This window comes from Durio zibethinus, chromosome 13 (genome assembly GCF_047325235.1).
Source record: "Durio zibethinus cultivar Kanyao isolate XHJ-2024 chromosome 13, ASM4732523v1, whole genome shotgun sequence".
Classification (NCBI taxonomy): Eukaryota; Viridiplantae; Streptophyta; class Magnoliopsida; order Malvales; family Malvaceae; genus Durio; species Durio zibethinus.
The window spans coordinates 1,457,020-1,674,592 of NC_143174.1; the positions used below are offsets into that span (position 1 = coordinate 1,457,020).

A 217,573-nucleotide genomic window follows, 5' to 3' on the forward strand; every position below is an offset into this window, starting at 1 on the left:
ATATTTTTTATTTAATAAAACAATATAAAATAATCCATTAAGACAATATATTTATATTCCTTTTTTAAATAATTAACTAATTGTGATTACAATTTTGTATTAATATATATAATTTTATTTAAAAAAAAAAAGAAAAAAATGGACAGTGCCAGATGATTACGTACGTACGCGTGGAAATATACTGTCTCTATCGTAGAGTTTTGCTTTTGTCCAGAAATGGAAATATGATCGTGATGGATGTTTCATGTCCTGAGATGCTGCTTTCCAATTTTGTCAAGTTGGCTTATCCTTTCGTGTCCTATTAATCAATAAATCATTGTATTTGAACGCTTGGATGCAAAGGGCTGGCTACTAGGATAAGAACAATGGATATTATGTTTACCCAAAATGCCAATTTGTATAATTTTTTTTTTTAAATCGTTTCAAATGTGAATATTTGTATACGATTTTCATCTTGCATTTATAAATATTTAAATTTAGGATCAATTTTGAGAATATATTGCTCAATTAGCTAGCTATTGTACTTAATTAAAAGATTTTAATTAAATTTGATAATTTAAAATATAAAAAATATGATATGAAAAATAGATATATGTAAAACAATACTAATTTTTACAAATGTTAAGTACATAACGTAGATGCGTTCATACTTAAATGAGGAGAAAGTCTTCTCTCATTGTATTCTTTATAGTATAACACACACAAAGTCTAAACGATGTACGAAATTAAATATTTTTGTTCTTGGTTTCGAATAGAACTTAAAAAAAATAAAAATTTGCTGTAATTAAATTAAAAAATATTTGGAAATAAAACTTGAATGCACGTGGTGATTTTGTCGCCGTTAGATAAGAGTCATGTCTAGCCTGAAAGAATAAGGGATCCACGTGGCCGACTTGTGGGGGAGTGGGTGGTGTGGGTTTGGGGAAGATAGACCGCCACTTTGTCCTTACAGACAGCGACTCGTGTCTCGATTCTAGTGGACACCCATTCGGCTCAACTCAGTCCGGCTCCGAAAACCTAGCCGCTCTACCAAGATGTAGCTGATAGCCAGAAAAAATTTGGAAAAAAGTGGGGCCCTTCAGTTAATGGGCCCTACAAGGGAAACGAAAATCGCGGCACATGGTCTATGCGGAGGCAATGATGCTGGTGTCTTATCTGACGTAGCACGATATGTTCTTGGAGTTGGTAACGAATCACAGCCGTCCATTTGGAATCAATGATCCTGTGTATCCTACGACAAATTCTATTGAAACAACTTTTTTTTTTCAATTATCCACCGTAGGTTGAAGCGTGGGTCATACTGGAAGGTGGGGCCCGAGACAGTGATTGAGGTGCACGTGACCCACCGCAAGGACAGCTCAGATACTTTGTTTCCAACGAGTTTCTGTTTGGGTCGGGGACGGACTTTCCTTGATCTGTGAGAAATCATTACGTCACCAACGGGTGAGGTGGTGAGGATGTTGTTCGCTGATTGGGCCGAAACTGTCGTGTACACGTGAACTTTTGCCTATCTAATTTTATCTGCTTTTTAATGTAACGTTGGGGATTATTGCCTTTTTTGGCCACTATGATTATTGCTTTTTGATGGTTCAATTCCTTGCTCGTACATCATTAAAGGTTCATTCAGCCCGACATTGTTGAAATTGCGTCCAATTTTTTGCTAGAATTTACTATAATTCTTACATGACATAAAAAAAAATATATTATATAATGAATAATATAAGAAGAGATCAAGTTTTGCTGTCTCTTTGCATTTTACTAGTAGCTAGTCGTGCAACGCAGCTATGTTTTTCAGATTAGGGGATGATGCGAAGCCGCTGGCCATCAGTGTTTACTGATTTTTGAATTTTTTTTTTATAAAAGAATCATAATTTGAATATAAGAGAAGATATTAGAATATTAAAATTTAAAATTATTAGATATAAGTATTAAAAAATATTTATATTAACCAATTAAATTAAATTTTAAATCTTTTAATAAACAAATTTCTTTGTCTGTTCAAATTGTCATAAAACAAGACCAAAATAATAAAATATCATTACTTCTATTTTTAATGTGAAATGAAGAATAATGCAATTAAAAAAAGAGGGACTTGAAGCTTGTAACAGGATGTAATAATCAGTAGGCAATCAATTATCCAAGAATTGAAGTTGGAATTCCTTGTAAAGTTATTTTAAATCATAAATAGATATCAAGAACTTTTGATATGTGCAAGTGTAAGCAAGAGTTTTTTGGTATCTTCAAGGCCTCTCTCCCATTATATTATTCATTCTCCTATTCTCTTTTGGGTCCCTAACTGGGGTCGTTGGGTGGTCCAAAATCCAAATATATATGGAAGGTAGAGGCCCAATAAGGGGACAAAATAGGCTGGTCCAAAGTATTTCACTTTTAGGCTTAAGCCTGGTAGTTCGGCCGAGAATAAAATTTTGTCTCTTCTCGTTCATTGAAGCTTAAAGATATAAATTTAAAAGATTGTATGCGCTCGTAATATCTTATTCAATTAAAAGCTTAAAAAGAAAATCATCTCACCAAAATTCTATTTTACTCGTAAAAGTTTTCAAAGAAATAAAAAATTTAACCAAATTAACCTTGATTTTATTTTTTCAATTGTAGTATGAAGATAAAAAAAAAGGTAAAAAAAATTGTAAATGTTAAAATTTGAATCATAAACTAAAAAAATATAATATTTTAAAAGTAATTATATGAATTAATTGAATAAAAGCTCGAGATTGATTTCATTTTCTTTTTGGTAATTGTAATACTTGCTTAATTTAGTTATTCAAACTTTACATTCAACCAAGTAATTATATAGAACTCAAATTGTTTTAGGGTTAACAATGGATTGAATCAGGATAGATTTTTATTCGCCCAAAACTTAATTCGATTATATATTCATCAAATTCGAATTTGATCTGACTAAAATTTTTTTTATTTTTTATACTTAAACCTGATTAGATCCGATATTACATAAATCGTATTCGACTTGACTTAAAATTAATAAAATATTATTTTTTAAAAATATAAAATATTATTTTTTAAATATAAATTTATTTAAATATAAATTTATTTAATTAAATAATTAATTAAAAAATAATTTTTATATAATATCTGATCGGGTTGGGTCAGGTCGAGTTAACCTAAAATCCAAATCCGACCCGACCCGATCTCAACTTTGCTTTTAGTATTATCTGATCTTATCTGATCCAAAATTTGATTTAAAAAAAATAAAATCGACTCTATAAAATTTGATCGGATCGAAACCCATCAAGGATGGATTGAATTACCAGCCCTAGATTGTTTCTTTGCATACGTAAGGGGCTTTACTACTAATTAGTCTAGCTTTAAGCTTCATACTTGTGACCTTGTATAAGAGATAACCAAACAATTAATAAACGTGTATTTTGGACCTACCTAAGACAAAATAAAAGCAATGGTTTCCGTTGCCGTCTCTTCATAGTAAAACAGCATCTATTTTTGGCAAACTTACCAGAAAAATATGTCGGAAGTCAAAACCAAGCAGTAATGTTAATGTGAAACAAATGAAAAATTAATAACAGAATTCAAACAAGGATTCTTAATCGTTCACGAAACAAACTTCTTAACATGATTCAGTTGACAAAACAATAAAAAATTTATTAAGTATCTAATTTAAAATTAATTAACATTTAGTAAAGGGATCTAATTTAAATATAACACTATAAGATATTAAATATTTATTAAATATGAGATAACATCACATTAATAGATCATCATCATGTATAAACAAAAATAAAAAAAAATTATTACATGATAGATTTAAAAAGAGTAACAAAAAAAAATTGATTTTAATATCATATTAAATATTTAATTTAAAATTAATTGATAATAAATAAAAAAAATTAACTTAAATATAAAATTATAAAAAATTAAATAGTTATTAAACGTGGGATAACTAAACTCTTTGTTCTTCAAACTGGGAATCCTCTGGATTGCTGCCTTTAAGATCCCCTTGGTGTTGGAATGGAATGCTGGCCCATCCACTTCCGTACAAGCCACGAAAATTTTCTTCAATTTCTATACTCTGAACAAATTCTTGATTTTTCAGTAAAAGGCGCTGCAACTTGAAGCCCTAATCATCTTTGTCTTTGATTATGTCAAGTTTGGCTTTAGTATATTCTGAAGCAATGAAATTGGAAAGCGTAATAACAAGCAGATACATGGAATCTGGCCTAAAGATTCCCAACAATCTTTGCAACTTGCCACGTAAGCGTACAAGTTGCAGCAAGCAGCAACATCGGATCTTCAACTAGTTGCACATCATGTCCCATATCTATTCAAATCTATCAATAATTCCCTTAAATTTGCCTAAGCTGATAATTAAAGCTTAATCAATCTGTCATTAGCCTTCTTCCTATATAAAAAAAAAAAAAAAAAACTGTTGCTTGAAGAAAGCAGTCACTCAGGAAATGGATATAAAAAAAGTGCTCGCTGAAGCAAAATCTGCAGATATTAAGAATTGATTACCAAAGGATTCTATGATCAGGAAAGTCAGAACAATGTCAGTAGAGGGTTTTGCCAGTGTAGATTTTAAAGCATGATCTGATAGGATAGACAAGATAGTTATGAAACCTGGATAACAAATAGATCTAATCTTCCATTAAAATAATTGGCTTGACACGTCAAATTATCTTATTAATTTTTTTTTTTTTGGCATTTGAGATTATCAAAAATTAAAATCACTAAAATTAAAAATTTAATACTCAACTAACAGATCACATAATTACGGTTTGATTAAGTTGCTGATGCGTGCAGAAGATGTTTAAGAAATTTTGTGCAGTGATGAGTTCACACTTGGCCAATAACAAACTAGAAATAGATTTTTAATTATGGTTTCATAAATTCCGAAAAAGTTTTTAATATGTTGAGTTGTTGGATAGGTTGAAATGAACCAGATATCCATTACCAATATAAACAAAAATTTTTTTTTAAATTGAAATATCTGAAATCATATTTGAATAGGTCAGAAATTCAAGTGTTGATTTGGGTTTTTATTAGCTTCTAAATCAAAAAATAATTTACTATAGGCTTGGAAACCAACTTATATCACCAGTTATAAATTCAGAGATAACTCCAAAATTAACCAACCATGTAAGCAAATTGACCAAGAACAAATTAATTGGGTAGCTTGCATTGGCAATTTGACATGTTTCCCTTCTCTGTTTCTTTTTTTTTTAATTCTTTTTTTCATTTGTTACACGTGTTCCACCACAAATATATTTGATTTAATCAAATTAATTTTTACTCTTCATTTGATTCGTGCATATATCATAAAATCGTATAAATTTAAAATTTAAATATCAACACTTTAGCTCGTTCCTTCTGGAAAAATAATATTTACTTAAAGTTTAAGGTGAGAGGTCTCTTTGGCTAACAAGCATACCCAATAAATTACTACCGGTATTAGGTAATTTTCTTTAATTGTACAAGTAAAAGTCATTTAAATGTATCATGTCTTGTCCTCCTTGATGGTAGGCAAAATGTCACCATCCCTCTATCCTGCTTTTCAAGCCCAACTAACATTTCCTTCAAACATTAAACCATGTACGTACACACCCAAAAAAAAAAAAGAAAAAAAAAAGAATAATTTCAAGAAATCTAAGTTGTAACCAAAGAAATTTTCTTATTATTTTTGTTTAAGGGGTGTTTAAAATTCTCAAAATCCCAATTTTCTTTAATATTGCAGGTTAAGCTAGCTAGGAATCCTGTTGAACTTGGTGAAGGCACTGTAGCAAAGGGAATCATTGGTGATTTTTCTGAAGCATAAATGATGGATCTGCATGAAAGAGAAGGAATGAAAATGATCTGTTTATGTGTAGGAGTAGTAAGCAATATTCCTTGTGAACCATTAGTACGGGGGTAGCATTCGATCTTTGGAGAAAAGCTACATTAGCATATTCGTATGTTCTGTCGACTGATATTATTGGGAATAGCCATAGCCATAGCCATGGCCATTTGGAATTGATAATTATGTCGAGTCAATTGAGCTTGCATGGCCCCAAAAGATAGCTTCGGATCCTCATTTAGAGGCTTCTAACTAGGATATATATATATCATCAGTGCATGATGGGGATTCCAAATATGGAACCCACCAAAACAGTGATATTATATGACATCTTTTGAGTTCTTCTCTTCAAAGTTTATTGCAAAATTATTCCAATTTTAACTTTTTTGTTTAAAATATGGTGCATCTCATATTGGGAAGAAAGGTTTAATTATTGATAAATAAAATTAATTTTTATATTAATTTTATTTATATTTTAAATAATTATATTTGAATAAAAATAATTATTATATAAAAAATTATCATAATTATTTAATTATAAATATATTATTATTCATAAAAGTCACGATTATATATAAAGTTATAACTATCTGAATAAAAATTTATATCTGTTCATTTATTATAAATAAATATTTCAGTATAACCATTTTCATTACTTCTTATTAAAAAATTTGAGACTTTATTATATTTTAAAAGCATAACTGACTTTAAAAAAATATTATTCACTCCTCAAAACTAAAATTCTTTTTATATTATTTTTCTTAGTTTATTTATTTTTTCTAACATAAACTGTTAGCTTAATGTTATTGAAATCAATTCCATAATTGAAAATTTTGAATTTAAATTTCAATTATAAATGAATAGTTTGCATTTGGCTTTCATAAATGTATTAAACGTTCTCCGATATTGTAAGGAAAACTTGTAAAATCAGTAAATTTAGATCTATTCTAATTCCTATCTACTTTTGTTCACTTAAGCTCTAATCAAGGAGAGAAATTGATAATATTTGTTAATGAGTAGGCTTCATGACTATTATCTTGACCATTACATTCTTTTAAATTGGGTTTAGAATCAAAATCATCACCAGGACAAGAGGAAAGTGATTGGCCGTCTTATTCACACACAAAATCATGCAAAAATAACTATTGATGATCAATCCATTGACATTTCACTAGCTGGTCGAGGAAGATCCATGATCTGCCTTATAATTTCTGCCAAGGTTTTTGGTGAACTTTGGGGTAGTGAGTACCATAATACAGGGACCCAACCAACTAATGATGGTCCTTTGCCTCCTCATCTGGCATCTCTGGTCCCCTCTAATGCCTAAATCCTTCCCAATGCAATGCAATTTAATTTTTTTTAATCTTTAGTTAGTAATAAATTGCTAGCACCAACATTTTGTTCCCTTTATTCTAGCAAATCTAGCTTGATTTAAGTTAATACATATACTTCCCCCCTGCCCTCGATCCCACCTTAATTCCCCCACTTTCCGGGAAAGTTTAATTAGGAACAATCTTTATTAAATTTAAATTAAAAAAAGTAAATTCGGTATTAAGCACAACCGATTCATATAATCAAAATTATGAAATTCAAATTTCGACATTTATAAAATTTCTCCGGACTACTTTGAAAAAAAATTGGAAAAGAAGAGAAAAGGCTAGAATAATACAGCTAGATTTATGGTAACCGGTAAGTAAACAAAAGGGAAAAACACTTCTCTTTTTTCTTCCTCATCATTCCTTCTCTTTTGGCAAAAATAAGGCCTCCTCAACCAATATTCTTAGATGCTGATAGGAGTAGGACCCTTCAAAAACTTTGATAAAATTTGTAAAGTTTTTTTACTAAAAATGATTAAATACAAATTAAAATTAAAAATAAAAATCAATAAATTAAAAGATCTCATTATATATATATTAAGTTTGCAAAATTTAAAAAAAAATTAATAAATTTATATATACATATTTTTATATTGATATTTTTAGTAAATGTTGATAGAATTTTTATCGTTTAATAAATATCGATCAAATTTAAATTATAAATAATATTTTAAATAATTTTTAATATATTATTAATTTTTATATTAAATTTTATTAATTTATCGATTTAAATTTTTTATTTTAATTTTTATTAAATCATTTTTTTAAAAATTTTCACAAACTTCATTTAAAAAACTTTATATAAATTTTATCCTCAAAATCGAGCCAAGTTATATGGAGTTTATCAGCCATTTGCTAAATATTGTATTTTCCTTGTTTAAGTCTAGTCAAAGAATATTTAGTGAATGAACTGACAAGGTCGACAACTTTCTTTAATGTCTTTCATATTTCTGAACAGACAACATCATTTTTTTACAAGGCAACAGTGAAATTAAAACTTTTTTCCTTAAATATTACCTGCTTTATCTTTACCTTGTAATTTGCATTCCTATTGTCTCATTTTCCTTATCGTTTTGTCGTAGGACATGTGCAGATGATAGTTCATCATGTTCCATGCATGCAGCCATCTTAGCCCAGACAAAATGTTATTGGAAAACTAGGACTGCTACACAATCCATCGACACTACATCTACATAATTATAAGTGTTTTTCGTTTTTTTTTAATCTAAAATTTTTAAGTGTTTGATAATCATTTTATATTTCAATTAATTTAAAATTAAATCGAATCCCATAAGAACATAAATTCTTTCAAATACTTGTCTTTTTCATTTATAATATTCAAAATAAAATTTTGTTTAAAAAAAATTGAGCTTTTTAATTACTCAAATTAATAGATGTTAGTGTATTTTTAAAAATTTTACATCAATTTTACCGAAACAATTGCATTGAAGAATTTGCAAAACATTGGATATAATTTTGGTTTAAGATTTAAAATAATGGTTAAAAAAAAGGAGCTGAAAAATTATTTTGTCCAATGATATAGGACAAAATTATGTTTCCAAGTTTTTGTTTTGCATTTCACATAAAACAAACGCTGCCCAATTTTTGTTGAGGAAATTTTTTAGCTTTGTGAAAGGAAGATTTGTTGGAATTGAGCCGATGAATTTGTCTAATGTGTTAAAAAAAATCATCAAAATTAAGATTTTAAAATGTTTTTTGACATTCAATATTCATGAGTAATGACGTTAATATTTATATAAATAATACGTTTCTTAATAAAAAATTATATATATATATATACATACACACATATTGATGACATGATTATTAAGATATAACGAGGATCAAGATTCAAGAGCAACCCCAACATCCTAAGCCAAAGGTCCAAAAGATTTTTCTTAAATTGATAGACTAATATTTTGCGCAGATGCCAATAAGTTTGAAGAGAATAAATAGAGAAGGTAAAAATAGTCGAAATCGATGGATTTTAATCGGATCCGATCTATTAGGGTCGAAATTTTTTTTTAAATTAGATATCGGATCGGATAGGATCGGGTGGCATAAAAAAATTTCAGGTTCGGATCGGGGTCAGGTTTTAGGCAAACTCGACTCTACCCGATTCGATATATAAAATTTTTTTTAAATTATTTTTTAAATTTTATATTTAATTTTATATTTATATTAAAAATAATATTTTATTAATTTTGAGTCAGGTCGGATTCGAATATTAAAAAAATAAAAAATTATTAGATTAGGTCGAATACGAATTTTATATGTTTAAAATCGGATCAAATTTAAAACAAATAAAAATTCGTCTCGATCCGACTTATTGTCATCACTAAGAATAAGACCCGACCCATTGTCATCACTAAGAATAAGAGAAAAAAAAAAATAGAAAAAGCAAGTCAAAGAAAGATGTCTTCCGTCTATAAAACGACGCCGTCTGTTTAGTCTTCGTCGTCTCTGGTAAAAGATAGTAGGAGATGACTGACCGTTTTGTGGGTGAACAGTAGCCTATAAAATGAAAGTCAAATAAAAATTATATGAAGGGTATTTTAGGTAAAGTAAACATAACTCCTATTAAGCTGCAATTTCATTGGCTGAACATTTCACTGTTGTGGTTTAATTAATTTATCCTCTCCATTTTACTCTTTTCAATCGTACGGCCAATGCCCACTGAATGGAGTAATCAACGGCTGAGATCTTTCCTTTGGACTTCCCTGCGCAGGAATCTAATTTTCCCCGAAAAACAAATATCTGATAACTGCCCGAAACTGCGCTCCAGTGAGTCCACGGGCAGCTCCTAGTTCTCTCTTCGGGCAAATGCAAACTCAATGCATATTTAAGGACTTTTATTTTTCCTTCATTTACGCGCTTTTGAAAGACCAACTACTTAAATGTGAACTCTTTGCCAAATTCAGAGAGAGGCCAGGCCACCAACCACCACCGCCACCAGCGGAGGGCCTCGCCGACTACCGGTTGTAAAAGGTACAAGAAAGTGTAGAGCCTTTGTTCTCTTGAAAGATGGGTCAGGCGCTGAGTTCTGGGTCGAGTCAAGAGAGTGAATTGTTTAATGCAGTTCAGGTTGGAGACTTTGAAACTGTGGAAGCTTTGTTAAAGAGAGAACCAAATCTTGTACATCATAAAACTCTTTATGATCGCCAGTCTGCTCTTCATATAGCTGCTGCTAATGACCAGATCGAGGTGGGCTGTCCCCTTGGATGCTTTTGAAGATTTTTTTTTATTAAGTTTGGTTCTTTTTTGCCTCTTATACGGTGGTATTGGGGTGTTAAATCCGTATTTGGTTTCATTATTGATGTGAAGTTTTCTATTTGGTTGGTAGATTTTGGCTATGCTTTTGGAGAAATCTGTGAACCCGGATGTAGTGAATCGTCACAAGCAGGTAATTTTTCATTTTTAAACCTTTTTGGTTATCTGTTTTCTTTTAATTTTGTTTCCTTTTTAATGTTTTTAGACTCCACTTATGTTGGCTGCAATGCATGGGAAGATCTCCTGTGTGAAGAAGCTCGTGGAAGCTGGAGCAAATGTGAGCCATTTTTTTCCTGAAAGTTACAATTTAATCCATTTATTTGTATTGGAAATGTAATTTTGATTTGAATGATCTGATAAATGTTTTTCAGATCTTGAGGTTTGATTCACTTCATGGAAGAACTTGCTTGCACTATGCAGCCTATTATGGTCACTCTGACTGCCTTCAAGCTATCCTCTCTGCTGCTCGATCTAGCCCTGTTGCTGTTTCATGGTGAGGGTTATTTCTTCTCTCAAGAGTCAAGATTGTTTGACTTCTTTTCCTAATCCATTTTGGTTACTTTGGGTGATTAATCTCAGTTTTTAGTGAATCATATATTTGTGGCTCGGATTTCATATTAGGGGATATGCACGTTTTGTGAATATAAGAGATGCTAGGGGAGCTACTCCCTTGCACTTAGCAGCCCGACAAAGGCGGCCTGGATGCGTACATATCCTGTTAGACAATGGTGCTCTTGTTTGTGCTTCAACCGGTGGATACGGGTACTATTTGTCGCGACGTTATTGATCATAATTTATTTTTTGTATTAGTCTTTTTATAGATGGATCAGATGTTTGCTTGGCAAAATAATTGAAAATTTGTTGTTTTTCAGTTGTCCAGGAAGCACCCCTCTTCATTTGGCTGCTAGAGGAGGATCTCTTGATTGCATCCGCAAGTTGTTGGCATGGGGTGCAGATCGTCTTCAAAGAGATGCATCTGGGTATAGTTTAATTTTATTATTTACGTAGATGTCTAAATTATTAACTTATCAGAGATCTTTAGTTCTTAACTTTGCGAATGAAAGCATGAAAGCATTTCAAGAGATTTGTGAGTTAGTCTCACCATATTCTAGTCAATCTATTTGTCCTACATGGTCTCATGTAAACTGATGGAATGCTATTCCCTGGCCTTGTTGATTTTTTCATGCATTTTTTCTTACAATGTATGAGATGATACATGTCTAATTATTTCGGCTATAAAATTTTAGCTTATCATTATATGTATGTATATATATATATATTTCTTTTGGCTTATAATTATTTTTGTTAAGCCTTGCTTTTGTTATTTTCATGTCTTTACAGGAGAATACCATATGTAGTTGCTCTAAAGTTCAAACATCGAGCGTGTGCAGCTCTGCTAAATCCTTCATCAGCAGAACCTCTTGTATGGCCAGCACCTTTAAAGTTCATTAGTGAGCTTAATGAGGAGGCAAAATCACTATTAGAACAGGCCTTAATGGAGGCAAACAGGGAAAGGGAAAAGAACATCCTGAAGGGAACAGCTTACTCACTTCCATCAGCCTCAGATTCTGATTCTGGGTTAGATGACAGTATATCTGAGGTAAAATATCCAACGCCTTCCTTTTTAGCATGAACCAAATGCCGTTCACTAAAATCCAATCATTTTGAAAATTCTTGAAGCACTACTTGAATATTTGATATTTCAGACCCAAAGCCTTGTATTAGATTTCTACTTTCTGCTTAGCTAATTTTGTTTTTGTTCAAAGCTAAGCTTCTTTAACTCTGAATTATCTAATTTGACCAACAGTATTCAAACTCAGAGTTCATTTTTCTTTAATCTTTACTTAAAGACTTGGACCATGAGTCTTTATTGAATGTTTGTTAAAATCTCAGTGTACAAACTTAAACCATTTTTGTCTTTGCTTACCCTTGACCTAGGTTTCAATTGTGGTCCTCCAGCATCGATAGTAGTTCTGGCCCATGATCAAACTGAGTTTCATGCTCTAGCAATTTAGAGCATAAACTTTTTTACTTTAGCATGCTCTAAAACCTATGTTTTGCTCACCATAATCGATTTTTGCATTGACATTACTATTTAGCAGTTGGCTGCTAGGTTTCTGTTATGTGAATAAATTGTGAAAGACCATAGTTTCTTTTAGTACATGAACCATTTATAACAGTTGGCAATAATGGAAACTGGGGAATTATTTTATGTAGGCTAGCGATACCGAAGTATGCTGTATATGCTTTGAGCAGATCTGCACAATGGAGGTTCAAGACTGTGGCCACCAGATGTGTGCACAATGCACGCTGTCCCTGTGCTGCCACAACAAGCCAAACCCCACAAATGCGAGTCTAACACCCCCAGTATGCCCCTTTTGCCGGAGCACCATTGGTCGATTGGTGGTAGCCAAGATAAAAACTTATGATGATGCTGATCATGACATTGGCGATGTTAGTTCCTCAAAGCTGAGAAAATTGAGGAAGTCAAGGACTTTCAGTGAGGGAAGTAGCAGCTTCAAGAGCTTATCCGCAGTTGGTTCATTTAGCAAGATGAGTAGCCGTGGCTCAGACAGGATTGCTGCAGAAAATGAATGGATTGATAAGCCTTGAAACCTGGCACCTGGCAGCTCTTGTTTGTTAAAATTTTTAACTTGTCAATCAAGGACATTCCCTTTAACGCAATGGAAAAACAAAACAAAACAAAACAAAAGGGCAGTGAAAAATCAAGCAATCATGGTGTCAGGGCTGGACCCATTTGGTATGTATATTTTGGGGAAAATAAGCAAAGAAGTGAGTTGCAGGTAAGTTTGATAATAGCTGCGTGGGGTCATATTGTTGTCATCCTTGTTTATTCGAGACTGAAGTAGCATTTCCAATTAGTATTGGGAAAAAAAATGAAGAGAAAATAAAATTTTTTCTTCTAAAATGTAAATTTCAACATTCTTCAATGGCTGCTTCCTAGAATTTGTTAAAGCACCCTCCCAAGAAAGAGTCAAAGAACAAATCCTCTTTTGATTTTTTTTTCCTATTTATGTATAATGTACGAGCTAATATGAAAATAAGAATAAATAATGTATGAACATATCATTTTTATATATACACATATATATAAATGATAACAATTATTTTGATCTCTAATGTAAATGTATATAAATATAGGATATGTACCATGTACCTTGTTTGTTGTGAATGGTGAACGATGAATGATGATGCATGGGGATGGCATGGTGCATGGCCACAATCAACCATCCCCACTCAACCATTTATTTTTAAGTCAGACTTTTTTTTTTTTTTTTAAACTAAGATCCCAACGCTTACAAGCTAAATTTGATTTTAATTTTAAAAATATTTAAAAATATTAATATTTATTATTTTACAAAAAAAAAAACTCATAATTCAAGTCTTGATTCTCAAAATATATAATTTTTTTTTCGTTGTTTATACGTAATTTCCTGTTAGGAAACAGTGAAAATGTCAGAGTAGCTCAAATAATTCCTCGTTGAATCATGAAACACTTAGTAATCATCTCAACTTTATTAATCCTTATCTTTAATAAAGCAATTAGTGAAAATATCAAACATGAAAAACACATGTAGCAGTCAAAGATGAACCACAAATTTTCCATCAAAGCAGGTTTGATTTTAGATTGATTGTTTAATATAAAATATCACGCACGGGAGAAAATATGTAGGAGAAATGGTCATTTTCATGGGATCTTTTCGATATTAAATTAAAAGTTTAAGAATCTTCAAACTTTCCACTAATCTAAACCCTAATAATAAAATAAAATAAAAGATGAGTTGGAAATTAACCTGAATTTTGGAAAATTGTCATACTTCCACAAGAGAAGCCGCCGTTATTAATTGGACAAATTGTGTTTATGGAAGTTGAAAACATGAAATCACACGTTAAAATATCATTTAAAAAAAAGCAAATTATTAATCTCTTTTGAATTAGTTGCTGTAGTAGTATTAAATTTTCATACGTAAACGAGGGGTTGGTTGGTTGGTTTGATTCTATAGTTGAGTTTAAGGGTGTCCTCGAGTTAATCAAGTTAATGTAATAAAAATTTTAAATTTGAATTTGATTTAAAATTTAATTTGAGTTCAATCAAATTTTAATTTTTGAATTCAAATTCAACTTGAAATAAAAATTTAGTTATTTGAACTTGCTTGATTAAGTTTATTTATTGAATAAAAAAATAAATTCGATTTTTATATTTCATTTTGAGTTTGATTATTTATATTTAAACTCAAATTTGAATTCAAATTTATATATATAAATATACAGTAATTTTTTAATTAAAATATAAAAATTTGATTAAGTTGATGAACTATTTCAATCAGGTATTAAAGTGCTCAAACTTGATTTATTCAATAAGTGAAATTGTTCAAACTCAACTCATTAATAATAAAGTTGAATTCGAATTTTTTTTTAATCAAATTTAATTAATTTATGAATATTAATATATTATTTATATTTCTAATTAAATTTGTATTAGGAGTATAAAAATTTCCACCCACACGTTTTCTAAGAAGGTTTGTACATGATAAAAAAAAAAAAAAAAAAAAAAAAAAGAGAGCTGAGAATTAGCTTGGAGGAAGACCACAAGAAGCAAACATGCTTTATGCACAATTATATTAGATAAAAATTTATGATCACAAGTTTATACAACTACTTGTACCATTTAATTTGTAGACATAGATTATATATGACATGAAATCCGGACAATAAGACATGAATTAACTCAAAAATCTTAGGGCAACCTTTCTTCATAAAATTACGATAATATCATGAAATAAACAAAGAGCTAAATATCATTCTGGAAGTTGAAATCTCTAGCAATTCCTTTTTCTTTTTTTTTTCATTTTATTTGCAAAAATCCATCACATTTTAATCATACATGTCCTTCATCTGACATCTGATCTATATAGGAGCATCCAGCACTGACACTACTATGTGAAATCTCCAGGCCCTGCAACAGTTGTTGCAATTATTAAGTGCACAGCACCAAATAGGAATCGAATCAGGCTCAAGATGACAACCCAAAAGCAGAGCTGTAAAAGAGCCTTTGCCTTTTACTTACTATCTGGCAAATTTGGTAAAAAATTCTGCATTAATACTCATTGCCTCCCCAAAAAAGACATGATTTCATAGCTAGCATTATTCAATGTTCTTGCAAAATGGGTTTAAATTGACAGTTCATTAAACCATTCACTACACTAAAAAGAAAGGGAAAAAAAATCAATAAAAACAATTCTCCAGTAAAACTTCAAAACTACCACACATATTTGTGCATGAAAGAAAACAACCGAAAAAGAAAAACAAAGGGCTACAGAGGTATAATACAATCATGAGTCATGATAACTGCCAAGACAAGACCAATGAAAATGTACCAATCTAAGCAAAAAATTTTAACCAAAATTTCTGTAGTCTTCACTGAGTCACTAAAGAAGAGTCTGTAGAGGAAGTTGGAGAAGCAGTGAGTTTAGTGTTGAATGATATTGATCCTGAGTGATCATGGTTTCTAGCCAGCCCAACTCTCACATTCAGGAGCTGCAATCCCAGGGGCTAAGCTTCTTCCTGCAATCAAATCAAATCAGAAATGCGATTCAGTATCCTCCAAACAATCAACATTACAGACAAAAATTATCATAACATAACAAGAAAGAAAAAAGAAGATATCATAACTGTACTATCATGAGAAACAAAAACAACGTGACACATCATCAGAGAAATTATAAGAAGAGAAAACAGGGACCCACAACTATAAGAGAAGGAAAAAAAAAAAGAGAGACAACCCACGAGAGAATATCCAAAAGAACGAGAAATAAGACAAGCATTACCTGTTGAGCGATTCTGCCAAAGTACTTTTGATGTTGGATGTTTGTGTTGATTGATCATGGTAAAAACGATAGTCACCTCAAGTACTATAGATTTTTGAGAACTCGAGCAAGTAAACTAGTTATAAATGTTCACATGCACAGTACTTTGAAGAACAAAGTTGCTGACATGACCTGAGAGAGAGAGTGAAAGGACAAGTAAACCAAGCTGAAGATAACCCAACTTGCAATTAACTATATACGGTCTTAAAGACTGAAATGTTTGCCATTGATAAATGTTGTAAACTAGAAAACTTTGTGACCAAAGTACAGAGAAAAGTTACAAATTCACGAGGTATAGTCTACCATAAATCCTTAATCAAGATATAGTTGCATTTTGTAGCGACGCATGCTTTCCACATAAATAGTGTAACTCAATAGGGGATTTTCAAATTTAATTTAGTTGGTTTGTATTGTCATTTTTAATAAATAATGTTCGACAGATTTGAATCTCTTCTGCTATTTCATTTGTAAAAAAAAAATTATTAAAGTTGAGGTAATACTTTAATTATACAAAATTGTTTAAACTTCACATATTCTAATATATGAACATTTGCCATTTAACAGGAAGCCATGTTGCAAAAATAGTAGGCTAAAATGGTCATCTAAGAATTTCATGATGGGGTGAGACAAGGAGGATCCAAGGAAGCTGAAGGAAAGGGAACAACATTTGCCCTGGTGTATGGCAATAACGAGAATAAATGAATGAAGTCTCCATTTTCTAAATCTCAATCTAGTATGTATCTTTTCCTTTGGTCCATAAAACAGTGGTGTCAGCCCAAGCTTATAACTTATAGGGCGCACAAGATATAGGCCTCAAGGAACTCGATGAACTGCTGTTTTCACTGTATCTTCAGTGTCATGACCCAAGAGGAAAACAATATCTTCAGCATTTAATTCCCATACCCTGGAGGACTAATTTAAACAGAAATGTAATCTAGCAAACTGATAATACCAGGGTCCACCTCTCAATTTACAGCAAAAGTTTGACTCTTTTTTAGTTTTTTTTCTTCACTCTGGAAAGAGATTTGAGTAGGATGATTCAGTTTCTGGTAGATTTGCTTCCAGAATGGATAGAATATTTCTCCTTCCTACTAACAACAACAATAGCCGATCCATATTTCAAGATTTAGAAAGTTATAGTGAATGGCAGACTATCCCTTAGATCATTAAGTTGGCATCTAAAAATTGTGGGTTTAAGAGAGTTTAGATGCATAATGTCTTTGTAATTTGATGGAGGGTTTAAGGGTAGATTAAAAAAAGTAATAGTGAATGAGTAAAGACGCATGTTGAGATATGTCCAACCCATTCGGCCCATTCTGGCTTTTATCATTGGGCAAACCCACAACTTGGTTGAACATTTGGAGAATCAACTGGTTCAGCTTATGGGCTAGCATATGATGAATTGACTGCTCTAGCTTTTATTAGCTGAAGGAGGATATGATGTGGGCTAATTTTTGTGCTAATTAGACAAAATTCCAGGGCCCAGCCACATAGTTCTTTCTCATTAAAGCAATTCATTTATAGTAAGGGGACAGAAATTCTAACCCACTATCTGTCTGGAATGCATGCTGCACATGTTAACAAAGCTAGCACCCTAGTACATATACTCTCCATTTTACGTATTATCAGGTTGTTTCGAGGAAGATAACAATTCTTCGACCCTGGATGTAGCTTATGGCTGGTTATATACTTTTTCACTTTGTATTCATTATCTAATGTATATATATCTAGCAATCCACCAATCCCTCAAATAATATGCACAGCCAGCCTTCAATGAAAGACACAAAAATCTGTAGCACTGAACCCGTTGGATAATTTCCTTTTGCTAACTTTTTTATTTGTCAGAAAAAATTTAAGATGAGGCTTCCCCAATTCAGAATAGATCGTAAATTAAAAAAAAAAAAAAGAATTTAAATAGACATATTGAATTCATGGATTGTCACCAAAAAAATAGTTGACAACAAAAATCAAACATAAACCTTATAACATCAAACCACCTTCCATTAACCTTTTGCCAGCTATTGCAGCCGATTACAATATGCTAATGACTTATCAGCCATCTCAAATCTCAATCTGTAAAAAAAAAAAAAAACCAATAAAAAAGAAGGACAATGCAATTTAAAAGGGGGGTGGAAACAGCAAGAGTGGCCTGTACTTTGCAAAAGGAGAGGATGTGGAGGGGGGGTACCTTGAATTTAGGGATAGCATCTGGCGCTGATCTGTGGACTACTATTTACAGCCTTGATGATTTCTGTCATCAGAGCGAATATCCCACTTGGGTTTGCTCAACTAATTGGTAAAAACAAAGGAATATGTTTGCTTCCATTGGGAAAGTCAATGGCTAACCCATTTTCTTAACACAAAAAGTCAATGCAATCCATTTCTTGAGCACTCATCGAAAGGAAAAAAAAGGGGACTCCACTTTCATTTTGATTCAAAAACTTTGACAGAGATAACCCAAAGTCTTATCTTTTAGCTGCTTGGTGGGGTGCAGCCAAAAAGCAAGAATCCAATGCTCAAATCCATGATGACTTGTACTTCCGCTTTGGTCTTTTGCAAAATCGTTATATAGCTTTAGATCTGGGTTCTGTGACATAACACTAAAAACAGGAAAAAGAAAAAGGAACAGGAATAAATAGAAACTGAAACATTAAAAGCTGAATATGGCATTGATGAAGAGAGAAATGCAGTTATATCTTAATTAGATAGAATGCCATTTTAAGTGGGAATTTCCACACAAAAGGGAAGAGTAATAAAAAGATAAACATAATTCTACTTCTTCACAAAAATATATGATATATATCATATCATTTGAAGTCACTTTCTCGTCTGACTTTCTTAATCTTGTTCCCTAGATCTGCAAGAAGAGCTGGAGGAAATAAAGACTCAATCTCTTTGGTCAAATCAAGTAGGATTCTCCTGCTAAACGCCTTTCGTTTGGGTGATGGGAGAGATTTTGGTTTTCTTGGTGCAGGTGGGCACTTAAGCATGACAGGGATTTTGTGATCCAACAAAGTTGGAGTCTTGAACCCATCATGGTTTTCATCTTCACCATTTTCATAAACCTTGAATTCTCCTGAAGACGGCAAATTTAACTCCAATGGAGACATCGGCCATTTGCATTTGTCTTCTTCTTTTAGTACTCTCTCTTCTTTTTGTTGTCGAGGCCCATCATCAACAACTTGAAAAGGTGCAATTTGACACTGATCTTCTTGGAATTCTAAAGAAGATCTAACCAAGAAACTGAATTCCATGGTACTGCTTAGGCCTTTCTCAGACAGAAACATCTCAGAATTGGACACACCCATGAACGAAAATGGTTTTAATTTTGAGTACATGAAGAAAACAAGACAGAGAAATTAACCTAGGATCAAGAAGTGGTGAAAGACAAGAACAGACGATCAGCTAATACAAGCAAACAACGAAGAAGACAAGAAGGACTAGCCTAAACTGCCTAGAAAAGAAGAAAGAAGCCTGATATTGATATAGGGAACGCAAATGCCAAAGAGTTTAATTCTTGATTGTTCACTGATTTTTCTCTCAGCTTTTCTTTGGAATTTAGCTCTCAAGATGTTTCTAATGAGAAAAAGAGAGAAGAAAAGGGAGAGAGGCTTGGACAACTCACTTCGGCGAAGGATCCAATGCAGCATATATTATAAACACACCCACACAAATCTTTCTCTTTCACTCACTCTCGGCCTATCTCTTTTTATCTCTCTTTTTTCTTGTGAGGGTGAAGTCTCTTTCTCACTTATAAAAAGCGTCAGCCATTAACTAACTATATAAATCTCGTTTAAGCAATCGGCTTTTCCTGATCTCTACGAACTTTGATGCATCAATGCACGTGATTTACTACAGGGAGAGGAGGACAAGCCACTTGATATAACTATTACTACATTCATTCATGGTCTTTAGCTCTAGCAGGATCATTTTCTCGCGAGCTTTTTCCATTATTTTTTCTATTTCCTTTATGCTTTTTCAATAGGATGAAAAGCAAAAATAAAAAATAAAGCACCAAAAAAAAAAAAAAAAACATGTCTTGGTGTAAGTTTTGTGTGGCTTTTATGCGGAAAATGTTTTCATGGGGTCGCTTGCATTGGCCGCAAGGAGACATTAGGTGTCTGGTTTAACCGTGTAGGCCATGTTTGAACTCCACTTCTTGAGATTTGTTGCTGCTTTTGTATCTCTTCCAAGGAAGCTGCCAGGATCAATGGGTTCCTAATGATTATCAAATATTTCTCTAGCAATATCATTGCAATTAATGATTTTACTTTGCTTTCTTAATGGCCTTATTAATCAAATGAAGTCATAATTATGTGATTAATGGCAAAAATGGGATCCCAATTACAACATAAAGGTGTTTGACAAAATTGTTATACCATACGTATGTTGCTTTTGTAACAATATATATAATTTGTGTTGATGGTTCATGTTGTATAAACAAATGTAAAGTAAGTAAAAGATATATCTTCATATGACATTTAATATGATCAGATGAAAAATGTACAGTAGTATAAATCTTGAAATGATAATATTACGATAAAAATTGACAATAGAAGTTGGGAACCCAATTGTGTTGCTTGGGTTTCACCGCATCACGACAAAATAAAGTGATTTTATGTATTTGTGTTATGTAAAATATTAAAATTTATGTATTTATATTATGTAAAATATTAAAATTTTTGTATTCGTTTTGTGTTTTACACAAAATTACATGTCATAATTTATAATGACATGAAAATACAAATTTTTTTATTTTATTAAATCCATATATGATTATTATTAAAATTTTAAAATGTGTTACCTTCATTTTTTTTCATATTGTATTCGTATTATATTATCATATTATGTTTTAAATCATCATATCTAAATAAAAATATAATTTGACTAAAAAAATATTAAATTAAAATGGAATGGTAATTTAATAGTAATTTAATAGCATCATAAAATATTAAATTCTTAATTTAAATAATCATATTTCAAATTCAATTAATCTCAAATATATATAAAAAAATGAAAGGATAATAATGTGGGGCATGTTATCTATATAGATAAAAGTGAAAACACACACTCTCATGGCACATAATTGCATCTCATGCTCATGCTTAATGATTTTGCTTCCCATCTTCGACCATTATGTCCCTATTTCTAACAATCATCTCCCCACCCCCTTTGCTTCTTGTTTTCTTAATTTGCTTTTTTTTTTCTTTTTTTTTTTTTCCCGCCATTAATTTTTTTTTTCCGACATCGGACTGACGTTTGTAAGGTTTTGTTTCATGATATAATATCACCAAATCATTAAAAAGCATAAAAGGCTTATCCAGTTCTCCACCGTCAAATTACATTTCTGTTAACAAACATTGAAGATGGTTTTTTTTTATGAGTGCACGGAAGTGTTTAGCTCTTAAATAAAGACGTAATTGAATTAAGTTGAATTGTTATAATGAAAATTTTAAATTCAAAATTTATTACTCGAAATTTGATTTGATATCGATCGAGTTTTAAATTTTAAACTTAAGTTTTATTTGAAATAAAAATTGAATTATTTAAATTTATTCCATTAACTAGTTTATTAAATAAAAAAATAAATTTAATTTTTATATTCAACTTTAAATTTGATTATTTATATTCGAATTCAAATTCATATATATAAGTAAAATAATAAAATTTTAATTAAAATAATTAAAAATTTGATTAAATTTGATTAAATTTATAAATTATTCAAATCGAACATTAAAAAACTCAAATCTTAGTTTATTTGATAAATTAAATTACTCAAATTCAATTCAATAATTAACAAATTAAATTTAAATTTTATTTTAATTGAATTCGAATAATTTACTAATATTGGTGGATTATTTCGACGCTTACTACTAAACCAGCAAACGGATAGTTACAGCATCAAATTTTGCTCTACGTTTTTCCCAGTATTCCCGTATTTTTTGGGGCTAATGAAACTGGGTTCTGTGATTTTTAGTTGCTGCGAGTCTAGTCGTGTGGAAGAAAACTCGGACTCATCACCGTAAACGGCTCAGGGAGTGGGAGTTAGTGTTCAAGAGGATGGCCCAAGATGCACTTAAACTTCAAACCCAATTTACAGTCTTGGTGGGTTGGGCTTTGTTTTTGTTACCTTCATAAGACTTAGTTAGTGTGCTCCATTCATATAAAGTTTTCAGCTCAAATTTACAAACCAATTGCTTCACATTCAACTAACTAAACTTAGACAATTTAAAGCAAGATATCAAAGGAGATACAAAAGAGATCTAATTTAAAATTTTAATAAAAAATATATTTCATATTTTTTATATCGATTTAAAATATTATATATAATTTTCATATAAATTATAAAAAAAATGAATAATCAAAATCTTATTTAATACGAATATATATATTATTGAATCTTTCGCATTGTACATAAAAAAAACTTAAAATTTGAATTCTCTCCCTTTTCAACTATGATTAAAAATGCTAACAAAACTTCAGTAAGTTTCTTCAAATGTGATTTATCTTTTTTTTTTTTTTCGGATCACCAATGAAAATAGAATCCAAAACCCAAATTATTGTCAGTCCATTTTCTTGGATTTAAACTTAAATTTAATATATAAATTGTTTAAAACCATTTTTTCTTGAAAGTATAAAGTAAGAATACTTGTTAAAGAAATTGAAGAATAGGAAAGATTTGTTTTCTTGACAGTAAGCTTAATTTTGTTAATATTAGTGAAATAATGAAGACATATATATACAATAAACATGCTTTAGGTGAGAAAATTTTATTTGTCATTCAAAATTTTTATTTAAAGTTTGATTCAATTTTATTTGTCGAGTTAAAAAATTTTAAATTATTTTTTTAATATTAAAATATTTTATAAATAAAATTTTTATCATTATTAAATAATTTTAAAATTAAATAAAATAAAGTTTCTGGTTTCAAATTCCAAAACTCTTGTTTATGCCCAATTTAACCTGGATTAGACCCCCGGGGTCAATCCATGAACGGGTCTAATATTGTAAAGTGGTAATATGAGATGGATGGAAAACCGGTTTTACCGGTTTTGGAGCGCTGTTGAAGCGCTCGTTAACCTTAAAAGGAGCATACAACCGAAGGACCCGGTAAAAAGTTTTCCATTGGCGTTTTAAATTTCAAAAAGTTTTATCATTTTTCACTTGCCATTTTCATTTTTCTATTCTCTTATAGAACCCGAAGGGCGGGTCATCTTTCTCTGGTTTTCCTTTTGCTTTTGCGCAGGTTAGTTGTCTTTCGCTTTTGTTTGGTTCCTGAGAAGACAGGAAACGAAAATTTCAGATTCTCGTATTATTATATAATATAAAAAATTATTGATTTTCGATCTGGTTTTGCTTAGCATTGTGATAGTTTTGTAGGAATTGTGCTTAGTTTAATTGATTTAATGGTTCTTGTTTGGAATCTTTGGATAATTTATGATTCTTGAGCTTCTAATGATTGGATGTAGGATGATTTTTGGTTTCATTTTCATTAATGTTCGATGAATTAGCTTTTTCTCTTTTTTTTTTTTTTGTGTTTCTAATTTTTTTTCAATAAAAAAATTAAAGAAAATGAGAATGTATGATAATATGAAAGGATTCTGATCTCTAATTTAATCATAGTAATTTTTGAACAAATGGTTTGTGATGGATGCTTCCCTTATTGTTGTGATGTTGATCTAATTCTGATGTTTCATTTCAGCTAGTGATACAAGATGGCAGATGGTGAGGATATTCAACCACTTGTCTGTGATAATGGAACTGGAATGGTTAAGGTATTGGTTTAGGGTACCCTTTGTCTTTCATGTTTATATGAGTGATCTGGTGTTCTAAACTGTTGGTTTTAGATTTATATATGGTCTTTTCCAATGATGCATTTTGCTCTTTTTAGGCTGGATTTGCTGGTGATGATGCTCCAAGGGCGGTGTTTCCTAGCATTGTGGGTCGTCCACGTCACACAGGTGTGATGGTTGGCATGGGTCAGAAAGATGCATATGTTGGGGATGAGGCTCAGTCCAAGCGAGGTATTCTGACTCTCAAATACCCTATTGAACATGGTATTGTTAGCAACTGGGATGATATGGAAAAGATCTGGCATCATACCTTCTACAATGAACTCCGTGTGGCTCCAGAAGAACACCCAGTTCTTCTCACTGAGGCACCTCTTAACCCGAAAGCTAATCGTGAGAAAATGACCCAAATCATGTTTGAGACCTTCAATGCTCCGGCCATGTATGTTGCTATCCAGGCTGTTCTCTCCCTTTATGCCAGTGGTCGGACAACTGGTAAGCAATTGACTACTCTCAATCTCACAGATAAAATTTGAGTTAGACAATTTCTAAGTCAAATTTGCGCTTTGGTTCAAGACATTCATAACATCCTGAAGGATTTCGATTGTGGCAAGTATGGAAAAACGTGAAGTGACCTCAAGTTCATTGCCATTTCATCCCATTGTCTTGTTTCTGTTGATTTTTGTTCATTTAGTGATTTTCAAAATGATTATAAAGTCTTCCTGATCCAACACTTATAATTTATGGTTAGAAACTAGGACCATTATCTTTGTAATTTATGTTTAGTCTGCTCATTTTTCATCTACTAACTGTTTTCTGCGATACTTCATGTAGGTATTGTTCTGGACTCTGGAGATGGTGTGAGCCATACTGTCCCCATTTATGAAGGATATGCCCTCCCACATGCCATCCTCCGTCTCGACCTTGCAGGTCGTGATCTTACTGATGCCCTTATGAAAATCTTGACTGAGCGTGGTTATTCATTCACCACTACAGCTGAGCGTGAAATTGTGAGGGACATGAAAGAGAAACTGGCATATATTGCACTTGACTATGAGCAAGAGCTGGAAACTTCCAAAACTAGTTCTTCCGTTGAGAAGAGCTATGAGTTGCCTGATGGCCAGGTGATCACCATTGGTGCTGAGCGTTTCCGATGCCCAGAAGTCCTTTTCCAGCCTTCCATGATTGGAATGGAAGCTTCTGGCATTCATGAAACCACATACAATTCTATCATGAAGTGTGATGTTGATATCAGGAAGGATTTGTATGGAAACATTGTTCTCAGTGGTGGAACTACCATGTTCCCAGGAATTGCTGACAGAATGAGCAAGGAAATCACTGCCTTGGCCCCAAGCAGCATGAAAATTAAGGTGGTGGCTCCACCCGAAAGGAAATACAGTGTCTGGATTGGAGGCTCCATCTTAGCATCTCTCAGTACTTTCCAGCAGGTATTAATCTACTTCTGATGCTGACTGCATGTAGTTGCTCTTAATGACAAATCGAGAATTCCATTCACATTACTCACTCCATGCTTTTACCATTCATGTTAAAGTGCTTTATATTTTTATCGTTTAGGAGGGAATTTAGAACATATCTTTTGTTATTTCTAGTATTTTCTCTCCATTGGAAATTAGCTTCTTCCGCTTCATTGGAACATTTGAACTGAACAGTATTCATATATCTTCGTACACATACTATAAGACATTTACTCGTTGTGATTGGAACGCAGATGTGGATTGCCAAGGCAGAGTATGATGAATCTGGCCCATCTATTGTGCACAGGAAGTGCTTCTAATTCTTCAGAATGCAAGAGGCGTAAAAGTAATGTCCTGTTTTTTGGCACAACAATTTCAGCTCGCGAGTTTTTTTTCTATGCTGTTTCTCTTAAATTTTTGTTTTCTCAATTTCTCTGATTGTCTTTGTTCATATCGTCGAAGCAATGAACTAGGAGATGGTGGAGATGATGATAGAGTTGAAATTCATTCGTTTTAATTTTTCATTAGAAGTTCATGAACAATTTTCATTTAATGCCATTGCCATGCCAATGTATTTGTTATTATTATTATTAATTTTTAATTGGTGTGTTCTGTCTTTGACATTAATAATAATAATAATAATAATAAGATCTTCATTTTTATCCAATGTCCATTTATTCAAGAAACAAAAAAAAAAAATTACACTAAATACACAATATACTATGAAACATGTCAGCATACAAACATATTATAAAATACTAACAAAAATAATTTGATACATAATAGAATTTTTTAATTTCATGAGCAAAAATTAAAAAGTTGATAAAAATTTTTATAAAGTCTCCAAATATGTTTTTTAAAATATAATTAGCCAAAGTTTAGACTTTTATTTAAAAATAAAAATAACAATAATAACGGACCGTTTTATAACATTAATTATCCAAACACTATTTTAGGTTTTAGATTTTATTTCTGATTCATTTTCCTTTAATTAAGTTTGCATCACTTATCTGCTTCATTAGTAAAAACATTTTGTTAAATTAAACAATACAAATTTCAAATTTATATTCCTACTGAAAGGGTACAAATTTCCATTTAGATTTGTAGCTTCAAAAACAAGATACTTCTTTTTTTTTTTTTTTTTTATGTAAAGGAAATCGGGTCTAAGAGTATGGAAAGCGTTATAAGCAATTAAGCATTGAAATTTAAACTTTAGTTTTACAGGATGTCATCTCTTATAAATAACTGTATGGACCTGTTCACTGGGTTGAGTAAACATGCTTTTTCATCCCCTTTACTTGAGCATAAGGGGAGCAAGAAACCATAGCTGCTTAATTGACTCCAAATCTACCAGTGGCAGGAATTCAGGTAAAACCTTGTAGAATCCGCAGAATCTCTCAACATCCTTGAAGAATTCCATTTCTAGCAAGGAGCATTGAGGAAGTAGTTTGATTCTCAGTGCTGTTGAAAGGGTGATCATCTTCCATCAAAATTTCTGTCCTCAGTTCACTGTTCTCATTGCCCAAAAGTGGATTAGACTCCCCTGTTGCACTCCAGTTATGAAATTCTTCCTTGATAGGAGCCATGTTTTCTTTGAAACTTGTTTGAACTTCAGGTTTCTCAAACATCTGCCCTTCACTGAAACTGCTCCAAGACCTGAAAGTCTCCTGTTTCTTGCCAGCCTCAAAGTGTGCATTCTCATTGCTATGCTGTGATTTTTCAACTTCATGTATCGAACTGCCTTCATTTGTAGTTGGGAGCTGATTTTCATAATCAATAAAGTCAGAATTACTTCTTCCAAATGTTACATGTGATGATTCCTGTAAAACGCCTTGTGTTGAAGAAGACCTCTGGCAGAAACTCCCAAAGCCTAGGATCCCTCTTGTCAGCTTCCGAGCTCGGTCTCTCTCTTCTTTCAAAACAGGTCCTTTCTCAAGCAGCTTCGATATTCTCTCTGATTTCTTTCTAACAGCTAACCCCCAATTGAATCTGCACATAAAATTTTACATCTTTTTAGTAAAAATCCACAAATGCAAATGACAGATGAAGCTCAAGACAAACCCTTTCTCGTCTATGTATTGAAAGCCTTGCATCTTCACAATAGCTTCTTTATCACCCTGAAACTCCTCTGCTGTACTCTCGGGTCCATGAGTCAACAAATGTTCGAGAACTATCAGAGAATTGTAAGAGATTCTCCAATTCTTTCTTTCGAATTTCGCCAATCTGATTTGTTCCAGCAAAGATCACATAAGTAAAATCTAATAAAGGAAAACACAGACAAAAAAGAACAAGAGAGAGTTCATAGATACAAACTTCTTGTGTAAAATTTCTACAATTCTCCAGTAATCATCTAATTCAAAAGCAGCCTTCGAAATGGAACCCAGGGTCCGAGTGTCTGGTGCCCGTGTATTCCCGTTTGTAGCTTCTTCAGTCAATCTGCAGATTAAAAGGGAAAGGAACCAACAGAAAACACAACCAGATCAAAACTAAATCTTGGGATTCAAGTTTTGATTGCCCTTAAACTCGAGTACACTATCTTCATCTTAGATACGTACGGAAGACAAGAAGGCAAAAGAAAAACAAACTTACAGCTGAGCAGGAGTAACATCAGTTAAAGCTAACCGAGCCGTTTTGATCTTCTCCCTGAGAAAGAAAGAAGCTTGTTTCTTAAATTCATGGAAGAAAGGAGAAGTCATGCTGATGCTGCTGCTGCTAGGATTCTTGCTTAATGTAGACATGGTCTAAGGATGAGGAAAGTTGAATCAAGAAATATAATCTAGATCAAGATTTTGGATATGGGTAAAATTTATTCAATCATCAAGATAAAGAAATTCAATGAAACAGCAGAAACTACACCTATTTCTAACGATAACAATAAAAAAAAAAAAAAAGTAGGAGAAAGGAAATTTTAGTTTACAATGAATGGTTGGAGAAGATTTCAAAGCTGACTTCAGCGATGGAAATAGGTAGATTTTGAAAAGTCTTAGTTGCCCAAGAAACCAAAAAATGCTTTGCAAAGTTCACCATAGAATTTTGAGTTTTATAGACTAGAAAAAAAATAATGGAGGTAAAGTCAAAGCGGGTGCTTTGGTTGTGAATTTGAAAAAAGAAACAAGTAAGTTTTACTGCTTCCATGGTCGCAGTAGTCTAGTGGCTTAGTACTGGCGAGTTACGTTAGAAAAATTTTTAAAAAATATTACCATATGATATAAAAAAAAACGAAAATAATATAATATAAAATTTTTAAAAAATTTGAATATAAATTTGATAAAAATAAAAAAAAATGTTTCATATTTATCACATTAAAATAAATTATGATAAAATAATTTTTATATTTTATATGAAATAAATATGATATAAATATATTAATTATCAAATTTAATCGAATTAAAAAATAAAAAAATAACTTTGAAAATAGTAAATTTGTCAACAATTTTTTCTTTTTAATTCTTTGAATACAGTTATATATACTAGTCCTGAAGTGGTTGTGGTATTTTCCTTCAAGGATTATCAAACTTTTCCATATTGTTAAGAGAATCTGATATCATTAGAAGAGTTCCAAACACCTTTGCAGACAAATTTTTCAATATTTGACACATTCAATCTACATGTTAAGGTAAAATCCATTAACAAACACATAAATTTTCAGGCAAATTTTCTCATATACGTGCAATAAATGAGATATGCCTAATTTCTAACTTGTTTTGTACGATTTTCTTACCAAACACAACATCAAATAATTTGTTTCAACTTTCAAGTCATTGTCCAATGCTACTGTTTCAGCTTTCATTATCATTTGCAATTTAATGGTACATTAAAAGAAAATGTCAACTGAAAACCGACATGGGAGACGCAAGCAAATATTCCAATCACCCTTCCAAACCACGACATTTCACGTTAGGAAAATTTTTTTTTTTGGGGATTCATTTTAAAAGTAATAGTAAAAGTTGAAAATGTCTACATTTCAACATTGGTAAATTTCATATTATATCACATAAAATCTTAAAATTTATAATATTTTTTATCATATCATTTTATCATATTTTAAATTATTAAATTTAACCGTCGTATCTCTTAACACTATGCTACTTTTCCACTTTTATTTGATCAGTAATCTTCCATCAGGTATGCCTGCACCGGTGGCAGTCACCGGTCAGCACTACTACCCTAGTTTCCATTTTTCATAAAAAAAAAAAAAATGTGAGGAACCATTGACTGTGGTATTTGGCAAATCTTGTGATGGATATTAAACTAATATATATATATGTATATTTATATGTATTTCTTAACAAATTTCTGCATTTCTTTTGTACTTGAAATTAACCCTAAACGTTTGTCCTTATAAACTAGGCCTAGAGAACAAAACTTATTGTTTTAAGCACAACCCAAGGTCCAATGAGCCAGTCCAACGTGAATATGATCAAATAAAACTAATTTGTGGCCCACAAATGAGCCCAAATTTCGAACAAACCCAAGCCTCGAGCTGTCAGCATTTCTGTTTCGGATGACTGAGGTTCACAGATCACAGTGTTGACATCAGACAGCCTAAGATTCATTGCCTAGCAGTCAAGGAAACGTTTCGGAGAGGCTAAAATTTATAAGCGCACAGTGACCGAAATCTTTGGTTAGAAATTTAATGAAAAAAGACAGGGTTTTTATGGCTGATGAGGCATGCACCAAAAAATTAGACCTGTCGAAGTATAAAATATAACACAATGATACAAAATAAATATGATATAAAAATAAAATATAAAAGTAATATAATTTAAAATTTTAGTAATAATTATTATAAATTTAATAAAATTAAAAAATATATTTTATATTTTTATATCGATACAAATTATAATATATAATTTTTGTATAAAATATCGTATAAATATATAAATTTTAATATTTTATATGATACAAATATACGAATAGTTAAATTTAATTAAAATCTCCAACGACAATGCATTTACTCTCAATTTCGAAGTAGTTAGCACATATAAAATTTATGGGTAAATTTTTAGAGAAGTAGGGTCCTGTACACCTCCTCCCTGGGCTCTTACTTTACTAAGTGGAGTGAGCCATTGGCATAAATCATAAGTGTTATTTAATGGGGGAGTTTTCATTCTTTCTCCATTTTTTTTCTTCTTGCAGTTGGCAAGAGATAGAGTCCCCCTTTAAATTTTACTTCATTCAATGGGGTGTGTTCAGTTTGTTGGTTCATTGATGACTTTCACCTAAATAAGAAACTGCTTCATCAATAAGTGAGCAAAAAGGGAAGCCACTTTACATGTCTGCTGCTTGAAGTAATACATGTTTAATTAATTTCCTTCTAGTTCTGCTGTTGACTTTGAAAAATAATGACATGCAGGCATTAATTTGAAATGATCAGTTTTACCTTAACATGTTACTTCAACTGAATTTACAATTGGGAAAATTGCTATCCGGTATCTAGTGAGTAATGACACTGGTTTAGGTGTTATTTGAATATATATATATATATATATATATATATATATATATATCATCAGTGGTTAAAGGCATGGTAAAGGTTTTAACAGCTTTTGCTGCTAAAGCATTCAGCTCTTTTTGAAGATTGATGGCTATGATGTGTGTGTGTGTGTGTGTGAAAAGGGGAAAAAGCTACAAAACAAGTTCAAGACAGGAATTTTTGGTCCAGCACACTTTTACACCATCTGAGTATTGAATTGTTTACCAAAAGAATGAAACAAAAGGTACAGATGCTCAACTGATGTTGCCAACAACACCAAAGAATGAACTACAGAAAGTGATAGTGCGGATAATACGAATAAAACCCTTTTTTCAAAAGGAATGTCATTTATTACTAGAAAATTACAATTTCTTTACACGCCTTACCACCGAGTACATTTCAAAATTAAGCTCGTTAAACCTCTGATGAGCTTAATTGCTATGTTACAAAGGTGACCAGAAAAAAAAGGCACAAAGGAAATGCCTGACTTTTTTTTTTGGCAGATTTCTCTATATCTTCTTTCTATATGCGGTTTTCTCTACTTATACACAAGATCTCCATATCCTTCCCTCTAAAGAAATAACTATGATGGAAACATCATCATGGTACCGCCGTCTATCCCCTTGCGGTATTTCTAGTAACTCATGAAAGTCCATGCCTGCAATCACCAAAACCAAAAATGTATAATGAGGAACTAAGATGAAAATGCGGAAAAAAGAGAAGAAAAAGGGATATTTGTTAAGACTGATATTTGAATTATACCAGCTTTTTTCGCAGCACGAAACAGCACTTCCTCAACAAGATGCTGAGCAGGATCCCCTTCAGGTTGCAATGTGATGAAAAGTTCAACCTCGGATACTGCCTCCTCGTTTGTTAAGTACTGATAGAGCCCATCAGAAGATAATATCAAAAATCTGTCTTTGGGACCTAATTTGTGGTGGTGGAGAGATGGTACACAAGTGATATATGGAGAAGCTCCTTTGTAATCTATTCTGAACATCTCTAGTAGGGCATTGTTCCATTTAGGCTGCAGAAGTTCAAAAAGAAATAAGGGCCAGATGCAGAATTTACTCAAAATCATTCAAATCAAATCAATCAAAATTTCCAAAGGCAAATGCAAATACATAGCAAATATTTGCTCTAAGTTCCTGTGGCCCACCACATTGCAGAAGGCAGTGCTTTCCCAAACCTCTTCGATATTTCACAGAAAAGGAAAGCAAATGATCTATTTCTATGTATGTTATTATTTATCTTATTGCAGAATGTCATTCGGTCTTCACTAATGAAAGGCCACATTCTTTGGACTAGCAGCTTTACCTTTACCTATTTGTAACAATAGTTCCTAGTATCTCATCTGCTGTTTTTATTTTCTATATGGTGTTTATTGGGGGAGAGTGCAAGAAAGATCGAACAGCAAGTCTGATGTGCCTCATTTTAGCAGCTATTGCCAATTATTTCCAAATGTTGTTGTTCTTTTTTGCCAGAGATTGATTCCTAATAAATCATACTTGTATCGTATGAAATCTAGGAATTAAGCAAACTTTTTGCCAATGGATTTGCATACTATAACTATAACTAATATTTGCCTTCTGATTGATGTTCTCAGAATGATGCTCCAAGAATCAACTTTAACTTGGCCAATTCTGGACAACATTCAATATAAAAAAAGCAAACCTTTTTGCTGCAAACACAGTGGATAGAGTTTTTTCTCAAAGTTTTCCCAAAAAATTCACTTCGCAAACACCAATCTAATTAAGCAATATTCATCGTTAAAGTAGTTTAGAAAGTTAGAAAAACAGTCACCTGTTTGAGAAAACCAGCCCCAAAAGCTCGAGTGACCTTCAAAGAACCTTTAACCCGGTCATTCATCACCGCATAAGCATCATCGGGATGTTCATTTATTATTTTTTGAACTTCCTGAAATGAAATAAAACATCAATCTCAATCCAACAAAATCATTTCATTTTGTACTACTAAATGCTTGGTGTATGAGATTTTACCTCTTCAACACTGGTGCTATGATCCACACTAAGCTGAAAAGCAGTTAAATCAGGCATTGCACTAGATCTATCTCCATCAAAACCTTCAAGATCATGCAATGTTTCTTCATTAATCCTCTCCAAATCCTGTCTAGCCTTCCCCAACCAATAATCCGGCTCTGTCTTTTGAGCCAGAACTGCCCTACTATCCCCAACATTCATCACATAAACATCCTCACCTTTCATCAACATAACAAGCACACAAGAACCCATCAAAGCCAACTCTGGATTTTCCATCAGCATCTTATCAGCGATATCCAAATAAGACTCCTCTGTTTTTCTCAAAGCCTGAGATAGAGCTTCCAAAACATCACCATGATTTATCATCGATCTTGATCCATCAGACTTGTTTCTACTCAACTGTTCCTTTAATTTCCTATCAAGTTCTAATCTTTCTCTATCCCATTCACATTTCAACCTCCTTTGACTCTCTTCCCACCTCTTCGCTACGCCTTTATACTTGCCCTTCAAGTTCCTGCCTTTTTTCTTTTTTGAACTCAAATTTGAATCGAAATCAACATCTTCTTTATCATAGGGGTAATTCTCTTGATCTATAGAACGGGAACAAGCACCATCGGAGCAACCTATTGCGGATTCGGGTTCCCTGCTCTGTTTTTCTTCTTCGGAGGAAGCTGCAGGGGCTTGTTCAAAGCCATCATCCCACAACAAACCCTTGAGTTCTTTATGAACATTGGAGTAAAGATTTGATAACAAATAATCAGGAGCATCAGGGCCGTTGAATCCATCATAAATCCCAACAAAAACCCATCCATGTTCCTCTGAAACGACGACGTGTACTCGATCCTCACCTGCTTTCCCCTGTGCCCATTGAAGATTTTGACATACCATTGACTCGTCATCCTCTAAACTACTTTCACTGCTTAGATTCAAACTACTGACTATCAAATTCTCATTTTGATGATGAATCGGGTTCTCATCGGACCCGATTACCCATTCGGTTTCTTTAATCGAAACGACACCTTTAATTGGAGCCACGACATAATTTTGCCCGCGAGAAACGGTTTTTGAGATGGCTCTTTGGAGGACCCGAATTAAAGATCCTTTCCTCGATCTGGATTTAAAAGCAAAAGCTCCATGAGAAAAGCTTCTTTGAAACTGATCGGAAAAGCCTTTTTCCAGTGGACCCGAAAATAACCCGCGATTATAGTTATTACTATTAATATTATCAAGCGGACCCGACATGAACCCTCTCTCAATTGGACCCGACATGAACCCTCTTTCTAAAGGACCCGAACCTGGAACAAGACTACTGGACATCGGACCCGAAGAGTTGATTAAATTCTTCGGAATCGGTTGCAGCGGTATCGAGGAAAACGACGTCGTGCTCTCGAAAGCCGCTGCTCGATCGAAGCAGCTGTTGTTGTAGCTGATGTCCGGGTCCACCAGCGCCGTCGAAAGCGGCGTATACGTGTTGGCGCTAACGGAGGCTCCCGATATCGTACGGAAAGTCGTGGTAGATTCTTCGGAATGAACCTTGGATGAAGAGAGTCGGGTCGGGTCCGGTCTAACGTAGCAGAAGGAGTGACCAAGTCCTTCGTCGAGAGGATCCGATAGTAACATGGATGTTTCCTTTCTACGACGAGCTTCTTCTCCGCCATATCCACCGCCGCTGGTGAAGCACACGCTTAACTTACAGAAACCGTTACCCATAACTAAAAATAAACAAATAAATAAATAAAAGAGCTTTTCTTTTTTTTTTTCTCTTTTTTGCTCTTAAATTTTCAGGTGAAAGAGAAAGAAAACGGGAAGAAGAAGAGGGTTGGGGGAAGGGAGTTGACTTTTGTTAAGGGTAAGGGGGTAGCTTTTCAAAGTTAAGAGAAAACACACTTTTTTAGGTTCCATTTTTATTAATTTTTTGTTTTCGGCTGAGGTAACAATGGGGGCGTTGACTAAGCGAGGGTTTGAATTTTATCTTGTAATAATTTTTGTTACTTCTTTTAATATCATCAAAATTAATTTCACTGTTGATCCAAAAGAACCTTACCAAGAAGGCTAAACTGAACTCAATGAAGTTTGGGGGGTTTTGAAAGCTTAGATTAGTAGTGCTTTAGTCAATTGCCCGATTTTAAATGAGTTTTCATTTTGTGAGCGTGGATACACGCTCTTGGACAAGTTGACAAATTTTAAATTTTGTAATTTTGTAAAAATCCTTTTTAAAAAGGGGAAGGCGTGCAGAAAGAAATTCAATGAATGAGTGTTTGTGAGTCAAATATTTCCTAAAGAAGCAAAAGATTACCTCTTTTAACATTTTCTCTTTCATAAAAAACTTTGTTTTAAATAGAATTAATTTTTTATTAAATACTTAGCTTTCACTGAAAAGAAATCTTTGGTATTTTTAAAAAATGATTTTTATTGATGTAATTTTGATTTTGATAACAAAAAAAATTCATTAAAGATTAAATTAATGAATTTGTCAAATTTATCAAGAAAAAAATGTTAAAAAAAAGTTGAAGTTAAGATTTATGAGTTAGTGCCCATTTGGATTTAATCGCAATGCAATTAAATTCATTATATCATTAATTAAATTTAAATATTAATTTTTATTAAATTAATTCAATATAATTTTTTTATTAAATTTTTTAAAATTATAATTATAATAATTTTTTTAATTATAATTATAATAATTTTTAATTTTTATTTTTAATTTTATCATAATTTATCTCATCGTCTGTTCAAATTAAAACCTTAATAGAAAAAGAAGGGAAGTAAACAAGGAAAAGGGAAATAGAACGTGAAAATATAGAAAGTAAAAAGAATAATTACATATCTAATTATATATATTTATATTTTATGAATAATGATACGATTTATTATACAAATGAATGTTTGATTTGATATCACGTGTGAATGATGATAATGTCGCAATCAAAATACTAATGATGTGATAACAAAATATAACAATTAAATAAGATTTGTGAAAATATAAATAATATATCCAATAAAACTGAAGATAATAAAACTTCTTAATTTTATTTATAAAATCATCAAAACATGTCTTATTGTTACATTCATATTTTTATGATATAATTTGAAATCTCATAATTGATAACAAGATAAAATTTCAAAAAGTATAAATAATTTGTGAGATTTTGAAATTAAATTCCATTTGCAAGCATAATTAATGCAAAGTGAATGAGTAAGAATATGAAAAAATGAATCATCTTTTTTTAAGTTGATTTTTGGTTTATGAAAGAAAATTTGTTTCTATTAAATCGGGATTAATGCTTTAAAACCACGCGCCAAGGAAGAGATTTGGGGAAGAGTTTAGCCATGAAGTGAAAACAAGAAAGAGGTTGTAAATTCTGGTACAGTTGGAAACGTCAAAGAGCCGGAATAGACTCCTTAAATAGGTCATGGAAAATCGTACCACAATCACCGTTGGATAAAGCGCAGAGGATTGATAAACGCAAGGTTGACTGACACCTGGGAGCTCATTATTGACATCAGATATCTCCGTTTGTCAACGCGAGGTTTTCCCTTGGCCAAAAAACACAAAAACGCGAGGTTTCGTTTCCCAAGTGCAAGCCGCGGCTCAGCTTGACTTTTTTGTTGCTGCTCATTTTTCAAAAAAAAAAAAAATATATATTTATTCAATTCAACTTGCTCTCTTATATAACTATGATAGCCCTCTTCGCGGCTTAATTCAATTTGGGCCGACTGCCGACAGCTCTTAATATGAGTTTTAGATTTCGAGTTCGATACAAAATTTTATATTTTAAAACTAAATTTAAATCTTTTAATTAAACTGATTGAACTTTAAATAAGATTTTTGAATAATTAATGAAATTTAATTCATACGAATAAATTTACTCTCTTGTACTTATTTTATTATTATAAAAATAAAAATAAAAATTTATACCTTAGAAAAAGGAAATTTCCCCCTTTGTTTTCATTTGGGGCATATTATTGCCCCTTTATTTATTTTACTAAGGTGGGGTTTGTGCAATGTACTACACTTAAAATTTTTTTTGGGCACTAACTTCTCTAAGAAAACAAAATTGTAAGACACTTATTAAAATTTTTTTTGTTTATAAAATTTTTATTTTTTAAAATTCATCTTGTAAAATAAAAATAAAAATATAAGAATCATTTAAAGATATATATATATATAAATAAATACCTGTTAAAGTTAATTAGAACTTTAATTTAACACAATATTTTTAAATAATTTCTCACCTTAATTTAACTATGAAAAAAATCACTAGACTATTAGAAGAACTCTCATTGATTAATGTCCTTAAACAAAAAATTTTAGTGTATTTCATCTATAATTTTATTATTATAAACATGTAATTATCTAATCATAATAAAAAAATTTGTAACAATTCATTATGTTTATACATGTGAGTTTCTAATTAAATCTTACATAATTCTTAATTATAATTAATTATATTATCAGGACATTCATAGTATTATTTTACTTTTTCTATTCATTGCGAATTAATTATTCATCAATGTCATAGCATATAAATTCATAAATTTATAACTAGACTTAATAAATGGATTGAGTCGTCACAAATCTTTTTTATTTAGATGTGATTGGCCACATAAAGAATCTAACCTCTTAAGTAGCTCCTAAGCTTGATTAAAAGTTCCTAAAAGAATAGGTTTAGGTATATTAATCAGAATAGGATTCGAGAGTTTGGTTACATATGAGGAAGGTTATAGCACCGCCATGTACCCATTCGAAAAATGATATCATATTATTTTAAATTTATCATAAAATTTTGATTTTAATGGTTTTAAGTTTTTTTGTTAAATATTAAAAATAATTCATAAGATTCTTCCATCAATATCATAAAATTCTTAAAAATATTTTATCGCCTCAAGAATATTCAAAATTTTCATTTATTTTCTTGAAAAAACTCCGTCATCAGTAAAAGGTTTATTTATTATTCTTCTTTGTTTTGTCAAAAATATATCTAATTATTTTACTATTTGAGCCAAATTATAAATATTTTTTAATTTTGAATTTCTAAATTCTCTACCATTTGGGCTTATTTAGAAATTTTTTTTATTTTTTTTGAAAGAAAATAATATGATAATTATTTTAATTGAAATTTCATTTAAATTATTCTATCATTTGGGATAAATTTAAAGAAAATTTCTTACCTAGAAATTTCTGAGAAATTTACTATTTAAAATTTCTAAGAATCTCATCCTTAGATAATTATCAAATATTTTCAACTCAAATTTTTATTTTTTCTATTTTATTATTATTATTAAAAAAAATTTTTATTTGAAAATAAATATTAATTATTGTTATTGAAACTTTATCTAAATTATTCCACCATTTATGACAAATTTAGATAAAATTTCTCACCTATGAAGTTTATAGAAATTTACCATTTGAAATTTTTATAAATTTCATCATTGGATAATTAATATTTATTCTTAAAATTTATTTTTTTATTAAATTAAATCATGCAAAAATACTAAAAAAATAAATAAACAAAACACATAAAATAAATAAATAAAATATAAAAAAACCAAAGAACGGCTGACTTACAGCTGAAATTCGACTCGACTCGAGACAGAAGCAATGGCTCGTAAGCACGGCTCGGGGGACGCGGCTTGGCTTGGCTTGGGTGAAAGGTTGGTTAGAACGCGGGTCAGTCAAGCGGGTTGCGATCGGGTCAGATAAAAATGCGCGGATCCTGAGGATTTATTAATATCAAAACGACATCGTTTTGCAATGGTATAAAAGGTTGAAATTCGATCTTTTCTTTAAATTCCTTTTCTTCCTTCTCTCTCTTTCCCTTTCTTTTCCCTCCTCTTTTCTCTACAAACCTAGAATTATGGTTGAATATCTAACCGAAAATTGGGAAACAATGCCAAATTTTGGAAAATACCGTCGAAAAATTCAAGTTTGGTAAAAAATTTCATCGAAATCTAGATTTTTTCAAAAAATTTTCAAAAAAAAATTTGCCAGAAATTTTGAAAAATTCCTAAAAAAAAAAATCCTAAAATTGCTGCTGCTCTTCCAAACACTCTTTTTGCTTCTGTTTTCTCTATTTAGTGTCCCTTGTTGGCCTCTGATCAGTGGGTATTTATAGAACAGAATCCAATACCGAATAGAAATCCCAATCCCCTCTGGACTTTTAGTCTCATTCAACCTTTCCCAAACCATTTCAAACTCCTCAACCCAGTTTTACACCAATTTAACCACTTTTTTCATTTTTTTGTTTTATTTTTTACTTATTTATTTTTTTTATAAAATTAACAGAATCCTAATCTAGTAGACCCCTAGACAAATTGGGGTGTCTCCATAAATCTATAGCTAGACTTAACAAATGAATGGAGTCATCACAAATCTTTTTTATTTAGGTGTGATTGGTCACATGAGGAATCTATCCTTTTAAAGAGCTCCTAAGTTTGATTAAAGGTCTCTAAAAGAATATATTTGGGTCTATTAACTGGAACAGAGTTCAGGAGTTCAGTTACATATGAGGAAGGTTATAGCACCTCCACATGCCCATCCGAAGGATAGTACCATATTATTTTAAATTTATCATAAAGTCTTGATTCTAATGGTTTTAAGTTTTTACGTTAAATATTAGAAATAATTCATAAGATTCTTCCATTAATTTAGTAGAATTCTTAAAAATATTTTCTCACCTCAAAAGTATTCAATAATCATGTTTATTTTCTTGAAGATGCTTCGTCATCGGTAAAAGGTTTATTTATTATTCTTCTTTTTTTTGTCGAAAATATATCTAATTATTTCACAATTTGAGCGAAATTAAAAATATTTTTTTATTTTAAATTTTTAAATTCTTCACCATTTGTGCCTATTTAAATTTTTTTTATTTTTTATTTCAGAATTTTTAAATTTTCTACCATTTGGGCCTATTTAGAATTTTTTTTTTGGAAAGAAAACAATATGATAATTATTTTTATTGAAATTTTATTTAAATTATTCTATCATTTGGGATAAATTTAAAGAAAATTTATCATTTAGAGATTTCTGAGAAATTTACAATTCAAAATTTTTAAGAATCTCATCATTAGATAATTATAAAATATTTTCAACCCAAATTTTTATTTTATTATTATTTTTTTAATTTTTTTCTTTTTTTTTGTTTGAAAGTAAATATTAATTGTTGTTATTGAAACTTTATCTAAATTATTCCACCATTGGGATAAATTTAGATAAAATTTTTCACCTAAGAATTTTATAAAAATTTACCATTTTAAAATTTTTATAAATTTCATCATTGGATAATTAATATTTATTCTCCCAATTTATTTTTTTATTAAATTAAATCATGCAAAAATACTAAAAAAAATAAACAAAACATATAAAATAAATAAATAAAATATAAAAATACCAAAAAACGGCTCGGCTTGTAGCTGAAATTCAGCTCGACCTGAGACAGAAACAACAGCTCGTAGGCACAGCTCAGGGAACGTGGCTTGGCTCGACTCGACTAAAGGGTTAGCTGGAAAGTGAGTCAATCAAGCGGGTTACGATCGAGTCGGGTTGGCCCAAATAAAAACGCGTGGATCCTAGGGATTTATTAATGCCAAAATGACGTCATTTTATGATGGTATAAAAGGCTGAAATTTGGTTTTCTTCATGTTCTCCTTCTTCCCTCTCCCTCTTTTCCTTTCTTTTCTCTCCCCTTATCTCTACAAACCTAGAATTTCGGTTGAATATCCGACCGAAAACTAGGAAACACCGTTAGAAGCTGGAAAATATCGTTGAAAAATTCAAGTTGGGCCAAAAATTTCGCTAGAATCTAGATTTTTCCAAAAAATTCTCAAAAAAAAATTTACTAGAAATTTTAAAAAATTTCTTTAAAAAATTCTAAAATTGCTTATGCTCTTCCAAACACCCTTTTTTGCTTCTATTTTCTTTATTTTGTGTCCCCTGTTAGCCTTTGATCATTGGGTATATATAGAACAGAATCCAATGCCGAATAGAAATCCAAATCCCTTATGGACTTTTAGCTCATTCAACCTTTCCCAATCCTTTTCAAAGTCCTCAACCCAGTTTTACACCAATTTAACTACCATTTTTCATTTTTTTTATTTTTTTGTTTTATTATTTTATTATTATTTATTTATTTATTTTTAAAATTAATAGAATCCTAATCTAGTAAACCCCTAGATAAATTTGGATGTCTATAGCTACCCCTATTTGCGTATTTTCTATGAAATAAGAATTGTGCAAAGACCTAGATAACCCAATCAACTCAACACATTTTTTTTTGTTTTTTTTTTAAGTAAACAAAGCTCTTCTAAACAGAGGCTCAACGACTTTTGAAAATAAATTGTTCCTCTAAACAGAGGCACCACAACTTTTGAAAAAATAAATTACTCCTCTAAACAGAGGCACTACAACTTTGAAAAATAAATTGCTCTTCTAAATATAGGCACCACAACTTTGAAAAATAAATTGCTCCTCTAAATAGAAGAATCATAACTTTTGAAAAAATAAATTGTCTCTCTAAACAGAGGCACCATAACTTTTGAAAAAATAAATTGCTCCTCTAAACAGAGGCACCACAACTTTAAAAAATAAATTGCTCATCGACAATCATATCCAGAAGAGTCATAGATTGTGTCTGAAGAAATTTTAAGAGATTATGCCCAAAGGTTTTACAAATCAGTCATAATACTAAGAGATATCATTTTCAAGTATTAGAATCTTACCTCACAAGCTTATTCTCAAACAAGAATTTGAAACTCTTTCATAAAAAAGTCTTCTCATCTATCTTCTTCATGTGAGATCTTGGAATATCCCTGCTTCTTAGATTCATGCACTAGACCTTCTCAAATGTAATATATGCTATGCACTAGACATTTAGAAATGTAATGCATGCTATACAAATGCTGGTTAATTATGGTACTTAAGTTTTTCAAGCTCTTTTCTTAGGCCCCAAACCCCTCAATCCTCAAATGCTAAGACCAAATAAATGTAACTCTTAATCATCTTTCTCCTTTGACCCTCATATTCTCTTTTTAAAAATTTTTTTTTCCAAATTCAATGTCCTTATCAAGAACTAAACATTTCATATTTATCGTTATCACTTTCAACCTTTCCAATATAATGTAGAAATCTTTCATGCCATTATTCATTTATTAATCATTATTTCAATATCAAAAAGTAAGAATGTATTCACCTATTTCTTTCATTGTAAGGTAGTAAAGAGAAAAGAGTAAAAATGACGGGGAAATAATCAATAAAAAAGAAAAAAGCAAAGAATGAAGTGGAATATTTTTTATTAGCAAAATGATAGCAAACTTTGGCCAATGTGAAAAGAAAAGAATTACAATGATGGGTGTGGGGAGACAATGTCTAAAAACAAACAATAAGATAATTATGATAACATATCTTAAAGTTTTCTTCAAAAAACTTAACTGCCCGATGCACTTAACAACTTAGAGCGCTTCAAAACATGCTAGCCTCATTACTAATGAGTTTCTAGATTCAATGATGCATTCTCCTTATCTAAGCTGCTTTTTTAGTTTTTCAACTTAGATAAATCTCTTTTTGACTTAAACCACCTTTTTAGGTTTTCGACTTGAGTCTTTGTTTTTTATTTTTCATTTTTTCTATTTTTTCCATTTTTTTCTTTTTTTTTCAAGCATAGTATTTTTTCACAATATCAAAATTTACAGGATAAGGTAAATCATCTCCATCTATCTTAGCTAATATCAATGCTCCGCTTGAGAAAGCTCATTTCACGACATATAGCCCTTCCTAATTCGAAGTCCACTTTTCTCTATTATTATGTTAGCTTGGAAGAATTTTTTTCAAGATCAATTTCCCTTCCTGAAAGTAACGAGGTTAAACCTTTTTATCATGAGCCATCATCATTCTTTTTTTATATAACTGACCATAGCACAACGCTGTCAATCTCTTTTCTTCAATGAAATTCAATTGTTCATAGCGCTCTCGAATCCATTCAGCCTTTTCTAGTTCAACTTTTTTTAAAATTCTCAAGGATGTGATCTTCACTTCTACTAGTAATATAGCTTCCATCTCATAAACTAAAAAAAATAAAGTTACCTCATTAGAGGTATGTACTGATGTTCGATATGCATACAGCACAAATAGCAACTTCTCATGCCAATCTTTATAGGTTTTAGTCATCTTCTCAAGGATTCTTTTTATATTCTTGTTTGCTGCCTCAATTGTCCCATTCATTTTCAGACGGTATGACACTGAATTATGGTGTTTGATCTTGTACTGGACGTATATTTCTTGCATTAGCTTGCTATTCAAGTTCTTGGTATTGTCTTAAATGATTTTTTTTTAAAAGTTCATATCTATAAATGATTTCTCTCTTTATGAACTTACAGACTACAGATCGTATCACACTTTTAAATGATGTTGCTTTCACCTATTTCATGAAGTAATCTATCATCACGAAAATGAACCTGTGCCCATTAAAAGCTTTTGGGGTTATAGGACCAACAACATCCATGCCCCATATTGAAAATGATCAGAGTGGTGCCAAAACATGTAAAGCAGATGACAAAGCATGGATCATGTCAACATAGATTTAGCACTTATGATTCAAGCATAGTCAATGCAGTTACTTTCTATTGTCAACTAGTAGCAACCTGCTTTCATGATCTATCTTACCATCATATATCTATTGGCATGTGCACCACATATCCCATCATGCACTTTTTCTATAATTTTTTTAGTTGTAATCTTATCTATGCATCTTAATAATAATTGATCACGATTTTTTTGTAGAGAACATTTTTATTTAAAAAAAAACTCATTACTAGTCTTCAAATGACCATTTTATCATTCTCAGTTGCCTAAATGAGATTTTGTTAATTTTTAATATACTGTAAGATATCATAATACCAAGGCTTTTCATCATCCTCTTCTTCTTCTACATTAGAGCAGTGAGCTAGCACATCTTTTATATTTAGCTTGATAGGTTGAACATCGATATTATCACTAATTCAAATCATTGTTACAAAAGTAACCAAAGTATTAGCAATCAAATTCTCCTATCGAGGTAAATAATCAAATTGAATATGTTCAAACTGCTTGATCAACTCTAGGATATACTTACAATATAAAATGAGTTTTGAGTCTTTCGTCTCCTATTCTCTTTTCAATTAATATATAACTAGTGCTGAGTTTCTAAACACTTTTAATGCTTTAACGTTTCTGTCTATAGCAACTTATAGACCTATGACACATGCCTCATATTCAGCGATGTTATTTATGTAGTTAAAATTCAACCTCGTTGTTATATGATAGTATTGTTCTTCTAGAGAAATCAAGATTGCCCTAATTTCATATTTCAAAGCATTAGTAGCTCCATCAAAATACATTTTCCAATGGTTCTTTTCACACCCTTCCTTTTTCAGTTGGAAAACAATTATCAAGTCTTCATTAAAAAATTTTAATCTCATTGGCTCATAATCTTTAGCAACACGATCTGCAAGAAACTTGGCTATAACACTTTTTGTAATACCTTTTGGCTCACATATATGATATCATACTCTAAGAGCATTACTTATCATCTAGTAATTTTTTCAGACAAAGAGAGCTTCTCGAAGATGTATTTAATTGGATCCAGTTTTGTTATAAGCCAAGTGGTATAATGGAGCATATATTCTCTAAGTCTTTTGGTAGTCCAAGCTAATACACAACACATTTTCTCTAAAGAAAAATACTTGGACTTGTATTCTGTGATTTTTTACTTAGATGGTAAATAGCTCTCTTTTTTCGATTAGACTCATCTTGTTATCCCAGCACATATCTCACTGAATTATTACACACTGTCAGATATAAAATTAAAGGTTTTCTTAGAATGGGTGACACCAATACCAGAAGATTTGATAAGTATTGCTTAATTTTATCAAAAGTCAATTGATATTCTTCTTTCCATTCTCCAAGATTATTCTTACGAAGAAGCTTAAATATGGGGATCACACTTGTAGGTAAGCTAAGAGATGAATCGAGAAATATAGTTCAATCTACCCAAAAAACTTTAAACTTTTTTTGGTGTGCTTGGAGGTGACAAATTTTTTTTGGATCGACTTCAATCCCTCTTTCATTGGCCACAAAGCCTAACAATTTCCTTGATTTTGCCTCAAAAGTGCACTTAGTTGGGTTCAACTTGAGTTGAAATTTTCTCAACCTCTCAAATAACTTTTTGAGATTGGTGACATGATCTTCGTCTTTTTGAGATTTTACAATTATATCATTCACATACACCTCAATCTCTTTGTGCATCATATCATGAAAAAATGTCACCATGGCTCTTTGATATGTTACTCCAACATTATTTAAACCAAAGAGCATGACTTTGTAGCAAAATATCCTTCACATGATCATAAAAATGGTCTTTTTCATATCATCTGCAGTCATCTTTGTTTAGTTATACCATGAGAACCTATCCATAAAGGAGAATATTGAATGATTGGCCGTATTGTTTATCAGTGTGTCAATACGAGGCAAAGAAAAGTTATCCTTTCGACTAGTCTTATTCAAATCATGATAATCTATGCACATTTACACATTTTCATCTTTCTTAAAAACTAGTACTATATTGGTTACCTATTTTGGATACGTGGCCACTTGTAAGAAACATTCATCAAACTACTTTTTCACATCTTTTTTTATCTTTAATAGCATTTCAGGTTTTATTCACCTCAATTTTTATTGAACTGATTTATATTTTGGCTTTAAATGTAATCTATACTCTACTATTTCTATACTAAATCTAGGCATATCTTGATAGGATCAAGCAAACACATCTACAAATTCTCGAAGTAGATTTTTCAACCATTTTTTGTTCATCGAAGAAAGTGATGTGCCAATTTTAACCTCTTTCTTATTCTACTCATCTCTTAGATTCACCAATTCAGTTATCTCCTAATGAGGCTCAGTTGGTTTACGTTCTTGCTCAATCAATCTCATTAGGTCCGAAGGAATAATATATTTTTTGGAATCATCTTTGTTATCAAGTGCATCTATGTTAATTAATTTTTCAAAATTAACCCCTTGATCGTTATCATGATTATTTTCTTGTTCATTTAAGGACCTGAAATTGAATGAAATAGGATATGTTGATAAAATATGTTAAAAAAATGAAAAATGAAAACACTAGAAGAAATGAATAAAAATGCATCATTCCTAATTTTATTAGAATAATAATAGATAAATGACCTAAATAAGAAAGACCATCATAAAGCCTTGGGCATAAGCTATTGGGATGTTCAATTACATTGAATTGATCCAAATGATAGTGGGCATCTCGATAATGCTCCAATTGTTCAGCTCGTAGTCTGATGGATAAGGACGAACCCATGTTTCCTTCTCGTACCCACTTTTATCTTCGATTGCATGAATAGATAACTCAGTAAATGCCTTCTCCATGCTTAGTCCAAAATCATCCTCTGTATCGAGTACATGAATCTTCTAGGCTTGAAAGTATCATATAAGTGTAAGATGATCATTGCTATCTTGTTGGCTTATCTTCTCTTAATTTCCTAACCTTCTGCTTCATATCTAAGACCCAACCTCTTATTGTTATCCATCATTGTCAGAAGCTTCTTTATCCTCTGTAAGTTTTTATCCAGTCCTACTTTAGGATACCAGCCTTTATTGATGACTTGACATATCACTATCTTTGAAAATTGTTAGCTTTTGAAACCCTTACCCATAGAGTTGACTAACTCAAAGGACTAGAAAGAACATTCCATTACTTTTTTAGTAGCTTTCACATATGGAGTATTCAATGACTGAGTTACCAACATGTCTTCTTCCCCAAACACCATCACTATCTAACTCTTCACATTGAACTTGATCTTTTAGTGCAAAGTAGAAAGGACAACACCTATCATGTGAATCCATGACCTTTTCAGTAAATAGCTATAAGATGGAGAGATATCCATTACTTAAAATTTTACATTAAAAATGTATGGCTCAATTTGCAAGGGCATCTCTATGTCTCTCAAGACTTTTCGTCTAGTCCCATCGAAAGTTTGGACAACCATTTGGCTATCTTTCATATATGAGTAATCAATAGGTAACCTTACCAAAGTTGACATAGGCATGATGTTAATAGCAGAGCTATTGTTGATGAAGACCTTAGCTATAATGTGGGTTTTACACTTGACAGTGATATATAGAGCTTCAATACTTTTTTTTCCTTCTAGAGAAATCTCATCATCACGAAATGAAATGTAATTTAACATGACCAGGTTTTTTGCTAAGTGGTTTACATATTCAACAGATACATTATGTGTCATATATGTCTGGTTCAGCACTTTTAACAAGGTATTTTGATGTGGTTTTAAATTTAATAGTAGTGATAATAATGAGATTCGTGTCAGCATCTTATTTAACTATTCCATCACTAAGTATTCGTTATGTTTTATCAACTTTAAGAATTCACAAGCCTATTTTTTTATACCAACTTCGGGCAATCTTCTGTAGGTACCATTTTTAGGTTATTTCATTCTTCACCTACCTTAACCTTCTCTCTTCTAGCCTTTTCCACCATCTTTGGAGTATAGCATTTTTCACTTCGGGTGATGCCCCTTACACCAATTATATTAGCGGCATCAAACTTAGAATCATTCTTTTTTTACCCCTGGATTACTATATCACAGTCATATTTTCATGGCACAGCTCTATTGCTCTTATAAGGGAATGGGACAGGGACTTTAAAGGTTACTGGCCTGAGGGTAAACTTGTTTGTAGTCAACTTTGACCTTTCCCCATAGTAAATTATTATTGACCTTAGAAATAGTTTCGATGGTTGGTCAGCCATGCCCACAATAGCATTTTTTGAATCCTTAATTTCTTTATAAAATTTAATTTGATAAGAATCTATGAGCTTTTACACCTCCTGACAAAACTGTTCATAGGTCTAAAGAGTGACCAGATGTCCTACTATGATACTTACAGTTTTCACCAACTACATATGCCCTATGATAAATGTATAGATTCACTACCTGTATCATGTCAACTTTTCATAAGATATCAAATAGCTGGCTGATAGGGGTCTTAATTTCTACCATTTTTCTCACATGACGCTCTCTTTCCTTATTTAGAGCATTCATGTTGTGGTTTGACAATAGATTACCACCAACGTTTGGTGCAGTTAGCCATCTTATATAAAAATTGATAATTTCATCTTTGATCAATCTTTACACTTTATGCTCCAAAGTAATAATTTTTAGTAGAATGGCCAACAATCCCATAATGATAATCACAATGGGTTATAGGATCACATCACTTAGGGTAAGGTGGCTTGAATAGTTATACCTTATTACGAGCAATCACGTAATTATTGTAAAGTTTTCGATACAATTTCATATAAGTCATGAGAATTGGGTTGAATAGAAGTTTTTTACGAGTAGTTCGTTGCTCTCGTAAACCACCAATTGGGCTAGCAGGATGGGTATGAGGTTTTAAATGAGGTTGAGCATTAGAATTACATGTGACAATCTGAGGCCTGAAAGAGGGTTGATAGGTCGAAAGGTAGGATAGCTGTGGATTTGGTTGGTATGGGTACAAAGAAGTATTATTCATAGCAAGGTAATACGGAGAATAACCTTGTGGTGAGTAGGATTGATAACCCATAAAGTGTTGTCTATCAAAGCTCACAGCTTAAACTTCAGTCTTTTTTTTTTTTTAGGTTATCTTGGTAAATGATTCTCCTCTTTCAAACTTACCATTTTTTATGGTATTCTCAATGATTTTACTCGAAATTACCATGTCGGTAAAATTTTTTATTGTATTTTTTATCATTTTTTCATAATAAAAAAGATTTCATAGTGCTAACAAATAATATTATGGTTTCATTTTTAGTTAAAGGAGGTTACACTTGAGAAGCTATATCTCTTCACCTCTTGACGTATTCCTTGAATGACTCATTTACCTTTTTCTCTATGTTTTACAAAGACAAATGATCAGGGACCAAGTCCATGATATGTCGATATTGACTAACGAAGTCTCGAGCCATATTGCTTCAGAATTGAATGCGGGTTGTGTCCAGCTGGACATACTATTGGCAGTAGAGCCAGTAAGGCTATCCTGAAAAATATGCATTAGTAACTTTTCATTATAAGCATGGGCTGCCATTTTTAGACAGTACATGGTAATGTAGGTCTTTGGGCATTTTATACCATCATACTTTTGAAACTCTAGTATTTTAAACTTTGAAAGAATAACCACATTTTGGACTAAACAAAGCCTAGCAACATCTACTAAACCATAAAAACTATTTCCACAGCCCGTAACCTTTTTTCTAGCATGCTAATATTTGAATATTTCAAAGATTCAACCACTTTTGCTTTCTCCCTTTTTCTTTCTTTTAAATCATCCAGATTAGGGACTTGGAATGGTTTTACTGCCTTTTTATTAAAGACAAGATTTACATAGCTGTGGTAATGCCTTGGGTTAGAGGCGGATGGCATTCCAGGATACTTAGAATATGTGAATTGTTATGGTAAAACCTTTTGTGTAGACTGAGCTTGAAGTGGACCAAACTAGATGGATATAGAGGGTTAGCCACTTCTTATGATGGATGGTCCAGTTGGCTGGTATTCTTCTTTACATTTTTCCCTTTATTTAACTTATTCAAAGCCTCTAGAATCCTGTTCAATTCTCTTTCAAGCTTCTTTGGGCTTTCTTTATCCTCTCGAGATGGTTGAAATTTTTTTGTTTCATTTGTCTATCTCTGGCCCTTGTATTATATCAGTAAATGGGGTTTTTATTGGGTGGAGCTATAATTGAACTTTGAGTATCACAATTATATGATTATTAAAAATTATAAGGTTTATGTTTGATATGCAAATGCATGCATGAAATGTACTTATATTTGCCACATCATCATTATTGATAAAAGAAATCTCTAATTGAAACTTTATTTAAAATTTCAAAATTACATCATAATAAAGTCGAAGCAATATTCTAAAGTCATAAACATCATCCTTTATTTCTAATGTCTCCTTATAAATTTTTTAGCTTGCTAATAATGATTTTGTGCTTCGTCTAGGAAATCAAATAATTGTTGCCCATGAACTCCCACTGGTTGCACTTTTTCTGTGCACATGTCTTTTCATAGCTCACTCTGTTGAGCTTGTCTCCTGTATTCATCAGACAAGGCTTCTACTTGTGCTGTGCATCGATCCATTATTTCTTGTAACATCTGGTTATGTCTATGTGCCCTAGCAGTTGCCTTTTATTTTTTCTCCACTTTTGCTTTTAGCAATTCATTTTCTTTTAAGAGTTGGACAACCTCGGGTGTGACTGATGAATGTGTCATGTTTAACTCACTGAATAAAGCTTTCCACTGGTCTTTTTACTCCGTAAGGCTTTGGATTTTCAGCTCTTGAAGTTGTAAACTTTCTTCCATTTCTAACTTCAATCACTTATTTTCTTGCTCCAACTCGTCTTTCTTGATTTGGAGTTTTCTCTTAGCTGCTTCTATTTTAAACAAAGGATCTTAAAAGATCAACTTTGGGGTATGACCTATTTGCTCACTAGGAAGCACAATGTCCTTACCCTTTCTTGCAAGTCACACACTATATTCTGGGGTGACATCATAAGTAAGCCTTCCTTGGTTAACCCTGATGGTTTGCTTCCATGCCTTTTTTATCTTTTAAATCATTCCATACGCCCCAAAGTTTCTAAAATGAATTGCTCACATCTGAATTATCTTCTTACTAAAGTTGGGGCATAAGTAAGAGCACCCGATAGGCCTAATAAGAACATTCATGGTTGATTTCCACAACTGTATAACACTGTGTCATAACGCATTCAGGGTGCTCTCTATACTATCCTTTGACTATCAAAAGTTTAAAAATAAGAATCCATTCTTCTTTTGACTTTGCTTGAGGCCATGTGCTGCAATTAAACTCTTTGATTGGGACACTAAAATGTAGGTATAGTTTATGGAACTGACTTTCTTCACATTCAATGTGACTCTTCATCCATACATAAAGCAGTTGTAAGCACCCATTAAACTGACCCTTACCATTTCGATGACAAAATTTCAAAAAACGAATGGTTTCTACCAAAACGATTGGTGCTGTATTGACTTGGTATGCTAACTGATTAACGAAATCTATCACTGCAACATCAACATACTTGATGACTTTTGAGAAGATCACCAGTCCATATAAAGTTATAGCTATAAGTACTAACCCCTAATCATCATTTATATGCCTCTGGATGAAATCTCATAGAAAATTACATAGGATAGCCTTACTTTTATCAAAACATCTATAAGAGGGATCCTAGAACTGAATGATGGCTTTAGTCAGATTGTTGTCCACATCCACTTGGAGTAGTGAAGCTATGTTTCCATATCTGTTCTCAAATGCCTTCTACCTTGTTCTACTCATGCATCCTCAAACATTACTTAGGTCAAATAGATCATTTCGTTGGAGATTGAGATGAACTTTCTCGGGCAATAATGAGATAAAACCTTCAGGTAAGCAATCTCTTTATTTTTTTGACCTTCTTTCAACTCGATTTTTAATTAATGAGCAGACTTATAATGGACTGATGTAGCTGTGGTTGCATTTGGCTTTCCATGGATGTAAGTGTGAGATCTGATTTATCAATAACTGATATGTGACAAATATTTCTTATATGAGAATGATGCAAATGATAATGCTAAAACATGAGCATGAAAATGATGCATGAAATGAAATGATATGGAAATGATGCAGATGCACACAGTCAAACAAACAAAATGGTTAGATAAGTAAGTTGTTCCTTTTTATGTCCTAATTTCGAGTTATATCTATCAATTAGGTAGGAAGGGTTCTATCATAAGGTTAGCCTCTTAAGAGTGAACTATATATAGGGTTAGGTGATTTTGACCACTAAAAGTTCTCAAATTATTCATTACATCATTATCCATCATAGACTAGTAAGACAGTCCAGTCCTTACCCATCACAAGCTACAAATGAAAAAGATTCAATTTGAGTAAGAGTATTTCACTAGCCATTACGGAGATTATCATCTCACGAGAGCGTAAGTACTTTACTTTTTCCTAAGAGGGATGAAGCCCGGATATAGAGTTCATGTAATATAAATGCATGTGATAGTGTGTGTGAAAGAACAAATATGTTTCATGCCCCAAAAATAAAAAGACAAAAAAGATAAAATGTTAGTAAACAAATAATTACAATGTAAACCATTAGATCGAAGGATAAATTTAAAAGTTTATAGCTTGACTTTCTAGTGTCCCCAACGAAGTCGTCAAATTGTCATAACATATAGATCTAAAAATCTATAGCTAGACTTAACAAAATAGATGGTCACCACCAAACTTTTTTAACTACGTGTGATTGGACACCTTATGAATCTATCTTCTTAAAAAACTTCTAAGCTCGACTAAGGGTCCCTAAAAGAATAGATTTGGGCCTACAAACAATAACATGGTTCAAGAGTTCGGTTACATATGAGAAAAGTTATAGCACTTCCACATGTCCATCCAAAAGATGGTACCATTTTATTTTAAATTTATCCTAAAGTCTTAAGTCTAATAGTTTTAAATTTTTATGTTAAATACTAAAAATAATTTATAAGGTTCTTCCATCAATCTGGTAGAATTCTTAAAAATATTTTTTCACCTCAAGAGTATTCAAGAATTTCATTTGTTTTCTTGAAGAGGCTCCGTCATTGGAAAAAAGTTTAATTATTATTCTTTTTTTTATCAAAAATATATCTAATTATTCTACAATAAATGTCAAATTAGCAATATTTTTTTTGAATTTCTAAATTTTCACCATTTAGGCCTATTTAGAAATTCTCTATTTCTTTTTTTTATTATATTTTGGTTGGATTTATAAATTTTTCACCATTTTGGACAATTTAAAAAAAAAATTCATAATTTTTAAAATTTCACCATTTGGGCCTATTTAGAAATTCTTTTTTCTTTTTTTTTTTTTGGGAAAGAAAATCATATAACAATTATTTTTATTGAAATTTTATTTAAATTATTCCACAATTTAGGACAAATTTAGATAAAATTTCTTACCTAAAATTTTTTTTAAAATTTACCATTTAAAATTTCTAAGAATCTCATCCTTGGATAATTATTAAATATTTTTAACCCAAATTTTTATTATTTTTTTATTTTTTTGTTTGAAAATAAATATTAATTATTGTTATTGAAACTTTATCTAAATTATTCTACAATTTGAGATAAATTTAGACAAAAATTGTCACCTAAAAATTTTATAGAAATTTACTATTTGAAATTTTTATAAATTCCATCATTAGATAATTAATATTTATTCTCAAAAAATATGGGAATAAATATTAATTATCCAATGATGAAATTTATAGAAATTTCAAATAGTAAATTTTTATAAAATTTTTAGATGAAAAATTTTATCTAAATTTACCTCAAATTTTAGAATAATTTAGATAAAGTTTCAATAACAATAATTAATATTTATTTTCAAAAAAAAATAATAAAAATTCAGGTTGAAAATATTTGATAATTATCCAAGAATGAGATTCTTAGAAATTTTAAATGGTAAATTTTTAAGAAATCTTTAGGTGAGACATTTTATTTAAATTTGTCCTAAATAGTGGAATAATTTAGATAAAGTTTCAATAAAAATAATTGTCATATGATTTTATTTTCGAAAAAAAAAAAGAAAAAAATTTTTAAATAGGCCCAAATTGTAGAAAATTTAAAAACCCAACCAAAAAATAATAATAAAAAAAAAGAGAGTCCTTTTAAATAGGCCCAAATGATGAAAAATTTAGAAATTCAAAAAGAAAAAATATTTTTAATTTGGCCCAAATAGTGGAATAATTAGATATATTTTTGACAAAAAAAAGAAAAAACAATAATTAAACTTTTTTTGACTACGGAACCTATTCAAAAAAATAAATGGGATTCTTGAATACTCTTGAGGTGAGAAAATATTTTTAAAAATTTTACCATATTGATGGAAGAATCTTATAAATTATTTCTAATATTTAACATAAAAATTTGAAACCATTAGACTCAAGATTTTATGATAAATTTAAAATAAAATGGTACCATCATTTGGATGGATATGTAAAGATGCTATAACCTTTTTCATATGTAACTAAACTCTTAAACTATGTTCTGATTTGTAGACTCTAATCATTCTTTTAGGGATCTTTAATCAAGCTTAAAAACTCCTTAAAAAAATAAATTCATAAAGTGATCAATCACACTTAATTAAAAAATATAGATAATAATTTTATCTATTTTATTAAATCAATTATAAATTTTTAAATTTATATATTATGACAATTAAAAAAAATTTAACTTATAATATATTTGAAAGTCTTTGTCCAAACAAATGTTTATCAAAGAGCCAATAAAAGATTTCATTAATAACCAATCGTTTTGAATTTTTTTGAGCAGCACGATGAATTTAATAGATTTTTTTAGGATGACTCAAAGACTAGAGAGTGAACTTATCCAAATTTTACAGTATGAGAGTTGAATAATTATAAATAATAATTTCAAAATTTTTAAAAATCTTTGTCATAGCTAGCTTTTAATTTTATATTAAAAATTGGCCTTTTTCATTGATGGACACGTGTCGATAAGGGTACTTTCCGCATGAGAACTAAAAATCAATGTGCTGTGTCATGAGACAAAGCTAAATGGTTTTTAGGTACATAATAATTGGTGGAGGCCAACACCACAAAAAGAAAGTTGGATGGAGACTAACCCCCAATCTCTCTCTTTCTAAAATAAATAAATAGAATCAAAGTAAGAAAAAAACCTATGTTATTGTTATTAATTAATTTTAAATTAAATTAAACAATGGGAAAAGTTTGATTTCCACTTCCATGATAATATCCCACGCCCACGAATTCAAAGCCATCATCATTCAATTTTTGCAAGTGGAGTAAACTTGTTAACCCACCATCTCCATAATCCAATTGCTTCACCCACCTCATCACTTTAAACTTTATGTTTTATTTGTTCTAAAACTTTATTTAAATCTGTATTTTGTTTAACTGAATGTTAAAAATATTTTTTACTCTAATTTATTTATCAATTATAAAGAGATTATTTTTATATTATTTACATATCAAAATTAAAATTCAAAACGAGCCAAAGATTAAGTGAATTGATTCGTATAATTATCAGATAATATTTAATAAATTTAAATTTAAATCTCAATAATACTTACAATTTCTTCTTCTATTTTCAAGTTACAATTTCTTTTATAAAAAAAAAATCAAAACTTACATATATAATTAGTGTACTTTAATTGACAAAGTCTTGATTAATCTGAATTTATAAAGAGATTATACGCAATTAAATAACTTGTTTTTTTTCATTTTATAACTCAATCAAAAAATATATTTTTTTTTAATTATTCATAAAAACAATATATCTTGGTATTTTTAATTTTGTTTCCAAATCAATCTTTTCTTTATAGATAATAATCAATGGGAAAATAAAATCCCAATTGGATATATTTATATATATATATATATATATATATATATATATAATTCAATCACACCTTTTGGTAGAGCTTTCACTTTTTAACTTACTGTTGTATTTAGATTTGAGAATTCGTATTTTTATATTATGTAAAATATTATATTTGTATTATATTTTATGCGAAAATTATGTGAGATAATTAATATCAATATAAAAATATTAAATATATTTTTAATTTTATTAAACTTATTTATAATTTTTCTTAAAATTTTAAGTTATATTATTTTCATATTTTTTATTCATATTATTTTCGTATCATATCATTGTATCATATTTTAGATTATCAAATCTAGTTACATTGCTCTTCGTTAGTGCCTTACTCAATCATAGTGTTAGAGACTAATCTAATTTGATCATCAACACAAACTTTACCTCTTTTCTTTACCCCCTCCGAGAAGATGAAGATGTATATGATGCAATTTTCAACCAAAAATAATAAATATATAAAGTTTGATCTTAATATATAAACTTCATTGGTCCATTAATTTTTTGTATAATTATTATCTTTTAGTTTCTCAATAATGTTGTATTCAAGTTTAATTAGTGAAATTAAGTTTGTTTTAGTAATTGTATAAAAATAAAAAATTGAAATTTTTTGACCTAATTGGGTAGAGTTCGTGAATTTTTTTTTTAAATTTTCATGAAAACACTTTTAATTTGAAACACTTTTTTTTTCTTTTCATTGTCCTCAATCCTAAGCTCTAAAATCCATTATAAATTAGATCTAATAATATACAATACGATACGATGATATGACGTAAAAATAATACAAATAAAAAATATAAAAATGACATGATTCAATTTAATAAAATCATAAATAGGTTTAATAAAACAAAAAAATATATTTCATATTTTTATGTCCATACAAATTATGATATATAATTTTCATATAAAATATAATATAAATAAAAAAATTATCAATATTCTATATAATATAAATATATAAATTACTATATCTACTATAGGAAGGAACATATGCTTTTCCTTAAAGCATGTTTGATACCTATTGATACATCCTAAAATACCCCTATAAAGTCATATGTTTAATCTTCAATCCTTATTCTTATTCTTGTCTCAATCCTGTTTTTTGTGATCATTGGTTTAATTTGAACTTCCTCACAACATATAAAAACCCATTTTCTATTGTAAAATATAGGTGTCATTTATAAAATAAATTTGGTGAAAATCAAAATTTAATCTCTAGATAATAATTTTAGTATTTAGAATTTAATTTCGATAATTTTAAATATAAAAAATAATAATAATATTGAAGTTATATAAGTCAAAGGAAACTTAATTTGCAAGGATATGAAATTTGGGGACAAAATTTGAGCAGTCTTAAAGAAAGATATTTTGTAGAGGAATCCCAGCCATTGAGCGGACACAATTCCAGATAGTTTGACTGGGAATAAAATTGTGCCACCATGGCCATTGTCAAGGGCAATCAGGATCACCACCACTACTCTCCACTAGTAAATATGGATATCACTATTGAAATTGTCTGGTGCCACCCCACATCCTGATCCTTAAATTTGCCATCTTTGACAACAAGGTTGGTTGTTATTTCAGAAACTTCACATCTCTCTCTCTCTCTCTTTTCTCACATCTTATTTACATTAAAAAGATTCAATATAACATCCGAATATTCAAATATTTGATTCGATGATTGATATATTATTTGATTATCGAACGTGTAAATTCTAAATGTAGTTTAATTCAATTTTTTTTTTTACCTAAAAAGTGTCAAAATAAAATGGTAAGAGTATATCAATTCCTTTAATATTTTTCATTAAAAGTTTGATTTTGGGTTTTTAAATACTCATTTACAAACCCAATTTACAATTTTCTGTCAAGACCCTAATTTTCTCCCAAGCTATTTTAACATGACTTATAAACCAAAATCTTAAAAAGAATATGAAGTAAAATTTTAGTAAGATATTAAAACCGTAGCTTACAAGTAATTAAAGTTTAAGGTCTAAATGCAAAATACTCAGTTTGAACTCCCATAATTTTTTGTTGATAAGTGATTTATAAATTCAAAATATTTTTAAAAAATAAAAAAATAATTTATAAAATTTTTTATGAGTTAACATTTGTCCTGGCTTTAAAGATGAGATAATTTCTCACTCTTAAACTTAAAATTTTAAAAAAATAAAAATAAAATTATCTATAAATTTTTTTATGGATTGACAGTTTATCCTAACTTTATAGATGAAATAATTTTCCTTACTCTAAACCTTTTTTTCAAAATAAAAAATTATCGTACGTAACAATTTTGCAAATTTGTTACCCTATATTGCACTGTTTATCTTATCTCAAAAACACCACTCGGCCACTCAAGTGACATCTTGTCTCTCTCTGGCTATCCATCTTTAATCTCTCAACTCCACCACTTGCGCCCATGGCCACGGGGAAACATCATGCGTTTCTGCATGCGTGCACAAGGCAGGCAGATGGAGAGGTCTTGACTTACTATTTGCAAACAAATATTCAAAGGGGAAAGGATTTTTCCTGATTGCAATCACTGTATTGTTCCCTATGTTTTGATCCTGCAAAAAATGAATTTTTGTTTAAGAATGAAATTTTATTAGAATTGTCCAATTCATCTTTCGAAATTATATTATATTTCGGATCTGATTACATATGATGAATGGAGACGTTATTTTGTAAATATAAAATTATTTTGAATATATTAATTAATTTTTTATTTTTTGACTGTTTGCAAGGGATTAAAAAAAAATTTTGTTTTTTTTTAACAATTTTTAATCTCCAGTGAACTTTTTAATAGGATTTGAACCAAAATAAAGTTTTAACCATTTATCAGAGAAAAAAGAACAAATGAATTTTGTAGGATTTCCAAGAAATACTTCCATATTTTCCAGAAGTAAATTATTATTCATTCATTTTTCAGGTTTCGTGAATAGTCGGGACATTGAAAATATTCTAAAAAGCATTTAGAAAATCAGTTTGATTCTATTTCTGTTCGTTTCGTCTGAAGAAAAAATTTGTTGAATTTCCTACTAAACTCAATTGCTTTGACATTTTGGTTCCTATTTACTCAAGTTTTATTACATGTCATAATAAATTATTAGTAAAATACCAACATCTTGAACTTCATTTTAATTGATCCAAAAGGTTCTTGCTTATGATCAATTCATACACTCACAAGTTCACTTCCAGCCCAACTCCCGAGTTCAAATTCGACCCAAGAAGGAAGACCTAGTGACAGCTGGTTTCGTTTACAATTACAACTCGATGGGGAGTGGTTTCATAAAGTGAAACGAAACAGACGAGTGAAGCATCAACCTAAAGCAGCACTACTACTCTCCTGCAACATAAACACAACACTTTACCTGTTAGAACATGAAGGAAATCAAACATGTTTCACTGATTAATGTTTGATTTTGCCATCATAGAACTCTTTTGGACCATTTTTTGTTTAACCAAAGTGTTCTTCAAAGTGCTATCACTTTTTTCTTTACCATAGCAGATGCGAAAAAAAGAGTGTAAGATATAGCTGGAGAGTTTCTGATGATATAAAGGAAAGAAATATCTTTTCAACCACGACAAATTCAATCTCAATAGGACTGAATGAATTTGGCTCTGCGTTCATATAACGACAAACATCCGCATCAGCAGCAGGTGAAAAGTAAGTGTGCGGGCGAAGTTGGCCGGGATTGCGGTGGGTTTGATCTTTGGTCAATGATCAGCCTGTGCGGCCTAGGCTTCTAGCACAGGTGTTTTTGCCTATTGACTATAGGTAGCTGTTTGGGTTTATGACTTTGTATGCTTCGATTTAAATACTTTCTTTGTCTTTTATGGCTAAAATGTTAGCATGAAATTCGATACTTGACATGAGATATAGTTATAAAATATATATATATATATATTTATGCTTTATGTTGCTCGTCTGGGCCTAGTGACGTTTAAGATTGGGCCATTTCTTGCTGTATGAGTAAGTGATTGATCGATCAGGTATTAGTGGTTCGGTCTATTAAGGCGTCACATGTGGGCCAATGGCTGCCCAATTATGTAGACTTTAATGTTTGGACAATAAAAAAAAGGCTGTAAAAATTAATTATTAAAACAAGTATTTATTTTTAATTATTTAATTTAATAGTCAAAATAATTTTAAAAAAGATACGATGATTAGGGTTTGAACTCCAACTTTTTTTCCTCTCGATTCTGCTTTATTGAATGAAAAATATAAATATATTTTATATTTAAATTTAGGTTACACAAAAATCTCTCAGGTTCTAATTGACTTAATTTGGAAATTTTGGCTGCGTCTGCAATTTCATCGTAATCTTAATGCTTCCATAACGATAACGTTGTGATGGACCGCTTGCCGAACCCCAAAAAACACTATCTCCTGAATTTGGTTCAGTCCATGCTTTGAAATATTTATATGAAAACTTGGACTAAAGTGACGATATCAACGTAGGACGTTTCAACAAAGCTTTGTTGGTCAATCTTAATCTCAAGTCAACGAAACATTTTAAAATTTTTTTTTATAAAAAATTTGTAATATAAATGAATATAAATAAATTTTAAAATAAGATTAAAATAAAAGATAAAAATAATTTTATTAATATTATTATAAATTAATATCAAATAAATAAATTTTAAATAAATTTATTCATAAATATAAATAAAATAAACAAAATTTTATTTTTATTCAACTTATTTAATAAATAAATATAAAATTATTATTTAAAATCATTTGTTAAATTTTATAAATAAATATAAACGATCAAAAATCAAATCTGTTCACAAATAATTTATCAAAAATTTTATTTATTTACACTTGTTACAATCTGAATCAATTAATTTAAACTTTAAATTTGGGTTTATAATTTGAAACCTTGATTTTCACTCAGCCAACTTTTGAGGTTCTAATTTTTCGTCCCTGAAGTGGACAATTCCGCGGTGCATTTCTTCGACAACCATTGACTTCCAATATTTGAAGGGTTTTAATTGACTTTTCATAAAACTTCGATCTAAGTTTTATAATGACAGCAACAGCTTATAATTATCTTACTATCTTCAAAGAAAAATTCATGGATTATATACAAAAGCAGTTTAAATGTTTTGTTAGATATCTTCAAAGAAAAAAACTTCATGGAATATTGACCAAAAAAAAAAAAAAAACAGGTTGAAAGTTTTGTTAGGTATCTTTGAATCAGCATAGCATGATACGTGCCATAAGATTAGATAAAAAAAACCAGCTCTGTTTTTTTTTTTTTTTTTTTTTACATTAACCCTCAGCTATCTGCAGGAGACTTACCCAATTGAAAAATAAGAATCTTAGATTATTACTATATATTTTGTAAAATATTTTCCACTGACATGACTCACCACTGACTGTAGCCCCTAATAAGTTGACAGTGATGCTCTTATACTCTCAGTTGATCCCATTTCTGCTGAATTCTCAACCACTATCAATTAACATTGCATCAAGTAAACATTTGAAATGCTGCGTGCATGTCTTCTGAATTTGATTCTTTGCCCAAAGGCTTAACCAGTACATAAAGTTTCAAGTTTCAATGTTGGTCAATGAATTTGATTCTTTTTGTTCAGGAGAATGTGCACGGCAGAACATTAAATTTGGATTGCTTTTGTGAATGAGTGGAATTTACTCTTCCCCTTTTAATGCATCTAACCAAAGGAAAAGGATACAAGAACTTGTAAGTTACAACTGCTGCTTTGAAACCAACATCCAATTCCACACCACCTTCATCGATCTCCCACAACGGCCTAACCTGCAATCTCCAAGTCCGGCCCCTTTCTTCTTCCTACTAATAGTTGGTGAAGGATGTTATAGTAAACGTTTTTGGATAGGAAAAAATAGTTGGTAATCTACAGAAAGTGGGAATTTAACATCTTATCCTACAGTTCTTCTTTCAATATTATTATATGGTTGGTCAGCTAATGCTACCCATTGCTTGTTTCACTGACGTGACCCTTTTTGCCATTTGTATTTAGACTAGTCTTTTCCAAAAACCAAAACAGTGGACCAGTCTTGGCGGGCAAAGGGAGCCTTCATATAACCAACTTTGGCTACTATTTCTTCCATTTTTGGTCTTCCTAGAATATGAACAAGGACTAACGACCTTCATCGTCTTCTTTTTCTTCTAAGTTTTTTGGAGATTGAAGAAAGCGTGTCTCGTTCACTTTCTTGCTTGCTTCAGAGCTTTGAGCTCTCTCATGCAGAAAGAAGATCTCGAGCCCTTCTGTATTTCAGGTAAGATTTTGAAGGTTTTGGTTTCCAAGTAAAGTTTTTGATGCGGTTTTCTCAGTTATTTATATGTTATTGCTGTTGAGATGGATAATCAATTTTATTGGTTTCAAAATTTATTGAAAACAGCTGTTTTTCATTGCTTAATAAATTTTTTCTGATGTTTCAACATTGATTAAAAGGTATTAAACGGAAAACAGATTTTCTCTCTTTTTCTGTTTTGAACCACACGTTGAACTTGTTTAATAAAGTTGACCCTTCTTGTTGATCTTCTCTAGAAGTTTATGTCAAGACTTCTCTTGTTTTATGGTGGTATTATATTCCAATTGGATGATTTTTTTTACTTTTTATTCTTAACTTGACATGATCAGAAGGTATCTACATGCAGGTTTCTTCAAATTCACAAAAAAAAAAAAAAAAAAAGAGGAAAAAGATTGAAGATCCCAGGACAAAAACTACGTAAAAAAACTCCAAATTTTCACAAACTTCTCAAACACGAATGAGTCCTCTCTGCTGATCATTAGTTCAGACAGAAGGAACAGTTAATCTGCTATTCAATCCCCCAAAAAGAGCTTTCCAAAGGCTTTTGCCAAATGAATTTTTTCCTCTACATATTCGCACTTGATGTATTTGGTATAGGAAATTCCAAGTTCCTTTTTTTTTTTTTTAATTGTTTTCACACTGTTTTTCTGTTATATCAGGTTTTACAGGAGATTGGGCCTACTAGTTGAAATCAAGCATCACTCCTGAGGTTCAGGCTTTAAGGAATCAATTTGTTGTTATGTTCAACATGGGAAGTGAATTTCATGACCATTCTGATGATGTTGAATTTGAAAGTTATCATCCAGGCTGCATGGGGGGCATATTTAATGTTCTTTACTACCATCATTGGTACAATGTCAAAAAGATGTTCCCCCACAGAAAGTATAGCAGAGGAAGACGTGCCAGATGTAAGCAAATCTCAGCCTGTCTCATCCTTTCATCTTTCTCTCTCATTAGCAGGAAGCTAATTCTTTGTGATGTGTAAGAGAACCTTTTAAAAGGAAAAAAATGGGGCATGGCCAATTTTCAAATGTATGGTACAGAAAAATTTTATCTATAAGACTGCAAAACGCTCGGTTTGCATGGTTCAGTTTAGGCTATTTTGATTGCAGCACTGATATGCATTTATAATAAGCAATCAGTGTAGTTTTTCACTACTAAAAAGAAACTCGTTCAGATCTCATCTTAAGAAATCTGATTTTCCCTTGCCAACCGGATTCAACAAGATCTTATTACCCATACATTTTTGGACTTTCACTCTGAGAAGCTCATTGGGATTTCTTTATGCTAAGCAGCATTCGTTTTCTTAATTGCAGACTGCGCAAATCCAAAAACTATTTCCATGGAACGTGAATCTGTTGAAACCCAAGGATTATTGGATGTTGAGGCCGACCGCGTCCATGTAAGTTTTCATAAAATTCTTAGTATTTTCATGTATACTATTGCAGATGACGATCAACAGCCAACATCCATGTAAGTCAACATAAAGTTTTAGTTGTCGTTAATCATGCAATGCAGTTGTTTCTTTTGCATACATCAGAATATCAATTAGGGTTGAACAAACAGGTCTGATTGGTTAATTCCATCGTAAAAATCGAATAACTAACTTAATCAATTTAATTTATTATAAAAATCAAATCAACCGATATATATAAGAAAAATCGAAAAAATCGAATCAAATTAACATAATCGATTTCGGTCGGCTTTCTTGGATTAGGTGGTTTTAATTTTTGTTTCATGTATTAAGTATATCTATATCATATTATTAGATATATCTATATCATATATATATTTTTTAATTGTTTATTTTGTATTAAGTCGAATATTTTGATTTATTCAGTTTAATATTTTAAAATTACAAATTGATCATTTTAATCATTTAAACTGAAATAATAATCTAAATACCCATATAATCTGAATTTATCCGACCTAATTTCTCCTAAAATTTTGGTTTTTTTGTTTTTAATTTTTTCGGTTTTAACTAAATTTTGCTCAGCCCTAATATCAATTGACTTGCCTAATTTAACAGGTTCAACAGCAAACCAGAAAAACAAGCTCAACCAACAACAGCGGCTCTGGTAAAGCCTCCACAAAGGGGTTAGCGGGTAAAGAAAAGCCTAGGGAAGAGAACCATAAACGTTGGATTTTGGGCTTTTCTGCTAGACCACAGTTACAGCAAACTGATTCAACCCATCACCTGGAGCCTTCTGGTTTTGGTCTTGGTTGGATGAATCCAATTATTCTTGTCCGCAAGAGAGCTGGCACCTCTGATAGCAACTTGACTTCCTCTTTGCCAGAGACCCAAAGGAAACAAGATACAAGGAGTAAAAAGCCCGATACCCATGACAGAGTGAATGCAGACAATCACTTGGAACACAAAGAGAATGCTGGAAAGCATGCTATTTTCAAGAAGAAGATGGATAAAAAAGGGGGAACCAGAACCCTAGTAAATCAGAAGCCAATTTCTAAGAGGGTCAACAAAGAAGTTTCATATAATCAGGTTAAGGAGGGCATGGATGCTTTGGAGATATTTAAGATAAACAAAGATTTATTCCTAGATATTCTTCAAGATCCGGAGGTTGGCATTTCACAGCATTTTCCTGGAAATCGAACTTCCAAGACATTAAAATTAACAAAATCAGGGTCATTTCCAGTACCTGATTCACCTCGCACCACTAGATATCTTCGGTCTAGTACACTTGAGCACAAGCAGAAGGAATTTTGGTACTTCAAGAAAGAGGAAAAATCACTCCCTGGTACTCGATTATCCAATTCAAGGGCTTTAAGAACTTATGATAGTTCCAGGAGCATCAGAACAGAAGAAGCAAGTTCTTCATCCCAGAGGTGGAATCATTTAGTTATGAATCGTATCAAGGATATTAAGCAGAGAATAAAGCAAGCCCTCAAGGAAAAGAGAAAGAGTATTAACCACACAATGGTGGATGGACTCACCCACCAGGTTTCTTCAAGAGATACATCATCCATAAATGAGAGAGAGATTTCTGAAAGCTTGGAAAAGACACCTATGGAGCAGGATAGTATAAACAGTTTCAATAGTTTTCAGACCGATGCTTCTGATCATGATATCAGCAATGCTAGACTCCACAGGATGAGAAGAACAAAGTCTATAAATGAGTCACTAGATAGATATACTCGATTGTTTGAGCATACTGTAAGCAAAGAGGCTGATTTGCATCACTCTAAGAGCTTAAAATTGACCACTGAAGACAAAGTTCCATCAAGAGGGCGTGCTCCGAAATTTTTCAGGAGGATTTCCTCTCTATCTGATCTGGAGTCCTTTTGCTCCCTTCTACAGGAGGTGTCTCGCGATGCTCTTTCTTCAGAAATGCCAATTAGGAGTATCCTAAATTATGATGCAAACAAGGAAAGTGATGCACATAATGAACCACAATCAATTAGTTTCCCTGAAGATATGGATAAATTTGAACTAGTAGAAGCTGTTCTAGAGGCTGAATTACAGGAAAAGATGATGGAAGTAAATAGCCGCAGTTCTACTGGTTTATTAGTGGATAGAAATCGTGAAGAATTTGCTAAACCATGTGACTTTGATGAAGATGTAGTTGAGCTGGCAATGGAGAAAAGCAGTCGTCAACAAGAGCAGGAGATTGTTTTTGCAGTCAATCCAAGCAAAGAGCTTACACAACCAACTTCAGATTTAAGTGACATAACCAGCAGGGCAGAAAGTTCTATCCCAGAAGGTAAACACGTCTACCTTACAATATGAACTTGCATAATGGAACTTTGGATTTCTTGCTCAAATATCGTTAGATTCAACTATTTTCTCAAATGCATAATCAATAAACTTTATTCCTTGATGATCTATGTGGTGTTGAAAAGCATGCTTAAACTTGATGATTAAATTGTTCCTTTCCCTATATATTGTTGGAGGAGTGGCTGCTAATTGTTTTGGATAAACTTTTATCAGGTCAAGGATTGAATCATCCAAGCCATCCTGCGGAGGAAGCAGAGTCTTTTACCTTGTTAAAAGACAGACGCGTAATAAGCCACGAAAGTGTTGAATATGAAACCGTAGGAATCAGCAGTCGCTTCCTCTCCTTTGATTCAGATAAAGATCAGGTTGATCCTTGTTACCATTATGTTAGAGATATTCTTGAGCTGTCAGGTTTCATACAAAGTGATTACCTCCAGAAATGGTATTCAGCAGACCAACCATTGAACCCTTCATTGTTCAAGGAATTGGAGACCCTGTTGCACCCTGAACTGGAATGCTCCATTGAGGAAGTTGGAAGCAACTGTGATCACCAACTCGTTTTTGATCTAGTTAATGAGGCACTTCTTGAGATCAGTGAAAAATCATCAATATATTTCCCCAAGCCCTTCTCCTTTAACTGTCGCATTAGTCTAATGCTTAAGGGAAACAATGTTCTTCAAGAGGTGTGGACAAAAGTTAGCAGGAACCTTGCCTGCGAACCACAATCTGACCGGTCTTTAGATGATATTGTAGCTCGAGATTTGGCGAAAGATACTCTGCTGAACCTTCAAGATGAATCCGAATTTGTGGCACTTGAGATAGAAGATTTAATTTTTGATGACCTTTTAGATGAAGTTCTTTGTGTGTGAGACAGCAGTTTAATCCAAATAGATTGCTTCCTAAGATACATGAATCTTGATCATTCATAACATGTGGGTTCTTGATGAAACCCATGTTCATGACTAAACAAGATGTCATAAATGTGGGATATAAGGTCCCTTGAATTGATCAGCTTTGTAACTAAATTTTTGGTATAGTCAATGTTTGCCATTTTCTATATAGAGACCATTATCAGCTCGATTGGCACCGGTTTCATGGCTAGATTTTACTTATACGGATACAGATGATCTTATTATATTTTCATATAAACAATTAATTGATTTTTTAATGTTCATTGATACATTGTTTACCCTATCCCATAGCCTTCATCGACATTTTAAGCCACGAAACCGTTAACAATTTAGATAAAAATGCCTGACACTTCATTTTAATATGTTATAAAATAAATTTTTATTGTATTATGGATATCATTTTATGATTGAACTCTTTGTAATATGTGTTACATAACCAAAAAACATTTGAATTATAATTCTAATGAATAAATTCAAATAATTTATCTCATAAATATTCTTATTTATTAAACAAAAATACATGTTATGATGTATTGAGTGACTTTATTATGTGTTTATTTTGCATTTATAAATAGATAATCTAAGCCAAACATATGATCTTAGTCTGCTTGAAACTCAATCTAAATTCATTTAATAATGTAATGAACTTAACTTGATGTAACCTGAAATTTCTATTAATTCAAAATCGTCATGACCCTAATCCAAAATTATTAAAACTTAATGTTGCTCTAAACGAAATTGTTACTATATGTTCATAGTAAAACAAAATAATTCAAAGCCGAGTGCTAGCTTGAAACCCAGCCCAATTCAACTAAAGTAAACCATAAAGAGGAAAGCTAGCTGAGCTATGGTGTTTCGTTCTTGGAAAATGGGCCTATCTTCGACCCCAATACTTACCAAGCTACAAACTCGGGGCTGAAGCATGCAAACAGTGGTTCCTCTACGACACCGTATTGAGGTAATTTTCTATTTCAAAAATTAGTCTAATTTTTTTTTTTTGGGGGGGGGGGGGGGGGTGGTTTATACTTTGTCTGATTGCTAAGAATAATTGGCAAAAGAGCTATTGAGAAAATTTTGTTCCAAAGTAAGGAAGAGGCTCAATCTCAAATACATCAGAGGTTTTCAATGCTGAAATTTGAAGAACTTAATTTACTATGTTGAGTTGTTATTTTGTCTATGCTAGAATGTTGAAACAGTATCTATGGTAGAAAAAATGTAGAAAGCCATAGCATTTGCATTAGTTGAGCACTTGATCACACATATACATGTATGTGTATAGAAATCTGTTAGCTTTGGTGCCAAAATGGGAATTGATGTGACCCCTTTGAAAAATTATGTGCATTTGTACTTGTGTTCTTGCTATGACAAGTCTGCATTACGGCAGGAGGATCAAACCCTGAAAATTTTATTACTTCTTATAGGTGATGGATTGGGTGATTAGAGAGAGACCGTACAGGACAAAAGAATTAGACTACTCTTACATGTTGGAATTTACAACCAAAAATTATTTAGTTGTGTCCCTCGAGTTTCAGAATGAGTTGCTTTACAATAATCTTGTGATTGCGCGCTTGGATAGCCTGATAAGGCTTTCACTTGAGTACATGAAGAAAATGAGGGAATTGAGACATCCTATCTCACAATACTTTGATCAAGGCTTATTTCAAGGCCAAAATCTATGACCCTAATCTTTTGAAAAGGATGATTCTGGGAGGGGCTAGGCCAGATGCTGAAACCTGTAGCCTACTGAAACTTGGTGAGCGGTTACAAAGACAGCCTGTAAGCCTGTATCCTTGTGATTTGTTAATGGTATTTGTTCTTTTCAATTGATTCTTTTCAAGAGAAAGAATGTTTTGTATATTTGGTCTAATTATTATGTGATTGTGGAAAATAACCTGATGTTGAAAGTATATTCTGGATAACTTTCTTCTGCTCGGTTAAGCTTGATAAGAAACTATAGTTGAAGGAGATAAAATTTTTAGCTCAATGGCATGCAGACAGAGATATTTAGCTGAAAAGAAAACAATTGTGGAAAAACAAACGGCATCCTGTTATTTTATTGTTGCATCCTTCTTTTCTTACAACCAGATAAATTCACAAAGGAAAGGGATCACACTACATGGCAATACTCGATATGCAACAAGATAAAGAAACTCAGTCTGCTCTTTTCAGGTAAGATAGTTAAGGAACACGGAGGCAGTAGCAATGGCGCCTCCTGTGAGGGCATCCGTCACAATCCTGTCTTTGTTATTGTTACCGGCTGCAGAGACAAGAGCCCCTGTAAGGGCACCTCCAATCATGGCATTCTTCTGTAACACAATATGCCAACACATCCAAGAAGAATGGAAGTGAAACTTCATGAGAAACTCTATGTATCGAGATTATGATCAAAATGGAGTTTGAATCTTTTCAATGGCAGCAAAATTTTCCCCTTTACTATAAACTAGAGAGAATTTAGTGCCAAGTCTAGTGAACATACCCAGTCTCTTGTGCCACGGATCCTCTCTACTCCATACTCCATTCCCACATATACTCCAGCTACAGTTCCTATGAGCAAAAAAATGAAATTTATGAATGCTCTTTAATTTTGCAATAAATAAGCAACAATAATTATCAAAAAAATTTGGAAAATCTGATAGAACTGAAGTTTTTATATGTAATTATGTCACATACTTACCCCAATAAGCACCCTCTTTACACATCTTCTTGATCTGCAATAACAACATTTCCCAAAAGGAGGAGAAGATTATGTAAAATTCATGAGCAGCTACGACTTGTACAATAAAAACTACTACTATTCTTGCTTATGCAAAAGTTGATGAGCAATCAACAAATGCAGATCCTAAGCATCCTCTAAAGATGTTGCTATGAACAGAAAAGGAACCATACTTTCTTGAATAGAAAGCAACTGGCAGTGTCTAAAAAACACTTACTGAATGCTCCAAACAGTGTTTCGATACCTTCCCTGCAAACGTGGCAGATATAATATTTCAGATATGATCTGACCATTGTATAACGAATTTTTAAGTTAAAATTTTAGGAATCTAGCAATATTCTAGTCTGGGGAACTGGCTAGGAAACACTTGAGAAGTCCTTTGTGTACTTGAACAGACACAGTGCATCTTTTCTATCAAATCTCAAGAACTTGATATCAAAACAAACATAAAACTTAATCACTCAAACAGAGTTTGGGCAAAAAAAAAAAAATGGAAAAGTGAATATAACCCCTGTTGATAGCTTTGAATGTATCCTCTGCAACTGCCCTAGTAGCTGCAACCTGAAAAGAAGCCATAGCAACGTAGTAAGTATGATTTTAAATTATAGAAATAGCCCATAAAATCTCTTTTTTTTTCTCTAAATCACAAATTACAGTTCCAATCTTCAAGAAACCATCTAAAGTGTGATTGACAAAATGATTGCCCGTGTCTATTGTTACATCAACACTTGGTGCTGAAAGTGAACCTGAAAACCTGCTTGATGGCATTTCCTCTTCTTCTTTATTCAAAGTAAGAAATTATGTTTTTAGTTTGTTTTCTGGACAATACATGCATTTATCTTCTAATTAGTTTGCTTGATGGATTGCTTAGAAAAGGAATAAAGATGGTTGCTTGGGTGCGTTTCCCAAAACGATATCAACAAAAAACGACGAAACCGTAGCATCCGCCTCAGATCCTTTTGTCCCATTTGACACAGTCTTGAGCCCACCCTCACCATTTGATGGTCAATTTTGGGTCCACTGGATCTGCCAAAAGGTCCAAATTTATCATGAATAACCCGGGTCATAACACAACCCAAGTGTCAAATTATGGCCCATTACGGCTTGAACAACGCCCTTCTGGTCCGCTGATTCCTAGGGTTTATCAGTTACTTAAAGAAGGGAAGTTTAAGCCCTTTTGACCTAAACCCTACTCATCTCCTCTCGAAAATCCTGCAAGGAAATTCGATTGGAAAAGACAGGATCCAGTATGGACAAGAACATGTTAGCAGGTCTCGAGGGTCTCCCTGAAGAAGATAAGATCCGAATGTCCGCCATGATCGACCACCTTCAGCTTCGTGACAGGTGACTCACTCTTCAAGCTCGCTTATTGCCTGAATTTGTTAAGAAGCTTAGTTTTAGGAAATGGGTTTAGCTTATTTTGGGTTTATGATCTTTGGGTACTTTTTTTTAAAATTATTATGTATGTTTCGTTTATGGGTTTAGCTTCTCGGATTGTAGACAATGCAGATTCCCTAATTTCAACATCTGGGTACTTTGCTCTGTGTATAATGAGAAGCTAAAGAGATGTTCTCCCTAAAACCAGTGCAGCATTTTTATGTTGCCTCTGAACGTTTTGGGAACTACATTTCTATTCTCTGAAGCCCTTTAACCACCATTTTTTTGGATTGGCTTTCATAGGATGGAGTTAGTATGCTGGTTGATTCACTTCTTCACTTGGATTATAGCTACCCCTGTATTGTTCTTTCCTGTTTCTAGTTATAACGAGCCCTGCATCTTTCTTTTGTGTTAACCTGCCTTGTTATTTAGTGGTTGGTTAGCTTTTGATGCTCAAATCAACCTTAGCTTTTCCCTTGCATAAAGATAAACTTGTTCCAATTTAATTCAGTTTCTTTCTCCTAATTTGCTTATAATGCCACACTAGATTTGTTTGTTTCTATGGCTTATGGTAATGCATAAAGAGTGGCCAATTCCTTTTCCACAGCATTAGAGAAGAAATAAAACTGGGTTGGGGTTGGATGGGATTCATACAATCTCCACATTTCCATGTACCAATCTTCTTCATGATTTGGAAGGTTTTGTAAATTTCTTTACCTGGTGCTTAAAGTGCCAATTCCCCTTAGCCAACGAAAAGAGACATTTATCTGGTTAATTGGTACTTTTGCTTCTACAATTACCTTACTTCTAGGGAGAGATGTCTCAATTGATCTCATTATTTCCTTTAATCGATGTCCAGCCTGAGAATGTACAATTCACTTGTTGAGAGATGCTTCACTGACTGTGTAGACAACTTTACTCGCAAGACTCTGCAGAAGCAGGAGGAAACCTGTGTTACGCGATGTGCTGAGAAGTTCTTGAAGCATTCAATGCGTGTAGGCCTGAGGTTTGCAGAGCTTAACTCACAGGCTGCAACACAAGACTAAAGCTAATAAACAAGCATGAGAGGGACTCAAATGTTTTTGCTTATTATGTAGCATTTTCTTTTTATTATTTTGCATCAATCGGGTTCTCCATTCTCAGATGAAAGGCAAGATATTGTTGGGGGGGTTGACGATTGCTGTCATGAAAAAGAAGTTGTCATTGTTAATTTCCTCTTAAAAAATTGAATATGATCAAATAGATATTTGTTACCATATGCACAGATGGTCCATTCACCTTGACATGATTTTTAACTGTCTTAAAATTCTCTGCATTTGCTCCCTATGTTTGCAATCTTACATACGATAACAAATAACCCGAATAATCCTCTCTTCCAAGACATAAACAACTTCTGGCACAAACATGTCCTTCAGCATCCTGGCAAAAATGACAATCGTGGGAAATCCCGTTCAAAAGGATTGTATATGAAATATAAAATATTAAAATTTTTATAATCGTTAAATATAAAATATTAAAAATTATATATTTATATTATATTTTTTATACAAATTATATATTAAAATTTTAAATTATATTATTTTCATATTTTATATTCGTAACGTAACGTTTAATGTCGTGTCACAATAAATAATGATAATGCTCTCACGAAATTATTTCAAAAATTGAATTTTTTTTTATTTTGATTCTTTGTAAAATGTCAAAGTCTTTCTTATATAATGTAAAATATTAAAATTTATATATTTATTTTATACTTTATATAAAAGTTACTATCAAATTTTAAATCATTATTTTAATATTTTATATTCATAATATATTAATATCGTGCTATAACAGATAATGATAATAATCTCATAAAATTATCTCAAAAATTGAATTTTCTTTTATCGTTATTCTTTATAAAAAATTAAAAAAAAAATTTACGGAATGTAAAATATTAAAATTTATATATTCACATAATATAAAATATTAAAATTTACATATTTATATTATATTTTATATAAAAACATTATATATCAAAATTTTAAATTACATAATTTTTTATATTTTATATTCGTGAGGTAATAGGATCATATCACAGCAGAAAATGATAATATTCTCACAAAGATTCCGTTCTTTGCGAAAAGTCAAACAGTTCTTCCAGCTCTTTCTTCATTGCAATGTCAAACCCGGTTCAACCCTCCACAGTCGATATTCCATCCGATCCGGTCCTCAAACCCGAAGTTTGCATTAACGTTAACGGCCAAAACCAATCGTTAGATTCCTCAAAACCTCCCAATGGTTCGATTCCAAATGGCGCCCGACCCCATACACCGCCACAAGGCCCGGACAACTCGTCGTCTTCGGCAAAGCCAAAGGTGAAGCGGCGCGTGGTGGCACCGGAGACTTGGTTGCCAGCTGGATGGTTGATCGAAGACAGGGTTCGGAGCTCCGGTGCCACAGCTGGAATAATTGATAAGGTTAATCTCATTCCAACATGACTCTTTCCTTGTTAAGTTTAATCTTAGTTATTGAAATTTTGTCTTTGGGTTTCCAAGATTATTTGATATCAGGTTCTGTGTCAGAGTTACAATCTTATGGTTATTGATCTTTTTAACTCTTAGAAATGGGGGTGTGGAAGCATTCCTTTTGAAAGAAACACTCATATAAGAGCTTTTGTCTTTGTTCCATCACTGAAACAAGATGCATTGTAAAAATCTGGTGAATGAATGTAACAGTTGAAGTTGGGTTCATTAAAATGGATTTGACTTGGGAGAATGTTGCATAATTGGGGGACTAGTTTGCTTAATAGAGGTATAGAAAACTATGGAAATTTTTATTTCATTTATAGTGTGTTTCGGTCTGAGATCAGTTTATTTTGTTGTATCTGTAATATGTTTCTTGTACATGTAGGATGTATGAGCCTCTTGTTGTTTTCATTTAAGGGGATAATTGGCAATGCAGTGGTAATATAAACATACATGATAACATTTCTGCTGCAGTATTATGTTGATCCATCCTCGGGCCAAAATTCAGATCAAAGAAAGAAGTGCTGTACTTTTTAGAAACTGGAATCACCCCGTATAAAAGGAAGAAAGGAACAGAGACTCTCGGCAGTGAAGAAGTTGTAAGTCAGAAATAAAAGGCTTGTTGGTCAAATATGCCGAATTTTTATCCAATTGTTTGCTTCTTTCTCCCTGGCTTTTAGTGAATGCTTGAATTGTGTTTTGCAGTCTAGTGGGATCTCTGCTGGCAACAAACAGAAGAAGTCTGATAAAAAACCGAAGCCTTTGAACTTTGATTTCGTTAATGTCCCGGAGAAAGTTGATTGGTTGTTGACCAATGCCTCTGCAGACTCCTGGACTCCCTTCCTTGAGGATAACGAAGTGCCTGAATCTACTAGACAAGATTGGGTTGCTGCATTTGCATCCCTAACAGCAAGTTAAAGCAGTCAAGCAATGTTTTGAAGACATTTTACATCTGATTAGATTCACTGCATTATTAGACGCATGGCTTCATACTGACCAGCAATAGGTCTTTCTTCTTGTTTTTGTTTGAGCTTTAATCACTGATGTCTTATGATCTTTGATTGGACTAATTTCACACAACAGCCGGGCTCAACAAGAGTCAGGACCTTTCTTGTTATAGGTTATAGGCATTCATTTTCTGTTCTCTTTCCACCGTTCATATGTACCCTGTAGCTAGACGTTCCTTTCAAAATAGCTTTGTTGTTTCAATTTATAGAAAACGAAATGCAGAGCCTTTTGTTTATTTGGTTTCTAATGAATTTGTGCTTCTTGTTTCAGCAATGCAGTTATCATTACAAGTAAAATTTGCATCTCCTTTTGTTTTAGCTATGATTTTAGAAATCCAACTGCAGAAAACAAGTTGATCACTGTGAAATCAAATGCTGTGAGCCAAGTAAAGTTTTTGAAACCTTCGTAGGCATTTGATTTTCAGCCAACAATTTAGCGACAGTGAAAAAGGATCTTTGTTAGAGGGCATGCCTATTACAAAACTTGGAAGCCGCCCTTCAAGTTCGAGGGTTGATGATAACTGAAAGCCTACTTCTGCTTTGGATGAATTAGCCTGATTTAGTAATTTAAAATAGGATATAATGATACAATGTAAATATGATATAAAAATAAAATATAAAAATAATACAATTTAAAATTTTAACAATAATTATATATAAATTTAATAAAATCAAAAATATATATTTTATATTTTTATGTTAATATAAATTATAATATATAATTTTTGTATAAAATATTATATAAAATTTAATATTTTATATAACACGTATAGTCGTATCTGCCTTGATTAACTAAACGTGGGCCACCACAAATGTCGCTCCTGGCCCTGGCCAGGCCTATTAGACTTTGTTTTCAGGACGGTTCGCTCCGCAAGCAGCAGCAAGTATAAAAGCCTAGCAGAAGGCAAAAACCCAAGGAAAGTAAACCAACAACTGAACAATGTTCCAAACTCCCCAAACTTTGTCTCTCATTCCAAAAATGGTGAAGAAGCCACCTCTTAAAGCTCTCTTACTCTTCAACTCTTCAATTCTCGAAGGACTTCAACACACCCCCGAATCCATAGCCTTCACTCTAGACATTCTTCTATCTTCCAACATGCTCCTTCATTCTCAGTCCATTCTCCTCCAGATTATCTCTGGTAGACTCTCCTCTCCTTTCTTCACTCCTTTGTCTCTGTTCCAACATTTAACTCAACCCACTTTGAATCCCAACTCAATGAACCAAATCCCTCTATATGAATCAATTATCAACGCCCATGTTCGATCTCAGTTGCCTGATCAAGCCATATATTATTTCAATCAAATGGTAGACAGAAACCTTGTTGCTGGACCCAATACTCTGAATAATATAATGAGTTTTCTTATAAAGTTTGATTCTTTTGAGAAAGCTTGGATCCTTTTTACAAAGTCCAAAGGGAGGGTTAAGTTTGATGTTTATAGTTTTGGGATAATGATCAAAGGATGTTGCAAGGCAGGTTATTTAAGCAAAAGTTTTGAGCTTTTAGGTCAGGTAGAAGAGTTGGGTTTGTCTCCCAATGTTGTTATATACACTACTTTGATTGATGGGTGTTGTAAAATGGGTGACTTTGAGCAGGCAAAAACGTTCTTTTGCAAAATGGAGGAGCTTGGGTTGGTTCCTAACGAGTATACATACACAGTTTTAATCAATGGATTGTTTAAAAAGGGACTGAAAAAAGAAGGCTTTGAGCTATATGAGAAGATGCAGCTTAATGGGGTGATTCCTAGTTTATATACTTACAATTCTTTGATGAATGAATTCTGCAATGAGGGAAAAGTAAGCAAAGCTTTCGAGATGTTTGATGAAATGCGTGAAAGAGGAGTAGCATGTAATGTGGTTACATACAATATATTGATTGGAGGCTTGTGTAGAAAGACAAGGATTTGGGAGGCGGAGAAATTGTTGGATCAAATGAAGAGGACTGGTATAAGTCCAAATTTGATTACATATAACTCGCTATTAGATGGTTTTTGTAATGTTGGAAAGTTGGAGAAGGCTAAGTATATATTTGATCAATTGAAAACTAAGGGTCTATCTCCATCTTTGGTAACTTATAACATTCTTATTTCGGGCTTTTCTAGAGCTAGAGACTTAGCAGTAGTTGCTGGATTGGTAAAAGAAATGGAGGAGAGAGGCATAAGGCCTTCTAAAGTGACATATACAACTATAATTGATGCATTCATTAGATCAGAAAATATAGATAAGGCATTTGAGTTATATTTGTTTATGCAGAAGGCTGGTTTGGTTCCGGATGTTTACACTTATGGTGTCTTAGTTCATGGATTGTGCACAAAGGGTAATATGAAGGATGCATGGAAACTGTTTAAATCAATGGAAGAAATGCAATTGAAGCCAAATGATGTGATATACAACACAATGATTCACGGGTATTGCAAAGAGGGTAGCTCATATAGAGCCCTGAGGCTGCTTCAAGAAATGGGCGAGAAAGGGTTGGTTCCTAATGTAGCTAGCTACAGCTCTACTATCGGACTTCTTTGCAAGGATTGTAAGTGGCAAGAGGCAGAGGCTTTAGTGAATGAGATGATTGAGTCTGGTTTTAAACCAACAGTCTCTATATATAATCTAATCTCTAAATCAAAACACAATACGTAGTTGAAGCTTCCAAGCACTTACTTCTGAATGTGATGCTATATGAAGGAAATCAAAATTGAGGAGACGTGATAACCCGAAGCTTTCATTGTGTGAAGGAGGATATCAAAGACTTATGGATGTTACATTTAGAGCGAAATAGGGAATAGAGGAGACCATAAATAAAATGAGGTTTGTCTAAACGATACCCCAATGCTACCATATATGAAGTTGGAGATCTGAGATATCCAAGCAGTCTGAAGTATTTGCTTCATTTCTTCGTAAGCTTCGATCACTTTGCCTATTAACTGTTCATTCACTTCAGTTTTCTTAAAAGGATCCTCTAGATTGATGCTCGATCATATAGCCCTTGCTCTCCATATTGCAGATACAAGGCTAACAGCAAATTTTGAGCATGGCTACTTGACAGAATGATGCAAATCAAAGTAATGGAACCAAACTTTTGAATTATTTTCATCTTTTTTATTGTTTATTTATGCTGATTAATTTACTATCATGGTCTCACAGGCACCAAAGGGATCTTGTGGGTGACTTTCAAAAGCAAAAACAACAAAAGCTTACGGAGGGAGAGAGATTTTCCAATCTCATATACCCTATGGCTATGCCCCTTTAGCTTATATACCAGTTGATTGTGATCTTTGAAGTTTATGCAAAACCACTGTAAATTTTCTTTGTATTTGTTGTTTTTTGTTCCATATTTCTACTTTCATGGATTCTGCTTACACTTTAATTGCTAAAAGCTTGTAAATCTCACTGGAAGTTGCGTTATGAATTAAGATTCTGGCCAAGTTTACGGTCATCTTGACAAATATATATATCCATTTTGTGTGCATAAAAGATTGAAGGAAAAAGATAAAAAGATGACAATAACGAAGGATTGACGACAAAATCAACAATGTCAAGTTGTAAGATTATTATAAACAATTAAAAATTCTACTATAATGCAAATAAAAAATGTATTGAAAATGAAAATCGGAATTTAAAATAGTGTTTGGTTTTAGAAAATAGAGTTATTTTTTGTTTTTATATTTTTGAAAATTAAAAAATATGAGTGAAAATGTATTTGATAAATAAAAATAAAAATAAATTTTAAAAAAATAAAAAATATATATTAAAAATATATATAATATTTTCAATTATGAAAATAAAAGATATACATTTTTTATATTTTTTAAGTTATCATATTTGAATATTTTTTAATACATTAATTAATAAATATATATTATATTTATAATTAGATGTCATTAATAAAATTATTATCGAATATTTTATTTATTTATTTTAAAAAGAAATTTTTTGTTTATCAAATATTTTTTAAAAAAATAAAATATATTTTTTTAAAAAATGAAAAAGAAAATGGCGTTTTGGTAATTATATAAAAACTTATGCTCCACTCACATAATCGCACTATAAATACCTGTGCGACAGCCTACGGTTATTGCGTCCGGTCGTCTTGCTACAGTGAGTTTTTTTGTTTTTGCATTTCTTGTTTCTCACCTAATTCTCGTTTTCATCGACCCCAAAACACCAAACACAATCTCATGGCTCGCAAATTCTTCGTCGGCGGCAACTGGAAATGCGTAAGTTTCTTCCTCTCTCTCTCCGTCTCTTTTTTTTTTTCCTTTCGATAATTTAATTTCCTTTTCAGTCAAAATCAATCGGTCTATGTTTTTGATTGATCTTATACTCTCCTCAACATGCAGTGATTTATGTTTTTTTTTTAATTAATATTCGATCTTGAAAACGCTGTTAGATCTCATTTTATTTTGTACAAAACTTTAGCTGATCGGAAACTCAAATAGCTCCTAAGCTTTGAGCAGGGATTTAGAATGTGGTCGCAGCTGCATTTTCAGTCGCGTCATGTTTATCGCAGATGCAGACATAATGGATAAGATAGGTGTAGTCACTCTTATCGTGGTCGTGAATTTTTTTTTAAATTTTCACAATTTACCACAAAATAAGCACAAGAATAGTTTGATCATAATAATATTTATTTATGATATTTTAATCTCAGTGTCTCGTTATGGTTGTAATTTTTCGTTATACATTATTTGCGGATGCGATACACACTACTATTTGTGTGAATGACGATTCACATCTCTATTGCGTGAATAACAGTGGCCGAGGACACCACCACTAAATAGTGGCCGCTATAGTGCATTGCAGACGCTTTTTAAATCCATGGCTTTGAGATCTCATGGTTTAAATTGTATCAGTAACTCTGTTCTGATTACAACATATAAATAAATTATATTTACTAAAAAAAAGTAATGATTCTGAGGTTTAATCTTGTTTCAGAATGGGACAACTGAGGAGGTTAAGAAGATTGTTACCACGTTGAATGAAGCTGAAGTTCCTTCTGAGGATGCTGTGGGTTAGTTCCTTTTGTCCAAAATTTACTTCATTTGATAATTGCTCAATCTTTTAACTTACTTTGAAGATTTAGCATGTTCAAATTTATGTTGTGGCAGAGGTTGTTGTGAGCCCTCCATTTGTGTTTCTTACACTTGTGAAAAGTCTGCTGCGGTCCGATTTCCATGTTGCTGCCCAGAACTGTTGGGTTCGAAAAGGTGGTGCTTTTACTGGAGAAATTAGGTATGATTTTATCTGTTATCATCTGCTTTCTTTTCACAGCTCTCGAGTTGGATCTTTGTTGTTAGGGACATTGTCTGCATATTGGCAGTTAACTTCCTTTTCTACTTGAACAGTGCCGGGATGCTTGTTAATCTGGGCATTCCATGGGTTATTATTGGTCATTCTGAGAGAAGGGCTCTTTTGAATGAGTCCAATGAGGTAAGCAATATGAGTAGGTTCCTGTTATTTCTAATGTACCTAATGAATTTCAGGGACTGTTTTTGTTGTTTCCTGAATGAATCAAATAGTTCTTATCATTATTACTGTTACTTCATGTCCATTTGTCTATTCTGAATGCTTGTCTCTGCAGTTTGTTGGAGACAAAGTAATGTATGCACTTTCTCAAGGCTTGAAAGTGATTGCTTGCATTGGCGAGACTCTTGAACAGCGAGAATCAGGCTCTACCATGGCTGTTGTTGCAGCTCAAACCAAAGCAATCGCTGGTACTCGCTTTTAAAATATAAAAACCAAAGCAATAATTTGTTTTTCAGATGTATGTTACCATAAGTCTATAGTTACCCTGGTTAAATTTTATGATTGTTTACTTGTGGTCTCTATTGGTATTTATTTAACCACATTGGATTAGAGTTTTGCATTTTCTTCTTTTTTGATATATCTTTTTACTAACTGATATTGCTTTTTTACAGATAAAGTAACAAGTTGGGGTAATGTTGTTTTGGCTTATGAACCTGTTTGGGCCATTGGTACAGGGAAGGTTGCAACCCCTGCTCAGGCTCAGGAAGTAAGTTTTGAGTTTTATGCATATATCATTTGAAAGGAGTCCTCACTTTTGCACTTATCGTGTTTTAATAGTTTTCTCCTCCCATGAATGCTGAGTGCTATTATATAACCGTTTTAGGGCAATCTATCATTGTGAATTTCAAAATCATGTCTCTAAGATTGTGTTGTGTCTAAGCCGTTGCATTTTAACTTGTTTCTAGGAAAATCATATCCTGTTTTTTGTTTTTTGTTTTTTGTTACTTACGAATGAGTGATTGTATGTTCCAGGTTCATTGTGAATTGAGGAAATGGCTTCATGAAAATGTTGGTGCTGAAATTGCTACATCAACCAGAATTATATATGGAGGTATTTTTCTTTATTGCCTTCACTATCTATCTTATTCAAGTGCTTTTAAGAAATTTGGCATAATTTTTGTCAGCATGTAAATGTGGTATATGGTTGTTTGTGGCTGCCCCAAAAGTCTAGAATCTTGATGCATCCATTCTAACTGAAGTAAATATTATTTTAAGTATTCATATTGGATTCTTCTATTTCAGAAGTCCATTCAAAAAAATAAAAAACTTCGCTTGACTCTCCATAAATTTTCAGTTTGGTATTTCAATTCTTTGGTTTTGCTAAACACAAGCCCCGAAACCAGATTGAATCTGATTTGCATCCATTGCAAACTAAATGTAGGTTCTGTAAATGGAGCAAACTGCAAGGAATTGGCTGCACAACCAGATGTGGATGGCTTTTTGGTTGGTGGGGCATCTCTAAAGGTTAGTGATTTCCTTGTGTTTTTTCCTTGTGGCACTGTTGATTCATTTATTTGATGCCTTGTCTTTGTTGTGTCTGTTGCTATGATTAACTTCCACTTGTTTTTTTTCTTTTTTTTAAAACTTGTACTCCGTCAGCCTGAGTTCGTTGATATCATCAAGTCTGCTACCGTGAAAAAGAATTGAAGTTCACAGCCATGAGTCGGAACAGCCTTCTTTGAAACTTTAACTTGTAGTTTTGGCCTTTCCTTAGAATCTGATATCTGAATTTTATCAGTGCAATAAGCCAAATTTAACTTTGGTTTTGTGGATTTGAGGCACAGATCCTCATTTTGGACTTTCAAAGGATTTATCTTTACATTTTGGCTCCACCCTGACCGTCATGGGATGTGGTAAATCTGGCAATTCGACCATCCTATAATGTATAATGTAAAATACTATATTCATATTATATTTTACACCAAAATTATCACAATTTATATCAATATGAAAATAAAAAATATATATATTTTAAATTTTATTAAAATTATTTATGATTTTTATTAAAATTTTAAGTCACGTGTCATATTTCAGATTGTCTGATCCAATGTGAATAATGGTTGATGTTTTTTAGAACTGAGAATAGCAAGCAATGCGACTCCGTCGTATCGTGTCCTTTAACGTGAATCGCAAATCCCCTAGGCCGATTGGAAATGGGCTTTTAAATCTATCATTAAAGTGGGCTATCTGTAACTGAGTTAAAGCTTGTATAATACATCAAAACTCGACAGTATTGGCCTCGTATAAAACCATCAAGGATTCGTGGAAAATTCTCAGCCCATGCAATCATCAGATTCATAGCTCAGTTTTTACTCGGGCTGTAAGAGATGTGAACAAAACTACCCTTGTGCGGTACTTCGATCGAGCCAAGGCATCTGGGCGACTTCGCTCTATTTGGGGGCCCAATTGAAACAATTTCATCGGAACGGATAACGGAGGGTGAGATTTATGATTGAACTTTTTTATGTTTCGATACGACAGAGCATTTTGTGATTGAATCTTCACTTTTCGCTGCCATGGTTGCTTCCCAATCCATCAATCTACGCCCATTTTGTTGGTAAGTGAATATAAGGTTAATTCCATTTATTGCTTTCCGCACTTTGCCAATAAATAAAAACGAAAAAAAATGTGCAAAATAATTACGTTATGTTAAATTTATTTTTATTATTTAAATCACATTATGTAATTTTATTATTAAAAAAATAATAATTCGTTACATATCACATATAATAATCAAATAATAAATAATATATGTGGGTATAAGCTAATCGTTCTATACTTTTTTTATATATATATATAGTGATATGTAATAATAATATAATAAAACAAGGCAGATAAACCGACTCTTTTTCCACTATTTACTTTCTTTTGTCTGACTTCGTCATTGTGCTCTCCTTTCATACTTTTTGGGGTGTTTGCTTTTGACAATTGGAAACCACGAAAATAGTGGAAAATATGAAATCAAAGAAATTATTGCCAATAATAATGAACTTGCTGCATCATTTCGTTGACTTAACGAAATACCTCATCCCTTGACAAAATTAGAGCAATAAAGCAAACAAGTACTTCCATTCCGTACTGTCAATTAAAAAAAAAAAGATTCTCTCCATTTAAGATTGCACAAAATATAGCACCCATTGTCAATTGCTCTAAAATTCCTTTGATTTTGACATAATAATAATAATAATTATTATTATTATTATTATTATTATTATTTTGTTATTGGTAGATAGAAAGAGTTTAAGTAAGTGATGAAGTCTTCATCGAAAATAAAAAAGAAAGATGACACTTTTTCCACTATTGCAAATAATTGGTCGGGATGCTTTGTCAATGAAATCAGCCTTTTGGCCTTAAATTCTTCCAACTCTTTGTGGGTAAATTAATTTATTCTATTTTGAGTAAATTACATTTGTAATTCCAAAATTATGAGGTATTTGTAATTTTAGCTTTCGAAGTAGTTTATTAGCACTTAAATTTTTAAAGTCACAATGAATAGGTATATCTGACATTAAATGTTAATTTTATCAGTTTGACTGTTGATATATTTACATAAATATAATTATGTTGAGAAAAAATTAAAAAAAATAAAAATTAATTTGAAATTATAATGTTTGATTTGGATATAATTTTTTATTCAATTTCGATTAAATTTGAACATTAAATATATATATATATATTAAATTTGAATAAAATTGAAATTTTAAAATTAAAAAAATAAAACTAAATTTAATTATATGTTTTTATTAATTTTTATATATTTTAAATTTTTTTAAAATAAAAATAATTATTAATACCTAAATTTATTTAAATATATTAAATTTATATTAAAATAATATATTAAAATTTTAAATTTAACTTAAAAAATAAATCAATAAAATCGATTTAATTTAAATTAAATTATAAAAAAATTTAATTCAAATTAATTTTTATATATTATTTAACAAATTTAATTTAATTTAATCCAACTCGAATAGTTATCCTTTTTAAATATATATAGATATAGTTGCCAAATCTTATTGGAAGAAACTAAGCATGTAAATTTTATTTTTATTATTATTTGATTCATTATTCTTAATTAATTACTTAATAACGTTATTTATTATCTTTTGATGACTCACGTGGCGCCTCACCAGCTATTAATAATATCTTTGCTGGTGCTTTACTTTCATTTTTTTTTATATATTTAAAAAAAATCACATAAAATACTGTTGTATCGTCACTAATACGTCGTGAAGACGTATGTCACGCCACGCCAACCTGTTGATCTCGTTCGATAGGCGACAAAATTGTTTCTTTTTTCTTTTTCAAGGTTGTAACTTAATAATAAAAATTTTAATTTTTGAATTTAACTGATTTAATTTATATAATTATTTATAAAAATTAATATCTAATAATTTTAAATTTTAAATTTTAACATTTATAATTCTTAACCGTAATCCAAGTTACGACTTTTATTATACAAAAATAAAATCATAAAATATTTATAAAAAAAGGTTTTTTAATTTTTAATTCCTAAACACGAGTTTCTCGAAGCTGTCCATGAACGGAATAAAGCCTTGATGGCACGATTCCCCACCAACATGGCTCACGGCTCAGCAGCTGAAGAGTAAAGCCCCTTCGAAGCCGAGCCTTGTTAAGCAGGGGGCCACCGTCGAGCATGCTTGAAAGGGTCCCACATTAGATCGAAAGGTCAAAATAGTCTGGGTAATGCACAGCTAAGATTTGTTGGGTTCATAACCAAAAGGGATCGAACGATTTTGCTGACAAAAAAGTCTTTAAATGAGACGGTTGTGATCTGCTTCAATGTGGGTGTTAACGCAAGCAATCCAGAAGATCATACGACATTCGGGGTACAAATTGGACAAAATTGAAAGAAAGTAAAAAGAGGTTAGGTACGTGTCACGGGCTTGTTTGGTTTCCAAGATTTGCAAAATCCCGGAAAAAATGAAACACACGAAAATAATAACATCAATGTCATATCAATATTTCTTTTTTGGCTTGTAAGAAAAATATTAAAGTATGAAATTTTTAGCTTTCTTCGAGGTTCTAGATTCTTGTCGATGCTCGAAGAGATAAGTTAAACAACAAGAACACGTTGAATTCATTACAATAATTAATCATGTATAATGGAAAAGAAACAAATTTTTAGTATAATAAAGAGGGAAATTTTGACATGATTTGTTCAAGGAAAGAACAGCAATAATGCAACAGAATCTCATTTTTAATACAAGGTTTGGAAGCTAAATAGAAAGAAACATCCTTTTAAAAGTTTCATCACTGACTTTTTTTTATAATATTATTGTTATTTGAAAAAATCTCAACTCCAAATGAATCGAAGGTTATGTCTCTAGGAAAAATATTTAATAAAATTTTATAAATAAAATTCATAAAATTATTTATTAAAAATTAGTAAATAAAAATAAAAACTGATATATTAAAAAATTTTATCATATAAATCAAGTATGCAATATTTAAAAAAATTTTAATATATTTAATAAAATTATTGATATATTTTTATCGTTAAGTAAATATCGATTAAATTTAAATTAAAAATAAATTTTTTAATAATTTTTTTTACTTTTTATTAATTTTTATATTAAATTTTATCAATTTATTAATTTAAAAATTATATTTATTTATTTTTAATAAATAACTTCACGTCTCAAACTTCATATAAGATTTGTTTTTGTCTCAACATATTGTCAGTTATGTAAACTTGGGAATATTCAAACAACAGGGCAAAACAAAATCTCTCATTTTGGTCACATTAAATAGTCCAAAGATTTGAACTTTCAGGGCAAGTGAAACTCTTAAGTCACTACCTGAAATAAGTATCATGATTTGTAGTAATAAAGAAATGAAATGATTAATGGAAGAAGATTGTTCAATATGTTTTTAACTTCACTAAAATAAAATTTCATAAAAATACCAAACGATCCCTTAAAATTTTTCAAGGGTCTAGATTCTTGTCTATGTTCAAAGAGATAACTTGGACAACGAGAACACATTGAATTCTTTATAATAATTAATCATATATAAAGAAAAAAGAAATTTAGTATAAAGAGGGCAATTTTGACATGATTTGTTTAAGGAAAGAATAACAATAATGCAGAAAAATCTCATTTTTAATACAAGGTTAGGAATCTAACTAGAAAGAAACATCCTTTAAAAGTTTCATCAATGACTTTTTTTTTCTTATAATACTACTGTTATTTGAAAAAATCACAACACTACGTGACATGAAAGTTTTGTCTCAACATGTTGTCTGTTTTGGAAACTTAGGAATATGCAAATACTAGGGGCAAAACAATTCTCTTAATTTTGTCACATTAAAGTGTCCAAAGCTTTCAACTTTCAGGGCAAGTGAAGCTGTCAAGTCACTCCTTGAAGTAAGAAGCACTATCATTTTAGTAATGAAGAAACGAAATGATTGATTGAAGAGGATTGATTAGAATGACTGTTGGCATTCAGTTTCAGGAATTATCCTATGCCATGGAATGCAAAGGAGAACGAAGGACCCCCATGGAGGCCATGTAAAATTGTACGTCCAAGTACTATTATCAATTGAAAAAGCTTTTCTTTTTCTAATTTCAGAAAAAAAAAAAGTTTCAATTTTTCAATTGTTTGGGTACTTGATACTGTCATACGTTGAAAGCTACAGGGATAAAAGAAGCCAGCTGTGAAAGAAAGCTTTTGGGGAGAAGCTAAGCCACCATCATAAAAGAATCCAACGGCTGAAAAAGATGAGATACTGTGCAAGGCTTATCTTCTCTGACTTGACTGGGTACAGCTACAAAGGGCGAGAAGTACAAAACGCTACGCTTAAATGGGCCAGCCAGCCATTAATGCAATTCTGCCCACCTTCCTCTAAAACTCATTTTTTCTGTTCTTTTGCAACCATCAACACTACTCACTTAATACTGCCAGTTGCTTTTACTACTATCCAAGAAAAATTCAAGTTTTTGCTACGATTTGGTCAATTCCTCTTTCTTAAAACCATTTTTTGTTTTAGGTCCTTGCTTCCTTTCTGCCTGGTTTACTCTGATTCTGTGTTGGGTTGGTTTTCAGAGGCAAAAGGTTGGCTTATACATCTTTTTATTTTTTAGCCCTTTTGGGTGGTTTAACTTATTGGGTATTGTTTTCTAGTTTTCTTTAACTTATTTTTTCATCTTCTTTGGAGTGCTTTTATGACAGTTTAATGTTGTAATAAAAAGTGATCGTTTTGTGATGCATTCTTTGATAGAAAGGACAAGGTTTTGGTTTTTAAAGCGTAGATCTGCTTCTTTTCCTTGTTGAATTCTAGTTTGTTATAAACAAAAGTTTCATTTTTGTATATGTTTTATGATCTACAGAAAAAGAGTTGAAGAGGGTGGTTTGATTTGATGGGGATCTGCTTAAGTGCCAGAATTAAAGCTGAGAGCCCCAGTAACATAGGTAGTTGGATTTTCTAAAACAGCCCCCCCCCCCTTTTTTTTCATTTTTATGAGCATCATACTCATATTTAGTTGATTTTGTTTTAGTTGCTCTGGACTTTAGATTGGCTTGTTTTGGTTCCTTTCAATTTGTTTGGTTATCTTTCCTTTTTTGGGGTTCCTTTCCAGGTTTATTAGGGGGGTGGGTTTTCTGGTTTGGTTGGCTGGTTTGAACTTTCAAGCTGTAATTTAGAAATCATCACTAGTAACTAGATAAATATTCTATTACTTTGGATGAGATGGCCTTGTCAATGTTTCCATACTTGCTCTTGCATTTCTTTATGGTGTGCACAGAATGAGAATGAAGGCTGAAATTTTCCCCCTTTGTTTTGCACTATTTCCTCAGTAAACAAACCAGACAGATGTTATGTGACTTCATCTCTTTTCTAATCATTGTGCAGCGGTTTGTTTTGTATTTTTTTTTTTTGTTTTGTCACCATTGAAACTGAACAGGGAATCTTCTAAATTTTCATTTCTTTCCATCCCACCCTGTCTCCACTGTTAGTCTTCTTCACAACCAAAGCAATATTATGTCTTTGTCTGGCGTGCTTTGGATCCTGGGAGTCTCACCATTTTGAAAATGCTGTTAGTGCGCCTTGGAGCTATATTCTTTAGTTTTGAAACGGCTAACTGTGATTTGTAACTTGTGAGCATAGGACAATAGTGAAAATCTTTCCTGGCTACATAATTTTGGTTCTTTTAACATTTTTGTTTGAATGAAATATTAGAAGATTGAGTTTGACTGGACACTTGGAATTCTACATTTAAAATGGATTATGTCACTTAAGTAATGCATGAGTTACATCTTCGAGCATACAGGGCTGAGTTCAAAGTATGTTAGCAGCGATGAGAAAGATAGCAGTACGAGCAGCAAAGTCTCATCAATTTCAGTGCCTTTGACACCTCGGAGTGAGGGTGAGATCTTACAGTCCACCAATTTGAAAAGTTTCAGTTTTGCTGATCTCAAAATGGCCACCAGGAATTTTCGTCCTGATAGTGTGCTAGGAGAAGGTGGTTTTGGCTCTGTGTTTAAGGGGTGGATTGATGAAAATTCATTTGCTGCTACCAAGCCTGGAACTGGCATAGTTATTGCTGTGAAAAGACTTAATCCGGAAGGATATCAAGGTCACAAGGAGTGGTTGGTGAGTCCATGTTCACCTCATCATTGTTCTTACATGTGGAGCATCCGATTGGTTTGCATTTGTCTGTCACATTATTTGGTGGAGGAAATTTTAAGCTTAAAGTTTAAGATATAGTTGTATTGACAGCCAACGTTTTGAAATTTCCTAATGGTATTATGGGATTCAACCTACTTGCATAAGATGTTTATCTGGGAAGCCTATTGATTTATTTTTATCATTTTGGCCTTTCTTATGGTTAAAAAATTTTAAAATGATTTTTTGGTATCGAAGTGTGGAGATTCATGCATGTTCTTTCTTCAATCTTGTAGGCAGAGGTGAATTATCTAGGACAGCTTTATCATCCAAATCTTGTGAAATTGATTGGATATTGCTTGGAGGATGAACACCGTCTATTGGTGTATGAATTCATGCCTCGTGGCAGCTTGGAGAATCATTTATTCAGGAGTAAGTTCTTTCTGTCTATCTCTTGGTTTCCTTGAACAAATTTTTGTTTAAATGGCATTTTTAAAATTGTAACATTTAAATTATCTGTACCAGGAGGTTCTTATTTCCAGCCTCTTTCTTGGAGCCTTCGCTTGAAGGTTGCTCTTGGTGCTGCAAAGGGGCTTGCCTGTCTTCACAGTGCTGAAACAAAAGTGATATATCGAGACTTTAAGACTTCAAACGTCTTGCTTGATTCAGTATGTGACTTGCTAAGCCATCATTCCTTGCACTTCCCCTCATATGGTTTCATTTGATAATTTCTGAAAACCTTTGTCCCTTATCGACTCCTCTGAGAACCTTTTTTTTTTCCTGATGTCATTGCAGAACTATAATGCAAAGCTTTCTGATTTTGGGTTAGCCAAAGATGGGCCAACAGGTGATAAGAGCCATGTTTCTACCAGGGTCATGGGGACCTATGGATATGCTGCTCCAGAGTATTTGGCCACAGGTACTTATTAACATAATTTTGAAGTGCTCGATTTGGTGTGCCTCACTCACCTTTTGTCAGCTTTGGTAGACCTTTGGAGTCAGGAGTTTTGTGGTGCTTTATTTATTTATTGCTCATTTCTCATATATCTGGGTAATTGGGTGAATGAAATTTGCCACTCTTGTGATCATTCAACTTTCTCGCCAACTGTAGGTCATCTGACTTCCAAGAGTGACGTTTATAGTTTTGGAGTTGTGCTGCTAGAGATGTTATCTGGCCGCAGAGCAGTTGACAAGAATCGGCCGTCTGGAGAGCATAATCTGGTGGAATGGGCCAAACCTTACCTGGCCGACAAACGTAAAATATTCCGTGTCCTAGATAACCGCCTTGAAGGCCAGTATTCGATGGAAGGAGCCTATAAGGCTGCGACCCTTGCATTGCGATGCATCTCCACCGAAGCCAAATTCAGACCAAGCATGAATGAGGTTGTAACAGTATTGGTGCAGGTCCAACATTCCAATGAATCTGGAAGTAATCAGAGCAATACTAGCAGCACACCACGTGTCCGTAGGCGAAGTGCAGATGATGCTAGCGGTAGAAGGAGCACTGCTGCATACCCTCGTCCATCAGCGTCGCCTCTTTATGCCCGAGAATGGAATCAAGGCCAACAATAAAAGTTGCTTTATTTTGAAGTATATTCAGGTGGTTCGGCAACAATTTCCGGAACTCGGGCATTCACTTTTTTATGCCTGACTGTACAGTTCTTGTTTTATCTAATGTACCGAAAACCAATCTTCTCCATACAATTGCAAGTTCAAACCCATAACAATGGGAGTATGCAAAGCTGTATTTGTTTTTGAGATAAAAGTGTTTTCAACACTTGAGAGCCAACTTGGAAAAAGGGTGTAATCGCTTTTGTATAACAACAATCAGGTCTTGCTTTCCTTGCCAGGCTTGGTGAATTTTATAATCGTATTTTTATTTTTTTCGGATGGATTTGTCAAATCATCCTTTACATGCACTGAATATTGATGTATTGTTTGTGAGAATGACGAGAGAATTTGATTAGCATAGGTTGCATGTTTTGCCTGGAGCCTGTTGGCCTCTGATTCTTCTGATACGTTATTAATTTTACATAAAAAAGAAGGGATGAAGAAGCAGAGAGAAGTGATTTTTTTTTTATAACAAGGGTATTTTCAGGCTTTGATCGGATCTAATTTTTTTCTCGAATAATCCTATTAAAAAGAAAATTTTAAAATATAAATTTTATTGATATTTAAATTTAATTAATAATTCTTAAACCTCATCCATCTGCACTGTGCGGAAAGTGCGGTGGAATCTGCTTTTGAGCAATTCAATTTAAACTCAAAGACTTTTTTGGGCTTAAATTTCTTTCCAACGTGAACTCTTTCATAAATGTCAGCAGCACTAAGTTGATGGCTTACTCCAAGGAATCCACGTTCTGGAGACTGGACCCAGAATCAAAGCAGAGAAGGTTAACAGAAGATAGTGGAGTAAGGAGGAGATAATTCAAGTCAATGTCTTTCTTGATCATCATCCATCTGTTCTTCAGGGAAATTTACTGGGGTTCTGGACTGCTCAGATTGGCACCAAAAGGACAACAACCTTTGCAGCCGACACAACGCTGCCAGCCGCTGTTTCTGAAAGCCTAGTCAAGAATGGAATGGTTAGATTGGCATTCTATTGGCTTGTAGGTTAGACTTTTGTTGTTTTAGGTAACTTGTCGGACTTCATAGACTTGTCAATTCAAGCTAATGCTACTTTGAACACATCTAGCAGTCACGCGAAGATTTCATCCGTCAAAGCACGTGCTCTTTCTTGCATAGACTGGTTTTATATAAGTATCTCCGTAGACCATTTCAAAATTTTCTCCTGTGATTTAAAAAAAAAAAAACCTACAAATTCTGTTGCTAAGAGATACAAACAGATGGCTATCCATAGCACATCAAAGGCCACTGGAAGAAATACAAAACATAGTCAAAGAAAAAAAAAAAAAGAAATTAAAGATTCACGACCACAGATGCAGCTTTCCTTCCAAATTATATTTACAACTACTTTTGAACAAAAATGAATTGGGGAGGGAAAGAAATTATCCTCCAAATGTTCAAGAACTAAAACATATTTCATACTGTGTGTTTGACTGAGGAGGCAAGAGGCATGTAAATTTCTTTCAGAATCACAAGCTGAAAATGCTTGTCACCAAGTTCTCACCAGCCCAGGTGTCCAATTTCTCCAATCTAACTTCCCAACTGATCTGTTTCTCAAGTTAATTAATTCTCTGATATCAAAAACCTTCTTCAGGTAATTGTGCCCTTGCTTCGTAGACTCGACCTCGGTCTCTACTTCACTTTCTTCCTTTACTTCTTCATTTTCACTAACTGACTGGGAGACAGCTTCATTTTGAGATAAAGTCTCACTAATAATGTTGCCTAGCGTCTCAACCACATCGCTCATTTTAGGGCGGGACTTTGGGTTTTTCGTCAGACATTTGTTTGCTAGGGATGCTAGTTTCTGAGCTGATTTCATGCAATACTGTCCTTCAATGCGAGGATCTACAATTAGGTGAAATTTCTTTGAATCTGATACATAAGGTCTCACCCATTCCAGGAGCTTCTGCTCGCTTCGAGGTAGATTTCTCTCTAGTGCTCGCCTTCCTGTGATGAGCTCGAATAGAACCACCCCAAAGCTCCAAACATCACTCTTAGCAGTTAGCCTGCCAGTTTGCACATACTCAGGGGCAGTATAACCTACTGTGCCCACAACCTTATAAACATTTTTGGAACAGTAAACAGGAAAAAAATTGATTGGTTAGCAACAGTTACAATCTATGTATCCAACTTAAAAGAACATTATGCTTGTATAGCTTAGACAAAGGTGATTAACTTACTATTGTCGAAACATGGCCAAATCCTTCAATAGGTCCTAGCCTAGCCAATCCAAAGTCCGAAAGCTTTGCATTAAAGTCATCATCTAGTAGAATATTTGATGTTTTAAAATCTCGAAATATTAGCTGCACATATCATAAAGCAAATCAAAATCATGAAGACAAACACACAATTCACATAGTTGACAGTAAAAAAAATAAAATAAAAAAGAATTCACACGGCAATCCAAGAGGATAGTACAGCAAAATCTATGCATGAAAATCATTTTGCTTTTGTCTTTAAAATAGTATACCTGAAAATCCATTTCTTCATGCAGGTAAGCCAAGCCCCGGGCAGCGTCTTGAGCAATTTTCAATCTTTTCACCCAAGGCAATGGCAATGGCAGCCGAGCCAACAGATGATCCTCCAAGCTTTTGTTACGCATCAGCTCATAGACCAGAAGTCTCTGAATCCCTCTCTCATCATCCTCCGCACAGTATCCCACCAACCTTACAAGATTTGGGTGCTTAACCACACCCAGAAAGTTCACTTCATTGATCCATTCCTTATGCCCCTGAATGCTAGCAAAGCAAAAACATCCAAATCCCTCGAGCTGTTAATAAGAAATACAACTATGCTTAATCCGTTCAACGTTTAAAGGAAAAAAAAAAAAAAAAAAAAAACAAAATTTACTAACTTGAAACCTAGCAAAACAAGAAATTATTATTGTGCCTGTGCAGTAAACAAATCATGTCATTAAAATTTATCATGTCAACGCACAAGGATTCATAACTTAATACTAACAACAAAATTTTCGAACATTATTACAAATTGTAATGATTTGACATTCCTTAATTTGAACCATTACATTATCATACGTATAGCTGACATTTTAAACACTAGGAAAACGATATCAAAAAAGACATGAAACTTATTCCATTTAAAATTTTGACAAAAATCATAAAACGTGTATTTATTTTATTATAAACAAAAATTATGACATGAAAATTTTCGTCTTTTATATGTATTTACACGAAATATACAGTCACCAAACATGAATCGTCAAGGCTAATTATGCAGTTCAAAAGCAAGATTAAGCTTCACATACTTACAATTAAATTGAACACAGAAAGTAAAAGTTAAACTTTTAAAACAGATAGGTACAAGAACGTAAATAGGAATAGCAAGAGGGGGCAACAAGGGACTATCCATGCCTGGAAACCGTGACGATTGAGCTGTTTGATGGCGACATCCAACTTTAAATCACGACCGTCGTTAGATTCATCAGGAACCTTAACGACACCTCTGTAAACGCACCCGAACCCTCCTTCACCAATCAAAAGAGCTCTACTGAACCCGCGGGTAGCTGATTTCAACTCCGCGAATGAGAACACGCGCAGATCGTTAGCTCGACGCTGAGTCAGAAACTCGCGGAAACTCACCGCCGAGTATTCGGATGCAAAGTCCCTAGTCGACTCACAGTCGAACTCAGAACGACGCATGTCGACGCTGCTTGATGCCACGCTTAACGACCTCGTCCACGTCACCTTCGACGACGACCTCGAAACGGCGCCACCGTCCTCTCCCCAATCTCGCCTCTCCCCGTTAGTAAAATAAAAACACTTCATAACTATACGAACTGCAGAGTTTGGAACAGGAGAGAAAAGATAGAGGTGATGAGGAGATCAACGAACTCGGATTGGTTAATAAAAAAACATTTTATTTGTTTTTTTTTTTTTATGTTAAAGTTTTGATTTCGATTTTGGGTTTGGTTTCCTTGTTTGGGGCGTTGTCGTTTTGGCAGAGATCAATTAAAGAAAGGGAAGAGATCACATGGCGATGGCAGATGGTGGGGATGAGTAGCAGAAGGGGAGGGAAAAGGTCGCGTTGTCCCATTCAGACAGGTTTGTTGAAGAGGTTTGGTTGGAATTTTATAGCGTTGACTTCTTGTTGTTGTTCCAGTTGGACTTTGTGGCGGGACAATTTGCTTTGGAAATGGATTACATTTTTTATTGTCATTTATTTTTCTATGTTGTATGTTGTATTATTGTATACTTGTATTTAGGGGTGAAATTTTTTGAGAAAATTAAAAAATAATTTGAAATTTTAGCGACCGGATTGATTTAGATCGGTTTTTCACTTAGTTTGGATTAAATTTAAATATTACATATGGTATATTAAATTTAGATAAAAAAACAAAAAAAAACAATGAATTGATTTATATATTTTTATTAGTTTTTATATTTTTTAAAAAATTTATAAATAAAATAATTATTTTTTATTTAAATTTATTTAAATTTATTAAAATAATAGGTAAAAAACAAAAAAAAAATTAAAAAACTAATAAATCGAATTAAACTAATAAAATTTAGTTCTGATCAAATCGATTTTAAAAAAGATTATTTCAGATTTAGATTAAATTTTAAAATTTTATAATATTAAACATTATTTAAAAAAATTGAACTGAATCTGATTTAATCCGAATTATTATCACCTCTACTTGTATTTATATTTTTGTTATTATAAAAATGTATTTTAAAAAATAATATGTTAAAATGTGAGTATTTTTTTTATTGAATTATTGTTTTTTAAAAAATAAAAATATATAAAATTTTTTATTTTATTTTATTATTATAAGTTTAATTTATATTTACTTTAATATTAGTATAAATATCAAAATTTTGAATGTTGAAAAAAAATATGATAGACTTAAATGATAAAGTAATGTGTGTGTATATATATATATATATATATATATATATATGTATATATAAAATCCTTATTTTCCATGGTTTATTAACTAATAGTAACAAATCAAATGGATTATGCACAAATTATAAGCTTAACAACACAATGCATTGTAATTGAAATTAATTAATTAATTTTAAATTTTAATCCAATTAATTTATATAATAATTTTAAAAAAATGAAACGAATAAAATAATAATAAAAAATCCGTGAGCTTTATCATTTTATTTAAATAAATCTTATACTTTTATCATATGTAAGTAAGTTCGTGAATTTTAATTTGAAACAAAAATAAGTCATTAACTTTTAAGTTATATCCAAATATGCTTTTAACATTTTATTTTTATCTAAATAAACTCTTAATATAAATTAATATTTTATTTAAAATAAGGTTTATTTAAATATGAATTAAATAATAAGAGTTTATTTGAGAATAATAAAAGTATATGAACTTATTTTAAGAAAATAGAAAAAATCAAATATATTTTTTAATATTTTAGCCAAATAAAATTTAATAAATTGAGAGTTCAAATCTTATACATATAGGCCATGTTTGATGCATAAGATGATAGATAAGATATGATGATAATTATCATATAATATGTTTAGTTTGTATACAAAGAAATGGATATGATTATAATGAAGACTAATTATCCTCTTAATATAAAATGATTCAATCTTCACAGAGTAAAAATAATTATTTTTAATTTATGAGATTGAATTTACATATTTTATTATATCATTAATAATTATATTAATAATTTAAATTATTTAAATTTTAAATAAATATAATTTTAATCAATAAATAAATGATCATATTATAATATTTGCAAGCATCATTCATGTTTAATACATAAAATGATGGATAAAATATGATGATAATTATCTTATATTGCATTTCATTTATATCTAAAGAAATTAATAAGATTATTAAGATGATTAATCATCTTGTTACTAATAGATGATTCAATCATTTCAAAGTGAAAATGATTATTTTTAATCAATAATATCGAACTTATATATTTTATTATACATTTAAAAATTATATCAATAATTTAAATCGTATAAATTTTAACAAAAATTTAACAAATAAATAAATTATCCTATCATAATCCTCATACATATCAAATACAAAACAAAATAACATTAGTTAATTATGTATTTAGTATTCTTATTATTAGGTTGAAAAAGTAAACCTTGTTTATTATTATTATTATTATTTGTCCAATTGAAAAAGTAAAACGTGTTCACTGGTTTGATAATTTTCCACAAATCTGGCAACGCCGCTGAACCAAAAAAATGTGTAATCGTTTAAAGTCATTTGCCAAATTGGGCGATTGGGTCCTTCGCCACTAAAAAAAAAGAAATTTATGACTTTTTCGGCATTTGGTCCACTCAGGCTGCCCAAAATTGATTTCTCTTACGTCTAACATAAAGAAAAGTATGTTGAAAATTTGTTGAGTATTGGTCCCAAGTTGAACTAATGCAGATATGATAATGTAAAACACCTATGATAAAAAAAAAAAATATAAAAATAATACGATTTAAAATTTTAATAAAATAAAAATATATATTTTATATTTTTAAATAATATAAATTACGACACATAATATTTATATAAAATATTATATAAATATATAAATTTTAATATTTTATACTATATGAATAGTAAGATTTACTATTAATACATATATTTCCTTCCTTAAAAGATATATTGAGACTAAATTATACTTCAAGAATATAGTATAATGCAATTTTTATAATTTAAAGGTTATTTGATAAATTAAATAAATTCAACAAAAATATTAAATTTTAAATTTTTAATTAAAAAAACTTAACTAGTAAATTTATGATATATAAGTTATTTGATATACTAAGTAATGAAAAATTATATATTAAAGTTTTTTTTTTTTATAAACAAGAGATAAAAATTTTAAAGTATTCTCATTAAGTATAAGTTAAAAGAGAAAGAATAAATAATTAAAAGAAAATAATAAAGATTAATGTAATTAAATCATATTTTAAAAAATAAAGTTGATTAAATATATTAAATAATTAAAAAAAAATTTAAAAATAAATTATCAAATGCATTGAAAAACAAAACTATTGAAAATTAAAATTTTTAATAGTTTCAAAATTTCAATAATTTATCAAACAAACCCCCAATAGTATTTATTAAATAAAAGAAAATAACCTCAAGGCAAACAATGCATCATTTAGATTTTGGATTACTCTAAAATTTTTCCTGCTAAAAAATTTAGATGATAATAGAACAAAAATTCCTTTTATTTTATTTTCTTTTTAATAAAATTTTGGTGGATATTTCACCAAAATTTGACTTTTTAGTAAACTCGACATTTATTGAAAATGATTGAAAAGGAAAAATAACTCCAAAAGCAAAATAATTATTTGCAGAAAATATGTAATTAATTTAAAATTTAATTCAATTTATATATACAATTAATTATTTTAAAAATGATTAATGTTATAAATGATTTTTAAATTTTTTTTAACTTTTAAAAATGTTACTTGGTGTTTAGTAACATAAGTTAATTAACATGATATTTAAGAAAACAAGTATGTAATAAATGTATTATCTACCATTAAATTTAACAAAAATAATGTATTAAATATAAATTTTTTCTTAAATAATATTTTAATTACCCTTACTGAATTTTTTTAAGATATAAAATTTAAAGTTTATTTGGTATATAAAATTATGATAGGATATTAATAGATGATATTATGAATAGAATTAAATTAAATAATGTCATTTTATTTTATATTTGATATGTATAAGAATTATGATAAAATAATTTTATTTATTGATCAAATTTTTTTAAATTTATATAATTTAAATTATTGATGTAAAATTTAAATGTATAATAAGATATATAAATTTAATCTCATAAATTAAAAATAATTGTCATCAATTAAAAAAATTAAATTATTTTATTTCAAAAATATAATTAATTTTCTTTGTAATTTTATCGTATTAGAGAGATCGAAAACAAAACTCCGGATGAAACTAGGACTCTGAATTTTGAACAATGGACAAGTAAATCAAATGATGTGAACAAATGATTAACAGGGGTATTTGAATTTGGAACCCTCTTTGAAAAGGGTTTCAAAATGAGTTTCAATCTGAAAATCCTCCATTTTCTTTTCAAAGCCTCTGCTTCAGCTAAGAGGGGCCGACACAATCAGGCAACGAATCAAGGCCTCAGGATTGTTACTACCTTCAGTTAAAAACTCCCCAAAGCTACCTTATCTGCTCTGCCTATTCTGGGTTTGGATATGTGACTTTGTGTGTCAAAACTGATTCTTTTTCACACCCAACTTTCCTAATTCTCCAACAGATTAACCTTATCCAAAGCCAAAATTAATATGATGTTTCTATCACTCTTCTTCTTCTGCTATCAATAATGTGGGTTGTTGCTTCACCATTTCTTAAGCCAATACTGCAACAAACCATATTTCAGATCAAAATCCTTTTAATTCTTGATTTGTTATTTTAATTCCAGTTTCCAATCACTCCAAAAATCTACCATCTCTATCCAAAAAAATAAAAAAAGAATGCATGAACCATTTTCATGCCAATTGTCAGCTTTTAGGATATCCATTCATCATGTTCCACGTGCTCATATGGAGCCCACCGATCATCCCTGCACTAACCAATCGCCTCTCTAACAACGACACCCCACCACTCACTCTTTGATCTTACCTGACGCCCCCCTCGATCGTCATCAAACCCATATCTTATCTCTAAATCGCGAGTATACCCTTTCTCTTACACTCGCGAAGACGTCTTCATTTTTATTTCCCGAGGAAAATTGAAACGACCAGTTTGTTACCAACATCCAATCGACAAAAAGAAGTGCGTTGTTTGCAGATGATGTAGTACAGTGTTTTTTCACAGATTTGCTGAGCGGGGCTCTCTCTCTTCCATTACTTTGTTTCTCCAAAAACCCTAGTGTTCAAGTTTTCTTCTTTTTCACGGTGGAAAGACGTGATCGGCTTTCAAGTTTTCCGTCATAGTTTCCTAGACAAGTTTTCGTCTTTATAAGGTAATGCTACTGATCGTTTGTTGCCTTTTCGGTTTTCGTTTTTTTTTTTTTAACTAAAGGTGACGCTTCTGCTTTACAAGTGTTAATGTTGTAGATATATATATATATATATATATATGTTTGCTCTGTTTGGCTTTAAAGAGAGAGTGAAGGAAAATAGTAAGGAAAATGTCGATGTAGAATGACCGTAATGTTTTGCTTTTCTTTTTTTAAAAAAAAAAAAAAATGTTTCAAGAAATTTCTGCTGTGCACATATTAGTTGTTATGTTTTATTTTCATTTGTTTCACTCCAAATTTTTCTGGTAACCAAACAATATGGTTTTCTCTATGGACACTTCTGAACGTGTCTGATATTTTGATGCTTGCAACGCATCGGAAAATGTGCGGAGCTTATCAAATACGATAAAAAGAAAGATAATTTTCGTGGATAATGACATAAAATAAAAACATTTTTTAAAAATTAGTTTAATATTTATAATATATCAAAAATATTTTTTATTGTCATATCATGTCGTGTCCTACTTGTATCGCATGTACTGGTATTACGTATGTGTGCTGTGCTTCATAGGCCTTCATATTGATCCTTTTTTTTTTTGCCGAAAGGTGACGTTCTGCTTTACACGTGTTATACATATATATGTGCTCTGTTTGGCTTTAACGAGAAAGTGAGGGAAAAAAAATGGAAAATGTCAATGTAGAATGACCGAATTTTTGTGCTTTTCTTTTTTTGAAAAAAAAAAAACAAAAAACGTTTCAAGCTTTTGCTGCTGTGTAGGTATTCTCTGTTTATTGTCTGTTTTGTTTTATTTTCATTGGTTTCTCTCCAAATTTTCCTGGTAACCAAACAGGGGTTGTTTTCATGTTGATTCTCTGTTTGCTTCGTTGCTTTTGTGTTCCTTGAGAAGTCCCAAAAGGTCAGTTGAAAGGGATCTGTGACATTAATATGTAACCTGATTTTTCTTTTATATACTTGTTTGAAATGAGAAGACAACTGAATTTAGGTTTGTAGATGCTTCATATGTTTCATGTGTACTATTTTCTAGATGCTTTGCTTGTATATGTTTCTGTTTTCTGAATATGGTGCCTTTTTTGTAATTTATGTATAAAGATATTATTTGATATACTGATAGTGAGATTTTTTAACTTTATAAGTAAGATTAAGACGGTGATATATATCTCACTTATTTTTGTAATTTAATTTTTTTATTTTTTTAAATACATTAAGGAACATGTGTTATCATTTTATCTCGTTTGTAGAGTTAAAATTTCACTGTTAGTATATTTAGTAATTTCTCTTATATATGTATTTGGTTTCTAAGAAACTGAGGCCTAGAAAGTAGAAATGGTTTGGACAGTTCCATGCTTTGCTTTTAGTATAAAACTTTTCACTTTCTTCTATTGTGTAATCTTTTGAAATCTGTTAAGGCTTTTAAGGAATTTTTTTCACTGTTATTATCTGTTTCTTTGGACTGTTTATTAAGGATATGTAATGCTTTAATTTTGAATATAAGGTTTTTACTTGCTAAGGGTTTTAAGGAATTATTAGACTTTGTCATTGTCCTGCATCATATCTGCATACACCTTCTAGTAGTTTACAAACTTAAAGATGTCTCTTTGTTATTTCTTTATGATCAGATGTTTGTTCATCCGTGGAAGGGCATCATTGCCAATATTCCAACAACAGTGCAAGATGGAAAGCATGTGGGGGAAAGTGGAAGGAAATTGCGGGAGGATTTGACAGAAAAAGGATTTAATCCATTGAGGGTTCAGCCTCTTTGGAACCGATATGGTCATTCAGGATTTGCCATCGTAGAGTTCAAGAAGGAGTGGGATGGCTTTAATAATGCCATCATGTTTGAGAAGAGCTTTGAAATGGAGCACTGTGGAAAGAAGGATTACAATTCATCCAGGAGGCAGAGAGACAAATTGTATGCATGGGTTGCTCGTGAAGATGACTTCCATTCAAGAGGACTGATTGGTGACTATCTTCGTAGGAATGGAGACCTGAAGACTGTTTCCAGCAAAGAAGCCGAAGATCAAAGGATGGCCTCAAAGCTGGTAGTAACCTTAAGCAACACCTTGGAGACCAAGAACCTACGACTTAAGGAAATGGAGAACAAATATAATGAGGTGAGTCAATCCATTAGTACGTTGATGGAGCAGAAAGATGAGATGATCAAAGCTTATAATGAAGGTATGCTACAATCTCAGTTTCTAAAATGGGTTTAAATTCAATTAATGCTATTCTAGCTAGTTGCTAATGGCTTATAGTATATGATGTGTAGAGTCTAAAAAGATGCAGCAGAATGCTCATGATCATTTTAAGAAGATTTCCTTAGAGCATGAGAGGATCGCACAGCATTTTTGTGATAAGAAAAGAGAATTAGAGCAGCGCGAGAAGGAATTGTTCCAACGAGAGGCTCAAAACGAGGCTGCGACAAAAAATCTTCAGCATGACAAGATGATGGTATGTAATGCTGCCTTGTTTTTTTTTTTTTCTTCTAGAATTTCTATTTGAACTTTTATCTAAACCATAATCTGTTCAAGGTGAACGAATTTACATGTATACTTTCAGTAGGATAAACAAAACAAATGATTTAGCAAACCTATCATTTTCCTTTATATTTGAGTATACTTTTTGTTGATTGTACTTTTGACTTGAATACCAAGAGCCAGGACATGATTAACTTTAGATTTTGCTTTCAAAATTAACTCCAAAGTTCCACCTTGTGTTCCTTTTATCTTGTGCATTAGTATAATCGATATGTTAAGAGTGTTAGCATCAGTATAACACTAATCAGAATATTTGAAAATTGTTTTGATATCTCAGAATGAGAGGGCAGCCTTTGAACAAAAGAAGATGGATGAAAGAATGTTAAAACTGGCAGAGGCGCAGAAGGTATATTTCCAGACTTCATATTGAGTGCTATTTAAAATAGTGGTTAACTGTGTAATAATTCTAGAAGCTTTTCATTCATCTTTTATTTACTTCCTATGTCAGAGAGAAAAGGAGAAACTTCACAGAAAAATCATTGAGCTAGAAAAGCAACTTGATACTAAACAAGCACTGGAGCTGGAGATACAGGGTTTGAGAGGGGCTTTACAAGTAATGCAACACATGGAAAGGGATGGAGACGCGGAAGGGAAGAGAAAGATGGAGGCAATTCAAGGAGAACTACAAGAGAAGGAAGAAGAAATGGGTGACTTGGAGGATCTTAATCAAGCTCTTATTATCAAGGAACGCAAAAGCAATGATGAATTACAGGATGCCCGAAAGGAGCTAATCATTGTAAGTATCTTTTAGATCCCACATTTTCGTTTTCTTTTCTTAGGATGTATACCAATTTTTGTGTTTGTCATGCTGGATCAGTTTAGTATGTATAAGATATTGGACAGTGCTAACGAGTAAGATACTCAATTAATGGTAGTTGCACATCCAATTAGATTGAGAACTTACATGCATCAACTTGCCTTGGACTTTTAGAGGAAGATAGGAGCTTTAGAAGTGTTTCTTACAGATATATATGGTGTGCATGAATTTTACCAGAGATTTATATTGCTGCTAGCCTTCTAGTTTCCATTTTTCCCCATATTCATTTCGAGCGCTTAAAATTTGTTACTATATTTTTTTAATCATGCTTGTAATCTGAATAACGTCTATGTGTAGAGACTAATTCCCTTGTTTCACAGACTTTTAAAGATGTTTCCACCCGTGCTTATATTGGTGTCAAGAGAATGGGAGAGCTGGACAGTAAATCCTTCCAGACCGCAGCCAAGAGAAAATACTCAGCTGTAGAAGCTGATGTGAAATCAGCAGAGCTATGTTCACTGTGGCAGGACTACCTTCGAGATCCTAGCTGGCATCCTTTTAAAATACTTACGGACAAGGAAGGAAATTCAAAGGTATTTGTCCTTATTTGCCAAATCTTCTGTCGGCACACATGCTTTCTAATAATCCAAATTTCCCCTCTGAGAAATGTTGCTTGCCCATCTTTATCTTCTTATCTTGTTCTCATGTTTGTTCAAGCTATAAAAACATAAATATGGTCAGTTCATCCAATACACCAAGTTGTCTTGCTCCTGTGGCATCCTTTTGTCTTAATGCAAATAACTTGCTTCCTTTTTACAACCCCATTGACCAAATTTTACGTGTAAATTGTGATTTTACAGGAAATACTTGATGAGGAAGATGAAAAATTGATTGCAGTTAAGACTGAGTTTGGTGATGAAGTATACACTGCTGTGACAATGGCCTTGGCACAGATGAATGAGTACAATCCAAGCGGTAGGTACATAGTACCAGAACTATGGAATTTCAATAAAGGGAGGAAGGCAACATTGACAGAGGGAGTGCAGCATTTATTGAAGCAGTGGAAACAGCATAAGCGAAGGAGACACTAAAATTTCTTCGTAATTTCATTTACTGAAGGAACATTTTGGAAGTCTTAAACAAACAATTGCAGCATAATTTGATTTAGGCTGACATGACTGGATGTACAGACTAAATTTTTGTTGAACAGCATGCCCAGATTTCTACCAAATCGAAATGAAATTGGGCTCGGAGATATATCTTGTGGACAGCTTCTATTGACTAACAGGGGCTTAGCATTTGGTTATGTTGTGATTATGCCCAATCTTTTGGGCTCTGAAACTAGCAGGCTGGAGATTCATAGAAAAAACCAAAGGTTATTTAAAAAAAAAAAAAAAAGAAAAAGCCAAAGGTTATGATTAGTTTTTCATTTTTTTATTTTGAAAAATACAGATTTGAATTCAATTATTTCCATTACTATTGAACGAAATAAGTCAGTTTTTAGCTTTTTTTTTTTTTTTTTTTTTCAATACCCATGTTACCATATCATAGCGCAAATCATTAGAGGAAGGATGATTAATCTCTCTCCCTAATCTCTGAAAATAATTTTATTAGCCAGGGAGCCCACTAGCCAGGGCCTAACCATGAAACCAAGCTGAAACAGGAGAAAGAATATTAGCACAAAGGAATCCAAAGCCCTAGTTTACTTTTCTTTTCCCTTATTTAATGTAAAATAGGAATCCAATGATCTTCCTCCCTCAAAATCAACCAAAAAAACAGAGAAAGAACAGCTTCTTCCTAACCCACATAGTACAGAGCATTAATAAAATAAAAAACCCAACCCCCACCGGGAATTGGCCCACACCCCATGTGCTCGAGTTTGGTTCAAGCAAATGCATTGGACCTTCTTCTTCTGATGTGACTCCCAAATACGGATTACAGAATTATTGGGAAAAAAGTTTAATCTTTCTTGTAACTTTCCTCTACTTGAAAGAAATAAAGGGTTTTTCTGGTTTCATGCATTGAGCAAGTCCAAAAAAAATCCTAGTATTCTAACTTCTTCACTGTGTGTAAAGTAAAGAGCTTCCTAGGCGACAAGTCCCTGGTTGAAATTTGTTTTCCCTTTAACGGATAGTTTTAGATTCCAATGAGATTGGAATTGGCTATTGGACCATACAAAGAGAGGAGAGGAGGATTGTGACACCCTACCCTGCAAAGAATTTTGCAAACAGGCTACTTGTTTGTCTGAACGTGTACGTAAATTTCAAACTTGAGATAAAACACGTAACTTTTTGTAGATGTTGATGCAATGTGAAGTGACATTGCCATGTTTTGCTTTAATGCTGATGATTTAAGCCATTGCAGGCGCTTCTCTCCTGTTAAAACATTGTTGTGTGAATAAAATCCCAATTGTGAAAAGAAAGAGGTGCTTGCTTTAAGAAACTTACAGGAAATTTCCCCCACTAAGTGGCAAGAGCTGGAAAGAGAATTATACCAGTGCTTTATAACAGTACTATAGTCCTTCATATCTACCCCAAATATATAGTCTTTCACTTCACTCAAAGTAGGAAATTTTGTAAAACCCTAGGGCTTCCTGCTCGAAGACAATTTGTTCTATTGCAATTTGCTTCAACAGGTTCAAAATGGGAAGCTTCATTGCCATAAACCCTGAAAATCTAGCATCCTCGGACTATCCCCAAGTAGGTGATTTCGTTCCAAATTAAGTGCAAATATCAAACACAATGAAACTAACTCTTTTTTTTTTTTTTTTTTCCATCAAGTTGAGTGAAGGGATTTATGTAACTCAAACATTGAAACAAAATCTACCACAGCTTGACAAAAATAGTTGATAAATGATAGTAGTAAGCATAAGAAACAAACCAAATATACATATATTTCAATTCAACTATATAAAGTTACTACAATACACTTTCCAAATATCTAACATAATAATCATGCAATAAGCTAGTAACCCTAAAATTTCATGTTTAGGCTGCGGGCTACATTTTTGTGCAGCCGCCTCAGTCCATCCCCTACACTTTTTCCCCCTCTTTCTCTCTTACCATTAAAATCAAAAGAGAACTTCACACAACAAAACAAAACCACCACTCCAAAAGACAGAACCAACCAAGAAAATAAAAAATACAACTCTTCACTTTTCCCCTTAGTTCAGAAGAAGCATCAAGTTGGAGCCATTAAGGGTAAAAATGGGGTTAACACCTTTTAACTGCTAACTTTTTAACTTATGGGGTTAATATTTTCTTTTTCATTTTTATTCTCAAATTTGTTCTTCATCCAAATCATGAAATCAAACTCTGAAATTCTTTCCGGTGAATGTTTGACCAAACTGCCAATTGGAGGGAACGATGTTCCAAGAGGTGGAAGTGCGCCTGTCACTCCCTGTGACCCTGAATGAGAGTGATTGACCAACCAAAAGAGCGTTTGACTGCCAGTTCTGACCCCAGTTTCGGCTCATGCTCATCCAACCAGTCCTTGATCCCTTCACGCTAACCTTCACGATATCCCCTGCACCAGCCACGTTGGTGATCAAAACCAAGTTGAAGTAACGGAAACCGTTGATTGTGAACCTGGTCCCTCCACTCTTCCGGCATGGCACCCTGCGTAATTAAACCAGTAGAACCATGAACCCCATTTCCCTTCTTTAACGAAAAAGCAATGTTAGCATGAAATCAGGACCTTGATTGTAGGTGTGGAACACAGATTTGGTGAACAAGACAATAACTAAGGTTGAAAAATAAAGAGTCTTAGGACATTGGGGACTGTAATGTCGCGTGTCTTGAGTTTGATGTTTGACTATTACTCCACTAGTACTACTACTAGAATGGAACTTGGAAAACAACCCCAACCTTTTCATATTACAATGTGTTAAATGTAATTCTGTCGTCCATTGAGAGTAAAGGGCTGATTTGGTAACTTAGCTACAATGTTAGAGACAAAGCGAGTAAGAACAAAGAAGGAAAAATTATTATAAAAGATATTTGGCACACGAAATCTTAGATTTAAAAAAAAAAAAAATCTCAAGAAAGTATGAATACAAAAGAAAATGTGATTTTTCATGGCAATAAAAGGGCTCCTAACTCTGCTAAAATCAGCTAACTAAATGCTCCTAACTAAATCGAGGGGAAATGAGAATTTTCATGGCCAATGCTAAGATCAGCTAAATGACTCGAAAACAACAAAAGGGCTCCTAACTAACTAGCCCTTTGAAGGACAGTTGGGTTAGTGAGTAAATGAGGAAAAATAAAGTGAGTAATTCCCTAACAAATGAAAAATAAATAGAGTTACCTACCCAAAAAAAGAGGTAACTATATCATTTTAAGCATTATTACTGGCTAATGTAGTTTTCTTGTTTCTATATGATAGTGTTAGACATAAAAAAATATTGTAGTGTGTAACAAGAAGAGAAAGAGCAGGGAACATGAAGGGAGACATAGCACATACCGGCGGTATGAAACGGGAACAATACCGGCACGGTACTCTGCAATCTTAAGGAACATAGGCATGGCAAGGTCAAAGTGAGGGCGTGGAGGGTTGCACCAGCCGCCATTGTCGTTTGGAAGAGCATAGTTAGGTGGGCAGAAGTTGGTTGCTGTGACGAAGATGGAAGGACTTCCTGAATGGCACCACCTTGGATCACTTGCACACTTGATCTCAAAGCAGGCACCGCAGCTTAAGCCATTGTTGAACAATGCAGTGCTCAATGCTGCCGTGTTAACTCCATACCCTTGGCTGTACAAGTTTCCATAGCCACAAGCTCCTCCTGCAACAATTATTAGAGAAAAATAAGATAATTAGTGGGGAATTTAAGGCAATGTAGCTGAGTTGTTGCTTAACTTTTGGTGGTTTTAAGCGTTTTGAGTTGGATTTTTGACAATGAGGGAAATTTCAGAGTCTCCCATTAATACAGGCTAGAAAGTTGCCCTGTTTTTTAGAACTTGGGCAGATTTGTAAGACATGGAACCCAAAATGTTGTCTTTGCTTGTAATCAGGTCAGAAAATTCCAAGGAAACAATGTAGCTGGTCAGCATGTGAAAGAGAAAAAGATTAAGAAGAAAAAGCAGAAGTCTTTGAGGTATTTTCTGAAAATGGGGGATGAAATGAGGTAAAAATAGGGCCTGAAGAGGGGTACATACCCATGGTGCCAGAAGCATCAGCACCTCCATAGAAGGTAGCATGGGCATTTTGCCATGAACCACCAGAGTAAACTCCTGGAATCCTTGCTTCACCCATCCACATTGAGGAGATAAAGAGCAAAATGCATACTCCACTCACCACAGCCATCTTTTTTTCCTTCTCCAACTACTTCTAGACTATGACTTAAAACTCTAAAATTCAACTCTTTTTTCCAATAAAGAGTGAAAGAGAAAGGGAGGTTCTGGTTGAGACTTAAAGGAGATGGAGGAAGGGTACTTATATAGCAGTGTCTATGGGAGCCAAAAGGCTCATTATTCAGAAAATTCAAACAAATCATCATTAATAATATTGCTTTTGTGTGAAACCACCAAACTGTTTCTACCAACTTATGTAAAAGAAGAAAGTTACAGTATATTTTTCTAAACTTATTGTGAGCATTTGTTTTACTATTAATCACCATTCACCTTGTCACACTTTTTTTTATTTGAATATAAATTTTTTGAATAACAGGTTTTATATACTAACTTATGAATCAAATAACAATTGAGTGTTAATTCAGATGATATCCTTATCAATTAAATTTTTAAAAAATATGAACTCAAAAAAAAATTTAAGCATGTAATATTATTTTTCTCCATTAATTAAGCAGATAAGGATGAAAATTAAAGATAGATTAATTTTTTTTAAAATATATGTACTTAAAATTTTTTTATATTGTTGAGATATAAGTAAAACAAAAATATTCTTTCTGTCTCATTTTCTCTATCTATATATATTTTTTTGAATTGTCCTAAAATAATTTATTTTTGAATATTTAAAAAATAATTATATATATATAATTATTTTTATGATTTTTTTTACTTTTTAATATTAAAAATCATGAAAATTTTATTTTATAAAAATTTTAAAATTTAATATTAAAAACATTAAAATAAAAAAATTTTAATTTCGTAAAAGTTAATATATGATAAATATTTAGAGACGGACAAAGTAACTCATTAAGGTTAAAAGCGAAAGAGGCTTAATCAAAATTAAAGACATCCGTAACCGTATGGAAAAAAAGGGCGTGATGAACAGCTGTGATTCGAGGACAAGATGGGACCCGTAAAAGATTGTACGGGGTATGAGATGGATCAAAGCTAAATCCCACTAAAATCCCAAAGAAACGAAAGCTTAAATCTAAGCCAACTATAAGACAGCAAAGCATCCAACGTGTGGATTGGGACCCACTTAATCCCGTAATCATCGGGCCATACAAACCGCCGGACTTTAATTGTAAGTGGGGGGCACAAACACGCAATCTTGAGCCACTCGCGCCCGCACTTGATTTCCACTCTCCACGCCATGTCGTTTTTCATCAACTTTCTTTTTCTTTAATCAACGTATGCATGTTTAGCTACGAGTTGTGTCAATTCATGCACTTTATTAGGTTACGAACGCATGAAATTACCTATAATTATTTCTTTTTTAAAGTATGTTTAAAAGTTGAATTTCGGCCAAAAGATTAGGTTAGGCATAAATTTTTTTTTTTACACCAAAGTTTATGATTAAACTTCGAAAAATTTCTATATCATTGAATTAATAATTTATTAGTTAATGACGATTTCATTGAAAAAAATAATTAGATTAAAAAAAATTTACAAGTTGATAATATAATTTTATTTAAATTATATATATTTATAAATATCGAGAATTGAATTTTATTTTTACAATAAATAATCTCTTAAGAAAAACGAATGAATTATTTAAGTGAAACCTATGTTTATAATTTTATTTTCGTATTTTTAAAAGATTAAGATACTGTTTTTTAAACATTCAAGTTTAGATAAATATACTTTCATTTTTCAAAGATGGTATGCTTATTTATTAAAGTAATTAGAGTCAAAGTATGACCAAATTTCAACTAATAGTTTGTTCAAATTGCATGTATTAAAGATTAATTTGGCATGTTTTGGTATGATACCAATTATAAGTAAGAAAGTTACCTCACTCAATTTGCTAACACATAAGGATTTGATGCGAACAACAGCAGGGGATCGGGCCTGACATTGGGTTCATCATCGCTTCTGATTAAAGCGTGCTTCTCACTCGCTTAGTCCCCGGCCCCTCCCCATATGATTGCTAACCATTTTATTTTTCTTGATTCATTTTGTTTTTCCCAAAAAGTCAAAATGTATGGAAAAGATTTACAAGAAAAAAAAAAAGAAAAGAAGAAAAAGCAATTAAATTCTTTATTGACTTTCTTTTTTTTTTTTGGTCAAAAAAGGGTTTATTAGGGTACTCAAAATATGGATTTTTTTTATGAAATGCACTTTTTTTTTTAATTTTTAAAAGGCAACTAAATATCATTTGAAAATACCAATTCCTTATTATAGAAACAAATAACTTTATGCTTTATCTCTTTCAATTCAAAACCATTTATACTATCATTTAATTTTACTAAAACTAGTTACTCTCAATTTCATTTTGATTGAAAATATCAAGTCTAGCTTAAATTATGGAGTTTGGAAGTGAAATTTAAGTTAAAGATCTTAAATTCAAATTTTAGTACTATTTATTTTTAAAAATAAAACGAAATAATGAAAAATAAAGTTCGAGCATTTGATTTTTTTAATATAAAAAAAGATATAATCTAAAAATAGGAAAAAAAATGTTGGAATTCAAACTTATGATTTATTGAATATATTATCTCTTAAAAATAATTATATGAACCAATTAAATTAAATCTTTGATTTAATAACCAAATATAGAAATTAGTTTAAAGTTGACCCTATTATACTATATACTTTATTTGTTATATATCATATTTTAAATATTTTCTTATGTCTACAACATTTGTCATAAATAACTTGTTAATTTGTCTTAATTAAGTCAAATCATTGTAAAAAGTGTTATTCTTAAAAAAAAAAAAAAAAAAGGTGTTTGGTGCGGGTTACTTTCCCCCTAATGTTTTTTGAAATCTTTCTATTTGTCCATTACCAATCTAAAGCATTTTACACTATATGCTTTTAAACCCATTTCCCTTGTCCTTATCTCCAATGTAAGATACCTTTAACTTTGTTAATTACTTTTTTTTTTTTTTTGATGTTTAGTTTTTGTAATTATATTTTTCTTGTGTATTAGTGTCTTTTTATCATATAATATGTATAAGATTATCAACTATTAATTATGATCATTAGAATTAATAGTCAAGCATTTTACTAATATAACATATGATAATTTACTCTGAAAATCTTTTCTTTAAATATTATTTTGCAAATCGAGGATTTAACTTGAATACATTGTGCTTATAAAACAATTAGAAAAGGCTAATTAATAACTGAAAATTAATCAAGAAAAAATTGCCACAAGTGTTAGCCTTTGGCATGCACTCCATTACCCATATAAAATTAGATTAATCAAATTAATTAAATTGGCAAATGTTACTAATGTAGAATATATAAAATTAGATTCTCTCTATCTTTTGTCACCTAAATTCTGAATTTAATTATTATTATTATTATTTTTCTGCCGTAAAACCAAGGAATATGATAATAATTGGGCAGACCAATCAAATTCAAGCAAATTAGGCTGTTTGATCCTAACCTTACATTACAATTGCATCCGACATGTGGTGCAGGAAAATCTTCAATTTCAAGTTTTTTTTTTTTATTAATTTTTAGTTTAAATACGTTTTAAAACCTTCAAGCTGGCAATTCTACCTAAAAATTTGAAAAATTTGTCTCAATCGTACACATTATTAACTAATTAATAAGATTGATGCAAGGGGTGAGTTGCCACTTTGTATTGAGTGGGAAAATAATAAAGTTTTAGGTCATCTGGGTCCAAACTGTTAACTAACACCATGAATTTTTAGGTCGGTTTATTCGGAAACATATTTGCTGCTTTAGCTGTCTTTGAATTTTCTTGCTTTTGGAGTCATCAATTCTCATTCCACAACCACCCAGCTTTACATAATGAGCTAAAATTAAATTCAATTTATATAATTATTTTTAAAAACTATCATTTAATAGATTTAAAATTTAAATTTAACATCGATAATTTTTTTTTTTCGAATTACGATCTGTTTATATATATATATATATATATTGTTTTGATTAGAAGATATAGCTTGGAAAGGGCGTTTGTCACATTCAAATATGTATGAGAAAGAGATGAAGGAAGAAGGAAAGGCCGTAAAGCTATTGGATTAGGAGTTGGGAATTTAGGATACTTGCTTTTGCTTTGTAGCAGCTGAGCTGAGAGACTTGAGAATGCATGTGGGCAAGAAGAAGGGTAACATGTGGGCTAAACGAGACTTGGCAAAGAGGACAAGTAAAATTTTGCCCCCCACATCTATCTTTGTCTTTGGTCCTTTCTCTCCATGTGATCTTCTCTTGTGAAAACAAAACCCCACTCGATGTGAACCCCAAAAAAAAAAAAAGAACTTAGCTATTTAATTAGCAATCTTTCTATGGCAAAATGTTTAACTGAGATGTTGATAGGTTGGTGTAAGGGATTAAAGTTTAAGATTTAAATGTAAAGTATTCAAGTTTGAAACTTTAATTTTTTTCGTTTGATAAGCGATTCGTAAGTTTAAAAAATATCATAAATCACATCGTGGGTTACAATTTGCTCTAGTTTTAAAAATGTTACTCCTAAATTTTTTTCGATAAAAATATATATATATATTTGACTGAACTTGTTTTTTTTTTCCCTATTTAATTGGGTTGAAATCTCGTTGGTGTTAATTTCAAATGCACTCAATGAAATTTTGTGAAATACAAATCTTATCCTGGTATTGAAAGTCTCAAATTTTCTTTATGAAAAAATTTGAGCGGTTAACAAGAGTAGAAATGCAGGCGGGTGCATTGATGATGCAAAAGACCGCATTATACAAATATTGAGGAGTTGGCTTGCAAAAGCCAACCTGAGGGACTGATTTTCAGGAGCAAAGTTTCACACTTTTGGAATAAACGAAAGGCTTTTACAGCCAGTTTGACTACATATCAGGTGGGGTTCGACAGGCTTGTCAGCCTAGTGGACATCTGATGTAGCTTAAAAATGGATTGTGTAGTCTATCATGGAAAACATAATTTGCCCCATTTTCAGCTTCTTTTTTGTGTTCACAAAAGAATAAGATAGATTCACAAGTTTCTCAGTTTAAAAACACCTTAGTATCACATATTCATTGCAAGTCTTTGACATCAAGCAACATGTTCAACACCTTTTTATCATATCTCAGTTTAAAGTAAACTGTCAAATATAGGATATTGAAATTGACTTTTCCATGTTTCTGAGAAAGGGTAATGGCATTTTTTTTTTCTTTTGCTCTTAAATAAAATTGCATGGAGAAGATTTGGGATCAAGGGATACAATGAAATGGCCAAATGGGTCAAATTGGGTTGTGACAAATGGTGTCATTCTATTCACAAGGGCCATAAAATGATTGAAGGGACAAGCCCTTTCTGTTAAACTTTTGGCTATTGCATGCTCAAGCCTCCATGACCAGTCACTGCAACCACACATCCAGTAGCTGCATTAGAAATTCACCACCTTACCTTTTTTAAAAATCTCCTTGAAGAACTGGAATCAACTGCCAATGGTTATAATTTAAAACCAATAATGATCATGGACAATAAGTAGTGTTTCCAAAGCTGGCATGCAAACGATCATCAAGGGTTCTGCCTGGTCTTTGTCGAACAGTTAGTTGGATGTAGGGACCATTTTTTGTTTCTTCCAAAATCATCTATTTTGATGAAACTCAGCATGTCTTGAAAGGATAGTTTACAGCTTTAAGCAATCTCCATGGGAAATAAACAATAAAGCTTGAAATGGCATCATATCTTTGATCTTTTCATTATCACCAACTACCCTAACAACCAATTTAACTACCTCTCCTAATATACAAATGAGCCATGATTTTGTATCTTTCATTGACATCTGAATCTGATAGTCCCTATTCATTTGGAGTCAATCATGGCCACAAATTCCTTTTCTTTGCCTAATACCACCCTAGCTACCAAGTGGGAACATAAAAATTGTACATTTTTTGTAGGGTAGAAACATAAAACTACTGTACTTTGAGTAGCCTAACAGCTTGAACCATCTTGAATTTTTCATATGTATTTAATTTTAAGGATAAATTGAAGATACCAAGGAAATTTTGGCACATGTGATTTTAGTTCTCTAATGGCTAAATGGGTGCAGCGTGTTGGTTTTCATTAAAAATTGTCAATAAATTAGCCTCAATGGGCCAAATTGGTACATGTTCAACAAACTTTACTGATGAATTAGCCCCAAGTTAGCTAAAAACTATTTACAATCCCAATCAGGATTTCAGGATCCAGCCCAAACTTTGATCCTGAAACTTGTACCAGGGTGTTCAAAACTCTACCTTTTTTTTTTTAGTTCACGAGAAATAAAAAGAAAAAGGACAAAAAAGATTTAAAAAGAAGTGAGAAGGTAAAAGAAAAACAATACAAAAGTATAGTGAGTTCTCACAAAAGATAAATTTAATTAACACATTTTTCTACTATACCACTATCCCATGATTGTGCATGAAAATGTTCGGTATTGGATACGAAAACGATTAGTATTAGTGCAAGTGGATAGTAAATTTGAAATGAATTGATGCTCTATCTCATAAATATACTTAAAGAAAAACCTTTATGCGTAAGAATATGGGAATAAAATGAACAGCCATTGTCCTGAAAATTCTAAGCCAAGTGCAATTGGAGAAGTAATTTGAATCGAAGATAAATAATTAAAGGAATGCCTTCTTTTCATCTTGTTGGAAAACAAATCCTCCCTAATACAATTGAAATATTATGGTTTCCCAAATTGTCAAAGCAGTATTATTTCCATCTAATACGTCGAAAATGAAGTTGAAGTTCGAATATTTTCCAAAGATCATGTACATGCACCTGCATCAACCGCAGAGATTAGAACATAGCTGTTGAGCCTGGGAAGGTCTTTCACCTGATAATGTATAGATGTTGCTTTTTCCATTGCTTATGCATGTCAAGTTCAGCTGATTCCCATATTGGATTGACTGCAATAAAATTAGTGAATAAATGAAAAATGCGTATATTTCAACCAATGAACAAAGTATAATATATAATCTATGAATATAGAGCCATATGCAGAATTATGGTGAACAAGAATAAATATTAGTTCAACCTAGTAATGCGTGCAAAAGAGCTGTTTGATACTCCAAAAGTTGTTGTTATACATTTTGTTTACGAGCATATACTAGCAAGTGCCTTAAGATCACTAGATAAGTGATTTTTTGGAAATATTTTCACGTTCAATATGGCAGTTGACTGTGAATGTGGTGATTCCCCATGCATTAAATTAAATATTTTTATAATAAAAAATTCCAACAAGTGCACTCGTTGATCATTTTAGAAAGACCCTTTATAAGAATGAATTGAGATATTGTGATGCTTCAATCTGATTGTGAATGAACAAAAGTTATGAAACAAAATTCATAAGGCACCGGTAAACAGAAGGAGCAGCACCACTCACCTCGCAATACGCTTGCTGTGATTTGCAGCTCCACAATGAAGTCGGGATGCAACTCATATAATGACACCAAGAACAGTGGTCATTCAAGTTGACCCCCCGAAGGAGCAGAACTAGGCCAACAGTGTATCTGAAAAAATATGATACTTGTGTTAAGATAACATGTCTAATTATACCTAGCTCACATTAACTTGTGTTATGCCTCAATCAATGCACATCAGCAAAAGTATATTAATCTCCCAGTTGTTCATACATAGAAACATTGGGTTATGGGTGTAATTATTGACGAGACCAAATGATCAGTCACAGAAATCGAGTAGCTTGAGAGAAGAATCAGTTTAAATATCATTCATGTACATTTAGAAGGCAATAGCCTGTTTTGATCATGAAGATGCATAATTTTATTTTTCATATACAAAGTTTCTTGAATTGAAACATAAAAGGATTCCATGTACTTACCCAACAATCAATAGTATCAGAGAGATGACCCACAGGACATACTGGTATGGCTTGTGTTTAGGTTTGCGAGAGGCTGCAATATATCCTGGAGGAACATGTTTCTCACTAACATATCCAAACTGGGGACGAATTAGAAACACAAATCCAAGGAGAAATCCAGAAAGAAATCCCCCGATATGAGCAAAGTTATCCACATGGGGGAGGATTCCCATGGCTAGATTTATTACGATAATCAAAATGAGAGTCAACAGTGCCGCTAACTGCACATAGAAAACTGAGACTGTAAGATAATTTGCTCACAGATGTAACAAACTCTGAAGAATGAAATATCAGTGCAATCTTGCATGCCTTATTTGCATATATTGTCCAGTTTGTGATGAGTTCCGAAAGCATGCTTCCTAATAAACCAAAAAGTGCACCAGATGCGCCAACTGATATACCAGTCTGAATAAAAAGGGATGACATCAAACTCCCACCAAAACCAGCAATTAGATAAACCAACCCAATTCTCACTGCAGAAAGATACCAAAGAGGAATTAGAATTTAATACCTTTTAACTAGAAAAATAACTTTTCAGTAGGTAAATGGAAAGCAATTCCAAAAACAAGTTCAAAGGTTCTTTCCCATTCTTCTCTACCCACTATCCTAAAAGAATGCTGATATCAAAAGAAGGAAAGGGCACTTAGAAAGTTTCTAACCCATCATGGCAGTAATGTTTTGCAGGTCAACAGTATCCCAGAATGCAAAACAGCAGCAGAATAATTGATGCTATAGTTGAGCAGAATAACCAAAGATAAAAACCCTTAAGAAGCACTGCATCGCAGACAGATTTTGTGCTACCGTGCTTAAATTAAGCACCGCTAACTGCTATCAACAAACCCTTGTCTAAGCATATTAAAGTCCAAACTCATATGAAACACACATTTAACCACTAGCCCAGGATTTGACCTTTATCAACCACTGCAGAAAGTCCCTTAAACCGATAGACAGCTGAGCAGACTCTTTGTGGTATGGTTTTGTAATCTAGGTTTCTTCAAGCCGTCCTTCATTTCTAAAATTATGCACTGTGATCCCACACAAATTAACTGCAATAATAAGCCAACTCAGGTATGCGCTTGCCATCATGTTGTTGAATTTAATTTTTAAAGGACTTGCAAAGCTAATTAACTCAGACAAATAAAGATAAAACAGCTCTGTAGAGAGATATTTCCAAGGCCTGATATGACTACTCAATACTTTACACAAATATTGCAAAAGAAATAAATAATAACTAGCCATACTCTGACATATGAGGATCTAAGGACAATGAATTAATCTTATGACCAACTTAGCATGGGAACTTGGAAAGCAATTAGTCGTAGAAATGTAGCTTACTCAAATCTCAATTTTGTAAAAAACAACAATTACATTATGTAGTAAATAGTCAGTCTTAAGCAGTAAATGCCCATACAGATTGATGTCATCTACGGTAACAAAGTTTAAGCTGGGAATAAGAAGCATACCAAACCCAAATTCCTGCTCAAGCCCAATTCCAATGAATACGAGACTCAACATATTGGCAAGTATGTGGAAAACCCCAGCATGCAACCATATACAAGATATCAGGCGCCATGCCTGATGTCTATGGACAACTTTAGACACTTCTAGAGCACCCATTGTCTCTAATCTGATGAAACGAAAACATATCAGGACAGGCCAGACATGAACTTGTATTTAGCATCTATAACAATACAATACAGAGATATTTTCCTAAATAAAATTGTAGATAAGCCAAATGCAGAGAAGACTTTGAAAAACATTTTTCAGAAAAGCAGCCTTCATACAGATACTCAAAAGCTTCAGGGTATAGAGAAAGAGACATTATCTTAAGAATTTTTAATTATTATATACTCTTCCCAGAAGACATCTAAAGCAGAAAGTGTAAAAACTGGCCATAAATTTCTTTCTAAAAGTCGATATAATAAATGAAGACTAACCATAGATTTCAAATATCGATCTGTATAAATCAAGCTGTGTCTATTTTGTGGAATTGACAGCCAGATCAGGCAGTCCAAATTTCGAATTGTTTACTTATTACTTTAAATTTCCCGAAATCATTCTCTAGAAGCTAAATTAATGATCATTCCAGCACAATAAATTTCAGAAGTTTCCATAAAACTGCTTTTCTGTGAGTTAACTTTACACATTCCACCTTATGATCATGATTTCATCTGCTACCTTATCAACCTTAAACCAACAAAATATGCAATGGAACCCACCGGCAAAATAAAGAACAAAAAAACAGAAGTAAATGTGGCAGCCAAGTTTACCAATCCAAAGTTTCTGTCAAACAAAGAAATGATCCCGAAGATTCCTATAAAGCTTATATTTTTCTAAAAGACATAATAAAAGAAGATACATTTATGCATTGAGAAAGAGAGACTTACGTAGAAGAAGAAGGGCCAAGGAGAGGGTTCTCTTTCAATGGCTGAAAAGAGAATCTTCCCAAGAACCCTGCCACACAAGAAACCGAGTTCTTGGGGCAATCATTAATGAACATGGTTATTACAAAAACGACTATATTAGCCAAAACAAAGCCTGGAACAATCCAAGGCACCCACTTTTTAAGCGGCTTAAAATCAATCAACCCTTGCCTTTGCTGTCCTTGCCTCAGCCCCTGCTCTTGCTGCTGCTGCTGCCGCAGCCCCCGTTCATCAGGCAGCGGCGATGACGTGGATGACAGTGGTGCTGATGATGCTGACGTGGCATGTCCTACTCCCACAGGATGCACCAAATTGTCTCCCCTCCTTGGATTCATCACCTTGATTTCAATCCCAGAATCCATCCCAATCTAAAAAACCCAAACAATTCAAAAAAACATCAGAGCCAAAGAGAGAAAATACATGGGTTTTTTGTTGTCCTTTTTCACTCTTTCAGGGGTACTTGTGTTTGGTTTTTAGTTAAGGAATAAACCAAAGACAAGAAAAAAACACATGGAGGGCTTCCCAATGTGCAAATAAATTAACGTTGTTCTAATATTTTGGAATGAGAATGAATATGTTTTATTTTTTTCAAGGCTTGCCTGGTTTTCTAATATCACACGATTCTCTCTCCTCTTTCTATCTCTGTGTTTAGAGTGCATATAAATTCTCTTATAGCTGATAATTAAATAAACGTGATATGATATAAAAATAATATAATTTAAAATTTTAATAAAAATAATAAATAAATTTAATAAAATAAAACATATATATTTTATTTTTATTAATTTATTCATAATTTTTATATAAAATATAATATAAATATATAAATATTTTATATGATATAAATATATAAATTATCAAATTTAATTTTAATTACTTTTTTTTATTTTTATGAGGTTTTTTTTTTTTTGGTGCTCTCCTATTTTAGTGCTTTTTGGTGGTTTTGAAACTGTTCATAGGTTAGTTTCAGGCTTTTAAGTTTTCATGTGATTTTTTTTTTGTTTTGCTTGAACCATATTAAATAAAAATATCATTTATAATGAGGAATTTTGTTTTATTTAAATATGGATAGAAAGGAAGGATTTATTAAAAAAAAATCATTAGTATGTTTTGAGTAGGTAATTACACAAACTATTACAAAAATAAAGCATTGCTTAAACATGTACACGTGTAACGTGCAAATAATGAAGTATTTAATTTTTTTTTTTTCTAAAAAGTAACCATTGGCCAAAGGATTCTTTGGCACACGTTTGAGGACTTTGTTTGTTGATGTTGGATTTCATTTTGTAATCTTAGGATTTTATATTCCTATTATTCGATTAAAAAATCATTGCATATAATATAATGCCATATGATTTTATTGTTTTATTAGGACCAAATAAAATAATTTGGCAAAATGATTGTTCTTAAATTGATTTTATATCGTGGCAACTAATTAACTGCTATATTAAGTCATTAATTTTCTTTTTATATTAGTTTAATAATATTGAAATCAGTTTTAAAATTTTAGATTTTGAATTCGAATTCTAATTATAATTTAAAAATATATAGATAATTATGATCATTGTGATAAGGATAAAAAAAAAAAAAAGAAAACTAAAAACTCGATTTAAAATTATGATATATGATTCAAATTGAAATGATTTTTTTATTTTTATTCAATTTAGATTAACATGAAATATGAAATATATATATTAAATTCAAATAAGATTTTGGATCAAAAAATAAAAATAATAGAATCGAATCAAATTATATATTTTTATTAATTTATATATATTTTTAAATTTTCATTAAATAAAAATAATTATTTTTATACTTAAATCTATTTTAATATATTAAAAATTATATTAAAAAAAATTAAAAAATATAAAATTTAAATTTAAAAAACCGAAGAATCAATCAAATTGGTAGAATTTAATTCAAATTGGATCATATGAAAATTTGATTCAAATTTAGATAAGATATTAAAACTTATAATTTTATGCATTATCTAAAAAATCAAATCAAATCCAATTTAATCTAAACTATTTTCATCTCTACGTTATAATAAAAAAATTTAATACTTTAAGAATAAATTATATGAACGTGGGCAAAGTAAAGAACTTTTTATAGTTAAAATCATGGACACCTAAAAAAATAAAAAGTTAATACTTTATAATCAGGTGGAAATAAATTATGTTTTGATTTAGCTATGACTATGGTGGGGAATATGTGCTTGGATTTTTCTCTACGATATTGATATCGACAAGAAAAAACAAAAGGAAACCGGAAAGATGAAGAAAGCATAACTTTGAACCCGTCCTAATAAATTGAATGGATATTTTATATAAGAAATAATGGGTCCGTTTTGTTCGTGATGTTGTGAAACGATCCCATGTTCGGCATTTGTTGGGACATTGTTCTTTTGGGGTTTTAATTTATGAATCTTAACAACAGATTCAAGACAAAAACATCCAAAGCAAACGGTGATAACTAGACAAAAAAAAAAAAAATGGAAATAAACAAGTGCTTGGTGTTGGTGGCTCTTTGAATTTTTCTCCTACACAATGATAATCTTTGGTTTTTTTTTTTTTTTCTTGATTGTTAATTTTTTCTTTAGGATAAGGACTTGTTAATGGTGTTTTCGGGTTTCTTAGCTAGAATGAAGTGAGGTAAGGTTAAAGAGAAGATAATTAAAACTTGTTAAAAAATATTGTTAGGAGCATTGGAGTTGTTGCTTTAGGATACGTTTTAATACTCAAGTTTATGGTTTATCTTAAATAAAATAAAGAATGAGAAGGATAAAGTTGGTGAAGTATGCACAAGAAACTTTAGAGAGTGAGAATCTTGAGTGTGTAAGGTTATTCTTACATATCCGATCATCTTTTACTTTATATATGAGACCAATGAACGATGATAATTGATAATTGATAAAATTTTTATATAAAATTTAAAAAAAAATCATATAAATAAATGTGAATTATATTTAATGATTATAAATAAATAAATATTGTATTTAATAATTTTAAATAAATTAAATATTAAGTAATTAATTCTAAAATGACCTCTTAATTAGATGTCAAGTAAAATGTTGGACGAGTCTATTTCTTATCAAGAGACGAGCCATTTTCTTGAAAATAGATCACATAGTACTCTGGACATACCTAATCTGGACCGCCTCAAGATATGGCTACATTGATCAAGCATTGACTAAGTTGACCATGGACCGCGTAAAAGGGCGTAACAGGACTAAAGAGTGTGAAGAAGATGTTATTGACAAGCACTTGAACCTGATTGATAAGCCCAAAGGATTGAAGGCTAAGCATTAGTTTTCAAATGGGACCCTTCGCCTTGCCAAAATCGGCATGTTTGATTTAAGTCTAATTTAAGTCTAAAGTCGTCGGCAGGCTAAGCATTTAAGGAGAAAGTCTTCGAGGGCATATCCCATCCTCAAAGTAGATAATATGTTATAATAAATACATGTCAATAATTTTGTATTAACAATTGCATCAATAAAGTGTAATTTACTATTAAATATTAGTAGAGTAAAATTTACAAGCAAATGCTATGTGCTAATGTCACTGGTCGAGACTTAAGCTCCGAACTCGCGTGATTTTGAAACTCTTGTATTCATTCATTCGACGTCTCAGATCAACTTATCTACTACGGTTCACACTCTTATGAGGTATTATCCACTCTGATATCTTGACCTCACAATTTTATCTTATAAAAAGTATCTCACGAGATGGTGTAAATCTTTTTATATTTTAGTAAATTTTTTTTTATATTCGACGTGAGATTCAAGACTCTTCTTTAAATCTGTGACACTAAAATCTAACTCTATCAATGGAAATGATGAAGCAATGAAGTAAGGGAAGGTCATCTAGCAATAAGTGTGAGAAAAAAATCAAAAAAATTGAAAACTAATTTGTAATCATATTGTTTAATTTTATTCGAATTAATTCATTTTATTTATTTTGGATCAATATCAGATATTAAATATATTATATTTAGATCAAATTTTAAATCAATATGTGAAAAAATAGAATCAAATAGAATTATATATTTTTATTAATTTATATATATTTTAAATTTTTATAAAATAAAATAATTATTTTATATATAAATTTATTTAAATACATTAAAATTTTTATTTAAATAATATATAAAAATAAAATTTCAAAACTGACGAATAAATTGTGATTTGTATAAAATCAATTTAAAAAAAGATCTATTTAAATTTAAATCAAATTTTAAAAATTTATAATACTATATATTTTTTAAAAAATCAAATTGATAAATTCAATCCGATGGATTATCACTCTATTCACCTGTAAAACTGGTTTTTGACTGACAAAGATACAGTGCATCATACCCCAAATTTGGGGCCATCAAATTTAGATTCTACGCTCCTGTACGGCAACTTGGGCCAATTAATCCCCCAACTCCAAGGTTTTATAGTTCGCATAACGGCGGCTCCAATATCTTCCTCTTCTTCCTTATTGGACAGAGGACACTACTATTATTATATAAGTTGGGCTAGGCAGCCTGAGTTCATCTGCTTGAATTTTCCTTCTATTTTTAACAGATAAAGCAGAAAAATATGAGAAATCATGAAGAAGCGCAAGCCATTAAGCATGGGAAAATATTGCAAAAAAAAATGCTGATTTTGTATCAGCAAATGTCATTCCAATCTAAAAATTGATATCCAATTGGTTTACAATTTCATTTTTTTAATGCATATTTGAATTTTTATATATAGAAATTTTCCTTTAATAACATTTAATTCTATGCACCAAAATCTTGAATGGTTCAAAAATCTTCCATTCTCTCACATTTTCCCTAGCAAAGATTCTTGCATTGATTTTCAAGCAAACCCTGCATGAGCATGACTTTCCAGATTCATTTACCCTCTTAGCCTTCTTTTCTTTTCCGTGTTTACAATCTCTTCACTTCGTAAATTCTATGTGAATAAAAACGCTTCTGCATGAAACATATAACTATGAGCAGTGAAGCGTTAATAGAGAAACCAATGAGTCGAAAATACCCAATCCTGGTACATTGTTTTGATCTCTCTTCTCTTATGGTCACATTGTTTTACTTGTATTCTTCATCTATTACTTTTAGCAAGAAGGGAGATAGTTTCTTGGGCAACAATCATACGGGTTTTGTATATTCATCCGAGTCTTTTCATGATGTAGCTAAAGAAGAAACAGATGAGTCTACTGATGTTATTCATATTGGTGATAATAATGAGGTAGAGGCCAATAATGATATAGAGAGAGTAGAAACATGCTAAGTTCTATGTTGATGGGGCTAAACATATAGATCAGGTATTGGGTGTGGACAAAGATTTGGAAGCCGGCAACCAAACAGTGGCCGAAGAGAATGAAACTGAATCTGCTGAGACAATCACTGGCAAAGAAAATGAAGATGAATTAAGTAATGAAGTGGTTAATATCAGGGATGAGGATAAACCTATTGATTCATCTTCCATGGAAGAAAAAGGAAGAAATGGCCAAACAAAAAGGAACTGAAAATGTTTTCGAATTACAAAGAGAAGAGAATGCCGAGGATCAACCTGTTGACTCACTTCCCATTGTCAAAAGCAGAAGGGAAAAGGCCAAGCGTCCCAGGAAAAGAAACAGGAATAAACCTGCTGATTCATCTCCTCCCATGGAGAAAAGAATAGAGAACGTTACAGTGGAACCAAGAAGAGAAAATGTGGTAAAAACTGAATCTGATTCATCTTCCTGTTCTGGACGGTACGTAGATATTCATAATCTCCCCAGAAAATTAACTATGGACTGTTAAAAATTTATTTCGCGTTTAATAAATATTTAATTTTTTTAGTTTTATATTCAAATTAGATTCAATTGATTTTAAGTTGGATATTTAACGTAATGTCAAAGTCAATTTTTTTTATTATTTTTTTCAAATCTATCACGTGATAGATTTTTTTTATTTTTATCTACATATGAACCTATTAAAATAGATTATCCCACATTTTATAGTCTTATATATTCAGGTCGATCTCTCAATTTATTATTAATTAGTTTTAAGTTGGATGCTTAATATAGTATAAGTGTTAGAATTTTTTTTTTGTTATTCTTTTCAAATTTATCATGTGAGAGATTTTTTTTCATTTTTGCCTACATGTAATGAAAATTTGTTAAAGTGAGTTATCTTACATTTAATAATCTATAATCTTATATTCAGATTATATCCCTCCACTTACAATCAATTGATTTTAAATTAAATGTAATATGATATTAGAGCCATATTTTTCTTAAATTATTTTTTTTAAATTTGTCAAGGTTTTTTTTATTTTCGCTTGCCATTGTCAAATCGGTTACGTGGTAAGTTTTTTTCATTTTCATTTAAAAGTTATGAGATTTGTTAAAGTGAATTATCCCACGTCTTATAATCTTATATTAAAGTTTGATCTCTCTATTTAATGTAAACTAATTTTAAATTAAATGCTTAATATGGACAACGTGTAAGTGCGCATCAAACCTTGGCCTAGGTGCCTTTCTTCCAAGTAATGATCTGCTTTATTCAAGAACAGGCTGGTTTGCTACAAACCAATTCCTATTAGAAGTCATTTTCCACAGCAGACAGTATAAGTGCTTAACGAAAGATCCATCGGTAGCTTCAGTGATCTATGTTCCTTATTATGCTGGCCTTGATGTTGGTCGCTACCTTTGGGATCCTGATGGGTTTATGAGAGACTATGATGCCCTTAATCTTGTCAAGTGGCTTGCAGCAAGACCTGAATGGAAAAAAATGTGGTTTAGAGACCATTTCTTGGTTGCAGGAAGAATTAAATAGGATTTCAGGAGAGACCACAAAAATGAGTCTGATTGGGGCAATGAGCTTTTGAATTTTTCTGAATCAAGGAACATGATGTTGGTAATTGAGTCAAGTCCATGGAACAACAATGATTTTGCGATACCATGTCCTACATATTTTCATTCTTCAAGAGACGATGATGTGTTTCAATGGCAGAACAGAATGAGATGACAAAAAAGGCAATTCTTTTTCTCTTTTGCGAGTGCACGAAGGCCTAATCTCCATGAATCTATCCGCAACGAAATTATTGATAAGTGCCTAGCTTCAAGAAGGAAATGCAGGTTCCTGGAATGTGATAAAAGCCAGAAATGCCACAAGCCAGTTTTTTTGATGAAGTTGTTTAAAAGTTCTTTCTTCTGTCTACAACTTCCAGGCGATTCCTACACCAGGAGGTCAATATTTGATTCAATCTTGGCTGGTTGCATTCCAGTTTTCTTCCAACCAGGATCAGCTTATGTTCAATATATATGGCATTTTCCCAAGGATTATACTAAATACTCGGTGCTGATACGGGCAAATGATGTGAAATCTGGGAAAGCCAACATTGAAAGAATATTGCAAGGAATCCCAAGAGGAAGAAGAGTAGCTATGAGGGAGGGAGATTATAAAGCTGATTCCAAAGATGATATATACAGATCCCTCATCAAGATTGGAGTCAACTGAAGATGCATTTGATCTCACAGTTAAAGGAGTTCTTGACAGAATTGAGACAGTTAGGAACCAAATGAGAGATAGGAAAGAAGTGAATTCTGAATTTGATGAAGAAGAGTCTTGGAAGTATTTCACATTTGGGAAACTTGGGGTCCATGAATGGGATCCTTTCTTTTCAAGCAAACTTAGGAAACTTGGCGCATGAATCTTGAAAGTATTTTCATAGGGGAAATTGAGGGAGCTCCAAGAAAGTGATCCAACTTTTCCTTTTAATCTAACAATCAGGAAATTTCTTTGAATTATTGTAAATAGTAGTACCAATTTAGAAAATGTACTCATTGAAGATTATTGTTATCTACAGACTCCAGTCTTTTCTCCTTGATTGATGCATGACTCTGAATTTGTTCTTTCTTTTGGCGGAAACTAAAATCCAGAACCAATCACAAAAATGGAAACATATAAACCCAAATCCCCAATTTTCCAAATTAAATCATTCAAAATTTTGTTTAATCCTTTTCGTGGCCACAAAATCAGTTCCAGTTTCCACATGCCAAATGTTCGCTTTGTCAAGGCAGTTGTAATAGCAGCCACTTTTTTTTTTTTGGTTTTTTGGTTCACGGCCGGTACGTGCCACAACATTAGACCTCACGTGATCGTATCCACCGTCGTAAAGCTATCCTTATACAGGGCCACCCGGACCCCCGTCTTCGGTTCGGGCCTCGGGTTTCTCCGGAAGACCCAGGGCTTCCGTAGCGCCAAGGAGGAGGGCCCTTCGTGCAAACCCAGGGTTTCTTAGTTGTTTCAGTGTTTAAAATCACTTGAATCAGGATACCATTTTGGTCTTTTCTTTTCATAATTTTTGTATGGTTTATATATGATAAATGTGATGTTATTGTCTAGTTGCGGGAACGATGATAATAGATTGAAAGACAAAAATGCTTGTATTACGAAAGAATTTGTCAGCATAATGAAAATGAAGTCACAGAAAGAAGTAAAAGATGTTGATAACTACCACCGGAAGTATAACGACTTTGGTTATCAATTAGTTATGTGATAATAAGAATACTGAAAATAATGATAGTAGTTATGGAAATACTAGGAATAGTGAGAATAATTGTGTGATAGTTGTGCAATAGTGGGAATATTATGAATGATTTATAAATTTGTAAAACTGGAAATGACTTATAAACCTGCAAACGAGCGAATAATTGTGTAATAGTCATGCAATAATGAGAAAATTAGATTGGGAATGACTTATAAACCTGTAAACGATCATTTTAAGATTATGAATGAAAATTATCACTAAATTTTTTCTCGAATTTTTTTTTTCTGATCTCGTATTCTACTCTTTTTTTGGTCCAATCTCTCTCTTCTGGTCTAATCTTTTTCATCACTATCCATTTTATCACAATAAATTACTCTGTAAAACTATACAGTTATTTTCCCAGACAAACACATAAGGCTTTTTGTTCACACGGTTGATGATTGCCGTTGAGCAGCAATCTGTATCTAGAATTGGCAGAAGATGGGTAAATGGCCATGACAAAGAGGTAGAATTTGGAATAGGGCTTTTTGTTCACACGGTTGATTGCCATTGTGCAGCAATCTGTGTAGAGAATTAGCAGAAGATGGGTAAATGGCCGTGACAAAGGGGTAGAATTTGGAGGTGGATGTGAGCCATCTGCAAAGCATACACGACTCCTTCGTAAACTCTTAATAGAAGCATGATTTTCACGCTTTTTGAGGGATAAAATAAATGATTTTAGCCGAAGTTTTCGTTACACGTAAATTGACGGCTGGACTTCTTATATTGTAGAATTAACTGATGAGACTCCTAAAATAACTTGTATAGAACATTTTAGTATCTTCCTTTCAAGAACTAATCTTTTGTTGTTGTAGAATGTTAATAACAATCGACTTGATATCGTCATCTTGTAATCTTTCCAGCATGGTTGAAGTGGGGCAACTCCAGGCAAAGCCGCAAGATATCCATTCATCACATCAGCCACCCCGTAACCCAATATTTGAACAGAAGCAATCAAACAGCAATGATTTGAGGCGTTTTCCAATCCCAATTCCTAACTCTTAACATTCCCATGGTTATCACAAATCCAAACACTGAAAATCATGCAAACATGAGTGTGCATGCTCACTAATATACAAAACTAGCTGTCTTGATTTAGTCGTCTACTCACTTCACATTTTGCACACCTTAAGTACAACTGACTGAGCACACTTTCGTAGACTATATAGGCATACATGGGTTATCCATCATGTTCAAAAAACGTCTGAAGATAAAAGCTTTAAATGCAGTAATGCCTTGTAAGGGAGGAAAAAAGAAAAGGAACAGAACACTTGATTCTGATTAAAACAATGAATAAATCTAGGGAAATTCGTAAATAATACAAGTGCAAAAATTTCATGCATCCCCAACCCCAATAGGCCTTGTTGTCACTTAAATTAACAGAGCATGTCATGGAACATTGGGTGTCTAAATGCCCGTGGAAGAGTTTACAAACAGGGAACCACAAGGAGGCCTAGAAATCTGGAATTCACCAACCTCTTTCAATAAAAAATGATATAGAAAACAAATAATATCTTGCTACCAAAAACCACACAAATTCAACATTTATCTGATATCAACCAGAAAGTTTGCTGGCAACAGATTATTTGAAGCAAGAAAAACAGTGTTTAGATCAGTGTTTAGATTAGCATCAGGTGCTTGCACCACAAATTGCTACATTCTGTGGGATTTTTATGAAGGTAACACTGACTGAAAGCAAACATGTATATACCATGATAAAAAAATAAAATAGCTTGAGGATCTGCAAATTCAAAATGTTGCACAATGAAATGTAAAAAGTAATAGCTATTGGCATTTCTCAACTAAGAAAGTTTCTCATTCTTTTCAGATAACAATGAATGGTTCCTCATCTAACAGAATAAAATCCTTGAAATGTGACTTAGAAACAGAGGGCAGCCAAATGATACAGACCATATCAAAAGTGGGCCAAGCTGTATACCAGAATCCACGCCAACTGAACAGACAAAAGAGGGTTTTTGTTAGCTATAAATATGGGAAAAGCTCCCTTTCGGAATATTATGCAGTGCAAGCATTTGAACATGAAAGAAATAACGAAAAGTTATTTAAGCACCAGAAAGAGAGTTATTGAAGCAAAAAGCCCTTCTTGGAGAAGGGCTGCATGACCACCAAATTCTTCTTCATCAATCTTTAGGATCATTGCGTAATAACCATATATAATCCCAGTGGATATTGCCAGAAAACTGCAAACAGATATCAACATCAAACCATTAACTGAAAGCTTAGCAAAGAAAAATTATGATAAAAAATACAGGAGAATGAAAATACTACTATTATTTGCTTATAGAGTGAATTTTATGCAAACGCTAGGTGGAAATCAAGACATTCAATATAGGGGAAGTTGGCAGAATAAATCCCTCAACATTGTTACAGAGGAAAAGTTGAAAACTGAAATTGAAGTTTTAAAATTGTTGGCACCATCAAGACAACACCAATAGTCCTTTCAAAGGAATGGGATGGTGACATACACATTTCATGCTCAATAAATCCAAGTTGAAATCTTATATTTAACCTATCAATTCCAAAACACCAGTATTAGATAGTGCATTCAAAACTGTCAATAGAGACAAGGAAAAATACATAGAAAAGAACCATGGTATGCACGTGTATAAGGACATGTACGGCTTTAAGTAAAGAAAAAAAAAAGAGATTTATAAAGAAACTCCACTGGTGAAAAGTGCCATCCATGTAGCAAAATACACCACCACATTTAGTGATTAGATGCGGTTCCAGAAAACCAACAATTATCTACTAAAACACACTCAGGTAGCTTTTGTGCAAAAATTTAAAATGCAACTATGCTTGCCTGACTGATAGCTTAAGATGTTTTTAGAATCCTTATTTATGCACAACTTAATCAGTAAGATCGGTGATTAATTGTCAGCTGATCTACGATTTTATCAAACTCTAATCACCATATCTCAACATCAATAGCCATCCAATTACACCAGTGCATATTTCAAACCTCCATCCCTATTTTGAACTAGCATAAACCATCACAAAAGCATTCCTTAAGCTCACATCACATTATGGCATCTGAATAACTAGTGAAGTCATCAAACTAGGGACAGATTCAACAATCCAATACAAATCCGAAACACTGCAATTTCCGAACACATGCAACATGAATCTGAGAACTTACATGAAGATCCAAATGCTTCCAACGACAGGGATTGCACCCCATAATAGCCCACAGAAAAGAGCTACAACTTGTCGAATCCAATGCAACACATCTCCTAATTGATCCTGCTCCAAAAATCAACCAAAACCCATCATCAATTTCTTTTTTCAAATTTACCCAGTTCAAGTTCCGTTCATTAAAACCCCATTTAACAGGGAAAAAACCCATTAAATTAAACTACTTCCAGAACTGAATTAGCTCAATTAAGCGCCTAATTAGAGCAAAATAACTAAAATTACAGTTACTAGTTCACCGTAATTAATAGTAAAACTTTCAAATAAAGTCAAACAAATTAACGCTAGATAAAACAAAAAGATTTACCTTGTCCCAAGAAGCTTCTGGATCTAATAACTTGGCGAATTTGAACGGAGAAAAGTGACCGTTTTCGTGTTGCTGTGAGTTCAATTTAACTGATTTCGTTTCTTTCATAGTCAATTTTGATCGAGTTTCTCAAGGACTCTTTCAGTTATAAGTAAAAGAGGAAATTTTTATCAATTTTGAAGTTAAATCTAGGTTAGGGTTTTGGATGGTGAAAATCTTTAAAAATTTCGAAATGCTTTGATGTAGATCTAAAGGCATTGGAATTTGAAGTCTGAAGAAGAAGATTATTATATTTATTATTATTATTTCTTTTATTTTATTTTTTCTTTTAATAATAAGTATTTTATTAGCTGCAATTTATTTTTATTTTCATTTTTTTTACTTGAAAATTTTGTTGGGGCATTTGGTCATGTTGACTCTTTTTTATATAATTTAATAAAATTGTAAATATGTTTTTAACGTCTTGATCTAATAGTTAAAAAAGCCTTAAAAAGACATAAAATTCTTTCTTTTCTTCCTCTCTTGTTGTAGGATTTTATCGTCTTTGAAACAAAAAAAAAATGTAAATATTGTTTAAGATTGTAATAAAAGAAAGAGTAGTGGCATTTATACCCTCGCTTCCTTTCTTTACACCCATTATTATTAACATATATTTTTTTTACATCCTAAACTAAAACATTAATTTACTAAAAAAATCTAAATACTTTACAATTCTTTTCTTTATTTAAAAAAAAAAAAAACCTTAAATTTTTTAGGGATTAAACCCCAAATCAAGTTACAATCACTCATTTATTATTAGATACCTTAAATCATAAGTAATTTTTTTTTTTATTTTTTGTTTGATTTTATGTTTAATTTTAAAAGATTTAAAATTTTAAATTTATGAATACGATTTAGGACAATCATTTTAATATTTCAAAAATAAATTTTTAAAAATTATTAAAAAAATTTTAAAATAAATATTCAAAAACCTTTTTTGTGAATTAGAGATTCATTGAAGTTTTTAGATAATTATAATATTTTCAAGAAATAAATTTTCATAGAGTCAACAAATTTAAAAAATGAATTTTTAGTATATGAAAAAAAATTTTAAAAATTTATTTTTGATAACTTATTAAAAAAATAATTAATTAATAAATATTTAAATAAATTTTTTAGTGCTTAATTTTTTTTAGATGTATTGAGAGTTTTTTAAGTGCAAATAGTCCGATTCCAAAAGAAATCTAAAAATAATCTTGCCTTGTTTACAAATTGCAATTGCAAAATTTACCCTTCACTTATAGTATAATGACAAAATTATCTTTTATTCCATTTAATAATTGTTATAAATACTCAATAAATCCCAGTATCCGCGCTGTTTCACTAAAATTACATATCCCACCCTCTTCTTCTTCGTCACACTTTCTTGAATATTTTTTCCACTCTCAAAATCTCAATTCCCTTTTCCCTTTGCCTCGATTTTCTCTTCTGAATAAATAGATATTCGATTGAGCTTTTAAGTTGAATTCTTGAACAAAAATGGGAAGTCCAAAGAAGAATCAGAGAAAAGGATTTTTCGCGGCGATGAGCTCAGGTTTATCTATGTTTGGCTACGCCATGCACAGATCTGTCAACGGGTAAATTTCTTTTCTTTTTTTTTTTTCTGGTTATGACGTCGTTTTTTGCTTTGCTTCTTTTCTCGAATAGGATTCGATTCTTCAATTAAGCATCACCTTGAAGCTAAATCTTTTATTTGACGGTTCGAATTATTCGATCATTTCTTTAAAATTTTATTTTTTTTCCTTTTTTATTTTTATTTCTTTCAAATCTTTGATTTCATCGTTAAATATTCTTCTTTGACACTTTTCTTACTTAGATGCAATGCTATGCAATGGTTATTGAAATAATTTTACTTGTTCCAGACAATGCAATTCAGCTTTATTTAATTGATGAAACAAGTTGAGTCTACTTCTCTTTATTGAAGTCAATCCGGTTATAGAAGAGTGCTAGTATTTTTCTTACATGTGGACATTATATATTATCAACCTGAAAGATTTGATGCCTAGGTTTGTTTATCGGGTTTCTAAATTGGTTTCTGATTGTGTCTTCTTTTTTTTTCTCTCCTTTGCAGGCATTGTGCTATATGTTAGAACTTATTTACTTTTGTGTGGTGCTTTTACCTCGGAATGTAAATCTACGCTTGCAAACTATTTGGACTCAACTTGGATAAAACTCAAATTCGATTTGATCATTATCGAGTTGAATTCAAGTTGAATTCATTATCGAGTTGAATTCGAGCAATTTGTGTCAAATTTTTATATTTTAATATATGTTTTTATCATTTTAATTAAAAATTACTATTTTACTCTTTATATATATATATATATATATATATATATATATATATATATATATATATATGAATTCGAGCTAAAGTTTGAACGCAAATAATTGAGCTTGAAGTTGAGTATAGGAATCGAACTCGTTATTTTATTTAATAAACGAGTCTAATCGATATCGATCGAGTAACTTGACTTTTATCTCAAATTAAGCTCAAGCTTGAAATTTAAAACTGGATCAAGTTCAAGCAGAGTTTCGAGTTGTGAATTTTGAGTCAAGCTCGAACTCATGCTTCTCACTGCATTGATTCAGTTTGGCTTGATTATACCCTTACTTTTACCATTCCCCTCTCCCCTTTCTTAGTGTAGGCTTTCCAATAGAACACTAAAAGGTTCTTCATGAAATTTGTGGTGGGTAACTGCTTAGGCACCTTGGCAGATAAGTAGCCATTTAAAGATTGTCGATTGGATTAATCTTGTTTGTTTCTATGTGTGTGAGGTTGTAGGGGTGTGCAATAGCAATTTATTGCTTCTGTTTTTGCAAACTTCATATTATAGATTGTTAATTATGAAGTGTTCTTTTGTGTATTATAATTCACTTGTGGTGAATTATACAAGTGAATTATGGGAATGGTTGGTATGCTTTGACTCCTTTTGTTTTTCAGTTTCCATCCTAATCAAGTTGTCTTATTTTCCTGTTATAAAGGAGGCGTCATATGATTTTCTTCTTCCAATGACGTTCAGGTTACTGGTTATGAAGGGGTAGAGGTCATAAATCCAGAGGAAGAAAAGGAAGATGCCGAGGAGGAAGCTTAGAGAGGAAGATGGAAACAGGAGTTATATATCTTATAAACATGTTTTCTAGTTCTCTGGTTTATAGGTATGTTGAACAGATACTCTTCTTTCATTGCTCTCTCTCTCTCTCTCTCTCTCTCTCTGTGTGTCTTGTGGAACTTTTAATAATGGTTGAATCACTCTTTGTTACATGTTTTCTTTAATGTTTCTTTGACTATTAAACTGAGGTTGTATTTGAAAATGGAAAGAAATAGGCCCTTGTACTTGTAACTTTTTTTTATTTTGGGCTATGGAGATGAAGATGTGCATTCCTTAATCACTTTATTTTACCTCATTTTATAGGATGATATTTTGAGGACCATTATTTTTGTTATTATTATTATTATTATAGGAACGAGAGATCTACTGGAAGATGATGCACAAATATATAGGTTCAGATGTTACATCAATGGTTATGCTTCCTGTCCTTATATTTGAACCAATGACTATGCTTCAAAAAATGGCAGAGGTTTGTTTTACTTAGCTAAGGTTTGTTACGTGCATGCAGCATTTTTCTTTTTTCAATATGTAAATGTGCGACTCATTTTGCTGTTGATGGAATACTCCTACTTGTTGGACCAAGCAGATGAAAGCGAGGATACCTATCTCCGACTGGTGTATGCATGCGAGTGTACTTCCTTTATTTTATTTTATTTAAAGAGGCAAGTTCTAGTTTTAATTTTGTGATTAATGGAATTCATCATCATGTACAGCATAATGGGCTTTATCTGTGTACTATGCCTACCACCGTACATGGGAACCTTTTAGTCGTATTCTTGGGGAAACCTATGAGATGGTTAATCATAGAGGGATTACATTCATTTCTGAGCAGGTGCTTTCAAGTTATTTGATTATTTTAAGCATGCTATCTTTCATTCTTATATGTCTGTGGATGTTACTTCATGCCTGGTGATTTCTATACCTTCCTCTCCTCTCTTTCATTTTTTGCAAGCAAGTATGGGATCTTGTATGTTTAGTTTTATCAAATCGAGCTCATGAAATATGTGTTCTCACAACATACTTTATCTGTTATTTCTTTCTTTTTGACTTATAGTATCATTTCAGGTCAGTCATCATCCTCCAATGAGTGCTGGGCATGTTGCAAATGAACATTTAATTTATGATGTGACATCAAAGTTAAAGACTAAATTTTTGGGGAATTCTCTTGATGTTTTTCCTGTTGGAAGGTAACATTCAAGTTGTTATTTTCTGTAAACTATCTTTTTTCCCCCTATGTCTTTTTGTTTCTTTGGTATGTTATTGGTTAATATTTGTTGGAAGGTAATACTCATGTAGGTTAATCTTTGCAGAATGTGTGTTAATCTTAGAAGAGATGGTGTGGTTTTAGATTTAGTGCTTCCTCCCACCAAGGTCAAGAATCTGATTTTTGGACGAACTTGGGTTGATTCACCAGCAGAGATGATCATGACAAATTTGACTACCGGGGACAAAGTTATGCTGTATTTTCAACCACATGGCTGGTTTGGGTATTCTCCATACCTCGTTTTAATTGTTATTTTTTAAACATAATGTAAGCATTTGCTTTTTTTGGCATTCATATGCAGTGTACCATCTTATGGAATTTAAGGTAATAGCATTGATGCATGTGGAATTCTTTAAAATGAGTGCTCTCAGATGAAATTTAATTTGACGGTCTTGACTTGCATCATATTGTGTTCCCCTTTTGTCATCCATATTTGTTCTCTCTCTCTTTGAGGCTTCTGTGTGTGCAGACTTGCACTCTAAACTAATTTATCAGAGCAACTCATACCAATCAGATGCATATGTTTTCTGTAGTTTGATAAGTCCTTTCTCCCTAAAATGTGTTTCCATGACTCGTTTTGTGTTTCTAACATGCTTACTTTAACATCACTTGCAATTGACTAGAGCTTAGTGGCTAACTGTTAATTGATTTACAGCTTTATTTGATTGCAGAGCTGGTCGTTATGAAGTGGATGGCTATGTTTATAATGCTTGGAGGAACCTAAAATATTGATGACAGGGAAGTGGAATGAGTCAATGAGCTATCAGCCATGTGACATGGAAGATGAAGGGCACAGAATTGAAAGAGGTTCTTTCTTGAACATTTTCCCTTTTCACATAATAGTTACCGACTGCTTTAGCTAAAATATTCTTTATAATGTGAAATGGGATGCTCTTGTTTTCACCTCCTTATGGGTTATGTTATCAGGTTTTAATTTTCCTGAGAATGTACATATTTGGTGGCAAGCCTACTTATCTGTTGCGTATTTCCTTGAAATATTTCTTTAAGTATTTCATGTTTACTGCTTGGTTGGCTGTCATTTTGTTTTGTCAAATCCCCTGATCTTAATTCTTTTACCCAAATGTTAGAAAAATAAAATGCAATCCTTCTCTTTTGTGGTTCTATATGATAATTTTAGCTTAATATTTGAGTTCATGAACAAGCTTGTGACTAATGAACTTATTCCTATTAATGACTTCTGTATTATTTTTTGTCTGCAGGTTTGGCATGTTGCTGATGCTCCAGAAAACGACAGATTCCAGTACACATATTTTGCACATAGAATAAACAGCTATGACATTGCTCCTAAGATTTGCACTTTAGAGGGGTGATTTAGCCACGGCTGGTGCTGAGAAGAGCAGGTCCCTCTCTCTCTCTCTCTCTCTCTCTCTCTCTCTCTCTCTTTCACACACACACACACAGACACAATGAAGACACTTGCTCAGCAATTAGCATGTCTCCTCATGCATGATATAATGAATGCCAGAAACTAGGCCTTTATTTAAAATACAAACCTGGCACATTGTGGTCATTTTAATCAGCTCTAGTAGGTATATTTTTTATTTGAGTACCTTGATCAACAGGTGCAGAAACTTCCTTAATGCTTGTAGTTTTGAGAATTTTGTTAGATGAGCTCTCTATCTTAATGGTATGGCAATTGCTCCCGCAAATGTACAAAGGAAAGAAAAAAAAGTGGGCGGTTTTTCAATAGAAGTTCTTGCTTTGTTCGTTGATCTAGAAGAAAAGAGAAAAGAGAATTCAATGAAAGACTTAAGCCTCATTCTTTATTTTCCCTTTGGCCCCATATGTTAATTTTCATGTACAATTAAATTAAAAAGAAATGGAAAAGATCAGCAAGTTACATATTTGGAATGTTTGCGTGCCCCTCATGGTTTAAGAATGTCAAAATTCTTCCTTACAGTTTCAAGATATTTAATTTGTATCTTTTGCTCATTCCTCCAGTTTGGAAGAGGCGGAGAGCCGAAAAAAGGACATGCGAGGCCAAGGGCCTTCAGTTTACCTCTAGATGGTTTGATTTGACAGATGAGGTCAGAACAACACCTTGGGGTGACTTAGAAATCTATTACTACAATAGTAAATACACCGAGCATTGGGCTACTGTAGATAGCTCGTACAGCACCAATGAGGTTGACGTTACGTCAATAGAATTCAACCCATGGCGGTACAGTAATTTATCTACCGAATAGGTATTGGTATTTTAATGTATACCTTTTGGATTTGGCAGTTGATATAACTTTTTGGTGTGATCGGTTGAAGCAATATGTTGTTGGCATATTTGAATTGTATCTAATTCCATAATCCTATAATCATCCTTAGGGAAATTTGTAACGTTTCAGAACTCCTTTTCATCACTTTTCTTCCAAATTTCTCAAGAAACTATTTTTCATGACCATAGCGGATGACAGCTGAAGACTAGCGTCAGAATAGATGGTTGGAAAGGATATGTTTTTTTTCTGGGTTCTGTCTTCTTAGGTCATGTTCCGCCAACTTGTTTCAATATTTCATCGTAATGTCGCTAATTTACATTTCTGTACATATTTATTTGCAATGGAACAAAAAAAAATCATTGTTCAACTGGAATATATAATTTCATTTCTTTAGTAATTACCTAATGCTACAACTTGGCTTTTCACATTTGTTTAGGATGATGCAGCTAAACCACGTATAAACCAACTGCATGCTGTAATCTGCCATCAGCAAAAGTTTGATTATGAATTCATGAGTTAGCTATGATGTACCTGTAGTAAATGAACAGGGTATTGCCTTTGAATACTGCATTGGATTCATGTCGTGGCTGTACTTCGTACCATCTTGAGGAGGTATAATAATCATCGTGCATAATTTGCATGTTGCTCAAATGCATGGATCCATCATAACTTCGCTGTCAGGGCTAATGAAGTAATGATGCATCTTACTAGGAAAAGATTTTTTCTTGAGCAGAATCCTGGAAGGTCTTGTTTTTGTTAAGTATGAAACAATGTAGTTTAAAAGATTTATATTTTTCCCACTTGATTCGTTAGAACAGACAAAGATCGTGTCACCAAGGCAAAACATGCAATGATGCAACGACAGGATTAGATCAATCAGTTCATGACTGAGATCAGAATTTTGACTCATGCTCCCAATTTGCCGTTTGTTTTGGTTATAATATGTAATCTGATTCTTAAATTATATTATTTTTAATTATTTGTTATTTATAAAAAAAAATTATGATTGGATATTCAAATTTTATTTTCGTTTAATATTTAAAATCATTGATTAACATCGTTAAATAAAATATTAATCAATAAAAATGTCACTTGTCATAATATTATTAGTTTTTTTTTTGTCATATTAATTTATCATTAATAGAATTAATATGTGGGATAAAATGTTTGTCCAAAACAAAATTCTTGAAAGTGATATAATTCAAGAGTTGAATCAAGGAAAATACGTACACAAAATCACAAATTGAAAGCTGCTTTCAATAATGAAAAATTTTTCTTGTATATCTTTTGATTTTTTTTTTTTATTTGTCTTCCAATTTTAGTTTTGTTAGAAAGTCTATGTTGACAGGTGCAACGGCACAGAAAACCTGCAAAGAGAATTTCCCATCCAACCAAACACCATTTTCATTGACCTCATTGAATTAGCTTTGCTCATTCCTTTTACGTCAAGAAATCTCACACTTCCTTCAACTCCAAACTCCTCTCTTTCCCTAATCTCCTTTCTTAGCAACAAAATTATGCCCTTTTTCTCATATATATATATATTATACATTCTAGCAACGTTTCTTCTATAAATTGCCATTCAACCTTCTCCATTTCTATCAAATAACACAAATTTTATAAGTGTCATTTTAAATATTTATCAATGAAACATAAGATAATATTTTATTTTTTATACATGTTATATTGAATTACGTAACGAGAATCATACATAATTTTTTTTTCATTTTTTTCATAAAATAAAACTTTATTTATTACAAAATTTAAACTTGTGATCATCAAAATAAAATCTTAATTTTAATTGCATAATGTTTTTTTAAAATTACTCAATAAGATATAATATTATTTTAAATTATTAATTTAACTGACATCAATTTTAATTACTCTATTTGACTTGAATTGTTGAAAAACTCGAAGAAAATAACTTCAATAACCTCATGATGTAAAAGGAAACTAGTTGATTATCCATCAAGGAAAGTTAGTTTAGGATAATTCGCATTTTAATGACAAACGTAAATATCAAAGAAGAAAGGTTTGACATAATTTTGACATGAATAAAATTAAAACAGTCTACATTAACATAAGCCTGTTTAATCTTGTTTAATTTTGGATAATAACGTAATTAAAGAATCTCATCCGAGACTAGTCCATAATAAATGTTGTTAATGCCATGGAACTCCGCAAGATTAATTTTATAAGAAATGATATTTAATAAATTTATAATTTGAATTGGAGTAATATAATTTTTTTAAGCAGTAATTTTTATATAAAAAAAAGTATATTGAGAGCATAAAACTTAATCTAATTGAATTTTATTATATATTTAAAAAAAAATCGATGAATTGTAAAATAATAATCACTAAATCATGTGATGCCATGTGGTATATGGAGCCCACATCCCAAATTCCCAACCTGCGTATGTCACGGACTTAAGGGGAGTCCTGAATCCCATATCGAACATAATAGAAAGGTCCCTGGGGTATAAAAGGGTTCACACCATTTCCGCCTTGTGAGACGTCTTTTGTAGGACAAAATCGTGAGGCCAATGGGGTCAGAACGGACAATACCTCACGAGGGTGTGAACTGTAGCAGAAAGGCTGATCTGAGACGTCGGAAGGGTGAATGCCCGGATCTCGGAGCCGCGCGGATTCGGAGCTTGAGTCTCGACCCGTAACAAGTGGTATCAGAGCCAGCTCTAAACCGTTCGATCCACGCCGAGCGCCTCGAGGGAGGTAGGCAGGGTGGTCGGCCTTCGTGATGAGAGCGTCACGAGGTTGGGTGCGAAAGAATGTCACGGACCTAAGGGGGAGTCCTGAACCTAAGGGGGAGTCTTGAATCCCACATCGAACATAATAGGAAGGTCCCTAGGGTATAAAAGGGTTCACACCATCTAAAACCGTGAGGCCAAGAGGGCCAGAGCCGATAATACCTCACAAGGGTATAAACTATGACAGAAAAGTTGATTTGGGACATTAAAAGTATGAATATTCGAATCTCGAAACTGTACAAATTTAAAGCTTGAATGTCGACCCGTGACGCGTAGCTTGGCCTGACTGCTTTAGTTTTGACTGAGCATACCAGGTGGGAAAACGGGGTTTTGAAAGAAAAAAATTATTTCTTTTTCATTTAGATCAGATTATCTGAAAACTGTAGTAATTTAATGGAGTCACGCATTAATCAGGCTGGAGACAGATGTCTTGAATCAAACATCCAAAGAATGACGTCTTTTTCCAACTTTCTTGGGAGCCAACTTTTTTTCTTTTCTTTGTTTGTAACTTTTTCCTTTAACCAACGCAAATTCTGTGTCTCTTGTACACTTTATAATTTTAAATATAATATAAACTTATATAAAAATATTATAATTTAAAAGTTTAATAAAAATTATAAATAAATTTAATAAAACTAAAAAATAAATTTTATTATTTAATAATAAAATAAATTATAATATATAGTTTTCATATTAAATATAATATAAATACATAAATTATTAAATTTACATTCGTATCTTATGATCAAATAAATCTTATTCACATGTGTTTTTTATTATTATTAAAATTTATAAAAATTAAATTTTGATTATTAAAATTTTAATTATAAAAATAATATAATAATATAATCAGAGTTTTCGCTAATCAAATTATTAAATGAATTATAAAATAATATCATAATGCGATAGAATTCTATCCACTGTGCTATCAAATGAAGTATTAATAAACTTTAGGTGACAATATTTTTAAAAAATATTGTTTCTAAATCTCTCTTCCAGTCTTATTCAATTAAGCTCTTGTGGATCAAGGGTGGTCCAATGACCTTATTGATTAAACTTAGCGGTTTGGATCAAATTCCACGGCATGTGTTACAAAGCTGGAACATGCGAATGCATGTCTGTTCTTCCTGAGCTCCAGAAAGTGAGCTGTAATGGTGGTCTAAGTGGAACTCATAATTTTTTTTTTTTTTCATTCTTTTAATCTATCATGGCATTGTCACATGAATTATGGATGGTCTTAATTAAATAATGTGATTCAACTAAATACATATGTTATTGGGTATTAGAGTTTTAGTTGATTGATCACAGACCAAAGATTAATAGTAATTCATTTATTGTTGATACATCAAACTCTTCTAGATAATTTGGTAAGTTATAAAGTAAATAAATATTTATTATTCTCTGTATCTTAAAATATTTATCATCTATTGATTTTTATGAAATCAATAAAAATATTAATTTTAATATATTTAATATAAAATTTTAAATTTTTTATAAAATTAAAATTTCAAAAAATTTAATGTCAAAAAATTAAAAAAATCATAAAAAAATAATTTTAAACTATAAAAATGAATTTTAGATATCAAAAAATGTTTAAAATTTTAAATTTTAAATATCACTTTAGTCAATGTCAAAGAAAAATGTATTTAATGTATTATTTTTTAATTTAATAAAAATAATAGATTAAATGTAAATTTGTTAGTTGTTTAAAAATAAAAAAAAGAAATTAAAATTGGGATTTGAATTCAAATTTATTAAATTTTTTGACATGAGATGGACGGTCCGGATTTCGTGTAGGCGACATCCGCGTTAGATTATGTCCCTGCCTTTCTTCGCCTTGTGCACGTAACTAACTCTTTCTAAACTCACGCCGAGTGAATATAATCTCCGCAGTCTTACCGACTCTGCTCACGCCACGTGTACTCCTTAATTCCCACACTGTAATAATAATAGAATTTAAGTTTTACTTAAATTTATCACATTCCCTAATTAACAGTTCTTCTCGCACGCTCGCAACGTGTGATTTTTTTGCAATTAAGGACATTTTTCATGTGGGGTCTACCACTTTTGTAGGACCCATCATGAACCCCGCACCCTTTATCCCCGAAAATAACGGCCGTCTCCCATATTGGCTCAGGCTTCCTCACGAAAGTACGCAACAAAGCCGTCAACGTTAAATATAACGGAGATTTTCATTTCGCCGTCAAGGTTCCCCACCTAAATAATCACGACATTGTACGAAAACGTTGAAAAAAATATAAAAATTGATAAGATTTAAGAATTTAATAAAAATAATATTTTCTATTATATTAAATACAAAATAAATAAAAATACTATCGCAGCCATTCCCACAAAGCGACCACAACGTTGCAAATAACACGGACCAAAAAGCGACCAAAGGATGCCTTTCTTTTTGCCACGTAGGACCGTCGTGCTTTTTCCTACGTGGCACTCTTTTTTATTTATAAAAATTTAGCCACAAATTTCCGAAAAAAAAAAAACATAACAGGTTTGTTGAAATAGATTTTTTTTAAAAATTTGTTATTTAAAAATAAAAATTTTAAATTTATTAAATATTACTTTCATCACAATATAAAAATATAATTTGGTGAGAGGTAAATTTGAGCTAATAGTTTTCAATGCTTGCATAATATTTAATTATTTTAACTTTATTTACTAAGAAATAAAATTTAATTGGATGTGCCAATGGCTTACCAACAACAATTAATAAAACGACAACCAAAAAAAAAATAAACAAAGTAAAAATTTTAAACATCATTTTATTTATGACCCAACGTTTTTCTCGATCCTGCAACAGTTCCGTAGCCACAGGATGGCTAGAAGTTAGGCCACGTGTCAAGATCCGGGAGGACTGGAAACACTAGTGGCTCACCCAGTAAAGAAGAAACGGTCCTCAGGTAGTTCCTTCCCGCCGGTCATAACCGGTGAAGTTTATGGTAGCTACCGGTAGGTTCGGTAACCAGGGGTCAATGGTATAAGATCTGTGGGGTTTAAGCAAAAGTTGGGTGGTCTTGAGAGGGTTTTGGCGATCAGAGAAAAAACAGACAGAATAAAGAAATTATTTTCCTTTTTTGGAGAGGAAAAAGAAATTAAGAATTTTGAGAGTAAATCCCAAATGGCTTTTGTTTGAAACACACAGAAAATTTTCCCTTTTGTTTTCTCGGGAAAATATGGGACAGAACATAGAAGAGAGTTGTTTTTTTTTTTTCTTCTGGGAAGAGAATTTTCAAATTTGTTAGTTCTTTCTGCGATCTTACGTTTGGCTGCGAATTTCGTGTTTTGAGCGAACGTTTCATTGTTTAGAGGTGAGAAAATCGGTTTTTTGTTGATTTTCCTTTGTGAATTCCTCGAAAGTTTTGAACTTTTTCATGGGTTTTTGTCGTCAAGTTGGGGCCTTTTGTGTTTGGTTGCCGAGAAATGGTGTGAAAGTGGAAGGAAAAATTCGATTTCAGTGGTAATTCGAGAACAGAGTTGTTAAATGAACCCAACGTTTTAATCTTTTTAAGCTTACAATTTTTAAACAATCAAATGCCTGTACTTTTTTGCTTCTGTTTTTCAATTTTCTTTTAAAAATTCTTAAATTTTGTCACTTTTAAACGTTAAATTCTTCTGTTTGTCGATAATTTGGGTCATAACATTTTCGATCTGGGATTTTGGAGATAATTTATTGGAAAAACAGAAGAGATGATCAAAGATTCTTTATCAGTTATCTATAAGTTTTTTTTTTTTTTTTTTGTTTGGTTTTTGGAGATTGATCTTTTGTTCAGGGTTTTAGATCTTCTTAAAAGCAAAATTGTATAAATTACCAGAATTTCTCGGGTAGATGCCTGAATTAGTTATTTGGAATTGGATCCTTTGTGACAGGGTTTTGTTATGGTTTAAGGGTTTTTCTTTTTAAGTTTAATTTGCTAATTTCTCTTTAATTCCTTCTCCAGCTCTCTCTTGAATTTGGAAAATTCTGATGTTTTGAACAGGGAATTCCTTTTTTTTTTTCCTTTGTTTTTAAGTCTCCATCAGTTCTCTTCCTTTTCAATGTTTCTTTCAAGTTGACAAATTTATGGTTCTATTTATCTCATGTTTGATGCATAAGCATGTGTGTGTGTGTCTGTTTTTTTTTTTTTTTAAATAAAAATAAAAAGGCCTTTTTTATGGAGAGGGAGGGTTGATGGTGGCATAGATTTTCCATCAGATTGTGTGGATCATTTTGAAATTACAATTACCGGATCGAGTCAGTGCCCTTTGCTTCTGGGTTTACTGACAATTGTGAAAATGTCTCTGTGGGTTTTTTTTTTTTTTCTTTTTTGGGGGTGAATGAATGGAGTTGGAGGCCTGGATTCCTATGTAAAAGTTGAAGATAACCAGTAAAAGGTTAAAATCATAAGCACATCTTGCTATTTTGATTGTTGTGACTGATTGGCTGCGGATCCAAATGTAGTGGCTTTTGGTATATAGATGTTTTAATCTGTATTTACTTTTTATGAGGGTTGCCTTTGTTTGTCAGTGGCATATGAATTTTATTTTGCCATGTGTTTTATTAAGTTCTATTGTTTTCTTATAGAAAGAATGTTTTCTGTTCTTTGATTTTTTGTCATGCCTTGAATTTCATTTTCTATTATCTAATTTATTTCTTAAATGGTAGTAATTTTATTTATTCATTGTACTTTCAATATATGTCACATTCATCTTTTGTCAGGGTCTAAGCTTAGTTTGGACATCATACTCGTATCTCTTGGAAATTGATTCAAAAATGCTGTGAATTACATATGATGTGTTCTTTGCGGTGTGATCTTTGAGATATGGTGTTGCAGAAGAGGTTAGACTATGGATTCAATGGCTATCAGGTGCCTGCTACTCCGCGAGCAACCAGATCTGCCAGGGTAATATATTTTATTGTGACGGTATTGTATTTCATATTTATCTCTCTTTCCTTTCCTGTTTGGGAAAAAAAATGATCTATTATAAATGACTACTTTTACTTTTTCCTTTTTTATAGAAAAGGGTTCCATTTAGAAAGAGAGTTGAAGACAGTCAAGTAGGTGCATTTGACTTACTGGCCACTGTAGCTGGAAAGTTATTACTAGACAAAGAATGTTCTCGTGCTTCTACTAATACATCGAGTGCTGAAGATCAGTCTGGAGTTGAAAAAACTACTGTAAAAGAGGAAAGGCAAGATGGAGATCAATCATTGAAGCTAGAAACTTGCAATCATGAAAGCACTAGTAGGGAATTCTATGTTTCTGAGCTTGTTTCACAAACTAATGACCCAAACTATAGTTCTAGGGAATCACCAAGCCTTCAAAATGATGCTCATTTAGGATTTGCCTCTGTTATAACAAGTTCTGATTGTTCAGAACGATTTGATGCTCAGAAGTTGATGAATGGAAAAATCAAGAATGAAATGGGAAGCTTGCCTTGTAAGGTAGAGACAGGTCCCTTTCTGTGTGGTACATCTGGTGGTTGTCTTAAACCAGAGGCTGAAAATAAAAGGCTGAAAGATGAGGAGCTGCATGGAACTGATAAGGTTTCGACTGGAGAAGTAGCTGATACATGCCCCTTAGAGGATCCAGTGGTCTTGGATGGTAAACCTCCTCCTCTAGTTAGTTCAGACAGTAGTGGTAAGCTACGTTCATGTGGGGACCACAATCCCCTTAGGTCTTTTCCCTTGAGAAGGGATGATGTAAATGTAGTTAGTAGAGATGATGATGAAAAATCTTCAGGGTGTACTCACCCTAGCCACATAAAAGATTCATTTAGGTCAACACCTTGTATCGGAGATCGAAGAATAAGGAAGATATTGGCTTCTAAATACTGGAAAGTAGCTTCGAAATTGAAGGATGTGACATTTTCCAATTCTGGTATGTGGCTTCTTGTAGTCAAAATCATTGCAACTTTGAGTAAATTGTCTGGTACCATTAAATAGGTTATTGACAACTGTGTAATTTTTTAATTAAACGGTTATGTTGATCCTTTAGATGAGAATTCAAAGTCTGGTTACTATGGTAGGAGCACTTACAAATGCTTAAGATCTGAAAGGAACTATCCTTTCAAAAAACGGAAGTTTTTACACTATAGCTCAGTGTCAAATTCGGATGGAGGAACCAGCAATGAGGGCATTTCTGACTCACCTGAGAAGAGCATCAATGGAAATACTGCCAGTGTATACCCAAAGATGCATGGAGGTGATTTGCATGCTTTTCATCACTAGCCATTATATGCTTTTCTTTGAGTTTATCGCTATTGCTAACAGCAGTATTTTGCTAACTGATTCTATACAGTCACTGGAGAATCTTCCTCACTAGCAGACCAACGCAAATCATTTCATTCTAGGGATTCTCATGGTATGAGAGCCTTTGGAGTGATTCATATGTACTCTTTTCACTTGATTGGTGTCTGACATTCAAAGAGGTTCTTATATCAAGATGTCTTTCCTTTTACTCAGTGAAGCTTAGGATCAAATCTTTCAGGGTGCCAGAATTGTTTATCGAAATTCCAGAATCTGCAACTGTTGGTTCATTGAAGGTATAATGATATAGGATTCTGATCATTGTGGTAAAACCTTTGGCTGCTGTTCATTGTAGTCAAATTTTGGTATTTGAAAGCAGAATGCTTAGAGATATTTTTGGCTTTTAATTTTTTGTGTGCTGAGCTGCTGGCTAATGGAGCAATCTGGGATTTCTCTTACCACATTTTGCTACATTCAGACCTTGAAGAATTATGTCTGCTTTGTTTGTTTCACTATGTGAACGTGTATTTATGTCTTTCTGGAAGCACCATCTTACATCAGCCCATGATGAATACTTGGATATCTTTCGACTCTTGTAAATTGTAATTCTAGTGACTGGTCTTCTCTACTGGTTGGCTTGGTCATTAGCATTCCTTCTAATGATGTGAAATTGATCTGTAGAGGACTGTTATGGAGGCAGTAACAGCGATACTTGGAGGCGGATTGCGTGTTGGTGTACTTCTTCAAGGAAAGAAGGTTAGGGAAGACAACAAAACTCTGCTGCAGACGGGAATTTCTCATGATGACCAGATGGATGCTCTGGGTTTTAGCCTGGAGCCTAACCCTTCACAAACTTCCCCTTTGTTATGCCCTGGAAGTTCTCCCTTAAAATGTCCCTGTGACACTCCTCTTCCTCTGGCTAGGTAATAAAAATAGTTTTACAGGTTTAGCAGATATCTACTTGTTTGTGATGGTTTAAAAATGATCTCATTTTGTTGATTTCTAGAGTTAAACACAGAAAAAAGAACAGTCACTTCCAACTAGGTGGTTTTTCTTTTTTGGAGAAATGGAAAATGTTGCAATTGCTAGCAATTATAGGAACTTTGTTGTTAGGTATCCAATTCAGTTTTTCTAACTAGATTCAGTTTATGATTTAATACTGTTTGTTGCCAGGCATCCAGCAAATCCTGGTTTAGTTAATCAGGTTACTTGTGATCCCTCACCTGAGCCTCACATGCTTAATTTGGGCAACTTTGTTGAAAGCGATCATGATTCTGCACCTACTGACATGTCATTGGGAAAAAACCTAGCTGATTCTAAAGCTCTGGTAGCTGTACCAGCAATGAGTGTGGAGGCACTAGCTGTGGTTCCAGCTCATAGGAAATCCAAGCGATCTGAAGTTGTGCAGCGTAGAATTCGTCGACCTTTCTCTGTTGCTGAAGTTGAAGCCCTGGTTCAGGCTGTTGAGAAACTTGGAACTGGAAGGTATGTTTGAACCTACCAAAGAAATTATGAGGAGCTGTTGAGCTGAGGTCGAGTCTTTGAAATTTGCTACTTTGCTTGCTAGTATTCAATCGATTCAGCATGATTCCCAATCAGAATTTTGCATGAATCCTTGCCTCAGTAGCCAGTCTAGGGAAAAGTATGTGCTCAGAAGATATTTAGAATGCTGTTTTCTTTGCCACTCGGTCCTGTTCTTTATTTGTGGGAGTGTGCTGGATGTAACTTAGAAACAGCTGTTCTAATTGTCTGATGTTAATGGCTTATTAATCTTTTATGCTGTGAGGGTCAGGGTTATAATGGCTTTATTAATCTGCAGGTGGCGTGATGTTAAATTAAGAGCCTTTGATAACGCGAAGCATCGCACTTATGTGGATTTGAAGGTAAGTAAATTCTCCTGCTTTTTCATAAAGCCAGTGCAAAATTGTTTCTTATGTTCTTTTGCCTTTTATATTTTAGATTTTGGGCTAATCTCTAAAAGTTCCACGTGACCTGCTGATAAATATGCATTTCGCTTTTCCCAATTGAAATCTTGTATATCATATTTTCATTCCTTTTATAATGTTATATGTTTGTTTCCTAATCCTTTTTGTTTAAAACCCTTGTTTTAAAATTCAAATGGTCCACTTTATATCTTGGACCCTACCAGGGCACATAGTAGTTTGTACAACAGGTAAATATGGTTTGAAAGTCTTTACAAGCTTTTATCAACTTTGTTGTTTTATCTGTAAAATAACAACTACCCCACAAGGAAACTTTTGAATCCTAATCTCACACGATTTCTAACCCAATGCCGTGTTTTTCCTTTAGGTTTTAGCTTAATACATTTGTGTATTAATGTGGCTAGTTGTATCTTTCTGCTGCTTTGGGTATTTCAGTTAGAAAAAGGAAACAAACAGCGTAAGTTGTAAGTATCTCAAATGCATTATCACATGGTTGTGATGGTTTATATTTTGGAATCGCGCAGGATAAGTGGAAAACACTAGTGCACACGGCAAGAATATCCCCCCAGCAAAGGCGGGGAGAGCCAGTGCCCCAGGAGCTCTTGGACAGGGTCCTAACAGCGCATGCCTACTGGTCCCAGCATCAAGCCAAGCAGCAACTGAAGCCACAGCAGCCAGAGACCTGCCTTCTTCTTTACAACACTCTAAAATAAAGAGCTAGTAGCAGATATGATGTTGATGAAAAAAAACTTAGGTTAATGATGGGTTTAGTGAATGATTTTCTAATCATTTTTTTTTCTCTTAGTTTCTTGTATTTTTATTGTGATTATGTAAAAAAGTTATGACAAGGAAGAAACAGAAGCACCAAGAAATCCATGTAATATTTTATCTGCTCTTGCCTGATTCTTCTCTTGCAATGGAGAGGCTTGGCCTTTTTGTAAATGGATGTTGATGAAATAAGAGCTTTTTAACTCAGTTCAATTCACTTTTTCTTTTTCGGTTGTCAAAGGCAAAGCAAAATGTTGGCCCAGCCATAGAAATCTAGTGAAGTCTCATACAACTGAAGGTAAAGGACATATACATTAGCCCATTTTAGCTGTAACAAATCCAACATGGGTGGTTCAGCCCAATACAGTTCTTAGTCGCAATAGAGTGTTTTACTTGTATGTTAAGAAAATCATCATAAATTACCATTATAATAAAAATAAATAGAGTTTGAAAGCAAAGAGAAATCTTATTTCTTTTGCAATTGAAAAAAAAATTTACAATATTTAATAGTAATTTTTTATACAAAAAAACAAAATTTAAAAAAAAAATTGCAAAGCTTCCCTGTTGAGGTTGAATTCTCTTCTTTGAAATGACTTGCAAGAAGAGAATACATTGTTCAACTATGAACATAAAAAATTCCTATAATTTCAAATGTGCGGCAAAGAAACATAAATGATTGAAAAAAAAAAAAAAAAAACACTAAAAAGATGTCACACGGATGTTACTTTAGCTTCTTTTTCAACATCTTCAGCTGCCTGCTAGGATTGAAGCAAACAAAATTTAACAGCTTGCAATCTCAGCTCAGCCTGTTGAAAAATCAATGGTGAAGGAGGAATGCATGGGGCAAACAAAACAAATTATGGAAGGTTGACTGAGCGACCACCCTTTGAAGACAGATGTATCATACATGCAAAGAATAGGCCTCATTGTCTATTGGTTCAGCTGGGGCAGGTATCAGTCTCAGTCAAAGAAGAAAAGATGAAGGTGGAAAACATGACTAAAATTACGAAGACCCGCGTTTAATTAATGAAGTATTATTTGTTTTAATTAAAATATTTCATAATTTTATTTCATAAAAAATATCTCATAAATTAGAGTTTTAATTTTTTTAATATATCATAATAAATTTTTAAAATTTTTTAACGTGAAATTAAAATATTACAAATTTCAATTAAATCAAATTAAATATTAAATAAATCCAACACAAAGCATAAGATCATATTAAACGTTAAAATTTTAAAAATAGCTTTTATCGTATAATACTTAATTCCTACAAGATTTTAAATATAACTTTTATGATATAACATTTAACTCTTATTTGACTCATGATCATTTTGATATTATTTGTGAAAATTTATATTTAATTTATGAAGTATTATCCGTTTTGATTTAAATACCTCATACTTTTATTTTTTAAAATTTTTTTCATAATTTTAAATTTAAATCTTTATTTATATATTATAATAAATTTTTAAAATCTTTCTATATAAAATTGAGATATTACAAAAATACCCACGTTTGTTTGCATTTTGACAAAGCAGGTCTGATTAACATATCTTTTCATAATGTACATGCATGAATTATGGTCAATGAACAATTTTTTCTTCTGCCATTGCTATCAAAACTGTGTTCTTGGTCTTTCTTTTTTGATTTAATAATGCTCTTGCTTCCTGTCCTTACCAGGTAAGAAAAGATCAACCAAATATTTTGCAATTAAGAAAAGATTATGATTAAACAAATGGATGGTAATGTTCATCAATTTAATATTGGGTCAATGGCTCAAGCAGGAAAAACTGGGTGCTTTTACATGTATGAAATAATGAGCTCACCAATCATCAAGAAAAATTGGTCTTTTGGATTATTTTCTCTGTTTATTTATTTAGCTTTTAAAAGTGATCTTCTGGATTGCAAGTTGGTCTTGGGATTGCTTTATTAATTATTTTCACTTGTTGACTTCTTCAAAATGTTGTTTTCTTTATATATAAAAAGAATTTGAAAAAGCCATGGAAAGGAACCTCTAACCCTGCTATTTTATTAAACTGAAGTCATATATATATATAAGTATATATTTTCTTTTTTTTTTTCACAAAAGATATAATAAAAAATTTATAAATATTGAAATTTAAATATTATATTTACTGAATATCATTTTTAAAAAATAAATGTACGAATCAATTTAATTAAAATTTAAATTCATCAAAAAATTTATTCTGATATATTTATGTTTTACTCTATTCAGTGTTTCTCTATAATAGATAAACCACGTGAAAGAAAAACCAAGAAAAAAAAAACTGATCAAAATTTGTTGAGACCATTATTTTTACATAGGGTGATTATCAGATGGTTTAAGTTATTCTTTAATTATATTAAAAAGAAAACAAGTTGTATTTTAATATCAAAACCAAAAGACTTTTCAAGTTGTATCATATATACCTCAAGTAAATTTTGCATGGATTTATATATTTAGAGTTGAAACCCCTCATATAATATTTTTTTAAAAAAAGGAATAATATAAGATTAACTAGAAAATCCCTGAATTAAGCTGAAAATTATGATCTTAGTTAATACTATCATAAAAAGCTGTTTGATGTGATCAATTACACCAATTGATACTTATTGCTTTGCTTGCAAACATAAGTTGTTATTGTTATCTTTGAAGTTTTTTTAATTCAGGATGTGTATTTAAATATGTTTATTTTATATTAAATATATATAAAATATAAAAATAATTATATATATTTTTTAACGCGATAAATTCGACATAAATAAATTATTTAATCTCACATATCAAGATAAGATATATCGTATTAAATAATATAAAATAAGTTACTGTATATCATTTATTTAAAATCACTTTAACAAGTGTTTGTTGATAAAATTTGAATTCATAATTTTTTTATCGAAAAAATAATTATATTATAATTCATATCAATACATCAAATATAAAATATATATTTTTTTATATTTTATTAAATTTATATATCATATTTACTAAAATTTGAAGTCATTTTTTTTCATATATTTTTTATTATGTTATTATACCATATTTAAAATTATCAATTAAAGACAATGGTTTGTCAAGAATATCACCTGATTGAATCTAATTAGGGAGATTGACAAATTATATTAGAATGTTTGAATGGCAATTTTCGTTATTCTAGTTTATTATTACAAGTGAGAGCAAGATTTACTTGCCTCCCGGAACATGATTTACCTGTTTAATTCTTCCCTTGAAGACATTGAACCGCATCAATTGATGGAACAATCAGTCCAGCCCCGTTAAATTATGTCCCACGTTCTTGACTTGGTAGAGACGGAACTGTCTTGATTGGTCGGTCTGACACTCACAAAACCCTCCATTGGACAACACGAAATTTCAAACCAATCACGGTCAGCGAAACACAAAAAGAAAAAAGAGTCCACCAACAAGTTTATGGCCGCCTGGACGGTGCGGTGAAATTTCCATTTGCGCCCTAGAATTTGCGCACAAATCTGATTTGTTTGTTAAATGAAAAAAAAAAAAAAGAAAAAGGAAAAGAGAAAGCTTTGTTTTTTTATGCCGGTAAACTTTCAAAATGCTATGACCTGTATTGATAAAGATTCTCTATTTTCTTCACTTCCTTTTTATAAAGTAATAATAAAAAATGCATTTTTTTCTTCTTCTGCTTTATTGTACCAGCTCTAAATCCTAGGTTCTTCTTCTGTGTTCTGTCAGGTATGAATTTTTAGCTGTTAGTTGTTTGTTAGAATTTTAGCTGGTTTTGTTTTTCTTTGTTCTAAGGTTTCTTGTTGCTATGTTTCTCGGGTCTTTGTATGGTTTTGGTTCTGTTAGATGGGGAAAAGATTTTATTTTTTATTGTTAGCCTCCAAATTTGACAGCTTTATCTATGTGGGTTGTGGGTTTTTCCATGTCTGTGAATTCTTAATAGAGATTGGAAAGAAAACCTGATTTTGTGTTGAATTATGGTCTGTGATTAGGTTGTAAGTTTAGCCTGTAAAATAATTGAGTAAATTATGGGTTCACAGTTCAATGGATTCCCTAATTCAGTTACTGGTTTCAAGTTTGATAGTGAGTATATTTTGCCTAATTCAAATGAATACCCAAAATTTGAAATTTCTAGTGGGGTTAGATCAAATGGCCAATCTTTAGATTTCAGCTCTATAGGTGTCCCATTTTTACCTTCTCTCGGTTTGGATAATTCTAGCACTTCTCCATCATTTTTGAGCATGGCCAAAGAGGGAGATTCTCTTTCTCCTTCTGATGACAGTGACTTCTCCGACACTGTTCTCAAGTACATAAGCCAGGTGCTTTTGGAAGAGGACACGGAAGGGAAGCCATGTATGTTCCATGACTCATTGGCTCTTCAAGCTGCAGAGAAATCTCTTTCTGAAGTTCTTCGCGATAGCTATCCTACTTGCAATCAAGCCCCTCTTTGTAGTGACCGACGTGTTGAGAGCCCAGATAGCTTTTCTTTTGGTACTCCCAGTGATCATAGCACTTATTCTAGTTCTAGTTCTAGTTCTAGATCTTGTTCTTGTACTAGCAATTCAATAGATTCGCTGTCTCATGGTGATTTTGGGGAAAACAACAACAAACCATCTTTGTCACAAACAAGTATTCCTGATAACTTTGTTTTTCAGTCTACAGTGAATTCTGGCTCACAGTCTTCAGGTTGTTTTCAAAATGATAGTGCTAACAATGGGGATGAGTTGGCAGGGTCTTCTGTGAGTGAGATTGCAATTCCAAATTATTTTAGTCCGAGTGAATTGGCATTGCACTTCAAGAGGGGGATTGAGGAAGCTAGTAAGTTCCTACCCAAAGTTAATCAGCTGAATATTGATTTTGAGAGCAATGCATGGGCTTCAGAGTTGAAACAAAAGGCTCCCAAGATGGTAGTCAAATTGGAGAGTGATGGGAAGGAGTACTCACCACCTCGGTTGACAGGAAAGAAGAATCATGTTCGAGAAGATGAAGATTTAGAAGAGGGGAGGAATAACAAACAGTCAGCAGTTTTGGGGGATGAGAGTGAGCTATCAGACATGTTTGATAAGATGTTGATTTGTGATGGAAGAAAAGGGCAATCTTCTCCCACTTGCACTGCCAATAAGGCTTTGCAGAATGAGCCAACTAATGGGTCCAGTATTGGGAAGGCTCGTGGCAAGAAACAGGGTAAGAAGAAAGCAGTGGATTTAAGGACTCTCCTGATTTTATGTGCACAAGCTATCTCGTCTGATGACAGTGTGACTGCTAATGAACTGATAAAGCAGATTAGGCAGCATTCTTCGCCCTCTGGTGATGGGTCTCAGAGGTTAGCTCATTTCTTTGTTGATGCCCTTGAAGCACGCTTAGCTGGCACTGGAACTCAGATTTATACCTCTTTGGGTGCTAAAAGAGCGTCAGCCGCTGATATGTTGAAAGCTTACTATGTTTATCTTTCAGCCTGTCCATTCATGAAGATGTCAATTTGTTTTGCAAAGAACAATATTCTGAAGGTAGCAGAGAAAGCAACAACGCTCCATATTATAGACTTTGGTATTTTTAATGGTTTTCAGTGGCCTACTCTAATCCATCACCTTGCAAACAGACCTGGTGGCCCTCCAAAATTACGCATTACCGGAATAGAATTTCCCCAACGTGGCTTCCGGCCTGCTGAAGGAGTCCAGGAGACTGGGCATCGCTTGGCAAGGTATTGTGAGCGTTACAATGTTCCATTTGAATACAATGCTATTGCTCAGAAATGGGAGACTGTCCGAACTGAGGACCTCAAGATTAATTCCAATGAAGTTATTGCTGTGAATTGTCTGTTTCGTTTTAAATACCTACTGGATGAGACGGTAGTGTTGAACAGTCCAAGGGATACTGTTCTAAACTTGATTCGGAAGATACATCCAGATATTTTTGTTCATAGTGTTGTTAATGGGTCCTACAATGCCCCTTTTTTCGTCACACGGTTCCGGGAGGCACTCTTCCATTTCTCTGCGCTATTTGATATGTGTGAGACCGTTGTCCCTCATGAAGATCATATGAGGCCGATGCTTGAACAACAGTTTTATGGGCGGGAAATTATGAATATTATAGCATGCGAAGGCACAGAAAGAGTAGAGAGACCTGAGTCATACAAGCAGTGGCGGGTTCGAAATTTGGGGGCTGGGTTTACTCAGCTTCCATTAGACGCTGAACTTATGAAGAAAGTGAGAGATAAGGTGAAGGAGTGCTACCACAGTGATTTTGTGGTAGATGTGGATGGCGGGTGGATGTTGCAGGGATGGAAGGGTCGAATTATCTACGCATCTTCTGCATGGATACCTGCATAAGACTCAAACTACTGGAAGAGGGCAACAAGTGGAAATCTCTCCAGTTTAGGGTCAAGCTTAGTGAGATCATTGTTCAAGCCAGGAATTGACATCGATCTTTAGGATGAGTGTTCTGCAATAGTCTGGCAGGACTTTTGTTTTTACCTCAGAATGAATGAAGGTAATTCATGCTGGAGTTTCATCATGACCTGGCAGTGGCTTGTATTAATTTCATCTTTTTTCTGTAATCTTCAACAAACCGAGTTGTAGTATCGTGCACAATGACAATTCCTTCTGTCGCTCCTTATATAAGAGCAAAGATTTGATGGTGTCATATGCTACGTAGCATCGTACATAGGCCCTTTTAGCGGCGCCATTGAATGTAGTTAGTGAAACTTCATAGACGATGTAGTACTATTATTTATCCATAATCCATGGCCTTGGTTCTTACAGCATTGGGGTAGTGGCAGTGGCTGCTCTTGCTAACTTGTTTCTTTTTATCTTTTGGGGATTGTGTTGCCCAAACTTTATAGCGTTTGCATTCATTGAATCATTATGAAGAACTTTTTCTAGAACGAACAGTTGAATAAAACCAGGCGGCGGCCCCCTGAGTCTAGTAACAAAAGTTCGAGGTTGAGATCTTTAGATGTTTCAAATAAAATTTTTTTTGTCTGTATGGCATATTCCTCAAAGGAAAGGAAGAAGTCTTGGCTGCAAACCAAGATCTTGGTGTCCTCTTAAAGCTTACTTGATCACTAAGTCAAGAAGGGAAGGACTAAATGTTTCATATAATTCAAAATAAGAATAAAAATTAACCATGGTCCAATACAGCTTTGACAAAACTGTCTGCTCATGTTACGTCACAGTTTGTGCTGGAGTCAGCTATCAGTTAAGACAACCAACAAAATTAATCGTTGAATAATTAATGAAGCATTTACTCGCCTGGTTTGAGGTGTGAGGCGCAAGCCAAGGCAATCAAGTAAAAAGAAAAGAATTAATGGAGCTGGTGGTCAATATTTTAATCTGTGGCAGACGATGTTCATTGTATCAGGCGGATACTGAAAGTCATTGACACATATTTTAACGCAATATTTTATGTACTAATCAATCTAAGAAAGCATCTTTTGAAAGTTATTAAAGAGTAACAGTTGAAGATAACGATTACTTGGTTACTAAATCAAAATGAATTTGATAATTAGGAATCAGAATCTTGCATTCAAAGGTTATTCCCACCACCCCCTCTTTTTTTTTTTTTTTCAAGTTTGGCTGATTTTTTACTGTGTCAGTGAATCATAAACAAGATAGAATAGTAGAATTGGAATAGGGGGTCGAATCGGGACCAAGCAAATTGGTTTTCCTTTTGTTTTCTACCCATCAAGCAGGATTATGACAATCGCCTCCATTAATTATTCTACCAGGTACAATTTGGATTGGGAGATTGACCACATAAAATTATTATATTACCAATGAGGACCAACCAAAATCTTTCCACCGGCAATTGTCAGGAGTACCCGAGAGCATTCGACAAAAGAAAAAAGAGAAATTTTATATGCACATACATTTGAATTTTATTATTAAAAAAATTTAGGAATAGAGAAATTATTTTATTTTTAAGATCAAGATAAACTGTTAATTCGTATGTGAAATTTAGGATTTTTTTGAAATTTTTTTTTAATTTACCATCAACCCATAAATGAGTTCGAAATTAAATATTTTATATATAAATATTAAACATTAATCATTTACGTTAATTCTTATTGATAATGTGTTTTAAAGGGGATTGGCATGAATTTGATGACAAAAGGTGGATATATAAAGTTGTGACAGATTCCATTGTTAATCTATCGACAAGAAAGATTTTTGTTGATTAATATACCTATATAGTAATAAAGATAGCCAGTTTTGACGGGATTTTCCATTTTTATATAATCTCGTTTTTCAATACACATGCAATCATGTGTAAACAATTAGATCTGTACATAGGAAATCTTTCCCCGGATTCTGTTCCCTGTTCTGCACTTTACAATGATTATATTCAAACTGCAAAATCAGACACTGACAAAAATGGCAGAAAAATGGAGTAATCAAACATAAGAAGAGTGTAACAAAAAAAAATCCTGTGCTTGAAAACACAATTATAGTTAAAATGATTTCATTCATGGTATGGCAGGCAGTCAACATGATCAATCTGTCTGGATTTGGTAGATTTATGGGTTCCCAGATGTTGAAAACTTGGAAAAGTAGTGTCGTACTACACAATACTACAAGTAAAACTTGGAGGCCATCCATCCACTCCACTTATGAATCACAAAAAGTGCTCACACTGGTTGGAGAATCTTGTTTCTCAAGTTTTACTATACATAAAAAAGTTAGTGAGCCTTTGACTGTTGAAAATTATTCCAAAGAGAGAGAGAGAGAGAACCAAAAGAAAGCCTTGAATTCCAAGCAATCTAGTGAAACTGGTGCATTTGGGATTTCAGGTCGCCGGTGGCTTTGTACTGGTAAACCATTCTGACTTGAATTTTCTTTACAATAAAAATCTTTCTATTGCTGTTCTGACTTGAATTTTCATTATAAATAACTGATTAATTGTGATGGTATGTATATGATAAACAAAACCCTGGAAAACCCAATTTGTATACGTGATTGTGAGCTACAAGAAGGCTCAACGCCTGTGATATTGGCCCTGATTGCAGCTTGACATCTAGGCGTAGCTGCGTCTTGTTCAGTTCTGGTTCAACATCAACGTCAGACGTGAAGGAGAGGCCCCCAGATTATATAAACATATATATATATATATATGTTTCGAAAATGGTTTCCTATACCAATCCGCTGGATACTTTTCAGTCAAATTCTGCAAGAAAAAAGGCCCTGGACAACAATTATCTTGAAATTTATGATTTGTGGCGTTGGTGGTTTACGTTGAAAATTTCATATGTTAAGTTGAAACTAATAATCTTTCATTAATATCGATGAAAGCAATACCTTTTTTACGATGAATATTGAAATTTGTTTGCAATAATTTTGAAGAAGCTAGCATATCATATTCTTTCTTTCTTAAATTTTATGAATTTATTTAAATAAATAATAAAATTAATTTCGATGATATTAAAAATAATAATAAATATAAGATTAATTATTGCAATTGTAAGATTGACACAATTATTTGAATTTACCCAGAAAAGATACAGATAGGATGTACTAAACGAAAAAAAAATGAAAAACCAGATATGCCAGATTCCATCATACCATGCTGACTTAACCAATAGCCGCTGAAAGAATGGGGCCAACACTTTTTCCAAAGTCTCCCATAATATGTTGAATTTGTCTTGATCACTCTCCTATATATTAGAGTTTCATGCCTTTCCTGGAAAGTTCCCTTCTTCCCTTCAGGCCTTAGGGCTCAGCCTCTCCTCTCTTCTTCGATATTTACCAGACCAGCTCTGCATCTTTCTCGAAAGGCTTTCCTTCCTCCCCTTCTTTCCTCTAACTTCCTCTTAGGCTCTCTCTCTAAGGTACGTTAAGGCTTGTTTCCTGCCACTTCACTAGTCTATGCTTTAAGTTCTCACTTTTGTTGAATTGGGTCTTTCTCTGGTATTTGCTTCCCTTTTATTTGATTTTCTTTTAATGTTTCCTTGTTTTTTTTTCCCTTTTCTATGGCGATTTTGTGATCTTATATTTGTTTAGATATCACAAAGTTTAAATCTTCAGGGGGTCTAGTCTAGAGATCACCATAAAGGTTGCTCCTTTGACGCATAGCTCATCTGTTATGGTATCAAGTTCCCTGTTTTTTCGATCTGCAGTATAGCTTTTCTTAGTGAGATTAATAAATTAAGCTTCCTCTTGCCTTCCAATAGATCAATTGGAGTTGGGTTTTTTCAGGGTTTGACTTTCTTTTTTTGGGGTTGGGTTTTTTAGTTGGCCATGGATCCAAAATTCACTGATTTCTCTGATTATAGTAACGGTTTCAAAGCTGAAGATGATACGTTTCAACTCAATTCCGGTCAGTACCTAAATTTCACAAATGGATTTGAGTTTAATGTCCCCTCTCCAGATCTCAACTTTATGAATATAAATGTTCCTGTTATACCTCCTGAACCGGACCCGGGTTTTTTTGTTCCATCTGTAACTGTAAGTTCAGATGGGAGCTCGTTTTCTGCATCCACAAGCTGGACTCCAGAGGGGGAATCTGCTTCACCTTCCGATGACAGTGAGTCCACGGATCCAGTTCTCAAGTACATAAGCCTGATGCTTATGGAAGAGAACATGGAGGATAAACCTTATATGTTAAATGATTATTTGGCTCTTGAAGACACCGAGAAATCATTATATGAAGTACTTGGTGAGCAGTATCCTCCAACAAATCAACCCCAACCTTTTCTCAATCTGAATATGGAGAGTCCTGATAGTAATCTTTCTGGCAGTAGTAGTGATTATGGTAGTAATGGCCATTCAAGTACTAGTATTAGCACCAGTAATGGGACTAGTAATTATATTGATCATCAGGGGGTTGGTGAAGTTAGAGAGCCTGCTTCTTCCTTGTTACAATCTCCTCTTTCTGGTGACTACTACTTTCAGCCCAGTTCACAATTTTCTGTCAACTCAACTAGTAGCTTGAGTAACATGGGTAATGGGCAGATGGAATCTTCTGTTAGGGAGCTTCTAGTTCAGAACATCTTCAGTGATAAGGAATCTGTCTTGCAGTTCCAGAGAGGGTTTGAGGAAGCCAGTAAATTCCTCCCTAGTAGTAATCAACTAATTATTGACCTCGAAAGCAATAGCTTTCCTGTGGGGCAAAAGGGGAAGGTTCCAAATGTTGCAGTCAAGGTGGAGAAGGATGAGAAAGAGAACTCGCCTGATGGGTCGAGGGGTAGGAAGAATCATGCACGGGATGATGGAGACTTGGAAGAAGAGAGGAGTAACAAGCAATCTGCAACTTATACAGAAGAGATTGACTTGTCAGAAATGTTTGATAAGGTGTTGCTTTGTTCTGAAGAAAATGCTATGTGTGGTATGAATGCTACAGAAAGCAAAACCTTTCAGCGAAAAGAACAATCCAATGGATCCAGTGTTGGGAAAACGCGTTCCAAAAAACAAGGGAAGGAGAAAGAAACGGTGGATTTGAGGACTCTTCTAATTCTCTGTGCACAGGCTGTTTCTGCTGATGATCGTAGGACTGCTGGTGAACTCCTAAAGCAAATTAAAGAGCACTCTTCCCCCCTTGGTGATGGAACTCAGAGGTTGGCCCATTTCTTTGCAAATGGCCTTGAGGCACGCTTGGATGGCAGTGGAACTATAATTCAAAGTTTTCATGCTTCTCTAGCTTCCAACAAGACAACAGCTGCTGATATTTTGAAAGCTTACAAAGGTTACCTTTGTGCTTGTCCATTTAAGAAGCTACCAATTTTCTTCGCAAACAAAATGATTTGCCACATGGCTGAGAAAGCAAGTGCCCTTCATATTGTCGATTTTGGTATCGGGTATGGTTTCCAATGGCCCATTCTTATCCAGCATCTCTCAAAGAGAGCAGGTGGGCCTCCTAAGCTACGCATAACTGGAATAGAGATTCCCCAACATGGTTTCCGCCCAACTGAAAGAATTGAGGAGACAGGTCGTCGCTTGGCAAAGTATTGTGAGCGCTTTAATGTTCCATTTGAGTACAATTGTATAGCAGCTCAAAACTGGGAAAAAATCCAAATAGTGGACATCAAGATTGATAGCAATGAGATGCTTGCTGTAAATTCTCTTTTCCGGTTTGAGAATCTACTTGATGAGACAGCTGAAGTGGACTGTCCCAGGAATGCTGTGCTAAAATTGATCAGAAAAATGAACCCTGATATTTTTGTTCACTCCATAGTTAATGGATCTTACAACTCTCCCTTCTTTGTTACAAGGTTCAAGGAGGCTCTATTCCATCTTTCTGCAATATTTGATATGTTTGAAAATACGTTAGGTCGTGAAGAACCTGCAAGGTTGATGTTTGAGAGAGAGTTTTATGGGCGGGATGCAGTGAATGTTGTAGCATGTGAGGGCTCGGCAAGGGTTCAGAGGCCAGAGACATACAAGCAATGGCAGATTCGGATGAGAAGGGCAGGGTTCAAGCTACTTCCATTGGACCAGGAACTGATGAAGACAGTTAGGGGTAAGTTGAAGACTTGGTACCACAAAGATTTTGTAATTGATGAAGACAACCACTGGATGTTGCAGGGATGGAAGGGCAGGATTCTTTATGCTTCCTCCTGTTGGTTACCTGCACAGGAGTATTGACCGGAATAGTGGTTTGAACTGAGAACATAACCAAGATAATTTACTAAGATTCTTAGGAGTTTACTAAGATAATCTGCATTAACTTCAGCTTGGCTCATCCAGTGATTGAGGGTTACTGATCATGCTGTGTAGTATCATTTTGGAGGTGGAATGATGGGGCAAAATATCTATGGAATAAAGCTTTTGGAAAACTCTAATCATCTTGATGTTTTCTAGACTGTCCTAACGAAATGCCTGCTGCTGGCATTCGTATTTAGATGGTTTATAATTAAGTCATGTTCTTCCTTTCCTGTTATGTTTCCCGTCTGTAAATATTTCCATGAGTTTGATGTACTGCTTTTGTTCAATACAACTAGTCTATGAAAGTGAAATTTTTTAGAAACCCTTTTTGGTACTTGGTCCACATGTTCATAGATTGATTTTTTTCATGATTCTGTAGATTCCTCTTTTATGGTGGTGATTGGAAACAATGGCGTTGTTTTATATTCAGCCATAATGATTCTGTTCCTTCATGTTTCAATGAGAGATAAATCAGTTCTATTGAGTGCTGCCAATCACCAAACCTCCACCTTTAAGTCTGACTGGGGAAGATTGTGAGCCCATGAGGAGAAAGTCAGGATCTAAGTTTTTTTTGTTTTTCTTGTTTTTTTTTTTTCATTATGAAAGAAAGAATTGAAGATTCAATTGCCAAAGGGTAAAAGCAGGGGATGGCCTCTGCCAATTCAAACACATTGGATTTAGGAACTCGCACATTTTCAATGCCACTGAGTTAATGAAAAGGAAATGGTGGATTTGTGGAGTCTCTTAACTCAATGAGCACAGGCTGTGTCATCTATGACCAAAGAACTGCAACTGAGCCACTCGGCAAGATTAGGCGACACTCTTCTCCTTTTGGTGATGGAACTGAGAGGTTAGCTCATTACTTTGCCAAGGGTCCAGAGGTAAGCTTAAATGGCTCCGGGACACCTCTGTAAACCCCTATTCCAAGGAATGGCACATTGGCTGCTGATATCTTAAACGCCTACAATTTTTTAATGTTTCAGCATGCCCTTTCAAGAGGAAATCAAATTTGTTTTCAAATCGAAACATTGCAAAACTAGCACAAAAGGCAACAACATTCTACGTTATTGATCTTGGCATTGCCTATGGTTTTCAATGGCCCTGCCTTATTCAGCGTCTCTCAACAAGGCGTAGCGGGCTTCCTAAGCTCCGCATTGCGGGAATTGATTTTCCCCAACCAGAGTCCCGGCCAGCAGAAAGAATTGAAGCAACAGGTCGTCGTTTAAGAAAATGTTCTGAGAATGTTAATGCCCCATTTGAGTGCAATGTCATAGCAAAGAGATGGGAATCCATCCAAGTTCAGGATCTAAAGATTGAAGGAGATGAGTTGATTGTTGTTAACTGTATGTACAGGCTAAGGAATCTGCCTGACGATTCTGTGAAATTAAACGGTCCAAGGATCATTGTTTTAAGCTTTAAAGTTGATCAAGAGAATTAATGTAGTTCTTTTTATCCATGGAGTTGTTAATGGTAGTTACAATGTCCCATTATTTGTTACGTGATTTCGAGAGGCATTCTTCCACTTGTCAGCAATGTTTGACATCCTGGAGGTTAATGTACCTCGCGAAGATCCAGATAGCTAGCTGCTTGGAAGAGATGTTATTGCATATGAGGGGCTAGAGAGAATTGACAAACCAGAAACATACAAGGAGCAGTGGCAGTTGAGGAACCAGAAAGCTGGTTCCAGGCAGCTGCCTTTAGACCAAAATATATTGAACAGGGCAAGGACAGTGTTGCAATCAAACTACCATAAGGTTCTTGTTATTGAGGTGGATGGCCTGTGGATGCTTCAGGGATGGAAGGGGAGAGTCATCCATGCTCTTTCCTACTGGAAACCTGTTCAGGAGTGTGAGAGCTCTAATGTTTTTATTAATTAACATGATAAATAGGCTGTTAAGGAAAAACCGAAAAATTGTTTCTGACAAGAAAAATAACATTGAATACCCTTATCTGGAGAGTACCCCCTTTTTCTCTAAGAATCCTGGAAACCAAGCCCGGCACCTAGCCCTTATAAATTCACGTCATTGAAAATAGCTTGGACCACAAGATGGCAATCTTCATGGAGCCTATACTTCTCTAGGCCTAATCTGTTTGATTATAAATAAGTTCAGATTGTTTCAACAAAATTTAGTCAGAAAAAAATTCTTTCACTTCGCCTATCTGCCTTGTGCAAAAACAGATAGATTAGATTATTTGAATTTAAGAATTGGATTCTTATATTAAAAAAAAAAAAAAAAGAATTGGATTAAGATTTTTGTTGGGTTTTTTAAGTTTTGACCCAATCCTTGCTTGGCGGCTACAAGCAAACGTTAATGGCTTTCCTTTTCAGCTCTTGTCTTAGTCAAACTACATTTCAATTGAGAGTTGTTTTTTGTTGTTTTAAAACTTCAATAATTTGATGCATAGAAAGAAAGAAGGGGAAAAAAAAAACAAAAGTGAATCGGATCATTCATTGAATTTGGACTTGAAATTGAGGTTTTCTCATTTTTTAACTTTTGATTTAGAACGAACTTGTTTGTATCGAGTTGTTTAAGGATAGAAATTTGAAAAAGTAAGAGAGATAAAGATAGAGAGTGACTCTAACGTTTGTATTTTAAAATTCAAATAAAAAATTGATCTAAGAGAGAAAACAAAAAATGCAATAAAAACTTAAAATCGAAAGAGTTCTAAGATGAATTAAAAGAATTTAAATAATATTATTTATATATGTGTGATGAGAAATTTTACGTTTAAATTGTTCAAAATCAACATAAAAAATTTAAGATTGACTTTGTAGATCCGAATTAAATTGATAATCTATTAAAAATAAGATAAGTCAATATTATAAGATATTAACTTAAAAATTATTGAAATGAGTAAACTAACATGAATTTTGAAAATTTAGATTGACATAATATATTAGTTCGATTAAAAATAATAAAAAATTTATATTCATCAACTGATTCATACCAATAAAAAAAAAAGTGTATTTTACTCTTTAAATACTAAAATGTCCTTGACAAGATTAATCAAGAATTGTTGAGCCTCTTTTATGAAACATTGTTGAAGCTTGAAATGTAAAACAATTTTAGAATATTTAAACATTAAAAAAAATAGAATGCAACTAGCAATAACATGGGAGGGTAAAAAGCTTAGAAAGTAGCTAGGTTTCAATCAAAGAAAAAAAATAAAGGAAACCAGCAATTTAAGATACAATAAAATGACATAATGTAAAAATGATATAAAAATTATAAATGTAATATGAATTAAAATTTTAATAAAAATAATATATAAATTTAATAAAATAAAAATATATATTTTATGTTGTTAACATAAATATAAATTATAATATATAATTTTAATATAAATATATAAATTATAAATATTTTACATAATATAAATATATAAATTTTTAAATATAACTAAAGTGATAGAGCCACAAAAACATTAGATATTTAAAGATTAATCAAATAAGTTTTTTAGAAAAAAATATCATAAGTCAACAGTCACCTTTCATTTAATATCACGAAAGGTTTTGATAAAGTGACATTCTTTGACAGGTAATATTCATTATTTTGAGAAAAAAACAATTTAATAAATTGGGTCAAGTGACAAACTTTATCAGGTAATATTCATTATTTTGGGAAAAAACAATTTAATAAATTGGGTCATTGTCAAAATGTCATTGGGACAACACATCCCACCAGTAAACCGCGTTCATGGTATAAAGATAACAGTTTTTGCGTTCCCACTTGGCCAAAAACAGAATGTTCGAATCTCTTGTCCATCAAGCAAATTTTGTTAATAAGTTCCGTCTCCATAAAAGTTAACTTTTCTGTAATTTCCCCCAATTACTCTGAGAACACTAAAATCTGTGTCAAAACCGTGAGTGCGAGGTCAGGTCTGCTTTGTCATTACTGTACTTTCCTAGAAAGTTCACTCAGAAAACTTAACAGTTTGACCTTTATAACTAAAGAGCATTTTCAATTTTATTTCTTGAAAGAGTATCTTCAATTTTATTTCTTGAAACTATGGAATTATCCAGGTTCTCTGATTGACTCTTTCACTACTTTTCTTTTCAGTTTGGGTTCTTTCAGTTGTTTCATTTATATCTGTTCAACCCATGTTTAGCCAATGAGTTTCTTGATCTCTTATCTTATAATATTCAATTAACTTTTTAGTTTCTTTTTTTTTTTCAAACCAGTTTCAGTCAGGTGTTTTTATGTCAGATAGGTTTCAAACTTTCTATGGATACCATTTTCCAAGATTTAACTAGTTCCATGTATGGGTTCAAATCTGATCTTGACTCAGTGCCAGTGTACTCAAATCACAACCTTGTTAATAGGTTTAAAGAGAGCACTGAGCAAATTATTCCGAGTCCGACTTCGCTTCCTACTAGTCCAGAGTCTCCTGTTGATTCTGATTCATCATCAGGCATGATTAGTTCAGTTGGACATCCTCTTGACAATGTTCCTTTTGCCAATGAAATGCTCAGGTACATAAATGAGATGCTAATGGAAGAAGACCTGGAGGAAAAGACATGCATGTTGCAGGATTGCTTATCTCTCCAAGCTGCTGAAAAATCATTCTATGAAGTCCTTGGCCACGAGTATCCACTTTCAGCCGATCCTATATCTCCATGTACGGGTCAAAATTATTATAAACCAGATGATAATCTGACCCAGAGCAGAAGTATTTGTAGCAGTAACAGCTATACTACTGCTACCAACTCGGTTGAATGGAGTGGGATATATAGTCCAAGTGAGTTCGAGTCCTCTTACATTCAAACTTCTCTTAATGATTCTCTTAAAAGAACCTCTTTAGTGCCGAATTTACAAAGAGAGACCACGATGGAGCCTTTTAGGCACTTCGGAAGAGAGATTGGGGAAGCCAGTAAGCCCTCTCTCAGTGGTGATGAGGTGAATTTGCCTCCACAAAGCAACCTATCAACGCCTTCTTTTCTTGATGGAAGGTATCAATCACCATCAGGGTCAAGGGGAAAGAAAAATTATCAGCGTGAGGATGGTGATAATTTGGAAGAAGGTAGGAGCAGCAAGCAATCTGCACTTTCTCTTGAAGATTCAGAGCAATTAGAGATGTTCGACGATGTACTGCTTTGCAAGGGTGAAAATGAGGACTCTCCAAAATGTTCTTTTTCTGGGAACTTGCATCAGAATGAACAGTTAAAAGGGTCTAAAGGTGGAAAAACAGGCCGAAAGAAAAACGGCAAGAAGAGTGAAGTGGTGGATTTATGGAGTCTCCTTACTCAATGTGCACAAGCTGTAGCCATCAATGAGCAAAGTACTGCCAATGAGCTGCTGAAACAGATAAGTCAGCACTCTTCTTCTTCCGGAGATGGAACCCAAAGATTGGCACATTACTTTGCTAATGCCCTTAAGACGCGTTTGGCTGGCATGGGGGCACCGTCGTATTCACCTCTGCTAAGCAACAGGACTTCGGCTGCTGATATCCTAAAAGCTTACGGAGTATATGTTTTAGCTTGCCCCTTTAAGAAAATGTCAAATTTCTACGCAAATAAAAAGATAATGGAAGTGGCAGAAAAGGAAACCACGCTCCACATCGTTGATTTTGGCATTTGCTATGGGTTTCAATGGCCTTGCCTCATCCAGCGTCTCTCAGCAAGGGCTGGTGGACCTCCCAAGCTTCGTATTACCGGTATTGAGTTTCCACAACCAGGTTTCCGACCTGCAGAAAGGGTGGAAGAGACGGGGCGCCGCTTGAAAAGGTATTGTGAGAGATTCAATGTCCCTTTTGAGTACTACGTGATAGCAAAGAAATGGGAAACTATAGAACTTGAGGAAATAAAGATTAATGAAGATGAAGTTGTTGTTGTTAACTGCATGTATCGGCTAAAGAACCTACCAGATGACACAGTGGCGGGAACCAGTGCGAGGGACACTGTTCTGAAATTGATCAGAAGCATCAACCCTGAATTATTCATCCATGGGATCGCAAGCGGTACATATAATGCTTCCTTCTTTGAGACAAGGTTCCGGGAGGCACTCTTCCATTTCTCTGCACAGTTCGATATATTTGAAGCTAATGTTCCCAGGGAAGATCCACAAAGGAAGATGTTTGAGAAGGAAGTACTTGGCAGAGACATTATGAATGTTGTTGCATGCGAGGGTACCGAAAGGGTTGAGAGGCCAGAAACGTACAAGCAATGGCAGGCTAGGAATTTGAGGGCCGGGTTCAAGCAAGTTCCATTGGATCAGGAGCTCATGAATAAAGTGACGAATTTTGTCCAATCTAGTTATCATAGGGATTTTGTTATAGATGTGGATGGCCGCTGGATGCTGCAGGGGTGGAAGGGGAGAGTTATTTATGCCCTTTCATGTTGGAAACCTGTCAGGAATCAACTGTGATGAGGAGTAATAGTTCCGTCTGAAAATCGCAGATTAGTTTCTTTAGTAATTTCTTCCAAGGGCAATCACATTATTCAGTAGACTTACCATCCTATTTGGTGTAGTTTTAAACTATGAACTCCTAGAAGTAAAGGTTGCATTGCATGTGTGTTAAAGCTCATCAGCTCCAATTTGCTCCATTTAGAATGAATTCATTTGCGTTCACAAGCAAGTAGATGACAAATCCTATGCTTTTCTTTCCTTTTTCTCCATGTTTGAAGGGGAAGTGTCTTTCCAGGGATTGACTACAAGGCTGTCTCCAGAAGCACAGTGTTGCAAATAAGTATTCATGAAAAGGTCCCTGGAAATAAATTTTGGAATTTTAAGGAAACCATTTCATTTCTTACCGTAACCTGCCATGACATTAGCTTTACCATTTCTCTGGTTACATGCTTCATTATTAGATGCAGGTATGATGGCGATCAGATGACAACCTTTTTGTGATCATTACTCATGATTCAGATTTATCATATGTTAGTTACAAATGATCAGAATTGACAGACCAGAAACATACAAGCAACAGTGGCAGTCGGAAAACGGGAAAGCTGGTTCCAGGTAGCTTCCTTTAGACCAAAGATATTGAATAGGGCAATGACAGTGTTGCAATCAAACTACCATAAGGTTTTTGTTATTGAGGTGGATTGCCAGTGGATGCTTCGGGGATGGAAGGAGAGAGTCATCCATGCTCTTTCCTGCTGGAACTGGCCAGGAGTGTGAGAGTTCTCATATTTCTATTAATTAACATGACAGACTGTTAAAGAAAAATCCAAAAATTGTTTCTGACAAGAAAAAAAACATTGAATAGAGAGTAGGCCCTTTTCCCATAAGAATCCTGGAAACCGAGCCCAGCAGCTAGCCCTTATATAATTCACGTTATTAGAAACAGCTTGGGCCATAGTATAGCAATCTTCATGGAAGCCTATACTTCTCAAGGCGGAATCTGTTTGATTATAAATAAGTTCAGATTGCTTCAATAAATTTTAGCCAAAAAAAAAAAAAAAATTCTCACTTCATTCGCCTTTCTCTTGCGTAAAAACACTTCAGTTCACATGTTGCTTTATACTCGGATAGATTAGATTATTTGAATTTAAGAATTGGATCAAGATTTTTGTTGGTCTTTTCAGTTCTTTGAGCTGACACAATCCTTGCTTGGCGGCTATAAACAAACGTCTTTCCTTTTCAGCTCTTACCTTAATCAAACTACAGTCCAATTGGGAGTTGTTTTGTGTTGATTTAAAAAATCAATAATTGGGTGCGTGGAAAGCAAGAAAGGAAAATATATATATATATATATATAAACGTAAATAAAATGAATCAGATCAATAATTGAGTGCGTGAAAAGCAAGAAAGGAAAATATATATATATATATATAAACATAAATAAAGTGAATCAGATCATTCATTAAATTTGGGTTTAGAATTGAGTTTTTCCCACTTTTTAAATTTTGATTCAAAACAAATTAATCAAAAATTGTTTAGTCTCTTTCATGGAATATTGTTGAAACTTGAAATGTAAAACAATTTTAGAATATTTAAGCATCAAACAAAATTAGTAAACAACTGGCTCTGACATAAGACGGTAAAAAGCAGCCTGGTTTCAAACAAAGAGAAAAGATAGGAAACCAAAAGTTGATGTGATAATTTAAAATATAATAAAATATTATAATATAAAAATATAAATATAATGTGAATTAAAATTTTAATAAAAATTATATATAAATTTATTAAAAATAAAAATTTTATATTTTATATTTTTAATGTTGATATAAGTCATAACATAATTTTTATGTAAATTATAACAAAAATATATAAATTATAAATATTTTATATAATATAAATAATAAACTTTTAAAGTTTAAAAACCATAACAATATTAGATATTTGAAAATTAATCAAATAATTTTTTGAGAAAAAATATCATGAGCCAATAATTACATTTAATTTAATATCACGGAAAGCGACTTAAATTTCATCAGATAATATTGATTGATGTTCCAAAAATTAAAAAAAAAAAAAAGACAATCTAATAAATTAGGTCATTGTCATAATGTCATGTAACAACACATCCCACCAATACCACACGTTTGTCACATGCTGAGAGTTTAAGCGTTGTTTCTTGCCTGAGGTCGGACGGTTGTTAAACTTAAACTCCCAACATTTGTCACGCGCTGGAAGCTTAAGCTTTGTCTCTTTCCTAAGATTGTAGGTTGCTAAACTTAAGCTTCTAACTCGTGACACGTTCGTGATTTAAAGACAATTTTGTAAAGTAGAATGTTCAAATCTCTTGCGCATCAAGCAATTTTTGTTAATAATCACTGTTTCCATAAAAGTCAACTTTTATCAATTTAATTCCCTGATTGCTCTGGGACACTCTCAAAACCGTGGGTATGAAGACTGTTCTATCATAACTGTATTTTCGGAGAGGGTTCACTCAGAAAGCTTAACAGCTCAACCTTTATAACCGGAGGAGCATCTTCAGATTTGTTTGTTAAAACTATGGAATTATCCAGGTTCTCTACTTAGCTCGTAGACTACCTTCTTTTCAGTTTTGGTTCTTTCAATTCTTTCCTTTATATCTCTTCAACCCAATGTTAGCCAATTAATTTCTTGATTTCCTATCTTGTAATATTTATTGTCTCTTCTATTTTTCCTAACGACTCTTTGCAATCAACCAGAGTGTGTCAGTTTTTAGTTTTTTTTTTTCTTTTCAATCCAGTTTCGTTAAATATTTTTTATCAGATTAGGTTTCTAACTTTCTATGGATACCCTTTTCCAAGATTTTCCTGCTTCCATGTATGGGTTCAAATCAGATAATGACTCAGTGCCAATGTATTCAAATCACAACCTTGTTAATGGGTTTAAAGAGAGCATTGAGCAAAATTTTCCAAGTCCGCCTTCGCTTCCTTCTAGTCCAGAGTCTCCTGTTGATTCTGATTCATCATCAGGCACGAGTTCAGTTGGACATCCTCTTGACAATGTTCCTTTTGCCAATGAAATGCTCAAGTACATAAATGAGATGCTAATGGAAGAAGACCTGGAGGAAAAAACATGCATGTTGCAGGATTGCTTAGCTCTCCAAGCTGCTGAAAAATCATTCTATGAAGTCCTTGGCCACGAGTATCCACTATCAGCCGATCCTATATCTCCATGTACGGGTCAAAATTGTTATAAACCAGATGATAATCTCAGCCAGAGCAGAAGTATTTGTAGCAGTATCAACTATACTACTGCTACCAACTCGGTTGAATGGAGTGGGATATATAGTCCAGGTGAATTCGAGTCCTCTTACATTCAAACTTCTCTTATTGATTCTCTTGAAAGAACCTCTTTAGTGCCGAATTTACAAAGAGAGACCACGGTAGAGCCTTTTAGGCACTTCAGAAGTGAGATTGGGGAAGCCAGTAAGCCCTCTCTCATTGGTGATAAAGTGAATTTGGCTCCAGAAAGCAACCTATCAACGCCTTCTGTTCCTAATGGAAGGTATCAATCACCATTAGGGTCAAGGGGAAGGAAAAATTATCAGCGTGAGGATGATGATCATTTGGAAGAAGGTAGGAGCAGCAAGCAATCTGCACTTTCTCTTGAAGATTCAGAGCAGTCAGAGATGTTCGACGATTTACTGCTTTGCAAGGGTGAAAATGAGGACTCTCCAAAATGTTCTCTTTATGGGAACTATCAGCAGAATGGACAGCTAAAAGGGCTAAAGAAAAAAGGCAAGAAGAGCGAAGTGGTGGATTTATGGAGTCTCCTTACTCAATGTGCACAAGCTGTAGTCATCAATGACCAAAGGACTGGCAATGAGCTGCTGAAACAGATAAGTCAGCACTCTTCTTCTTCTGGAGATGGAACCCAAAGATTGGCACATTACTTTGCTAATGCCCTTATGACGCGTTTGGCTGGCATGGGAGCACCATCGTATTCAGCTCTGCTAAGCAGCAGGACTTCGGCTGCTGATATCCTAAAAGCTTACGGAGTGTATGCTTTAGCTTGCCCCTTTAAGAAAATGTCAAATTTCTACGCAAATAAAAAGATAATGGAAGTGGCAAAAAAGGAAACCTCGATCCACATCGTTGATTTTGGCATTTGCTATGGGTTTCAATGGCCTTGCCTCATCCAGCGTCTCTCAGCAAGGGCTGGTGGACCTCCCAAGCTTCGTATTACCGGTATTGAGTTTCCACAACCAGGTTTCCGACCTGCAGAAAGGGTGGAAGAGACGGGGCGCCGCTTGAAAAGGTATTGTGAGAGATTCAATGTCCCTTTTGAGTACTACGTGATAGCAAAGAAATGGGAAACTATAGAACTTGAGGAAATAAAGATTAATGAAGATGAAGTTGTTGTTGTTAACTGCATGTATCGGCTAAAGAACCTACCAGATGACACAGTGGTGGGAACCAGTGCGAGGGACACTGTTCTGAAATTGATCAGAAGCATCAACCCTGAATTATTAATCCATGGGATCGCAAGCGGGACATATAATGCTCCCTTCTTTGTGACAAGGTTCCGGGAGGCACTTTTCCATTTCTCTGCACAGTTCGATATATTTGAAGCTAATGTTCCCAGGGAAGATCCACAAAGAAAGATGTTTGAGAAGGAGATACTTGGCAGAGACATTATGAATGTTGTTGCATGCGAGGGTACCGAGAGGGTTGAAAGGCCAGAAACGTACAAGCAATGGCAGGCTAGGACTTTGAGGGCCGGGTTCAAGCAAGTTCCATTGGATCAGGAGCTCATGAATAAAGTGACGAATTTTGTCCAATCTAGTTATCATAGGGATTTTCTTATAGATGTGGATGGCCGCTGGATGCTGCAGGGATGGAAGGGGAGAGTTATTTATGCCCTTTCATGTTGGAAACCTGTCAGGAATCAACTGTGATGAGGAGTAATAGCTCCGGCTGTAAATCGCAGATTAGTTTCTTTAGTAATTCCTTCCAAGGGCTATTGCATCATTCTGTAGACTCACCATCCTATCTGGTGTAGTCGTAAAATATGAATTCCTAGAAGTAAAGGTTGCATGTGTGTTAAAGCTTATTAACTCCAATTCGCTCTATTTAGAATGCTTTCTTTTGCGTTCACAAGCAAGTAGGTAACAAATCCTTTGGTTTTCTTTTTTTTTTCCCCCTTGTTTGGCGAGGAGGGAAGTGTCTTTCCAGGTATTGACTAGAAGGTCCCCAGAAGCGGTGTTTCAAATAAGCATACACGGTGACACGGGAAGGGCCCTGGAAATAAACTTTGAAATTTTGAGGAAACCATTTTATTTCTCACTGTAACCTGCCATGACATTAGCTTTACCATTTCGCAGATTACATGCTTCATTATTAGATGCAGGTTGATGGCCATCAGATGACAATCTTTTTGTGATCATTACTCATGAATCAGATATATACTCAGAATAGAAGCTAAGGCAAGGCTGCAACAATAGTATACTTCACAGAAAAGTTAGATGCTGTCCAAACTACAAGCTCAAGCTCCCCCACTAAGAGAAAGTGGGGGAGAGATGACATAAGAGGGTGGAGAGATGATATAAGAGGGTCACTGTTGCAGTTATTGAAATATCAGAAACAATTATCTGATGGAAACTAAACAACTTTCATATAGAATATGTGTTGGACTGAAGACAAATCCTACTAGCGCCACAACCAATTAAGTCACTGTTTAGTGTTTTGAAGAAATATACAGCTATTCACAAGAGAGCCAATTCAGCACAAGCAGACAAACAGCTAGAAACTCATTCAAGCTGTTCACCAACTTCAGGTTCTTGGCTTGATCACAAGTAAATCAACTTAAACTGCTTCCATCCACAAGAGTTAACATGCAGTTGTGGATGGGGTAGAAAAAGAGCAAATTAACTTCAATGAACAAATTTTAAAGTTAAGAAAGCTGAGCTTCAATAATATGACAACAGGGTTACATATTCAATTATAGGACTTGAAAAGAAATATTAATGGGCTCATAATGGTGAACACAATTTCCTAATTATGATCACCTACTAGACTTTGGTGGCCTGAGAACATTCCAGTCCAGTTTCTCACGCTTTGACTGCTTTTTGGAGGAGACTTTACTAGTGCTTGATGAAAGTTGAACTCCATGACCATCTTTAGGTGATTTATTTGGATACTGTGGGTCAGAATCTATGTTAGACTGTTTTCTCTTAAGGTCTCCATTATCTGTACTGACTTTTGAGCAGTCAGCTGCTTCAGATGCAGATCCATTTTCACTGCCAATTCAAGGACAAAAAAATCAGATAAAAAACATGCATCTTGTGCAAACATGTGCTCAATTTCAACTTACCCTACCATCTGAAGAAAAGCTACATGTAACTCATAGCAATTCCATCTCAACATGCCCATATTGCTTCCATTTCAGGCCCGTTAGTAATACTAAATGTTGGACTTTCATTTCAAGAGTTATAACTTTGATTAAAATCTTTCATTTCTTAAACAGTACTTTATAATTCCAACACAAACTGCATAATAATTTTGAAAAACTTTCAGAAAAGTAACACAACACCTGTTGAATTAAAAAAAAAAAAAAAAAACCCACCCAGACAAAGATCTTCCACCAGAGGCATCTGGCCGACACACATTTGATGCTTCTTCATTCAGTTTCTACAAAGACAAGGCTTTCATATGAGGGCAGAAGCCATGAGAAAATCACAGAAGGTGAATAGTCATTTGGGAAAAACTTAGGTCACTTGACCTTGATACTCACATCAATAGACGGATTGAAACTTTGAAATGACATCCGCCCAACAATTGCTCCTGGATGGGGATCCCCTTCCATAATGACCACACTGAACATATGCAAATACAAGATTGGAATTAAACAAATTGAAATTGGGCAAAGGTCAGAAGCAAATGAGCAGATCTCACAAAGTAGTTACATCCTAGAAATTTTATTTTTCATGAATCCCTCCTTTTTTTCCCCCTTAATTCTACACACAAATATATTTATCAAGGATTTATTCCAATGACCGGCATTGCAAGAATCTTCAACTCCGAGGAAACAACATATTGATATAAGTTCATGGACCAAATAAAGTATAACCTAGCTACATCTTTTTCCTCATATGTGCAATCATACAATTACATTGGATGTGGCATAACGTCAAAGGCTCATGGCATATCATAACAGAAACTTAACAAGCACTAAAGAAAGAAGAATGTTTAACAAATTTTACATATTTCAGATAATTCAAAAAAAGGTGAAATCTTTGTACCATTTTCTAGTAATAGTACTACCGCCTTCAGGTTTAACCTCTTCTTCTTTCTTAACTTTCTCCTCTCTCTGAGCTGCCCTTTGCATGAACTATTATTGCATTAAATACAATGGAAACTTAAGTTAAAGACTCAATTATTTTTTCAACTTGAAAAAAAAATAACAAAATAAATGAAACCCAGATGAATTAACACAAGGCCTAGCCCAAATTTCAAGTAGCCATATAAGGAACTCAAGAATCTATATAAGCAAAAAAAAGAAGCATTTTTATTACAAATTCAAAGGAAAATCAACAAAATAATAAATACCCACATAAATTAAACAAAAAACCAGCTAAAATCACAAGTTGGTAAAAAAATTCAAGCAAAAAAAAAAAACTACTATTAAGAAAGAATAAGTTTTGTTCTGTTGGTTTACCTTCAAGCCTCTCAAAGTACTGGAGAGCTCTCGCTTCGCCATTATAGCCGCCAAACTTTCCTCCAATGTCAAAAACACACTTGGAATTAAAGATAAGTGAATTACTATTTTGGTTATATTTATCCCTTTACTCTTTTTGTCAGAGGGAAACAGAGGAAGGGAAAACGAGGGTTCTGAGAAACTCAATTTTGTTTTGCTCTGTTTTCTAATTAAGGGCTGCCAATCGCTATTTCTTGGGCTGACTTGAATTGGAATTATCAGTCTACAGCCCATGTCGGCCTAATCTAAAGGGGCCAATTGAGGTCCACCAAGCTCTACCATTATTAATAATGGTAAAAATAAAATAAAATAAAATAATTGATTGAAATTGTAATATTTAATTAGATTTAATTTTTTTTATTTTATTGATATCAAATTTGAATATTAAATATATTTATTAATAAAAATAAAAAAAATAAATCAATCGAATTATATATTTTTATTAATTTATATATATTTTAAAATTTCATAAAACAAAAATAATTATTTTATGTAAAAATATATTTAAATATATTAAACATCTTATTAAAATAATATATAAAAAATAAAATAAATTTAAAAATCGATTAATCGAATTGAATAAGTAAAGTTTAATTCAGATCAAATTAATTTTAAGAAAATATCAATTTAAATTCGAATCAAATTTTAAAAATTTATAATATTATGCATTATTAAAAAGAACTTGAACTAAATTTGATCTAAATTATTATCACTTCTAATCTTTGTAATTGTATTTTTTTTGAATAAATAAAAAATTAAAAAATGTGTACAAAATCCAATCTATGGATTTTTACATAAAAAATATAAAAGAAAAATCTGATAAATTAGAATACAATTTTATGATGTTTACATTTGATAATTTTAAATATGATATAATAATATCATATAAAAATAATATAAAATATATCACAGTTACGTAATTTTAAATTTTAACGTAATAATATATACTTTTAAAGAAAACAAAAAGAATAAATGAAGATAAATTTATTTTTATATTTTGTTTAATTTAATACAAAGTAAACTCGAACTGCAACAAGATTAGCGGGTACGGTGATTTTGACCTCGGATAAAAATGGAAATAATTGAAGAACAATTTACACTTTCACAATGATAGAACATCAATTCTAGCTTTATTAGGACTTGAATCTCATAAACCCATAAAAAAGTTGAAATAAAAAATTAAAAAAAAAGGCCCATTAAAGAGCAAGTAGGGAGCCTTCGATATAACACAAAATTTGGCAATCCTCTTCTTCAGCCATCAGAACCAACGCAAAGGTTCCAAATTTCGATCAAAAACCCAAAACCCACTTTTGTTTTCACATTTATGTCGTCATCAGATTCACAAAGTTCTCTCTTTCAAGCTTTGTCTCTTGTCTTTCCACCTTTTAAAAAATTGGGTCCTTTTTTTTTGTTTTTTGTTTTATCTTTGTTCCTTTGTTCAAGAAGATGTTTTTGATGGGATTGTTGTTGCATGTTAAAGTCTTAAATCATTTTTATCAAATCGGTTGTTTTGGCTTTGGTTGATCAAGATGGGAACTGGGTTTTGTTTATTGCATCATTAATATCACTTATCTTTTTGATTTATTGACTCTTTTTCTTTTATGGCAGATTTTTTAGTAATCTTCAAGGAAGAAGTTATTGAGCTGGAACTTTTCGATCATGGTATGTTTAGTGATTTATAGTTTTTCGTTCTCGTTTTGTTTTTGTTTTAAGGTCATTTAATGTAATTGAGAAAGCCATTGGCAATTCGGTTTGAATGCTATTGATTGATCATAACAATGTGATCATTGATAATTGATCATAAGCTTTATGACAAGTTGTTTCTATGACTGATATTTACTATTTTACTAATTGATCACAACCTAATGTAGCAGTATTTCCCGGAATAGATCAAAAGCTTGAATGATCTTCTATTTAGCTTGACAAACTTACTGGCTGACTCTAGCTTAGCCTATGGTTTTTAAATAATTGTGACTTTCTCTCTTATTTGCTCATTTATTTTTGTTGATTGGCAGGAACGTGGCAATTCAACGTTTGAACAATGTTATCGATGTTACCCTGTCTCTTTCATTGATAAGGTTAGAGGCTTACACCTTCAATGCAGGACACAGAGAAAAAAGAATTTTGTTGGTTAAACTTTTATCACTGCACTCTGTAGATGATCCTATACACGCCTTTAGTGTCTTCTTAGGTTGATTGAGGTGTAGAATATTCCAATTTATTGGCTACTGTGTTCTATATTTGCAATTGAAGTGTTCTTGATTGTTCCATGAGTTTTCATTCCGCTTTGATTCTAATTTATTTTAATTTTTTCAGGCGCATCTAGAGAAGGGAGATAAAGGTATGTTGATCTTCTTCACCAATTTATATGATATTACGTTTCTGCCTCTTTCTCATCCTCACTCTAGTGTCATTTTCCAAATATAATTTTCAAGGCAATTGACTAATTATCAAGGTGGCTTGTTATTTTACAGTTATTATGCCTCCTTCGGCCCTTGATCGTCTTGGTAAGTAGATAACTTCCTTCTTTGTATCCCTGTTAATGCATGCAAATGCAAGCATTGTTTAATCCTAATATTAACGAGACGCTTACTCGCCAGCATCCTTGCATGTTGAGTACCCAATGTTATTCGAGTTGACTAATGCTTCAGCTGAACGAGTTTCTCATTGTGGGGTTTTAGAATTTGTTGCAGATGAAGGCCTGATATACTTACCATATTGGGTATGGTTTTAAATTGTCTTTATTCTTTTAATATCATGATTTAAAGATGGTGTTTTGTTGATTTTCTGCTGCTAGCTTATTCTGCGTTTTTGGTTTCAGATGATGGAGAACATGCTCCTTCAAGAGGGAGATATTGTGCAGGTTAAAAATGCTAGCTTAACAAAGGGAACTTATGTCAAACTGCAGCCGCACACTAAAGACTTCTTAGACATCTCCAACCCCAAAGCAATGTTAGTTATCTTCTTGGCAATGTCTTATGGATTAGCAAATGCTATTATCTGCTTTCATTTCTTAAATTCCTTTTCTTCTGTGTTTGGTTGCAGCTTGGAAACTACACTGAGGAGTTACTCTTGCTTAACCGTTGGTGACACTATCATGGTCCCTTATAACAATAAAAAGTACTATATTAATATAGTTGAAACAAAACCCTCCCCAGCAGTCAGTATCATTGAAACTGATTGTGAGGTGGACTTTGCCCCTCCTCTTGATTATAAAGAACCTGAAAAGCCAGCTCCCTCTCTACGGTCAAACAAGATGCCACCTGAAGGTTTTCCTCTCTTTTGTTCTTTTTGTTTTTTTCTAGAAGAAAGAAAAAATATTCATGACTAAATCTAAATATGATTCCTTTCATCAAATGACCACTGCACGAATGTTTCAGTTGAAGAAGAGCCACCAAGAAAAATTCCTAAGTTCAGCCCTTTCAGTGGTTCAGCAAGGCGCTTGGATGGCAAACCCTTGATGCAACCAGCTGCACTGCCTATCTCTCGCATGCTGAAACCACATAATTCAAATGTTGCTAATGAAACTGTTGCTTCCAAGACAGCGAGCTCTACTTCAAGTCAACAATCTGGAAAGCTTGTGTTTGGTTTGAATGGAAATCAGCCCCCAAAGGAAGCAACAAAAGTATGTTTTGCCATCCTAGTTCAATAATAGAAGTTACTCAAGTCATTGACATACATGTTTAGAATTCTTATTTTATTTCCCCAAGAAGTCAATTCATAATTAGTTTTTTGGGATTCTTATTGGCTTTTTTTGTAGGTTGCCATGAAGAACAGTCAAGACGCGCCTAAAGAGGAGAAACCAAAGTTTCAAGCCTTCACAGGGAAAAAGTATTCACTGAAAGGATGACCGCACTCAAACTTTTCTATGGTACATCCTTCTTTGATATTTCAAATAGCCCATTTTTGTTGATTGAAGACCCTTCCTTCAAAAGGTCCCAGAAACTTCTTTAGGGTTTTTTGCTGGTATATATTTAACTAATTATATTCAGATTGATTCAAAAATTATTATGCTCATAGGGCACTTGAATGGTTAAAATGTCGAGGGTACAAGAGATTTGCAAGACTATATAAACAAGATATTTAAGTTATTTTGTTACATATAAAGTTGAAAATCAGCAGTTTTTTAAGACATTTGTGGTCTGTGGATGTGTTTCTCTTATTTCTTTCTACCATCTCCCAGAATCAGATGCCTTTTGTTCCCTTGCTTAAACCAGTAGGGTGAGGGAAGATAAAGGTAATTTTTTTTGTTGACTGTTTTCAAGGTTGTCCCGAGACAGTTCAAAATGCTAGTAGTCAAAACAACGATATCCGATCAAGGTTGGGAAAGAGACCAATTTTATTAAATACAACAGTAAGATCTTATGTCTAGGATCCACTCTGTTACATGTTACAAATAGAGTGGTAACACCTATCAAACTTATATGGTCCAAGAGCTAAGCTCTAACTGTTGTCTCGACAGAAACCTTCCCAGAATACCGGATGTTCTCAGCCTTCTCATCTGCTTCCCAGAGCTCTGGCAATGCTTCCCTGATGTTGTGAATACTCTCCAATGCATGATCCACACCGTCGGTTCCATGAGAAGTTCCGACCTGTATAGAGAAACAAGGGAGTAAAACATTCTCAAACCAATTCAGGAAAGGCAAAACCAAACTGAAAAATCACCGGGCATCAAATTCTTTTTGTTATTATATACAGTAGCTTACCCACACGGTGGGAAGGCCCATATTTTTACTAGTCTGTAGATTGCGGATGCTGTCATCAAAGAACAACTGCAAAGCAAGACATCATAACATAGATAGGAGTTATTCAAATCACTCCAAAAGATTTTAGACTTAATGGATGGTCTGAAAAGTAAAAGGATTGATTAATTTACCGTTTTCTGGGGGTTGATGTTGGCAATCTCAAAAACTTGTTCAAATGCTTTTTCAAATGGTTTGCAGACAACTGGAGTACTTGGAAGTTCAAGCTCAGAATCAGGGCAAGCACTGTAGTTACTCATGTCAAAAATTACGGTGTTTGAAATGAATTTTGCACCATCAGCGGAAGAGTTGCCATTGTTTTTGGGATTCAGAGTCTCAAAGCATATAATCCCTTCAAAGCAGTCCTCCAATCCCAACCTGTTAAGCACCCTGGCAGCATGATTCTTATCTGCGTTCGTGAAAATCTGTACACAAGACCAGAATATAGTCATAAGAGAGCCTCTAAATGATCACAAATGGCAATCCATAATTAGAACTAGGATCTTACAACTTTCCGAACGGGCAGGCTAAGCAAGAGATTCCTCAAAACAGGGTCAGGTTTTAGCATTGTATAGGGCAATCTCCCATGAACAAAACTGTAAGGAAAAAGTTAGAACCATATACCATACATAAAATCATCAATAGATAAACATGACTAGGAGAAACATCAGTACCCATGAAAATCATCATAATCAAAGTCATAGCCAATAGCCTGGAGGAAAAAAAAAAAAATCTGTCATCTTTCTATAATCTAAACATTCTCAAAAGAGTTTTGATATTCAAACAAATGATATGATATGATATGATATGATAGCGTTTACCTTTAAACCAGCCATTGTCGTTCCATAATACTTGTACAATGAAGCACATAACTCAGGAACATTTTCCTCCTCTATTCCAAGCTTCTTAATCATATATTCTAGAAAAGGGTATCCAGAAAAGATTACGAATTTCAAGAGGAAGCTAAGGATTTGTCAAAATAATGAGAACCTTCAAGGAAACAATAATAATAATAATACCTTGAATGTTCTTGGTAACTTCCCTTGACAAACCAGAACTCAGAGGATAAAGAGTGTCATCTAAATCTGAAAGTAGTTCACACCAAAAAAATGGTTAGCTTAAAAAAGTTTGCATTTTAACATACTAAGATTTGTATGCTAAAAAAAAAAGGATAAGAAATTTACCAAATAAGAGACATTCGTATTTTGGACCTATGGTCTGATTGATCTGATCTTCATATTCCATTTTTAATCTTCAAAAAAAGTAATGCCAAGAAAACTATCAAATTCTTCTATCAATTCAGGAATAACCCAAAACAAGAGATTCAAGAAAGCTTAAAAAAAATGTTTCATTTTCAGGGGAAAAACCAAACATTTTTATCACCAAAAAAGTTTTTGCATTGACGAAAAAGACCCCTAATTCGGACAAAGATTTCACTGTTGTCTTAAATATCCAGAGCGACAGAACACATTGAAACATCCAACGTAAACATTAACCCAAAAAAAAAAAACCCCTTAATCGACATGAAACAACAAATGTAGTGTCAATTATCAAACAAACTCAAAAAAAAAAAAAAAATGAAGAACAAAACATGTAAAGAATCGAACATTACCAGATCCGAAGTAACTAACACTGCAACAACAACAAAACCTTTAAAAATTTTAATTAAAGCCCAACAAAAATTAAGAAAAAAAGGAGAGAAAGAGAGCAGAAAGGAAGGAAACAATGGCGTTTAACAAGAAATTAGGAGAGGAGAGAGGAAGTAGGAAAGTCGTTTGAAGCGATTGGAGAAAGAAAAGGAGAAGACAGAAGACAAGTCACATTCTTGAAGGAAATGAAAAGGTTGGTAGCCCACGTGTTCCAAGCAAAACTTGGCGACTTTAATGTGTCCTACTAGGTTGAACTAAAGATGCGTCAATGGAGACACGCGTTAAATTAGTGGACACGGTTAGCTACATAAATCACCCATGACGGCTCTCCCTTGTACCGCTTTGCTTGCTTTATTTTTAAAAAAGAGTGGTGCTAAATATTTTGTTTTATTTTTTATATTTTAATTTTTTTAAAAAATTTTTATAAATAAAATTATTTAATTATCTTTTCCGTAATTTTTAAAATAAATTTTCAAAAATTCATATAATTTTTCAAACATAAATTTTCAAAAAATTATAAACATTTTCGATTATTTGATTTTTCAAAAATAAATTTTAAAAAAGATTTATAATTTTTCAAAAATTTATTTTCAGAAAATTATATGATTTTTCAGAAATTTATTTTTGAAATTTTTTGAAGTTTTTTTTTAAAAATTTGTGTGAAATTGAAAGAATAATTAAATAATTTTATTTATAAAAAATAAAAAAATGAGAGTACGAAAAGAAAATGTGAGATGCATTTAGCAACATTCTTTAAAAAAACCCTTATTTTAAATTTTTATATAGAATTATAATTTATATAATTCATGTTGGACGTCATTTAAAAAATTATAAAAATAATTGAATTAAAATTTGAATTTGAATTTAAATTATTACTATTATTATTAATAAGTGAGTTTGAGAGATATGAATGATATTTGGTCATTTGATTCAGGCCAAAAAATAAAAAATAAATTGCTTTTTATAAAATGAAGGGTGTCGTATGTTTAAAATTTTCAATTACTCTTTCAAAGACGGGATAGAGAGGGGCAGATGATCGGTGTAGTCCAGATTACAGACATTGAATTAAGAAAAGTTAGATGTCCAAATTGCAGACATTGAATCAAGAAATAGAGATGCTTTTTTATTGATGATGGTTAAAGTGAAAAGAGAGAAATTCGACATTGAGGAGGAAAAGGGGGGGTTATGGATACAAATTTACAAGCACAAATGTTGGAGGGATAGTGGAATTGTGAAATTTCGGTTTTAACATTTTGTTGTTGAGGGGGAGCAGCTGGAATTGAGTGATCATCATCAGCTAGGCCATCACTGATGTCAGAATTGCAACCTTTCCAGAATACCTGACAACTTCTGATTTCTTGGTATCTGATTCCCACAGCTCTGGCAGTGCTTCCCGGATGTTGTGTATGCTCTCCGATGCATAATCACTGGACAAGGACATATAATGGTTAAAATAGAATAGTAATTTTTTCCCATGCAGTTTCTAATAGATAATTAAAGGTATCTTAATCATTTAAATCAATTTGATATATTAAGTAGGTCTGACATCTTCAATATCATCTTAGCTCGGTTTTATCTTAATTGTCTTCTTTTTGTTTTTCTTATCTTGCTTATAAATAAAAAGACTCAGGTACTATAAAGACATATTCATCTAATTTATATTTTTTTTTTCTTACTTTTTTACCTTCTTTCTGACTTGATTTTTATCGACTTGCACATCAGAGTACAAACATTGAGAACACCCTACCTTTGTCTCTAACCATTCCTCTTTTTTGTATTTGCAGAATTGTTTTTAGATCGAAGCTCGACACAAATATTTGAAGCGCTAGGTAAGGTCCCAGCATTTCCATAATAGCCGAACACAAAACAATGACACCAAAAAAAAAAAAAAAAAACCCCAAAGGAAAGAGAGATAGCCGTTCCAACTAGAACAAAAACTCACCAAAGTTGACATTCTCTTCGCCCAACTTAACCACAAGCTAAGCCAACCATTGAGCAATTCAATTCTTGATCGAGCAAATACAAGCCCTCAAACACATGCTCCAAGCTATAATCCCACCATAAGTCTATAAAGTTCTAGACTTAGTCACACCGGGCTAAGAAGTTATTGTCTAGTAGCCTAGCTACAAAGAGGCAGAAGCCTTTTTGGCCTTTAGAAAAGAAGAGCATACCAATCCAACCCCTCACCACCTCAGCTACAATTCTACACATGCCACAACCCAAAAGTCCAAACAAACAGACTATGAACCCCAACCGAACAAAGATTTGTAAGCTCGAATATGGGCCATGGAAAAAGAGTTAAAAATGAACCTAGCAGCATTTAAGGACGAGCTCAGATTTTTGGAGACCTCACCCTTTATTGAAGAGATCAACAAAGTCATGCCTCCCAAAAGGTTCAAAATGTCGACTTTGAAGACATTATGGTACGTCTAACCTCTTTGATCATTTAAAACTTTATAAAACTAACATGATGATACAGAAGGCAGACAATGCTCTAATGTACAAAGGTCTGGCCACCACTTTGAAAGGCACAGCTCGATCTTGGTATAGTAGTCTGGAGCCGAGGTCAATCACCACTTTCAAAGAGCTCAACCACTCATTCTTTTTTCGATTCGTGAGTAGCCGAAAAGCTAAAAAAAAAACCCTAAGCCTAATGTCAATTCATCAAGGGCAAAATAAAACTTTAAAAAGTTATGTTACGCGTTTTAAAGCAGAAGTCTTATAGGTCAAAGACCTAAAATAGACGGTCGTTGTTACTGCATTAACCAATGGCCTCAATGATAAAGAGTACCACTTGAAGTTGACATTGTTGTTGGAACCACCCAAAACTTTGACCAACATCTTACAAATAGCAGAAAAATATATCAACACTAAAGTTACAATGAAAACAAACTGAGGTAAGAAAGGCTCATCCCCAATCTACAATCTTAAAAAAGCAAAGAATTCTACAATCTTCCTCCAAAAGGAAAACAACAAAAGGTTAGAAGCCCTAGCAAAGATAGAAACAACATTGCACTGAATACCTCTCATGAGAAGATTCTGATACAAATCGAAAAAAATTCTGACATCAGATGGCTTAAGCCATTAAGATAAAATATAAGGCGGGATTCGACCAAAAGATGCACTTTCTAATGGGACATCGACTATAATACAAAAGACTGTGTCGACTTGAAAAATAAGATTGAAGCTCTGATTAAGTGAGGTCAACTAAAAAAATTTGTCAGACAGAAAAGATAGGATCGATTTAGAAAATACTACAATAATGACTACAGAGCACCCACCAGGGGCAGAGAAGAAATATTAGATTAGGGAAGAATGGATGTGCAAGGGGAAAAGCTGAATTAGGAAAAGGTCAAATTGACAATATTAGGCTAATTGCCAGGGTAATTAACATGATCACAAGAGGTAGCTCCACTTCAACAAAAAGAAAGTTCAATCCGAGCTCCATAATGGTGATAGACACCATGGCTAAGAAAAAAAAAACTAGAGATACGAGTCGATCTTATTCAGCTCAAAAGATTTGAAGGGGATTCAGCTCTCACATGATGATGCCATAGTGATCACAGCCATGGTATACAACTAGGTGGTCAAAGAATCCTATTTGACAATGAGAATTCGACTGATGTTATATACTATGACTATTTTTAAAAAATAGAGATCAACGAAAATCAGTTGAAACTGATCACCATAACACTAGTTGGTTTTGGAAATGAATAGGTGCCAGTAAGAGGAACCATCAAACTCTCAATCTCTCTGAGAATGAAGTTAAAAATGATCACCTTGATCATGGAGTTCATGGTGATAGATATCTTTTCTACCTATAACATGATATTAAGCCGACCTAACCGTCTGTCATATGGCTCAATGGCTCATAGGCTCAGCTCTCCACTTAAAAGTGAAATTTTTAACACCTATAAGAGTTGGAAAAGTTAAAAAAAACTAGTCTATAACACGACAATGTTATGTTACAATAATGAAAGGTAAGACTAGAAAGCAGACAGACAGCTCAATCAATACTAAGGTGGAAGACAAAGAGGAATCGACATAGAAAGCTGACAAGGAGTAAAAAACTAATAACGAGAGCACAAAACATAAGGTTGATCTCACAAAAGCAAGCTCTTAAGTAGCTCTGAGCGCTTAAGCTTTGCAGAAGTTTAACTTTGTTCTATTTTTTGAATTTTTTAAGACAACAATAGAAGTGATCGAGCTCTTAAGCTAGCGTAAAAAAATTAATGTTACTTAGACTGAGCTAACACGCCAGTCAAAACACAACATTAAATGAAAAATACACTTCACTTTTACTAATATGCTCAACAAGTTATTTAATATATTGATCATCACGTTAGGACCTATTTTCATAGTAAATGATCTCGACCTAATAGAACAAAAAGAGATAATTGATCAAAGATCAGACTCGGATGAAAACTGACTTGAACCGGTTGATGACCTTTTAACAATTTCATTTTGGAACAATACTTTTCAAAAATATATGTAGATCAGAGCCAAGCTTCAGCATAAAGACCAATTGATTCAACCTATTAAAGATAATGCCAATTGATTTGCCTAGATACCATTCGATATATCTGGGATTGATACCGAAGTAATGGTTTATAGATTGCATACTAATTTCGAGGTCAAACTAGTTTGACAAAAGAAAAAAACTTTTACCTCAAAAAGACAACAAGTTATTGAGGGAGAGGTCGACAAATTATTACGACCTGATTTTATCAAGAAGGTTTACTACCCCTAATGGATTGCCAATGTGGTTATAGTCAAAAAGCACAATGAAAAATGGAAAATATGTGTGGACTTTACGAACCTGAATAAGGCTTGTCCAAATGATAGCTTCCCTCTCCCTAGCATAGACCACTAGTGGTTGATAGTGCTGAGCATAACTTTCTCAGCTTCATGGATGTTTACTTCAGCTATAATCAAATCAATATGTTAAAAGAAGATGAGGATAAAATAACTTTTATTACCTAGAAAGGCCTTTACTGCTACAAGGTTCTGCCTTTCGAATTGAAAAATGCAATGGTAACCTATTAGAGGTTGGTCAATAAAATATTCAAAAATTAAATCAGCTGTAATATGGAAATGTATATAGATGACATAATAGTTAAGATTAAGAGTTTGACCGAGCATCTAAAGGACCTCAAAGAAACATTTAACACTTTGAAAAAGTACAATATAAGATTTAACCCATGCAAATATGCTTTTGGGATTACATCGATCAAGATTTTTGGCTATATGATCAACCGAAGAGGGATAGAGGTGAACTTTGAGAAGGTTCAAGCAATCCTAGAAATGAAAGCATCGACATCAGTGAAAGAGATGCAGAGGCTAATAGGCAAAATAATCGCACTCAATCGATTTATGTCTAGATCAATAGAACGATGTCTATTGTTCTTCAAAACTCTCATAAATGTCTCTAATTTCATATGGACTCCTCCATGCCAAAAAGCTTTTTATGAACTTAAAGAGTTCTTATTCTCTCCACATATCTTGTTAAAATTAGGGATTGACGAAACACTGTACTTATATTAAGCCAACACGAATCAGGTTATCAACTCAATCTTAGTTCAAAAAGAAGAGAAAAAATAATGGCTGATATATTTTTTAAGCAAAGTATTGATAGGGCCCAAAGTTAACTATAACAATATTGAAAAACTGGCATATACCATGGTCACCTCAGCCAAAAAACTCAAGCCATACTTTCAGGCCCACACGATCCATGTCTTGATAAATCAGCTACTGAGGCAAGTTTTACATAAGCTTAAATGTCGAGAAGGCTAATCAAATGGGCAATAGAGCCTAACCAATTTGATCTATATTTTTATCCAAATTGACATTAAAATCATAAGTGTTTATTAGTTTTATACTAAAGCACATCTTAGCACAACCAGAGGGATAGTAAGAGAAAAAAAAAACCTCAGATAATGATGATTGGAAATTATTTTTTAATGAATCTGTTACAAGCTAAGGGGAGGAGCCAGCCTCATTCTGATCAATCCAAAAAGGCTATAGTACCTATATACTTTGAGATTCAAGTTTGTGGCATTCAACAATGAAGTGGAATATGACAGGTCTAAAGTTGGCAACCGAACTAAATGTTCAACACATTACCGCTTATAGTGACTCCAACTGGTGGTCAATCAGGTAAATGGGAAGTTCGAAGGTTGAGAAGATTAAAATTAGAAAGTACCTCCACATAGCACTAGCCTTGATAGCTTACTTTAACAAAGTCAAAGTGAAAAAGATATCGAGGTCAAAAAATTCAATAGCAGACTCCCTATCTAAGTTGGCTTTTAGAGCAATAATGAAAAACCTATACCAAGTTTTAGTAGAGAAACTAGTGCATAAAAACACCAAAAAAAAGCTTGTAAGGTAAATTATAGAGAAAAAAACTAGATGACACCAATCAAGACATACTTGACTACGAGAATGTTACCCGATGAAAGAGTTCAAACTAAAGCACTAATGTAAAAGGTACCTTGGTACATGATAATCGATGAAAAGTTATACAAGAGATCTTTCAATCTACTTTACTTAAGATGTGTTGATGAATAGAAAGTAGAGTACGTCCTAAGAGAAATTCACGAAGGAATATGTGAAAAGTACCTCGAACCTTGGCTTTTGGCCTATAAAGTACTAAAATAAGGCTACTATTAAACCACTATCAGAAGGGATGCGGCCAAACTGGTGAAAAAATATGACAAATGTTAAAAGTTTACCAATGTGCAACATTTTTTCTTAATCAAACTCACTCTTATCATCAGCCCTGGCCTTTCATGCAATAGGAGATGAAAGTTATCAAACAATTCACCTTAGCCATAAGTTGAAGAGATTTATCTTAGTAGCAGTAGATTATTTTGTAAAATGGTTAAAAGTTACAGCCCTAGCCATTATCACAAAAACGTAAGTTGAGAAATTTGTATAGAAAAATATAGTTCGTAGATTCGGGCTACCTCGATCCATAATAATAGACAATGCCAAACAATTTGATAATTCAAGGTTTAAAAAATGGTGTTCAAATCTTTACATCAACCTTAGGTTCACATCAGTTGCCCACCCCTAGTCCAACGGGCAGATCGAAGCTGCAAATAAGACAATACTAAAAGCTTTAAAAAAAAAGGCTCGATGCAGCAAAAAAAAAAGGTTGATGAGCTATCAAAAGTTTTATTGGCCTTAAGGACAACCATAAAGGTCCATACAGGTGAAACTCCATTTCACTTGACTTTTAGAACAGAGGCTATAATACCAGTTGAGATCAACTTGCTGAGTTTAAGAGTTGAATTAGTATCAAAAGATAAAAATGAAGAGATGTTTAAAGCCGACCTAGACCTCTTGAAAAAAAAGAGACATAGCCTTAACTCAAATTGTAACTTACTAGCAAAAGGTAGCCAATTATTATAACAAAAGAATCCAACATAAACACATCAAAAATGGTAATCTGATATTTAAAAAAGTAAAAGCCTCAAGGGTAGATGATTAAGGTGGAAAGTTGGCCTCAATGTGGGAAAGACCATATGTTGTTAAAAAGGTCATCCACGATGCAACTTATAAATTGCAAAACCCTAATAGTGATGTTGTCCTAAGAACATGGAATACAGACAACCTAAAGGTCTATTATCAATAACTAGATATAAATAGAGCTTACGCTTGTGCTATTTTATGAATGACGTTACCACCAAAGTATGCAAAAGACGAGTCAACTTGGTCACAATAGATCGAAGCAAATTGAACTCGCACTTGTGTTATTTTATCCTGAGGATATAAAATGTAATTAAAGATCTATTATCATTAGATTAGTTCTAACCGAACTCACAAATGGAATTATTTTCAGTAAGCTTGTCTACAAGTGATTTGAAGCCATTTGAAAAAATTCATCCTAAAACTCATAGTTACATTAATCTAACCTAAAATAACTACACAAGTTTGCAGTCTAATTATTTACCTTTGGATTGGTAAACAGTTCTCGAACTAATGCAAATAAAAAAATAAACAATAGTAAAAATGAGTTAAAGCTAAAAAAAAAAAAATTTATATTCCAACATAACTAAGTACATTAGTTAGAGTATGGAAAGTCTTCACAAAAAACTTTACCTCAAAGTAAAAAAATGTATAAAAAGTTTACAAAAACAAAAACAAAAATACATCAAATTTATTCATCAGTAGCAACAAGACGAAAAATATCCTTATCAGCAGCAGTTAGAGGAATGCTCTCGTCAACAAAAGTGAGAGGAACAACCTCAGCTTCAACAACCTTCACCTCTTCCTCTTTTGTCTCTATGGTAGCCTCCAACTCTTCTTTTAGGGCCTGATCTTCATCTTCTTTCTCTTTTTCTTCCTCATCCTCTTTCTCATCCTTCTCAGAATAATTCAAAATAAACCTTAATATGATATTGTTGATATCATATTAAAAAAGTCAAGGTTGAGAGAGAAGAATTTAAATTGCACTTCTTCCTTGGCTAGTTAGAAAGCACCAAAAACATTCTTCTTAGATACCTTCACCTAGAGACATTCATTGGAGGCCTTGTACTCTTCTATAGCCTTCACCCATAGCTTTTTTTTTTTTATCTCAAACCTCCAGCTCAAACTTTAGTCTTGCAATTTCAACTTGTGTATTATTAAGTTTCAGCTTGGCCTATTCTTTCATCAATTTGACTGAGGCCTTATCCATTGAAACGACCTTTAGCTTCATTGCCAAGTCGTCTACTTTTCTTCTTAGCTCTGCCTTCTTTTTGTGGGACGTAATAAGGCTCGATTTGACACTATCCAGTGCTTCTGATCTCTTTTTATGCTCTTCAACAAGGGTAATGACATCTCTCTCAGCCTTTAACATATGTTCCATTACAAGATAAGTGTAATTGAGGGCTTAACTACTATTTTTCATAGGCTAAGGTGGGAATTTCTTTTAAACTGTAAGAAAAAACCTTGGACTTAAAAAAATAAAAACAAAAATAGTAGAAAAAAACCAAGCTGAAGTCAAGAAGAACTCACTAAAAGGAGGAACTATGACATTGCATAACCTTCTAGCAACATTGAGATTAGAGATGGGGTCATCTGTTGGAGCAAACTTTAACCCCACAGTTACCCTCTCTGAACTAGGTCTTAACACCTTAGCCTTAAGGTTTTTAAGAGGAATAGTAACACATTCACCCATGATCTTTTGGCTAGGGGTGACGTTGGCACTGACCCGAAGGATAAGTCCTCACCTACTCTGACCTTTAACTTTCAACTTAAGAGAATGTGAGATATGGCTATGTTGACCACTTTGTCTCTCTTACTCGATGGGGCCCTAAGCTAGATTTTTTTCCTCTCTTGGGCCTCGAGGCATTTTAGTATAAAGCAACATTGAAGTCTTCTCCAACTTCAACCATATATGTAAAATTAAGCTAACAATTAAATGAAATATCAACTCAAAACAAAACCCAACAAGGTTATCTCAAACCTACCCTAATACTTTATATTGTTTATTTTTTTTTAAGGAGGTTAGCCCATGAATGTGATAACAAGCTCCCCCCTATGTGTAAAATTTAAAATTTTATCTCGATCTGACAAATTAAGAATAGAGTAAGCTACTGGTGCATCTACAAAAGAACCAAGTGTATTCCTTATTTCTCAAGCTTTAACCTCAGGCTCACTATATTTATTGACCTTTTATTTTTCAAGGCATAGGAAGAGCAACTTTCAATTCTTTATTGAACTCGAGCAATCAATGAGAATTTTTTTATTTAGCCAATCTATGATATAAAATCGCCTACTATCACTAGAATTTTTTAAGAGAAAAAAACTCCTTAAATAAAGGGAGAGAATGAAGAATATTTAAATGTTGACAAAAATGATAAAAGAGATTATGTACCAAACAGAATTAGGGGTGAGCTAAGTAATTGTCAAATTATAAAAATTAAAAATTGAAACAAATAAAGGATGAAGTGAAAGCTTTAAACAAACCACAAACGAATCCCAATATATATAATCGATGTGGTTCTAACTTATCAATAACCTGGTCTAAAAAGTAGCATTATTATACTATACTCCTTTCTGAAAAAAAAAAAAGAAAGTAGTACCCAGAGCTCGAATGTGATGTGCTGAGTATATGTTAAGACAGTTTTCAAAATTTGCTCTGTCATTTAACTCACTCATCACGTCCTTAGAGATCACGTCGATGTCACACGAAGTATATACAAAGACTTCAACGAGTTTGTCCTACTCTACAAGACTTTTTCCCTCGCCATCATTTTTTTTTACTGAGGTACTCATTTCCTCTTATTCCTCATCGAAACCCTATTTGTCAGAAGCATCTAATTTTGGAGTGGGATATGGATCCTGAAAAAGAATAGTGAACGAAAGCAGCTCGATCTTGAAGAAAAAGGGACAAGGTGAATACCCTTCAGGAAATGACGAGATGTCAAAAAAAAAAACTTATTGAGGGGGAAAAGTAGAAGTGGTATGAGGTAGAAAAGATTGAACTCCAAAAAGGGAATAACTGAAAAGGAAGAAAGGTCAACCAAATGAGATAAATCGACCCAAAAGAAGGAAAAAGCAAGTGGACTTTGAAGTTTGAAGTCGATTTGAGCTCACAACTCTTTAGTGTTTAAAACTCGCTCGCTTCTTGCCCGAGCATTCTCTTCATTGTGCCACTGCCCTTTCTCGGATATCAGATTAAACCAATAGGCCGTCTTTCGTATAGGTATGACCTTTAATAACATGGGAGATCAGGTCGTCATCCTACTACTTTTGCTTACCTCCCCTGGGCTCTACTTTATAGCTCTCAGCCTTTCAAAACTCATACTAGAAGACATGGTTAGAAATACGTACGAAAGCAAAAGTAGAAAAAACTTGAAAAGGCAAGAAGTTGTGGAGATCGAAAATTTTAAGTTAGACTGAGTGCAAAGAAAGCAAAAGATGAAAAACTGAAGCCCTACTAGCCTCTTTATATAGAAACGCTTTAGCCCAAAGGGACGGCACGATCTTCACTATGTGTCGAAATCCTAGATCGGACCAACTAAACTGGACGACTATTAGAGGCAAGTCACGAACCCGATTCACTCCCAGGGTTCAAAACAAAGGCTTAAGCCTAAATTCTCGAAAAAAAACACAAGACTCACCACGGCCATGCAAACACTAGCCATAATATCAAATCACCCGAGATAATTGTCACTTCGGCAACCTTTAAATCGACTATGTACTCATCCAAAAACACAAACACGAGATTGGATAACCATAAGGTCGGACCACAGCTCAAAGATAGTCATCATTCAGAACTGACCTCCCCTTACAATGTCGACTTTCGACAAAATATGCAACCATTTGCCCCACACCGAGGACGTCGATAACAAATTTGGTGATATGATACTTAGATTGCTTGATAGGATAACAGAGTGTTAGGAGCATATAATGGTCAAAAGAGCATAGTGATCTTTTCCCCTCTTTTAATCTCCAACAGACAATTAGAGGTATATTGGTTATTTGTGCTAACTTGACATGTCAAGTCGGTCTAACATCTCCAATATCACCTCAGCTCGACTCTATTTTAATTGTCCCCTTATAAATACGGAGACTCAGGCACTATGAAGTCAGGTTCATCTAATTCATACATTTCTTTCTTTTCTATTTTCTTACTTTCTTTCTGACCTGACTTTTACTAACTTGTGCATCGAAATACAAACGCAAAAAACATTTTCTGTGTTTGCCTCTAGCCATTTCTTTCTTATGTATTTATAGGACTGCCCTTAGGTCAAAGCTCAGCACAAAACTCAAATAATCCCTAAACAATTGGCATGGAGAAAAAGAAGTGAAAAGGATCAAGGTGTAAGACAAAAATACAAGACACTGAAGGAGATGATAGTTATAAAAAGAAGCATTGTTAAGGAAGGAGACATGAAAGCCACATGAATCCTTCTGTGTGATTGCATCCTAAAGTATGAAAAGGAAGGTATGACCACTGACAGGCAACATTATTTTGACCCTCCTGGGCCAAACTTGAGGACGACAGTTAAAATAACCCTTCAAAATTCTTTAGTTTCTTAAGCGTTAGGTACAATCATTTCACTGCTCACGATCCCCATGCTTTGACAGAAAATAGGAGTTCCTTTTCAAGTTTTTGGCATAATTATGTCACAAATTTTTCGGACAAAGAAACTTGCTAAGAATTTTAACGTTAAGAGTAATTTTTACTGAATTTTGCGAGCAAAACCTGTTGGCATTTTCACAGTCTAATTCACTGAGTAAATTTATGTTACTTTGCAGTTACTTTTCGCTTTGAAAGATACTTAATCACGTGTTTCAACTAACGAACAGAAACAACATAAACATAAAGAATGACACTTTTTTTTCCATCTTTCAATTCCGTAAGCTATCCATTATAAGAGTAATGCCACCTTCAATGATGTACAAAGAGACTGTCATTAGTGGAAATTGCAGAAAAAGGATTGTGCAAAGGGAAATCGATAAAAGATTTATTAAACTCAATGTACAATCATGGCAACCTCAGAGATCAAGTAGGGACAACCTGAGGATCAAGGGGTGCGGATCCATCATCACCTTCCACAGTTCCACCCTCAGGGGTTTGCACAGCCTTATTATCTTCCTCTTGAAACCCTTGCTTAAATCTGTCATAGTTGGTAAGTTCGCTTGATTTAAATGGTCTTTCGCCTAAAACTCGAATCAAATCATCTTGGTGAAGAACTTCCTTTTCGAGCAACAATTCAGCAATCTCAGCTACCCGTTCTTTATGTTCCTCTATAAGTTGCACAGTCTTTTCGTATGCCTTGGCTACCCACTCTCGCACTTCAACATCTATGATAGCCGCCGTCTTATTGCTATAGGGCTTGGACATCTCAAATCCGTCATCCCTTTGAGGGAAGGAGAGGAGACCTACCTTGTCACTAAAACCATAAACTGCCACCTGGGCATAGGTCATCTTAGTCACCTTTTCTAAGTCATTTTGCGCTCCTGTTGATATCTTTCCCAATAAAACCTGAATCATGAATTAAAAAAAAAAAAAAAAGAAAGAAAAAGTTCTCAATATATATACATCATAATTGAAAAACTGGATGTAATTTTCACTTTTAAATTCAATTTTGTGCCTCAATGATAGAATATTGGGTGACTATATAACAAGAACACAAAAACCATTAAGGGGGCATTCAAGTCACCATTTCCAAGAATTTTTGGTTGCTTATTTGCACCCACCCATGGTCACATGGAGTAGGAAATTTCAGTTTTACCTGTTCAGCTGCTCGACCACCAAGGGTCATGCACGTCATATCAAAAAGCTGCTCCTTTGTCAAGAGAAAATTTTCATTTGGAACATACTGGGCAAAACCAAGCGCTGCTGTACCACGAGGAACAATTGTCACTTTCAAGAGGGGTTCAGCATGTTCCAAGAACCAGCCTGCAACAGCATGACCTGATTCATGATAAGCAACAGTCTTCCGTTCAAGTTTACTTATAACCTGCTTGAAACCCAGAAGAATCAGGTTATTAGGGTGAAGAGCAAAAAAAGAAGAAGCCATAAAATGCTGATGTAAAGTTATTTATCACCTCTCTGAACATAACATGCAATGCAAAGATCACCATTTCATATTAATGACTGGAAAAAAAGGGCTATGTTTAACTGAAAGAAGTCACAGGTTGTATTTTCCCACCATTAACAAACAAAAGTGAACATGAAGAAGACGTCGTTTCAATCTTCTCAAATATCTTACTTCCATCAATAGAACATAAGAGCAGAAAAGCAACTATTACAACAATCACATTGACAAGAAACAATTACCCTGTTCTTCTTCTCCAGACCACCAATGATCCTGTCTATAGCAGCCTCAAAATGTTCCATTGTGACCTGTGTCCCTTCATTCCTTGCAGCAATTAGAGCAGCTTCATTACAAACATTTGCAATGTCTGCTCCAGCAAACCCAGGAGTGAGAGCTGCAAGTCTTTGAGAGTAATAGGATGGCTCATTATCAAGCTTTATCTTTCTCAAGTAGATCTGAAATATCTGTTCACGACCTTTAATATCAGGTTTATCTATTGAAATCTGACGATCAAATCGCCCTGGTCTCAATAGAGCTTTGTCTAAAATATCAGGTCTATTAGTACCAGCAAGTACAACTACACCAGAAGTGGTTCCAAAGCCATCCATTTCTACTAGCAATTGATTAAGCGTACTTTCACGCTCATCATTAGAACCTGAGAAGCCTCCACGGCCTCTTGCTCGACCAATCGCATCAATTTCATCAATAAAAATTATACTAGGAGCGCACTGCCTTGCTTCTTGGAACAAGTTCCTCACCCTGGATGGTCCAACACCAACAAACATCTCCATAAAATCAGAACCTGATATTGATAGAAAAGGTACACCGGACTCGCCAGCAGTTGCTTTTGCTAGGAGGGTCTTTCCTGTACCAGGAGGCCCCACCAAAAGAGCACCTTTTGGAATTTTAGCTCCTAGTTCTTCATATTTCTTTGGATGCTTAAGAAAGTGCACAAACTCCATGATCTCTTGTTTTGCCTCATCACAGCCAGCAACATCTTTGAAATAGACCTGGACCGACCAGAAACAGAACAGAGAGGAATATATCATCTGAGTACCTTTTTATATTCTAGCAACAAAATGCAAAAGGAGGCCTATAAGTTTAGGTAATCAAAAATAAATAAAACTGAAAATTTTCAGATTTGAGTTTTTCTTTTTAAGCACCAGTATGAGAAACATAAAACAGACCTTATTCTTGGAATTTTTATCCACTTTGGTTACATGGGCTTTCCCTATGTTGAAAATTCCACGAGCACCCTTACCACCGCTGCCGCCAACACCCAATCCACCTTGCATTCTTCGCCCCATATATACGAGGGTTCCAATAAGTAATAATGTTGGTGCAAACCTCATCAACTCTTGGTACCACATCATATCAGAGACATATGTCACAGGAACATAATCATGCGGATCAATCCCCAATGCTTCTTGGGCTTCTTCCAACTTCTCCTCAAAAGACTCAACACTTCCAATAGTGAAGAAGTATTTGTATTGGCCTCCATGTCCTCTGACAGAAGCAGCATTAGCAGGCCCTTGAATAACATCATCGCTTGTTTGATTTTGTGGTGTGCTTCTCACATACACTTTTGCAACTGACTTACGAGAAACAACTATATGGTCAACAAAACCTGGTTCCAGAAGCTTGTTTTTGAACTCTTGGAAACTAATCTGTAAGAAAGTGTTCCATAACAATGAAAAAAAAAAAAAAAAGCTTAGAAAATAGATGAACTTTGCTTATAAGCTAAGAAAACAGACAAACTTTACTTATATTTAAATACCAAACTAATGTGGAAGAATGAACAGAAATTCCAAACTGGCCAGTGATCAGATATATTACATGACATGGTTAAGTCAGAATGTTCCATTTAAAAGGTTCTCAAGACATCAATCACCCAAAGGACATGTCTTGTGAGAATGAGAAGTCTAATACTGATCCAAAAAAATGGGTGCAAACAAATCAAGAATTCAGCTCCACTTGCATAAAAGCTGAACACAACTCCAAGACAAGTATGAAATGTTATAGCAACTCAATTAGTGGTAAAGTCTCTACACAAGCAAGTAGCTTTACCACAAATAGGTTAGAAAAGGAGTTATGTTTCCTCATAGAGCTTCTCTATTGTTTTAAAAATGCAATTAAAAAAATCAGTCACCATGATGCAGATTATGTAAGTTGAATGAATTCAGTCCGATCAAGGAGCAGATGAAGCTCAACCATAAAACTTGAAAATGTTCCCAAACCCAGCATTGACTAAACTATTTGTTGAGTAGCTACAATTTTTATCCACCAAATACCCATTACCATAATCCAAAACCAAATATATCACAGATGCACGTGCTTCTAAATATATTTTCCAATAAACTGAATTCTTTAATCACCTGTCAAAAGGATGAAAATGCTTAAACGCAGCAACTAAGTTACATAGGAAATATATGTATAAAAAATGAAAAGCAGGCTTTTTACCATATGCTTATAACAGTTGACATATGACTCAATATTCTATTACAATCTATTTTCTAACCTCAAAATATGAAGAGTCTTATAGCATTGTAAAGATCAGAACTGCAACTTAAATATGCATACAATCAACAAGTTGAAATAATTTGGGGATTGCTTACTTCTTGCTGCTCAACAATCCAAGGAGAGAGAGAAAGAAACAGTGCAAGAAATAACAAAGGGCTGATCAAATTTTGAAAAAACTTCAGGAAAGTTTCCTGAAAATTCCATCGGTCATCTGTGTTGGAATCCTCTGAAATTAAAAAAAAAAAAAAAAAAGTAAAAAACTGTAAAAGTTCTTTGTAAGCTATCTTGCAGGCAATCTGAGAGTAGATTCATAGATAATACTCATATACAGTAAAATAGCAAAACAGGTAGCTCCAGTGTTCTACTTTAATAGCAACCTTGACATGGTAAAAATCTGCAAGGCTAAGACAATCATCCTAGAATAGATCATTTCAAAATCCAATCTCACAGCTTCTCGCATCACATGATTGTAAAAGGGAAAGACCACATAGAACTAAGTCTTGAAAAATAATTTTACTACCGCTTAGAGCTTTTCAGAAAATGGCACTACACTTCACTTTCCCCAATCCTAACTGCTGCTCATGGAAAGAACATCAGTGACATTTTTTCTCTTTGAAAGAAATTTAAAACTGTTATCTTCACAACATCTTCACAAACTGATTTTTTTTCCAGTCCAACATTGAAAAACTAACTTGAAAAACATAATTATAAACTGAAAATAAAGGGGTAGGGGGATATTTACTCACCTTTGGAGTCAGATTTTTGGTCATTTTGGTTTGGAGTTTCCTTCTTTTCCTTAGGGTGAAAGTTCTCATAATCTACAAATAACCATTAAAAGACAATAGCCAACAGTAACAACAAGTTCAAACCAATGCAAATACCCAAAATGCTAAAGCCGGTTCCTTCATTAACTCATCAAACTTTACTACGAAAAATCAATGTAAAAATTCCCAAAATGCTAAACCATAAACTTTCTTGGCACTTAAGAGTTAAGAACAAGCCATTTCATCTAAAACAATAAAATAAAGACTTTATTCCATTTAACTAATCTCAGATTATTAAAAAAAAAAATTCAATTTTGCAAATAAAACCTAATAAAGGCAACATCAATTAACACGTATTAACCAATTTATTACCTAGAAAATTGAAAATAAAAAGGTGATATTTGGCTTACTCTTCTTCTTTGGGGCTTCACTTGAGAAAAAGCGACGGATTTTAGGGTTAGCAAGAACGAAACTTAAATCTGACAAATAAGTCTTTGAAGTAAACTCCTTTCCAGCTCCAATTGAAGCTAAATATCCCCTCAAAAACCCTAATTCCCCGATTAGTCGATTTACGTTCCCGCTCAAACGCGGCAAGCCGGGCGACCTTCCGCCAGTGCAGCCACCTCCTCCGCCACGATACAACAAATTCTATTTACAAAGTAGATAAGTAAGCCAAAAAAAAAAAGTAAGAAATTGAACTGAGAAAATTAAATTAGTAAAAAAAAAAAAAAACATTACTCTTGAATGAGAAGACCGGGAATACGAACGGCGTAGCTTAGACAATATCATAATTTTGATGACTTAAGGAAGAAAAATCAAAATATTATTATATAAAAAAAGATTAAAAAAAAAAACAAACAGAGACTTAAGTTCAGATACAATCTAGTAAATAGCTTTAGTGATTTTTTTTTTTTTTGGGGAGTTGAGAAAGGATAATGACAAATAGGGAGTGTTTGGGCGCGAGATATTTTATGGTCATATAAAACGGTTTTTGTTGATCTGGTTGTCGATTTTATATTTGTATTGAGTTCAGCAAATGCGTTGGGTTCGTTTCTTAGGTTTCCTTGGCAAACAAGACACAAACACGAGCCAGCCAAACCAGGCCGTGGTTTCAATTCAGATATGACAGTTGAAAATAGTGAATGCAATAAGCAAGTTTTAATTGATAATTAATTAAAAAAATAATTTAGTTAATTTATTCTTTCCTTTTTTTTGTGTTTAAAATTAATAGTCAAATTGTTTTAATTAACAGAATTTTTAATATATTTGTTAAATATATTATATAATATAAAAAATATATAAAAGTAGTTTTATTTATATTTTTTAAAATGAAAAATAAAACATTGATAGTAAAATTATATGATTAATTTCATTGTATAAAAATTATTATAAAATAATTTTATTGAAAAATAATGATTATATAATGATGAAAATTTCGATTTTTAATCTAATCAATCAACTTATTTCGATTTTTAGTAGGATTTTGGTTGAATTTTAAGCTAGAAAAAATTTGTGTTTTTTTTTTTTTTTTTTTTTTGGAGTTGAAAAAGGAAGATGATATATAAGGAGTGTTTGGGCACGAGATATTTTATATTCATATTAACGAATTTTGCTGGTTTTGTTTTCTTTATATGAGTATTTATTTATGTAAAATTATCAAATTTTTTTATGAAAATTAATTTATATAGTGTAATTTTTTTAATTTATATATTTTTTAATCATTTATTTTAATAAATATAAAGGATAGATAAATAAAAATAAAAATAATTTAATCTCATTTTTTAAATTTATTAAAATTATTAATTAAAAAATATATAAAATTTTAAAAAAAATTACAGTGTCCAACTTTTTTTTTCTTAAATTTATTTGATTAAAAAGTTGGGCCATTGGTTTGTCCAATAAAACAAATTGGGCCACAAGGAAGAGATATGGCCCATTTTCTCAAGTTAATAATTGGGCCGAGGATCCATCTTCTCTGCTACTAATCTGCGAATTGCAAACGGCTGCAGAAGCTTGAAAGAAAATTGCTTTCTCATTTTATCTTTGAACAAAACAACAAATGTTTCACCGTGGATTTGGATAAAAAAAAAAAAAGTTGTCAGCTTTCTTTTTCAAGACAATCCATGGAAACTGCCTCAGTGCTGCTGCACTCAAGAACAATCCCTTTCGGCTTCAATTTGAAGGGCAACCAAATAGTTTCTTGTAGGCATTTCAACAAACAATTTAAAAGCAAGGGTTTTTATTCTCAACAGAGCCTCAAACCCGTCCAAAATGCTCCAAGTTTCTGTCTTTCATCGTCAACAGTTCAGAAAACAAGAACCCACGTTTTGTCTCCTGTCAAATGCTCATTTTCTAACAATTCTAGCTCAGATTCTCATAACCCTTTGCTTAGACCCTTCGAAAACCTCTCCTTTGATTCACTCAAAATAAGTCTTTCTGAGTTAACTCCTATAAAGATTGTCAAATGGGCTGCTATAGTTTCCATTGCAATTGCAGCTACTAAAAGGACTGCAAATTTGGTTTTCAACCCTTTCTTTTGGATGTACTTCAGCTGGACTTGGGTGTTCTGGCCATGGTTGGTAGCTATAGCGCTTGCTTTTTATGGTTTATATTGTTTTCGGAAGCATTCGATTGGTGAAGCAAACATTGTAGAGCAACTTGCTATTGTTACATCAGTGTTCACTTGGCTGACTCTAGTACCCCCTGGTTATTTCAATGGCTATCTTGAAGGTTGGCCCTTTGTCTTCTTCTTTGTATACCATTATTTCTTTTTCTTCAATGTAAGTGTAAGAAAACGACTATATGGAGATTGTTATGCTCGTCCACATGATCCTAAGTGGGATGTGAATCCACCCAAATGGTATCGCCTTTTGTTCTGTGTTGGGGTCATGGTTGGGCACTGGGTTGCTGCATTTGAAGCTCCAGAGCTTCATCAAATCCCGGGAGGTTGGAGCAATGTTGGAGTTTGGATATTGATTATGGCAGCTCTGTTGATGCAATATAATTCAACATTGTATCTTGCTAAGTATTCAGAGAAGGTAGTGGTTCCAACAGCTGTTGTACAATTTGGGCCATACAGATGGGTTCGGCATCCGATATATGCATCTACAATGCTTTTGTTTGCAACTTATTTTGTTGCACTTAGAGCACCTCTTAGCTTGCTATTTGTTGTAGCAGTTTGTTTGATGTATTATGAGCAGAAAGCAAAATTGGAGGAGGTTTTAATGGTAGAGACTTTTGGGGAGAGTTATTCAGAGTATGCAAGTACAGTTAGGTACAAATTCATACCTTTCGTGTACTAGCAGCAAACAGGTATGCAGTTGTCAATTATGGTTTAGAATTTAGACTATTTGAGCTTTGGACTTAGGGAAGTGCTAGACAGTGCTTTTTACTGAAAATTTTCTCATGTTTGTCATTGATTCTGATATCGGTTGAAGCTCTCTTTGTTCATTGATTTGGCATGCTTAATTTTTTTTACTTAAAGTCTTGAATAAATTGATTGGCCATATTGATTATGATCATTGCCGGCAAATGCTTGCTCAATTTTTGCCAAGGTTGCCAGCTCTCTGATTCAGTATTCGTTCTGGACAAATCGCTTTGGGTCTCACGTCATGACCTTAATACTTATTTCTTTCTAAAATTTTCAATAAGCTCTGTAGTCTTTTGTAAGTTGATTATGCGGAGCTAAGTTGTGCACACTGAGTGACATCTAGATTGGGGCTTAAGAAGGAAGCCATCATCACATAGGTATATACCTAAACAAAGGATTTGATCTATGAATGGGTCCTGTGGATGTAGGAATTGGAGTTGCCCATGTTTGATTGGGCTTATTCATATTTAAGGAAGAGTAGAGAATGATCATTGGAGGATATCTAAACCTACAGTCCACTTAGGCATAGAACTAGGGGAGCTAAACTTTACAACTTTAATTACAGGAACATGATCTACTTCCCTAATATTAAAGTTACAAGTTTAAAATTACTGAAAGGTGCTTTAATTTGTGAAGCACTGAAGTATTGACAGAAAATATCTACTTTCCCTAAGCTACCACTAGCCTACCGCCACAATGAAGACAACTGCAGGCATAAATAGGTGGCATCTAGAAACACAAGAAAATATCAAAATAACAATCATGACATTCTTGTGAAGTAAAGGTACCACTAAGGCAGTTCCCAAGCCCTTGGCCTAGTGGTTAAGGTGCTTGATGGGGACATATAGGGCTTGGTTTCAAACTAAGCTTTCCCCTCCTCCCCCAATGAATCCTGTGGAGCCATAAAAAGTACCACTAAGGCAGGATGGGTTCACATTACGTGGTTTGCTTTGTATCACTGCTAATTCATATCAGTTACTAACGTTTCTACCTGCTGCCATATGGCCGTAAAAATCCATAAAGTATTATACTGAGATGTGAAATCAGACTATACAGATGTAAGCTCATGAATGTTACACTATGGTTTCTGGAATGATTAAATGTGTATATTTACTGCCCTGCATCTAGGATGTCGCTGTGCATAATTGCTAGGTATTAGGGCACTTACAAAAGGAACGGAAGACTACATTCTTCAAGTTCAAGTTCAACCAATATGCATTCATCCCTACACATCTTCAATTTAGATCCCTCTTTACTTTTCCAGTTTATGAATATGAGGAAAATGGTTTATTCTAACCATAATGGAATTCGAAATAAATCTGATCCTTCTATGTTTGACAATGGGCAATGATGCTGCCATCTCTTGATTTTTTGACTAGCTGGGCATTGATTTACTCTTCTGGCTTTACAAGAATATTGTTTTCAGATCCTGTTTGAAGTAAAAAAAGAGCTTTAATTTTAACCATCTTTATCTTTCCATAGAAATAAGCACATTAATTCATATAGGGTAAACAAAAATGTTGAACAATCTATCATTTTGTAATCCTCAAATGACCTAACAAAGCCATTTTTGCAATAAAGTGAGATGTGGTTGCCTTTTATTAACTGGAACCTATTAAAGGCACAGAATTGCAGTGTGAACCAACTTGATTAGATCCCCCTCTACGTCAGCAACTGGTGACCAACATTCCAAAAATTGATGAGGTCTGCAGACTGACACTGTGGGACTCAAATATCCAGATATAGAAAAAGCTCAGAGAATGTGCAAGCCACCTCATACTAGCATGCTGGCCAACTCATCAAGATGTGAAGTACATCAGCTTATCCTTGTTTTGCACCACATATTTTCCCGCATACATAGGCAAACGCAAGATCGTTGCAATAATTTCTACTTTAAAGATACTCACAGATTCTTTCTTCCGCAAATGATCAAGCTAACTCACTTTCTTTTGTGTCCTCTCATGTTTTTCTCATTTGATGCACTTGAAGACAATAGCAATTAGTCCTCTTTTGGCTTCTTATCTATGTCAAAATTTCAGATAGGGGATTCCCAGGTTCTCTTTCTTACTAGCTTATCTTGTCTTTAATATCTTTTGAGAGTCTGTAAATTGCGGGCTGGCATGGCTGGCTCTACTCATATTTTACATGTGATGCTTAAAAGTTTGTTTGTGCCATACACATATCTGTGTAACTTATCTGTCACCATGCATTTCCCATTTCTTGACTAGATGAGCAGATGTCATCAAATTGTACTTTGTTATTTTATGTTGTCAATTTCAAAATAGTAAGTACAGATTGATTTTTTCTGGCTATTTCCATTGTAATATTTAGAAATGCTTCATGCAGGCTGCATTTTGCCTTGTAAAATAGGATTTGTTGCAGTTCTACTTTCAATGGGTTCATAGACTTCATTTGCATGCATTTACCACAATTTACAAACTAAAATAGAGTTTCTGCAGCAACATTCTTATTTAAGTTAAAGAGTAAAGTCTATGATGGTTGAGATATTGATGTGGTTTTTTCACTTTCCTATATGTAGACGTTTAGGCTGCAGATGTTGACCACCATCCTGGTTATTGTAGGAAGAAGATTTTGTTCTGTATTCTAGCTGCATGCATATCTGAGTTCTACGTAACAATAAGACTTGCTAAAACTTTGGAAGGGCTCGATCGGTGAGCATATTTTAGGGTATCCTCTGCCTCTGCCTTTTATTTCAACCCTTTTGAGAGTGGTTCAAAATGTTTTTTGAGTTTAATACTCTGCTTATCTATTAGCCAAATCCACAGATAGATTAAAATTGGTTTTGTTTGTGGGGTTTGAAATGTGTACCATTCTGCAAGTGCTATATTTGTATTTTATTGGAGGGACCTGTCATCAAGTTGTGCTCAGCTGGTGTGGGCTGTCAGATCTGCTCATATCTGTTGCAATTTGCCCTGATGGTGGACACTATCCTGGTCCTCCTATGTACTTTAAGAATCCTAACAGAAGTGGGGACTGGCTACAAATCCTTTTTATTCTTCATGTATATGAGATGAAAACAAAAATGAATGCTTGAACCAGCAACAAAGAGAAGACTAACATCTATTTCTGCAGGGCAGAAAACAACTTGAGGGATGAACTACTAGTTAGTACTTAGCAGTCAACAATAGGACAGTCATAACTCAAAATAGGTAGACTTCAAGAGTGCTAATTGAGGGTATCAGCTGCTGTTCTCTTTTCACATTTTGTAAGATTCATAGCTCAAGGGCAATATCAGGAACTTGTGTACTATAAACATGTTGTAGATGAAGAAATTTGTTAAAGTCATGGTTAGTTCAATGCCTTGGAATGAAAGATCATGCAACCTGATTAGGAAGAATTGGGCCATGTTGTACACACTTTCAAAATCTCATTTCCTATCCCGAGTCTCACCTTGCAATTTTCCTCATAACACAAAAGTCCGATTGGACAGGTTCAGTGACCCACGTAGACTACAAACTCGTGCTGAATCGCTGCCTAACATGGGATCATGGCGTGCACTACCCACTCCAGCCACGTGCTAGGCAACCTAATTCTTGGTGGTAACTTTCTATGGGCCAAAACCTTCCCTGGCAAAGGTTATCTTTGCCCTCTTCAAGCACCAGGCAAAGAAGAGAAAGAGGGAGAAAAAATCTGGGAATATGATGGCTACTTCATCAACGTTCTAGACCACACAGATTTGATCCTCAAAACAGACGAACTTGTTTCAAACGCACTATTGCAAATACACTTCTTTCTTCCTTTTTGCATTTTGCTTATTGTTTTTGTTTTAATACACAATACATTTACTTCACCCCGAACAAACCAAGACAAAAAACCCTAACTCGAGAAAGCTTTGAAGCAATTACGAAAGATTCCCACTGAAAAATTTAACAACCAAAAAGGGAAGATAAAAAGATAAAAGAGAAGAGCTCAATGGGGTTAACTTGCTTTTGGCCCCTGTGGACAGTTTCAATCTTCACTGACTCCAAATCCAGGAATCCTATTGTTCATGCTGCCTTTATTTTTCTAGGGGTGACCTTTACAGGTAAGCCACGTTTGGGAACAGGAAAGGGACCGTACTGGATTCCATCTTTATCTCCCACAGCTTGCCACCTGCAGCCAAACATTGGAAGGTTTCAAGAAGAGCAAAATTGATGGGAATATTTCTTGAACTTCAAACTTGCTAACTATTGACATTTATCCTTACGCAGCTTTCAGTGAAAACTGATTTACCAAGTTTAAAAGATAATCATTTGAAAATAAACAAGTAATGTACATGTCATAAACAACCAAATTACATCTCTGAAATTTTGCATTCAAACAAGTCATGAACAACTAAGCCATCAGGCTGGACACTGTGGATCAGGTCAAAAATGCAGTGAATAATCTTAAAAGATGATAAACTAAGAAATGATGCAGCGTAAAACTTGCATAGCAAAGCTGTGGTTTCAAATGAGAGGGCTGCCCCCTCATCATGAAACATCATCACATTCTGCCACTGTGTTCCTAACAGCTGGAAAACCTAGATGTCTTATAGCCATTTGATCAAGACTTCACAGCTAGCTAAATCCGTCAGGTTGCTAGGAGGAGAGTGGGGGTGTAATTTGGTTGCATGGAATTGTAGTTTTTGGAAGGACAATTTTCAAAATCCATGTCTCAAAGACATGGACGAGTCCGTTCCCCTTTGCCATAGTTCATAATTTATAGAGGGTCCCACTCTGGTATTCCAGATTGTCGACAAAGCAAATTTGATTTGTAATTCTAGCTTTCGGTATCTTGCATTAAAGTTCTTAGAAATCTAAAACCAGTAGATGTGTCTATCACAATTATCCAATCCAAATTGTTTGTATACAAAGCCTAAGTATGACACATAGACAACTGAAGTTGGATGATCACAATGTCTGAACATTTTTTTCTCAAAGGGGACAGGGGTTTTCAAAGGGTTTGCTATTGTCTTTCATGGAAAAGGGTCAGAGAATATGTTACAATGCCCCAAAAGGGCTAAGCCAACTCGCCTTGAATGGTAGTGTTAGGATTAATTGGGACTTAACCCCTATAATTTAAAGTACAATTCGATGATATTATATAAAAATAATATAAAAAAGATGCGAAAACATTTAAAATTTTTATAAAAATAGTATATAGATTTTGTTAAAAAATCAAACAATAGATTTTGACAAAATTATAAAAATATGTTTAATATTTAACATATAAATACAAATTATATCATAATAATTTTTATATTTTATACATGATTGACAGAAATAATATGACCACACAAGAATTGCTAGGTTTATTATACAGACTAAGGTACACCAAGAGGACCACTTTCGGTAAGTACCTCTTCAGTCAACTACGAATAGACAAAAAAAAAACTTCAACAAATTTTTTTTATACCAATATATATACGCGGCTTTAATTTTATCTTACATTTTCAAAACAAAATTAATGATTATGTTCTTGAATTGGAGGATTAAACCACTACATTTCGATCATCTCAACTATTGTTTTTGTATAAAAGTTGATGTGAACAAGACAGGAAAAAGAGGGAATTACCTGTAGCTGGTGGTGAGATGATGGAGGAGCACCAGCATCTCAAGCTTAGCCAGCTCACTGCCTGGACAAGAGTGAACTCCATTGCCAAACGGCATAAACGTGTTGGGTCTCGGTGGCACCTGCAACATCACAGAAAACAACATGAATATAAGAGAGTATACATTTTTTTTTCTTTCGTGATCTTTTCTGAATACCCTACACCTAAAAGGCCTAAGCTAACTTTGCTGAAATGTCTTAGATACTTCCAAAGAAAGTTTAGACTCAAACTGCACTGTTACTACCCTACAAAATCAGCTCACATGGTCTGATACTTGAAAGATTTCATCAACAAGATCGTTTAGTGAGTAGAGGGAAGATTCACAGTAAAATATTGAAAAGGACACACCAGCATCAGATAAACCATTTATAACGTTATGTTTCTGCCAAAACTGGATAGTGCATGACCCACTTCACGAATCTTGTTCAGGGACTCCAATTATATTAAACAATGCCAGGGCTTATACTATTAACAATTTTATGATTCGCCAAGATCCAAAAAGTCAAATTGAGCTCTTTCTTATATCACTTTTATTGTTTGATCATTTTTAGTTAATTGGTTTTCTTTTAGAACATGTTAAAGAATGTCTACAACATATATATGTGATTGACCCATTTATATATTGCTTGGCAAATTTCATTTGGTAAAGCACTGCAAGGCCTCACCTCGAATCTTGAAGGGTCAAATTTTTCGGGTTGAGGGAAGAAATCTGCGCAATGATGGATGGTTCTGAAGAGGGGGAGAACCTTCCAACCTTTGGGGATACAATAGCCTTCAAACTCGACATCTTGCACTGCTTCTCTGAACGTGAATGACAGTATACTTGCTGTTCTTAGTGTCTCTTGAATTACCTGAAATCCAGATCGATCTCTGTATTAAAGTATACACTCCAATGTGTTTCTTTAATAAAATGTTTTCTTAATTTGGTAATAAAATAGTAAAGGAGAATGAAACTTGTCAAATTGATAATATACCCTGGTAGTCAGTGGCATGTGCCTCGTATCATCCCAGGTAAGCCTGTGATTTGCTTCAATTATTTTGCGTTGAATACCTTCTTGTTCTCTCTGCAAGATATGGCTGAGAATGAATAAAATATAGGATAAAGAACAAGATTTGATTGCCTTTTTTTCAGATAAAAAATTTCAATTGAAATGAAGCAAAAGCTCCTCAATCAAATTGAGCGAAAATTTACTGTGACAGCTTCTAGTATATCTCCATTGTCATGCAAGTACTTTAAAACCCATGTTAAGACGCTTGCAGTGGTGTCATGAGCAGCAAAGATCACTCCAATTAAATTATCAGCAATCTGAGAATCACTCAGTTGATCAACCATCTGGTTTTTGGCCTCCAACATAACTCCCAGCAATCCTCCTCCTTGTTTCTCATTTTCTCTTCTATTTTGTATCAATCTTCTCAGGGTCTCATTCAGTAGCTTCCTAGCCTATTTCCAAACAGACAAGAAGAACTCGTTATTTGTATAGAAGAGCCCAATCAGAAAGACTCTGAGAGAAGCAGAATGAAATTAATTGTATATATACCTTCATTGCTTTGTGGAAAGGAGTTCCTGGAAGATCCAAAGGCATAGAATTGTAACCCTTCTCCAGGCATTGATAGAGTTGCTTGATTCCTTTCATTTCCAAGTCTTGTTTGTGCCCGAAGGCAGAAATCATTGCCACATCAAAAGCATACTAAACATGCCAAAATAAAAGCAAAAACTTTCTTTAAGACTCCCGATGATGTGCAGACGAGAGTCATGCAGAAAAAGATAAAAATAGTTATAACAAACCGACATACTCTCTTCATTTCTTGCAAGGTGTTGATAGTGGTATTCTCCCAACTTGGTAGAAATTTTAAAACAATCTGCTCAATCTCTGTAACTGACCGTCTAATTACAGAGGGTAAAAACGAGGCCTGGACCAACTTCTTCAGCATTGAATGATAGGCACCTTGATGAAAGAATAGAGCCTCAGGTCCTATCATCTTCTCTTTGCTTGGTGGATAAGTTGGCTTAAAAAGATCAGCCTTTGTCACCAGAACAATCCTTGCTGCCTCAGGGCTTGAAATCATCACACAGGGACATCCCAATATGTGAGTTTTGAATATATCTCCATACCTGTAATAAATAAAGAATCAGGAACAACCAAATCCGCTAAACTGATAAAAGAAAGATATAAAGAATTTTAAACAAAATGATCAACAAGGAAATTGAAATTCTCTTTTCTTTTTTCTACTTGTTTTCCACATACACAGATAATATTCGTTACAATTTCTATCATTAGCTTTTTGTCTCGATTCTCTAGGTAGCCTTTTAGCACCTGAGCTAGAGAGTTTATCGTCTAACCCGCTGTTTCATTTCATGTATTTGTTTTTATGTATACCTTTTTTGCCTGTTGGCAAAGAAAGAATTGGGATTCTCAGTGTAAAGCTTGAGAGTCTCGCCAATATAAGGCCAACCCATGGAACCAGGTGGCAGAAGTTTGTCCTTGGGGTGTCGCCATTGATGAATAGACAACAATAGCAGCACCACCAACAACAAGACCAAAGAAAAGAATAGAATTGGTGTAATCAGAAAGGGAACCTGACAATCTTGGAAAGTTGTAAAGGTTGCAAGAAAAGTTTGGGGTGGTGATGCTGGCAAAGAGTAGTAAAATCCTTGCATGGTGGCATAAGAATAGAAGAGAATCAAAGAGAGAGAGAGAAGGAGAGGTGGCAGAGGCTAACTTGACTATGAAAATTGGGGCAGACTAGGGGAGAGCTGGTGGGGTTTATATAGCGTTTAAGGGTTGGGGGAGTCTTGCCTAGGTGGGGGTTTGTTTGACAGATGTCACTATATTTCTGGGAACACTTTGCTTTAGCTCTTTCATTTTTATTTTCTTTCTCAGGCTTTTCTGATCATGACCCCTCCTCTCTTTCAGCTTAATTCTTTTGGTCACTCTATTTTCTTGTATATACATATTTTATATGGTCAATTATCAAACTTATGTATCATACTCATATCTAAGTAAAAGTAACTGATTTATTTATGTTAAAATTAGTATAGGTAAAAATAAGGTCATCCTTATTTTCTTTGCACTCACTCTAGTAAGTCATAATTAATATGAATGTTAATTGATAGGGTATGAGATAAATAAAGTATTATTTATTTTATTTTTTAATTTTCATTTTATATTAATTTTTATATTTATATTCAATGAATATTTAAATTTATCATATTATTATGAGTATTTAATGAGTATGTATAATTATTGTACTCATAACTTTTAAAAAAATATATATATCAAAATTTATTTTTAGTTTTTTATTTTTATATTATATATTTATGTAATTTTTATAAATTTTATTAAGATATTGTTTAAATAAAAATATTAATTATAATTAATATAAAATAATAATTTATATTATTTAACAAAAAATTTATTTACTAAATATATATAAATATATATAGTTTATGGATATGAGATCGGTGCTATATTATCCTTTTCATCTCCGTATTGAATAAAAAAATTTAAATCTATATGCAATTATATTAAATTTTTCATGATATAACATCTATTTTCATTTTTATTCAAATAAAAAATCAAAATTTTTATTGAATATGGATAAAATTAATATCTCTAATAATTAAATTAAATTAAAACAAGAATCAACAAATATGATTATTTAGTTCAATAATTTTTTTGATATTTTAGTAGTGATTGAAAATTTTTTAAAATAAAAAATAGAAATATTGTGACAAGTTTTACTTTAGAAGGTTTTGTCATTTCCTAAACATAAATTAACGTATATAATAAGATGAAGACAAAAATATTTTAGATGAAAATAATTATCTAATTAATATGTTTTATAAAAATTAAAAAAAAAAAAAGAAAACATATGTAATAAGATGAAGCATTCATTTGATTCATCTACGAAACAAGTGAATTCAATCATTTGTTCTTGCATACGTGTAAAACGTGTTGAAAACTGATAAATAAATTTGATAATTTAAAATATAATATAATAATATAATATAAATATAAAATATAAAAATAATATAATTTAAATTTTTTAAAAAATTATAAAAAAATTTAAAAAAATTAAAAAAATTATATTTTATATTTTTAAGTTGATATAAATTATGATATATAAATTTTATATAAAATATAATATGAATATAATATAATATTTTATATCATATGACAGACATAAATTTTTAGATCTAAATCGGATAAATATTATCACAGCTCGGCCCAACCCTAAGGCTATGGATCGAGTAAATGAGAGCAGTTGAGGCCGAAACAGACGAAACTTGGCCGTACACGTATCATCATCTAAATTCGCTATCTGTACTCGTGGGTCCCAGTCTACAAGTCCGTACTTGTCAAGCAACTTAACTTCTTAGTTCTTAGACCTGTCTCTGCAATTTTGCTATTTTATGAAAAAAAGAATAGGAGATATATAGAACAAAAATGTACAAAAAAAAAAAGAAAACGGAAAACCCACTAAAACCCAAAGCTTCGAACTTTGAAGCCTTCCTTTTTACCAGATTTTGACAACAAAAAAGTTAAGGTTTTGGTATTCCTTTTATGCATAAAGTTTTGAATACTGCTTTGACACATATTCATGTTATGAAGGAGGTGTTTGAAAAAGCAATTAAATAAATATAAATAAATTTTATCATATTTATTATTTATTAGTTTAATTAATAAATTTAAAAATATTATTTATGATTATTTATAAAATTGCATGGACAAATATAGATAGGCTTGTTCTTAAAGCATTTATTTTTTTTTATTTGAAAAATTTTAAAAATAACTCTTCAAAATCAAGATAAATCGTTAATTCATAAATGAGGTTTGTAAATCATTTAAAAAATTTTAATTTATAAATTATTTATCAATAAAAATTTATGAAAATTTAAATCTTAATATTTTATATCTAAATCTTACTAGACCTGAATGGACTTTTCAATCATTCGTTTACATCTTACAATCAGTGGCAAGAAATGGGTGGCTACCCCTGCTCTGCGTGCAATTTATTATTGAAGTAGCTGGCAGTCACAGCTACCAAGTTTTTCCAGGCGGTGTCTGAAGCTGAATCCTCTTCACAAACCTCAATCTCAATTCACTTTTTACGTGTTGGCAAATGGGCATACTGTTCCAAGGTTTTCAGCACTTGAAGTTTCATCAATCATTGGATCAATGCGAGGCTTTTCTTTGAGTGGATTTCTCCCTAACTCTAGGATTATCCTTTTGTTATATTAATAGAATTATTTGACTATAAGTTTTTTTTTAATTTAAAAATAAATAGATTACTAAATTTTTCGAGTCAAGATAAAATATATTATATTTCATAATTTATGACAAATAATTATAAGTTATACATTCGATATAATTTTAATAAATAATTATCAATAAAATTCGAACATAAAATTTTTTTGTTGAAGATAACGATATTTAACAAATTGAGTCAACCACTTAATAATTATTTAACATATATATATATATATATTATATTACAAAATATATGATTATCAGATAAAGTTTGTTGATATGGATGCTTACGTGAATAAATTTTTTTTACACAAAAAATTGCTAAAATTTTTTTTTATAATAATATAGAAGATATTTTTTTAATTTTAAACTCCTTATCAAAAAATAAATTTCAAATTTTATTTAATTATCCAAAACTTTTAAAATTTAAATGAAAATTCAATTTACATTTAAAATAATTAAAGGGATAAAATTATTATTTTTTATTTTGGTAAGATTTTATTTAAATAAGTAAAATTAATTCTTATACTTTTATTTATGGATTAAATAAATTTATTTAAAAAATTATTTGGTTATCCAAATCTTTTTAATATATGTTTATTTGAAAATTTTAAATTACTCTTTTTTTTTTTGCTAAAAAAATCATGTTTATTTGTCAAATACAACTTTAAACATAACTTTTTATTTTTAAAATTTAATTTTTTAATAATTAAAAATATGTGTGGGTCTAGATATGGGATTAGTCCTAAATAACCAAATAGTAGTGGAAAAGCACAATTGTTCTTGATTTGTAAGTAGTGTTACATTTCGTAACGTTTATATTTTGTTGCCTTTACAATTAAATTTATTGTATTAATAATTGTAAAGTTTGTCCATGGATATAAAAAACTTCACCTATCATTTTCAATCAGAACAATAATTTATATTTTTTATTTTTTAAAATTAATTTTTATATATATTTAAATTTTAAAAATATCAAATATAATTCTATCTTAATAGTTTTCATAATAATCTTTTTTCTAAATGAATCAAATTTAATCTCTTAATATTTTATAAATGATTGTTTAATATCATTCTTTAACATCATTTTTTTTCATTGTTCTCCATTTTTGTGTTAACTCATTTTCTTTTTATATTAAAAAGTGAAAGTTATAGAAGCATTTATTTTTTCTTTTTTAGATATTTATAATACACACACAGTCTTTAACTTTGACTATATATATATATATATATATATATATTACAATTTGTAAAGTTACATAAACATATATATTTTTATATTTTGTAGGTGCTATTTACAAACATTTTTCCTTACTTTTGACTATTCACTTAATTATGTAATATTTTTTCTTTTAATTGACTTTCTTTTTTCATATATTATAAGGTGCAAAATTACAAAAAAATAGTTTTTCTTTTATTTTGTAAGTATTATCTATAAACATTTTTTCTTTATATTTAACTTTTCACTTAATCAAGTAATATTTTATTTTCTTTTAATTCAGCTTTTTTACAATATGCAAAAATACTTTCATTAATAGTCTGTTTGATTACATGAATTTGAACCTATTATTTATATCAAAATATTGTTACAAATAACATGAACTAATTGAATTTTGAAATCATTTTTTATGAATGTAATATAATTAACACATCAATTATGATTTTGTATAAAAATTTATAATCTAGTATATTTCTGCCTCAAGTCATAACACTCTTTTTATTTATAAAAAGGTTAGGATAAATCGAAATCCAATTTGATTTCTTTCTTTTTTATTTTTCAAATCAAATCTCGTTTAGTAAGTACTTGATATTTTCATAAACATAATTTTTAAAAAATATGAATTTAAAAAAATTAAGAAGTATCAATGAATTTAGTAGCATTCAGTTGTAAACATTTCTAAATTTTATATTATGTTTCAAGTTTGACTCAAATTAGCTATTCAATTTATATTTATTATTAAAATTTTAAAATTTTATAACATTAAATATATTTTAAATTTAAAATTAAATAATTTTTTAATATAATAATATTTTGAATCCATACTTAAAAAGTTATGCATAAAATAATAGATCTGACTCATAATCCAACTAATGAATATGTCTACTTCTTAATAAAGTTAAAAAAATTATATACATTACGGTCCATTTGAGTTTTTTTTTTTTATTTCCTTTGCTTGATTTTTGAAAAAAATTCATTAATCAAACATGAATATGAATTTAAAAATAGATATTTTCTTAATTTATTTTAATTAGTTTGGTATAATTTAATTTAATTTATTTAACTAACTTTCTAAGATTTAATTGATATAAAATTATATATTTTTCATTTGATAAATAATATTATCATACTTAAAATATATGAGATTATTTGGTAAGAAAAAAATTAAAATTAAAAAATAATTTGTGATTTTTTAAAAAACCCTTATAATTAACCATAATTTATAGGATTTTTTCCATTGTATTTTAACTATAAACTAATTTCAAGCATAAATAATTAGATATATATGATTTTGTTTTTCTTTTAAATTTTAAAAATTTGAATAACTAATAATTTTTTAAATATATTTATTTAAATAACATAAAATTAGAAATGATCTTACTGTCATCATAAAGATAAATTTTTTTACACATATAAATTATTTATGATTATTTTATTAAAAGATAATAAATAACTAGATTAAATGATAAGTAGTTTTTAACTTGCTATATCACAAACTAAATCTCCTAAAAAAAAAGTTTCAATTATAATTGAAAAATAATTGATTGAATAATAATTAAAAGTAAATTAATAAAGTAAGATAATCTATGCATTGCATTGGTAACAAACTAGTTTGATTATACTTTTAACTTCTTTTGATTGATATAACAAAAGTTGAACTGACTTGATGGATTTATCATTTGATTTATTTTTTACATAATTTACATAATTCGAAAGATATTACTAGATGTTGGCTATCTCTTAGATCAGTTGATATATTATTAAAATTAATACTTAAAAATTATAAGTTTAAGAGAGTTTAGATGCGTAATGTAATATTCATCTAGATATATATAATAAGATAAAAGGATTTAAAAGTAAATTAAAATTTTTTAAAATTTTAATAAGTATTCAATAGTATAAAATATGATGATATTAAAAAATATAATTAATATATTTTTTAAATTTTATAAGAATATATTAATGTAAAATATTTATTAATCAAAATTTTATATTAATTTTATTTATTAAATTAATTACTTTAACTACAAATAATAATAAAAATAGTTTCGAAAAACATCAATAAGATTTTATCTTAATGTTAACAAAGAGATTTTGAAACTTTTAAATTTCAAGATTACATTTCATTAAATGTGAATTTGGTTCAATTATACATTAATTTGTGGATTATGGTTTAGCTTTTTTATATTAAAGAGTATAGATTATAATTGCATTTTTTACTGTTACATGTAATTTTATTAAAAAAATCAGCTGACAGTAAAATCATAATTTAAAATTTAATTAGTTACTAAGATGAAATGAAATTTGAATGGTGATTATAGATTTAAACCATAATATTGTTTATATAGATATTTTAGTGTAAAATTAATCAAAAAATGAAAAGCACGTGAGGACAGGAGGGAAGAAGGGGGAACCCACAGGCGCATAGTACCTGTCCGCTTCACGTGGGCGTACATGAGAATAATAGAATATAGTCGAATTTAGTGAGAAGTTTATGGTTAGTTTAAAATTTATAATTTAAAATTTAATTTAAATTCGATCAATTTTAATTTTTAAATTTAAATTTATTTTAAATTAAAATTTAACATATTTAAATTTAATTAATTAAGTTTATTTATCACATAAAAATCTTGATTTTTATAATTGATTTTAATCTTAATTGATATAATCGAATTTTTTTTGTAAGAAATATAAAAAGTTTAAACTTAATTTAAAATTTATAGTTCGAAATTTAATTTTTATTCAATCAAATTTTATTTTTTAAATTTAAATTTGACTTGAGTTAAAAATTACTTTATTTAAATTTGTTCCATTAAATTTATTTAACAAATAAAAAACTCAATTCTCATAATAAATTTTAATATCAATTATTTATATTTAAATTTAAACTCGAATTTTAGTTAAAATTATTATATATAAAATAAAATGATAAATTTTTAATTAAAATATAAAATTAATTAAATTCATAAATTACTCAAATAAAATATTTAAATATTTAAATTCAATTAAATTACTCAAACTTAACTAAATATTGGTCAAATTAAAATAAAATTTTATCTGAATCAATAACTTCAAAACATTGGTGTATCATTTATTCATTTACCTAATTGCCCTTGCTCAGCTTCCTGTATCGACACCCTTTATCGCCACCTCAGCTCAATTCACCTTCAAATTGGCAATTGTTGTTTTCTCGTTTCCGTCTGCCCCTTCGGCTCTTCTCCACCGCTAATCCCGCGTGTCACCTAGCTCTTTGTACTTTGCTCGTGCGCACGTGTGAATACAGGAAGAAAAGGTTAGCATTTAATGAGGGCGGCTAGGGATAGCTATTCAATCTCTTGAATTTTATTACATTTTCGTTAATGTTTCGATTAATTTAATTAATTCAATTATTGAATTGAATTAATAAAAACTACAATTTTAAAAATTATTTTTAATAATTAACGGAAATTGATTAATTGAATTAATTTGATTTACTATATTAATTGAGTTTTAATTGAATCATCAACACATCTGAGGGCAGCCACAACGAAATCCCACCACGTCATTCGTCCATGTCCATGGTGGATTTTCCAAAGGGGTGAACGGTGGAGATTGGAGAGTCCTAGGGATGATCACTGGCCTGTATAACATCATTGCTTAGTTACGCCAGTATATCAATAAGACAAAAAGCCGATATTGCAAAAATTGACCATTGAATGAAAGTCTTTAAATGAATTTCGATCCTTGACTTAGCTCATTCGAGGTGTTGATGCTAACATTTTTCCAACCAGCAAGCATGTCCCATTGATAAAAAAGTGTCAAACTTTCCCCTCCATATAACTCAAGAAAACCAATCATCCGTCACGGTTCCTGCATAACTCTTTCAAGTTATAGTTTTATTTAATGTCGAAAACGGTACTTAAACTATTTTATGGATGAAATTGATCGTATTGTCACCTAGATGGGGTCGATAAAATTACAAAGTCAATTGAAAAGGATTAAAGCTTCGTTTTTCACCTCATTTTTTATCGATTAACTGAACAAAAAATGATTGGATCACTTGATGGATGGTAACATTTTTCCTACCAAGTAAGAACGTCTATCGATAAACATGGACGTCAATATATATCCTTTCCATTCAATTAAATCTAGCCATCAACATTTTCCGACTTTTCGCTTGCATTGTCTGGAAGCAATTTTCATTGAAAACTACTGATTGTTTTTTGTATGGGTC

General features: G+C 32.5%; 24 protein-coding genes and 8 pseudogenes across 49 annotated transcripts; 20 read left to right on the forward strand and 12 right to left on the reverse strand.

Moving 5' to 3' along the window:
• Window positions 1–10,068: 10,068 nt before the first annotated feature.
• LOC111303630 (putative E3 ubiquitin-protein ligase XBAT31) lies at window positions 10,069–13,608 on the forward strand. Its single transcript, XM_022900025.2, has 8 exons — window positions 10,069–10,401; window positions 10,541–10,600; window positions 10,673–10,744; window positions 10,839–10,960; window positions 11,089–11,229; window positions 11,340–11,447; window positions 11,809–12,067; window positions 12,685–13,608. The coding sequence occupies exons 1-8, from the start codon at window positions 10,222–10,224 to the stop codon at window positions 13,078–13,080; spliced, it is 1,338 nt and encodes a 445-aa protein (XP_022755760.2). The 5' UTR covers window positions 10,069–10,221; the 3' UTR covers window positions 13,081–13,608.
• A 4,652-nt stretch (window positions 13,609–18,260) lies between these two features.
• On the reverse strand, window positions 18,261–20,084 carry LOC111304323 (cyclin-dependent protein kinase inhibitor SMR3-like). Its single transcript, XM_089742450.1, has 2 exons — window positions 18,544–20,084; window positions 18,261–18,428 (listed from the first exon to the last, which is right to left on the reverse strand). Exon 1 carries the CDS (start codon window positions 19,691–19,693, stop codon window positions 19,163–19,165), a length of 531 nt encoding a protein of 176 aa, XP_089598576.1. The 5' UTR covers window positions 19,694–20,084; the 3' UTR covers window positions 18,261–18,428; window positions 18,544–19,162.
• A 3,401-nt stretch (window positions 20,085–23,485) lies between these two features.
• LOC111303631 (actin) lies at window positions 23,486–26,221 on the forward strand. Of its 2 annotated transcripts, none has more exons than XM_022900026.2 (5): window positions 23,486–23,601; window positions 24,058–24,130; window positions 24,247–24,640; window positions 24,980–25,593; window positions 25,875–26,221. In XM_022900026.2, the coding sequence occupies exons 2-5, from the start codon at window positions 24,071–24,073 to the stop codon at window positions 25,938–25,940; spliced, it is 1,134 nt and encodes a 377-aa protein (XP_022755761.1). In that variant the 5' UTR covers window positions 23,486–23,601; window positions 24,058–24,070; the 3' UTR covers window positions 25,941–26,221. The 2 variants fall into 2 exon arrangements, with proteins under 2 accessions (XP_022755761.1, XP_089598736.1); XM_089742610.1 differs by lacking the exon at window positions 23,486–23,601 and adding an exon at window positions 23,787–23,820.
• Window positions 26,222–26,784: 563 nt separating this feature from the next.
• LOC111304324 (clathrin interactor EPSIN 1-like) lies at window positions 26,785–28,595 on the reverse strand. The gene is made up of 5 exons (XM_022900868.2): window positions 28,538–28,595; window positions 28,210–28,361; window positions 27,934–28,056; window positions 27,682–27,843; window positions 26,785–27,609 (listed from the first exon to the last, which is right to left on the reverse strand). The coding sequence occupies exons 2-5, from the start codon at window positions 28,356–28,358 to the stop codon at window positions 27,018–27,020; spliced, it is 1,026 nt and encodes a 341-aa protein (XP_022756603.1). The 5' UTR covers window positions 28,359–28,361; window positions 28,538–28,595; the 3' UTR covers window positions 26,785–27,017.
• Window positions 28,596–31,408: 2,813 nt separating this feature from the next.
• On the reverse strand, window positions 31,409–34,949 carry LOC111303632 (putative protein phosphatase 2C 23). Its single transcript, XM_022900027.2, has 4 exons — window positions 33,097–34,949; window positions 32,900–33,013; window positions 31,859–32,123; window positions 31,409–31,754 (listed from the first exon to the last, which is right to left on the reverse strand). The coding sequence occupies exons 1-4, from the start codon at window positions 34,804–34,806 to the stop codon at window positions 31,639–31,641; spliced, it is 2,205 nt and encodes a 734-aa protein (XP_022755762.2). The 5' UTR covers window positions 34,807–34,949; the 3' UTR covers window positions 31,409–31,638.
• A 26,687-nt stretch (window positions 34,950–61,636) lies between these two features.
• Window positions 61,637–66,750, forward strand: LOC111303633 (protein TRM32-like). The gene is made up of 5 exons (XM_022900028.2): window positions 61,637–61,867; window positions 62,563–62,811; window positions 63,220–63,305; window positions 63,933–65,622; window positions 65,850–66,750. Exons 2-5 carry the CDS (start codon window positions 62,643–62,645, stop codon window positions 66,503–66,505), a joined length of 2,601 nt encoding a protein of 866 aa, XP_022755763.2. The 5' UTR covers window positions 61,637–61,867; window positions 62,563–62,642; the 3' UTR covers window positions 66,506–66,750.
• A 1,820-nt stretch (window positions 66,751–68,570) lies between these two features.
• On the reverse strand, window positions 68,571–70,133 carry OEP16-1 (outer plastid envelope protein 16-1). The gene is made up of 6 exons (XM_022900869.2): window positions 69,915–70,133; window positions 69,770–69,821; window positions 69,478–69,509; window positions 69,222–69,255; window positions 69,024–69,091; window positions 68,571–68,853 (listed from the first exon to the last, which is right to left on the reverse strand). Exons 1-6 carry the CDS (start codon window positions 70,026–70,028, stop codon window positions 68,713–68,715), a joined length of 441 nt encoding a protein of 146 aa, XP_022756604.1. The 5' UTR covers window positions 70,029–70,133; the 3' UTR covers window positions 68,571–68,712.
• A 266-nt stretch (window positions 70,134–70,399) lies between these two features.
• On the forward strand, window positions 70,400–71,895 carry LOC111304326 (mitochondrial import inner membrane translocase subunit TIM9-like). The gene is made up of 2 exons (XM_022900870.2): window positions 70,400–70,604; window positions 71,497–71,895. The coding sequence occupies exons 1-2, from the start codon at window positions 70,510–70,512 to the stop codon at window positions 71,681–71,683; spliced, it is 282 nt and encodes a 93-aa protein (XP_022756605.1). The 5' UTR covers window positions 70,400–70,509; the 3' UTR covers window positions 71,684–71,895.
• Window positions 71,896–72,660: 765 nt separating this feature from the next.
• On the forward strand, window positions 72,661–74,425 carry LOC111304327 (methyl-CpG-binding domain-containing protein 5-like; annotated as a pseudogene). Its single transcript, XR_016326849.1, has 3 exons — window positions 72,661–73,096; window positions 73,619–73,743; window positions 73,850–74,425. The product of XR_016326849.1 is annotated as a methyl-CpG-binding domain-containing protein 5-like (transcript).
• A 500-nt stretch (window positions 74,426–74,925) lies between these two features.
• LOC111304328 (Pentatricopeptide repeat (PPR-like) superfamily protein) lies at window positions 74,926–77,552 on the forward strand. Of its 2 annotated transcripts, none has more exons than XM_022900873.2 (3): window positions 74,926–77,040; window positions 77,127–77,205; window positions 77,288–77,552. In XM_022900873.2, exon 1 carries the CDS (start codon window positions 75,092–75,094, stop codon window positions 76,781–76,783), a length of 1,692 nt encoding a protein of 563 aa, XP_022756608.2. In that variant the 5' UTR covers window positions 74,926–75,091; the 3' UTR covers window positions 76,784–77,040; window positions 77,127–77,205; window positions 77,288–77,552. The 2 variants fall into 2 exon arrangements, with proteins under 2 accessions (XP_022756608.2, XP_022756607.2); XM_022900872.2 differs by having other exon boundaries at window positions 77,148–77,205.
• A 668-nt stretch (window positions 77,553–78,220) lies between these two features.
• On the forward strand, window positions 78,221–81,282 carry LOC111304330 (triosephosphate isomerase, cytosolic). The gene is made up of 9 exons (XM_022900875.2): window positions 78,221–78,360; window positions 79,079–79,154; window positions 79,252–79,375; window positions 79,489–79,573; window positions 79,725–79,857; window positions 80,062–80,156; window positions 80,423–80,501; window positions 80,832–80,914; window positions 81,050–81,282. The coding sequence occupies exons 1-9, from the start codon at window positions 78,322–78,324 to the stop codon at window positions 81,095–81,097; spliced, it is 762 nt and encodes a 253-aa protein (XP_022756610.1). The 5' UTR covers window positions 78,221–78,321; the 3' UTR covers window positions 81,098–81,282.
• Window positions 81,283–86,178: 4,896 nt separating this feature from the next.
• LOC111303636 (putative serine/threonine-protein kinase PBL10) lies at window positions 86,179–89,966 on the forward strand. 2 transcript variants are annotated; one of them, XM_022900032.2, is made up of 7 exons: window positions 86,288–86,527; window positions 86,803–86,884; window positions 87,742–88,064; window positions 88,373–88,508; window positions 88,602–88,744; window positions 88,872–88,995; window positions 89,188–89,966. In XM_022900032.2, the coding sequence occupies exons 2-7, from the start codon at window positions 86,833–86,835 to the stop codon at window positions 89,646–89,648; spliced, it is 1,239 nt and encodes a 412-aa protein (XP_022755767.2). In that variant the 5' UTR covers window positions 86,288–86,527; window positions 86,803–86,832; the 3' UTR covers window positions 89,649–89,966. The 2 variants fall into 2 exon arrangements, with proteins under 2 accessions (XP_022755768.2, XP_022755767.2); XM_022900033.2 differs by lacking the exon at window positions 86,803–86,884 and having other exon boundaries at window positions 86,179–86,527.
• A 940-nt stretch (window positions 89,967–90,906) lies between these two features.
• Window positions 90,907–93,761, reverse strand: LOC111303634 (serine/threonine-protein kinase PCRK2-like). Of its 3 annotated transcripts, none has more exons than XM_022900030.2 (4): window positions 93,074–93,761; window positions 92,173–92,433; window positions 91,883–92,005; window positions 90,907–91,758 (listed from the first exon to the last, which is right to left on the reverse strand). In XM_022900030.2, the coding sequence occupies exons 1-4, from the start codon at window positions 93,485–93,487 to the stop codon at window positions 91,192–91,194; spliced, it is 1,365 nt and encodes a 454-aa protein (XP_022755765.2). In that variant the 5' UTR covers window positions 93,488–93,761; the 3' UTR covers window positions 90,907–91,191. The 3 variants fall into 3 exon arrangements, with proteins under 3 accessions (XP_022755765.2, XP_022755766.2, XP_022755764.2); XM_022900031.2 differs by having other exon boundaries at window positions 92,173–92,440; XM_022900029.2 differs by having other exon boundaries at window positions 92,173–92,472; window positions 93,074–93,626.
• Window positions 93,762–97,885: 4,124 nt separating this feature from the next.
• On the forward strand, window positions 97,886–103,290 carry FDM4 (XH/XS domain-containing protein). 4 transcript variants are annotated; one of them, XM_089742612.1, is made up of 7 exons: window positions 97,886–98,674; window positions 100,310–100,868; window positions 100,960–101,141; window positions 101,505–101,573; window positions 101,676–101,963; window positions 102,365–102,577; window positions 102,845–103,290. In XM_089742612.1, the coding sequence occupies exons 2-7, from the start codon at window positions 100,310–100,312 to the stop codon at window positions 103,073–103,075; spliced, it is 1,542 nt and encodes a 513-aa protein (XP_089598738.1). In that variant the 5' UTR covers window positions 97,886–98,674; the 3' UTR covers window positions 103,076–103,290. The 4 variants fall into 4 exon arrangements, with proteins under 4 accessions (XP_089598738.1, XP_022755772.2, XP_022755771.2 ...); XM_022900037.2 differs by lacking the exon at window positions 97,886–98,674 and adding an exon at window positions 99,334–99,449; XM_022900036.2 differs by lacking the exon at window positions 97,886–98,674 and adding an exon at window positions 99,336–99,588.
• Window positions 103,291–104,846: 1,556 nt separating this feature from the next.
• Window positions 104,847–107,498, reverse strand: LOC111303638 (expansin-A4-like). Its single transcript, XM_022900039.2, has 3 exons — window positions 107,138–107,498; window positions 106,446–106,764; window positions 104,847–105,601 (listed from the first exon to the last, which is right to left on the reverse strand). The coding sequence occupies exons 1-3, from the start codon at window positions 107,283–107,285 to the stop codon at window positions 105,292–105,294; spliced, it is 777 nt and encodes a 258-aa protein (XP_022755774.2). The 5' UTR covers window positions 107,286–107,498; the 3' UTR covers window positions 104,847–105,291.
• Window positions 107,499–113,860: 6,362 nt separating this feature from the next.
• Window positions 113,861–118,202, reverse strand: LOC111303639 (RHOMBOID-like protein 1). Its single transcript, XM_022900040.2, has 6 exons — window positions 117,530–118,202; window positions 116,606–116,769; window positions 115,452–115,615; window positions 115,104–115,363; window positions 114,648–114,774; window positions 113,861–114,171 (listed from the first exon to the last, which is right to left on the reverse strand). The coding sequence occupies exons 1-6, from the start codon at window positions 117,925–117,927 to the stop codon at window positions 114,049–114,051; spliced, it is 1,236 nt and encodes a 411-aa protein (XP_022755775.1). The 5' UTR covers window positions 117,928–118,202; the 3' UTR covers window positions 113,861–114,048.
• A 4,344-nt stretch (window positions 118,203–122,546) lies between these two features.
• Window positions 122,547–125,265, forward strand: LOC111302654 (putative xyloglucan galactosyltransferase GT11; annotated as a pseudogene).
• Window positions 125,266–127,817: 2,552 nt separating this feature from the next.
• On the reverse strand, window positions 127,818–129,917 carry LOC111303640 (uncharacterized). The gene is made up of 4 exons (XM_022900042.2): window positions 129,652–129,917; window positions 129,292–129,395; window positions 128,203–128,332; window positions 127,818–128,085 (listed from the first exon to the last, which is right to left on the reverse strand). Exons 1-4 carry the CDS (start codon window positions 129,757–129,759, stop codon window positions 128,047–128,049), a joined length of 381 nt encoding a protein of 126 aa, XP_022755777.1. The 5' UTR covers window positions 129,760–129,917; the 3' UTR covers window positions 127,818–128,046.
• A 1,073-nt stretch (window positions 129,918–130,990) lies between these two features.
• On the forward strand, window positions 130,991–136,472 carry LOC111302655 (oxysterol-binding protein-related protein 3C-like; annotated as a pseudogene). The gene is made up of 12 exons (XR_016326970.1): window positions 130,991–131,267; window position 131,633; window positions 132,714–132,833; window positions 133,156–133,271; window positions 133,355–133,428; window positions 133,517–133,635; window positions 133,869–133,990; window positions 134,114–134,290; window positions 134,739–134,874; window positions 135,288–135,428; window positions 135,779–135,780; window positions 136,030–136,472. The product of XR_016326970.1 is annotated as an oxysterol-binding protein-related protein 3C-like (transcript).
• A 5,312-nt stretch (window positions 136,473–141,784) lies between these two features.
• LOC111303642 (telomere repeat-binding protein 5-like) lies at window positions 141,785–148,234 on the forward strand. Of its 3 annotated transcripts, none has more exons than XM_089742615.1 (10): window positions 141,785–141,980; window positions 143,777–143,960; window positions 144,077–144,938; window positions 145,056–145,262; window positions 145,359–145,421; window positions 145,523–145,602; window positions 145,988–146,229; window positions 146,480–146,791; window positions 147,126–147,189; window positions 147,774–148,234. In XM_089742615.1, the coding sequence occupies exons 2-10, from the start codon at window positions 143,880–143,882 to the stop codon at window positions 147,960–147,962; spliced, it is 2,100 nt and encodes a 699-aa protein (XP_089598741.1). In that variant the 5' UTR covers window positions 141,785–141,980; window positions 143,777–143,879; the 3' UTR covers window positions 147,963–148,234. The 3 variants fall into 3 exon arrangements, with proteins under 3 accessions (XP_089598741.1, XP_022755781.2, XP_089598740.1); XM_022900046.2 differs by lacking the exon at window positions 141,785–141,980 and adding an exon at window positions 142,087–142,388; XM_089742614.1 differs by lacking the exon at window positions 141,785–141,980 and adding an exon at window positions 143,181–143,451.
• Window positions 148,235–151,337: 3,103 nt separating this feature from the next.
• On the forward strand, window positions 151,338–154,763 carry LOC111303643 (scarecrow-like protein 33 pseudogene; annotated as a pseudogene). The gene has a single exon (XR_016326971.1). The product of XR_016326971.1 is annotated as a scarecrow-like protein 33 pseudogene (transcript).
• A 1,694-nt stretch (window positions 154,764–156,457) lies between these two features.
• On the forward strand, window positions 156,458–157,343 carry LOC149515214 (uncharacterized). Its single transcript, XM_089742616.1, has 2 exons — window positions 156,458–156,812; window positions 157,008–157,343. Exons 1-2 carry the CDS (start codon window positions 156,458–156,460, stop codon window positions 157,010–157,012), a joined length of 360 nt encoding a protein of 119 aa, XP_089598742.1. The 3' UTR covers window positions 157,013–157,343.
• A 144-nt stretch (window positions 157,344–157,487) lies between these two features.
• On the forward strand, window positions 157,488–162,515 carry LOC111302656 (scarecrow-like protein 14 pseudogene; annotated as a pseudogene). Its single transcript, XR_016326811.1, has 2 exons — window positions 157,488–157,826; window positions 161,018–162,515. The product of XR_016326811.1 is annotated as a scarecrow-like protein 14 pseudogene (transcript).
• On the forward strand, window positions 157,824–160,960 carry LOC111303644 (scarecrow-like protein 34 pseudogene; annotated as a pseudogene). The gene has a single exon (XR_016326972.1). The product of XR_016326972.1 is annotated as a scarecrow-like protein 34 pseudogene (transcript).
• A 1-nt stretch (window position 162,516) lies between the features above and the next one.
• Window positions 162,517–167,214, forward strand: LOC111303645 (scarecrow-like protein 30 pseudogene; annotated as a pseudogene). Its single transcript, XR_016326812.1, has 3 exons — window positions 162,517–162,595; window positions 164,243–164,513; window positions 165,113–167,214. The product of XR_016326812.1 is annotated as a scarecrow-like protein 30 pseudogene (transcript).
• Window positions 167,215–169,289: 2,075 nt separating this feature from the next.
• Window positions 169,290–172,074, forward strand: LOC111303646 (scarecrow-like protein 30 pseudogene; annotated as a pseudogene). 2 transcript variants are annotated; one of them, XR_016326974.1, is made up of 2 exons: window positions 169,391–169,552; window positions 169,820–172,074. The product of XR_016326974.1 is annotated as a scarecrow-like protein 30 pseudogene, transcript variant X2 (transcript). The 2 variants fall into 2 exon arrangements; XR_016326973.1 differs by having other exon boundaries at window positions 169,290–172,074.
• Window positions 172,075–172,612: 538 nt separating this feature from the next.
• LOC111303648 (uncharacterized) lies at window positions 172,613–174,869 on the reverse strand. The gene is made up of 5 exons (XM_022900055.2): window positions 174,675–174,869; window positions 174,259–174,347; window positions 173,751–173,832; window positions 173,583–173,647; window positions 172,613–173,256 (listed from the first exon to the last, which is right to left on the reverse strand). The coding sequence occupies exons 1-5, from the start codon at window positions 174,714–174,716 to the stop codon at window positions 173,022–173,024; spliced, it is 513 nt and encodes a 170-aa protein (XP_022755790.2). The 5' UTR covers window positions 174,717–174,869; the 3' UTR covers window positions 172,613–173,021.
• A 979-nt stretch (window positions 174,870–175,848) lies between these two features.
• Window positions 175,849–178,847, forward strand: LOC111303649 (ubiquitin fusion degradation protein 1 B-like). Of its 5 annotated transcripts, none has more exons than XM_022900061.2 (10): window positions 175,849–175,988; window positions 176,322–176,375; window positions 176,729–176,791; window positions 177,030–177,054; window positions 177,188–177,220; window positions 177,395–177,435; window positions 177,535–177,665; window positions 177,759–177,982; window positions 178,094–178,338; window positions 178,474–178,847. In XM_022900061.2, exons 2-10 carry the CDS (start codon window positions 176,373–176,375, stop codon window positions 178,561–178,563), a joined length of 855 nt encoding a protein of 284 aa, XP_022755796.1. In that variant the 5' UTR covers window positions 175,849–175,988; window positions 176,322–176,372; the 3' UTR covers window positions 178,564–178,847. The 5 variants fall into 5 exon arrangements, with proteins under 5 accessions (XP_022755796.1, XP_022755791.1, XP_022755794.1 ...); XM_022900056.2 differs by having other exon boundaries at window positions 175,850–175,988; window positions 177,314–177,435; XM_022900059.2 differs by having other exon boundaries at window positions 175,976–176,073; window positions 177,314–177,435.
• Window positions 178,848–179,034: 187 nt separating this feature from the next.
• Window positions 179,035–181,326, reverse strand: LOC111303650 (uncharacterized protein C24B11.05-like). The gene is made up of 9 exons (XM_022900065.2): window positions 181,068–181,326; window positions 180,640–180,707; window positions 180,475–180,540; window positions 180,277–180,374; window positions 180,130–180,167; window positions 179,964–180,051; window positions 179,590–179,880; window positions 179,420–179,485; window positions 179,035–179,305 (listed from the first exon to the last, which is right to left on the reverse strand). The coding sequence occupies exons 2-9, from the start codon at window positions 180,698–180,700 to the stop codon at window positions 179,150–179,152; spliced, it is 864 nt and encodes a 287-aa protein (XP_022755800.2). The 5' UTR covers window positions 180,701–180,707; window positions 181,068–181,326; the 3' UTR covers window positions 179,035–179,149.
• Window positions 181,327–193,415: 12,089 nt separating this feature from the next.
• Window positions 193,416–199,053, reverse strand: LOC111303651 (ATP-dependent zinc metalloprotease FTSH 3, mitochondrial-like). The gene is made up of 8 exons (XM_022900066.2): window positions 198,665–199,053; window positions 198,337–198,574; window positions 197,909–197,980; window positions 197,258–197,388; window positions 195,830–196,309; window positions 194,885–195,652; window positions 194,337–194,564; window positions 193,416–194,086 (listed from the first exon to the last, which is right to left on the reverse strand). Exons 1-8 carry the CDS (start codon window positions 198,713–198,715, stop codon window positions 193,604–193,606), a joined length of 2,451 nt encoding a protein of 816 aa, XP_022755801.2. The 5' UTR covers window positions 198,716–199,053; the 3' UTR covers window positions 193,416–193,603.
• An 872-nt stretch (window positions 199,054–199,925) lies between these two features.
• On the forward strand, window positions 199,926–205,128 carry LOC111303654 (uncharacterized). Of its 3 annotated transcripts, none has more exons than XM_022900072.2 (2): window positions 199,926–201,238; window positions 203,836–205,128. In XM_022900072.2, exon 1 carries the CDS (start codon window positions 200,050–200,052, stop codon window positions 201,226–201,228), a length of 1,179 nt encoding a protein of 392 aa, XP_022755807.2. In that variant the 5' UTR covers window positions 199,926–200,049; the 3' UTR covers window positions 201,229–201,238; window positions 203,836–205,128. The 3 variants fall into 3 exon arrangements, with proteins under 3 accessions (XP_022755807.2, XP_022755806.2, XP_089598745.1); XM_022900071.2 differs by having other exon boundaries at window positions 203,879–205,128; XM_089742619.1 differs by lacking the exon at window positions 203,836–205,128 and adding an exon at window positions 202,924–203,776.
• Window positions 205,129–205,148: 20 nt separating this feature from the next.
• Window positions 205,149–209,630, reverse strand: LOC111303652 (abscisic acid 8'-hydroxylase 2-like). Of its 2 annotated transcripts, none has more exons than XM_022900068.2 (8): window positions 209,468–209,630; window positions 208,684–209,002; window positions 208,428–208,577; window positions 208,082–208,330; window positions 207,864–207,953; window positions 207,555–207,740; window positions 206,853–206,971; window positions 205,149–205,409 (listed from the first exon to the last, which is right to left on the reverse strand). In XM_022900068.2, exons 1-8 carry the CDS (start codon window positions 209,554–209,556, stop codon window positions 205,304–205,306), a joined length of 1,308 nt encoding a protein of 435 aa, XP_022755803.2. In that variant the 5' UTR covers window positions 209,557–209,630; the 3' UTR covers window positions 205,149–205,303. The 2 variants fall into 2 exon arrangements, with proteins under 2 accessions (XP_022755803.2, XP_022755802.2); XM_022900067.2 differs by having other exon boundaries at window positions 209,268–209,630.
• Between the last annotated feature and the right edge of the window lie 7,943 nt (window positions 209,631–217,573).

Bases quoted from the DNA above. Each gene is read 5' to 3' on its own strand.
- LOC111303630 (XM_022900025.2), top strand. From the start codon at position 10,222: ATGGGTCAGGCGCTGAGTTCTGGGTCGAGTCAAGAGAGTGAATTGTTT. The intron at 10,961-11,088 runs GTGAGGGTTATT...ATTTCATATTAG, and splicing joins AGCCCTGTTGCTGTTTCATG to GGGATATGCACGTTTTGTGA. The intron at 11,448-11,808 runs GTATAGTTTAAT...ATGTCTTTACAG, and splicing joins CTTCAAAGAGATGCATCTGG to GAGAATACCATATGTAGTTG.
- LOC111304323 (XM_089742450.1), bottom strand. From the start codon at position 19,693: ATGTACTCAAAATTAAAACCATTTTCGTTCATGGGTGTGTCCAATTCT.
- LOC111303631 (XM_022900026.2), top strand. From the start codon at position 24,071: ATGGCAGATGGTGAGGATATTCAACCACTTGTCTGTGATAATGGAACT. The intron at 24,131-24,246 runs GTATTGGTTTAG...TGCTCTTTTTAG, and splicing joins ATGGAACTGGAATGGTTAAG to GCTGGATTTGCTGGTGATGA. The intron at 24,641-24,979 runs GTAAGCAATTGA...TACTTCATGTAG, and splicing joins TGCCAGTGGTCGGACAACTG to GTATTGTTCTGGACTCTGGA.
- LOC111304324 (XM_022900868.2), bottom strand. From the start codon at position 28,358: ATGTCTACATTAAGCAAGAATCCTAGCAGCAGCAGCATCAGCATGACT. The intron at 28,057-28,209 runs GTAAGTTTGTTT...TTTAATCTGCAG, and splicing joins GATGTTACTCCTGCTCAGCT to ATTGACTGAAGAAGCTACAA. The intron at 27,610-27,681 runs GTTTGTCTTGAG...TTTTATGTGCAG, and splicing joins CAATACATAGACGAGAAAGG to ATTCAATTGGGGGTTAGCTG.
- LOC111303632 (XM_022900027.2), bottom strand. From the start codon at position 34,806: ATGGGTAACGGTTTCTGTAAGTTAAGCGTGTGCTTCACCAGCGGCGGT. The intron at 32,124-32,899 runs GTGACTGTTTTT...GAACTTCTGCAG, and splicing joins GGGCTGGTTTTCTCAAACAG to CCTAAATGGAACAATGCCCT. The intron at 31,755-31,858 runs GTATAATTCAAA...TGGTGATTGCAG, and splicing joins TCGTGCTGCGAAAAAAGCTG to GCATGGACTTTCATGAGTTA.
- LOC111303633 (XM_022900028.2), top strand. From the start codon at position 62,643: ATGTTCAACATGGGAAGTGAATTTCATGACCATTCTGATGATGTTGAA. The intron at 63,306-63,932 runs GTAAGTTTTCAT...CTAATTTAACAG, and splicing joins TTGAGGCCGACCGCGTCCAT to GTTCAACAGCAAACCAGAAA. The intron at 65,623-65,849 runs GTAAACACGTCT...AACTTTTATCAG, and splicing joins AGAAAGTTCTATCCCAGAAG to GTCAAGGATTGAATCATCCA.
- OEP16-1 (XM_022900869.2), bottom strand. From the start codon at position 70,028: ATGCCATCAAGCAGGTTTTCAGGTTCACTTTCAGCACCAAGTGTTGAT. The intron at 69,256-69,477 runs GTAAGTGTTTTT...TTGTTATTGCAG, and splicing joins AACACTGTTTGGAGCATTCA to ATCAAGAAGATGTGTAAAGA. The intron at 69,092-69,221 runs GTAAGTATGTGA...TTTTGCTCATAG, and splicing joins TAAAGAGGGTGCTTATTGGG to GAACTGTAGCTGGAGTATAT.
- LOC111304326 (XM_022900870.2), top strand. From the start codon at position 70,510: ATGGACAAGAACATGTTAGCAGGTCTCGAGGGTCTCCCTGAAGAAGAT. The intron at 70,605-71,496 runs GTGACTCACTCT...ATCGATGTCCAG, and splicing joins CACCTTCAGCTTCGTGACAG to CCTGAGAATGTACAATTCAC.
- LOC111304328 (XM_022900873.2), top strand. From the start codon at position 75,092: ATGTTCCAAACTCCCCAAACTTTGTCTCTCATTCCAAAAATGGTGAAG.
- LOC111304330 (XM_022900875.2), top strand. From the start codon at position 78,322: ATGGCTCGCAAATTCTTCGTCGGCGGCAACTGGAAATGC. The intron at 78,361-79,078 runs GTAAGTTTCTTC...ATCTTGTTTCAG, and splicing joins TCGGCGGCAACTGGAAATGC to AATGGGACAACTGAGGAGGT. The intron at 79,376-79,488 runs GTATGATTTTAT...CTACTTGAACAG, and splicing joins GCTTTTACTGGAGAAATTAG to TGCCGGGATGCTTGTTAATC.
- LOC111303636 (XM_022900033.2), top strand. From the start codon at position 86,194: ATGAGATACTGTGCAAGGCTTATCTTCTCTGACTTGACTGGGTACAGC. The intron at 86,528-87,741 runs GTTGGCTTATAC...TCGAGCATACAG, and splicing joins TTGGTTTTCAGAGGCAAAAG to GGCTGAGTTCAAAGTATGTT. The intron at 88,996-89,187 runs GTACTTATTAAC...CGCCAACTGTAG, and splicing joins TCCAGAGTATTTGGCCACAG to GTCATCTGACTTCCAAGAGT.
- LOC111303634 (XM_022900029.2), bottom strand. From the start codon at position 93,487: ATGAAGTGTTTTTATTTTACTAACGGGGAGAGGCGAGATTGGGGAGAG. The intron at 92,473-93,073 runs GCATGGATAGTC...TCTTATTAACAG, and splicing joins TCAATCGTCACGGTTTCCAG to CTCGAGGGATTTGGATGTTT. The intron at 91,759-91,882 runs GTAAGTTAATCA...AATGTTTATAAG, and splicing joins TTGGCCATGTTTCGACAATA to GTTGTGGGCACAGTAGGTTA.
- FDM4 (XM_022900035.2), top strand. From the start codon at position 99,374: ATGACCGAATTTTTGTGCTTTTCTTTTTTTGAAAAAAAAAAAACAAAA. The intron at 100,869-100,959 runs GTATGCTACAAT...TATGATGTGTAG, and splicing joins GATCAAAGCTTATAATGAAG to AGTCTAAAAAGATGCAGCAG. The intron at 101,964-102,364 runs GTAAGTATCTTT...CTTGTTTCACAG, and splicing joins CCCGAAAGGAGCTAATCATT to ACTTTTAAAGATGTTTCCAC.
- LOC111303638 (XM_022900039.2), bottom strand. From the start codon at position 107,285: ATGGCTGTGGTGAGTGGAGTATGCATTTTGCTCTTTATCTCCTCAATG. The intron at 106,765-107,137 runs GTATGTACCCCT...TAATTGTTGCAG, and splicing joins TGATGCTTCTGGCACCATGG to GAGGAGCTTGTGGCTATGGA. The intron at 105,602-106,445 runs GTATGTGCTATG...TTAATTACGCAG, and splicing joins GTTCCCGTTTCATACCGCCG to GGTGCCATGCCGGAAGAGTG.
- LOC111303639 (XM_022900040.2), bottom strand. From the start codon at position 117,927: ATGGATTCTGGGATTGAAATCAAGGTGATGAATCCAAGGAGGGGAGAC. The intron at 114,775-115,103 runs GTAAGTACATGG...ATATTTTTTCAG, and splicing joins CTGATACTATTGATTGTTGG to ATACACTGTTGGCCTAGTTC. The intron at 114,172-114,647 runs GTGAGTGGTGCT...ATTTTATTGCAG, and splicing joins CACAGCAAGCGTATTGCGAG to TCAATCCAATATGGGAATCA.
- LOC111303640 (XM_022900042.2), bottom strand. From the start codon at position 129,759: ATGAAAGAAACGAAATCAGTTAAATTGAACTCACAGCAACACGAAAAC. The intron at 129,396-129,651 runs GTAAATCTTTTT...TTTTTGGAGCAG, and splicing joins CAGAAGCTTCTTGGGACAAG to GATCAATTAGGAGATGTGTT. The intron at 128,086-128,202 runs GTGCTTAAATAA...TTGTCTGTTCAG, and splicing joins CTTCAATAACTCTCTTTCTG to TTGGCGTGGATTCTGGTATA.
- LOC111303642 (XM_089742615.1), top strand. From the start codon at position 143,880: ATGGTGTTGCAGAAGAGGTTAGACTATGGATTCAATGGCTATCAGGTG. The intron at 145,422-145,522 runs GTATGAGAGCCT...CCTTTTACTCAG, and splicing joins TCATTCTAGGGATTCTCATG to TGAAGCTTAGGATCAAATCT. The intron at 146,792-147,125 runs GTATGTTTGAAC...ATTAATCTGCAG, and splicing joins GAGAAACTTGGAACTGGAAG to GTGGCGTGATGTTAAATTAA.
- LOC149515214 (XM_089742616.1), top strand. From the start codon at position 156,458: ATGATTTCATTCATGGTATGGCAGGCAGTCAACATGATCAATCTGTCT.
- LOC111303648 (XM_022900055.2), bottom strand. From the start codon at position 174,716: ATGGCGAAGCGAGAGCTCTCCAGTACTTTGAGAGGCTTGAAG. The intron at 174,348-174,674 runs GTAAACCAACAG...ATGCAATAATAG, and splicing joins GTACTTTGAGAGGCTTGAAG to TTCATGCAAAGGGCAGCTCA. The intron at 173,257-173,582 runs GTGGGTTTTTTT...TTGAATTGGCAG, and splicing joins GGTGGAAGATCTTTGTCTGG to TGAAAATGGATCTGCATCTG.
- LOC111303649 (XM_022900056.2), top strand. The intron at 176,792-177,029 runs GTTAGAGGCTTA...TAATTTTTTCAG, and splicing joins CTGTCTCTTTCATTGATAAG to GCGCATCTAGAGAAGGGAGA. The intron at 177,055-177,187 runs GTATGTTGATCT...GTTATTTTACAG, and splicing joins TCTAGAGAAGGGAGATAAAG to TTATTATGCCTCCTTCGGCC.
- LOC111303650 (XM_022900065.2), bottom strand. From the start codon at position 180,700: ATGGAATATGAAGATCAGATCAATCAGACCATAGGTCCAAAATACGAA. The intron at 180,168-180,276 runs GTAAACGCTATC...TTTTTCCTCCAG, and splicing joins CGACAATGGCTGGTTTAAAG to GCTATTGGCTATGACTTTGA. The intron at 180,052-180,129 runs GTACTGATGTTT...TTTTCCTTACAG, and splicing joins GATTATGATGATTTTCATGG to TTTTGTTCATGGGAGATTGC.
- LOC111303651 (XM_022900066.2), bottom strand. From the start codon at position 198,715: ATGATATTGTCTAAGCTACGCCGTTCGTATTCCCGGTCTTCTCATTCA. The intron at 195,653-195,829 runs GTCTGTTTTATG...TGGTCGGTCCAG, and splicing joins ATAAAAATTCCAAGAATAAG to GTCTATTTCAAAGATGTTGC. The intron at 194,565-194,884 runs GTAATTGTTTCT...GGTTTCAAGCAG, and splicing joins GTCTGGAGAAGAAGAACAGG to GTTATAAGTAAACTTGAACG.
- LOC111303654 (XM_022900072.2), top strand. From the start codon at position 200,050: ATGGAAACTGCCTCAGTGCTGCTGCACTCAAGAACAATCCCTTTCGGC.
- LOC111303652 (XM_022900067.2), bottom strand. From the start codon at position 209,548: ATGCAAGGATTTTACTACTCTTTGCCAGCATCACCACCCCAAACTTTT. The intron at 208,578-208,683 runs GTATGTCGGTTT...TGGCATGTTTAG, and splicing joins CCTTGCAAGAAATGAAGAGA to TATGCTTTTGATGTGGCAAT. The intron at 206,972-207,554 runs GTGAGGCCTTGC...GTGATGTTGCAG, and splicing joins TTGACCCTTCAAGATTCGAG to GTGCCACCGAGACCCAACAC.